The 220234-nt window shown below is 39.7% G+C and overlaps 1 protein-coding gene and 1 pseudogene across 8 annotated transcripts; one reads left to right on the forward strand and one right to left on the reverse strand.

The window, feature by feature from the left end:
• Positions 1-79226: 79226 nt before the first annotated feature.
• Positions 79227-191320, reverse strand: Ptprc (protein tyrosine phosphatase, receptor type, C). 8 transcript variants are annotated; one of them, NM_138507.3, is made up of 33 exons: positions 191168-191256; positions 190979-191088; positions 141658-141678; positions 138126-138251; positions 135649-135795; positions 132851-132973; positions 131982-132053; positions 130601-130627; positions 128702-128914; positions 127333-127467; positions 126141-126287; positions 122417-122539; positions 113515-113670; positions 111839-112047; positions 108697-108757; positions 107318-107426; positions 106632-106666; positions 104164-104273; positions 103218-103308; positions 103054-103130; positions 98320-98356; positions 98014-98111; positions 97226-97351; positions 95392-95549; positions 94680-94815; positions 92973-93122; positions 88174-88264; positions 86664-86797; positions 85570-85704; positions 84095-84217; positions 83675-83850; positions 82048-82183; positions 79227-80611 (listed from the first exon to the last, which is right to left on the reverse strand). In NM_138507.3, exons 2-33 carry the CDS (start codon positions 191043-191045, stop codon positions 80339-80341), a joined length of 3822 nt encoding a protein of 1273 aa, NP_612516.2. In that variant the 5' UTR covers positions 191046-191088; positions 191168-191256; the 3' UTR covers positions 79227-80338. The 8 variants fall into 8 exon arrangements, with proteins under 8 accessions (NP_612516.2, XP_006249974.1, XP_008767756.1 ...); XM_006249912.4 differs by lacking the exon at positions 138126-138251 and having other exon boundaries at positions 191168-191320; XM_008769534.3 differs by lacking the exon at positions 132851-132973 and having other exon boundaries at positions 191168-191320.
• Positions 191321-199788: 8468 nt separating this feature from the next.
• Positions 199789-202917, forward strand: Tent2-ps1 (terminal nucleotidyltransferase 2, pseudogene 1; annotated as a pseudogene).
• Positions 202918-220234: the final 17317 nt, after the last annotated feature.

A 220234-nucleotide genomic window follows, 5' to 3' on the forward strand; every position in this document is an offset into this window, starting at 1 on the left:
GTTCTTTCTCTGATTCCTTCAACGGGGGACCTATTCTCAGTTCAGTGGTTTGCTGCTGGTATTCGCCTCTGTATTTGCTGTATTCTGGCTGTGTCTCTCAGGAGCAATCTACATCCGGCTCCTGTCGGTCTGCATTTCTTTGCTTCATCCATCTTGTCTAATTGGGTGGCTGTATATGTATGGGCCACATGTAGGGCAGGCTCTGAATGGGTGTTTCTTCAGTCTCTGTTTTAATCTTTGCCTCTCCCTTCCCTGCCAAGGGTATTCTTTTTCCTCATTTAAAGAAGGAGTGAAGTATTCACATTTTGATCATCTGTCTTGAGTTTCATTTGTTCTAGGGATCTAGGGTAATTCAAGCATTTGGGCTAATAGCCACTTATCAATGAGTGCATACCATGTATGTCTTTCTGTGATTGGGTTAGCTCACTCAGGATGATATTTTCCAGTTCCAACCATTTGCCTACGAATTTCATAACCTCGTTGTTTTTGATAGCTGAGTAATATTCCATTGTGTAGATGTACCACATTTTCTGTATCCATTCCTCTGTTGAAGGGCATCTGGGTTCTTTCCATTTTCTGGCTATTATAAATAAGGCTGCGATGAACATAGTGGAGCACGTGTCTCCTTTATATGTTGAGGCATCTTTTGGGTATATGCCCAAGAGTGGTATAGCTGGATCCTCAGGCAGTTCAATGTCCAATTTTCTGAGGAACCTCCAGACTGATTTCCAGAATGGTTTTACCAGTCTGCAATCCCACCAACAATGGAGGAGTGTTCCTCTTTCTCCACATCCTCGCCAGCATCTGCTGTCACCTGAGTTTTTGATCTTAGCCATTCTCACTGGTGTGAGGTGAAATCTCAGGGTTGTTTTGATTTGCATTTCCCTGATGACTAAAGATGTTGAACATTTCTTTAGGTGTTTCTCAGCCATTCGGCATTCCTCAGCTGTGAATTCTTTGTTTAGCTCTGAACCCCATTTTTTAATAGGGTTATTTGTTTCCCTGCAGTCTAACTTCTTGAGTTCTTTGTATATTTTGGATGTAAGGCCTCTATCTGTTGTAGGATTGGTAAAGATCTTTTCCCAATCTGTTGGTTGCCGTTTTGTCCTAACCACAGTGTCCTTTGCCTTACAGAAGCTTTGCAGTTTTATGAGATCCCATTTGTCGATTCTTGATCTTAGAGCATAAGCCATTGGTGTTTTGTTCAGGAAATTTTTTCCAGTGCCCATGTGTTCCAGATGCTTCCGTAGTTTTTCTTCTATTAGTTTGAGTGTGTCTGGTTTGATTTGGAGGTCCTTGATCCACTTGGACTTAAGCTTTGTACAGGGTGATAAGGATGGATCGATCTGCATTCTTCTACATGTTGACCTCCAGTTGAACCAGCACCATTTGCTGAAAATGCTATCTTTTTTCCATTTGATGGTTTTGGCTCCTTTGTCAAAAATCAAGTGACCATTGGTGGGTGGGTTCATTTCTGAGTCTTCAATTCTATTCCATTGGTCTATCTGTCTGTCTCTGTACCAATACCATGCAGTTTTTATCACGATTGCTCTGTAATACTGCTTGAGTTCAGGGATAGTGATTCCCCCTGAAGTCCTTTTATTGTTGAGGATAGCTTTAGCTATCCTGGGTTTTTTGTTATTCCAGATGAATTTGCAAATTGTTCTGTCTAACTCTTTGAAGAATTGGATTGGTATTTTGATGGGGATTGCATTGAATCTGTAGATTGCGTTTGGTAAAATGGCCATTTTTACTATATTAATCCTGCCAATCCATGAGCATGGGAGATCTTTCCATCTTCTGAGGTCTTCTTCAATTTCTTTCGTCAGTGTCTTGAAGTTCTTATTGTACAGATCTTTTACTTGCTTGGTTAAAGTCACACCGAGGTACTTTATATTATGTGGGTCTATTATGAAGGGTGTCGTTTCCCTAATTTCTTTCTCTGCCTGTTTCTCTTTTGTATAGAGGAAGGCAACTGATTTATTTGAGTTAATTTTATACCCAGCCACTTTGCTGAAGTTGTTTATCAGCTTTAGTAGTTCTCTGGTGGAACTTTTGGGATCACTTAAATATACTATCATGTCATCTGCAAATAGTGATATTTTGACCTCTTCTTTTCCGATCTGTATCCCCTTGATCTCCTTTTGTTGTCTGATTGCTCTGGCTAGAACTTCAAGAACTATATTGAATAAGTAGGGAGAGAGTGGGCAGCCTTGTCTAGTCCCTGATTTTAGTGGGATTGCTTCAAGTTTCTCTCCATTTAGTTTAATGTTAGCAACTGGTTTGCTGTATATGGCTTTTACTATGTTTAGGTATGGGCCTTGAATTCCTGTTCTTTCCAGGACTTTTATCATGAAGGGTTGTTGAATTTTGTCAAATGCTTTCTCAGCATCTAATGAAATGATCATGTGGTTCTGTTCTTTCAGTTTGTTTATATAATGGATCACTTTGATGGTTTTCCGTATATTAAACCATCCCTGCATGCCTGGGATGAAGCCTACTTGATCATGGTGGATGATTGTTTTGATGTGCTCTTGAATTCGGTTTGCCAGAATTTTATTGAGTACTTTTGCGTCGATATTCATAAGGGAAATTGGTCTGAAGTTCTCTTTCTTTGTTGTGTCTTTGTGTGTTTTAGGTATAAGAGTAATTGTGGCTTCGTAGAAGGAATTCGGTAGGGCTCCATCTGTTTCAATTTTGTGGAATAGTTTGGATAATATTGGTATGAGGTCTTCTATGAAGGTTTGATAGAATTCTGCACTAAACCCGTCTGGACCTGGGCTCTTTTTGGTTGGGAGACCTTTAATGACTGCTTCTATTTCCTTAGGAGTTATGGGGTTGTTTAACTGGTTTATCTGTTCCTGATTTAACTTCGATACCTGGTATCTGTCTAGGAAATTGTCCATTTCCTGAAGATTTTCAAGTTTTGTTGAATATAGGTTTTTATAGTAAGATCTGATGATTTTTTGAATTTCCTCTGAATCTGTAGTTATGTCTCCCTTTTCATTTCTGATTTTGTTAATTTGGACGCACTCTCTGTGTCCTCTCGTTAGTCTGGCTAAGGGTTTATCTATCTTGTTGATTTTCTCAAAGAACCAACTTTTGGTTCTGTTGATTCTTTCTATGGTCCTTTTTGTTTCTACTTGGTTGATTTCAGCTCTGAGTTTGATTATTTCCTGCCTTCTACTCCTCCTGGGTGTATTTGCTTCTTTTTGTTCTAGAGCTTTTAGGTGTGCTGTCAAGCTGCTGACATATGCTCTTTCCTGTTTCTTTCTGCAGGCACTCAGCACTATGAGTTTTCCTCTTATCACAGCTTTCATTGTGTCCCATAAGTTTGGGTATGTTGTACCTTCATTTTCATTAAATTCTAAAAAGTTTTTAATTTCTTTCTTTATTTCTTCCTTGACCAGGTTATCATTGAGTAGAGCATTGTTCAATTTCCACATATATGTGGGCATTCTTCTCTTATTGTTATTGAAGACCAGTTTTAGGCCGTGGTGGTCCGATAGCACGCATGGGATTATTTCTATCTTTCTGTACCTGTTGAGGCCCGTTTTTTGACCAATTATATGGTCAATTTTGGAGAAAGTACCATGAGGAGCTGAGAAGAAGGTATATCCTTTTGCTTTAGGATAGAATGTTCTATAAATATCCGTTAAGTCCATTTGGCTCATGACTTCTCTTAGTCTGTCGACATCACTGTTTAATTTCTGTTTCCATGATCTGTCCATTGATGAGAGTGGTGTGTTGAAATCTCCCACTATTATTGTGTGAGGTGCAATGTGTGTTTTGAGCTTTAGTAAGGTTTCTTTTACGTATGTAGGTGCCCTTGTATTTGGGGCATAGATATTTAGGATTGAGAGTTCATCTTGGTGGATTTTTCCTTTGATGAATATGAAGTGTCCTTCCTTATCTTTTTTGATAACTTTTAGTTGGAAATTGATTTTATTTGATATTAGAATGGCTACTCCAGCTTGCTTCTTCTGACCATTTGCTTGGAAAGTTGTTTTCCAGCCTTTCACTCTGAGGTAGTGTCTGTCTTTGTCTCTGAGGTGTGTTTCCTGTAGGCAGCAGAATGCAGGGTCCTCGTTGCGTATCCAGTTTGTTAATCTATGTCTTTTTATTGGGGAGTTGAGGCCATTGATATTGAGAGATATTAAGGAATAGTGATTATTGCTTCCCGTTATATTCATATTTGGATGTGAGGATATGTTTGTGTGCTTTCATTCTCTTTGTTTTGTTGTCAAGACGATTAGTTTCTTGCTTCTTCTAGGGTATAGCTTGCCTCCTTATGTTGGGCTTTACCATTTATTATCCTTTGTAGTGCTGGATTTGTAGAAAGATAATGTGTAAATTTGGTTTTGTCATGGAATATCTTGGTTTCTCCATCAATGTTAATTGAGAATTTTGCTGGATACAGTAACCTGGGCTGGCATTTATGTTCTCTTAAGGTCTGTATGACATCAGTCCAGGATCTTCTGGCCTTCATAGTTTCTGGCGAGAAGTCTGGTGTGATTCTGATAGGTCTGCCTTTATATGTTACTTGACCTTTTTCCCTTACTGCTTTTAATATTCTTTCTTTATTTTGTGCGTTTGGTGTTTTGACTATTATGTGACGGGAGGTGTTTCTTTTCTGGTCCAATCTATTTGGAGTTCTGTAGGCTTCTTGTATGCCTATGGGTATCTCTTTTTTTAGGTTAGGGAAGTTTTCTTCTATGATTTTGTTGAAGATATTTACTCGTCCTTTGAGCTGGGAGTCTTCACTCTCTTCTATACCTATTATCCTTAGGTTTGATCTTCTCATTGAGTCCTGGATTTCCTGTATGTTTTGGACCAGTAGCTTTTTCCGCTTTACATTATCTTTGACAGTTGAGTCAATGATTTCTATGGAATCTTCTGCTCCTGAGATTCTCTCTTCCATCTCTTGTATTCTGTTGGTGAAGCTTGTATCTACAGCTCCTTGTCTCTTCTTTTGGTTTTCTATATCCAGGGTTGTTTCCATGTGTTCTTTCTTGATTGCTTCAATTTCCATTTTTAATTCCTTCAACTGTTTGATTGTGTTTTCCTGGAATTCTTTCAGGGATTTTTGTGTCTCCTCTCTATGGCCTTCTACTTGTTTATTTATGTTTTCCTGGAATTCTTTCAGGGATTTTTGTGTCTCCTCTCTATGGCCTTTACTTGTTTATTTATGTTTTCCTGGAATTCTTTCAGGGATTTTTGTGTCTCCTCTCTATGGCCTTCTACTTGTTTATTTATGTTTTCCTGGAATTCTTTCAGGGATTTTTGTGTCTCCTCTCTATGGCCTTCTACTTGTTTATTTATGTTTTCCTGGAATTCTTTCAGGCATTTTTGCGATTCCTCTCTGTAGGCTTCTACTTGTTCTCTAAGGGAGTTCTTCACGTCTTTCTTGAAGTCCTCCAGCATCATGATCAAAAATGATTTTGAAACTAGATCTTGCTTTTCTGGTGTGTTTGGATATTCCATGTTTGTTTTGATGGGAGAATTGGGCTCCGATGGTGCCATGTAGTCTTGGTTTCTGTTGCTTGGGTTCCTGCACTTGCCTCTCGCCATCAGATTATCTCTAGTGTTACTTCGTTCTGCTATTTCTGACAGTGGCTAGACTGTCCTATAAGCCTGTGTGTCAGGAGTGCTGTAGATCTGTTTTCTTCTCTTTCAGTCAGTTATGGGGACAGAGTGTTCTGCTTTCGGGAGTGTAGTTTTTCCTCTCTACAGGTCTTCAGCTGTTCCTGTGGGCCTGTGTCTTGAGTTCACCAGGCAGCTTTCTTGCAGCAGAAAATTTGGTCTTACCTGTGGTCCCAAGGCTCAAGTTCGCTCATGGGGTGCTGCCCACGGGCTCTCTGCAGCGGCAGCAACCAGGAAGACCTGTGCCGCCCCTTCCGGGAGCTTCAGTGCACCAGGGTTCCAGATGGTCTTTGGCTTTTTCCTCTGGCGTCTGAGATGTGTGTGCAGAGAGCAGTCTCTTCTGGTTTCCCAGGCTTGTCTGCCTCTCTGAAGGTTTAGCTCTCCCTCCCACGGGATTTGGGTGCAGAGAACTTACATAAGAAGTTTTAAAACTGCTGTATATCATTAGTAAATGGCATGGATACCTAATGACAGCTATTTAAATGTTAAGCCCAAGAAGCCTGGATTTGGGCCATGCTGATGATGGCTGGATAACAAGGCATGACATTTATAGGTCATTACTTATTAGATGCTCTGATTGGGTGGTGTCAGAATTCTGAAACTCTATTAGCTGATGTGACAGCTCAGGATGTGCCTTTGAACCTTCAGCTACCTGGGACTGAGCTGAAAGTATCCTTCAGCTCTTCTTTGAATTTTGCACTAGTTTTGTGCAGGCTATGCTTGCATTGGTTCTGGTCAATTACCAAGGACATCTTGATGACTGAGGCATGACCGTTGCCCCGCAGCAGTCAACTCTGTGATGACTCACAATAGCTTCAAGTATCCGTCACTGCTCTGTTGAGGCTCTCTACAGCGGTAAAGTGGTCTAGAGGATTCTACCCAGTCTTTCTTCTGTCTGTCCTTTATGGAGCTCAGACTTGATTCATAGTTTGACTACTCTCCAAGACTTTTCTGGCGCTCTCCCACCTCATGTTCACTTACACAGGCATTTCCCCTAATAAAACCCTTTCAAGCTGGAGCCTATCTCCGAGTCTGCCTTCTTAAAAGACTTGGACTAACACATCTGGGTTTTCTTTCTTCTTCTGAAACCCTTCATTTCAATATAAGCATAAAATAAATGATGGTTATCTAGGTTGCTTTTCATTCTAATGATCAAAAATGCCCCAACAACAAAACACAGAGGAGAAAGAGATTATTTGGGCTCATGGTTCTGGGGTACCTTCCACCATGGCAGAGCGGTCATGGCAGCAGACACATCATGTTCACATTCAAGACTCAAAGGATGGTGCACACCTGTACATGGCTCACTTCCCCCCTCCCCCTTAAACAATCCAGGATTCCTGTCCAGGCAAGGATGCCACTCACTGGGAGCCACACTCACTTCCTTAATTAACCTATTCAGGATAACCTCCCAAAGGCATGCTGAAAGGCTCACCTCCCAGTTGATTCTAGCTTCTAAGTAATTGAGATTAACTATTACAACCCTACCTTTTGCCTAGATTACACCCAAATACATCATTTCAAACCAAAGTCGTTCACCATTTGTCCCCAAGTTTCTTGTTTATCTCACAATTCAAAGTGTGATCCAACTTTTAGTGTCCACAACCTTCAGAAGTTCGAATGGTTTGAAACTCCAAAGTCTACATTTATTGAGGCAAACGCTTAACAATGAGTGCCTATAAAATTAAAAGTTCTGGGTGGTCTCCCATTCGAGAACCAACCAAGTTTGACCCTGCTCAGCTTCTGAGGTCAGACAAGTTAGATACACTCAGGGTGGTATGGCAGGGGACTAATCTTTTTAATAGATAAAGAATTTACGTAATTTTCTTACTTTTAAACATGAAGTGGTGCAGAGTAAATGTTTCCACTCCAAACTGAAGAGTCTGTGCATTGCAGAGTTATGCATTGTCCAGCAGATCAGTATTATAACACACAGTATATAGTAATGGCTAAAAGCACTGATGTCTTTCTCCCCCAACAGCTTAGTTAGCCCCTTCCAACCTAGAGAACAGAGATAGACTTCTTTACATCCTGCAACCGAGGTCATGCTTGAGCAGTAAGGTTTGCCATCTGGTTAGGGTTTACAAGCACACGGACCTGGGTTAGAGTTACTACAACTCCTGCAAACAAGAGCTGGGGTATCAGATGCTTACAGTCCCAGCATTCGGGAGGTAAGGATAGGTGGGTTCCTGGGGCTTGCTGTGTAGCCAGTCTACCTAGCAAGGTGGACAATCCCTATAGAATGACATCCTTACCTGTCTCTTATCTGCACAAACACATAGCATGCCCGGTGCCCAGTGCCTAGTGCCCAGTGCCCAGTGCCCAGTGCCCTCACAAGACATTGGGTTCCCTGGAACTGGAATTACACGTTGTTGTAAACCACCATGTAGGAGCTGGAAACTGAATTCATGTCCTCTACAAAAGCAACAGATATTATCAGTCATCACTTTAGACCCTGAATTTATTTTAATATATTGTTGATTCTTTGAGAATTTTATACATACATATAATGCACTTTAATAACATTCAACACGCACTTCTCTTTCTTCCTTATTCACTGCAAAGACCCAACCTCTGCTAGGTCCAGGTTTCTGAGAGAGGGGTGTTTAGAAGCATCAAAACAAATGACTCAAAGTCAAGTTGTGAGTCCAAACTGGTGGTTCATGCTCTGCCGGAGACAACTTTCCAGCCAGGTTTCTTTCTGTTCTGCTTTCTCTGGAGATCTCTAGACAGTGCTCTCTCTGTGTTCTGCTCCATACAGTTCTCTAAGCAGTTTTCTCTTGATATTCTAAGAAACTCTAGATAGCTCATCTCTTGTAGATCATAAGCCCAGCATTTAATTTTACATATAAATCCAGACATTTACTCCAGGTTTTCTTTGATCATTCTATTAATCAGCATCCCATGATCCCAACCCCTTACTTATTAGGGGATAGCATTTCCTTTTAACATTCCAAAAGGATTCAGAGATCTGCCTGCCTCCGTTAAGCACATATGCTGAGCTAGCTGGGTGGGAAACCATCCTGAAATGACCATTTCTACCATACCTGGACCAAGATGAGCTCTGTCTCAGGCTGACCTTCACCTCTGGAGTCTGCCTGCCTTTGTATCTTTCTGACAAGCTGGCTCACTAATACATGGCCTTTGTCCCTTTAGATTTGTGAAGCCCCTGATATAATTCATATTGCAACCTTATTTTTCACATACTTAAGAAATTATATTTTCAAATTCATGATTTTACAGTTCTCCACAGCCTTAAGGGCATTCCTGAAGGATCTAGCATTTATCATTTTGCTGAGACGTTAGCCACACCTTCACCTCCTGGACTTGTGATATCTCTGATTATCATGGAGTCATTAACATTAACATGGAGAACATTCTTTAATGGAGCAATGTAAAATGTGTACATATTATACAAACCAGCTTTATGCCCCTGGCAGCCATTGATATTTACTAGAGACCTACATCTGCTGGCCCTGTCCCAGGGACAGGAACCATGTCATTCTGTCCCCACCAAGGCCATGCCAGACCCAGTAACTGCCAGATACACCCTCCCCTTTTCTTCCCTTCCCTCCCCCTGGTATATTTCAAGTTTGTTTTTTTTTCCATAGCCCAGTGTCCTGTTTGTGCTGTCCATACACTCATTGGTATGGGGCCATCTCCCCGAGGATGGGTCTTGCTACCAGGGGCCTTAGAATTTTTGATTCTACCTCCTCAAGAAGTCTTCTCAGTCAGGAATTCCCTCTTCTCTTCACACAAAATGTTGACTGGCTTGATCATGTGCAGGTCTTATCTGTGGCTGGTATGAATTCATGTACACATAGCCTTTTGATTCCTTGCAGATACTCTTTTGCTTTGGCCCCACCCTCTATGGCACTTATACACTTTCTACCCCCTTTTCCTTGATGCTTCCTGAGCCTTAGAGGGAAGAGAGGTGAGGGAGGTGATGTAGGTGCCCTGCCTGTAGCTGTGCATGCCACTGTCATTTGTGAGTTCCTGCATGAAAAACCATCTACTGAAGAAAGATGTTAGCTTGTGAGACTGGAGGAAATCAATGTGGAAAACATCAAACTCCACGTCAACTACCTCAACTATCAGAACTATTAATTAAAATGATGTTTTCCGTTAAGTTGATTTTGTTATTCCATGGTTGACAAAATTAGGAAGTTGTAAATCATTGAGAGATGGTTCAACATGTATTTTTTAAAGAAGGGACCTGAGTGTACCCCTTGGACTCCAATCAGGAGATGCCTTGGCTACAAGAAGCTTGTCAGTATATGGTTTGATTGCATTCGCCAAGAAGCGCCTCATTTGGAGAGGAAGTTCATTGCCAAAGTGTTTCTTTCTTTACCTAGGTAGAATTTGAGTAGTATGTAGAAGACAATCATATTTATAGCAAAAAGGAAATGTGTTCTGAGGCTAGATCAAGGCTTTAAGGTTGAGAGAACAACAAACCCCAAATTCCATTTAGCATAAACAAATCATTGCTTCTGACCTGACAGCCATGCTGCTGTTCCTCCTTGCAGAGAGTCACCACAGAGATGCAAGCACAGTGGTTTTGCTGACGTGCCCAAGCCCTGAGGCTCTCCCTCCTTCAAGATCCACCGCTGTGGCTCATCATTGTTGAGCCTCACTGTGAAAAGAAAAGGACACATCTGTGGATGCAGGCTTCATCCCATGTGAGCAATAATGGTTCAAGTGCATGACTTTCAGGCAATATTCTTCTTTTCTGAAACTTTTCATCCAGATATTCAGTCAGCACCAGATTTATGTCAATGGATCATCCTGGTGAGCCGGCAAGGTAGGGAGCATTCAGAGGAACTAAAGTTGGTTGAGGCTTCCAAGTTTCCTATGCAATGCTCGTATCCAAGCTTATATTTTAAAAATTAAGTTTTAAGAAACTTAAGACATGACTTTTGTGCTTGTCTTGGGTGTTCTACACTTTCATGCCATCTTGGAAACACTGAAGGGCAATTAAGCTGTAGAACAACATCAAAGATGGAGAGAAAGGGATTATGGGAAGATAGGAAAGCCAAACATCTGATGACTAACTGCATCCATGTGATTTAGGGGTGCCAAGGGCTGAGAGCATGCCTTAACACAAAGCAAGTTCTATATGCATGAAGGATTTTTATGGGGAGCCAAGGGCAATAGTTCAACCTAACAGTTTTCCTACGGAGTAGAGGCATATGCAGCGCTGTCTCAAGGTAAAATGGAAGGATGATTTTATGACAGATAGTTTCAGGTTTGCTCAAGAGTCAAGGTGTTCAGTAGAATTGACCTCAGAAAATCAAAGAGCGTTGTGCTCTTTCTCTTCTCACTCCTGTAGCCTGAAAAGATAACCCTTGTGAAGTGAACACATTGTGGCTTTATAATAAAGTTATTTTGAAGAATTTCTTGTCTTCTTTTGGGGAAATTTTAAAAATGTTTTACTGCTGTTTAGACAGTTCTAGAAACTACTTACCAGTGGTTGATAATATTAATAAATCTTTTATTGAGGCAAAACCTTGGGAGAAAGTTGGAAAATTTGCACGTTCCCTGCTGTTATAAATAGCAAATGATTGCGGCACGTTTTACTCTCAAAGGGTCTGCTTCTTGCAGTACACTAACAAGTGCCTGGAAAGACATTTTGAAGTGGTAAGGCAAGTTGGAGCTCCCAGAATCTGTGTGGAAGTGACCTATTAAAGAAGGCTGTGGGTGTGGCCTGTTACGAGGAGGCATCTGGTCTAAACTATTTCTTCAATTCCTTCAGCCTAAACTGCATAAGCAGTCTCCTTCCCCAGAGTCTGGCCTGGCAGTCTCCCTCTACTAACCCTGAAAGACTTGTCGACTAAGTTCAATGCTTGCTCTTTGAATGGCTTGAGCTAAGATTAAGAGTTTTATATTAGATATTGTTCTAGTAAACTGCTACCAATGATGAGCAATGAGAACTTAGTAAGTCATAAAATGATCATTATGTCTTGAGATTAAAATGACCTTTGTGTATAAAGCAAGTTTGCATGTGGTCAGATACTGGCTCAAAAGTCTATTTGGAGATAGTCGGAAGTTAAAAGGCAACTCCCTCACTCTGATTACAGATATATGCTCAAACTACTGTGAGGACTAACCACTCGTGGAGTCCCAGCCTCTCAGTTCAGCAGGCCAACTTAAAACTGCTCTGATTCATCTTTATTCTACTGCAATAGGTCTGTGTGGCCTTTCTGAACCACACAAAAACACATTAGGGATTGACTGCAGTGCCAGGTAGCAATGGATGGTGATTTATAGGAGAGTGGCTAACTTTTTATTCTTCTACGCCTTTGTCATGTTCCGCCTCCATGATGAGGGCCTGAACCACATTTATTGAGGCAGCAACAGCTCTCCACTTTCTGAGATAACCGGTTTGGTGCGTGAGGCCTGGGAAACATCTATAAAGTTTAATTTATATAATTCCTAACGTGACAGTAGCTGTCTAACAGAAGGACTGACACCTCATACTCAGTGTCACTGAGGGACATATTTAATCATAACTTAGTGGCATTTATGTGGACGAGGCAATTCGTGCTGTATTGTAATTAAAAGGCAGCCAAAGACACACGTTACAGCACAAGACCTTACTTTTAGGTCTAAAATGTCCAAGTTTTTAATGTCACCCATTCATACCTGTCACAGTAATGTTTATGGTCTAAGTTTGTTCATGTGAGTGTCCATGAATGCTCATGCTTTGATAATGGAGGACATTTAAACATTACATTATGGTATTAAATCTTTGGCTCAAATGCAAGCACTGTTTTAAAAGGCTGATATTCCAAGACCCACCTAATGTGATCATACTAGCTGTGACCGTTGGAGCGATAAGACAATGAGTACTTACAGTTCTTAAGAACTATGGAAGATAAAACTCAGGACAATACTTGAATATTATGACACTTCAATAACATTTTCTTTTGGTCCAAGAATCCCTTAAGCATAATATAACCAAGTGAAATCAGTTATTCCTTCTCTAAGCCAAAATACCTTATTTAGACCCAATCGCCTTCCCAGTTACCCAGAATAGACACCTCAAGGTTGCCCTAGCTAGAGAGAATGACTGGCAATAGTCACAGGACCAACAAATACTTACAACAAAGTGTTTTATCACATTCTGAGGACACTGCAAATCTGTCCTATCCTGATTCTATCTGTTAATTTGTGCCTGCAGTTGATACCACAGTCAGGTTCTAGAGCATTTAAAATAGGTCTCAACGTCTACTCAGTAGAGCAGATGTTGAGGGTGACAATTCGCGAATCCTTTTCAGAATGGGAATTAGTTTCAAAATCAAGTCATCAAGTCTTTATGAACATATGTCTAAAGGGAATTTGATTGTGTTGTTTTATATCAAGATTAGGGAAGCAAGTTAAGGCAGAGTTGTATGTTTTATTTTGAATTCATTTTGAAAATCAATTTTATTTGTGCAGGAGCTCTATTGTTCCATTAGTGTTTTTAACTCCTATGATTAACAAAAATATCTTAATCAACTTAACAAAAATTATTATAATATTTGCCCCACTAATAAAAGAACCACCCTATCACCTCAGAGAGTTTTTCTATAATTGAATAAATTCTCCTAGAAGCTTTTCATTCACAGAGAACTCTACCATATTTTAGTTTAACTCAATACACAGAATCAAGGTGAATTAAGTATTGTGTCTTATTTCCCGGTAAAGATAGTGGTCTTCATAAGCCAATGATAATGCATTGACTTTTGGCCTAGGATTGTGAGAGCAGAAGAACATAGATGTAGACATTCTTACCCCACGTCTCAAAGACTGTTGCCCATCTTTATGCTCAGTAGCTCTGCTGGAGCATGAGGACCTTGGAAACTGAGTTGAGCCATGTCTGTGGTCAGATATGCGAACTAGAAATAAAAATTAAAAAGCATTATGAATATAAATGTACAACATTTTGGAGAAATACAAATACCAAGTGTCTTTAGTGCCTTTCAATATAGACATGTTCAGACGTCTGTTTGTATGGTGATTACAAATTCTACTAAAGTACATAAAAGAAAGAGAAGTCTGTGATCATGTGGAAGTTTCTCACCACTCTTCCTTGGTGCTAGACTCAAGCACAAAGCTTTGCACACACTTTATAATCTCTTTACAATGTTTCTGCCTTAAGTTTGGTGTATAATGTAGAAATAATACAAACATCTATAAATTCTTCCAAGAATTAACTCACAGAAAACCACTGTCATAATTAGTGCTATTATCTCTTTGAGCCTCTAAAGAGAATAAATGAGAAATTTCATCTTTCAGTCTTGAGGAATTCAGAACTGTCAAATCTGAATTCTGCCAATTCAGGCACTGGGAAGTCAATTTAAACCTTTCCTCTTTTTAAATCAATTATCTCAAAAACTATGTTATAGCAACACAAATCTGAGTAACCAACATTAAAAACAATTTTGTCTTAGGCCTTAAAGTTTAAACGGTGCAACAAAACCTAATATTTTGCCTTCTTTTTTAGTAGCTTAATTCTCCTAATAACCCACTAACCTTTCATTTGAGACAAATTAAACAGCTGAGGGTCTCAAATAAACTACTGAGCTTATAAAAGAGCCTGTTCCAAAGCCAGAGGCTGAATGTCACACACAGAGATGATGGTGACGGCTACTTTGAAGCCCATTAGTGCTGCAGCTCAGCTGTTTCTTGGCCTCAGTTGTAGGAAGCGAATACAGAGGCCCAACCCAACAGGCCACAGCAGCTCTCTGACTGCTCCTGCCGCCCCTGTCTAGTGATCTGCGCACTCTGCTTGAAGCCCTGAATAAACTTCCCTGATCATTTCAGAGGACATATTTCAAAGCTATATATCTTGCATGCTCTTTAAGATGCTTACTTTAGATTGATTATGCACATAACATGTGCTGATCCGATAAAGGAAAATCATGCTCTGAAGGTCTTTATCATTTATGCCAAAATGTTATGAACAAAATAAAGCAAATACATTTGAGCAGCCACCCTGAGTTCTGGCTGCACATCTCAGGTTTGGCGAGACGAGCTGCAGGGGAGAGCTAATGTCTCTGGAGACACTTTCGAGAGATCTTGGCTCTGCCACTTTGCATATGAGGTCTTGTTCACCGCACTATTCCTTCATTACGCTGTTTCCTTCCTGGAGAGAGAGGGGTTGAGGATCCCCTCAATTCTATCAAGGTAAGCCCTGAGTATTTTCTTGTCTTGGAAACCTAGCTTTCATAATCACTACCTTCTACTCTCAAGGCTTTTAAATGATGTTGTAATGCTTTCATGGTTAAATAATAACAGAAGATGGACTTCACTGGTATTCTTTCACTAAAATGGATCTTGCATTAGGCAGACCTATTTTTGCATGCATAGTGTATGTGCAATATGATGGTAGGCATATTAAATTACAAAGTAGGGAGTGTATTGGGAAATGAAAGTGAGGAGACAAGAATTATAAAATACAAAACTTAAGTTTTTATCAGGTGTCACCTTAGCAGGAATTGTAACATAGTTTTCTACAATATGCAGACTTTCTTTTTTTTTTTTATTAACTTGAGTATTTCTTATATACATTTCGAGTGTTATTCCCTTTCCCGGTTTCCGGGCAAAAATCCCCCTCCCCCCTCCCCCTCCCTTTCCTTATGGGTATTCCCCTCCCAACCCTCCCCCCATTGCCGCCCTCCCCCCAACAGTCTAGTTCACTGGGGGTTCAGTCTTAGCAGGACCCAGGGCTTCCCCTTCCACTGGTGCCCTTACTAGGCTGTTCATTGCTACCTATGAGGTCAGAGTCCAGGGTCAGTCCATGTATAGTCTTTAGGTAGTGGCTTAGTCCCTGGAAGCTCTGGTTGCTTGGCATTGTTGTACATATTGGGTTTCGAGCCCCTTCAAGCTCTTCCAGTTCTTTCTCTGATTCCTTCAACGGGGGTTCTATTCTCAGTTCAGTGGTTTGCTGCTGGCATTCGCCTCTGTATTTGCTGTATTCTGGCTGTGTCTCTCAGGAGCGATCTACATCCGGCTCCTGTCGGTCTGCATTTCTTTGCTTCATCCATCTTGTCTAATTGGATGGCTGTATATGTATGGGCCACATGTGGGGCAGGCTCTGAATGGGTGTTACTTCAGTCTCTGTTTTAATCTTTGCCTCTCCCTTCCCTGCCAAGGGTATTCTTGTTCCCCTTTTAAAGAAGGCGTGAAACATTCACATTTTGATCATCCATCTTGAGTTTCGTTTGTTCTAGGCATCTAGGGTAACTCAAGCATTTGGGCTAATAGCCACTTATCAATGAGTGCATACCATGTATGTCTTTCTGTGACTGGGTTAGCTCACTCAGAATGGTATTTTCCAGTTCCAACCATTTGCCTACGAATTTCATAAAGCCGTTGTTTTTGATAGCTGAGTAATATTCCATTGTGTAGATGTACCACATTTTCTGTATCCATTCCTCTGTTGAAGGGCATCTGGGTTCTTTCCAGCTTCTGGCTATTATAAATAAGGCTGCGATGAACATAGTGGAGCACGTGTCTCTTTTATATGTTGAGGCATCTTTTGGGTATATGCCCAAGAGAGGTATAGCTGGATCCTCAGGCAGTTTAATGTCCAATTAATTACAATAAATACTTGTGAGATCAGGCTATGAGAGGACTGTGAAAAATTCCCCAGTCGTTACAGTGGACTAAATATTCCCTCTCTTAAAATCAGTTTGCATTCAATTTAAGAAACTTGTAACTGATTCTACATTGGAAAGGGAATTTGAACACTTACATTTAGGAATGCTGACATGAAATGCTGTTCTGCATTTTCTGGGTGGTCCCGCTGTAATCCCACAGGTTCTTATAAATGAAAGGAGGAGATCAGAGGCAGAGCAAAGACTTTGAAGATGTCACACATCTGGCCTTGAAGACAGAGAAAGGGATCTATAAATTCCATGAGCCAAGAAAGGCAGGTGGCTTCTAAAAACAGATGTTCCCCTGGAGCTTCCAGAAGAAACTTTGCTGACACCTTGATTTTCAGCTAAGACCCGTGTTTAACTCCTGAGTTCCAGAACTTAAGATCAGGGGACAATGTACTCTCTGAGCAGGGGACAATCATAGAGAAGCATTAAGTTTAAAAGAACGGTGACAGGCTGATTTGGGTAAAATGCAGACACACGTGAGATGACGCATGCTTATAAGAGGTCAGGTTAGGTGATAGAACACGCTCATGTTCCCTTAGAATCAATCTGCTATCGTAACGGATTTGAAAACTGAGGGGTGATATACAGGGACTTGTTCCCAATTCCTGCGGGAAGACATTTAAAAAGAATCAGAAGAAGCAAAGGTTGCAAGGCAATTCTAACAGGATTGAGAAGCTGCGCTTATGCAGCAGTAGCAAAGAAAGCTTGCTTGGTCTTCCCCTTGTCCTTATAGTGCTGTGACCACCTGCAGGATCAGATGAGCAGGGGCCCAGTCAGAGCCTTAGGAAGCTCCCTGACTGCTGACCTTTTTCTTTAAATTCTTTAATGCCGTGTGTGTGTGTGTGTGTGTGTGCGCGCGCACGCGCGTGCGTGCGTGTGCGTGTGCGTGTGCGTGTGTTCGACGGGTACACAAGTACCACAGTGTACATGTGGAGGTCAGAGTACAAACTGCAGGGGCTGGTTCTCTCTAGTATGTGTATCTGGGGAATTGAACTGAAGAGTGAACATCCTATTTGTACTAAGATCCTATGCGGTTCAGCAGGCAAATGCCTGTCTTCTATTTATCCTGTGGTTTTATTTCATTTTTGTTTATGCTTATTTATTCATTTAGCTTGCTGTATGTGTGCACGGGTGTGTGTGCCCAAGCACATTCCCACATGCATGCATTTATGCTTATGTGGAACATATGTTTGTATGTCTGTTAGTGTGTATGTGTATGTGCATGTTCGTGCTATGTATGTGTGTAGTATGTGTGTGCATGTTTGTATGGATGTGTGTGCATGCATGTGTGTGTGTGTGTGTGTGTGTGTGTGTGTGTGTGTGTATACCAGAGGACAGATTCTCTACTTTTACCACATGGGTTCTGGGTTCAATTCTAGGTCATCAGGCTTGGAGGCAGACATCCCATTCATGCTGGCATTGCACTGGGTCACACATTATCTTAAACCTTTCACCTGAAAACTAATTGTTTCATTTTACACTATCATAATTAAATAACAGGGCATTGGATAAGCTGTCAAACAGGGATTAATCATTGGTCACAAGTATCCACGTGAAAATGGGAAGTCGTTTATTTGTACCCTGCAACAGAGCTTGACCATAGGCAGATTTCCATATGTTGGGGGAAAAACCAGGAGACAAGTGATGGCGTAGATTCTATTCATTCCTGTGTAAAAAAAAAACCTCAACAATTTTACACACACTTTCCCAATTGTTATTCAGTGCTTTCTAAAGGTAAAGTTTCTGTCCCATAGCAACAAGGCCCTCAGCTTCGTGTCACATTTAGAAGTAGATATGTTTGTAGTAATGCATATGAAGCATTTACCGCCATTGTCTGAACATTCTAATTATCTCTCCTTTGTATATAATTGTCTTCCCTGCCTTTCACTCTTAACAGGAGTCTGGGATATTTTTTTTGGAACCCACTGAATATGATATGTTGGAAAGAATTACAAACGTAGTAATACATTTGACTTTTTTCCTATTACAACAAGCTCTGTAAAGCATTAGTAAACTGAAAATATTCCTCTGAAAATATTTTACTTACTGGAAGGACTTGATATTATATCCATCTTGTGTAGGCATAATGACAAAGCTACAGTAAAATGAATTAAGAGTCTTTATAATGAATTTAATATCATGAAGATGATGTAAAAATTATTAGGCAGATGGAAAATTGAAAACATATGGGCTCATCTCTCTGCTCCCTGGATTAATTTGAATGTCCCAGGAGCTCCACTTAGTTGCTAACCCTACTTCTATTTTCCTATTAGATTCTCAGAATGAACACAGACGTCCTTAAAATAACATGTCCGGGCTGACTTCAGCCCTTCATGTAGAAGACTCTCCCTGGTCTGAGAAGAGCAACTGTATTTGAATTTGCAATAAAAGAGCTTCCTATGTGGTTTCTATGAAAATGCACTCCTGGATGATCCTGGAGCCAAGGCAATTACAGGAAAGTAGGTACTGATGACAGACAGACAAACAGTCTACTGGGATCCAATCAGTATTCTGAGTTGGTGGTGATCAGAAAACCTGAAAGAGCATTGGAAGGAAGGAATGAGGCCAAGCTGAGCTCATCAGCTCACTTTACTCACCAGTTAAAGGATGCATAGATGGTCACCGTCATTACCGTCTCATCATTAGTATAAATCTATGCTACTTCGCGCTTTAGTTTTTAGTAGTCAATCATGATCTACCAGTTTAAAACTGAACACACCCGACTTCAAGTACTGGATACATTTGTTGCCATGTCAGCAATTTCGTCTAGACTTCTTAGGGTTTCTAGACCTCAGTCTCATTGTAAGCACAGATGTTAATACCAGTCTTCTACAGGTACAGTGCTTCTTGTAAAGCACTAGAAGACACAATTTGAGATGTTACACATTAGACTTGGGTACATACCTTCCATCCTTTTTGGTCTTTTCAGGGTTCCCAGTAAACGTAATTTAAGACCTTGCTGTTCTGTGAGAACAAGGACCGTTGGAACACGGAAGTTGAGAGGAACCGCAATGTAACCAGAAGAAACTAGGCACACCAAAAGACTCATCAATGCCAAATGGTCCCTTGAGAGACATACAACTAATCAAAAAATACTTCTTATTAAAAGATTTCATGCATTGAAATTTCACTAATTATTAGATATAAATGTCATAATTATGTTAATAAATGTGGTATAACAGTTAACAGGGATGGCTTTTTTATTTCTAACTTTATTTTTTATTAGATATTGTATTTATTTCCACTTCTAATGTTATCCCCCTTCCTGGTTTTCCCTCTACAAGCCCCTTATTCCATCTCCCCTCCTCTCTGCTTCTATGAGAGTGCTCCCCCACCCATCTGCTCACCCATCCACTCCCACTGCCCTGCCATGGAATACCCTTAGCCTGGGGCATCGAGCTTTCCCAGGGCCAAGGGCCTCTCCTCCCACTGATGCCAGACAAGCCCATCTACTTCTGCATATGAAACTGGAGCTATGTGTATGTACTCTTCGGTTGGTGGTTTGGTCCCTGCTGGCTCTCGGGGTCTGGTTGGTTGATATCATTGTCCCTCCTATCGGGCTACAAACCCTTCAGCTCCACTACCTCATCTATTGGGGTCCCCATGCTCAGTCCAATGGTTGGCTGAGCACATCCACATCTGTATTTGTCACGCTCTGGCAGAGCCTCACAGGAGACCACTCTATCAGGCTCCTGTCAGCAAGCCCTTCTTGGCATTCACTATAGTGTCTGGCTTTGGTGTCTGTATATGGGATGCATCCCCAGGCGGGGCAGTCTCTGGATGGCCTTTTCTTCAGTCTCTGCTCCACACTTTGTCTCTGTACTTTCTCCTGTGATTATTTTGTTCCCCCTTCTAAGAAGAACTGAAGCAATCACACTTTGGTCTTCTTTCTTCTTGAGCTTCATGTGGTCTGTGAGTTGTAAGTATTCTGAGTACTGAATTGTAAGAATTGTGGGTATTCTGAGCTTTGGGGCTAATATTTATTTATCAGTGAATGTATGCTATGTGTGTTCTTTTGTGACTGAGTTACTTTGTGAAAGATGATATTTTCTAGTTCTATCCATGCATTTAAGATTTTCACAAAGTCATTGTTTTTAATAACTGAGTAGTACTCCATGGTGTAAATGTACCACATTTTCTGTATTTGTCCTTTCTGTCAAAGGATATCTGGGTTCTTTCCAGCTTCTGGCTATTATAAATAAGGCTGCTTCAAACATAGCAGAGCATGTGTCCTTGTTATATGTTGGAGCTTCTTTTGGGTATATGCCCAGGAGTGGTATAGCTGCCTCCTCAGGTAGTACTATGTCCAATTTTCTGAAGAGTCACCAGAGTGATTTCCACAGTGGTTGTACCAGTTTGCAATCCCACCAATAATGGAGAAGTGTTCTTCTTTCTCCCATACTTGTCAGCATCTGTTGTTACCTGAGTTTTTGATCTTAGCCATTCTGACTGGTGTGAGGTGGGATCTCAGGGTTGTTTTGATTTGCATTTCCTTGATGACTAAGGATGTTGAACATTTCTTTAGGGGCTTCTCAGCCATTCAGTATTCATCCATTTGGAATTATTTATTTAGCTTTGTACAAATACTAAACTTAAGATAATGATTGATAGATAACTTAAAAACCAAGACCATGCCTGTCATCAACACTTTAGCTAAAACTAGCTGTTGTCACACTTCTAGATGGAGTTTCCCTGGAACTAGGTGGCCTGATTAACTACCTATTATTTACAGACACATATGTACCATCACACAGGCTCAGACAAGATCACTAGGCTGCTAATGGAAACAAAAATTGACATTTAAGATTCTATGTTTTCAAAGAGTACTCAACATACATTTGATTCAGAATTTTGGACCAAGGAGGAATGAGAGTCATGATAAAATCTAAAACGTATGTTGTTGGCTTTGGAAATATGTGACAAGAGGAAGCTGAAAGCAGTCAAGAGATAGTTAGCAAAGCTGGAAAAATGAGGCATCAATAAGTATAAGACTAGAGAATATTGAGGTATTGTATGTAACAGGAGAAAAATCTGCTAAACAAATCTGACTTCCAATAAAACATTGAACACACTAGCAAGTTGCTGCTAGCTGAGTATCACAAAAGACAAGAAAAAGATGACCTAAGGACAGAATTGATTAATTTTCAAGAGGAATATAGAAGTATAAAAAGTACTTACTGAGTTATAAAATAATTATTCTAATTTTGTCTTGACAGCAGAAGATTGTAAAAATAAAATATGACTTAGGGAATACAGTATATGCTTGTACAATGTTTATAAGACTTCCGTAATGATAGAGGTTGTTTTCTCCAAGAATTAAAAATAAAAACATGTATGATGAGGCATTCCTACTACTTTCACATCCAGAGAAAATTTATTCAGCATACTGAAGGGAAATATTTCTTTCAGCCCTGTTACATTTAATACAAACTAACAATATATCAGCCATCAGCCGGTGAATGGAAAAGAAAACATGGTACATACATTCAGTAGAAGGTTAGCCAACCATTGAAGGAATGGAATTCTATCATGTGAACAATAGGGCTGGAACTGGACATCATTGTGTTAAGGGAAATAAGCAGGCACAATAAAGACAGAAATTAAATGATCTAAGTAGTGTGTATTAGCTAAAAATCCTATAAACTGTACAAGGTAAGAGAATTGTGGTTACCAGAACCAGAGGAGAGCAGGAGAGGGGAAGGAGGCATAAAGCTGAGCAATGAGTTATGACACAAAAGTTAAAAAATAACATGCTAGTCATTTCACAGGACCACAAGAAAGGATTTCCAAGGATTTTGTCATAAATGAATTGCAAACATTACAGGAAATAGATATGATAAGCCTGCATTAAACATTGCAAAATATCAGTGAGCTGGCTAGTTTTATGTCAGCTTGACACAAGACAGAGTCATTGGAAAAGAGGGAGCCTCACATGAGAAAATATCTCAATATTCTTTATTAGTTATTTATGTGGGAGGGCCCAGCTCTTTGTTGGTAGAGCCACCCCGGGCAGGTGACCCTACGTTCTATACAAACTTTCTGAGGCTGAGAAAGCTATGGGGAGCAAGCAATTAAGCAGTACCCTTCATCAAATGGCCTCTGTATGATTTCATGTCCCCAGCCCCAGGTTCCTGCCCTCTTTGAGTTCCTGTCCTAACCTCTTTTGGAGATCAGCAGCAGATATGGACTTCTAAGCCAAACAAATCATTCTTCTCAAGCAACTTGAGAAGAGTTTTATGCCAGCAAAAGAGACCCTAAACTGGTTTTTATTTACGAAAATCTCAAGTATACCCCAGGACTAAGTAAAATTGGACAATTTAGATAAAAAAAAACAAATAATGTGACCAAGAAATTCTAAATTTATGATCTCACATGAGCTTTCTGTGTAAATCCAGAAGCTTGCCTTTAAAGCAAGACATTTATAATATGAGTGAGTGGATTCCAGAAAATATAGATAGTATACTTTTTTCAAAACATTTTTATGTATGTTTCTGCGGCTGGCATGCCCTAGTACACATGTGGAGCACATGTCTGGAGGTCAGAGGGCAATCTAAGAAGCTCCGTTCTCTGCTTCCACTCTGAAGGTCCCCGGGATTAAACTCTTGCTATCAGGCTTAAGAAAGCTCTACCTCTGACCCCTGAACCATCCAGCAGGCTCCTAAGACAAGTTTAAAGAAGATAAGTAGGCAAAGGTACCACATGACTAAAAGGACCTTTGAAGATCTTACGTTTCTTCTAGACTTTCAGCATTGTAGAAGCAAGAAAGAACTGAGACGGTCCCCCAAATGGAGAGTATTGTGGCGATTGTATCAGAATCAATAACCAACGGAGGAAAAAAAAATAACGAGTCTCATGGGGCAAAGCCAGAGCCCCATGGAGAAAGGAAAGGGAATCAAACAATAAAACCAGAGCCCACTCATGAACCAAGTAGAAGAGCCAGGCTCTGCAAAGCCAAGGACACTCAATTCTGGAGCAGGTTGCCTGGCAGAATTGGCTGTGTGGAGTTTCCCACGATGTGGATCAGGATAGACCGACTCTGCCTCATCCTCCTCTTGTGTGTGTCTCTGTGACTTTTTTCCTACTCGGAGGGGCTTGTGGGATATAGGGACAGATAGCTTGCCACTGACATGTCTAGGTTAAAAGCAACTATATCCAGATCTCAAAGGTCATCCAAGGACCCCCTTTAAGCCCATGGTTTTAAGCTCACACTGCAACTGAACAAAGCAGAATATGGGGCAAGAGTGAGGGGCATGAGGGTCAGATGAGAAGAGCAACAACAGAGCAGATACTCTTGCACCCTGGTGTTCAGAAAAGTCTTCAGTTCACTGCCCCCCACCCCATGCAGATTCCTGTTCATACAGGTTGACAGTTTCTATCAGAAGTGGCTTGAATTAGGCCCAGCTCTAGAACTTTCACCAATCCACATATCTAACATCATATTAATATCATACTGCCTTAGTTGCTGTTGGTCGTATTATATTTTGAAATTGGGAAGTATAAATCCTCCAATTTTGGACTTTTATAAATTACTTTGGACATTAAATAGTAAAGTAAAATATGAATATTCAAATATGTTAATATTCATATTATCCATATATTCATATTAATAGAGCATGAATATTAAAATGAGACCAAAGACATAAACTTTAGTGTTTTAAACTATTATTATCTGGTGCTTTTCCTTTAAATATGAAGGTGTTCACCACAGTGTCAGCTACATGAACATGAAACGGATGGTCATTCTTCTCGAAAGTTTCTTTTCACATACAAAATAACAACTTCTAGTGCAAGACAGATTTTGTAGGCTGTCATTTTTTGCTGCTCAAAGAGTTCAATTTTTAAATAATCTACTACAGGATACGTGCATGACATTCAATGATATTTGTAGATCAAACACATGGTTCTCAGTGAAGCTTGGAGGAAGAGTACATCATCTGGACTGCCCATGAAACAGCATGGGGCCAGATAAAATGTCTACCAGGCCAGGCATAACGATGTTATCTGACAAGTTGGGTTGCTCTGCCTGTCGATATGGTGGACCCCTGAGAGCTGTCAGGCATTTTATGCCTGGTGATCTGGAGAGCTAGCGCGTGCTCTCTCTCTCTCTCTCTCTCTCTCTCTCTCTCTCTCTCTCTCTCTCTCTCTCTGGGTGTGTGTGTGTGTGTGTGTGTGTGTGTGTGTGTGTGTGTGTGTGTGTGTTTTCTGGTCTGGGACTTGAGGAATAACAGCACATAAAGCCCTGGAATTCCTAGTTAGTGGCCTGGAACATCATTTCTTTCAAGATTGATTTCTGGGTATTGCTCAGATTTCCTAGAGAACACAAAAGCCACTAAAAGCTGTTTACTGTCTGTCACAGTTTTCTTCTGGCTAGTTATTACATTCCTTCTCTCATCTCTGTCTTCTTGGGATTAACAATGTTTCAAATATTTTCCTGTCTTTCCCAGAGGCTTACGTATTATGCGTATCCCTTTCATTGGATTGTGTTGGGTTCTTGCTCTCATACTTAATACTTAATTCCTACATGCTCTGTATTCCCTTCCCATGCCCCTCCATATCCTTATCTAATCCTTTCCCACAATGGTTCCTGAGTAGGGATGTATTTTTAGTGAAATATGAAGAAGACAATGACAATTTTAAAGAATAGTCAGAATCAGAGCATTTTTCTTGGCTACTGTAGAAACGTGTATGGGCAAGACTGATGATGTCTCTATGTTATTAAACAAATGTGTTCATGTAGGGAGTGCTGTGAGTTTCTACTATTTGAAACATTTGGCTAATATACCTACAGGAAATTGAGAGCCAAAAGAAGAAGAAAGGGAGATTGATGGAGGACACTTTATGACCAAAGAGGATAATGTATAGCGGTCAATGAATGAGAAAGGATTGCCTAAAAATTTAAGAAAACAAACACCATTGGTGGGATGGAGAAGAAGGAAAAACGTAGCTGTGTATTACAACAGAGATATAGGATACCAGTATGGAGATACCTCATCTGAATTGATGGTTCATTAGAAGGCCATTATGGCTGGAATGACATCATCGAAAGATGAATTTATGAGCTGGGTGTGCATTGGGAAGGGAGGTTATTCTGAATGCTTATGAAGTGAGTTTCCAAGTCTAATGGAAGTGTTGCAGAAATATGTGTTCTATGAAAGTGAGCGGGGAAAAACGGGAGTAGATTGTGTTGTTGCTTCGGTTAGAAGGACTGCAAGTACAAGGATGGTAGGAAACTGCACACATGGTTTGTTGGTTGGAGCCTCATAAAGCACGGTGTATAAAAGTCAGACTATACCGTGGAAGTGAGAGGGACTCAGAAGGCAAATCGTATGGTTGTTATCATCAGCCAGTGGGGTCTCTAACAGGCTGGAGGTAGCGAAATGACATGGCTAGGTGTCATTAAGCTAAGTGGTGGTTTGAATAGACTTGGCCCAGGGAGTGACAGCATTGGGAGGTGTGGCCTTGTTGGAGGAAGTGTGTCACTGTAGGGTGGGCAAGAAGACCCTCATCCTTACTACATAGGAACCAGTCTTCTCCTATTTGCCTTCAAGTGAAGATGTAGAACTCTCAGCTCCTCCTGCACCATGCCTGCTTGGATACTGCCATGCTCCCATCTTGATGATAATGGACTGAACCTGTGAACCCGTAAGCCAGCCCCGATTAAATGTTGTCCTTATAAGAGTTGCCTTGGCCATGGTTCTGTTCAAGGTAGTAAAACCCTAAATAAGACAAGGTATATAAGCACACACTGCATAATATCAAAAATTCTAGTGACTATTCAGTTTACAGTTTCTCTAAGTTAAAATTATTTTTAATACCTGATATTACTTTATACTAAATTTCAATGAAGTATATTGTTTATTTGAGCACAAAAATCAGCCTTGTGGAACAAGCATCCCCACAATACACAGATGGGGGAAATGACCATGTGGGAAAGGGTTCTCGAATCAGGGTTAATGGCTTGGGAATTCCTACAAATAAATTACTGCACCTATGTATGAGACCCTAAAAGTCAAGACCACGTGATCATGGATGCACCAGGATCCTCTCCCTTCCTGAGTGAGTTAGTAAGTCATGACCATAGATTCTCCGTAAATCAATAGTTGTCCCTTTTTTTTTTTTGGAAGAAAAGGAAAATATAAGTATAGCTTTCTATCACTCCATGAAGAAGGAAGGAACGAATGGAGTTGAAGCAAAGAGTGGTGATACCCATTCACTTTTTCTGCAAACCCGGAGGAGAAGGCTCCATGTGAAGAGAGCCAGAGGTGTTCTGCCTGTGTGTCTGTACTGTCTTTCTGTCCCCCTCTCTGAGGTCATGAAATAACTTTGATTCGGGAGTTCATGTGCCATGGGCTCCACATGGTTTATTTGTCCTGATGAGCATTTACTCTTTGATCCAATGAGGGTAGATAGCCAGTGCTGTTTGTCTCCCTCTCAGTGTCTCCTCTCAGTTCTTGGAAACAGACTACGAAGTTATAATTTTGTTCCCTAAATGCTTCATGTCTATTTTCCTGTGGTGTCTGTTATATACATGAGTCATTTTCCAAATGTTTCAAAGACAAAAATACTGTGTCAGAGCTCATTGTAGCCTACTGAAATTCCTTGAAGAGGTTGAAGTTTGGAATGGAAACTGCCCCCTTAGTATTAACTCTGTAGTTCATTTTGTCACTCTTTGGCTGCAAGAACTTGGACAAAGCAACGTGGTCTCTTGCCCTTACTTTACAGGATTATTTGGAGTGACAGTATTGGGCCAGAGGCCTCCAGTCACATTTTTTATGATATGTTTATGACATCTGGAGAGGGAACTCCATAACAAATACTGTTAAACTTTCTCAGGAATTATCACACTTAAACAATTGTTTTTACTCTGAAACCATTGATGAAAAGAATTATAGACAGAGACAGGGCAGGAGGAAAATAAATGTTGACTTGTGGTCTTGTGACTCTTCTTAGAATTTTAACTGTTTCGCAGTGAAAAAGAGAGAGAGAAAGAAATTTCAATTAGCTTGTGCTAGATTCTGCAGCAGTAACAATTAACCCAAAATGATTAATGTCATATCTTTAGTTTGCATCACATATCTATCTAATGTGGTTTAATTTGGGTCTTGTTTTATATTTAGTCTCCTGGGTTTAGGCTTAAAAGGCACCTCTATCTTAGAGATGTCATTACAAATTCAAAGCAAAAGATCAATGGTGTGACCATAGGAGGGTCTGTCAAATTACTACTGATAAAGGGCTGATTCCACTCTGACTACTGTCGGAACAGGTCACTGGGCTATTCTTGAACTCAGTGGGGCAGGATGTACAATCCCTCTACAGGGAGAGCAGTAACAATAACGTGCCTGTGGTAGTGAGATTCTCATAAACCCAGTGGCAATGTTGAGTGTTCCCAGAAAGAAAGTAAGTCCTGCGAGTGCTGATGTTCTAGAAAAAAAATCAAATCCTAATCTGGGCCAGACATCCCTTACATTTTTCTATTTCCCACTCTTTTCACTCTGGAAAAATTTCTATGATCAAGGTTTGTCATTGAAGTAGTTTAAATGAGAGATGTCTCTCAGAGGTTGGGATTTGAATACCAACTTGGTCCTCAATTGGCTGGAGGAAATATATCATGGAGATGGGCATTGAGAATCCTTGGCCTTATTCTACTTCCTGTTATACTTACTTGCTTCCTGTTTGTACTTGGATATGCTATCCCTCAGCTTCCTTCTCTGGCTGCCTGCTGCCAAGCCTCCCCCACCATTATGGGCTCTCCCTCTGCACTCAGTGTAAATTCTCATCAGTCATGGAATTTTATCATAGCAACAGAAAATGAATAAAAATTGTAAGTATGTGAAATATACATATGAAATCACTTAACTGTATTAAAAACAATTCTTTAGTATGCATGTCATTTTACTATGTATTAAAGATGAGACAAATTTTCAGACAGTGATGGCTATTTAAAACTTGTTCAGTTTTACATGAAGAACTGAATATTGGCTGAGTGATTGATACTACAGGACAAACAGCATGCTAACTGTTTTTCAGAGTTGATCAGTGTTTTAGTTTCATAATAATAACCAGGACAGAGAGCATTGTTTTTCATAAATACAAATGTTAAAACTTTTAAAATTATGTCTAGGGTCATTTCACAAATTATTGAAAGATTGTCTTAAGCCCAAGACAAATTCATTTAATTTGTGTGCATTAAAATTTAAACCAGAAACTCAAACAGCAATTTTATTTTAAATTAAACATTCTAACACAACACAAAATAAATATGCACTAATTTGATACCTATGTATTTAAGAAGGATAATAGGAAGTATCATCATGTGTCTCTTGGCTTTTTAGGATAGTTTGCACAGTTCAGAATGAACCTGTTTGTTTTCATGTGTGGTGTGGTGAAGATGTGGCATACAACATTTACACACACTACCAGAAACACATAGAATTCATTAGGTCTTTGATTCTGAGTTAATTTTCGGTAATTTAGCATTCATAGATTTTTTTTTACTATGACTAACATTTTCTAAGTCCCATAGATAGCTACGAGGACCATATGATAATATGATCTACATTCAGAATTGGGATCTCCCACCATTAGCGGTTGACGTTTTTTATATAAAGAAAGCATTACTGACATATTAGTTTTATAGCTGTAGATAAACTATATATTAACAAGAGGAAAAAAATGTTCTGCATGCTGGACTGTCCTCCACTCTTCAACAATCCTTAGCAAACCCTTTCTTCATTTCCCTTTGTGGTGCAGTGTTTTCTTCAGAGTTGAAGCATTCTATCTTCAAGGGGGCCTCCTTTGAGGATCAAGAAGTTCCAAGTTGAAGCATCCCTTTCAGGAAGAGGTGGGAGGACCATGAGATGCAGAAAGTCAACAAAATTCGTAAGTATGGGAAAGCTGAAGCAAAATCCACAAAGGCTACGGGACAGTAAATAGCTGCTGGGGCAAGAGATTCTCCAACCAGTTCCAGGGTCTGTACTGTGTGTTCATGCGGAGAACTGCAAGGATACAGGCTTCATGAGTCATCACCCCCAGTGATGTGTGGGTTCGCAGTGACTTGGCGGTCTTTGAGTCATCTCTGCTTCTGTAAGTTACCTCTGACCTATACTCCTGGAAAAACCCCAATAAACTCCTATGTTTTCAAAGTTTGACTTTGGTGTGCAGTTATTGTGGCCTGTTCTTGATTCCCTCTCGGGGGTGGATGGTTTGCTTTCTTATGAGTCCTATCTCCTTGTTGTCCAGATGGTCACCTTCTTCCTGTCTTCACAGTCTCATTTACAGCTCAGTTTCTTCTTAAAAAATCAGTTATATAGGTTAAGTGTCCATTGTAAGAATCTCATAATTATACGTGTGTGTGTGTGTGTGTGTGTGTGTGTGTGTGTGTGTGTGTGTGCACCGTGTTATGCCTGGTGTCCAGAGAGGCCAGAAGAGAACACGGGATCTCTGGAACTGGAGTCACAGAAGATCGTAAGCCACTGTGTTGGTGGTGAGAATGAAATCCAGGTCATCTGGAGGAGCAGCTAATGCCTTAAACTATCAGCCCATGTATCCACACCCCTGTAGCAACTTCTCCTTAAAACTCAGAGACAGAAAGGCTTGGGAACAGAGGCAAATAATCAATACCTAAGTAAAGACAGATGAGAAATAAAATGATTTAAATTCTCTAAAGTAAGAAAGGTATGCAAAGAGAGGTAATAGAGAATGGGGGCTTGGGGAGAGTCTGCTCTAAAGGAATTTCCACGTGCCTTGAGAGCATGTTTTTAACGGTTACCATTAAACACAGCAAAGGATATTGCACTGTGTTAGTAAGCCTTTCTGCAAAAGTAATGTTTGCCTTTGACAAAATCCAACACACCTTTGGGATACAAGTTCTGAAGAGACTAGGGATACAAAGGACATACCTCAACATAATAAAGGAGATTTATGGCAAGCCCACAGTCACCATCAACTTAAACGAAGAGAAACTTCCACTAAAATCAGAAATACAGATAAAATCCTTCAAACCCTCCATTCCTAGTCCATGTAGTACTTGAGGTCTTAGCTAGAGCCAAGACATTTTTACAATCTGCTTTACAGTCACCTTTGAATTTGCCCAGATCTTAAACAGTCTGAAGAACTGGTGAAACAAGGTGTTTTTCTTAAGTCAACATTACAGTAAACTGCAAACAAGCAAGAGAAAGGAAACCGACTTGGATGGTTTTGCTGATCACCCTGGACCAGGCTCCACTTGGCTGCCTGGTCACAGACAGAGCAACTGTGGAACCCAGATCACAGTGCGGAGAACCAGGCCCTGGAAGCAGTCCTTCAAAGCTCCTCCCGCCCTAATCCATGAACTTAATAAGCATCTGTCTCCCCGGTGGTGCCTCCCTGTCTAACAGAACTACTTGTATCCTGTAAATTTGCAGTCTGTTTGCCTTCTAGAAAACAAAGCAGTTAGGCTTGCCTGATCTCATCAGTTTAATCTTAGAATGCCCGAACTGCTCAATAAGTCGTGTACCTTGAAGGGGACAAAAAGGAAATAAAATGGCACAGCAAAAGCTGTTATTAGAGACATGTGTCACAGACTGCTATCAGAAACTCTGAGTCCTTCCCAATGAACATGAAGATATAATATTATGTTTAAAATGAGTGTGGTTAATGAGTTACTGTGCACTGAAATTTAGAACAATTATCTATAGATAATATGATTGGAATTTTAGGAACTGGTCCAAGATCCAACTTCCAAGTCCAGAGAAGCATGACTCTTCTGGATAACTCCCCAAAGGGATTAACAGCTAATGTCCCTCACATTAACTATACATAACCTGAAAGTTTCTTAAGGTATCTAATTCTGTGCACTTGGAAGAAGAAACCCATCAAGGAGCACTTTATCCCAGACCATACTGTTTTATGAACTGTGTGTTTATTGGCTTGCAGCTTCTTGGTACCAGATAAATTGTAGTACACGCACCTACAATTTCAGGAGGGTGGGATGCATACGAATACTATAAATAGCCACTCATTATAGGGAAGAAACCCTTACAGGCATATCATCTTTCTCCTCTTCTATTCGGGCATTCAGTGTTAAGACCCTTTAACGTTTTGTGCTTAATGCAGGGAAACTGGAAGTCCCACTAGCAGTAACCAACCATTTGCTCTGGTACAATTGCTTCTAATCATGAAGAGTATCAACATCAATCCACAGGACCATCCCATGAGCTGAGTTCTATTTAGAGGAAGCATGCTCACTGAGAGGAGACACTTGGGCTCCAAGACTAGCTGCTGAGTATTGTGACTAATTGGACAGAAATTCAATTGTGAACTTACAATTTCTAATGATGCTGGCATCAAGGAGAGACTGACAACGGAATGTGTAATATTGTTCTCCCTCTTGCTTCTGTATGGAGTAGCCATGTATCAACCAGGCTGAGCTGAGTTGGAAAGCAGCCAGGTTTCCATGTTGTTTTAACCAAAGGATAAATAATAAAAGGGGTCAGTCTGTTGAAGAATTTAGAAACTTAGGAGCTCAACAAGCTCCTTTTTTATTGAATTTGTTTTTTTAATTACACCTCAAATGTTATCCCCTTTCCCCCACCTAACCATCCACTACTTACTGCCTCCCTGCCCTGATATTCCCCTACACTGGGCGGTCCAGTCTTGGCAGGATCAAAGGTTTCTCCTCCCATTGGTGCCGAACAAGGCAGGCCACCTCTGCTATATATATGCAGTTGGACCCATGGGTCTGTCCATATGTACTCTTTGGATGATATTTTAGTCCCTGGGATCTCTGTTCTAATGGGGTTGCAAACCTCTTCAGCTCCTTTAATCCCTTCTCTAACACCTCCAATGGGGACCCCATTCTCAGTTCAATGTTTTGTTGCAAGCATTTACCTCTGTATTTGTCATGCTCTGGTAGAACCTCTTAGGAGACAGCTATATCAGGTCCTGTCAGCGTGCAATATTGTCTGGGTTTGGTGGCTGTAACAGGGAGGAAGAGTAAAGGCCAAAGCCATTGGTTTGACTGTCAACCCTCTCCGAACACACACACACGCACACACACACACACACACACACACACACACACACACACACACACACACACACACACACACTGCACATACCAGCGAGATTCTGAGAGATTCTTCACATACATCTGACTTCCCATGTCCTCATCAGGATTATCTCATACATATGAAGAAGTGATGTGGCTTTCTTATTGAATTTCCTGAGAAATAGTGTAAAAGTCTGAAGAAGCAGTCATGGTTAAGTCCATTTGCTAAGTGAAAAACTAGGTAGTATAATTAAATTTTAATTTGAACTCTTCCCAGTTTTCTTCCTAAACCATGTAACTTACTATAAGATACTTTCCCTTGTTAGTTTCCAAAATCTGGAGCAAACGGTTAGGTGATACTAAATTTGTCATCATTAAAGAAATTTGTAAATGCTTTGGAATCTACCTGGCATGGAACCAGCATTTGGTTATGGTATAAGATAGCCAAATGTCTCTTCTGAACCTGGCCCATTGGCATTACAGCCAGCCAATGTCTAATCATTCATAGTTGGGAGTTCCTTAAAGGTTTTAGAGTCTCCCACCAATGCTCCTTCATGAGATAAAGCACTAACAATCCTGGTGTCTCTCTGTAGTTAGCTACCTTGATTAGTTATTTTATGAGCCTGGTTGTTTTATCTTCATGCTGGGCTGTGTAGCTCAGTGGTCCAGTCTTGCACAGCATGAAAAACGTCTTGCCTTTGGACCTGAGAGTAGAGAACAAATACAAGGGAGCTATTACTGATAATTTCTGATAATTACTGATAATTTCACAGCTTATTTTTGGGGGATCTTAAGGTAGAATATGTTTCCCTAGAACCTTAATGAACCCACAAGTTTCTGAGTTTCTATTGACTCTACACTTGCAATGAGGTTAAGTGAGCTTATTCGTATTTTACTCATTTTATTCTTTATGTGTCTTTGTTTTGTCTCCGGGGCATCTGTATTTTGTAGGGGATGATGTGTCAATGTTCTCTGAGCTACAAAAGTTGAAAGAAAATCTTATTATTATAAGCTGACAAAGATAATGTATTTTCACAACAAATAGATCAGGGTTTAAGACCAATTATATAAATTCAAATTTTCTGCTACTACTTTTATAATTTCAGGTAGTTAATGAATTAGGCTACGTTTACTGCAGGGTTTGGGCAGTCTTCAAGCCAGTTTCATCAGTGACTCATGATATATATTTTGATACCTCAAAGAAGCCAGATTTGCAAATAGGTATTTTAAACAAAACTATGCCTACAAATTTGAACTCTTGTTTAGCGTTTAAGGTGGCTGAGGGAGGTCACTGGAGTGGGAAAGCAGGGAGTCTGATCAATATATCATTTACATGGAGTTTGTAAGTAAAGACTGCACCGATCTGCAGTACAGTGGGACCAGTCTTTTGTTTCCTCACACTGGACATGAATTGCGTGAATTGTGTTTTATATTTCTTGGTCCACGTCTGGGCATCCTGTCAGGTTCTCTGTTGTCCAAATATCAAGTGGCTATGCTTCCAAGGAGAGGATCTGTAGGGTGAGAATCTATCTGATGGGATAGAAAGCTAAGCTTCTGTAACGGTCACAGCAGAACTGCAGTTGACCTCTGACTGCTGACATGGCGGATCTTTGTGTAGAGAGCAAGCTTTGGTGCTTTGTACGGATAATGTGATGAACTTTAAAATCCAGAAAGAAAATGCCTATATATACAGAGCCATCAGACAAATGTTCATAAATCTTATTTGCTTTAGGCCCAGCACAAGAGGTAAAAAAAAAAATCAGCGATCTTCTAAGCTAGCTCTTCATGAATTCTCCAGATGCAACCTCTATGTGTGGCACAAGTCCTTACTTTACAGCCTGGTCTGACCTGGTACTTACTAGATAGCTCAGGCTGCCCTCAAACTCCTGGCAATTCTCCTACTGATTGCTGGAATTATGCATGTGTTCACCACACCCTGCTTAGGTTTATTTTTAATTGAACTTATAAATAAATAAAATACCCCCAAGAACACATCCTGCAGTGCAATTTATATTCCCATAACATCTGCTTTTTTTTCTCCAGCATTATGAATTCATTATACTAGAGGTTAATTCAAAACCTCTCTGTGGGGTATAGTATCGCACTGACTATTTTGCTCCTATTTATTAGGTAGGACTTATGTAATTGTGTGTGGGAAGAATCGGGTCTCTCATGAGGGCTTACGTTCCTTAATTTGCATTTATTTTTAAGCCTTGTCGTTTCTATTTTTATACCGAAAGGCCATACTTGGTTATTTCAAATAAATACAAATGAACAATTGAATGATTTAGAACAAAGAAGCTACCAGCATAAAACAGCTTTTAGCCACTGACTGGTGTGCAGTTACATAAACTGTGCTAGATGCGTCCCTGGTGACATTTTCAACTAGATGGGAGTTTTATTGGCTCACAGATGCACACACATGCAAGTAACAATATTAACATTTCCTCACATACTCCACTCCAAATGTTATTAGATTTACCCACTCACCTATCTTTTCCTACAGAAAGCAATTGTAAAACTGAATGAAATACACAATTCAAACACTTAAGTGAAGTAGGCAACCGAAACCATCCTAGAAAGAAGGGAGCACAGAATGAAGTCATGTGTAAGCCAGTTTTGCAGGTTGGGCTGCAGAAGGCAGTGGCCCGGCCTGGAAGGAAGCCTAGATAAGCATTTAGGGCTATGTTAAATCTAGAAGCTGTAAGGAAGCTATCAGAAAGGAATGGGCTGTACATAAAGGAGGCTACTGAGGTCTATGTAGAATTTCCTCTATTGCTTTGGCTGAGAAATGGCCTGCCACATGCAGAACTTTACACACACACACACACACACACACACACACACACACCACACACACACCACACACACACGCACACACACACACACCACACACACACCCCACATACACTCACACACACCCCACATACACTCACACACACCACACACACACACACACACACACACCCCACATACACACACACACACACCACATACACTCACAGAAACCCACACATCATACATATACATACACCCATTCACCGCATTCATATTTGTGCATATATATGTGTATATATAACAACAACCATTAAAGTCAAGACGATGCATTTGGGAGTGGAAACATTGCAAAAGTGTGAGTGGAGAAAGAATGAGATTGATACAGATACCATGTTCTCAAAAAATATAAAATTACAAATATTTGTGCACGTAGTCATTTTGAATATTTATATTACTTTTATTTGATCTGATAAATCATTCATTAACGATTCATCTAGCTTCATTATGTGCCCAGAGAGGCAGGGATGATGCTATCATGGCTTTGAACAGGTTGAAAATATCTCCCTGGTGTTTGCGTTTCTTTTGTTCTTTTATTAACCTCTCTGCTTACAAAGCTCATTGTGATCTTCCTAACCCAGTCTGAATAGAATTTGACTGAGAGTACTGGTTCGAGCCCAGATATACAGGGACATCCTGGTGCAATAGAGAAACTATGACTACATCCAATAAGGATGCAGCTAACATCCCTACGTGAGCACATCAGGAGGTCTGGAGATATATGTGGTTATATCCTGAATTTTGTAATTTTTGTCCCAAATTCACAAAAGCATCTTTTCCTTCCATTCCAAAGTTATAAACTGAGAAACAACAACCAATGTTGTAATGTTGCGTAAACTTTATCATGACATAAGTATATCGGTATTCGATATACTGAATTGATTCAAATTCTTTTGACCATAGAAGCATGCTTAGTATGCAAGTCTATCAAAAATTTTAAATTAAACAGACTATTTAGCATTCTGCAGCGTTATGTTATATATATATATATGTATATAGACAAAAAGACACACAAATGACCAGTGCATATCTTTGAAAGAGGTTCAAGCATATTTCACACATTACAATGTCACATTACCCTCCCTATGCATTTCAAAGGCAGATATATGATTGACCATTTTACAGATGGGAAAATTGAGATTAATTTTACATGAAGCAATACAAGCCAGGTTTCCCAGAAATGCACTGACTCCCAGAAAAGTACCTAGCTGAATTCAGATTTCCAAGTGAGCTGATTATTTATTCAGAGCACACATGTATCTGTTATTTGACAAATGCACAAAGCTTTTGGTGTGCACCCTTCTGTACGTTCTGGCAAAAATGTATCAAATAGAGATTTTATTAAAGATGAGACTTGAGGGCAACCTAAAATGTTTATTAATTTCCAATTTGAGTAAATGAAACCTCATGAAACTGAAAAGCTCCTGTAAGTCAAAAGATACTGTCAGAGAGACAAAAGGCAGCTTACAGAATGAGAAAAGATTTTCACCAGTGCCACATCTAACAGACACCTGATATCCCAAATATTAAAAGAACCCAAGAAACTAAACATCAACAAACCAAATTAGCCAATGTTTAAAATGGGGCACTTATCTAATTAGAGAATGCTTGACAGAGGCATCTCTAATGGCCAAGAAGAACTTAAAGAAATCTCCAACAAGCTCAGTCATCAGGGAAATGTAAATCAAAATAACGTAGAGATTCCAAGATCAAAATTCAAGTGAGAGCTCATGCTGTCAAGGATGTCGAACAGGGAGAGCGCTTCTCCATTGCTGGTGGAAGTCAAGTCATTGGTTTCTCAGAAATTTGGGAATAGATCTTTCTCAAGACCTAGCTATACTATTCTTGGGTATATACTCAAAAGATGCTCTGACATATCACAAGGACACTTGCTCAACTATCTTCATAGCAGCTTTACTCCTAATAGTCAGAAACTGGAAATTACCTCGATGTCCCTCATTTGAATAATGGATAAAGAAAATGTGGTACATTTACACAATGGAGAATTACTCGGCCACTAAAAACAATGACATTGTGAAATTTGTAGGCAAGTGGATAGAACTAGAAAAGATCGTACTGAGTGAGGTAACCCTGACCCAGAAAGACAAATACTGGATTACTCATTTATAAGTGGCTGTTAGTCATAAAGTACCGGATAACCATGCTACAAACTACATCACAGACCCAAGAAGCTAAGTAACAAGGAGAGCCTGTGAGGGAGGGAAGGAAGTGCTTGAATCTCACTGAAAAGGGAAAACAGATTAGACATTTAGACATGGGGAGTGTGGAGGGAGGGACCTGGTGGAGGGAGGGATAAGGTAGGGATGAGAGTAGGGGGATGAGGTATGGGAGAATGAAGAGATAGAGAGTACTGGGAGAGACAACTGGACAGGGGAGTTGGGCATCTCTGGGCATCATGAGCTGGAAACTTAGGACATGGGAGCTCTGAGGAATCTATGAGGGTGAGCCTACCTAAGATTCCTAGCAGTAGGGCATATGGAGCCTGAAACTGCCATCTCCTCAACCAGGAAAGACTTCAAATGTAGGGATTGGGACACCAACTCCTTCACAAAACCTTATACCCACAATTTGTCCTGCCTACAAGACGTTCAAGGGTAAAAGATAGACTAGAATTTTAGGGGAGAACCAATCAATGGTTGGCCGTGCTTGAGACTCATGCCATAAGACGGAGCTAAACCTGCAGACAGTGGCCTAACGTAACTGTCATCAGAGAGGCTTCACCCAGTAGCTGATGGAAACTGATGCAGAGACCCACAGCCAAACATTAAGTGGAACTTGGGAAATCCTGTGGAAGAAGAGGAGGAAGGATTAAAGGAACCAGAGGAGTCAAGATCACTACAAGAACAGCCTGAATAACCAGCTAACATGGACCCATAGAGACGCATGGAGACTGAATTGCCAACCAGAGAGCATGCACAGTGTGGACCCAGTCCCTCTGCACATGTGTAATAGTTGTGCAACTGGGTCTTCATGTGGGGCACCTAAAGTGAGAGCAGGGCTATCTCCGACTACATTACCTTCCTTCGGATCCCTTTCCCCTAAGTGATCTGCCTTGTCTAGATCAATAGAAGAAGATGCACCCAGTCTTAGGGCAACTTGATGTGCCAAGGCTGGTTAACACCCATGCGAGGCCACCCTTTCTGAGGGGAAGGGGAGGAAGGGGCGGATACATGGGAGGGGAGAGAGAGGGAATGGGAGGAGAAGAGGGAGAGGAAGCTGCAATCAGGATATAAAGTCAAGAAACCTTTTAAAAAGGTGTTTTTACATTTAAAAAAATTAGAAATAGACACTATAACGGTGGGATGTTCAGTGGTATTTTAAGGTAAGAATCATACAACTAAAACTGCATATAAACTCTGTAAATCATAAATATTTATTAATTTAAAATATCTCATTGTGTCTACTGTACACAAGTGTTGCCTAAATTTATCATGGTTTTCATAATTGTTTTTAACAAAATTTGTAAAATATGATATGCATAGTATGTATGCATATATATAAATTATTTAAAAAGTAACTATAAAAGTATATGCATTATCTCTGGGCCATAAAATTAAATTTAAAAAAAGAGAAGAAGAAAGAAAAAAGCAACTAAAATATTCAGTTGTTAGGCTGATAAGTACAAATTTAGTCCCTGGCCATGTTAGAAATAATATGTCTGGGGAGAGACTCAGCAGCTTTATGGATTTCCTCCACAGTGAAATTAAAAGTCTGACCATTCATGTTGGAAATCCACTCAGCCCTTGTGTAGGGGAGCACACCTCTACTCTCCCTGCAAGTGTTGGCAGCGGGCTGCTGAGAACACGAGATGCAGAATGACTAGGCGTTCAAGGGCAGGGACCCGGAACTCAGTGCTGTTAGGAATGCCCTTGGTTTTCTGGGCAGGAATGCCAGAAGGGAGCGCTCGTTCTTATCCCCCTCCTGCCCGGAGGTATGTGTGTGACAATGAACACTAATTCCATCTGACAAACAGCTTTATAGTTGGACCTCTAGATTTTCATATTGGAAATGATTGATATCTATAAACTGATTTCAATCCATCTCCCGGTGATTTTATGATTACTTTCTATCAAGGGAAAGCTTTTGGGGTGGCTGGGCATAAGCCTAACATAATAAGCTACAGAGTTTATGCAGATGGACCTATTAATCACCTCGCTAAGAGGTCAACCCTCGGAAAGGTGGACACACCTAAAGCCTTGCCACAGAGACTGGAGGAATAATCACTCCTTTAATGAGATTATGTATTTTTCTTCCCAGGAAGTCCACTATGGATGTGGTCACAATGGAGCCACCATGAGTCTCTGTTAGGTCAGTATGTTTTCTTCTCTACTGATGAAGAAAGACTTGTGGTTTTCTTTTGGGTAAGTGCTGGCCTCTAGTACTCAGGACTTTTCGTATTTTTTCTCTGAAGCTATTTCCCCTTTGCCATGTGTCCTAGTTCAGAAAGACAGGGCATTCTTCATGTCTCCGTCTTCACCAAAGCTGTTAAGATCTATCTCTTGCTGGCTCTAGGGATTTTGTTTTAAATTCACATAATATCGCCCACGAATTTCCTTCTGAATTTGTTCTTAAATTCGTTTACTAACAATACAAAGAACAAAAGAAGGGACCTGGTTTTCACAGTCGTATGTGGCACCATTTGACAAGGTTCCCCCAAAATTCAAGTACAGCTGATCTACATAGAGAGTTTTGGGCCATTCGGGGCTATGCAGTAAGACGTCATTTCAAACACAAACAAACAAGAAAGCCACGACCTTAAATACCGAGCTGGTGACAGTCGGCCAATGCATGATTCTGCTCTGCAGACACTTTGGCAGTACCTGGAGCCATCCTCTGATAACAAAGTTTGAAAATGTATATAGTACCGAGAACCTCCACATTAGGGCCAAGAACAGAGCTAAGTAACCCGCTCTACACGGGGCAACTTGAGAGTTATCGAGCCTGAAATGTCAAAAGGGAGAAGTTGAGAAATGGACTTAAACTTGCTTTATAATAACCATTACTTTAAAATTCTTCCAGGTAAATTATTCACATTGGTCCATTATGTGCTGCTTTAACAAGACATCTGGGGCTGGATAACCCACAAACTAAATCTTCACTGAAGCCAAGTGCTTTTGCACTTCATCATGGTCGTCCCAATTAAATCAAAATCATATGCATCTACATGGTCTTATCTAAGGCCTCCAGTACATGTGTAGCAGAGGACTACCTTGTCTGGTCTCAGCGGGAGAGGACGTACCTCTCCTGCAGTGATTTGATGCTCCAGAGAAGGGGATTCCCTGAGGGAACACCCTCTCAGAGGCAAAAGGGAAAGGGATTGGGTTAGGAACTCTGGGAGGAAAGACAACATTGGAGATGTAAATAAAAGAAATGATTGATTTAAAAAATTTTATGCATCAGATTTTCCAACTAATAAGACTGAGGCATGGGGTGATGTCACAATCTCATCAGAACATGTTGAGAAATTGACAAACGGTGATCCTAAAAAGAAAGCACTCATTGAAAAATTAATACAATAAGTTCTAGAGAAATGATTCTGTGGTGAAAAGCTCTTCTTCTACTCTTCCTTCTAAGGACCAGGCTCAGGTGATTAACAATGGCCCATAATGCCATCTCCTGGGGATTGAATGCTTCCTGCTGAGGGTACTCACACACACCCTATCATATATTTAAACACACACAGAGAGAGAGAGAGAGAGAGAGAGAGAGAGAGAGAGAGAGAGAGACAACATAAAATAAAAATAAACCTCAAAACTTTTTAAAGTTTGCAATAGGTTTTGGCAAAGTCTGGTGTGGGTTCATGTACACTCTTTGTACATTGTTTGACACTGTGCTCTGTGCAGAGTCCTACACAGTCAGCGTTTGTGGGTGAATGGGGGGGGGCTGTCATTGATGAGCGCTGCTTCTCCCATCGTCAGAGCAACAATAAGCTATTAGTCTCAGACCAAATATTGTGCATGTCAAAACAAAGCCCCTGAATGTAAAACGGTAGCAGAGATATTGAAAGCGGCCCTCAATGCATACAGGCTGAATGAATACTGATTTTGAGGCTGGGGATAATAATGACAGGCACAAAGACATGGAATCCATGTGAATTACATGCAGCCCCTGAATGCTGATGAAGCAGGAGCAAGCTGCACTTGTGTTCTTTCTCAGGCTGGGTCTGTATGGCTGCCTGTTCCTTTGAGAGATGGTTTTTTAAGGACGGAGATAAATGGATAACTTGCATTCTGCTGATTTATTTTTATTCACAGAAAGCTTCGGTGATTCAGTCACGCTGATAAATTACTGTTTCGCTCGTTCTGTGTGAGGTGGGAATTATATTACAGCTGTCTCCAGTTAATTCTAGGGTTAAAAGTACTACAAAAACGCTTAGTATTTACGGAGAGACTGAGCCTGGCAGCTTATATTCTGATTTCACTGGGGCTCAGCTAATGGCTTTTCCATCCTTTCTGGGTAACGAGCAGAAGTGTAGATCCTGGAGGACCACCCAAACTGGAACTAGCTAAAAGGTTCCAACCGCAGGAGTAAATGTGCTGGCTATACCCGAAGCCTTCAGAGGGCTCCCTGGCTCCCTTGATTAATCACCTTTCACTCCTGACTCCTGAACCTTTACACTGAATGGTGAGGGTCTTAAATGCTCTCTTTCTCCGGTGATTGACAAAGCCTTTGTGGTTCTAAAACATCACGGTTCTCTGTAAGTTGTCCTGTTTTTCTTCTTCACAGCACAATCTTTTATTTCTTCTAGTAGATAGCACCAGATGAATCATTTCCCAAGACATCTTTCCAATCCACTCAGAAACGATGATGGTTATCACAAACTTGGGGGCCCGACATTTCAGGACAGGATCTCCTGGTCAGAGTGACTAAGAAAGAATGTGTGCAAGGCATTAAAGTACAATGGTTTTGAATGTTCAAAGAGAGTTCAACAGAATGCATGTGTCCTTTAAAAAGTTCTCTAACATGAGAAAACTTTGAGGTGTCTCTAACAATGAAAACAAGAACTAGTTGAAATTATGGTTTCTAGTGAAAATATATGCTGGTTTTTAAACAACTCAAGGCCATCTGAAGACTCCTCAGTCCGCTGAATTTCACCATGTTTGTGTTTATCAGACAGAGCTGAAAAGGAATCTCTTGAGTTTCAAAGTAAAACTTTACAATTTTTTTTTCACCGTCTAACATGGGACATCTCCCAACTCTTGCTTGGAAAATTGTGGCGTGCACAGTACTGTAAGAAGTTTTAAATAAGCTGCTTTCCTTACATTATATCCTGCTTAACAGTGAAAAGAAGAAGGAAAAGAGACAGGAGAAGGAAAATAAGAAAAAGCAAAGTGTGGAAAACAACGGCAGCCATTCAGAAATACTCATCTACGACAGAGAAATCCAAGCACTCTGCTTTTAATACTCAACATCTGTCTTTAAAAACATATCAATCACATGATCACTAACAGCTGTTACATTAGACTTTTAATCAGCCATGATTTTCAAAAGGGAGAAAGAATGCTGTTGGCTCGGTTGATGGAAAGTTATTGCTTAGAATGCACAAGCCTGGTACTGGCAACAAATTCAAAATTTAAAGAGACAAAACTCTCTACCAAGCACTGAGTAAACACTATTCATGTGTAAAGTGCTGTGCTATGAAAGCTTAAATGGTCCCACATGTTTGGAAGCTTGATGAAAACAACACAGGTTAGGACATGTATTCAAACTGATACATTTGATGTGATATTAAAGGACTGCATTAAAATACTTTGAAAACCTCTATACTCACGGAAGGCAAGAAAACACAAAGACATCAGCTGATTTAGTCACAATAAATACTGAGGTCCTATCCTAGATATCTACAACTCCCACTGAGGCAATTAAATTAATGATCTCAGCAGGATGGGGGACATAGGTGATTTGCCATCTTACCAACAGTGAGGAAGAGGCCACTCATGGTTTGAATTAGCTACAAGCATTCTTGGGGAACACTTGTAAGGTCTGTGTCATTTACCTTTCCACACTGAAATGTAATGGTGACACGCTAAAAATTCCAGCATCGAAGTAGGATATGTTGTTCCAAATTCAAGGGAAAAAATATATTTTCCTCAGTGCAAGATCTTTCTGGGCTCACCCACCCACCATTTGCAATGAGAACTGGGCACAGAGAGAACACTGGTATCCATCAAGAGAAAAAGAAAGTACAATTTGCATGTGACCCTTGCAGATAAAATAGCATTTATTACAATCCCTGAGGAAATAGCGGAGTGTTTCTGCCAGTGTCATATTAATTGAGACTGTGGCAGCAAGATATTTCATGTATGATGGCAATAAATTCTACTTGATCTCCCTTTGAAGATGTGGACTTCTGGAAAAATCTGCCTTACATGACAAAGCAACTGATTTATCGAATACAAATAACAGGCCCAGAAGAATTATGACATGGGATTGCATGGTTATTTTCTTTATTATCATAAGAAATTGTTTTCTGTAATGACTGTAGATTGTATCTCATAAGATTTATGAGCATAATTACAATCGTGAACCATCATATCCTGCTCTGGAGTATCACAAATGTTTTTGGAAGACATATGTGTCAGTATTTACATTTAAATATCCAGTATTCAAAGTGATAATACAGGAAAATATGTAGACACATAGTCTTGGCTTTCCAAGACTTTGATCAGAGAGCAGCCACTGAGCAGTCCACTGAGGCACAAATGAAAATTAGGAGAAGACATAGTTGTGCACTCCTCAATGATTGGGCTGCCCATGCGGAATGCATTGCCAGGCTATTCTGTTACAGTGTGAGGACCATGGAGTGTACATACACGAAGCCAAGTGAGGTAAGCCAGCCACTTCATATGATCTCTTGATGCAACAGAGCCACAGAGAACATGAGGTACAACACAAAGCTTTCCAGCAAACTATTGTTTTATATACCTCTGGTTCTCTCTTTCTCTCTTTCTCATCTATCTCTCTCTCCATAATGTGTGTATTATAAAAGTAAACAGCATATTCTAAACTAATAAGAATAAAGTGTGGTAAATAGAAAACTTATGTACATTATGAAATAATGTGTGCATTTTGTTCAGTTATCAGCAACTTAGATCCTACTCCCTTAGCAGCGCCACTAATGGTTTTTGCTATACACAAGGGCTATGACATCACAAGCATCGACTGTCATACTACAAGGCCACTGTCATATATACTGTTAATCATTGTTCAGAGCATTGTTACTAATTTCTGTCTTGGAACAGTAGAAAAGGAGTCTCTGAGAAACACCTACTGAAAAGGCGATGTCCACTTCTCTTTTTGTGTCTGTCTTCTTCCTCTTCCTCTTTTCCTACTCCTTCCTCCTCATCCTGCAGAGACTGCAGTGTTGGTTCGAGAAGAAAGACACATCCTAGCACTCCAGTCTCACTACTGATTTCAGACAATTATCAGCTTCATTTAATTCACAAGACACCAACATAGAAAGTTGTTTGGCTCAAGAAAAAAATAAATAAGCAAACAAAAGAAGTTTAGACATCATAACATACACCATTTTAAAACAGAAAACTCTGTAGATAAAAGATGTTTGAGCTGGTGATAAGGCAATTACTTTCAGTCAGCTAACTGGAGGATAGGTTGGAGGAGGACAGACCACTAAATCGGCAATTAATGTACCAGTCATTGGAAGCCAAAAATATGTCAACTAAAAAGAGAAACAAGAGCACAGACGTTTTAGAACTAAACATGAAAAGGACTACTTGGCACATAGTAGGAAATTAAAGAGTAAAATGGGTTTGAGACAGTGGCAAACAACATCACCTGAGAAGAAGCAGGTTCTACCCCGGACTTTGCAAAGCAGCCAGTGTGCAATCAAATAAGGAATGGAACCTGTGGGAGTGTGGGGTAAGGAGTCTACCAGACTATTTCAATATGTGTCAGAGTTGTTGTAGAAGCAGGGTTCTGAAGGGTGGTGTCGAACTGAAGGTGATTAAAAAGAAGAAACTTATCACACCAGTTACTATTCTGTTATTCTGATAAAATACCCTAATACAGGGCAACCTATGGTAGAAAGAGTGCATTTGACTTAGGTTCCAGAGATGTGGTATCCCCATGGTGGCAGAGGTATAGCAATTGGCAGAAAAGCACACTAATGGGATTAGAAGCTGATCACATACTTATCTACATACAGGAAGCAGAGAGAGAGGTGGGGGAAGGGGGAGAGGAGGAAGAGGAAGAAGGGGAGGAGAAGGAGGAGGGGGAAGAGGAGGAAGAGGGGGAGGAGGAGGCAGGATGAGGTTATAAACCCTCAAAGCACATGCTCAGTAACAGTTCCTCCAGAAAGTCTCCACTTACTAGAGGCTCCTAACTTTTCTGTACAGAGCCACGAACTGGGAAACGAAGAGTTCAAATACATGAGCCTATGAGGGAACATTTCTAATTAAAACCACCAGAAACATGATTGGAGATCCAGAAACCATTCAGATTTAAATACGGTATTCATGGAATAATTATAGAGTACCCAAGGACATTTTAAGAAATATAAGTGTATATATCAAAAGCCAAGTTGGAACTGTTTTGTGGCTAAAGTGAAGCCTATTTTCTTTAAGACATAAACTTTGGAGGTTCAGGAAAGCCTCACAGGCATTTATTTTTTACTCACATACAGTTCAAGACGAGAATTCTTAACCCATAATTGTCAAAAGCTCACCATGGTGAACACTAGTTCAATAGCCAAAGTTCAGGGTGAGCATGAGGAGGGGTAAAGAAAGATACACATAAACAGTCTATAAAGTCACGCATGTTACCTACACAAGACTAAGATGGGAAAAACCCAAGTGTACAGTCAAACATGTCACACTTAACAGTGGCCTGTCGCAGTTGGAAATTTAGTAATTTTGTAAGTTCTTACTACAACCTGGCCAGCCCCTCTCCAGTCATCAAGACAGTCGTATCGATTTATTTAATTATAATTAAATTATTCTTTAAATTGTGCTTTAGTACAGTTAGATGGCAATTATATCTAAACTATTTTCCTAGGGTAGACTGGCTATGGAAGTAGGTGGATCTTCAGCTCCCTGGGAAGGTGTCACAGGTAGGGACCCTAAGGTAGAGAGAAGGAGAAAGACAATGGAGAGAGAAGGAAGTCTCCATTAGAAGGGACGGACCAGGAGTTCATAGCTGAAAGAAATGCACCCTGAGGACAAAGTCATGAAGCAGAAACATCCTGGGTGAGACTCAAACCACAAGTAACTGAGGCAGGGCAGCTGGGAAGGAGAGAAAGTGTGTTTCCTTTGTGAATTCGGAAAAAGGAGGAAGGAGCACTAACAGAAAATTAGCCTTCTTTGGCCACTGATCAAACAGTATGAGAATCAGAAGAACATGAAATACTTTCTTGAAATCATATTCGATCAGATTGCCAGTGCAAGGTGTAGATCTCCAATAGGAAGCACAAAGAACTGTGAGAAGTTTCGATAAGTTGATCAAGCAATGAGATAATGTCTTGAAAGTATGAATAAAAATGGTTCACGACACTTTCAGGAGCAAGTTGGAAAATAAAAGTAAAGCTAGTGATGTTAGTGTTCTCTGCTTGCACAGACTGTGTAGCTAGAGACCTGGTATTATAGTCTGTGGATTCTAAAGCAAGTCCATCTACTTTTCAAAGATAACCATACGCTAAAATGTGATTATTCTAAAATAAATAAATAGTCATTCCTTTACTGGGTGTAACATCTTAGTGGTCCTTTCTTCTTAGTATTGTTGATGTTCGGAATCTCCTATGATGCTCTCAACATTTCTCTTACATCACCTTGATGTCCTGTTTCTTCCTTCCTTCCTTCCTTCCTTCCTTCCTTCCTTCCTTCCTTTCTCTCTCTCTCTCTTTCTCTCTTTCTCTCTTTCTTTTTCTTTCTCTCTCTCCTTTCTTTCTTTCTTTCTTTTTCTTTCTCTCTCTCTCTCTCTCTCTCTCTCTCTCCTTCTTTCTTTCTTTCATTTTTAATTACAGACCTGTCACTAAGGATGATAGGCAGTATGATTAATAAATAGGAGTGGGGCTTTGCTGGAAGTGGAGGAAGATTTCACCTGAAGGCATAGGCACAGATCAGACCTTTTTGTAGAAGAAGATTGATTTCTAGTGCTGATCAAACCTGATAGTTGAAGATTATGACCCACACAGATTTCTGTGTGTGCTTTGCTCTTGGAAATCATTAAACTTAGTGCACAGTATTTAAGAAAATGTGAACTCATTCCCTTCGGTTGCATGGTGAGCACTGTCTTCATTTCAGCTTCGCCTGGCCTTGTCGATTTACCCACTTTCATAATTGCTAGCTCACTAGTTTCCTGTTGGCACTCTCTCAGCTCTCTCCTGCACCCTCAGCAATCCCTGAGAAGACTTCAAGAATCTCAGAAAGCTGTCTGTGCGTATTGGAAAGCAGCTGAGGGAAGAGAAGAAAAGCAGAAAGATGCGGGTTCAACGGAAGAAATAGTGGGCAATGTTTTATGCATAGCTTTCCGGAACAAGGTAGATGTCCAAAGGAGTTCAAACTATTTGGTTGAAATTGTCACCATGTAAAGCCCTCTCTTTCATTGGGAACAAGCTTGCATATGTCAGAAGTATGTTCCTAGGTACAAAAGAGACAAGAACTACATGAGATGTGTGTTCAGTGACTTCCACTTTACTATCTTTTTTTTTTTTTTATTAGCTTGAGTATTTCTTATATACATTTTGAGTGTTATTCTCTTTCCCGGTTTCCGGGCAAACATCCCCCTCCCCCCTCCCCTTCCTTATGGATGTTCCCCTCCCCATCCTCCCCCCATTGCCGCCCTCCTCCCAACAATCTAGTTCACTGGGGGTTCAGTCTTAGCAGGACCCAGGGCTTCCCCTTCCACTGGTGCTCTTACTAGGATTTTCACTGCTACCTATGAGGTCAGAGTCTTAACTCCTGTGACAGCATTAGATGAACACCGCAGCAGAGAGCCAGGCTTCACTGGGGAATTGGTGCTGACTTTCTGCTGAGACCCACCATGGCTTGACTGTGGGTTGGAAGTTGCTATGGTTATAAGAGGAGGCTGCTGAGCAGGCGGGAACTGTGACAGCTGTTGCCGTGTCAGGAGCCCTTAACCCCTGTAAACTTTTGTGAAAATGGTTTTCTTTGTGATGAGCTCGAGATGTTACACTGCTTCCTAGCGTGTGGCCAGTGTATATCATGAGCTCAATAAACTTTCTGAAGATTCGGCAGCCAGACCACTGTTTGCCTTCAATATGTCACCCTGGCAACCAGAAGGAAGCCACAGCTACTGACAGGGCTAAGGGCATCCCGAGGGACCTTTTGTCTCTTTCTGAGAAAATTCTGAATGTACTCCAAATGTTGCTTCTTCCTTGACTCCTGTGGACCCCTTTCCCCTGCATGACCTCAGAAGAACCTCCCTCTACTCCCTTCTCTCGCTAAGGCTAAGCTCCACCGAAACTGCGAACCAGAAGCAATTCCTTCAAACCTGATGGGGCTGCAAATGCAGTCTCCTCACACCTATGGCTCTCAGTATCTGATCTACATCAACTCTTTCTGAAAAGCCACGACAGGACAAAACACATTTCAAAAGAAATGCCACCCGCCTAGGGAATCTGAGTAGCCAAAAGATGAACAACAGGGGCTGAAAAAAACACAGAAGGACTATTACAGTATCAGTGTAAAAGAGTGGCAGGCCATCAGCAGATTTGCTTGGACAAAAATATTTCATTCCTATGCAGAGAATAAATAATACACTGGACACAAGTGATTATTAACGATGTTGAAATGAGCCCTTTTCTTCTAAAAATACCTATAAAAGGACCTTAAAATAAGAAGTGGGTTAGAGTTCAGATTAATAGTAGTTCAGAAAATGCTGGATTCTTTTATGTCAAAGTAATTAAATTAGTTAAAACAACCTTAAGCCAGCAAACACACACTATCTTTCGGCACAGAGTAAGTTCAGGGTTTATTAGTTTTATTGTGTTATATTCAGTTTTATTACTGCACCAATCTCATAGGGCAAGTGGCTTTCCTAGGAATATTTATTGGGTGTAGTGACATGTCAGAGGCCTCGAATCTAATGAGCAATCATGTAATCTCTACCAAACAAATTGACCAGGTGAGTTTGTAATGTTAAAAAGTTGTATGATAATTTAAGCCTGGGGATCTTCAGAGAATAAAGAGTTACTGAACCCAATTTTTTTCCCTGAATGAACATATAATGTGAGTGGGTGTGAATAGGTACGAGTTGTAGGTATGTGTGTGTGTGCATGTGTACATATGGATGTGCATCTATGTATATATACCTTTCCCTAGATAGAATGAGGCAATTATTTATGATTTCAAGAGAAAAGACAAGAAAGTAGGGGGAAAGTAGTTCATGAAATTGTAGAAACATTCTTGCTGATAATATATTTATTTACATGTGTAAACTCAAATTGGAGTGCCCTTAGTCTTCAGAAGTCATCGAGTGGGATTACCATGCACACACAGTGAATAGACATAGGAAAACACCAATGCACACAAGATGAAAATAAATACATCTTTAAAAAAAACAACAAAAATCCCACTCATGCTTTGCCTAACCTCTTTCCCAATAATTCCCTAACCTTGAGGGGGGAAGGGTAGCATTATCAGCAGAACAGCTGGATGAATGAACTGACAAGGGTTGTAACAGCATGGAGAAGGACATTGGTCACATAATCCCACCCAAAGTCATGGAGGCATTGTAATTGTTAGCTGCTGGGAGAGGGAGAGACTGTTTTCTCTAAGATTATAGTTCCTGGAAAGCCAATCACTCCCCACTTTATGACCATACATTCAAAAAATATTTGGGCAGCACGAACTGGTGTTGAAGAATTAGAAATGCTAGGCAGACAAACTTGGGTAGGTAGTGAATGTGTGAACCAGTGAAGAGTCTGGAGGCAGGACAATCTGATCAAAACAAGTTGCATAAAATTCTCAAGGAATTAATAAAAATATAAAAGAGACTAAAATAATGAAATGTTCATTAAAGCCCTGTGAGTTTAGAGAAATCTCTCAGATCCTGCCCTATCTACTTCTTCCCAGAGTTAAGTTTCATATCTGTGCACCTCAACTTTTTTTTTTTTTGCTATTTTTCCTTGTTTGGGTGAGTAGTGTCTTTATGTTCAAAGATAAGACTTTGAACAAATAAAATGTTATAGAGTTTATTTGAACAAAGAGTGGTTTGGAACTCGGGGAGGTCTAGAGCTCCACTGAGCCCTGCCAGTGCCTGCACCTACAGTGTGGAGGGGAAAGTACAGAAGCAGCTTTGGTGGGTGACAGCTCTGCATGTGCCTTAGGGACCGTGCCTTGTCTGGTGGCTCTGTGAGAGACCTGGAGGTTGTCTGTTTGGGATCGGCTGAAGCTCCACCATGTTGTTGAGTTCGAAGGCTCTTTGTGTACAAATTTGACTGTCATCAACTCCAGGAAGAACGCCGTAATAGAAGCATCAGGGTAACACAGAGTTCATTTTGTCTTCAGCAGATCATTCACGCAGAGTTTTATGCCTATGTCAATTCAGGTTCATTGGGATAAGTTTTGTACTTATTTTCAGCTGATAAATATCATAGTTGCTGTACTATTGAATATAATTATGAGGGAGCTGCATATTATGAATCCCATGTTCTGCACTCTACTCTTCACTTGGGACATGGAGAATGCACCTTCTCTCTGCGTGAACTACAGGCCCTCACTTTTTCTCCTTTCCTCTTCCCTGACATTTCTTCTCTGGCCCGTCTTACAGAGAGCAATACTTTGCAGTGTTATTCCAAGTAAGAAGTCAGTGATGACACCCACCATTGTCTGTCATGTTCTGTTTCTTCTTTTATTTTACTGACTGTGTTCTGTATATCAATCATGGCATGTCCTTTTATCACTTTTTATTGAAATAATTTCCTAAGACATAAAAATGTATATATTTGCATCTGGATCTGCTTTTGTATGTTACAAGATTCCAAATTTACAGCTTATAGTTTTATCCTTAATATTCTTTCAATAAGCACAAATTTGTGCTTTTAAAATAATGGAATGGATACAAATGCATCCCTTGCTAGTTGTGTTAAGTGAATATCATTTTCAAATTTCTCCTCCATCTTAACCAAAAAAGAAAGAAAGTCTGATTAGTAAATATTTAAATTTGTTCTCCTGCATTGGCATCAAATTTTGAAATCAACACTTTTCCCACATCATCTGCCAGCTATACCAGTAGTTTTCCCTATTGATCTCTAGGGTAAGGTCTACTGGGAGCACATGTACTGTGAGACCCTTGGCCTCACACATGTTCTGTTGTCTCCTCCTGCTTTACTGATATACTGATATTCTCTGTCAATATTTAACTTTCCTTTTTCCTATACCACCTCTACCCTCTTACCCACCTCTTATTTATTCACCTCTTATTTTTTCACCTCTTATTTATCTCCCCTGACCTTACTTTCAGAATTTCCACCCACAAACATATTTGGGAAACTGCTAGGAAAAGTATGACTCTCATCTAAACTGTAGGTAAATTTAAGAAAAAGCATGAGATTTCAGTTAAGGAAAAACTTCACTTCTGGGAGGGAAAAATCCAAAGAGAAGGTAGACAGGAATCCTAAAGTAATTCTCGGAAGAGACAGCATCTTCACCAGAACTTAAAAGAACGGTAAGAATTTAGAGCACTCAACTCCAAGGTCAAGGTCTTCCAAGTAGAAAATACATGCTGTTAGTAATTCTAAGAACATAAAAACTTAAATGCTTCTTAATGTGTAAACAGTTCAATGGGTACATAAAGCACACATGATGAAAGTCTCTGTCAGCAAAGTTAAGAGGCTTTCATGACTTTTTCTTGTGAGACATGAGACAATGGAAGAAGACAGTATGTAGGAGATGACAGAAATTGAGTGCAGGGATCATGAAACGGTACTGATTTAGGTCAGAAGTATTTAGGACTTGTTCTGGGACTGAGACAGCAAAAATCAAAAGCAAAGAACCTTCTAGAAGCTTTGTGAAAGAAAGATGAAGTAGTTACAGGTCCAATAGCAATAAGGGAGGGGAGGAGATTAAAAAAGACAGCCCGTGCCTCAATCTCAGAACATCCAGGGCTTACCAAGATGACATTAAAATCCCAAGCAATGAGACAAATGTGAGTTTGAGCCTTCAGGGCTATAACCAATAAAAACATTTTTATCCTGGGGTATGTAAAAGAGACACCTATGCTGTGAGTGTCCATGGAATCAGCAAAAGAGAGAACACTGAGAAAGATGAGTGATTATATTTAAGACATAAACAGAAAATCCAGTCCAAGAGAAGACAGAAAAAATGGAGAAAAGTAGGAAATTCTTAAGTTCAGACAGAGATGTAGAGGAAGAGGGAAGAGGAACTCAGGCCATTCTTAGAAGCCATCACAACTGGAGTCACCACTGTTGTTAGGAAATCACTGGCCTTCTCTATGTCCAAAGCCCTCAGAAGATTCATTGCCAAGCCAAGATATTGATGGAATGGCAGGAGGCTTACACTAGTAATAGACAGACCAACATGTGAGAGTCTGTTCTTTTGGTGTCATACATTATAGAAATAAGGCATTAATAACTTTGAAAAGCCAGCAGTTACCATGTAACTTGGGAAGAGTAAGCACAGTAAAGGGTTCAGAGTTATGCCATAGATTTCATAGATCTATAAAGCAAGTAATGCTTGAAAAAGTACAGACAGCTGATTTACAGTTTCACTTACAGGGGAATGCCAATAATTTGTAGTTGACAAGGAGCATTTTATAAAGGGACAAGAAGCTGGAGGTGATGGTGACAGCATTGAATTTGGAAAAGGAAATTAGTCTGTAGATCTGGAAGGTCTGAGAAGGGATAAAGGAGGCGAGGCAGTGGCGGACAGCTCTGAGCAGTGGGTCAGCAGTGGTGAAAGAAGAGCACAGTTGAAAGGACACAGGTGCAGTCAGAGTGATGCTCACCCCTGCCTGTGCGGGTTCTCATGACAATCTCCTCCATAGTCTCTAGTGTTTGAATGCCTGGTCCCCAGTTGGTGGTGTGTTGGGGGAGGGTGTGGGAAGCGGTGGCCTTCCTGGAGGGGCTATGTCATGAGAGGTGGCTTTTGGTAGTGTAAAACCTTGTCCTACTTAAAGATTTTTCTCTCTGCTTCCTACTTATAGTTCAAAATGTGAGCTCTCAGCTTTCTGCCACCAAACCTACTCCTTCCTGCATGCCCCCCTGCCATGCTAGACTCTTAGTATCTCCTAGAACCATTAGCCCAAGTGGACTCATTCTTCTGAATGGTTCCACAGTCACAGGGTTTTAACACAACAACAGAAAGGTTAAGCACTGTATGGGGGCTCATAGTGAGAAACAGACCCAAGGGATTGGGGTGCAGAGGGATCTAGAGATAAGAAAAGGCCTGCCATGGACATACAGTGAAGCAGAAGGAAGCAGGCGAGTACCAGATAATCACAAGCCTGAGGATGACACCAGGGATGCAAATGTATTTGTAATGTGTGATCCAGGCTCGTTTACTGTTCCCTTTTCTGCCAACTGTGGATAAATGAGTGTGGATCAATCAAAGTTGCTGTTGTTGTCAAGATCATGGTATTGCTGAATATATATATATATATATATATATATATATACACACACACATATATATATGTGTGTGTATACAAACATATACATATATGTGTATGCATATATATATATGAATGAATGAAATAAATAGTTGAGGGGCTGATTTTTATTTTCTGCCACACTACTTAGAAAGTATTTAACAGCCAAAATTAGAAATCAAAGCTGCCTCCTTATTTATGTGAAATTATAGTGTACACTTTCAAAAGACAAGTTCCCCCTTCACTCTAAAGGCAGACCTAAATATTGAGGGATAAAAAGAAATGACCTCACATGGAGGCTAAGCTTTCAGGCTAGCAAATGCTACTCTATTTTTGGTACTATCTCGTGTATTTATACAAAAGTAGAGGAGCATCTAGGCCAATTAGTGGCTTGAAAATGATATGGTTTTTCCAGCAGCATTTAATCCTGACGAACTTGAGATGTTAAGACAGAAACGTATTGGCAGCAGATCATGGGGTTGGTTTGACTCAAGGCAACAAAGCCTTAGCATAAATTAGTTTTTACTTGTTAAAAGAAAAAACAAATTCTGTTTGTGTTTGTAATACAGTTTGTTGGTTCTTTTAATTTGGGGGAAATTCTGGGGAATTCCAGTTCTCAAAGAAGTGAGAAGCCAAGTATAGTTTAAGCCAAGCCCAAGCTAACTGGTCCTGTGTAAACACCCACATACGTCCTCTTCAGTGTGCCTGGTCTGAGACAGCAGGGTGGACCTGTTATGCCTGGACCTCAGCTAAACCAAGGGTGCCAGGCTGGGGCTGGCTGCTGGGCAATCCACAGAAGATTATTCAGATCCCCGAGAGGGATCCCGGCTTCCCATCCTGACTTGTATACAGTGGCTGTGAAAGGCAAGATGCAGAGAGAGCTACTGCTGCTGCAGTCTGTGGGATTTAGAGACTGTTTCTCCTTCCTGTTAGTTCTGCAGATGTGAAAAGTGAAGACCGGATGTAAAATTGGGCTTTGTCAAAGCAGATTAGCATAATACCTGACAGGCACAGTCCTCAAATCCAAGGCTCTTTGATAGGAGCTATAATCTGCAGCCTGCTTTTGGTGGCTGCACTGAGGGGAGGCTCCACGGCAGATAAGAAAGCTCTGTTCTTGTTGTTGAGCCTCAACCTTTAGAAAGGCAAACAACATGAAGGTAAAACTAAATTACAGGACAGCTCACGGTCAGGTCTGCCGAATTCATAATTTGTGAGATCACTTTGTGATTTACGCAGCAGCGCAAACCAAAGCCTCAGTTACGTGAAGCCCCGTGCGGGCCCCCATGGAGACTCAGTGTGTCTGTTGGGCCTGCTGCAATGTAGAACGTGTTCAAAATGCTGGTACAACACCCTGACCTGTGGGGTCCAAGGGTTTCCTTAAAAATAGGTCAGGAAGGTCAGTTTAGAACTTATTTCTGACATTCACAAAGACTCTTACTTGTAAAAAGTATATATTTATTTGTATTTATACATGTGTATAGTGTGCGTGCGTGTGTGTGTGTGTGTGTGTGTGTGTGTGTGTGTGTGTCTACATGTCTATTTGTGGTATGTGTCTAGGTGCCCTCTGAAATCAGCAAAAGGTGTCAGAGCCACAGTGAGTTGTAAGCAGCCTGAACTGGATACTGGAAAGTGAGCTTATAACCCCAGCAAGAGGACTGCACCTAACCACTGCACCATCGTTCCAACCCAAACCCACGCTTTTTTAATGTAGCTAATAGTCATGAAAACCATCTTGAAACACTGTGGTAAAAAGTGCTTATCCTCCATTTCTATGTTTGTCTTCTACAATGATGGAATTTTTGATATTTACTAGATCACCACTGTTCCAGCCTTTCTTGTAGCCAAATTGTACAATGTGGCCATATTGTAAGTTCTGACCAATGGCATAAGTAGAGAGGTAAGGAGTGGGTGTCTTTAAGAGTGTATCATCTATATCATACCGCAAAAAGAAGGGAGAGCCGTGTTTCTCTCCTACTTTTCTCTCACTTGCTGAAACATTGCCGAGGTAAAGAAATCCTGTAGTTAATTCAGACACACCAAGAAGTAGTAAATGCAAAACACATGGACTGTCGTTATCAATGTAAATGTTTGTGTGACCTGTGGCACATTGTAAGTGCTCTAAATTCTCTTCCCAATTTAAAGACAAGATTCCACTAGGAATATAATAAATATTGGAGGGGTTGTCTATAGAATAAAATAGGTAAACAGTGCCTATGTTTCTGAACGGCCGGATACAAAAGACCAGAAAAACATAAGCAGAAACATGACTGAGGGAGTGATCAGCAGACACAGGAGCCAGTATCGGCAAGGCAGTCTCGTCTCCTTCATGAGGCCACCTTGGGGGATTCCTTGTGAATAAGACAGGAGTCTGTGGTCAGGGCTGGAACTCTTTGTCGTGACTTAACAGTAACAGGAAGTGTGACTCAGTATCCTGCCTTGAAGGATGGAGAAGCTGAGTCTGCTTTGAAACTTCCTCTCTGAAGTGGGGATTTGTCTGGGAACCAGACAATGAGAGCTAAGCCTGTGCCTATACAGAGATCAAAGGGCCCAGCCAAGGCCAGGTGGATGGGAATAGAGACAAAAGAGCAAGTAGGTTCGGTTCTGACAACATAAATTCTTCTCAGACTGTGGTTAAGCTGAGTTAGTAGGTAAGGCACCTAAGACTGCATTTGAAGCCCAGTTCTACACAGCTCTTATTGGTACCAAAGTCTAAATCATATTACCAGGGTTACAAGATATTAGGTAAAGATAACGAAACATAAGATGCACTCATAAGAATTTTACTGTCATAAATCATTCTTTTTATTGTTCTTGTTAATACTGTTGTGTGTGTAGGTGTGTACACATGTGCACATATTGTTGTCTGAGTACTTTGCGTATGTCTGCATGTTCTTGCAGAGGTCAGAAGGACACTTCAGATGCCATGTTTCAGGCATCTTCCAACTTTTGTTTGTAAGAGTTCGCAAGTCCCCAAACCTTTACCTAATAAGTTAGTTAGCTACAGGAACCTGCTTCTTGCTGCCTCCCGTCTCACCTCGGCAAGGATTATACCATCCTTGCCTTGTTATGGGTATCTCAAAAATCCATATGCCGGTGCTAATGTTTGTGTGGCAATTGGTTTTCTTGACCCTTTAGTCAATAATTTTGTAATATATTTTGTGCATTATCCCAGACAGGTTTTGTTCCAGCCCTTAGAAGTAACAACTCTCATGAGTTCTAAGTTCCATAAGAAAACTGGGGCTTAGAAGGTCATAAAATTCCATCCATTTGCCTAAGAATTTCATCAAATCATTGAAGAAATTTAATAGCTGAGTAGTATTTCATTGTGTAGATGTCCCACATTTTCGGTATCCATTCCTCTATTGAAGGACATGTGGGTTCTTTCCAGCTTCTGGCTATTATAAATAAGGCTGCTATGAACATAGTGGAGCATGTGTGCTTGTTAAATGTTGAAGCGTCTTTTGGGTATATGCCCAGGAGAGGTATAGCTGGGTCCTCAGGTAGCACTATATTCAATTTTCTGAGGAAACACCAGACTGATTTCTAGAGTGGTGGTACCAGCTTGCAATCCCACCAACAATGGAGGAGTGTTCCTCTTTCTCCATACCCTCGCCAGCATCTGTTGTCACCTGAGTTTTTGATCTTAGCCATTCTGACTGATTGTCAAATCAATCTCAGGGTTGTTTTGATTTGCAGTTCCTTGATGACTAAGGATGGTGAACATTTCTTTAGGTACTTCTCGGTCATTCGATATTCCTCAGCTGAGAATTCTTTGTTTAGCTCTGTACCCCATTTTTAATAGGGTTATTTGATTCTCTGGAGTCTATCTTCTTGAGTTCTTTGTATGTATTAGATAGTAGCACTTTATCTGGTATAGGATTGGTAAAGACCTTTTCCCAATCTGTTGGTTGCCGTTTTGACTTATTGACAGTGACCTTTGCCTTACAGAAGCTTTTCAATTTTATGAGGTCTTTATGGTATACGCTCACTGATAATTGAATATTAGCCCAAAAGCTTGAAATACCCAAGATACAATTCAGGACCACATGAAGTTTAAGAAGAAGGAAGACAAAAATGTGGATGCTTCAGTCCTTCTCAGAAGGGGGAACAAGATACTTACAGGAGGAAAGACAAAATGGAGCAGAGACTGAAGGAAAGGCCATCCAGAGACTGCCCCACCTGGGCCTCCATCCCATATACAACCACCAAACCCAGTCTCTATTGCTGAGAAGAAGTGCTTACTGACAGGAGCCTGATATGGATGTCTCCTGAGAGGGTCTGCCAGAGCCTTCCTGCTACAGATGAGAATGCTTGCAGTCAACCATCAGAATGAGCATGGGGACCCCAATGGAGAAGTTAGAGAAAAGATTGAAGGAGCTGAAGGGGCTTGCAACCCTATAGGAAGAACAACATCAACCAACCAGACTCCCCAAAGCTCGTGGAGACTACACAACCAACCAAAGAGTACACATGGAGGGACCCATGATGCCAGCTGCATATGCAGCAGAGGATGGCATTGTCTGGCATCAGAAGCCCATGGTCCTGTGAAGGCTCATTTCCCTCACTATAGGGTAATCCCTACACTGAGTTGAGGTGGGAGTGGGTGTTTGGGAGTGGGAGCATCCTCACAGAAACAGACCAAGGGGGTAAGGGAGAGGGAGGAATGGGGAAAAGGGAAAATATTTGAAATGTAAATACATAAAATATCCAATTAATAAAAAGGTCAATAAAATAGGGTCAGGCATGGTGGCTCATACTTTAGATCCCAGCACTGGGACGTGAGAGGCAAGCAGATCTGTAAGTTCCCAGCCAGCCACAGCTACAGAGTGATACCCTGTCACGAAAAGAAAAGAAAAATCAGAAGATAGGTCTATAAACTCAACAACAGAGTTTAGCATTAAACTAGAAGGCATGAAGTGGCAAGTTCCACCCTTAGTAATTAATAACATTATCTCAACTTTAGAGAAACCCAATTTGATGAAAAACTAAGCTCTGAGCAACTGAGAAATTGTTTTCCAGTCATGAAACTGTGTCAACACAGGTCTCAAACAGTTAATTCTATAAGGTTGATTCACGCCCCCTCCAGAGTCTGCCTTGCAAAATCAGGGCATCTAGCTCTTTAGGAGCAGCAGCTTCAGACAAGCTGGGGCATCTGCCCACCCACCTTTCTTTCAAAGAGCCTGCCGCACTGTGAGCACAGGACCTTCTCCTCCTGCAGAGGATGTTTTTGTTGCTTGATGCTTCTTCAACACAGCGGCCATCTGCAGTCCTGTCCACCCCCCTACTTCCCAGCACTCCCTTCCATAGACCCGAGGTCCAATGCTCAGGTCATTGGATTTCTTCCTGATTTCTGCTTGCTAAGTTTCTCAGCCAAGGGAAAACCATTAAGTGTCAAATTGCATGAACGGAGCATCCAAGTAGCTGCCTGTTCCAGCACCAGCGCCTGCCAAAGGACCTTAAATAAACTCGGTTGCAGGGGAGATGCCGAGATGATTCCTATGTGGTATGTTTAGTTTGTTAAATGAACACACAGAGCACAGTTTCATCTGATTAGTTAGTGTGAGTCACAAGAGCTGACAGTACAGCAGGCTTTCCCCTCTCTTCTTTCTCTCTTTCTTTCATCCTTTCTTTCTTTCTTTCTTTCTTTCTTTCTTTCTTTCTTTCTTCCTTCCTTCCTTCCTTTCTTTCTCCCTTTCTTTCTGTGTGTGTGTTTGGGGGGATGGTTGGGGGGGGGTTCTGTTGGGTAACAAGCCAGTCAATACAGTACTTAGGGTAAAAGAAAAATCCATGCAAGGAATGTAGTAACTCTTCATTTATTTATAATTCTAGTCAAAGTTGAGAGCTAAAGTCAGACAGTTACTCCGAATCAATGGCTGTGTATCTCAGTGGTATAGATAGAAAACTCTTATACATATAAGAGGGAAAAAATCAATAAACCTTTAAAATTATGGTTACACATGTAAAATGCCTCATCTCCATTCTTTTAAAAGCCGTTATTTCTGTGGTTTTTGAAGGAGGCCGGATTGTTGTGCACACTTGGCAAAAAAAAAAAAAATGAGGACATAGGATCACCTTAAATATTCTTTCTCTTAATAAATTTTATGCCACCTGACTGATTTTCCCATTAGAAGGTGCATTAATATAAATTACTCTTAATGAGTGCCCAGAGCTGGAGGCAGACGCTCCTGTGTCCTCCAGAGTCTGGGTGATGAGGACGAGATTAGCAAGGGACAGGCAAGTCCTGCTTGCTGACACTTCAGGGCATGTTGGCCAGAGTGCAGAAGAAGAGAAATGGGATTATTACGGTGCTGGGTTGTCTTTTTCAGACGAAGAACAATCGAGTGGTCAAGATCCAGAGTTCCGTGTAGTCATCCCAGTGCCCTCAGCCTAACATTTGGAAGGAATGAGGTCCTGGTAGATGCTGACCTGGGGACCCTAGACATGAAAGAGTAGCTGTCCTCTGACGAAAGCCATGTGGAAGGAGCCATCTGAGGAGATAAGACAGAGGCTCTACCTGAGGGCAAGCACTGGGCTCCCTGGTTTGTTTTGTGTGTGTTTTGTTTTGTTACTTTTTGTCTTATTGATTTCCTTCTTTTTTGTTTACCTGTTTTAATTTTCATTTGGGGTCTGTGAGATGGGGGAAGGTGAAAGGGAGGGAGGGAAATGTGTGGTGGGTTGGATGGGTAGGGAGGGTGAGAGCTGGGAGAAATTGGAGGAGGAAAAAGAATATGATCAAAGTAGATGGGTACAAATTTTGTGATATGAGAAGTTTTATTGTTGTTGTTGTTGCTATTGTTGTTGTTGTTATTGTTTCAAAAGTTGCACTATGACAGGAAGACAGATGCCAGTGCATAGAGTCAGAGGTGAAGAATTGGGTGAGCAGAGGAGAGAGAACTCTGATGCGAATCAGCTGAGCCCAGGGGCGGCATTTGTACAGATGCAGAGCTAGGGAGAGGTCTAAAATAAGCACCAGCGTCCACACAGCATCAAGGGAAAACTAAACTCCTTAGAGCTGATGAAGGGTTTCCAGTACCCAGGACAGGACCACTCTGAAAAACACAATTGATTGTGTGAAAATCCCAGGCCACTTCTATATGGTTGTCCTGAAGCTGTGTGGGTAGAGAGAATGCTAATAATGAAACTGGGGAGCAATCGGATCTCAGAGACAAGTCCACCTTTCTGGGGTGCAGCCCTCCTATGGCCTAAGGATGATAGCATGTGTCCTGAGCATCCCTAATGAAGAAGACGAGAGGCTCTGTGATACAGCCTGTGTGGTTCTGCGATCTATAACTCAGAGGGCAAGGGCAAGCAGTAGTGAGTCTTAAGTCAATACAGGTCGCAAGGACAGACTGGATTGATCCTGTTAAGATGTCTACAGACCACAAACACTTGACTGAAGTGATAGCTGAAACTGTGGCTAAGGAGTCGTATTCCCTCGTAAGTCAGCTTCCCTCAAACTTATTCACTTCGTGAGCATGAAGTAAATAAAAATAGCTCAAATGTGTTCTGGAATCAAGGGCAAAGCGAAGACTTAGGTCTTGCTTGAAGCTTCCAATTTGCATTGCCAGCCTAAAGGATTCTATGGCTTAAGAATTCTGTGGAGTCTGTGGAAATCAAAGCCCAGAAACAGAGGTGCCCAACTTCCCTTGCTGGGAATTGCCTTAAGGAATACTTTGAGATCTCATGGGATAATTACCCTTAGAGGCGGGGAGTCACAAGGTAAGAGAAATTCATATGAGCAAAATGTCAAGGTTAAGTAGACTCTCCAGGCAAGTGCTACATCGAGAAAATGAACCTCACACCTATTAAAGAGAGGTTGCGAAGCACCGAATAGCAGAATCAAGCAGTTTCCTCGAGGAGGCGCCATGCTGCTCTCCCCCTTATGTAAGGGCAAAGAAACAGGCGGAGAACAAGCCCCAAAGTGGAGAGGCAGCAGCGAGGTCAAGAGGGACCAGGACAGCAGTGCAGATAGGCAGATGCCAGAGTGTTATGCAGGGCTGAGCTAAAGGAGCAAATGTGAGCTTTTTCGGTGGGATATGGCCTCCATATGATCCTGGAGCTGTCACCAATTAATATTTTATCACCTCATTTTCACCCGTTTTTGTTATTTTCTAAACTGTGGATATACTTGAGCCTGTAAAATCTAATGCTTGGATGCGTCAGAAAGGACTTGTTTGCCAGCATATTGAGGCCGAGCTTCTGTTGGTCGTCAGCCCAATCGAGTTAAACTAGGGGCTCCAGAGAGACAATAAACAACCTGAAGACAGCATGAGACAGAACCAAGCTCTCCTCTGGGAGCACCGATATGGGGCCTCCCCAGGAGTCACACCATGTTGGGAATTGTGTGTTTCGAGTGGTCAAGATCCAGAGGGCTGCGAAGTCATTCCAGTGCCTTCAGCCTAACATTTGGATAAATCACACACAGATTTATGAACACGGGCTTCTCTAAAGCCTGCCTTACCCTCGATTCTTATTTGCTATTGTACGTTTGACCCAAGTGGTTCTTCTGTTTCTAAAACCCTCCAAAGAGGATTCTCGATAGTCTTCCGCGTACCATATAAGCCATTAGATAGGTTCCTAAACATTTTGGCAAGGAAGGCTTGATCAATTCTTGAAGCAGCAACAGACACATCACACAGAGAGACTTCTCTCAATGTAATCCTGAGCCTGCTAAATACATGAGGTCTTTATAACATAAGACTTGCATCAGGGAATATGACCTAATCTGGGAATCACACACACTTTTATATACACAAGCTCACATACAGACACATTCACATACACACTCACCCACATCCTTACACACACCTGTGCTTACACTCACAGACACACATTCACATGCACGCTCTTGCACACACATGCACACACACACATGCACACACACATTAACTCACACACTCATAGTCACACACACTCACCCACACATTCACACAAGCGTTCACAACTCTTACACATGCACACACGCTTTGCAGGGACACCAGTACTGTGTGTAATGACAAGTAGGCGATCTATGTGAGACAACACTGGCCATAAGTGTCACTCACTTTTGGGGTGCTAGTTTCAGAGAGGGATCCAGCAGTTGGTTCTCATGACTGTCTTTGGGAAGACTGTACAAAGTGTGGGCTAAAGTGTTTCATCCCAGAGGAATGATATTAATTTATTTTAGAGTGCCATTCCTGTCAGCAATATCAGTGACACAATATACAAATGTGCCCATGAAAAACACCATACAAAGGAACACTTAGAAGTCCCACCCATCAGAAGGAAACTATTGCAAAGGTTTTAGCGCACCCTGGTGGTTATTGTGCTTTCTACATGGTAAGGAACAGCAAATACATCTGCCCACCAGAAAAGTCTCATTATAACATTATCTCTGAGAAGATTTATATTGTTCCTATGAAATTTACCATCCCACACCACTTCAAATTAATCTAGAAGCATATACTTGTAGGATTAATTATTATTTCTAATATATTTATTCAGCCTTCAGTCAGCAGAAAATATATATTTCCTAAGTGTTCCGGGCGAAGAGTCTAATCTTACTGTACTTACTGTGTCGTGGAAAGCTCTTTCTATAGAAAATTACTTGAAATGATAATAATTTTGCCTTGAATTTGAACATGTGTTTTAAAGAATGCTGTCATTTGGTTATATAACAAGAATCTCAAATCCAAACTTAAAAACTGAATAATCAAGATACGTTGTTCTGTTTACAGATTTACAGTAGGACACGTTCAAACTAACTATGTAACTTGTTCATCTGATATCTGCGATCACATGCAGACAGGGCTCACCTTGTTTACTTGTTGCATAAAACACATAGGAGTTTCTTCTTCAATGCTCAGAATGTGTTCGAATAGCCAATCTTTGTCATTACGTCCCAAATAATTGTTCTGCCTCCATCCCAGTTCAGACAGGAATCCGGCTGCCGGCCCAATGACCGACTCACTTCCCAGGGAACATTCAGAGATTTATTTTCTCCAACGTTTCAGATTGTTGTTTCTTGATGTCAGACTTGTTTAAGAATTTTTAATCTTCTTCAAAGAATTCCTCTGCAGTCCCTGAAGAAATCTGTGAAACAAGTGTGTAAACACACCTCGACTTTCCTTGTTACATTTATCATGGGTCCTTAGCCATACATAATCCTGGTGATCTTTGCATGGTCTTTAATGCATGATTTTTCAAAGACGAAATGATGGTTTCATTTTTAATTAATAAGTTAGTGCTACTTTTTTGTGTTCTTAATCCCAACTCAGATACATATCATCAAGAAAAACATTAGTTTGATGTTTTTCTATTGAAATGGGATTAAAACATCTTCTGTACTGTGTGATGGGATAGCTCAACATGAAACGACACCTTACAATGTGCAAAATGGTTCTCCTTTTAATCCTATATTGAAATTATTCTTTGCTTACCAACTCTTAGTTCTCACGTGTTTAGAAGCTTGCTTCTTTCAGAGTGAGTGACGATTGGAAATGAGCACTCTCCTGACTCCTTCTTGAAGTTTTATGTCTTATGAAGCCTTATGTCTTATGCTTAGTTAAGAGCTCCACAGATCCTTTGGCCTGAGCCTTATAAAAGCCTCTGAGACTGGACCACTAGGGAGAGTTATGAGACTCTTAGGAATTCTCCCTCTTTGCCACAACTCCAAATTCTACCATAGAGAAAAGCAATTGCCTGTAATGTGACATCTTGACAGAGCAGCTTCCTGTAGTCACCTAGGCTATACAGATGGTCCTGATTCACCATGATAATCAGAAAGCGCTGTTTGTTCTGTTATTGTGTTTTTTTTTTTTCTTTTTTTTCCGGAGCTGGGGACCGAACCCAGGGCCTTGCTAGGGCCTTGCTCCTGCTAGGCAAGCGCTCTACCGCTGAGCTAAATCCCCAACCCCTGTTATTGTGTTTTTAACTAGAATGTATAGATATTTCTTTTCATCTCTCCAGGGAAAGCCACATGCACATGATCTCATACATAAAATGCAGTTTCTCATAAAATAAAATGTCACCCATGTATTAAAGGTCTACTCAGGAATGAATTCCCTGAATGGGTTTCTTTGACTCAGGAATATTTGTAGTAATACATGCTATATTTTGATCATTTGGGTTGAGTGGAATTGTTTAAAGTGTAATCAATCGTATGGAAGTTATTCCGATGTTTTAAACAAGTCCTAAAGGGGAAAAAAACAAAAAGACCATAAAAAGCACAAAAAAAAACCCAAAAACAAACAAAAAATAAAAAACAACGCCTATGGCATCCTGTGAGAAGACATATTTTATTAACTGATTTAAAATAATCCCACCTCTTATCTTTAAACTTGGTGTGAAGACTATAATTGTTTTGCATAGGTCAGCAAGCCAGTTAAAGAGACTAGAACGGACGGAGAAGCAGATGAAAGTCTTCAGGAGCACGAGATCACAGGTGAACAGGGCCAACTCTCCACAGCTTCATCGATCTTTGCAAGCTTTTCTCTGATTTTTTCCTCACATCCATCTTGCTTCCTCTTCTCCTGGCAGGAGGTTTTCTCATTTTCTAGGCCAGTGTCCCACAACCAAGTAAGCTCTACTCAGTAGCCAGGGGTTAGCATACATTACTGAGTCTGATTTCTTTTTTGCATTTTTAAATGTCTCGGATAAAAACATTTCTAGCTTCTCCTGGGCCATGGCCTACTCACTGAAGCATGGCCTCTGCTTAGCCAGGAGCAGAGGTTAAAGTATGCAGTGGGAGAAATGTTAGAAGAGACCAACTGTAGGGCAGATGCAAGCAACATAAGGTTCTAGAAGCGAAGGCAGGGGTTGTATGTATTCTTCTAAATATGGAAACTCGGTGTGCGCGAACTGCCTGAGAAGGCAGCGATAGAGTTGAGCGCTGCTTATAGCATGCCTGTTCGTGGAGTTGTGTAAAATTCATACTTTAGAAAGTTACGAGGAAGATTACTCTCTCGCACGCTGTATGCTGCCCGTGTGCCATTAGTTCCGTGTGTTCAGGTGAGGCCTCCTGGGCTTTTCCCCATCCGCATTAGCATGATCTTCACCAGGAAAACACATGGATTTGTTATCCAAAGCAAAATGGTCATCCCTTAAAATATGCATACAACTCACATCACATGGAGTGAGGTTTTACTTATGTATTTAGGGATACATATGTGTGTGGTTATTATCCAAATAAATGATATATTGTTTGTATACATACTATATACAATATATAGTATGTAACTATACAATGTAAATAAATTTATAACATATCCAATATATGTAAATATATAAATGTACATTATATATATTATTTAAATATATAATGTATATAGTATATATAATTAATTTAAAAATAGGCAATTAACTTAAAAAGAGTAAGGAGGGTATATGGAAGGGTTTGAAAGGAGGAAAGAAAAGGGAGAAGTGAAGCAATTACATTATAATAGCAGAAGAATAAAATAAATAATTTTTAAAAAGGAAAATAAAATTACGAGGGCAGCAAACGAATGTTTGGAGCCAGAGGCATGTTAGACATTTGTATCATACTTTATATTTCCCTGTGAACCAAAACCCCTTCAAAAACACAGGCTTAGGTCTGGGGATCTGTCCCAGTTGGCAATGTAATTGCTTTGCAGGCTTGAAGACATGAGTCCAGATCTTCGTTATCTGGTGAAAAGCCAGGCACTAACTGCAATGATGCCTGCCCACAACTTCAGCCTTCATCCTGCTGCCAACTACTGCAGAAGGGTATACAGGGGCTCAGATAGGGTTCTCAATCTGAGCTGTTCTGCCTGAGAAAGCCACTGGGAAAGGGGTTGGGTGGGGGTTTCAGTTACATGGAGTACCATAGAGCTATGGATGCAAAGGATGGAGCATCAGCCCTGGCCTGGCTTACAGAGAACAGACACAGAGTCCATGGGAATTGCTGTCTTCAGATGGACTCCAGTCAGTGATAAGGTCTCCAGCTCTGTCAGCAGGACAGAGGCCTGGAGTTGGGCAAAGAAGACAGACAAGCACAGTGATGATCCCCGGAAAGAAGAGCTACTCTCTGTAGGATGATGTCATACAGGTGAAGGCAGGTACAAGATAGAACGAGGCCTGTCATTGGACGAGAAGGAAGGAAGGATGGGAGAAACGGTTTAGAGAGGGGAGGAGACTGGAAAGAAAGGAGCTGAGAGAACGTGAAGGCAGATGTTAAGATTCCTCTCTGCACATTTACAGATTGCTATGAATATTCTTAAGGGATGGATGTGTACAGGATTTTGTGTGTCTAAATGGGCAAACTGTATGTTATCTAGGTGGACAATTATATTTTATTAATTGGATCAGAGGTTATTGTGGTGTGTGTTCTTTCACGTGGCAATTTAAGTTCAAGAGAGCATGTGGGGGCTGGAGACACCAGGCCGCCACAGAATTGGGAATGTATCTTTCTGACATGGTGGCAACCGGGAACTAGATGGGTAGAGAGATTGTTGCCAGGCTCAGAGAGAAGCCATTGACAATGTGATATGGGATAGAGCAGAGCAGGTGAGAGGCTTTGCTGACTGAGATGAAGATATCTACCAGATATCTTGGAGCACTACGGTATGGACCTAGTGTGGGGTAAAAGAGAGCATTACATTTTTTATAATTTTACAGCAAATTTCTCCTCATAAGGTCAAGAGGACACTCCAGAAAGTAAAAAGCATGTAGGCATCTGGACAACTCAAATTTATGTTTTAATTTCTAACTTATTGGTAGAATGTAGGAAAAACAAATTTGAAGTCTTTTTACTTTGTTTTTTATTTTATGATAGGAGAGAAATACTTATGAGAGTTAAAAAATACAGCAAAGTAAATGTAAGAAAATTAAGTGAGTTTGGAAATTCAATACAAAAAGGGAATATAGGTCTACCCCTCTTCTCAAAACACAAAAATGCAATACATTAGGAAAGAGAGGCAGAAATGGAGCTAGGAAAATGGGAGGCAGATGCCACAGGAAACAATTGACAAATAACTGAAGTAGAAAAATTTAAAACTCCACTGCATGGCGTATTGTTGCAAAATACATAAAACTGATGATCCCGGGTAGGAGCTGCAAGATCTGACAGTAGAGAGGTCAAAAGACAAGCCTCAGGCAAAGGAAAAGAGGACCGTCCTACAAAATCCCAGAGGAGACTCATGGAGAGAAGAGGCTAAGCTTGGGTCACTGATAGAAGCCATTCATACAAAGGAGAAAACAAGTCACGGTAAGTAAATACAATCATGACGTAATTAGAACCCAAATTCAATTGTGTATCAGAAAGAATTAATGCAGAAAAAAAATCAGACAAATTGAGTCTTGTGAAATTTGCACATTTCACCAATCAAGCAGGAGTTACTCTCCCTAAAGCGGCTGCCTGGCAGAGAATCCTCAACAGGGCTTTTTTGCCTCCCCTCAGTGGGAGAGGATGAGCCTGACCTTAAGAGAGCAGATGCACCAGGGTGGGCGGGAGTACACAGGGGGGCACCACTCTCTCAGAGAAAAAGGGGAAGAGGCTGGAGTAGGGACTCTGTGGGGGCAGCTATTAGGATGTTAAAAAATAATAAATAAATTTAAATAATATAAGTTACTAAATTATCCAGAAAACAAAATACAGTTTGTATTTCCAGGAAGAAAGGATAAAATTTAGTTCTGATATATCATAGCAAGAATCAATGGCAGAATTCAGTGGAATAATATCTAGAGTGTTCTTTGAGATCAAAATTGGATTTCCTGTATCTAAAACTTCCTCCATACCTCATACTGTTCTCCAACTGTCACAGGCAGCTGTACACATCCCCAAGGACCCAAGACCAGACACAAGTGGAATGGACTAGGTTTTCTGGCGGATCCATCTGGAATGAAATCATGTTACTTAGAGGTGAATGAAGTATGAAGTAAGGAATTCAGAACTGGCAAAGCCTCAGAGACAAGTTTACACTAAACTTCAAGAACTCAAGAATTTAGACTCTGGAGAACCAAATATCCCTTTTTTAAAAATGTGATACAGAACTAAACAAAGAATTTTCATGATCGTTTCATTAGATGCTGAGAAAGCATTTGACAGAATTCAATACCCCTTCATGATAAAACTACTGGAAAGAATAGAAATTCAAGGCCCATACCTAAGCATAGTAAAAGCCATACACAGTAAACCAGTAGCTAACATTAAACTAAATGGAGAGAAACTTGAAGCAATCCCACTAAAATCAGGGACTAGACAAGGCTGCCCACTTTCTCCCTACTTATTCAATATAGTTCTTGAAGTTCTAGCCAGAGCAATCAGACAACAAAAGGAGGTCAAGGGGATACAGATCGGAAAAGAAGAAGTCAAAATATTATTATTTGCAGATGATATGATAGTATATTTAGGTGATCCCAAAAGTTCCACCAGAGAACTACTAAAGCTGATAAACAACTTCAGCAAAGTGGCTGGGTATAAAATTAACTCAAATAAATCAGTAGCCTTCCTCTACACAAAAGAGAAACAAGCCGAGAAAGAAATTAGTGAAACGACACCCTTCATAATAGTCCCAAATAATATAAAATGCCGTGGTGTGACTTTAACCAAGCAAGTGAAAGATCTGTATGATAAGAACTTCAAGCCTCTGAAGAAAGAAATTGAAGAAGATCTCAGAAGATGGAAAGATCTCCCCTGCTCATGGATTGGCAGGATTAATATAGTAAAAATGGCCATTTTACCAAAAGCGATCGACAGATTCAATGCAATGCCCATCAAAATACCAATCCAATTCTTCAGAGAGTTAGACAGAACAATTTGCAAATTCATCTGGAATAACAAAAATCCCACCCAGGATAGCTAAAACTATCCTCAACAATAAAAGGACTTCAGGGGGAATCACTATCCCTGAACTCAAGCAGTATTACAGAGCAATAGTGATAAAAACTGTATAGTATTGGTACAGAGACAGACAGATAGACCAGTGGAATAGAATTGAAGACCCAGAAATGAACCCACACACCTATGGTCACTTGAGTTTTGACAAAGGAGCCATAACCATCCAATGGAAAAAAGATGGCATTTTCAGCAAATGGTGCTGGTTCAAGTGGAGGTCAGCATGTAGAAGAATGCAGATCAATCACCCTGTAAAATGCTTATCACCCTGTAAAAAACTTAAGTCCAAGTGGATCAAGGACCTCCACATCAAACCAGATACACTCAAACTAATAGAAGAAAAAGTGGGGAAGCATCTCGAACACATGGGCACTGGAGAAAATTTCCTGAACAAAACACAAATGGCTTATGCTCTAAGATCAAGAATTGACAAATAGGATCTCATAAAACTGCAAAGCTTCTGTAAGGCAAAGGACACTGTTGTTAGGACAAAATGACAACCAACAGATTGGGAAAAGATCTTTACCAATCCTACAACAGATAGAGGCCTTATATCCAAAATATACAAAGAATTCAAGAAGTTAGACCGCAGGGAGACAATTAACCCTATTAAAAGATGGGGTTCAGAGCTAAACAAAGAATTCACAGCTGAGGAATGCCGAATGGCTGAGAAACACCTAAAGAAATGTTCAACATCTTTAGTCCTAAGGGAAATGCAAATCAAAACAACCCTGAGATTTCACCTCACACCAGTGAGAATGGCTAAGATCAAAAACTCAGGTGATAGCAAATGCTGGTGAGGATGTGGAGAAAGAGGAACACTCCTCCATTGTTGGTGGGATTGCAGACTGGTACAACCATTCTGGAAATCAGTCTGGAGGTTCCTCAGAAAATTGGACATTGAACTACCTGAGGACCCAGCTATACCTCTCTTGGGCATATACCCAAAAGATGCCCCAACATATAACAAAGACACATGCTCCACTATGTTCATAGCAGCCTTATTTATAATAGCCAGAAGCTGGAAAGAACCCAGATGCCCTTCAACAGAGGAATGGATACAGAAAATGTGGTACATTTACACAATGGAATATTACTCAGCTATCAAAAACAATGACTTTATGAAATTCATCGGCAAATGGAACTGGAAAATATCATCCTGAGTGAGGTAACCCAATCACAGAAAAACACACATGGTATGCACTCATTGATAAGTGGCTATTAGCCCAAATGCTTGAATTACCCTAGATGCATAGAACATATGAAACTCAAGAAGGATGACCAAAATGCGAATGCTTCACTCCTTCTTTAAAAGGGGAACAAGAATACCCTTGGGAAGGAATAGGGAGGCAAAGTTTAGAACAGAGGCAGAAGGAACACCCATTCAGAGCCTGTCCCACATATGGCCCATACATATTGAGCCACCCAATTAGATAAGATGGATGAAGCAAAGAAGTGCAGGCCGACAGGAACCGGATATAGTTCTCTCCTGAGAGACACAGCCAGAATACAGCAAATACATAGGCAAATGCCAGCAGCAAACCACAGGACTGAGAATGGGACCCCCGTTGAAGGAATCTTAGAAAGGACTGAAAGAGCTTGAAGGGGCTTGAGACCCCGTATGAACAACAATGCCAACTGACCAGAGCTTCCAGGGACTAAGTTACTACCCAAAGACTATACATGGACTGACCCTGGACTCTGACCTCATAGGTAGCAATGAATATCCTAGTAAGAGCACCAGTGGAAGGGGAAGCCCTTGGTCCTGCCAAGACTGAACTCCCAGTGAACGTGATTGTTGGGAGGAGGATGGTAATTGTTGGAGGATGGGGAGGGGAACACCCATACAGAAGGGGGAGAGGGGTTAGGGGGATGTTGGCCCAGAAACCGGGAAGGGGAATAGCAATCGACATGTAAATAAATACTCAAGTTAATAAAGATGGAAAAAATAAATAAAAATTAAAAACAACAACAACAACAACAACAACAACAACAAATAGATTCAAAAGAACTGAGCAAACCCCAAACTGAATAAAGCCTAGGAAAAGCATGTCCTCCGTGAGGACAGACAAAAGACTCTTCTTGGAGACAAGAGCAAAGTCAGAGAGAGCATCACATACAGGCAAGACTGGTGGCTGTAGATTCTGCTCATAATGTAAAGGCCCAAAGAAAATGGTCAGTCTCAAACTCTAGAAGCATACATCTGGAAAGATTGTATTTCAGAAATGATAGGGAGGTAATGGGTCCTTCAGACAAAAAGCAAAGCAAAACAAACAAACAAAACATAAGAAAGCAACAATAGTAACAAAACAAAGCAACCTTGTCACGATTCAAGTTGGCGTACAGGAAATCCTGAAACAGAAAAGGAGTCTTGAAAGGAAAGAGGCCTGAAAATCTTCAAGTAAACAAATTGCTTTCTCCTCCACTTGAGAGCTTGTGTTATGCTTAGCAATGAAGGAAGACATTTCCTAAAGTAGCTCTCTACATAGAAGAAATGTAAATATTTGTATTTACTGATATTTAATAAAAAAGGATCATAATGAGATTTAAAGAAGGTTTTTTCCTATTCTATACTCCGCTGCAAAAAGTTAATACCAGAGGACTGTGATAAGTTATATATCTCATACATGTATTTACATAAACCAGTTAGAGGAGCTGCTAATTTTTTTCTACAAAGTAGTCAAGAGTAGTAGTAGACAAATCAGACGGAATTCCAAAACAAGTCATTGTGTGACTTTACGTAACATTCTGAAAATCACAGGATTACAGGGACGCGACCTCCGTATTAACTGCAATGGCAAGTCCATAAGTCTATCTGCGTGTGGCAAAATATCGTATACCTAGATGCATATTTTTGGGCCACTGTCAACTCCCTGGATTCTACATACATAATTACATTTCCCTATAGTTTTATCATAGCTATGTGAGTGTAACCATGGAAGAAAATTGGGTAACGAGTACACTTGAGGGTTGGCAAAAAGGTTCAGTTCATCAAAATCATTTGCCACCAAGCCTGGCTCCCTGCACTGAATCCCTGGACCAGGCCTACAGAAGAGAACGCACTCCAGAAAGTTTTCCTCTGGCTCCCACATGCATGTCACGCTACACACATGGCCACATACATACAAAATAAAAGAGCATGTAGTACAAGTTCTTTAAAGAATGGAAGCACAGGCCGCCTCTGACTCTGCTGCCTGCCATTGGATCCCTTCCCCTAGCTGGACTGACTGGTCAGGCCTCAGTGGGAGAGGATGTGTTTAGCCCTGCTGTAGCTTGATGCCCTGGAGCAGGAGGGTACCCAAGGGGAACTTCTCCTTCTCTGAGAAGGAGGGGAGAGGGTAACGAGGGGAGGGATTTGTGAGACTGGAGGAGAGGAGGGAGAGGCCGAAACCAGGATGTAAAGTGAATTTAAAAAAATTACAGGAAAAAATAAAAATAGAAGACATGTGACTCTTCTGTGACATGTAAAAAAAAAAGAAAAAGAAAAAGAAAAAAGAAATACTCAAGTTAATAAAGATGGGAAAAAAAAAAGAATTCTCAACGGAGGAATCTCGAATGGCCGAGAAGCACCAAAAGAAATGTTTAACACCCTTAGTCATCAGGAAAATGCAAATCAAAACAACCCTGAGATTCCACCTCACAGCAGTCAGAATGGCTAAGATAAAACAACGCAGGTGACAGCAGATGCTGGCAAGGATGTGGAGAAAGACTAACACCCCTCCATTGTTGGTACAACCAACTGTGAAAATCAGTCTTGTGGTTCCTCAGAAAATTAGACATAATTCTAATTAGACATAGACTGAGGACCCAGCTATACCACTCCTGGGCATATACCCAAAAGATGTTCCAACATATAACAAGGACACATGCTCCATTATGTTCATAGAGCCTTATTTATAATATCCAGAAGCTGGAAAAAGCCCAGATGTCCTTCAACAGAGGAATGGATACAGAAAATGTAATACATTTACACAATGGAGTACTGCCCAACTGTTAAAAATAATGACTACATTAAATTCTTAGGCAAATGGGTGGAATTAGAAAATATCCTGAGTGAGGTAACCCAGTCTCAAAAGAGCACGCATGGTATGCACTCACTAATAAGTGGATATTAGCCCAAAAGCTCAGATTACCCAAGATACAATTCACAGACCACAGGAAGCTCAAGAAGAAGACCAAACTGTGGATGCTTCAGTCCTTAGAAGGGGGAACAAAATACTCAAGGGAGGAAATATGGAGACAAAGTGTAGAGCAGAGATTGAAGGAAAGGCCATCCAGAGACTGCCCTCACACCTGGAGAACCCATCCCACATACAAACACCAAACCCAGACACTATTGTGGATGCTAAGAATTGCTTGCTGGCAGGAGGCTGATATGGCTGTCTTCTGAGAGGCTCTGCCAAAGTCAGACAAATATAGAGACAAATGCTCACAGCCAACCATTGGACTGAGCATAAGGTACTCAATGGAGGAGTTAGAGAAAGCATTTAAGGAGCTGAAGGGGTTTGCAACCCATAGGAAGAACAGCAATATCAACCAACCAGAACCCCCCACCCCTCAGAGCTCTTTTGGACTGAACCACCAACCAAAGAGTACACATGGAGGAACCCATGGCTCCAGCTGCATATGTAGCAGAGGATGGCCTTCTCTGGCCGATTTTATTTTTGAAGTTTGTGTTCTTTAAGTGACTACAGGACATTAGGTTAAAATATACCATGAAAATCGTACAGGGAGATTTCATGAGATGTTGCAACTAAATTTTCTGAATCGTCATTGGTTTGACTAAATGGAGCTTTGTAAAATTCTGGGAATTTTTTGAACAAATAATTGTGAACAAATATCTTTGCTATCTCATGAAAGAAGTAGACTGCATTTCTCAGAGCCTCATTAAAAAGAACACTGACATCCATAATTGATATGAAGATAAATCTGCCAAAGTGTGTTTTATGTACAGAATTAACTTGTTTTGCATAAGAAGTCATTTTATAAGATTTAAACTGACTGTGAGCCCAGGTGAGAAATGGTAGGCCAGTGCAGAAGAAGCCCAAGAAATCTAATCTATGACCACGGATTACAGTGTCACATCACAGATGGGACATCAAGTCCCAGGATGCAGGAATTGCACAGCAATTGTTCCCTGCATGTGAAGGTCACCCAGACACACTTCGTGGGACACTTGTTTTTCAAGATGGACAGGACCTTCTTTGAGATTCCAAGCTCTTGCAAGGGACCCTTGGGACAAGCGTCCAGAGTCAGCAAGTGACAAAAACCCATAGGTGGTCAAGGTTTGGCGAGCATATCAGAACACATAGAGTGAGAAAACACTTCGGTAGCCTTGTAGTGGATGACTCAAGAGATGGCTCCAACATGACCAGCGTCTTGTGGTACAATGAACAACTCAGCCGCTGTTTCAGAGGAGGCACCACAGGTGTGGGAGACTCTGGGTGATTAATTGGCAAGGTCAACTCTAACTTAAAGGCCACACCAGATGGCCGCTGAAGAAGTTCAGCTGTTTTACTTTCTGCTAATTATGACAAAACTATCAAATGTGCTTAGCTTCCAGTCTTGCATTTTAATTTTTCTATCTCTGTCTCTAAGTAATGAATGCAACAAAAACCATGTAATTAAATATAAATGGAAACTCCTTTGTGAAACACGTCAATGTCTATAGTCATTTTTATAACCTGTTGTGTATAGCGAAATCCCTGAAGTGCGATCTACAATGAATGGATGAACTATCTGAATTACTACCCATTATCTCAAGATTTTAGTCTAAGAACACCGGCAGGATACATTGCTTTCAGCCCGAGTTAGCCAGTGGGAACAGGTGGCCAGACTCTGTGCAGGACTTACTTTACACAGAATACATAAAAAGTTCATTTAAGGTTATACAACCTGCTATTTAATTTTTAGCAAGATTTTTCAGCCTTCTAAATGTTACAAGAATGAGTCACCATACCTGGTTACAACCTAAAAAACAAACAAAAAACCTAAGTCTATATTTCTGGTTTTTGATAGGATACCAGTCTTTGAATCTGATTTGACTCCTACATTGGATAAATATTATTCAGTCCAGTAAGTCTTCCTTTTCCAGAATGCATAGCTAAATTACACGTCCAAATTTTAATACAAGGAAAGGTGATAACATTGATGAACCAAGGTGATACGTTTGATTCAGTTATTTACTTAGTCTATTGGAGGGATCATGTGAAGTCTTTGAATGTAGTGACGTATGTGTGCAGGTCAGAGGATAGACAATCTGATCCTAAGAGTTAAACTCAAGTCTTTAGGCTCAATCGCAAGTGCCCTTACCCACTAGGCCATTTGGCTATTGCTCACGTGCTGTTTTGCACTGAAAATCCATTCAGCTTCTTGGTCCTGGAAGTTCAGAAATACCTAGGTTCTCAATAAACATGGCTTGTGTTTTACAGTGCCTCTGCTCACTCGTTTTAAACGCTGGCTGATAAATAGGTGACAAACAGAAAACTATGTTGTAAACTAGAGGTTCTCAACCTGTGGTTGTGATTCCCTTGGGAGCCAAATGACCTTTTCACAGGGGTTGCCTAAGACCTTTGGAAAACACAGATATTTATACTATGATTCACAACATAACAAAATTAGTTATGAGGTAGCAAGACAAGTAATTTTATGGCTGAGGGTCACCGCAACATTGGAAAGTGTATTCAAAGGACACAGCATTAGGAACATTGAGAACCACTGGTCGAAACAGTTAAAATATCTGATGTCCAAATGATACAATAATGAAATGGTAGCACTTGTAATTAATATTCTCTGACATTTACTTTAATGATGGGGCAACATTTATTTTCCCATGGATGTCCAAATGTGCTCCCCCCCACTGTGTGTGTGTGTGTGTGTGTGTGTGTGTGTATGTGTGTGTGTGTCCGTTTAATGATTCAGTTTTGTGAATGAGTTCAACTAAGCTTACTATCTTGTGTAGCTTTCTGGAGGACACATGTTACACACAGTTTTGTTTAGATAAGGAAATCAATAAAAGATAAATTGAAGCTGTCGTTCTCACGAGGCATTGATACTCTGAGGAATGAAGGGCAGGTGCCAGCAAGATACCTCTTCGTGGAAATACAAAGAAAAATACACATGTGGTGCAAAATTTGTCTATAGAAACGAATATAGAGAAAATAGAGTCTATGACTAAAATATCAGTTATAAAAATAGTTAAGTTATAAGTAGTGATACAGGATATACTCTTTGCAACAGAGTGCCATTTTTTAAGCTTTTATTTCCCACTTTTTTTTCATTTACTTTCAATTAATACTTTCACCTGAGGATATTCCTCTTAGCAAGAAAAGTTCTGTTTGAAGATGATAGACGTAAGGTTTCTCTAAAGTTAAAATTATACTTAAGTGAACTTTTAAGTGAAACAGGCAGGTTGTTTGTTCAGGTAAAGTTATTAGGGGTGTGTGGCTGTGTGTGTGTCTATGTGTGTCCATTTAAAATATGAAATTCGGGGCTGGGGATTTAGCTCAGTGGTAGAGTGCTTAACTAGGAAGCGCAAGGCCCTGGGTTCGGTCCCCAGCTCCGAAAAAAAAAGAACCAAAAAAAAAATATGAAATTCAACAGCCCATGCTTGTTTATCTTTGATGGCATCTCAGATCAGTCCAGGTACAAACTGTGTAGGAGAGACTGAAAGGTGCAACCATGAGACTAGTTGTCACTGGTGCTTATGTCTGCAGACTTTGCCTGTTTCAAGGACTTCCCAGTGGAAAATGAACGCTTGCTCGTTTACAGTTATCATGACCCAATGGGGCATTTCATAACAAATCTCTGATAAATAAAATAATAAAAATTAAGATATATGCTAGTTAGCTCTCAGGCAAAATAAATATTTCAATATTAGGGGGGTTTAAGGGAAGTGAATAGAAATATTTCCTCTATCATGTATTACAGTTACAATCATAAGCTTTAGTATTTTTTATTGTGGTATGTGCTTTTGTGTGTGTGTGTGTGTGTGTGTGTTTGCATGCATGTGTGTGTATGTGTGTGTGTGTGTGTGTTGTGAGTGCACGCACAGCAACAAGAATGCACTCTCCTGTGAGGACACATGAGGTGGCCAGAGGTTGGTGTCAGGGATATCTTCCACAGTTCATTTTCTACTTTACTTACTTTCTTAAATCAGAATCTCTAGGCCATTTTGGCCAGACTGTCTGGCCCTCTGTTTTCCAGAATCTATAGGTCTCTAGCCCCCAGCCCTGAGAATAGAGCTGATGTTTCCATCTACCCTGTAAGCTTTCTGTGTGTTTGGAATATGAACTCAGGTCGTTATAGCTGTGGACAAGCACTCTAGTCACTCACCAACCCCAGAAGCTTCTATTTTTGAAATTACATTGCGAAGGCATTTTTGGCTGATAACTTCTCACAGTTTAACTTTTGTAAGAAGATATGAAAATACATATCTCCTGTCTACAGCTATGTATGTTTCATTTAAATACAAAATTATGGAGTGTTGAATTTTAAGGTTACTAATTGAATCATTTATTCTCAATGAATTCTGGCTCCAGAAATAAACAGTGAAAGGAAAACTTTCACTTTCTACCCAGCAAAACTAGAACAGTGCTCTCAGTATTATAGCCGAGAAAGGGACCAGGAATTTTTTAAAGTGGGAACCCTGGTTTCTTGTATTGTTTTCCTAGAAAGGCCTTAGAATTAGTAATAGTGACAATTAGCTTCAGCAAAGCCAATTTCATGTTCCCTATGAATATAACCAGTGGCCAAAGGCATGGCTTCATAGCCCACATAGGAATTTACCGCTTCATCTAAGAGTCAGAGTTTGAATTCAATCCTCTAATACAAGAGTCTCTCCTTTCCCCTCCTGTACATTCTCACAGAACAACCACTATTTGCCCATTCCTTGGTCACACCATCCCATCTGCAAGAGACGATTGCTCCTAGCTTGCTTTCTACAGTAATCCAAGCTGCCATGGCTCTATTTTCCAAGTATTTATTTTGTGTATTTAAAAGAATAGCTTCAAGAGGCAAATACACATTTTAGCACACCATCCACAGTTGGAGTTAGTACAGTACGTGCAGTTAAAAAATCTTTGAGGAAGCACTTTACGTACACATGATTTTTGGATAATTTTATACTTTATTAAAAGTATAAAACTTATTTTATAAGTTGAAGAACTTCACGTTTTTTATGAGTCCGCCATATTCTTGGTAGAAAACCCAGACCTCTATGCAAAACGTAGATCAGACTTCACCCACTGCTTAAATAGAGTTCAAAGTAATCTAGCTTTGGAGGCCTCATCAATATGCTACAATGTAAACAGTAGTAGAGATGTGTTACAATAGATATCATTGAAGAGTGTCAGCATCCTGAAGTCACTCACAAATCTACATAGAAAACAGCCTGAAAGACTTCAGCATTAGAATTGCAAACTTCCACAATGTTTACCAGCAAAGAGCAATAGGCTTTCCCAGGTGACTTGAAAGCTGCAGCGAGTCGCTAGTGAGAAAAGAGTCCTCTTTATACCCTGCTGATGCCCACAACTGATCATCCTTTCTCCTCACCAATGAAGGAAAAGGGAAAACTAATCTCAGCTTGAAGAAGAAATTGTTTCAATGTCAATGCAAACATGTAACACACGCCATATAAGCAAGGAAGGTAGTAACTGAAAGTTTATTATGGTTATCAACATGGTTATGTCTTGATAAAGGCAAATAACATTTAAGACATTTAAGATAAATGCACTTTAATGAAATTCAAAGATGGTCATAAAAATAAGAAGTGGGCATATCAATGCTATGTTTCTTATGAATGTTGAATTCCATAAGAAAACTTTATGAGGTTACCTACATAAGTATTCAGTACAAACATTGTTTCATGCCCCTGTTTTTATTCTATGGATTTTAAATATACATTGTATTTGGTTAAGGACAATTATTTAGGTTCACAGCATATAGTGATATGATCAAGAGCATTAGGTAGTAATTTTCATCTATTACATAGACAAAAACCCATTTGCAAAGTCCTGTTTCCCACGTGGATACAAAAATAGACTCCCTTGAGTTTTTCATGTTTGATTAAATATGCATTAAGAGATAGAAATGAAATGACAGTATATGGAACATAAATCTCAAATGTTAATTTAGTTCACTTCCCTGGAGCAGCTGTACACACTCACAGCACTCTTAGACACTTTTATCTATCTCCAGAAATAGCATCTTAAACTACAAGATCATCAGTAGGACAAGGAGGCCATCTTGAGGTCATTTCAGAAATGTACACATTGTTATTCTTAGAACTGAATCCACATTCAATAGGACTTAAAAAAAAAAAAAAAGAACCCTTCAAACAAATTAACAGTTTAGATATAAAACGTATAGTTTCTTCAGGGGGACAAAAAAGCACTGTTTCTCCAAAGCATTTATAATGGCTTGAAAGCACTCTCTAATCACATTTAAATGGCACACAAACAGACACACACACACACACACACTCACACACACACACACTAACAGAAGCACACACTCTCTCACACACAGACATACTCTCCTACACACACTCTTGCTAAATGATATAGATACATTTTTAAAATAGGCATAAAACTGTACAAAACCTTTTGACAAACTTAAATATTTTTATACAGTGGCAAAGGTGAACACAGATTCCACGGACCACTGTACAGCCATATTTTTTCATTAGGTCTAGAAAAATAGAAACAACTAATTTGACATTTTGCGTTGTCCCACTCGAATCCGTTCCTATGAGCTCGGGGTTAGAGCTGGGCTCATGGGACCATTTGCAGAATGTTCTGGCTCCTCAGAACCACTTGCAGGCTCTGAAGCTCCAACTTCTTTGCTGTCTTCCTGGGCTTTGTTCAGAGGATCAGCTGGCTGAACACAGTTTGCGTCCTGCTTGGCTCCGTCCACTTCGTTATGAAATTCAATTTTGTCTTGGCTGTTTGCTTTCTTCACTTGTCCATTCTGGGTGGGATAGATGCTGGCCATGATGTCATAGAGGAACTGGTATTGCTCCTGGTGAAACAAGGCAGCATGAACTTACAATGGAGAAGGTTCTTATGTCCAGAAGAGATGTCCAAATGCTAACCATTTCCTTTTGGAAGTCTAGAATACGTTTTCTGACATGTTCTCATCACAAGCTTTCCAACTGACTCACCATTCCCTAGGATCAGGCGTGGAGTACCTTGTGTGAGCAACACCAGTCAGGTAACTCCCCACTACGCGTCGTGTGACGACTGAGCCCAGACCTCTGCCAAAATGTCATTTTTGTTCCTATGTTCCTAGCTAATGTGCGCACATCATTTATGAACGTAAGCAGGAACCACCTTATTCAAGAAGCTTGCAAAAGTCCCCAGTGGTTAAAGTGAAGGGTCCCCAGTGACCCTCTTACACTTTCTGCCACTTTAGTTATTTGATTATTCAATACTTGCTTGCCTTTAAGTCTCTTTACAGAGAGTACATTTACCAGGTATTCAAATACTTTTTAAAAATCCATCCATGTAAACTTGTCACATGTACGTGAAAGCTTTGTATACTTCGGTGAGAAATTGTGTTGAGAATGAATATTAAATCACTGGTGTTCAACTATGATGTTGCTGCAGGCAGAGGATACACAGGGTCCATAGATGTAACACCTACTGCTTTCCCCTGAACACACAAGGCTTTCACTGTAAACTGCAGGCCTCTTGATTCTGAACCCAGCTTCGTGATTGGTTTGCTTGGAAACCATATTGTAACAGTTCTAGGCCTGGACTTCAAGAGGTGGCTCATTCTGCTTGTTCTCTTTCTACTCTGCCCTTGCATAAGCTTGAATGTTCCTATGTTCCTAGCTAATGTGTACACATCATTTATGAATGTAAGCAGGAACCACCTCATTCAAGAAGCTTGCATGGTTACTGGCTGTCAAAGGTAAATGACAGCCACTTGCCAATTCGCTGGCAACACAGATTACTTTAGGCCAGTCAGACCTAAGTAGATACATCAGCTGCTAGCAGACATGTGAGCCGGGATCTCATTGGCTATGCCTGGGGAGCTGAGCAGATCAATAGAACATCACTGAAATACAGTCATGTTATTAAAGTCACTAAATTTGGGACTGATTTGTTATACAATGAGACTAGTTGATAAATGGACATTAAAGGATGTGACCATGTAACCTGCCATGACAAGTTGACAACAAACTCTGATAAGGTCTTACTTATATTGATTATCCTTTATTGAGGATTAGGATGTAAAAATCAGTGGGAAAAATCAGAAAAACAGAGAAGAGAGGGGAAGGGAAGGAGAGGAGAGGAGAGGAGAGGAGAGGAGAGGAGAGGAGAGGAGAGGAGAGGAGAGGAGAGGAGAGGAGAGGAGAGGAGAGGAGAGGAGAGGAAAGAGGAGAGGAGAGGAAGGTGAAGTATCCACCTGGAAACACAGAGGACTTGAAAATGACATCGAGGGATACTTACAAAGCTGCCCACCATCCCCGGCCGTGCTTTGCGTAGAGACTTTACCACTTGAAAAACATCAACCACATCTTCTGTTTCTGCACTTTCCAGGAGATTGAACAGAGCACAGAACAACCCCGTCTGCTGGGATCCATCCCTGCCGAAGGAACGAAGGAATTGTTTTTGAAGAAGAAAATGAAATAACTCATTGTCTTATAGAGAAAAGGGCTATTAGCATGAACACAGCGATAGGATGTATTTTTAATTTCACATCTACTATATGCATCTTGCTCTTGTCTTTTAAAGACCAAATTAGCTTTTGTTAATGCATTTGGGAACAGACTCTTCCAATACAGGACTAGGACTTGCTGGTTCTGTGGCTAAATGAGACATAGATCTGGCTTTAAGAGCATAATTTCTTTTATGTGTTGTTTTGCATTTTTAAATGCACCTTTACTAGCGGCCTCAGTTGTTAGGGTTAATATACCACGGTAGATTTGATCGATGAGGAAACTAAGAAGTAGGAAGCATCAGGAAAAAGTCCAGAAACAGATTACACCCAAGGACTTGCTCTGCATCGCTCCTGGCTTTTCTCAACATTTCTTAACAGTGTTCTCTTTCTACCTCAGTGAGAAAGAGATGCTTGACAGACTTACTCACTGAAGCAAGGACATCCCAATAATTCATCAAGCACAGAAGGAAGAACAGTAAGGGTAAAAACACACAGTGTGGCTGGCTTCACTTTAAACATCATGTAGCCAGCAGGTACTCTGTCAGACTTCACGGGGAAAACACGGTTACCCCCTAAGCAATCAATTCAGACCTAAGCTTCTGTTCACCAGTTTTCTTTCCACGTAAATGTCACCTTTAAAGGTGCAAAGAACCCTGGGAAAAACTATGCCCATGAGGTCCTTGTTCCTTTATGTTTGGTGGTATTAGTGAGGACTTTCATAACTTTTAAGAGCATTTCTTCAGATTTACAGTGATGACCTTACATTAAGACTTTTCATGATAAATTTTAATATTCATTTTCTGTAAGCTTTTCATATTACCTTCTCATGCATAACAGGATACGTTATGCTCGTGTGCGCGCGTGTGCGCGTGCGCGCACACACACACACACACACACACACACACGATTTCATAAAAAGTTTACAAATAACTAGCTTAAAGTATATCTACTAGAAACAAACCATTTAGCTCTCAGGTTCTGTGATACCCAGTAGAGTGAATGCAATACAGAGGAGTCTGTCCACAATGGAATCCATCAGCCAACCCATTCGTACATATTTTTCACCCACAAATTTACCACATAAAGCATCGCAGGTCTAATGGTAGGCAAGGGAGATTCAAAGATGACATCAAATGATGTTAAACACCTGCCAGTCTAAAATCATTGCTTTATAACCTTCATTGTTTATATTATTATATTATATTAGTTATTAATTATATATAATATATTATATATATTATATTATATATTATATTATATTAGTCATGCTGCATATAAATAACATGAGAGTGAATTGCTTCATGGGCATTTTCATGGGGCCACACTATGTACATATGAGGAGGATGCTCTCCTGCGTCCAATATAAATGAATACAAAGCCTTCCAACTTTAGAGTACATCCCATCAGTGTCCTAACCTGCAGTGGACTAGGATTGATGCATGCTTGTGGTACTTCATCCCTTCTGAGCCACTCTTGGGAAGCTTCTGTTTGATGTTCTGAATCAGAGTCACTAGATCTTTGGGTTCTGCAGGGAGCTCCTCCCCTTTCCATGTGGTACACTGGTACTGGTACACAGTTCTAGGCTCCTTTCTCTGCAATCAGAGGTGAAGTGAACATTAGCTTAAATGAAGTTCAGTCCAGCTTATCATAACTTTGGTAGCTTCTTTTTTCTTGTTACAGTTGTTTTCATTCAAATAGCAATTTTTATTCGGAACCATTATAAAGACAGTGGTCTTGAAGATACACAACATTTCACATTAATTTAATGTCAGAATAATTACATGATAGTTACGTCATCATTTTGAAAGCAAAAATGCTTTCTAAGTGTTTACCTACCTTGGAATGTCTCAGTTCAAATGCTCGCAGAATATAGGCTGAGGATTTGTTCGTGTCTTTCAACATTACTTCCATGTCTCCATAAGTCTGCTTTCCTTCTCCCCAGTATTGAGCACAGACTTCCTAGATAAAAAAAATTAACACGACTTACAATGTTTTACATGGGTGTTGCCTTTGCTCTTTAAACTATTCAGAACCCCTTCTCTCTTCCTGCCTCTTCTTTTAGTACTAAATAGAAAATATCTCATTTTAAAATAATTGAAACATTTATAAAAATCTAAAAACGACTTCAAAAATACAGTGAAGAATTTTCACTGCATGGTGGTTGCTTGGGCAGGATCAGAGTAATCTAAGAATAGCTTTATCATCTCTGGAAGAGGTCTTTGAAAATTGTCTCTCTTTTTAAACCCTGATTATCTAACCCCTTCAAAATCTATAGAATGAGTTGACCCCAGCCATGACTCCTCCAACAACTTGGGCTTCTCTATTCCCACACTGGTCCTTGAGAATAGAGTTTGTTTGCATTGATTCAAGATTTCACCCAGCGTCTTGATGGCCAACTCTCTGCAAAGCTACACTGAGATAGCATGAAGGGGTAAGAATGGTGAGTAAGGGAACCAGAGATCTCCTCAAACTAGCAATCTATAATTGCTGACAATACAGAGGCACTGATAGGCGACAAGAGGTAGAGGGAGGAAGCTGGAGATGGAATTCAAGGAGGATGAAAGGCAGAGACAGAGAAGAGAGAGAAAGGAGGACTGAGCAGAGGGAATCTGTAGGGAGAAAGGTAGAAGCAGAGTAAGGGGAAGAGAAGACAGAGACAGTAATGGATACATGCTTATGAGGATTTCACTTACCATATGTGAGAACTAAAATCGTTCTTAAATGATCTACTATTGGGAATTTTTAATGGTATCTCAGGGTACTAAAGAAAACACTAAACATATATCACATGGGTTAATTAGGAAGTAAATATACATCTTAAGTTTATCACTAATTACAGAACTTAGTGGCAATAGTATCCCATGGGAATAAAGAAGAAAATATACAGCTGAAAATTTCAGAGTTTTGTCCTCCTAGAAGACTAGAGTTAGGAGGCACAGAGGAAGGTCGATTAGGAACATGGGATATTTGTGTAATGAGAATACCAAGTGGAATGCCAAGGCTCTGTATGTAACCATATTTGTCCAGAATGAAAAGTGAGTTTTCACACATGAATATAGGAAATATGTGAAAGGTATAATCTTCAACCATATAGGTCCTCCCTCCACATGCCCAAGAATTGAGAGAACGTCTGAACCCAAACATAAGACAGTGAAGCCAACCTGACAAAGATCCCTGGGGCACTAACAAGGTGGATTGAGTACCAGAGGAATTAAACATGGAGAGAACAGCAAAAACCAAGGAATCGAAGAACAGAGAAAAACCCAGCATGGTCAAGGGTTATCTAAAGCAGCGTTCTTCAAAACACAAACCTGGTCTCCACTCATTAACTCTGTCAACATCACAATAACCTTGACTTTTCTTTGGAATATCATCTGCCAAAAGTCACCAATAGTCTCTTTTAGTGGACCCTGGGCAGCAATCATCATTTCTGGTTTCCAGTAACTCTGAAAATCACAAAGATAGAATTTGTTACTGCTACTGTCAAAGAAGGAGCAGTACCTGCTTAAACTTTTAGAAAAAAAAATAGTTGATTTGGTATCATTGCCATTCATAGACAAAGTTAAGATTCTGAAGACCAAGGAAAATTCAGTGTCTAGTCATAAAATATTTCATTCTTACTTAGTGGTGTGAAATTAGTTATAATACACAATGCTATCTATCGAAAATATGCTTCTAAAAAGTGTTTTCTCTTTTAATTATTTTAATTGTGAAAATGAATTAGTGTAAGGATATTAATTATTCTTATTATTGATCTATTTTAACTTGGGTCTATAGGTTTTCTCCTGATGTGATGTAATTAAGCTAATACTAAAGTATGAGTTGTACCACTAACTAAAAAAAAATCCGACTGAGTTTGTAAGTCTTTACTGAATCCCTTATTTAGTTTTTGGGTTTCTTGTTTGTTTGCTTGCTTTGGTTTTTGGTTTTGGGGGTTTTGGTTTTAGTTTGTTTCCCCTAAATATTATATGTATAAATTCACCTGAGAGACTTTCAAAAATGCTGACCTGCGACTGTTAACATTAACAAGGTCAACGCTCTAACTAATCTAGTTATCTGAGTGAAAAAGCTTCCCTGTTATCAACATGTAAATTTGGGTGTGCTAATTTGAATAGCTAATACTTTCTAATAGTTGTATTTATTGTAATTTTGTTCTTTAACCCAGTTTGTTAATATGTTTAACATAAAATACAAGCAGTGGCACTGCCTTGTTCCGAATCAAATGATTACATTTTAACCCTTTTATGTAGTTTGACATGTATTACACGGTGAAAATTTTACACCTATGAATAAGTGATTATCATTGAGCTCCTTATCTATGTATATTATTGCTAAGAAACAGACATAACAACACAATCGTGATCCCAAAGGGGTCAGAGCCTGGATTCAGACTGTGGGTACCTACCATCACAAATGACGCATTAATGTATTTGCTGGTTTCTTCCGAGTCACTGTCCTCATCTGAAGATTCGTCGGATTCAGCCTCGCTCTCTTTGCTCATCTCTAGTTCATGCTTAAGTGGCACTCTGTTAAAGTCATCTGTGGAAAGAGAAACAGCCGCAAGTCCTACCGAAGAAGTCCTCAGGGGTGAGGACTGAGCTCACCTACAGACAATATGCTTGACCTGATCACACTCTTGGGCTTCATTGAAAACTCAAATGCAAACGGATCAAACTTACTACTGACAGACACATAGAAATGAAGAAGAAATTCAGAATTAATGAACTGATCTAACCACAATAAGAGGCTAGGTAAAATTCAGCATTTAATGATTAAAATTACGTATGAAAGTCAAAAAGAGAAGAAAGTCCCCAAATGATTATGGTAATAAAATCAAAAGTCCTAGAAGTCATTATACTCCAACTGATGGATCAACGTTTCATAGCACCTTAGTAGTTCATGGACCATCACCGGTGGTTCTGGTTATTATAACTGAAAATTTTCAGAGCCTAGACTTTTGTTTTCAATGTTATTCGATTAACAGTAAATTAAAATTTTCTACTAAGTAGGTTCTTCAGAATTATTTTAATCTAATTGTGTCCAGTTCTAAAGCATTCCTTGTTTCTCAATACTTTAAATCACTAATAACCTGGCTGATGGTGTTCTTAACTATGCAACTATCAATTCCATATTTTAAGAGTATAAACAAGGATTTTTGCAGAAATTAACTAGGTTAGCCAGGTATTGATTGCATTTGTCTGGTTGCCTTGTTTATTAGCATGGTTTACATTTTACCTGTGCTAATTTTGGTTTATGCAGCTGGATGCTATCAAAGCAGCACCAGGTGTGATCCCATCAGTATCCTTAAATAGAATTGAAACTTAAAATAATTGTTCATATTTTCAATGTGATGAATTTAGTGACTAACAATTTATTAAACCTTTCCAGCTGTCCTCAACCCTGCTATCTGATGATTACCTTGACATATAATAAAGGTAAAATAAAACTAGTGAAGGAGACGAAATCTTTCTTTGCCCCAACCCACAGATTTTATCTTCTTATAACCTATTTCTGTCCTTTTTGTTTTTTCAAATGTGCCTGTGTTGGGGTATGGGTGGACATACTATATACTGTCCATCTTTTAAAGTTAATTGAAAATTTTTGGGATCTAAATAATCTGCTAAATTTAAATTTTAGATAGCCTACAAATTAATTTCTTTCTTCCTCTTGCCCTCCTCTCTCTTTCTTTTCGCTTTGGGACAGAGTTTTGTGTAGTCTTGGCTGGGCTCAAACTCACACAGAACCTCCTGCCTCTGTCTCCCAAGTGCTGGGACTAAAGGCACGCAGTCCACCCAGCTGCCCGCAAACTTATCAATTATCAATCAACTGTCGCTTCATAGTCTGTGTCTTACATTAAATAAGCCCAAAAATGGCTAAGCTGTATCTGATACAAGAAATAAAAGTCAACTACATACATGGAACAACGTTAGAACTCCTGTTTTTCTTTTTATTTTCTTCTTGATTTCCAATGTGCTGTGTCCTCCAGCTCCTGTATGAAGGAAGTCTCTAAGGAAAAGAAAGATAGAAGCCTCCTTTAAAATCTAATATTTCCTAGAGTATTGGAGCCTGGGCTATCTCTTAAACAAGTATATCATCAATGCCTGTAAAATTTGTGTAACTCCCCACGGGTGACAGTTCTTTTTGATTGTTTGTTTTAAATTTATTTTTTTATTTTCCTGACATAATACATTTATTATTTGGCAATTTTATGCAATGCTCCCCCAATCACTCTCACTTCCTATTCCTTCTAGGTCCACTCTTCACCCTCCCACCCTTTTGTCTTCCCCCCAAAAAGATAAAAGAATACACCAAGTCCAATGTGTGTTGCTCATATACTCATTGGAGCATGGTCAAACTCCCAGTTCCTTAAAGAAAACTGAGTTTTTAAATCTGACTCTGAAGCTTTTCTTTTTACTGCTCAGACATTCAGTAGCTTTGACATGTTGAGTTGAGACTGAAAAATCACATTTGTACCCAGTAGAGTTTGCTTCTTATTTAAGAGACCTTTGACAATAAGTTTGCATAGTTTTGTCCTACGTTAGGTAAAACCACAAAATAAAGACTTACATTATTATCCACACCATAATGGCAAACTATGTTAAGTGAGCAGGTCTTGGTCAACAAAGATGATACACAGAGGGTGGGACCACATGCATTGCGAGACAGAGCCAAAGTATAGCAATTCGAACTCATCTGTAAAACTGTCGTTTGTAAAGAGATTGCACAAAGAAGGCCTTCATAGCAGTGTGCATTAGCGTGGATTTCTAGGGAAGTATTTTCTAACCCCAGCCATAGAGACATACAGAGGCAACTGGAGCTGTGATCCAAGAGGTGCAGGCTGCATCTCCAGCCAGCAAAGAGAGCAGGCATAGTCCATGTGATGCTGACTTTCCAGGCATGAAGTTGCAAGGGTGTGGACGTTACAGGATTTTACAATAAGGCTCCAAAATGCTACTGAGCCCAGTCAATGTGTAGCAGGGTTAGATGCCCTGCATGGAACTCTGGTGTGACCTGGGTGTGAAGCTATGATGGTGAAACTTAAGATGCAGTGAAGTCCTCAGGATAGTGAAGATGATAGAAATATGAACCATTTGCCAGGGACCTCATGCTCCTGCTGCCACAGCCCAATCAGGAATTGACGCAAAATTTCCTTGCAGAATGTGCTTTATTAGGAGAGCGATGGTTGAGGCCATAGAGCTCAGTGGTATGATCGGGTCTTGAACTAGGAGAGCAATTCACATAAATAACATCATACTGCAGACAGCATGACGGGGCATGGGTGCTTTTGCTTGCAACCCAGAAAAGGTCATCAATTGGAGAGCTAGACAGCATATCTAACATGTAGGGGTTTCATAAAGTAGAGACAGGCTCTTCAGTTCCCTGAGAAGCAAAGGACACATCTTACTTTTACAGGTTCTTCTAATATGGGCAGAAATTCTACACTAGCTTTGCAGTCTGCCTTAGTCTATGTGCTAAGGAGGCAGGCAATGGTTAACACCATTAACAATCTTTCACTCTCAAAGGATATAGAGTGGGCTTGATTTCTCTACCCTTAAAATCTAAGACTGACTTCCAACAGCAGGGTCTATCAGTTCTTTCTAGAGAACAGTCTACAAGGAGAAGAATATATCCTGATTTTTGTGGGGGGGGGTGGCTAGATGGTCTGTGGTACAAGTCTAAGAAGATTCTCTTCCAGCATGCTTTCTCCTCCAAAATGGACTAAACCATCAAGCCATGAGCCAGAGTCAACCTTTCCTCCCTTCCCTGCCCCCTTCTCAACTGTAAGTGATCTTTTTATTGACACCTGATCACAGTAATGAAAAATGTAAATAACAAAACCAGTTACCTTGGAAAACATGACAGCACGTTGTGAGAAACCACCCAACAAGCAGAAAGAACCTAATATTCTAAGTGGAACTGGTGGATTCCCTTCCACCAGGGGAATTTTGAGAATTATTTACTCTTTAATTCCTGCTTCTTTCAACTGCCCACAAATCTAAGCCCCTCAGTGAGGTCTCCAGTGTACATGAAGTACAGTAATAGCTAGGACCACGGTTCTGAGGCTACTGTCATCTCCTAGTATAATAAGTCAGAGTAGGGTCCAAAGCCAACTGCACATGGTCTTGGATAATGCTAGGATGTATACAAAATGGAAGGTTAGCTGAAAGACTCAGCTTTCCTGAGGTCATTATCTATGATGGTATAGAGTTTTGCATTGATCCATCTGGTGTGAGATGTCTTTACTATTATAAATGGCCCTTTACCTGTATTCTGTACGTAAGCCCAGTAAACTTCCTAATTGCTCAGATTGAAATCTGATGGAATTGTGACTTTGGTGTGTCATTGGGTATCCTATCTGGTGTGAGCTGAAGTCTGGTCTTTTATACACAGTAAAGGCTAAATCAGAAGGAACACCTTTCTGCCAGCCTCTGGTGTCCATGGTCTCTCCTCCTCTGGTGTCCATGGTCTTTCCTAAGTGAAACTATATCCTGATCCTCTTTTCCCAGAAATCTTTTTCCTTTCCCTTTTACAGTAAATATACCACTTGATACCACCAAGATGCTTCCATTTCTTTGCCTCATAATTTGAATAAGAATTACATTTTCTCTTTGCTTCTGCCTTCTCCTTGCAAGCCATCTATACTAATTTCTTACTCTCAGAACCCAATGAATTTCATTTTCTTTCTTTCCCTCATATCATAGTACTCATTATTCAGTGTCATTCACTCAGAGGCATCAGCTACCAATTCCAGGATCACCCAATCTCATTATTTTTAGGACTGGACAGTGATGAGCTCTCTCCCAGAAGATGCTCATTGCTTGGGTAGGCCGACAATGACGACATAATCTATTCAATCCTGCTATAGCCTGAAGTCTTTCTTACCTCCTCTGAAAACTGTTTCTACTCCTCACCCATCCAGTCTCACCATTCCACCTTTGTCTACTTTATTACAAATATAACATCATGTCTATTCATCTATTTTAGAAACTTTCTCTTAGAATTTTGTTTTTTTTATCAAAGTCTCCAGCGTACTGTTCTTAACGACTTTCTCTCTTGATTTCTATGTAACCCTTTCATATGTCATCATCTACCACTATAAACATTCACTGGCAAAGATCTTCAATATCTTTGCTGATCTTCCACATATTAATTTTCAGATCTACATGGGTTTATACAACCTCTATCCCCAGAGATCTCAGCTAAAACTGCCAAATGATACTCTTTTTAACTCATGGCCATAAACAGCGGAAGATCATACGATAACTTCTGATTATCTTATTAACTTTGAATTAATTATTTCCTACTGGGACTTCTTCCTTGAGCACTAAGATTTTATTGCCTTTGTTCCTCTGGTTTCTCTCAACTCTCCACTCATGATTTTTCTTCATAATTCCTCTATAAATTAAAGGCAATTGAGATTGAACTTTGATTTGATTAACATGTGTAGTAAACATGTTTTAGAATATCCTACTATTATGCACAAATATGTACAATTGTGTGTCCATTAAACATTTCCAATATATTATTACCAAAGAAAAGATAGCCATAAAAGAGCTACTGCCACTGTCTGACATTTCATCACCACATGCACCAGCCACTCAGCATCTCTGGTCTCATTCTCTTTCTGACTGCTTGGGTGGAGTGATGTCTCCTGTCTCTACATGTAATAGCTGGTGACTGCTGAATGACCCTCTTTCAGACCTCTCCAATGTCCACTTGCAAAGCCCTTTGACTCTTATGCCTACAAATGTTCTTGGCATCCAGAAGAAATTTAAGCATGTCTGCTCAGTTGAAAAATAAATTCCTCTATTTTTTAGTGACTGTACATACAAATGGTTACCTTAAATATACCAGTACCACTTAACAGCGAGAATGCATGTGTGACTTAGTGAGCTTATGGTCAGTTTGTCAGCTCAAAGGGCAATAAAATAATGTGACAGCTCCCTGATGGTCTGTCTCATTCTCTGTTTACTAGTCTCTCAATAGAGGTCAAGTCTTTGGAAGATGGCAGATCATTAGATGCTGCCCGCTGTCCTCCAAGCTTAGCCACCCTTTTTTTTTTTATCAGAAACAGTCAAGTGGCCTGCATTTGATTAAAAAAAGAAAAAGAAAAGCACATCCCACCTCTTGTGAAACTGAAAGTCTCAGTAAAGTGGGAATTACAGGTGGAAGGGGAAAGTTGACACCACTTATACTGCTGTATAAGTTCACTTACACAATGAAGTTGTATAAGGATGGTTATATGAACACACTGAGATCACAACAAACTTCATCCTCACTTGGTTTTCAGAATAATCACTTAATAGAGAGGTGGAGATGCCAAGACTTATCCTTTGTGTTCTGTCTTACAGCTCCAGCAAGTTCAACTTTGTAATCAGTCACAAATCCTTCTAACTATTTCCTTTGAAACCAAAACCAGATGCAGCATTTAAAGGCGAGGTGTTGCACTGCCTGTGGCCACTGTGATTATTTTGACACTTTTCATATAAGCTTAGTGGAGCAAGAGTATTAGTTGTAGACTCAGTCCTCAAGATTTGAACAAACCTCTTACATAACTGTTGTATAAATACAGGCATTTTTTTTAAAAACTCCTGGAGTCTTAGTTTCCTCATCTGAATTCTACTGCTTTGTAGCCAAGTACTGGAAAGGACCTGAGGAAAAAAAAGCCACATTCCTCAAAATTAATAACCATATTGATTTTGACAATTGCTACCTGGTACTCAGCCTCCAAAGGAGACGGGTCACTGGGTGGATCTCTCTTCTTCAGATTCTGTAGACATGAATGTAACTCAGACAAGTTCACTTCTGTTTCCCCAAATTGATTGTACTCCACTAAGGCCTGATGGATCAGGATGTACTGGGCCTACAAAAATCAAAGAGCAGCACGCATAACTAAAATCTACTGTAGAGCCTTATAGATCACATTTAACTAAAATATGCATACATTCAATTTTTCACACACTGGAAAGCTGTGTAATAAAAGAATATTGATATCTATAATACATAAATATTCTGGAAATTGAGTCACAAATTTCTGGATGATGAACAAATTGCAATTTAGACTGTAATTCCCCAAAAGAAGTGGTTTTTCCAAGAGAGTATCTATTAGTTGAAATTAATATTACCTAAAGCTTTAATGAGTTTCAAAGCATGTTAGAAAAACAGGTAAACACCCTGTAGAACAAATATATTATTCAAAGTTTTATGGCATTTGTCCAATGGAGAAAACTAAGATCTGGTGTGCCAAACAGAAACTTAGCAACTCCAAATGTTTTCATTAGCTCGTTTGAGCCCATTTTTTTCTTTTTTAAGGAAAAGGTATGTTTTTGACAAGCCTTATAAACTGCCATATGTAGTTTGGCATATCTTTTGACTCTGATTAGTTTCTATCATTTTAATTTGATGAGATCTGCATTCATGTCTGTTTCTCTACAGGCACTCCGGTACATGAGTGCTACTGATATTAATTCCTATGTGGGTTCCATGTTTGCATCTGACCACACAGAAAGACACACACTAGATTGTTCTCTTTAACACTGCAAGTAATTTGCTGTAATTTTCCACTCCCTACTGATAGGTATTTAGAGCATTTCCGATATTTTGTTATTCTAACTGTTAAAATTCAGGGAGCACTCCTGCACCTGTTTCTGGTTATAGCCATTTGCACAAACAAACACGTAGTGTTGCCAAACAGACATTTCTATAGTAACTATTTCTTACAATTACCAAATGCCACAGCACATGCCCCAAAGATGCCTAAGTGCTTAACTTATATTTTCCTTTTTAACCATGTTGGATTTTTTTATTATATAAGTCAAATACTGACTTTATTTCAGCACTAATTCTATTTTATGTATGGTTTTCCTGAAGCATAGAAAGATTAAAAGAAATCCAACAATTCATAAAGTGAGTAATTCAGGGCCTTTATTTGAACTTTTGAACTCTAGTCCAAAGAACCAGGTTCTTGCAGGGTGTGGTTTTAGCCTAGCACTTGAGAGGCTGAGGCAGGATTTCTGCTGCGAATTTAAGGCCATATGAACTGCAAAGTGAGATCAACCAAGTCTGAAAAAAATAAAGAAAACAAAAGATACTCTTATCTCCTGTTCTATTCTGTCTGCTCAGTGTTATGAAAAGTTGCGAGTGCCGTGTTCTTTCTCTTCAGGCTCAGTCACGCCTTCATGACTTCATCATTTGGGAACTTTATTAAGTTCGCCTTGCATGCACTTATGTATTTCTACATGTACAAAGTGCTTCTGATGAAGATTAGCTCATTTTAGCTTTCAGAAATTAAAACATCATCTTCTTCCACCATTTGAATCTGTAAATAATATGGATTTCTTTTTAAGTGCCTCACTACCACCCCAGAATATTTAAATTCTCAACCAATAGCGAGCCTAGGTCATGTCAACCGGAACTGTACCTCCACTTGCACCATCAGACATCTCTGTCGCCTTAGGTTGACAACATAGCCATAGACATCCACTTTGCCCTCTGCTTCTAGGCTTTCGAGCATGGCATCAATTCCAATGTAGGTGCCTGTACGCCCAACGCCAGCACTGACGGAACAAAGAGAAAGGCAAGGTGTGAGGTATATCAGATGTTTCAATGCGTGAAGAAGCCTGGCTGACAAGACTGTTGATGTGAACCCGGTCCCTGAATTCCTCTTAAAAGTGGAAAGAAAGAATTGAATCCATAAAACTCTATAAAGCTCCCTTCCATTCTAAAATCAGCACCACTATCACCACCACACAGTCATACATAACACACACACACACACACACACACATACACACACGATTATTTTTAAATGGAAGTAATGTGTAGCTATGTTCACAAGGAAGGAGTGAAACAGTCATCAAGGGAAGGCAACGGGACAATTTTTCCTTAAGAATTATTTACATATTTACTTTCAGGCCCTCGCTATTTAATTGACAAAGCAAAATGTCAGTTTATGTCCCCACAAATGAATGCAATTATAAATGTCAATTTATAGGACAACTACTTGAGAAATGAATATAAGTTCATCTTGGCAGATTATTGCCAAAATAGCACTAGCCAATGAGGATGTCCCTAACAGCCCAACAAGAGGGTGAGACAGGCTGGCAGACCCATTCGACCCACAGAGGCTTTACCTGCAGTGCACCACAATGGGTCCACTGAAGAAGTTGCTAAAAGCATTAACTCTCCGTCGAAGTTTCAGGAGCAGGTGAGGGTCTTCAGGAACCCCATGGTCTGGCCAACTGGTGAATTGAATATGAGTCACTTCTCTTCCAGTTGCTTTTTCTTTTTTCTACTCAAGAGACAATGCATTTTTTGAGACAGTTTCTTAAAAGAAAACTCAGTATGATAGATATATAAAAAAGAAGACCTGTACAATAGGTTTCTCATGTAAATATCTCCAGACTTTTGCCTCAGATCCCCTCTTCCTTGGTTTTCCAGGACTGGATTTCCTCTCCTGTTACTAACAGTTCATGAGAAGCCACACTAAGACTCTCACATGCACTGCTCAATAAACCAGTAAGGAACAGATAACAGAAGAATAAGTAACGTAGAAACTCCTTGGACCTTCTGTGCTTTGACATCAAAGATAAAGAAAAAAAAACTAAAATTGAGACAGAGTTGTAGATGGAGGTTTGTATACTGAGTAAATTTCACCCACATAGTTCTTGAGAATTTATCTGCTTGGTTTCCTAACAAGCAAGACGATTTCCCACACGGAGAAAGTATAGTTAATTGTTTGTTTGTTTGTTTGTTTCTGTTCTATTCTCACTCAGAGAATTGCCACATCTCAAAATATAAATAATAAGATAATATTCTTTGTAGCTTTCCAATAGACAACATATAAATTCACTAGGACAGATACCTCAGAATAATCACAGTGAGTAGATAGACACTGGCCTCTACAGTGCTCCCATATATGTGCAATGGCATTCCTTGCCAAGCATGAGTTTTTTAATTGGCTTTAGACAGGATTGTTCATTCCCAAAAGCAGGGTAGGGAGTGATGTCATCAGTGCAAAGAAGGCTTTAGGAGAAATGCCAAGAAATCTGGTTTTTTGGTTCTGTTCTGTTTTGATTGGATTGAATTGGATCAGGTTGGATTTGCTTTCCTGAAGAAAATGTGTCCTAATAAAGTTCAGGTTACCAAAAGTCTCCCGAATAGGGTTCAAAGAAACATTAAACCTAAATAAGGTGTGCAAGTTTCAATTGCATTACTAGGGCATACACGGTAAACCAAAGACTGTGCATATTTAAAGTGTAGCTGTTGCCTCCAGAGTGGTACCCCATCACTATGTAATGGTAGAGCACTTTGGCACAATAAAGTGAAAGTCTGAACCCATCTCACTCCCCATTCTCACACCCTCAGCCTGAGGCAACCACTGATCTATGTTCCGCATTCATAGGCTCCTCTAGATAAGAACTTTCCTGAAAATTGAATCGCATAATAAGAGATGACCTCCATTTCAAGTCTTACCAAAACCGTGCTGACCTCTTTCTTTGCGGAACTAAATATTCTCCCCTCTCCCTCTCCCTCTCCCATGCCCTCTTCCTCCCCCCCCCTCTCTCTCCTGTATAGTTATAACTTAGTGTGTTTTAATAGGCTCATGCAATGTACCATGTTCTAAAATATGTTTTCCATTATTCAGAAAGACTACTCGCAAGCAGCATTGTTTGTTTTTCCACCTAACAACCTTGTCACTGCCAAAGCCCATCTTGTGAACCCATTTGTTACTACTTCAAAGGACCAGTGGGAGCGTGTGATTGGTGCAAACAAACAATACCTCGATCAGCGATTAAAATTGGGTCCTGTTAGCTTTCACTCTTGTTCTAACCTGGCTCTTTCTCTTCAAGATCATTAAAAGTGATGTTTCCCAGATGTGTTTAACTCCTCACATTTTACACTCCTTAGCTGTACTCTTACAAAAAGCCATACCAAGCCCAAAGTTACAGAATGAGATAAACTCACGTGGGCAATGCTCAGCTTCTGGATAATGTAATCAGGACATCGTTTGTGGTCATTGATCGTCACGACAACATCTCTGAAAGTCCGAGTGCCTTCCTCCATGCATGGCCAATATTCTGCACACTTGTTCTACAGTCGAAAAGAATCATTAATGACTACAGTCTATTCTAATATAGTTCCAGCTTATGAAAACCCCAACAACCAAAAATGGATTCAACCTGTTATTCCCCAAACACTTGCGGACATTTAAATAACATGTGTACCTTGAGCTGAAATGTGTTCTATTTCACACTAATGTTTCTGGATGGGTTTTTCTTAACCAATCAACAGAAGGATGGTCTGCCCGGCCTTTGCAAGCTATCACCAAAAGACTGCAAAAATGATTACCACAAGTGACATGCTGGCAAGTATTTAGTTCCAGGCTCAGGATCCCAGAGACTCTTTATTTCTTCCAACATTGAATTACGTGAGTGTCCACTGTCTAGGCAGTTATCAGTTTTTGCTGTGGTCATTCACAAATACTTGTGAAGTTGTCACATCATGATGTTTGGAATTTACACTGATGCCAGATATGAGCTTCAAAATCAATTCACTTAAATATATTACACACACACACACACACACACACACACACACACACACACACACACTGTTTACATATTTAGGTTTTCAACATGCATGAAATAAAATGGGAACATGGTTAAAGCAGAGAACTGTCTGTATGAATCATACCAGACACAGTTCAGCATTTCTTTTCCCAACCCCCAACCTCCAGCCTTCTAGGTTCTTACCCTGTTTCCTTCTTCACATCGTGTGACCATGACAATAACTGTGGCCTTCTGCTCCCAGATCATCTTCCAGAAGTCATCAACTGTCTCATCCCGGGGCCCTAGGAGTTAAGTACAAGTTACCCAATCCTTCTCAGAAGTGCTATAAAACAAGTTTCTAGGAGAAACTCCAGGATATAAAATGAATGACCTTAGAAGAAGGGGGATGGGTTGGGATAGGGGGGTTTATGGATGGGAAACCGGAAAGGGGGATAACATTTGAAATGTAAATAAAAAGTGTCTAATTAAAAAAGAGAAAAATTGAATTACCTTGTGCAGCAATGTATTTCCTGGGTTCCTTGAAGCCCTGATCAAAACACACAAAGAGAAGAGTCATTCATGGAACACTTTTTCATGAATACAAAATACTGAGAATCAGGCATTGATATAGCACTGCTACGGTTGTAAACACATCTGGCCATTTTCAGATTGTTGCAGAGGGAGGGGTTAATGTGCAAGAAGACATTTAACGATGCTGAACACGTTAGCTACACTCGCAAACAGTATTCATGACCCCAATGTGTTTTTGCCATGTAGTACTCCGGCTTTGATAATTAGACTTTATCTCATCTGAGATACTGCAGCAATTAACAAGACAAATCTATCCTTTCCTTTATATATAAAACTCCTGCTCCATAGAACCACCTGCTAGTCAGGCCTTTTCACCAGCCACGGGGGTTCCTTTACAGAGTTCTACTCAATTTCTTGCAGTAAATCCCTCTGGGAACGCACCTACATTTGCGCATATTAACTATTGCTGAGGATTCCCTAGAGTCCCTTTATGTCATCCCAGATATGAAAATAAAAACATTCATTATCTGTAATGACTGCTTTCTCTGCTCCACTGGCTAAGATAAGGAAGCAGTGGAGAGGCAAATGAAATATGCTAATTCCTTGCAAGACTTTCTCAAACGCCTTAAATTTACTTTCGTAATGGGGAAAATTCCACAGGGCACGGTAACTTTGCCATTGATCGAAACTTTGCACGTCAGCTATAGGAGCCTTCAGGTAATTTTAGTAAGCCTCATGATGTTTTCAGACACGTGCATGTGTCTATCCATTGACGACCAGCTGAGTTGCTACAGTGTGTCAAGAACCTGTCTAGCTGCTGAGGAGATCTGCTCTCCAGGGGATTGGAGCTCAGTTGGAGAAATGTAATTATAACTTGATCCCATGATTAGCAAACATAATTCAACAGAATGTGTAACTGTTTATTTCTAGAGCCTACCTAAACCCTGAAGCAATCACTAACATTGCTCAGTCTGCCCTCAATTACATTTCTTTGAAGGACGAGACCTTTGGAAAATGAACTCGTGTACTCTAAAACAAAGCTTGTTCCCCATTAATTGTCTGGCCTGCAGAGGACTCTTGCCCATATCAGTTCAAGTGGAGGTGAAATTAGGAACAGCTACTATGTTATTTCGGGGGGACCCACTCTTCCCATCTGAAAGTGTTGCTTTGTTCTGGAAACAAGCTTTGCAAAGAACATGTGAAACGGAAATAGGGGTTTATATTATGGAGGTCATTGGCACATGTAGATTGCTCTCTAACTCAATTGGATTCCTTAAGGGCTTCCAGAGACTGAAACACCAACCAGACAGCATACAAAGGCCGGACATACTCTCCTCATTAATATGTAGCAGATGTGACGCTCTGTCATCATGCTGGTTCCTCAACAACTGGAATGGGGTTCGTCTCTCTTTCTGTCGCCTGCCCATGCATCCTGTTCCCCTAACTGTGCTGCCTCATCTGGCCTCAGTTGGAGAGGATGTTCCTAGTCCTGTGACTTGATTTGCCAAGGTAGGTTGGTACCCAGACGGCCCTCCCCTGTCTTATCTGAGAAGGGGGAGTATGAGGGAGTGGTCTGTGTGAGGGTGAACTGGGAGGAGAGGGTCTGTGGTCTCTGTATAAAAGAAATACATTAATGAAAAAATTAAATCAGGAATACATATTTTAAAAAAGAGTATAGGAAGTGTTAAATATCAAAAATACTTTTATGAGAGACAGGTTTAGAGTGTTAACTTCGAAGACTACCTAGAGTAGAGTGGCAGTTCTGATTCTCCCAGAGGTAACTGGGACGATTTCGCAGTGAGCTGTGGGAGTTATTTAACTCATATGTGGAAATCACTAAAAGAGATGACTGAGAAAAAGCAGATGCACTTAGTAGACTATAATATGTGAATAAATAGTCACAACCATGTATGTGAGTAATTGGCTCTGGAAAAACCGTAAGATACCTTGAAAAGTAAATTTATTAATAAATAACACAAAGATGACAAAGGTATATATTTCATAAGTGGTTCAACAAGAAAGAATTTCTAAATCAGTTTATGCTTTCTGAATAGACTGTATGGAGTTGATTGGGTTCTTGTCTTCAAGTTTTCTATTTAATGGGAACTGTAAACTGTACCTTCAAATGAAATGTCTTTGTGGATCTGAGACTTAACAGGATGTCTCAGGTATAATGACCAGTGTCCACATAAGTGACAGGGGGTGCACATGAAAATAAAGGGGCTGTAAGGGGGAAGAAGGCCACAAGGTGGAGGCAGAGAGTGGAGAGATCCAGCCACTGTCAGCAAAAATAAATAAATAAATAAATAAATAAATAAATAAGGAGAGCTAGAAGCTTCCAGAAGCCAGAAAATACAAATTAGAATCTTCCCATGAGACTTCGAGTGAACATGGTTATGCTGAGAGATTGCTAAGCTCAAGAACTCAGAGAATGGACTTCTGTTATTTTCATGGCACTAGTTTGTGAAATTTTATTATGCCAGATCTCAGAAACTAATACCTACAAATTAAATATAAATAACGATAAAGTGAAATTTGAGTTTCTACTTCCATAAAATACTACACATTTGTGTAAGCAAAACAAAATAATGATAACAACAAGACCTCAATTTCAACCGCCACCCTTTATCAAAAGAGTTTGAGAATCACAAACAAATCAGCAAATACCTTGTCATAACACACTTTATCACATACTAGATAATTATGTTAGTTTTCAATAGTACATTTTTTTAAAAAAAATGTATGGACAAACACCCTTTCAAATGCTGCAGATGGATTGTTAGGGCGGCTGCCACGTGGAGATTTTAAAAACTATAATTATACAGATTCCTTGGACCTGAAATTCCTCTTTTATAAATTTATTCTATAGATAAATTAAAAGCCACAGTGTAATAATACGAACCAAGACAGCATCTTTTCATCTACCTTTGTAGTAGCAGAAGTGTATAAAGCATACTGAATGTTCAATAATTATACCACGAATTACCATAAAAACAAAAAGACATGAAAATTTGTTGGGTCTGAGGTTAGTAATTTATAGCTTGTAATACCCATTATTTTTTAAGCTTTGTGTGTTTCAGTTGTGGGGGGTGGGGCGAGCACATGCGCCTGCATGCGTGTCTTTCCGGTGTGGACGGTGGGAGCCAAGCGTAGACCAAAAGCAGGAGGCTCTCTCAACTGCTGAGCCATCTTTCCAGCGTCCTGTAACCTGTACTTGTTTAGTTTTGGTTGCCAATTTGATAACATTTAAGATCACCTTAGAGACAAACTTCTGCACATATCTGTGGGGGAGTATCCATGGAGGCTTAAATGAGGTAGGGCACACCCTGATGGTAAGTAACACTATTTGTTCTCTTGACAGAGGTCCCTCAGTGAATGAAAGGGAGAACACAAGGAGTCCCAGCATAGCTTCTCTGTCTCGCTGCTTCCTGACTACAGATGAACGTGACTGGCCGGCCATTCACATTCCTTCCTCGTACTCATACAGTGTACTTCAAACTGCACTCCAGAAGAAACCTACCCCTCGTTGGTGGTTTTTTTTTTTTTTTCATGTATTTCTTAACAGGAACAAAAAAGATATAGACAAGTCTGTGAGCAAATCTAGCAAGATCTGATTTCATACCCAAAGTCCTTTGTGACTAAGCTATATTACATACTCTTCAGGGATGCTGGGTCACTCAGGAGTTGAGTATTTGTGACAAAGATTAACTCTGATCTGAAAAGTCAAGCCTATGTGCTCTCTGGGGCATTAGAGGAAGAATCTGTAATCTTTTCGTTCAGAATACTATTATACGTGGTCCATGTTCAGAAAGCTAGATCTATATGTATATAAATATTTTTAGATGGCTATACATTCTACATCTATACCATGTATAGATCTATATGTGTACAGATAGGCATACCTAAGGCATGTATGTGTTTATATGCATATTCAGAAAATACCAGGCTACATTATGGTGTGAATATAGCATTTACACTGAGAGTCTTCGCAAAAGTTGGCATTTTACTTTTCTGTAAAGAAACGTGGGCAGACATGAAGGCTCTCCTGAAAGGAGATAGTGGGTAGATTGGGTAAGGAGATGTTCTCAACTTATGTGTGTTCTTCTATCTTGTAAAATTCTGGAACTCATATAAAACCCGACTTATTTAAGAATTATAGAAGCCAAATTTTTTAAAGTCATCAGTAAATTTTGTCTAGATATTTTCAACTTGGATAGCCAAAAGGGAAAGATGAACACACAGTGGAGCTGTGAACAGAAGCAACCAGCCTAGGCTTAGGCAGACCTAAACTCCATCTCAGGTCAAAGCCTTTCCTAATTTCATTACAGTGTCATAGTAACAAAAGTACTCGGGTTTCCCAACCCTTATGTATTGTGGGCATAGAGTGCTCAGTTGCAGCAAATGCAGATCTTATGAGAAATTCATGCAGGGATATTTTCATGCACAACAAAAGGAGATTTTTATTTTCATAAGGAGAAAGCCCTATTTTGCACCAAGCACCAGCAAAAATACATGTAACAATGTTTGCAAAACCTTAATGAATTTTGGTTTTGGTGTCAGCGATGTCATGGGCTTAACTTAACATATTTGTAATAATTTCTCTAGGTTCTTGCAAAACCATTGGAAGGACTAAATGGAACACAGAAATGTAAAGAAAACGAACATTTCTGACAGTTAAAAGAAGCCATAAGATAACCCGGAGTATTTACTTACATCAATGTAGCTGGCATTTATGTAGGTGGACCCTGCGTCTCCATTTATTTCAGAGAGCTCCACACGGTTGTAATCATCTGTTTTAAGAAAAGAAAATCAATACTGAACTAAAGAGTAGCTACACCGTGTCAAGATAAAGAAACTCAGTTCCAAAGTGCACTCACAGGGGAGAATGTCCACATAACGGTTTTTGTTCTGGTTTTGGGACTTTCGGGCATCTTTGATGGGAAACTTGCTGAATACCCGTGGAATGCTCTGGAAGGTACAAATATTCTTTGGGTTACAAAAGGTTCCCAAAATAAGGAGGTGGGATAGAATGAGGGAGGGGGGAAGAAGGAAGGAAGGGAGGGAGGGAGGGAGGGAGGGAGGGAGGGAGGGAGGGAAAGAGTTTTATCCTTTATCAGTTATTGCTGGGGGGTAAATGAGGTAACATTAATCCATCCTTTATACTGGCAAACATGGTACATTAGGTAGATGGAATTAGTTTCACTATGAATTCTAAAAAAAAAACCAAAAACATTTTTTTTAAAGATTTATTTATTTATTTTATGTACAGCATTCTGCCTGCATATGTGACTGCAGGCCAGAAGAGGGCACCAGATCCCATTACAGATGGTTGTGAGCCACCATGTGGTTGCTGGGAATTGAACTCAGGACCTCTGGAAGAGCAGTCAGTGCTCTTAACCACTGAGCCATCTCTCCAGCCTCCAAAAACATTTTTTAAATAGCAACAGAACAATTAAATTCAATTTAATTCCAAAACACTTAATGTTAAAGGAAAAGTACAAAATTACTTAGTGACTGATTATTAGATAGTCATCTGGAACAGAAGGACAAAATGAACCAAAAACTGTTTGCGACAGGACTTCATATTTAGATTAAATGCATTGGAGCATTTTGGTACAGACTTCGCCAGCTTCCTATCATGATTGGCTTTGCCCCCCTCTCTGAATCCCTCATTGATAACTATGGCAGTAACATATGACTATATTACATTTCTATCTTCAGAGGATAAATTGTTAAGGGAAATGGTTATGCAAATGTACGTGACATGGAATCATCTTGAAGACCGTGTGGAATTCTTTACCCTCCGTGAAGGATGACTCATACCTGAAATTCAGCCAGGAACAGTCTACCCTCATCGGCAATCTTTCTTTTGTATGTTTCCAACAAAAGGTCAGAATGAATTGGGTCCACATTTATCAGCTGCTTCTCCTCATCTGTAAACAAGTAGTCAGAGTGAAGACCAATGCTGCGTCTGTCTGTCTGTCCTCAGTACCTGCATGTGCTAACAGAATTCACACCTCAGCTCTTTCCCTGATCCCTATCTGCATGGGAAACTTCGCTCATATGTAAGCATCTGCCTAGAAATTAAGGACTTCTAAATCTTGAACCTCAGTCTTTTGCTGGCTTTGTACTGTTCCTTCTACGAGAATGAGCTTCTCTTTTTCCTATGCCTAGATAAAAGATCCTTGACCAAATATTATCACTGTTAGACATCCGTGGTTTTGCTCAATTACATTCAGTTTGCAGTACTTGACAGACTTCTCTATGCCACTATTATTATTTTCTTTTCATTGCTCCCTTTTGCTCCCTTTCTCACCAACAGCCTCATACCTACTGGACAAGTGTTTGTTAAGTACTATAATCGTACAGATAAGAAGAGAAAATGATTAATACTATTCTACCCACTATTCATCTTAATTTGGTTACCCTATACTATCAAACAAATTATATTTATATTATATACCTAGAATAAAAAAGACAAAAACATTACATATATTGAAAGATAACTTTCTGTGAGAAAATAATAACACAACACAGATATGTACTAAGTGCTTTCCTTTGCTTTCTATCAGATCATGTCCTTTATGAAAACTTTCGTGGTAAGCTAGCTATATTTACACATGGGACTTGACAAAATACAGGGCTTTTTTTTTAACAAGATATAGTTGTTATAAATGAGTTATGTGTATATGTTTTCCCTGTATGCATGAACATACAGCACTTGTATGCCATGCCCACAGGTCAGATAGACATTATCTGATTCCCTGGAACTGCATTTTAGGGCAACTGGGAATGGCCAGGTGGATGCTAGGAACGAACCCAGGTCCTCTTCCAGAACAGCCAGTACTCTTCACCTCTGAGCTGTCCATCCAGTCCCAGAAACCACGGGTTTAAAAGGCTAAGGAAATTTGTGCCACCACACGAGCAAAGGTTTCTCCAAGTGTCCCATCTCCTGTTTCTGGTTCTTGCTCTGGGTACATTGTTACCTCTCCACATTGTCAGATGAAGAAAGAAACTGTCCATGAGTGTGGAGTACTCCTCTTACTGCTCATAATAAACTTTGTTTTTCAAGCATAATTATCACTTTGGCTAGTTCCTCTGGTTGGTGGGAGATGTCTGGATCTCATCCAGGCTTACTTGATGTCTGTGCTTTGAGTGGGTAAGTTCTAAAGTATTCCTAGTTGTAAGTTGTACTAATTACAAGAGAAAACATCTGATGCTTCCAATCCACCTTAACTCTGAAAACTGTAAGCCCCTCTGCCCAGGTATGGTTATCTCTTTTCCTCCCTCTCCCCTCACCCTAACAGGACTAACACTCCAGACATGTGATCTATTCGTTGACATGCACTGACTTCACCCAGGTACAGAGGAGAAAGCCTTGAAATAAAGTAGAACCTCCCTGCCTTCCCAACGTCTGCACCCTGGTTATGGAAGGATATTCATCACAGATGTGAACAAATATATCCATGACAGGTATGATACAGTCTCTAATTGGGACCCCAACTAAGGGACTCCAAAGAGCCAGCCCAAAAGCCGCTGTGCACAGCTTGGCACCTCCTGTTGTCGGAAGGAAACCCTTCACACAGGAGGCAACACAAGAAAGATGTTTTCAAATTCAGTGTCATAAATGTAAGAGAAAAAGTGAATACTTTATTACAAGCACAGTTTAAATATCTCTAATGATTTTTATTGGATCTTGTCTTTAAAAACTAAAGAAATTATACAACAATTGGAGGGAGACGTGTCCTTTTTTATTAATAAAGTGTCTCATCTTATTCATCATTTTGCTTTCAGTGGGAGGGTCCCCCATCCCATCCTAGCAAAACCTGAAGACACTCCGTATCACGGCCCCACTGTGGAATACTATCTGCCTTCCTCACTAGTTGGTCTGGTCTTTCCCAGCAGTCTTAGCAAACCAAGCTTCTGCCCTCCCCACAGACAATTTCCTATATTTGATCTTTTTTCAGAACCGTGTACATTGCATTACTGTAACATTTACCACTCTGCTCTTGTTCATCAGTGCACCCGGCTTCCTCTCTTCATTTCCCAACCCTTGAAGAACAGGAACCATGTCCTGTCCCTGTGGCATTCTCAATGACACCGATAATATTTATGATATTATTGTGATTGAAATCATCACATAGATGGCTGCTCTTGGAACAAGTCAATTTGTTTCGTTATATTGTTGGACAAAACCCAGGTTGAGTTAAAGATGCCCAGCCCTTATTTTAAAATAGGTGGACTCCGATTCAGAGAAACAACACTCAGCAGTCAAAATCATCCATACTCACCCCTTTCAACGAGTTCCTGCTGTTCATCTAAATTGCTGTGAAGACAAAATAAAATGAGCTTCTGAGTTTGTCAGAACAGGGCAATTTATCTGGCACTCAGCTTAACTGAGCAAATATCATTTTATAAATGGACTAAGTGGGGGGAGAAGTACAGACGAGAAACACAGAAGAAGGGGAGAGGTAGGAGGAGAAAGAGGATGAAGGATGGGAAAGGGAGGGGAAAAACAGGAACTTGGGGAGAGTGCAGAAAGCAATGGGAAGAAAGAAAGTGACCAAGAGTTGCCTGAAAATGTCAAAAGAATGAGAAAGAATTAAGTGAAATCTCCCATTTCTTTTCATAAATTTCTATCTTCTTAGGCAAAGAAACGAACACACTGCCCATAACTCTCGCCTTTGCATTTGCTATCCCCAGATCGCTTTCATCTACTGAGTATTAAAAGAAAAGATACGCATTCTTTACACAGATTATTATTATTAAAACAAGCTTAGAATACCATTAGCAAATAGTGAATATAAGTACTTACAGAAAGCCAATAATTCCATGTTTAAGTCTTTGAATCAATATTCAGACGTGAACTAAGTTCATACTGTCTTCTCCAGTCCACTGCTCAGGCAATGAATGCCAGCTTGAAACGTTGTTGCAACAACAACCATTACCTCCTAACTCATAATTAATTGTGCCTTACCTGGATCTTTTCTTACGCAGATCATAGATTTTATACAAAACAACAAGCAGGGCTATTGATGTCACAATAATCAGAAACACCAGGAATATAATCAGTGCTTTAGAATTATCTAGAAATAAAAAGTGACACAGGAGAGCTTATTATTTCAAGTACTTTGCTAGATCAAGAATAACCTTCATGAACTAGAATTTTAAAATTATTTTGTTTATTTGAGGAGTCAATGCAAAACTTTTAGAATAAAATGAAATACATTAAAATCTTGATTTTGTAATTTTGGACTCTGTTATTTCAAAATTCCCAAGACATTTATATTTAAAGAGACTAATTAGAATACAGATGAGTACTTCCATTTCTTTTCATTAAATAATGTACTTTTGTAGAAAACTATCATTTAGATTTAATTCCCTTTCAGAGACTCATTTTAAAGGAATCAATGAGGTAATGTAGTTATTACATTTTTAGAAAGGAACTCATAGTTTACCATTCAGCACAAAAGTAGGTAGCTTCCTAAGGGATTCATAAAAGCTTCTATCACACAAAGATAAATCTTGTACATGTTCATTGGGGAATTAAACCAATTAACCAGGAGACAAAATTTATTTCATTTGACAGTGAGGATTAATGCTTTCCCTAACTTGAGCTTTCACTAAGAACTGATGTGCATCACACTCATAGGGAAAATAGAGCAAAGCACTGTGGGTACTATCTTGATACTGTGTTACATTCCGTCCTTTTCAGGCACATGATGGAAATATAATATACCCATGAAGTGACATCATGGTTTGAACCCCAGAGCCAGGCTGTTGAGCCTCCAACTTTAGGTCTTACTTCCTAGAAGGGAATTTGGCCAGAAACCTACCACCTCTGCACCTCTGTTCCTTAATTCCTGAAATGAGGTAAATAGTTTGGTTCCGGTAAATTTAGAGCATGTATAACATAGAGAAAAGTAGCTATTCACAGCCTCAAACCTGTTTGTGTGGTGTGTGTGTGTGTGTGTGTGTGTGTGTGTGTGTGTGTGTGTGTTTTATTGCCAATAATGATGCCCTAGATACTTAAGGTATCTTGGAAGTAGAGCAGAATCAGCAGACACATCAGTAGCAATATATTTTGAACATTGCAGTCAAGAAAGCAGTCTCATTTAAAAAGGTTACCAAAAATATTTGTGCAAATAAATCCTCTTAAAATTTGTGATGAAGGCAACATTCACATATTGACGAAGACATCAAATTTATTAATTTGACTTTTATGATACTGTAATTTTCGTAAGTTGCAGACATCTATAAAATACGTATAAACCACTAATGAATCAATCTATGGACGCAAAATCAAACAGTTTTGTTCAAACAAATGTAAGAAAAAAATAGGCCATGATGACTTACAAGATGTTGATTGAGGTTTTATTTCTGGGTCTCCCAGGTACTCTCCATTGTAAAAATAGACCTAAATTTCAGTTAGAAAAAGAAAAAGAAAAGAATTTCTACTATAAATGTGTATGGCAATATTCATAAACAAAATTTTGTACATTATTTCTTATAGAACACTGATTGTTTTCATCAAAAACGTCTGAGTTAAATCTAAACTTTAATGTTATTTTGCTCAATGCTGTTAAAAAGATAGAAAAGTGTTTATCAACCTTAGGAATGATGTAAATAATGAATAGAAATGGAAGAACAAATGAAAAAGTTCACAAAATAAAAAACAAAAATTAATCATTTAAGGTACAATCAATAGACACAAATTAAAGCTGTCTATTAATATACTAGTATGCTCAGATTTTATTTTAAAAGCAAACTTGCTGTCTACAAGAGTTGGGTATAGAATGCACATATTTTTATGGGTAAAATACATGAAAAATCGCAGTGTAGAAATAGTCACCATAAACACCAAAAGCTCGTAAAATGTAATATAAATAAAGAAAACTAAATATCAAAGAAAACTGAGAGGGGTGCAGAAACAGATGACTGGTGAGTATAGAATTTCCCAATATTCATAAATAAAAGTTTGTCAAGTATCTCTTATAAAGCAATAAAATTCACAGGAATAAAATTTTAAGCTCCACAAATGCATTTATGCATATATATATATATATATATATATATATATATATATATATATGATTCCAAACTACTTCTCATGACCATTCCTGGTTATCAACTCGACTATATCTGCAATTAACTAAAACCCAAGAAGCCATGTATACAAAGGACAAGGAAGAGGGAAATATTTGCTCTTTGCCTGCTTGCCCTCCCTCTTGCTAGCAACCGATTCTGTCACTGGTGTTAGAGCCTACTTATTCAGGATTCTGGCATGTACTGAATACCAGAGTAGCTGAACCACAACCTGTGAGCTACTACTTGTTAAAATTTATAATCCAAGAAGGTGATCTACAAAAAAAACACTTGGGATGATAATAAAAGCAAAACAATGACAAAGAAAAAATAAAGTCCACTGTCAAGATCATACTGTGGTGGTTAATGCTAAGTGTCAAATTGACAAGATCTACAATCACCTATGGGGGTTGGGTGGGAAACTAAAGACATATCTGTAAAGAAGTGTCAAGATTGAGTTAATTGAGGGGTAAGACCTAACCTAAATGTGGATAGCACCATTCCATGCTAGACTAAATAATAAATAACTTTTATTATTTAGTAGTAGTAAATAATAAGGAGACTCAATAATAAAGACAAACTGGACTTGGCCAGTTGCCTCAGGTTCCTCCCATCTTCCCTTCCCTACCAGGATGCACTGTACTCTCTCCAACTATGAGCAAAAATAAGTTCGTTCATCATTACCCTAATTTGTCAGGTATTTAGATATAGCAACGAGACAAGTAACTAGAAAACCAGGGACTAAAGAGTTGGGTCAGCAGATTAAACTGCTTGCCACACAAGTTTTACAACCTGAATTCAATCCCTTGAACTCCTAGTCGAAGGAGAAAATGACTTCGCAGACATGCCCGCTACCTTCCATGTATGTATACTATAGTACCTCTGTACCCAAATTCACATATACATGTGCCTTCATAAATAAAGTAAAAAGTGACAAAGAAAATTGCCTCTGAGGAATGGCAGCATTGTCCTGATACACCTGAGTGCATGATTCTTACTCCTTTGGAACTGGTTTATGCAAAGAAGATAGAAGAGTTCAGAGTTTCATTCTAGAGAAGGCCTAGAATGCTTTTAAGTAGAACATAATGTGTAAATCTGATAGGAATCCGAGGACCATAGTGCCAAGAGAAAGGCAAGTAGTAAGGACCCAGCACAAGGATTTTCAGAGGCTGGGGGCAGTCCAGGGCTGAGTGTATCATGTGCGTGACACGTTTTGACAAAGAACCTGGCTAGATTCTGTCCATGGCTGGGAGTAATAGAGAACTCATTCAGATCTCCGGTAAGAGAGAGGAGAAACATGAAAATATGAAGTTTGGTGGAAAATGTGTGTGAGCAAGTTGAAAGGTGAAGATGATGTGGGTTCAATAGGTGGAAGGTTATGCATAAAAGTTATGCACAAGTAGACTTATGATAGTTAGCACTGATTGTCCCCTTGACAGATCTGGGATCACCTAAGAGAGAAATTTCTAGGTATGTGCATGAAGGAGGAGTGTTAAATGCTTAGGGAAAACCAATCCAAAGTGCAGCGCCACTCAATGGTCCACTTTAAGTGGAGGGATAGTAAGATAGTGAGCTGGGCACTAACGTCCATCACTCTCTATTTTCAGAATACAAATGCAATGTAAGCAGTTTATATCAGGCTCCTGCCATGACACCTTCCCTCAAACTAGCAGCCAAAACCAGATTTTCTTGCTTAAGTTTCCTTTGTACTGATTAGAAATTTTTAAAGACATTAAGAAAGGTGGCCATTTATTCATAAACTTGTTTTCTAAATGCTGTTTACGTTGCAGATCAATATAGTTGTCATTAGTAGGATATAATAAAAACTTTATGTTAGAACTCCATTGGAAATTAAATAACCAAACATATTAAAGATAAAATAATACAGAAAAAAATTCCAGGCTGTCTTAAGATGGTTATGTTTATCTACTGCATAGAAATTATCATTATAAATACCAGAACAATCTGTATAATATTGATTCACAGTGAAACAGTGGGTATTGCAAGCTTCTTTATGTTTGAATGTATTTTTTTTACTTTATTTTAGAATTTTCTACCCTCAAAGCACACCTACGACTTTGTAATTGAAAATTTAATGAAAATAAATACTTGGCAAAGAGAAGATCTGCTACTCAGAAAATTTCTCCTAACAGGCACACAAAAAGTGATTTCCCTACAGTTAAGTAATTTTGAAAGGCAAATATGCTAAGAAAAAATTGCCATTAAACATTGCCTTTCATTCTAGAGAGAAAAGCTTGATGTCAAATTGCTGATGTCTTAACATGTTGATTTCACGAGTCATCAGAGATTCATAAGTCCATGCGACCACTGTCATTAATGCCATGCAAGTACTAAGTATTAAACACTGTAATATATCTTGTGAAGGTTGTGATTATGGAACACATGACCTTACCAGAAACTCATAGTCAGTTGAATAATAGAGATTGTCTACAACAAATTTACATGTGGATTGGTTGAAAGTTTTAACTAAAGAACCTCCACTTTTGACTTCCAAAATGTAACGCGCTTCAGGGCCATTAATTTCATAAGGAGAATTACACGTGACATTTATACTATTGTCTGACGCCCGGGAGGTTTTCATACCATTGACTTTGCCTGGACCTATCAAAATAAAGAAACATTTGTTACCTTGATGTTTTGATCTGTGGAAGTTAAAATACCTTGAAGCATGAATACGATGTAAACCATTTTCAGTGTTGGTCTGCATCATCACGGAAACACAGATTCAAAATTATTTTAAAGCATGTAAAAATAAAGCGCCCATTCATTATTAACATATAAGACATGCTTGAAGCCCTAAGTGTTTGCACAGTAACTAAGCAACAGAATGTGGAAAGAAATAACAGTGAGAAGTGAGAAGGAAGGGGGCTGGGAAGGATGCTTGAGAAACAGGTAAGTTCTCCTGTTCAGCCCAGGCTCTCCTCCTCTCATGGGTCTGTTTATCCTACTCAACACCAAGTGAGATTTTTAAGCAACTAGTCACTTTCTCTTGGCTTTATTATCCCAGAAACATGGGAAGGCAGCAAGAGCATATAGCTGTAGGACTTAGAAAGTTCTCAATACTGTCGTTCCTTGCGAATGTCATGCAATAAATATTTGAGCCTTTTAATATATATACAAAGCCAAGCCCTCTCTCTCCCCACCTGCTCTGCCCCTCTGCCCATTCCCATTCAACTCTGAGATTCTTCCTTTGCTTCTTCTTGCCCCATCAAGCTAGTTCTTAGGCTTGGGGCTCACCCTAGTGTATGGTGGGCCTATCAAGGGTCACATCATTAAAGGAAGTTGACTCTTGTTCTCTTGTAGTTATCAAATATCAAATGTGTTTGAGCTAATGATGAGATTATGTGAGCCCTAGTGAGATGGAGAGGATTTCAGCACTGAAGACATCTTTTCTCCAGGAATCCGGTGCCCACTGGGTCCTCGTAGTCATAGACTCCATCTTTCTCCAGGACTCTTTCTTCTTCCTTTCTCCTAATTGAGTCCAAGCAGTTACCTTGAAGATCAATCTAACAAACTGTGAGAATGTCCGACCATTGAAATTTCCAATGAAAAACATGACATAAACTAAGCACCAAATCTTGCTCTCTATTATGAAATGTTTTTTTTTTTTCTCTTTTTCGGAGCTGGGGACCGAACCCAGGGCCTTGCACTTGCTAGGCAAGCACACTACCACTGAGCTAAATCCCCAACCCCGAAATGTTTTATAAGGGGTTGTGTAGGACATCATTAAGTGTCTAGCTACAATCTGTGTTTCTAGACAGTAACGTGATCATTTTTCATCTAGATTACTGGGGTGCTTAAGGGTTTAAAGTCTTAGGGAGCACATAAGCTGGTGATGTCTCCAGCTTTGCTCCTTTAACCCCCTCACTATATCTGATAGATACAGTGAACCTTGATTAGCAGTGGTTAAATAATTTCATTTTCAATTATTTGAAATTTTAGAAGCTAACAAACATGCCAGGTTAATGTTTTTCCCAGAGGAAGTAGAAAGATCAATGCATTGCACATAAAAATGTCATCCAGTGCCCCTTAGCATTCATGGAAGAAGTATAAAAGCAAAAAACTTACGAGCTGCTTTTGTCCGAAAGTTGCAATCCTTAGCAGGGCCATTTCGTTGCACCCTCCCAATAACATAGGCAAATAGAGACACTGTGTACTCTGTATAAGGCCTCAGGTTTTTCACCTCAAAACTGTTCACATCATTAGCCAAATTTTCACATTTTTCTAGAATTAAAAAGAAAACCTAAGTTAGTATGTATCTTAAAGTCAGAACTCCTACGCAGATAACATGATGTTTACGTAATGTGGTTCCAGACAGACTCCAAATATTGAGGGAATTTAAACAGAAAGACAAACACAGCATGTTGTCTCTCATCTGTGTTCCTAGCTCCAAACCTCCAGATATATGTATACAACCTAGAGTAATTGCAAAATGGAGGACAATAAAAGAAGACAGGGGAGGGGGTTTCTAGAGAAGGGACAGGCAGGAAGGAAGAGGAGAGGAAATTGGAGAGGACTTTAATTGGGGGTAGGGAGGATAACACAGAAGAATAGGGTGGGATGAGGAACATATAACACTAAGAATGCTTGAAGAGGACATCGGCTACTATTACTTTATATTTATCCCCAAGTTGAAGGGAAGTCCCTACTGCTAAAGAAAACATATACTATAAACAAAAGAGTCAGAGCTTGAGCTGGAACTGATCCAGAAGTCTCTTCCCTGAGGAATGGCTTTCATGGTACCAGATATGCAAACTGCTAAGAGAGGAAAGCAATCAATAGCCCTATCTGTGAATTCCTATGAACCACAAAAGAGACTAGCACAGCACAACATCTGTAACTGTACAATAGTAGCACTCACACTTTGGTAGTAAGTCAGAGCTGTCTAATTGGACTTAAGGCCCACTTAACAGGAGAAAAATTACACAAAGAAGTACATGTGGTAAGTTTGGTCAGTTTGGTCATACAGTCTAGAAGAATGCTACCTCTGGAACTTCCCAAACCAGTCTACTGCCTAAGTTCTGAAAACTTATCATTACACTCAACCAAATGTAGCTCTCATTCCTTCTTTTTGTGATGCAAGGAGACTAATACATAAAGACATAACCAGTCAAAATTCAGAAGACAACTGACAGGAGATTGTTCAGATTCAGTTGATGGATCTGCACCTCAGGCTCAGTGACCATCAAGGAACGGGGGAAGGGGGGAGGGCAGAAAAATTGTAAAAGCCAGGTGACCATGAAGTCTGTTGGACAATTGTGTCTTCTAGTTATGAAATGAAACCTACAGCCACAAAATCTCAACAACTTGTCTACCTAATGAGACTTGAACAACCTCATGGGGGTCCAACCTTAAACAAAGCGCTACAAGTTATTAACAGTTGTTGAGGTCAGGATAATTCATCTTCGCTACGAATGATCTTCCGATTTGTTATCTGATATCAAGTGATCATGCCTAACACACACACACACACACACACACACACACACACACACACACACACAAACACAATGTACACGTGTAACAATAAATGGACTCAGAAGGTTGTTTTTTATGTTTATCCATATATGTGTATAAGTAACTGTAACAACAATTAAAGAGGAGGCTGCGAAATTGGGAGAGGCACATAGAAGTGTGGGAGGGGGGAGATGAAGAGGGATATATATATATATCTTAATTATACATATGAGAAAGTATAAAATATCAAAAAGTCATTGAATAAATTCAAATTATTCATAGATATGACTTCATATCACTAATGTGCTGAATGGAATATTTAATAAACTTAGACACATTTGTGAAGATCTTCTCTTCTGACATAACACAGACCCCAGAGAAGACTCCAACACCCTAAGCTATAATGCTTTAGAATGGATGTTTTCCTCACACCCTTTCTGATACTTTACTCTGAACTTAGAGAGTCAACAGGAGCTACTGCAGTAGACTTTTAGTGAAGAAGCCATCATATCACCCGTAAGTAAGCTTACTAGTTCATATTGTTTTAAGGCTTAGTGATTGATGGGACCATAAGAACGAGAGAAGAGTTTATTGTGATACTGGAATCTAGGTTTTTGCGTGGAAAGATGAGTGAAATAGAATAAACTGAAAGAGAAAACTTTAGTTATTTTGGTGATGTTAAGGTCTAATCTGTAGATTTATACATACTATACAAGCATGCTACTTCCAAGCTGAATTGCCACAAAACATTATGTTATGAAATTATGGACAGACATGACTAGCATAGCAGATGCTTACAATATACATAAGGATGAGAAGCAAAAACATGGACGTATCTTAAGATGTAGATGGACATCCATTAGGCATATATTGATATTTTGATATTTTGAGTAGAAAAAATATAGCAAAGACATCTTGATCAGCATGTTATTAGACAGGAGTTATAATGATAACATAAAATGATATCATGACAATAATAATTCCCAAAAGTCATCAATGTACAAGGAGATAAAAATGGGTCAATTTGCATTCTTCTATAGTCTGACCTTCAGTTGAACCAGCACCATTTGTTGAAAATGCTGTCATTTTTCCATTGGGTAGTTTCAATTTCTTTGTCAAAGTTCAAGTGACCATAGATGTGAGGTCAGGGATGGTGATTCCCCCATGATGGTCTTTATTGTTAGGAATAGTTTTCTCTATTCTGGGTGTTTTGTTATTCCAAATGAATTTGCAAACTGCTCATTCGATTCTATGAAGAATTGAGTTGGAATTTGATGGGGATTGCATTGAATCTGTAGATTGCTTTTGTCAAGATGGCCAATTTTACTATATTAATCCTGTCAATCCATGAACATGGGAGATCTTTCCATCTTCTGAGATATTCTTCAATTTCTTTCTTCAGAGACTTGAATTTTTTGACTTACACTAGTTTGGTTGGAGTCACATCAAGGTATTTTATATTATTTGTGGCTATTGTGAAGGGTGCCCTTTCCCTAATTTCTTTCTCAACCTGTTTATTAGTCTTTGAGAAGAAGGATACTGATTTGTTTGAGTTAATTTTATATCCAGCCACTTTGCTGAAGTTGTTTATCAGGTTTACAAGTTCTCTGGTGGAATTTTTGGGGATATTTAAGAATACTATCATATCCTCTGCAAAGAGTGATATTTTGAATTTTTGCTTTCCAAATTTTATCCCTTTGCCTTTTTTGTTGTCTAGTTGTTCTGACTAGGACTTCAAGTACAATATTGAACAGTTAGGAAGAGAGTGCCAGCCTTGTGTAGTCCCGGATGTTAGTGGGATTGCTTCAAGTTTCTCTCCATTTAGTTTGATGTCAGCTACTGGTTTGCTGTATATTGATTTTACTATATTTAGGTATGGGCCTTAAATTCCTGATATTTCCAAGACTTTTATCATGAGGGGGTGTTGAATTTTGTCAAATGCCTTCTCAGCATCTAATGAGATGAGCATGCTTTTTTTCCCTTGAGTTTGTTTATATAGTGGATTACACAAAGCCCAATTTCAAGTAGATCAAAGACCTCCACATAAAACCAGATACACTGAAACTAGTAGAAGAGAAAGTGAGGAAATGTCTAGACATGGGCACTGGGGAAAATTTCCTGAATAGAACCAATGGTTTATGCTCTAAGATCAAGAATTGATAAATGGGACCTCACAAAACTGAAAACCTTCTGTAGGGCAAAGGACACTGTCATTAGGACAAAACGGCAACCAACAGATTGGGAAAAGACCTTAATCAATCCTACATCCAACAGAGAGCTAATATCCAATATATTCAAAGAACTCAAGAAGTTAGACGCCAGAGAATCAAATCATCCAATTTAAAAATGGGGCACAGAGCTAAACAAAAGTTTTTCAACTGAGGAATACCAAATGGCTGAGAAGCACCTAAAAAAACATTCAACATCTTTAGTCATCAAGGAAATGCAAATCAAAATAACCCTGAGATTCTACCTCACACCAGTCAGAATGGCTAAGATCAAAAACTCAGGTGATAGTAGATGCTGGCAAGGATGTGGAGAAAGAGGAAAACTCCTCCATTGTTGGTGGGATTGCAAGCTGATACAGCCACTCTGGAAATCAGTCTGGAGGTTCCTCAGAAAATCAGACATAGTACTACCTGAGGATCCAGCTGTACAACTCCTGGACATCCATAGATGCTCCAACATATAGCAAGGACACATGTTTCATTATGTTTATAGCAGCCTTATTTACAATATCCAGAAACTTGAAAGAACCCAGATGTCCTTCAACAGAGGAATGGATACAGAAAATGTGGTACATTTGCACAATAGAGTACTATTCAGCTATTAAAAACAATGACTAATTCTTAAAGTCAAATGGATGGAACTAGAAATTATAATCCTGAGTGAGGTAATCCAGTCACACACACACACACACACACACACACACACACACACAAAACGCACATGATATGTACTCACTGATAAGTGAGTATTAGCCCAAAAGTTTGAAATACTTAAGAAAGAAATTCACAGATCATATGAAGCTCAAGAAGAAAGACCAAAATGTGGGTGCTTCATTCCTTCTTAGAAGAGAGAACAAAATACTCACAGGAGGAAATACAGGGACAAAGAGTGGATCTGGGACTGAAGAAAAGGTCATCCAGAGACTGTCCCACCTGGGGATCCATCCCAAATGCAGCCACCAAACTCAATCACTATTGCTGATGCCATGTAGTGCCTGGTGACAGAAGCCTGATATGGGTGTCTCCTGAGAGGTTCCACCAGAGTCCTACTGATACAGATCAGGATGCTTCCAGCTAATCATTGGACTGAGCACTGGAACCCCAAATGGAGGAGTTAAGGAAAAGATTGAATGAGCTGAAGGGGTTTACAACCCCATAAGAAGAACAACACTATCAACCAACCAGATCCCACCAGAGCTTCCAGGGACTAAACCACCAACCAATGAGTACACATGGAGAGACCCATAGCTCCAACTGCATATGTAGCAGAGGATGCCATTGTCCAGGATCAATAGTAGGAAAAGCCCTTGGTCCTACGAAGGACCTCCAATTTTCTCATTTTCCCAGTGTTGGGGAATACCAGGGCGTTGAGGTGGGAGTGGGTGGGTGGGAGTGGGAGCATCCTCATAGAAGCAGGGGGAGGGAAGAGCGGGAATTGGAGAGGGGGGGAAGGAGATATCATTTGAAATCTAAATACATAAACTATTCAAGAAAAATAAAAATTTAAAAAGTGATCAATGGCTCTCTACATGTGGCAATCAGCATTTCATATGATGCATACGTTAACTGATTTAGCCATCATCGTAGCTGTGAAGTTGGTATGGTCATATCATAGGATTTTGGAGAAAACTGAACTATAGAGAACTTAAGCCACTTGCCATGACCACAGGTAAGGGAAATGAAGCCCAGATGTAGCTTAGGTCTTGAAATCCAGACTTTGACCTCTGCCTGTACCACTTCACCTGCTCTCTGGAGAGTAGTAGTAGTTGAATGCCCTTGGTGGGGTAAACCTGATCTTTGTCTCAGGACGATCTTTCTCTGCTGTTCTTGAATGTGTCTTTGGGCTTTCGAGAACCATAATCAAAAGAGATGCAACACATACTTAATGCTAAATTTTGATGTTAAATATCACAATGGAAGTCTCAAGAGTAAGTGAGAAAATGTAGTTTCTCTAATGGTATCTATTTCTCAGAATTCCCAAAGCTGGGGTACACTGCTGTTGCTTTCTAGCTCTAGTCTGCTTTAAATGTAATGAGAATTCTCTCTGAGAAGGCTGAACACAAGAAAGGTCAGACACCATGTCCTATGCATGGACCCTGCTATATTTTTATATGGTGTCTGGTTTTTAGGATAATGCCTTCATCAATGGGATAATAGCCAGGCTTTAAGGGTACCGATTCCCAGATCTGCTTGGCTTTTATTTAGTGACCCGAATTCATGTGCTTGTCTATGCGACTTCACAAGCATTCTGCATCAAAACACGGCTTCATTATGTCTGTCATTCAGTGAAGCTTGAATTTTTACTTACTCTAACAAAAATGAAAACTTCGAACAATAAATCTGAAGACATTTTTTTAAAAAATGAGTAATTAATGGAGATTCTTAATATTTAGAAAGGAATATTTGCATTGAGTTCCTAAGTATTTCAAGCTTTGGTTGAAAGGCTCTGTCATGGTTAATCTTGATCATCACCTTGATTGAATTAAGAGAGACCTTAGAAATTGATAAGTCACATTTGTATGTCTGAGAGGTGTTGTGAGACACAACTGCTACATGTTTCTGTGGAATGAGTGAGAACGATCTGTCCTGGTTAGAGAGAGCTCACTCGTGAATGGAACGTGGTCCCTCTTTTCTGAGGTTACAAACCTCTTGAACCAAACAGCTTCTTCTTTTTATGGCCCTGCAGCTGACAGATAGACGCTGAAGGACAGCCCAGTTTCAGACTGTTAGCTAATCTAACTATTGTTAAACACGTTGTATTGATTCTCTTCTAGTGAAGAACCCTCACGAACACATTCCATAATACTTTACATGATCACTCTTGGCCTCTTTATGAACGCAAATGTGTTGAGGTCTCAGAGAAACAAATTCTATATAAAAAGTGAGCATCTTCTTCCATTAAATGCTTTAATTTATTTTTTTTCCATAAAGTAATAGTAGCATTCCCACCAGTTTTGGTTTTTTTTTTTTTTTTTTTGAGAATGACACAAGAAATGCACTGATAATTTTCAGACTTGATATCCTCTAAAGTGTCTTTGTGGGCACTATTTCAAACAGTATGGACATGCTCACCCCAGTGGAATTACTGAACACATATTAATAGCCAAGGGATTTTGCAGTGTCAAAAGAGACAAATAAAGGATCATATTTAGAAGATATACACAATGACTCCTAACATCATCACAGTGTCAAAATGTGCACATTGCTTTTAGTAGCCCTTCAAAATCAATCCTTTGAATGAACAACGCTGAAAATTCCTCTTCCCCGGTGACTGGGGGAGGGGAGCTCTGCTGTCACTCAGTAAGTTGGTGGCATAAAGCTGCAGTTCCTCAAAACAGAACATATGGAAAAAATACAAGTGTAATTATAGCAAGCAGCCCACGTGGGTTTGCTGACAAAGCGTCTTAAATCGCACTAGCTGACTTCTATCATGTGAACGACACTCTTGAGATATTAGGCAATATTTTAAAAATTAACTTTATACAGAACATTATAAAAATCCCCTGATAACACAAGAGAAGTAAATACTGGATCCATTTCCCTTCTCCTAATGTCTAACTTTTGGAGATTCTGAAACAGTTCAATGAAGAAATGGTGAGATGAAGTGTTGGGTTAGATTTAAAAGCACTCATCTCTAAGACTTTAGACCTGTGCATTCTGAATAGGGCTTTTCACCTGAACCAGTGTGCATAGTTTAAAGATCTGAATGGAGCTACGATCCTGCTAAATCTCCTCAGTAGTTAAATTGGGTCTCATGGCATTGCACCTTAAACATGGGAGAGCAGACGATGAGCAGCCTTCATTTTGACAACTCATTTTGATGGCTGTCAGAGATTATGGCCTGCAAACTGGCTTCTACTGGTCTTTAAGGCAGTTTCAACACATTCGAGAGTGGAGGCTCAATTCAGTTACCAGCTCATAGTTTGGGAGAATAGAAGATGTGTGATATCACCCAAGTTCCCCTTCATCCTCCTTAAACCCGTGCAAGCATGATGTTTGGAAAGCTGAACAGTTATGTGATGAGAAGGACTTTATACTAGCTGCCGACATGAGAAACTCTTCAAATCGTTAATAACTCATCCTGTCCTTACCCTAATTATGTGATTCAGTATAAACACAGATTTTTTTTAGACTATGCAGAACTCAAATAAAAAAATAGACATGCTTAATTCTACCAAATATTCTTACATGTAGACAGTACAGTAGATAAAAAAAATCAGAATGGAAATGCAGCAAAATAGACTAGTGGAAGATTCTAAAAAAGAAACTGGGATAAAAGCAAACAGTTTATTCCTGGAAAAGCCACACTGAAAGATGCATAAAGTACATGTCCAATGAAACAGAGGACATAAGTAGCCCTTTGTTTAATCTTCCTAGAATTTCTATTTCACCTGTCCCATCAATATAACTTTTGACTTATCGGATTCTCATAAACACTATATTTCTTCTCTGAAATACTTAGGCTAAGGACAGCATGGCTCTTAACTTTCATTGAGTCATATGAACATGACGATTTTAAGAATGAAGCGAAAAAACGTTATTGAAATGTAAGAGAGTATACAAAATGGTTCTTTAGATTTCAAATTTTGTAACTTGAGTCCGGTTCCTTCTGGCCAACACAGAGAGGATTCTCTCAGTGCTCAGTTCATTCCTGTCTTAGCCCCTAAATAAAGACCTGTCCTGATGTTTTGGCTTCTTTAAAGGACTCTAGTCCTGCCCACTATTTTTCATAAGTATTCTAGGTACTTGTTCTTTTCCAAAAGATGTGTGTTCATTAAAGCTAGTCTTGACATATGGTGGGGGGTGTGCTACATTCATTTCTGAAGCAGACTAATGTTGAACTAAAATTACTCAAGTTTCCATCTAATGTGGCTAAACGGGATGGCGCTCCTATCTATTTACAAAATATTGTGTGTCTGCCTTTTGGGCTTGTTTGTCTAACCCTGATAAATATGAGTTGGAAAGCAAGTTAGTATAGATGAATTATAATATTTGCAGGATGGGAACATGGGTTATTTGCAAGACATTTTTCTTTCATTTGGGATTTCAAATGTAAAGATTAAAGTTGAGACAGATGAAGAGAAGTCTTAGGAACAGTCTGGCTTTTTATACCACAGCTGAGGCTTGAAAACCCTTACTGAGTGACAGTTCTGAACCTGAAACAATCCTGAATCTCTCACCATCTTCATAAAATCCCTGTAGCTCCCTGGCTAAAAACAATAACTACAACATTTAAAAGTTCTTGATTTTGTTTCCTTATTGGGAATTACACTTTACAACATTACCTGAAGGGGTCTTTTTATAGCATAAAATGTATCCATGGTGTTTAGATGCTGGCTCAGCCCAGGAGACTAATGTTGTGCTGTTAGTTGAATTCTTACATTGAACATGGGGAAGCATTTCTGGAGCTGTTGAAAACAAAAAAGTTATAATGGGAAAAATAAGACACCGAGGAACAGTAATTACATAACCAGCTTAAATCACTAATAGCCATCTTTGAATTAATTGTAAGTTAATAAAATCTCGGTGAAGTTCTCAGACCTATCCTGGGTCGTTTAGATCAGATTTCTTTCACACACTTTTTTTTGTTTCCATATAGCAGTAGGCCATTTAAACATCCTACTGATTTGAAGAATACCCCAAATTATTCCCTTCTATAAAAATATTCTCATTGTTGGCCACATATTTCGGTATTTTGAGGTATTCCCCTGCCAAAATATTAAAATAAAATTAATGAGACATAGGTTCTAGCCAGTGACACTTGCGTAAGTTATAGCTTGATAAGTTATGACTTTCTCCATCCATATGCTACCATCACAGTTAATATAGACCATTCCTGGCATCCTTCCTTGCCACCTGCAAATCAAAAGGAGCCTTCTTGAGACACACCACATCTCCTCTGAACTATATTCTATTGCTGTAGATTGAATGTAACCCTGTGTTCCTCACATATGAATAGAATTAAACAGCGATATTTTGAACAAATTATATTGGATTTAATATGGCACTTTTGTGTTTTTTTTTAACATATCCTAAGTCTGTCCCTCTAGTCATCAGTAAGGCTATAGTTTAAAAGTGTATACCACAAGAGCTCTTGGTGGGCTATTAGAGAGGTAAGACCTAGTAAAATGTCTTTGGATCATGGAAAGCACACCCTCAAATCAGCTGGTTCCCCATTATTCTCTTTTCTTTTTCCTTCATGACCCACAAGAATGAATAGTTCTCTTCATGATACACTCTTACCACTGTTATCTGGTGTCCCACTGGAGACCCAGTGTCCTAGGGACATCCAGCCTTAGACTGAAACTTCCAAGCTTACAGTCTAAAAGAATATTTTATCTTTATATGGCAACATTCCATTAGAACAAAGAAAGATAGACATTCTTCATTAACTTGTTATGTCGTCTCTATCAGAAGAACTTGACGGCTCTTTGATCACTTCCCAGGAGTAGATGCATATGCATGGACCTACTCTGCCCTGTAGCTATAATCTTTCTTCTTATCCTGGGTGGATAGCTATATACTCAGTAATAATGTTGTTATTATTTGCCAGTGGACGTGTATACGATCTCCATCTTATTTTAACTTTCATTTCTCAGACGGCTAATGAGGCTGAGCAGGTTTTTTCCATGGGTCTCGTCATCATGTGTGTGTGTATCTTTTGTAAGTTACACAGTCAAAATGCCTTCCTATATTTAAATTGGAATGTTTGATGTCTTGCTTTGTTGCTGAAAGGGCTTTTCATATATTTTGAAAAATTGTCCACGTCAAATAAAGAAATAAACCATGGATGCTTTCCTACAGTACACAATGTCTATGCTATTTCCTTCAATCACTTTAAATGCAAGAAGCATTTGACTATGAAGTCAAACTTATCTATCTCTTTATGATCTTGCTTTTTTAAAACTTTCTTAGGAAAACTTGCCTACTCTGAACATACAAAAATGGCCTCCCACATTCTTTAGATTAGGTGTGTCATAACTTTAGCTTTTAGAGTAACTGAACATCTCTGTGTTGAGCCGCAATGGTTGCTGGGCATTTGATAGCACTTTTCTATAAAGACATGAAAACAATTAACTGAAATGACAAGTATTTATCAAGTCTGAACATTAGTTTTCTAAGATTCCTCCTATGTTACACGGACGTTAAAAGGTGGTGCTAATCTTAATTTGTTTGTTTGTTTGTTTGTTTGTTTTTAGTTTTGTTTCTGGATCCACATGTGTGCCTGTGTGCGCATGTGTATATGTGTGTGTACCTGTGTGTGTGCATGTACATGTGTGTGTGTCCATGTGTTCAATATAAAAATTGGATTTTTCCTTCTATCATGTAGATCCTATGAGCACATTTAGGTCTTCTGTCTTGACAGCAAGTGCCCTCATCCACTGAACAATCTCCCTGGCTTTCCTCAAAGTTTTTAACTTCCACATGATATTAAACTTTTCTGTTTATCCTGTAGATTACTGTAATTTTGGAGGATTGGTGGTAGACTTTTGATTTGGGTATTCCCTTTGCCCTCAGCTATGAAACAAATTAGAGTCAGATTTGTGTTTCTTCAGAAAATGTATGTGAAAATGAAATTTAGGGAAAAATACTATTACATGCTATTTATTTTATTACTTTTAAATAAATAGTAATACTTATTTAAAATATTTATCTAAAATACTATTATTTTATTGCTATTAAAATAAAACCTTAACCAGGAATAAATTCAACAACAACAACAACAACAGAAAGTACAGAACTAGAAAATCACAATGTGTTTTGTTGGATTTTTATTGTTCTTGTTCTTGTTATGTTGTTGCAAAGACAGGATTGCATGTAGCTCAGGGTAGCCTGCACACACTATGTAGGTCTTACTAAGTTGTCCAGGTGAGCCTTCAACTTGTGATCCCCGTGTCTCAGCCTCACAAGCAGCTGGCATGACAGATATCTACCATCATGCCTAGCTTTCACTTCTGTTTCTGTCTTTTACCTCTCTTCCGTTTTCTCCATCCCTTAACTTTCCTCTCTCCCTCTCTTTCCCTCTCTCTCTTTCTTTTCCTTATTTTGTGTCTCTCTGTATCTGTTTCTGTCATGTCTGTCTGTCTATCTATCTATCTATCTATCTATCATTTATCTATCTACCATCTACCTATCATCTATCTATTATCTATCATCTATCTATCATGCATCTATCTATCATCTATCTATCATTTATCATCTACCATCTATCATCTATCTATCATCTATCATCTATCTATCTATCTATCTATCTATCATCTATCTATCATCTATCTATCGTCTATCATCTATCTATCTATCATCTGTCTATCTATCATCTATCTATTATCTATCTCTCCTTTCCTCCTTTCCTACTGTTTCTCTCCTCTTCCTTCTAGAAATGCCTTTACTGCCTGTGAACAAGGACATCTTCTGTCTTCTTTATGTTTGATCATTCATTAATCACCATTTTAAAAAATTAACATTTACAAATAAATGTTAAATTTAATTAGAAATTTTCACTTCTTTCTCCCCAAATGTCTAGAACCCCTTTCCATTAAATAAGCTTTATCCTGTTATTAATTCTATTGCCAAAATCTGATGACTATAGTCCCTATTTTATGTTCAAACACTTAGATTTGCCTGAGTTTTATTAGTTTCTTTGCTTATTTTATTTCTGTTAGAAGCAGGCCATAATTGTGGAAAGAAGTTTTAGAGTACAAAGCAAATGATGGTATAAAAAGAATGAAAGAAAAAATGAATAAAATGGGAATAATTCATGCAAACCATTTCAACTGTTCCTATCAGTCTTGCAACAGACACAATTTGAAGAACAGAAAAGAACTTTAGTTAGGCTTGTATAGCCTAGTTTTTAAAATCCACCTTAAATTGCATTTAAGCTTTTTTCTTTACTGATATGCTTTCTGTAATTCTATACCATTATTTTTTGTGATTCTCCAAAAAAAGAATGAAAACCCATGAAAGAAGAAGAAATTTTATTTATTTTATAAATGTCAGTGATATACTTACTCCCAAAATCAGTCTGCACCCTTCTGTCTTGTTTTAAAAGTATTACGTTATTGTAGAGGACTTCCGCAGCACATGTGTAATTTGTTCGGACTGTAAGGTTGTGTAACCAAAGTGTTCCGTGTTTGTCCAAAGCAAATGTTTTCATCTCTGAAAGAAAAGTATTGCTCATGAGTATATGAAATGATACACAGTATAATGGCTTCTTTTATGGCACCATGCGCTTAAGACTTTATGGTAGAGCCAGGCCTCTGCAAATGGTGAACTCATAAGCCAAGATCCTGCAAATAGCATTGCTATGCTCGACTGAGTTGAGAAACCAGCATTGTGACTTATTTTTTAAAAAAAAATTGATAACTCATGATATATTTGTTCCATCTATGAACATACTGCTTACAGCTTAGGCCAGCAACTTCCCGTTAGGGCGTTGACAATCAGGGTGACATTTCCACTTCTGTGTCTGTATGTATGTGCCTTCCTCTGTCTTGCCAAATGTGTCCTGGCACACGGCTATATGGCCAGAGGAGAAAGAATCCACCTTATTGAACTCAAATATATGTTTTAAAAGACCCAACCTCTATAGAAACCCAAGCTCACTCACAGAAGCACTTGCTCTCCTTGATACCCAAGGATTTTTGGACTTTCAAATGATTTTCATTTATGTATCTCTGGTTATGTATAACACTCTGTTTCCTTACTACAGACTGTAAATATCATCTTTCCTTTTTAATGCTGGCATTTCATCATCCTTTCAAGAATATCTGATACATAGAAGTACTCAAGAAAATTTGTCTTTTAAAAGATGTATTTATTTATTTTATATATATGAATACATTGACCTGTATTCAGACACACCAGAAGTGGGCATTGGATCCCCATGACAGGTGGTCGTGAGCCACCATGTGGTTGCTGGGAATTGAACTCAAGACCTGTAGAAGAACAGTCAGTGCTCTTAACCACTGAGCCATCTCTCCAGCCCAAGAAAATTCTTTTAATTAATTTTTTGCAGTATGTATCATCCACGGGTTGTTCTTTTCATTTATCTACTTTGTGAGTTTGTTTCCGTGCCAGAGGCACCAGGGTTATTTCATTCTACTTTGTGGTGGGCCACTCAGGGTGGGTGAGGAGGACAAGAGCCTTTAAGCCACATCTGGAATAACTTCTGATAATAGAGCTTCTCTGCACAGTATCATACCTGGTGTACAACGGAAATTGTATGAAATCTTTTGAATGTCGCAGGTAAATTTGTTTTTTATTTTCCACTCCAAACAAATTGAGGTATTAGCTTCTATGTCTGGTGTGCAGTTTGTTAAGTTAAAGTTGTGAGTCCCTGTGGAGAAAACATAGAAGTGCCTTTAGGTTATGGTTCCTGGCGTGGAGATGTGAAGCTTCACAAGTAAAGACTCTGAAATCACACCCATGAAGTCCACTCTTGCAAGTGGAAAATTTCACTGGGAGGACTCTAAGCTCTCCCAGGGTCTGATGCCTCTTGATGATCTATTCACACTCCTAACTTTTAATTTATCTTTGTTTCGGTTGACGCATAACTATACAAACATGTGTTGGCTCTATCTACATAATGTGTAGTCGCTGTTTGCAGGCAGTCTGTCTATTACCTCAGACTTTGGCATTCATTAGGGAAGATAGCACATTATCTCTATACCACAGATTTTAGTAGAACTGTACGCTGCTTTCTTTATAAATGCAACTCAGGGAAGCATCAAGATAAACAGCTGATTTTCCCATTTGAAAAACAATTTCTCTGGGCTTTTGATGCTTGTCCGTTGATCTATTTTGGGTTTTGGAAAGAAGGTGTAATGTCACACCATAGCTCGGGCTGGTACAGAACTCATGATGCAGCCTAGGCTGGCTTTGAACACATAAACTGCTTCTGCCTTAGCCTTCCACATTCTGAGTTCACAACTTTGGTATTAACATGACTAGAACTCCCCCTTTGATTTTTTTCCCCCAGAAAACATTAAATGTTTAGCTATGTTCTTTTCTCTAATGAAAACACTTTGAATTTAAAGAGAAATACCAGCAGTCTCATGTAAAATTAATTCACAAAATACAAAGTAGGCTGTTTCTAATCCATAGGAAGTGCTTTCTTGGTGGTTTGCCGTTGTTGTTTTGGTTTTTTGTTGTCTTTTTTTTTTGGCTTGTTTTCTGTTTGTTTGTTTCTTTGTTTGTTTGTTTTGAAACAGCGTTTCTCTGTGTATCCTTGGCAGTCCTGGAGCTTGCTCTGTAGACCTTGGCTGCTGTTGAACACTGAGATTTGCCTGCCTCTGCCAAATGCAATGTTGAGATTAAAGGGGGAGGGCCACCGCCTCCCAGCTGGGAACCTCTTTGTAAAAGAAACAAGAAAGACAGGCGATGCTCCTAAGGAATAGGTATGTATTTCTCTGTGCTCTCCAGGGTTCTCAACAGGGAACACACTTAACAAAGCTCACTTGCTTTCCCTCACTCTTTTTTTCTGACCACATTAGCCTGAAGAGGCACCAGAACACATATATGAACTCTCCCTGCTGTCCTAAATACACAGATAGAAGGAAGTTGACATTCACCTGGTGGTACATCTAAATTTATAATTTTATCTGGAGTACATGAGCCATTGGAGAGAGTGACGTTTTTCTGTGAGCATTCTGGTAGATTTTTTAACTCTTTTTCACAATCCGTATATTCACACTTAGGTTTTTTGTCACCTTCTAGGTTTGCGTTAAAATTCTTACTACTGTCATCATAGATGTAACGCACAGTAACGTTCCCAAATTTTTCATCTGGAAAAAAAAAGGAAATTAGTATTCTCATTATTAGGAATGAATGAGACCGCATTGGATCCAAATGCCTGAACATATTCTTTTGTATGGTGAATGATTTACAATAGCTGTGTTCTGGGTTTCAGAGGACTAAATTCAGTACTCATTAAGCAGAAGTAAAAGAATAATTAGCATATGGCAAAGATAAGACACCAAAATATCACCAAAGCAGATTATAGGTTTTAACACAGTATCACCAGGAATATGAAAAATAGAAGAAATGTATCACGTGCCCCTATGCCATTATTTTGTAATCCTCTCTCCTATAAAGGATCCCAGTATACTCGGATAATTATTGGATTGGGATCTATCTTTCCTACTAAACTATAAAGTCCATGAGAACTAAACTAGTATATTTTGATCATTATCATTAACTCAGGTACATATACCTGATATATCTGTCTGTTATTGACAATTCAATAATGCTTGTTGAATTAACTCAAAAATGAGTTTATCTTCTAATAAACTCATATAAAAAGTTTCTTGCTTTATAACGTTTCTCGTTTTCTCAAATGTCTTTATAAATCATTTAGTTATCTAATTATGAATTGTTCAGAGACCATAAGTTCTCGGTCATTCCATTGCATGTGTAATATCATTACACATTATCATAAATCCTTCATAAACCCTTTTGGTTAGTGTCAGCAATTTTTATTGACTGACAGAAATTTCATTTAAACAACTGTTAATTTATATTTCCATTTTAAAATTGGTTTCTATGTGTATGTGTGTCTGTATTGGCAATAGTGTCAGACCAGCAGTCCTAAGGATCCTCTCACCTTTATCCCAACAATAGGATAAAAGGCACCTGCTACCAAGCTCACCCTTTTACAGGGGAATCATGAATCAGAACTCATTTCCTCTGCTTATCTGGCAAGCACTTTCCCATCTTTACAGCCCCTATTTACTTATTCTTATTTTATAAAAACATGTGCCCTTTGTTACATTTAAATATTGTCTTAAATTCTAAAAATGCTGGGACAAATCAGATGAAATTGGCTTTTTAGAAAAATGGAGTATTACACTGAGATAGACACAGATTGGATTACTACAGCTAAGCAAAGGTCTAAAATAATATTAGGCAACATATAATATAAGAACAATGGAGAGACATCTACTCAGATAGAGTGGCAGGAAGAACTCTAGATGACTTGGATTAAATTTTTCTCAAGTAGAGGAAAGTGTCTGAAAACAAAATCAGGCACCAAAAAGGAGAGCTATAGAAGGACTCCAAATGCAGAAGGAAAGTGGGGGAGACAGAGTCAAGAAGAAAGATACAGGCAGTTCCACATGACTCAAGACAAGAGTGGAAGTAAGGAGGGATGATGCACACAAAGGGGAAATGAACTTGAACTTGGGACATCATGTTAATAAAATAAATCAGTGGAGGCTGACCTTGACCTTGAGTGGTTGGGGACCTGACTAGAGTGCTGAGACTCCTAAAGTAACCTTGGTCATGAAGAAGGACTTGGCTTCCACCACAAGGACAGGAAGAAAATGAAAGAAATAGGGACTTTTATGATTTAGAGCTGGCCATAATAGAAACAGTAGGTAAAGGCTAAAAGCTTGAAAGGAAGAGAAATAGGATTAAGACGCTGTTCCCTCCCAAGTGACAGAGGCTGCTGTTGGTTGGGTCAACAAACTTACCACATGATGGCTTCGTTTGAGGGGTAGCTGTAATAGAGATTTAAAAGAAAGAGGCAAATCATTGAGATATTATGATATAATATGCCTGCTGTGTTCATCTTTGAGAGTCTTCTTCATAGACCTTCCATAAACTGGAAAGTCTACCTACTTGGGCTTAACGCATAACACAGCTTGCTTTAATATTATATTTTCATCTCAAGCTTGCAATTGTTGTAAACTAGTGAGCTAACTACAAATTATTTTCAGTAAAGTATACAATAAACCCAACTGTGACTGTAGCAATATGTATACTTTTTTGATACAGATCAAATGTCAGCATGCTGACAGGAACACATCTATACATTACCAAATATTTTAAGTCTTTCTTCATTCACTTTTTTGGCCTCAGACTAAATTTCCATAATTATAACCCCTATAAAGTGATGTTGTGCTTTTGTTTTATTTGTTTTTTTAATCAGATGACATTTAATAGATAAAGACTGCTTTGTTTCTAGGTTTAACCTATGTATGCTTCCCAAGCACAAAACCCAAGGTCGATAATTGATCTCACAGCAATTATTATGTATTAATAAAGTCATTTAACTCGATGGTTCTCAACCTTCCTAATGCTGCAGTCCTCTAATACAGCTCCTCATATTGTGGTGATCCCCAACCATAAAATGATTGTTTGCTACTTCATAAATATAAATATATATTATTATATAAATATAAATAAATATAATTTTGCTACGGTTAAGAATGGTAAATGTCTGAGTGTTCTGACAGTGTTAGATGACTCCTGTGAAAGGGTTGTTCAACCCCAAACTGAGAACCACAGGTTGAGGGAGAGCTGTTTTAACTGAAAACATAGATGTCTGAGTCCCTGGAAGTAAATGAATTTCTGCTAATCTTCTCAGCGTCGAGGCTCTCGGAAGAACGCCAACACTAGCCTCAAAACCACCGACTACATCACTGCCACAGATCTTGAAAGAGGGGTCTCACCTTCTTCTATCTCCATACCTGAACTCAGTAACTGAAACGGATAGTTTCCATCTGTCTCCTCAATGGAAAGGTTAGTGGTTCTGATAAAACTTACTCCATTGCACACTACAACTTCTCTTCAAAGAAATAAGTTCTAACAGACTTGGGTATTGCCTACGTGGTTCTTCATAAACACCACAACTCTTGGCAGTTATGGCAGTGACATTATATCCCAGAAGTCCCAACTACAGCTTTGCTGTACCAGTGTCTAGCTTCTGCTCCATGACCATTAGGACAATTAGGATTATAATTCTAGATTCCACAAAGAAGGAAGCCTGAGGTAGAGAAAGCCAGGATGTCTGTGAGGACATCTCCAGCAGTGGTAGAAGTATGCCTGCATGACTGAGGGTAAGATTGTCACCTATTTCTGTGCTTGTGGTGGTATTGCTTGCAAAGCCCAGAGTGGATGGTGCAGGGGTTGTGAGGTTGGCACCTGCAAGGAAATGAACAAAAGGGTAAAAGTTAATGAGTTTATTATCTAGAAGCTTGAGAAAAAAATTTTACCCAAGATAATTTGCTAAGAGATTCTTTTGAATTGATCACTTGAATTGATAAGTTTCCAAGATAACAAAGTGAGTCTAAGACTTATGTGCAAATCCATTCACATAACACACATTTCAAGTAATTTTAAATATTTAGTCACAGTGTAAAGGGGAAGTTTTTCACTCCTTAGTATAATTCTTACCTGAAAAAGAATTTGCCTCACACTAGTCTTTTCTGTTGAATTACAACTCTTCTTATTTTAGATATGAATTAGGCCAATGGTCTAACTCTTTTCTTACATCTGTTATGTCAAACCTTTCCATGTACAGTCTTCATATCAGTTTTATGAAATGAGTATTATAGGGGCCGCTTTCACAAAAGGGAAACTGAGTTACTTGTTCTAGATTTTCTTCTTTTTTTTTCTTTTTTCTTTTTTTTCAGAGCTGAGGACTGAACCCATTGTTCTAGATTTTCTAGAAAAATTCATATAGTTGGATTAATCCTAAAGCTACAAGTTGTTAATGAATATTATCAACCTCAGTGTCATGAACTTTACAAAAATAATAGTAAAGTTACATGTATACCTTCCCCCGAACAATTTTCTCTTAAGTTCCTTTTGCCTAATTTCTTCTCAAGATTTAAAAACAAAAACAATGGGAAATTTGAAAATATTATCTGGAGTAAAAGAAGTGTCATTCAAGTTTGGAGCTTCCGTAGCCTAAAACACATGGCACATAATGGTCACACCTGAGGAGATATCTGTGGTGCTGACATTGGAAGTGTGTGTAGGTGAGGGAGCAGTGCTGTTGCGTGCAAGGATGGGGGTGCCTCCAGGAAAGGTCTCCGGTACAGTACTCTCTTCGGGCACACCTGCAATCAGAAGGGTCACCAACACTATCACTCCATCATGCCACATAATGACATGAATGTAATTGCTGTACTAAGGCAAAACAAGGAGCTATCTGGTATACCTTCTACAGCATACTACAAAGCCAACCTTAACCCTAACCCATTCCATAATCCTTATTCCATAGAATATGCTGTCCATATGAGAACTTGGAGAAAGTACAGCTTGGGTATGAGTTGACAGGGGGAAAAAAGGATTGGCCTTGGGAAATAGCTTGGGTAGCACAAGCAGGTCAATGTCCCAATCAAATGCTATCTTAGTTAGTATGAAAAATATTTCCAAGAGAAGAGAACAACACAGTGTTGGAGGTGCTAATGACATACAGAGTAATTCAACTCTGAGTGTAAAAGGGTTGCCCTGTTAAGTTTGCCCAGGAGGAAATGGGGCCTGAGAGTCTCGGGTGTGTGTCCTCTTTGGGTGGGAAAGTCCTCTGTACTGGAATTCTGCATCAGTTTCACTGGAATTGAACTAAATGGTCTCCTGCCTGCGAAGCATCTGACACCCAGTCTGTTCCTTCTTATTGGCTGCTGGTCAAAATACCTCATTTATTAAGAAGGCTCCCATGCCAGGCAGACATCAGACACTGCCCGTTATGCCAATATAATCCCCCTATTCCCCAATTGCTGGCAGAGTGCCGACTGACAGATTTAAAAGAGCTGTATGTCCTGCTTAGAATTTTTCTGTCAAGTTTCAGTGCACTTCATGCCTGTTACATGTTTCCCCCCATACATCATGACCAGAAGTCAAGGATAGGCAATCCGTGTATGATCATTAACTACCCATCAGATGACTGGCACAATACTAACAGCCATGGAGAAAGCAAAAACTATATGAGCTGGCTCTTAATGGAGAGCTTGTTTGGTTATTTCACTGTCAAGCTCTCTAGGTTCAGTGATGTGCACCTAGGCTCACATGATCAGTTTGCGTGCACTTCAGTGTAAGATATTTTCTTTTGTCAGTAGCCCATGGCTGTTCTTTGAACAGCTTTGATGAGAGCATGCCACACATCTCCCAATTGCAAATGGATTGAATCTGTAAGTTATCATAAACACATCATTTGAGAAATGGAAATTAATCCTCTTTGTCAACTGAGTTTGTTCTCGGCCCACTCTTCAAAAACCATTAAACCTTCCCTTGCTTCTTGCTCTCTTCCCTCTTCTTATTTGTCCCTTCTCTCCCCATTCCCCTACCCCCTTCCCTCCACATGCTCATGGCCAGCCTCTACTCATCTCTTCTACTCTTTTTCTCCTCTGTCTTGTCCTTCTCCCTTGTCTAGTTATCTCATTAAAACCTCTCCATGTGGAAAAAAAACAAAACAACACACTAAAATCTCAACTTTAAGTAAACCACAGGACAGGATGAATGCAGGAAATATCTGTTCATTAGTTTTAGACACAAGGTGGGGGTGGGGTGGCGATCCACAGGAGCAAGAGAGCAGGAATGGTTATGAATGCAGCTTTTACAGTTTCATTTAGACACAAACTAGCCACCTGTAAAATGGCAAAAGCAGCCGATTCTGCCTTTTAGGTTTCTTCCCATCTCCTCTGCCTTTCTTTCTATAGTCGTCCCTTCCCAACCCACTCTTTCACCTCTGCAATTGAGACTCCCACCATCACGCTCTTCAGAACGCCCAGCTCCCCTCTTCATTGGAAAGTGGACGCTCTCCTTATTAAGCAGCTAGCCTCTGCTTCCACTTAAGGATGACACTTACCATTTTAATTATTTATTACACAGAATGGATCTTTTAATTAGCGAAATTAACCAATGTGCCAAGAGGAGTTCTTTACTTAGAGCAGAACAGGTTGGTTTGTGTGAAAGGGAGCCTTGGGAGAATGCTCCTTGTTCGTGACTTCGTTCATTTCCAGACTTCTAGTCGGGATTTGCTTTTTTAAAAAATGCTCTGCTGGAGCAACAGGATCAGGTGAGATGTCCTGACAGTAATTATCCCCACGTGTGTACTTGGCCTCCATGCTTGATACATCCTGAAGCCAGCAAGCCGCTGTCACCTGTCTAACTCACTGCCGAGCTCTCAGACCACTGAATGTACATATACGATATTATGAAATTATGACCCGAGAAAGGACATGCTTATATTTCTTCCATATAAAATGGCACCGTGAAGTTATTTACACACTGGTTTGGGAAAAGAAAGGAGTGAGTAGGTTGCATTGTTATATGAGCAGAAAAAATAAAAAGAACCTTGAAGGCTACCTGGGAAATGTAAATGTATACCTCCATTTTCCTCACTCCCTAATGACAATGGCATTGTGGTAAGGAGTTGTGAGTTCCGTCATCAATAAGGAAACTTTCATTCCTAACAGCTGTTTTCTGCTCACGGTCTAAAAAATTCACATATATTATTCTCTGTCACCCATGAATACAGTCTCCATTGAATAACAGCTACATCTATAGAACACAGAACATTGCTGTAGCCTCAGCCCTCAGTATTATTTCATCTCTGTTAGCATGACCTTTGTCTCCTTGTTTTGCATCCTACAGGCAACTATAAAATCACTAAGCCATCAATCAGCAAATACTCCACATTGAACAAGTGGCCCCAGATCCTCACAGCATTCTCAAAGCGAGGCAATCTCAGAACTCTTGACATTTGCCCGTGTCTAAAGAGCCCCCAAACCACCTGGTGGGTCAGTCTCGCCGCTGGGAGCAGCCGTGAGTGTGGTGAGGTCAGCTTGGCTGCTGAGTGTCTGAGTGTCAGCTCCTCTGGCAGAGGGGGTCTGTGAGTCAGGCTGTGGGGTCAGGTGAGGCATCAGCGTGGATGAAAAACCTGAGGTTAGAAAGTGACATGGTTATGTCGATCACACCTGTTGCTGGCAGTCTAGGCTCTAAGACAACTGTGTGAAGCAAAGGTCCTCCATTTATTACAATCGAGACGTTCCCTGGGCAAGGAGGAGGCTCCTGAGTTTCCGTTTATACACCTGTCCAGGTAACTTCTTTGACTCTCTAATCCCTGAAAGCTTGTTGGACATAAATAACTCTCCAGACTGAGGCTGGAGGCACCTTGCCCTACAGACTGAATAGTAGAAAGCTCTACAATTCTAAAACATAATAAAGAACTGAATGCAAAGTCCCAAAGGAGCAACAGGAAATAGCACAAATACGTATGAGAGTCGAAATACACGTGAAAGATTCGTATCTGTGAAATAGACTGCGAGATATGGGAGATTTGAGAAATCAACACAAAACTCTCTCAAATCACCTTACTGGCAGTTTTAACAGATTGGTAACATCCAGCCTTGGAAAAATTGTGCAGATAGGCACGCATACATGCATGCTCACACATACAGGCTCACAGAGGATCAAAGGCCAAGAACCTAGAATATGTGAAATAATAATAATAAAAAAAAGATTCGAGAGGGTGGGATTTCCATTGTGTGATAAATCTTAAGGATTGGTGTTTATACATTTACCAACATCATTCTATATTAGTACAAAATTCATACACTGTCTTATAAAGTAGCGTTGGATGCTCTAGTGTGGTGTGAGCATGGGAATATCACTATAAGGGATTTCAAAACAGAAGAACCTTGAAGAGTTTACGCCATTAGACAATTGAATTAAAAAGTTTGCCCTAAGTATATCAGGCACTAGGAAAAGTTTAGCTACCTTTAAAACTATTGATCAATCAGTCATAAGTATAAATTCCACGATTCCCCCCAACATGAGTGAAATATCGTGAGATAGCAATACCATTCTAAAAAGGAAAGCACGCTCTTTTGTTTGAATCCATTAGAAGTTTCCCAGGCAAATTGTACCATCCAATTGTGCCAAGAGATAATTTGTTGTTATTACATCCGTATTTCTAATCCACTCCCTCCTAAGCCTTCCCCTGGGATGGTCTATCTGAAGCCCTGTGGTTTTAATATAATCAAATAAAATATCTGGATGAAGAGGGAGGGATGCTGCATTTTGTGTTTCGTGTATGGGACGACATTAATAATGGAAAAGTATATGCTGCCTCCAGACGGTACACATACAGCAGCAGCCAGAACCCTTACACTTAGATGACAGACATTACGTTCAGAGGCTTACACGGGTCCTAAGCAATTCCTCTGCTGGTGGCAGGGATAAAGAGGAACTACTACGTCCCCAGTGTGCTAAAAGAGTTGCTTCCCCGTTCAGCTGCTGACTGACAGCCCATACCTGGCAACACTAAACTCAAAACACTGAAATTACTGTGTCGCTGTTACATGTGCATGTTGCTTTTTTAAACCAAGATAAACAGTTCTGTTAAGCAGTTGAGTTTCACAGTGTCTTATGACGCGTTTTTGGAAAGAAGTAGCGTTTTGCCTAAGGAAACTACATCGCAGACGTAATTTCGAAATGCACGTACAACTTCGTGTTGGCAGATGCAGGTACTGACTACGCTGAAAAGCTGAACTTGAAGAGCTGCTGAAAGCTCTAATATGGTCAAGTTAGAAGGAAAGCCGCAACCTCCCTGGTTCTGCTATTCACCATAAATAAATATGGCTGCATCTTATATCCCACTATCAGACTTCACAATTTTGGGTTGTTTGTTGGTTTGTTCTAAGAATTGACATACTATCTGGGAAAACAGCACATCTCAAAACTGAACCCTCAGTTCTAGAGGACTGTTAAAAGTCGTTCCCTATCTTTATATTTCTGACGATGTGAAACGAGAATGGAACTAAGAAATGGAAAGACGCCACTGCAAGGCAGCGCAACAGCAGTTCAGAAGTGTAAAGACGCTGCAGGGGACAATTCTGTCCTGCCAGGTGCAGCAGGGGGGCTACGAGCAGTCTCTGAGCCGCCGGCATAGATACAGTGATCCTAGGACATTAGAGGACTTCCCCTGTTACACACAGGGAGTCTTCCCTTCACCTTTTCCTTCTTCTGAGCACCATGCCTGCGTTATCTTCCGTAAGCAACCTTTCCCAGCGCCTGCTATCACCTGTATTTCATTAGCTTGAAGAAAAATGCTTAGAAACTGCATACATGACGTAAATGATTGACCACCTTAGAGAGATTTTGAAAGGCGAGTTAACCACCAATATCATTGGGACATTTGTGTGTCGACCTGTCCTAATAAGACCAGCGTTATCCAAGTTTCTTGGGAGACCTGGCTTGAGTGGTCACCTGGAAGATATGTGGTCTCTGAGGAGCCATTTCCTCTTTCAGAGATGCTTGGGGGTGTGAATTCAGTGGTGCGAGCAGGTAAAGGGTCAGTTTGAGGCAGAAGAACAATCTCTGTTGTGTCCAGTCCTGTCATGTTAATGGATGATAGAAGAGAATGAGTATATAAATCATGTCCCCAAATGTCCATTCATATACATGATCTAACTTCCCAGCCTCACACACAGGTACCAAGCTTATGTTCTATAAAGTGTGCATGCATACTTCCACGCCTGCACACATATGCAAAAACACACACATACACAAATATACATGCACACACGCACACATACATACATACACACACATACTTTACTTACATATGTATGTACATACAGGTAGGCACACACAAAGAAAAATATGTAAGTATATATACAGACAGCTATACTCAGTCACACATACATATGCACATATACTCACATGTATTGACCCATACAGACACAAACACACACATGTGGCTATAGATTTTAGCTATGGATGCATATATAGACACAAATTATATAATAAAAGTTAAAAATAAAGATGAGGAAATTGACTAGAAAGCAGCTCTCCCTAGCTCTCTCCCAACTTAATCATTGGGTAGCTACCCAAAGCAACTGGATTCAGAAGAATGGAACCAAATGAGTAAAATGTCTAAAGGAAATTTGAAAAGACTTACAGACTATAAGCAATAATGGAGTGGAGAAGGATAAAGCCAGAAATGGATCATTAGGAGACTTAGGATTCCAAGTGGGAAAAAGAAAAGGAGACAAAGTGTGGACGAATCAGGTGCATGGCTCTTCCTGCAGCTCCATCTCTACAGGCCAGAGCTGACTGCAAGTTCTAGGAAGTTTGGATGACATCAGGAGCTCCTGTCTAAAATCAAAATTGCATATACATGGAGATTGAAAAACTAAGCCAATGAATCAAATGAACGAGGGTGAGAGTTCTAGGAGTAAAGCCTGGAAAACAAAATTCGCAAACTGAAGTGTGAGTGATCTGCCTTCTGAAACTATGAAACCATGTCTGCCTTGGTCATCAGAGACGTATGGACTGGAAGTAGGCTTGTTCTCACTCACTGTTCTAAAGGAGGGATCTGTCACGAGGGAGGGAAAGCTAATCCTGTTGAGTAGGCATGGGTCTATACGCTGGACACTGTCTGAAGACAACGTAATAGGGTAAATCAAACACTTCCCTGTTTTCCTTTATTTAAACTGTTTTTATTTTTGTGAAAAAGAAAAATAAATCTAATTTAGTTTTTTTAATTATTTATTTTATGCATGAGTGCTCTATCTGCATGTACACTTGATCGCCAGAAGAGGGCATCAGATCCCATCATAGATGGTTGTAAGCCACCATGTGGTTGCTGAGACTTGAACTCAGGACCTTGGAAGAGCAGTCCGTGGTCTTAAATGCTGAGCCATCTCCCCAGACCCTCAAATTTAGATTTTAAAATCATGTTCTCTCTGGGATTATAGGGGTGCTGTTTTTTAGTTGTCTCTTGCTTAATCTGTATTAACATCTTTGAGTATTAAAATACGCCATTTTTGAATATTTACTAAATCAAAAATAGGTGTACTTTACCAAATAAAGATTAAAACAACCTTTCCAAATTGAACTAGAGGTAAGGCATAACTCTTATATTTGGGGTCACTATTCTAACCTAATTGTCTTTCATCCACCATGTACTGAATAAAAAGGAAGAACATTTTTTTAAAGGAGAGAGGAAGTGGGGAACAGAAAAGCAAAGAGGCAGAGAAGTGGAAGGGGGGATTTTAAATCTGGTTCATTGTGTTAACTCAATGTTCTTGTCATTGATGAAAATTTATTTTTAAGTTAGATCAACTAAATCAAGGGTTGCAGTGGTATCCTGGGCTGAGAGAATGTTGCAGCAAGTTCCCCAACATACACACCGACACTCCCACTGAGTAGATTAACTGAAAAAGGCTTTGGAGGCGTTACTTTGGACCCTCAAGGTTAAAAGCCTATGCTGCTGTGAAGAGTATGATTCCTCGAGACATTTTTTTCTGCAAAGTAAATTCAGTCTTCGGTGTATGAAGAAGAGTCTTTGGAGAAGACTCGTGTGCAGAAGCATTAATATCTTCACAGATACTTAAGTTCAAGTCTCACAAGGTACAATTTATGATTGTAAATTTACCAATTCTCTACTGTCTCTGATTCCTCACTTTGAACATTCTGCATGTCACCCTGATTACCTTCCTCATTGGTGATATTTGGGGACACCATTCCTCTTTGTATTCTAGGCCAGAATTTTAAGTTAATGCTCAACAAGGTAAAAGAATGGGCTCCCATTCCATCCCATAGCCTTCCTTTTCAGCCACAATGTCTCATCCATGCGGGCTGAGAATACCTTAATATTTTGTAAAGGAAAGAAGTTGGCATGAACGAGTCACAGCCTGCTCTGTAGCAAGTACTTTACCCATCCTCTCTGCCATGCAATCAAACTGTACAAGCCCATGCTTAGACAGTGAAAAATAAAAGAAGATGCTTTTTAGAAGCTCAGAAGTGGCATTTGTTAGTATCTGCATAGTGTTTTGGACTTCAGAATAAACTTTCATTTAATGACAAATAATTCCTATGATAACCTAATTTTAGAATGTAGATTTGCTCCCCCTTAAATGTGCATTTTTAGTTATTAAGACAGCCATATTTTATGGTCCCACTTACCTTCTTAAGACACACTGTCAGCCACATGATTAGTCGGGAAACAGTCATTTACAGCAAAAGCAACATCTAAGGGATTTAATTTCTCTTTACCCACCTGCGGGTTTGTCCCTCTATGATCTGGGGTTTAGAGAATTTTAACACACTGGCCACATCATCGTTATTTACATATGCTTTCCTCAAAAGCTTTTAGAAAAAGTTAGTTGAATTATAGTAGGAAATTTTGTAAACTATTAATGCAAAGTATCTTAATATCACATCTCCAAGCATAACTTAAAGAAGAGCAAATTACCCTTGAAGAAATATTATAAGATGAAATTTTAACTAAAAGAGAACATATATTAAAATCTAAGCATAAGTGAATTCTACATTCAATTAATTTATATAATGCATTTGTCCTTAAATAAACATGACATTGTTTTTAGGCTTCCCACTACGTTTCTAGTTTTAAGTCTGTTTTAAAAAATTATTTTTATGCAATATATTCTGATCACAGTTTTCTCTCTCTTAATCCAGGTTGATTTATACAGATTTTTAAAATTCATTTAGTGTTAAATTTTTAAAGTGATTAGAGACTTGCTATGCTGTTTATTGTCAATTTAAAGAAATTTAATTGAAACTTAAAGCTTGAGTTAAACACAATAATAATTATATAATTTAAAAGTATGTTCAACTGGTCACTCAATTTAATATTAGAAAGAATTTTAAGAACACATGATAGTGAGGCCCCCCCCACACATACAATTTCTTCTTTAAACTTCTTTCCAAATAAATTAACTACATGACTGTTATAACAAAGATAAAATATTAAAGATCAAATATTAATTCTTACCATCGTCGGTTGTTCCTTGCCCTGAAAAAAATAAAATTAAACACACTTTTAGAAAGTTTTGAATTCAAAGCATACATGTAATTATATATCATGTACTATATAGATAGTTATTCAAAGGATACATGTAATTATATATCATGTACTATATACTTATTTATTCAAAGCATACATGTAATTATATATCATGTACTATACACATACTTATTTTTCAGCACATTTCATCTTCGTGAAACCAAGTTCCCAATTTTTTTTTCTGTTAGTGTTTTGATGTTTTGAAGACAGCTACAGGCTGACCTATGGATTTTAGGTGTGATCCTAAAGACATAAGGATGGGTAGGGTGGGAGCTCACAGTTTGGAGTCAGCCAATACAGCAATGTCTTTAGTGGGAGGGGGCTAGAGAGACTTCTTTTTTTAAAAAAATTTGAATCAATATTTTTGTAAATGAACAGAAGATGAAACTAAGTTAGAGGCATAAAAATTCGAGTAGTGGAAGTATACCCACAGAGAAATCGTGATGATACTCTCAATCAGAAAGTGTCATTGGGAGAATACGCGGGAGAGAAAAGCATCTATGAAACACTCAGGGAGCAGACCCCGACTTCGCATGTGTTGGAAGAGAGAACGAAGAGTTAAGTAAAGGAAAAAGTCCCGTGGGTGTTTCCACGCATTACTGAGTTGCTGAATTGTGGACACTCACGTTGAACACAAAGAGGGAACATCTCAAGGGAAATAGGCCAGTTTGAATGGCTGCTGATTGCACATTACAGAAGCATTTGTGTGGAGACGTGAGAGCTCGTGTTGAACGTGCCCGAAGCACACAGAAGGGCGTTGTAGTCGCAACGAGAGTCTAAGACAGAATGCAGGGGTTAAATGAATGTCAAGAAGAAAGCCGGCAGAGCTGATGAAGTACTCCCCATCAGAGGAGAGAAATGGATGGAGACTGTTTCAAGAAAGGTTTCTCTGAAATTATGTGCCAGTGACAAGAGGAGTTGCGCACGCTGTGTACAACAGGCTAGCTGTGAGAGTTCTGGGAGCCGAATCTAGCCCGCAGTGAAAAAACAGGTTCTAGGAGGGGGGACAGGCAGGGGAGCAACAATTGGGATGTAAGTAAAATAATTAGTTTTAAAAATTAAGAAAAGTGGGTTTGGTCCCCAGCTCCGAAAAAAAGAACCAAAAAAAAAATTAAGAAAAGGAAAGACAGGTTTCCTCACCCTTCTTACTAAATGACTCCCCAAAAAAACAATAGAAAGTTATTTTCTAAGAGATAGACTAGTGCTATGGCAATATTCAAAAGGAAGAAGAGACTGGCTAGTAATCAAGGTAGCTTCCTGTCAAGATCTTTTCCTTTCTTCAGTAGAGTAAATCTGAAAAGTTTTTCTCCCCTGGGAAGTGCCATCAAAGGCACCTAGTTATTTTACATACCTGTGATATATGTATATCTCTCTTTTTCTCTTGATCATTCATACTTAAGTACTGTTGTGCATTGCTTATCAATGGACAAATCTTTTGATCATGAGGTAATTTCACCATTATGCTAATAATGCAAATAATCACCATAGGGTATATTTTCACAACTCAAAATGGCTCTATTGTGACAAAATTAAGGCCCATTCATGTCTGTGACATTGGTATGTAGTGTAGTACTAAATTGTTTTGAAAACATTATTTGAAACACTGTCCCATGTTTCTGGCTAGTCAGCTAGTGCTGAGTGCTTTTTATTCCATCTATTTTTATGTTCCTCCTAAGAGAATTCCTGTCCTCTGATCCATTCTAATTTCCTTCCGAATTCACCTCTAAGAATTATGTTGGTTTGCAAAAGAGATAATGAGAAGAAACAAAGTATAAATATATCAGTAATTAATAGATCGCGTTTTAAATAACAAGTTAAAAATGCTCTGGTTTCTTTGACTGTATGAAACCATAGCAATCAGTTTCTTCTTCTTCTCTCTCTCTCATGAGACACATGCAAACTTTTCAACATCTAGAGAGAGTTTGACACTCCCCTTCTCAGTGCACCCCCCTTCGTAATTCCTAGGAGCTTCACGTTGTTTTCTTCTCTTAGGAAATAGCTATTGTTTTGTTCTCATGTTAGAAGTGAGAGTTGAGCATGAAAGGCACAATCCTCACCTGAAAAGTCAGCAATGCAAACGACAAATGCATCCAGCAATCTGCACAAACCTTTAACACATGTGCCCTGTTTAGGCTGATAATTCACAGTTGGCGAGAGCTCTACAGTATAAGGAAGAGGGGAGGAGAAGCTTCTGTATTGGGGTATGTATATATTATCTACTAGGTAATCAGTGGTGGAGAAATCCTTGAATGACTTTGAAAATGATGTATACACAAAGGAGATGCCAAAGCCACCAGATGATAGCTTTCAGACCTGAGCTCTAAGGTAGATGTGGTAGGTCCTGAAAAGGGATTGGATGCTTTCCTGAAGGTGCCAGAAACCACAGGATCAAAGAATGTGAAGAAGAAGAAGAGGAGGAAGAAGAAGAAGAAGAAGAAGAAGAAGAAGAAGAAGAAGAAGAAGAAGAAGAAGAAGAAGAAGAAGAAGAAGAAGAAGAAGAAGAAGAAGAAGAAGAAGAGGAAGAAGAAGAAGAAGAAGAAGAAGAAGAAGAAGAAGAAGAAGAAGAAGAAGAAGAGGAGGAAGAGGAGGAGAAGGAGGAGGAGGAGGAGGAGGAGGAGGAGGAGGAGGAGAAAACAAACAATAGCCAATAGCTTTGGTCAAAGAAGAAAGGGGAATTTTGGAGTAGGTTAGACTAACTACCCCTCGTTTGGGAGACCACTCTGCTTCACTGCACTCATTTATTAGCTTGCTTCAGCCAAGACATGAACTCCTCACCTAAAGCATTTGATGGAAGCCTATAAACTTGGAACTTATCGTATGTTCATGATGAAACGTGAACAATGAATGCAGGGACACTATATGAAGTCACCTTTGTATGAATACAGGAACAGTGTACATATGTGTTCATGTGTGCACAGGCACAAAAGTGTATATGTGTGGGTGGAGGACAGTAGTCAATGCTAATCATTTTCTACCTAATTTTTGGAGGCCAGGTCTCCCACTGAACCTAGTGTTCACTGACTCAGCTAATTTGGTGTCCAGTGAACCCAAGAGTCTGCTGTCTGTCTTCCCAGCTCTGGGATTAACGGTAGGTAAACGCCACTGCATTCAGCTCGTTTATTTGTTTAACACGGCTGCTAGAAATCTGGACTTAGGTCTTTATGTTAGCGGGGAGAGCATTTGTATGACTGCGCATATATATATACATATATATATATATATAAAATATTACACACGGATACAGAAACAGACAAACAAAGGACACACACACCTTAACCTTATTTGAAAGAAAATTCCAGTACTACAGAACTACTGTTTAGGGCCAGTGCAAGACCAGAATTACTTGTTTTGGTTACTAAATCCTTCCAGGTAGATTTGCAATACCAGTAGCACTCTTATTCAACATGATAAAAAGTGTGGGGAAAAAATTAACCTGTCCAAAAATCCTTTAAAGTAACTCCAAATGAGATTTTTGTTTAAAATCTTCTAGAGTATAACTAAACACTTAAAGAACCTATGAATTCTCCTCGGCAGTAAAGATTCAAAGTACACATAAATTTCCCCCGGGTATTCCCATGTCAAAGGAAAAACACAAAGGAAACACTACAAATTTTAAAGTAAGGATGTACTAAAGTTGCCCTGCAGAAGTAGCCTAGTTATGAAGCCACTATATGAAGGCCATTCATCCCCATGTTAATTAAGATCTTTTGCATATACTAACAGCTACCTCTGTGGATACTTTACATATCAAATAAGCGGGAAGGTGGAGGGCTTCACATGAATACTTAGAGGACTTGTGCTACTTAAGATCTGCAGCAGTTAGAGATGTGTCTGTCATGTCTCTGGAATTCTTTCTGAATTACCTGAATAGATTATCACCAAAATCATGAGTAGATGTAGCCTTCCTGCATCCTTATTGCTACAGAGAGACCTGAAATTACTGAGTTTGGGGGCATTTAGTTAGTACATGGCCTTCTCATTTGAGTGATTACAGGGCCACAGAGTAACCTGCTGGGGCCATGCAGAGCAAATGAGTCAAGGCATCATTCTGACCTGCTCCCTGTAGATCGACAGCACTATCTACCCAAAGTGAACAATCTATGTTGTTGGGAAATAAAACCTTTGTAAAGTGGCTCATAGCCAGTGCAACTAGGATGATGTGTTAGTAAAAGTAGCATTGTGTGTGTGTGTGTGTCTGTGTGTCTGTGTGTCCTATGTGTGTGTGTCTGTGTGTCCTGTGTGTGTGTCTGTGTGTGTGTCTGTGTGTTTGTGTCTGTGTGTATGTGTGTGTGTGTCTGTGTGAGTGTGTGTGTATCGTGTGTGTGTTTGTGTGAGTGTGTGTGTGTCGTGTGTGTGTGTGTGTGTTTGTCTGTCTGTAAACAGAACTTAGAAGAAATAACAATAGCAGGAGGAAAACACACGAAGTAGCCATGCAAATTAAAAACAGTACTTGTACGGGTAGATGACAGTAAAGTGGAAAAGAATCACTTTCCTAAAACTATGGATTTAGAATCTTTTTCTAAAATTTGTAAACACAACAAGTATACACACACACACACACACACACACACACACACACGCACGCACAAGCAGGGCACTCAATGTGTTTAATTGCTACACAGAATCCTCTATTATTCTGGTTACACAATTTTCATGCATTTTTTTCCTTTAGCAATAATATTTCAGTAGATGGCACCAGAGAACCAGAAATCTGTAAATCATCCACCTGGTGAGCATTTCCCCATTATAATCCTGTTGTGAATTACCAGTGGAATTGACTAGATACATTAAACACGTGAGCATGGAGATAACAGAGCCCTTGATCTTCAAAGCTATGTTATTCTAACACGTGTATTGTTAACTGAATTTACCTTTCCCAATATGTTTCTTTCACAACTCGAAATGTTTAAATGATTGCAAATCAAAGTTACCTTGAAGTCACACCCCTAAGTCTGCCATCAGAGATTTAAGAAAAAGTAGGAATCTATTTGAGTGGAAATAACATTTCAAAGGACATATTTGGGCTTTAAATATCATCTATTCTACCACCAACCTCCCTTCCAAAACAAAAGGAAAGAAAGAGAACCCCACAGAATACTGTTTCTGAGGGGATTTAAGCCTGCTGCTTTGCAAGGACAGAAGAGTGGAGCAGAATAGAAGAAATAATACTTACTCTGAGTACTAGCCTAAAAGGAATAGGGAGTGTTTTGAAGATTTGGAATGTGTACCTGTATAACTCCTCTCCATGAGCCCGAAGGCTGTACAAAGTAGCCACACACAACAGTAGAGGTAGCCAGAGCAGCTTGTATGTGTTCTCTTCTTAGCTTGGCAATACCATTGGGCATACATAAAAATGCAGGATTATATCCACTATGTCCACTCTATAAATTAGGTCTATGATCCAGTCAGTAATGACGAGCGAATTCTGATCAATGTTACCTAAATTGTGCATGGTAGCATAGCCATGTAATCCCAGTTACTCCTGAGGCTGCATCAAGAGTCACAATTTCAGAACCTAACTGGCCTGCAGACTGAATCCAAAGCCAGATTGGGCAACTTGGTAAGATTGTGTCTCACAGGGAAAAACATAAAAGGTGAGGGTTCTAGAACTGTAGCTCAATGGCGTGCATTTGCCTAGTGTATGAGAACTCCTGGACTCCATCTGCAGTAAAACACACACACACACACACACACACACACACACACACACACACACAAATAAAAGAAACTATCAGAAGTAGCCTTTCTCACTGAAATCCTATCACAATCAGACAATGTCAATGTTACTTTGCCAACAGTTGTTTTTAATTTTGTCATCTCAATAAGCCATAAAGGCAGCCATTATTTTCTGTGTCTTATATGTAATGAAGGAGAGGACAAGCGTGGCATATGAGAGCATTGCCCTCATTCTTTCTATCTGGTTTATGCCAAAATATTGGTTGTGTTAGCATTGTATCTTGAGTCTATAGAAAAGGAGTGGCTGCCTGTCTGTAGAAAATAATCACAGTGCTTTATACTCATGGACCAGCACAATACCCTGCCTGAGATTAAGTCCAGTTGGTGGGGAAGAAAACTAAAAACCAGAGAGCCCATAGTTCCCTGCTGTCGTTCAATCTCATGAGGCTTATGAATTTACAAATGGCACCAAGGCTCAGAGAACATCAACATACATTTGTTCAGGTTTCTCTCATTAATGCAAATGGACATCACAGAAATGCAAGACAGACAGCAAGACACACTGAAGAGTAACTCAGTACAAATAGAAACCACACAAGAGCAGGAGAAATTGGAACCCGTTCTAACTCAGTACTTCAGAACTGGGACACATTGTGTCTGGAAACAGAGCAAGAGATTAAAAAAAACAAAAACAGGCATTCAAAATCAAAAAGAGGGAGGGAGGAGAGGGGGAAGTTAAGAGACACTGTCTAAAATTAGTTTTTTAAACTTCTTAATATAATTCATATACCATTCACAAATGGTGAAATAACATGTTCAAGTGATGACAGGTACAGGAGTCAAGATTGGGACAAAAGAGTAGTAGTCTTGCCGACTGTAAGCATATAGTGCAATTAAACATTCAAGCCTAGCTTTCACCATCTTCTTAAATCATAAATTAAATATAAGGTCAGTGCTAGCCTCCAAAATACTACTGAGGACAAAAGCCAGAAAATGTTTAATGAACAAAGGCACTTTAAAATCAAATACTACAATGTCATTTTTAATAGAGAAACAATGTCTACCTGTCTTCTGAACGCAGATAATTGTGCCCCACACAATCAAATACTGCCTTCTCTTTGTGATTATATTTGACTATGAATAACACACATGCAACACTAAAACCAGAATGTCCTTTGACTCTTTTGTATTTGGCTAAAGTATCGTCTTATCCATTTCAATTATGCTAATTAACTAAGTGAGCAAGCAACAGAAAATTAGTAAAGACTGAACACTTGGGCACAATAGTACACAGTGAAATCTTCACAATCAGGAGAGTAAAGCTGGGGGATCCTGGGTTCAAGATCATCCTTAGATCATAGCAAAGTCCGGACAAGCACTGGCTGAGCAATATTCTCAGTGAATAAACATGAAAATAAATCCAGTGGCTATGTGAGAAAAATGATGTTTCGCTTTTTGTTTTCTTGTCTTAATTGTCTTTCGATTTAAGGGAAACAGTGTAGAAGGGCAGTTCCTGTGTGGCCATAGCAACACCAATGTGTAGGAATGGCAATATCAGGGTCTTTGAACTGGATGCACACATTTTCAAATGGTCCATGTTCAAGGCACTGAGAGTTGAGGGAGTAGATTGTGAGTTTGAGGCCATCTCGGGCTGTGGTGAGACCTGTTCTTGAAAACCATCATCACCTCAAAATTCTATTCAACCACCATCAGAGAAGCTTCCTCCTTGCAGCATATGGAACAAATACAGAGACCTCACAGCTAGACATTACTCAAAGAGAGCTTGGAACACGAAATAAGATGTCTCCACCCATTCCTTCCCATTAGAGCTCAGAGAACCCCACAGAAGAGTAGGCAGAAAGACTCTAAGAGCCAGGCGGGATGGAGGACAGTAGGAGAATAAGACTCTCTAAATCAATAGAGCATGGGTCATGTGAACTCACAGAGACTGAAGCAGCAAGCAGGGGACCTACATGGACCTGCATCAGATTCTCTGCATATGTATATGGCAGCATTCGGTTTAGCATTTTTATGAAACTCCTGGCTGTGTGAGCAATTGGGCCTCTGACTCTTGTGCCTTCTCTTTACCTTCTGTTGGTTTGCTTGTCCAACTTGGATATGATGAGTCGTATTTTACCTGGGTGTGTTTTATTTGGTTACATTTTGTTGTTATCACTGAGAAGACCATTCTTTTCTGATGAGAGACAGAAAGGGATTGAATCAAGATGGAAAGAGAGGTTGAAAGGAACTGGGAGGAGTAGAGGGAGGAAAAACTTTAATCAGGATATATTGTATGAGAAAACACTTTATTTTTAATAAAATGGGGAAATACTTTTTTTTTTTAAAAATCATCTCTTCCTCCTCCTCCTCTTCTTCTTCCTCTTCCTGCTTCTCCTCCCCCTCCTCAAAGAGTTCATCACCTCCGGACATTCTCCAAGATACCCCAGTGTATGAATACAACAGGATTGTGGAAACCACATCTTAAGACATTCCGGATTGTATCAATCATGTGTACCTGTTTATGCCTCGGCATAATCAGTACTGTAATATTGACTGATATAAAACACAAATCCTGCAGTTGTATCATTGGCTGACTGACAACCAGGTTGACAGCACAAACTCTGTACAAAGCAGTGAGACTGTAGGGGGCCACAACGTGACCCATGTGCTTGCTATTTTTTTTTATGCTGGAATAGAGATTTGGGTAAAGAAGGAGAGGAAGCATCACTGGTGGCAAGATTTCCCCACCCACTCGCTCGTCTGAGACAGTTCCCGGGATAGACCTATTTTTAGACTTAGAATATCTATTTTAGTCTCATGTGTCTATCTATTTTCCATTTGTTTAAGTCCAGACCTGTAAACCTGATATAAAAAAAAATAAGTCCCAGGCACCAAAAATCATCTAACTGTACTAATTAGCATTTTTGTAGGTATGATTTTATAACTCTTTACTTCCTCCGAAACAGAGTAAGACCATAGACAAAGGATTATACAGAAGCACCAACATAAGCTAGCACCAGTGGTAAAGTACTTTATTGTTTTCAGTGCCAAGAATCATCACTATTTTTAGTAAGTACTGAGTGTATGGCGCTGCGCTGAGTGATGTTTTAAAAATACTGGGTAATCGTACTTTGCCTGATGATGTTAAATTATACTTTCTTTAACATTACAGCAATTCTGTAAAGCAGATAACCCTCTCCTCTTTCTTCAATAGAGCTTAAAAATCATAAATAAATGAATGCAAAGCCAAAGAGCATAAAGTAGTAAAGTTTAAACTTCACCGAGGATCTGTCTGACAGAGAAAGGCGTATTCAACCACACTGGGATAAGAAAAAATATTCAATATGAAAGTCAGTATTTGTGCTAGGAGAGAATTTACAGATCAAGGTATCTCGTATACATCATCAAAATGGGATCCAGGGTAGTACACAGTGAAAGGCAGTAGTGTTTTCTTTCATTGTGTTTTGTGTTGTGTGGGACAGGATCTAGTTGTGCTTTGAACTGGGTCTGTAGCCTGACTTACCCTCCAACTTGCAACAACTTGTAACCCCACATGCTAAGGTTACAATCATGTAATCTCACGCCCAAAAAATTATTATTAAAAAAAACACTTAGCCAGGAACCTACATAAAACATACCTACATGATTGCATTCTGCTGTAAAGAAGAGTAAGTCACAACATTCACAGGAAATAGGCCAAATTAGAAATTACGTTCAATGAAAAAAGCCAGCCTTGGGAAGATAAATATCACATGTTTTGTTCCTACGTGGAGCTGTATTTACCTATATGTGTATGTGTGCATGTATGTGTGTGTGTGTGTATGTGTATGTGTTACCTATATGTGAATGTGTGTGTGTGTGTGTGTGTGTGTGTGTGTGTGTGTTTAACTTATAAAAGGCATAAAAATAAAACCTGGCCAGTGAGATGGCAGGGAGAACTCTAAGAGGAGAGGGCATATAACAGTCTGATGCACTGTATAAGGCATAAAAGCAGAAGGAACACTCTTGAGAGAGGAAGGGGACCAGTTAAAGGAGGAAAGGGGGAGCAGGGCGGCACTGTGGGGGAAAGAACAAAACACAATGATACATATGTGTAAAAATGCCCCCAATGACACCCACCACTGTACACTAACTAAAATTAGATGTTAGATGGCTGCAGTAAAAAAGAGTAAACTTTTCACTGTTTAGGGTAAAGGACACCAAATGAGCAGCCAGAAGCAAGCTGGGACGAGGAGAGCTTGCTGCCCTTTCACCCAGACCCTCAAAGAGAAAAAACCAGAAGAAGAAGTTTGAAAATGTCTTCTTATTCGTGCTTTCAAGATTTAAAAACAAAACAAAACAGGCAAGGCCACCAAAGACAGTATCAGGACTTTGGCACCTTACGAATCAAGTATCAAAGTGTTACAGGATGAGGAGGGTGAGCCTGCCTGAATCTCATTTCACAGTAGAATCTATGTATCTTTCTGAACACCAGGAGATGGTGCGCAGTGTGCATGTGTGGTGTTAGCTGAAATAAAAAAGAAACAGAAAATGAGCACTACTTTGTGGGACATCTACTAAATTGTTCTCCATCTCATGAAGAGTATCAAATGTCTCCCAAGGCTGCACCGAGTCCCCCAGTCACCCCAAAACCGTGAATAATCAAAGCTAAGGTTGATAAATGCCCAACTAATTTTTTCTCATTTCTCAATCATGAAAATGCTGAACAGAAACACTTGGCTCACTTTCAAAATCATTAAAGAACAGGCACAATGGGAAAAGCAAGAGAGAGGCAGCTTTCATCAGAAGAGGATTTCGGTGTGCTGCTCGGCCGCGCGGCTGTTTGCAGAAGCTCGAGGCTCGCAGCAGTGTCTCTACTGCCCTTGTGGTTTCTTCTCCTCGCACACTTCTGTTTTTCTCATTCTAAGTCTTTATAGGAAAGGAAGAGGCGCAGCTCATGCGGTTAAGCACACAAGAGCTTCCAAATGGTGCAACCGGTTGCCATAGCACCAGCATAATCAGTCCTATCTCGGGGTAAAACCGCAACTTCTCTAGTTCATGTCGAAGCTGCCTGGCTATACACTTTAACTGCTACAAAAACACTGAATTTCAGGTTGACTTGACTTTGCTTTAGTGAAATCGTATTTCAACGACGAGGCTAACTTTGTGTAATGATTGGTTCGATTTCAGAAGCACTTCACTTTGCAGGGTAACTTACAAGTGATACTTCAATGTCAAAATATTAAAGCCTACCTTATGTTTAAAAGAAACAGTCACCCTCTCTTTGGTCAGCAGTTACATTTCACCAAAGAATTGTGCAATGAAACTCGGAGTGAACAGATTACATTAGGAAAAGTCTAATAGAAAATGGAACAGGTTCCTCCTTTCCATTCAAGATTATAGAATAACCGAAGATAACCAGGCAATGATTTTTCTATATTCGTGAAGAACCCTCTATTATCATGTACAAAAATCATAGCTACCAGAAGGCCAAACCATAGTACAGTTTTTGGAAGTCAAATAAGCTAGGCTACTTATGTTGGATAACTTCCTTAATGTTACACCTGATAGTATCATGAAAGCAAGACCTGAAAGACAGATGTATTCTGGCCATGACCCTGCCTGGGCATATTAACGGACACCCACTTGCCCTGTGTGTAAGCATTTTTTCATGGTGAGAATTTTTACTAATGTTCTTACATGTTGATTACATCATTGTTCTGTGATAGAGAAAAATATTACATTAGCCTGTCAATGCTTATAAACAATATTGGGGTTAAGAGACATTGTTTATCTAGTTGGTTAAGAAAAACTCATAGTGGTCCACTTCTTCAGGCTTTCTGTCAGCAGAAAAGTTATTGTCTGTCTGAAATGAAGTAAGAAACATGCTGAATCCTGACACCTGGATCAGTCCCTTAGGCAGTCTGCCTGATGGCTCGATTTCAGTGATTCTCAATCTGTGGGTCATGACCCCTGGAAGCGGGGGGAGGGAGGGCTCATATCAGATATTCTATTTATCAGATCTTTAGGTTGTAGTCCATAACATTAGCAGAATTATAGTTATGAAGTAGCAACAAAAATAATTTTTATGGTGTGGGGGTCACCACAACACAAGGAACTGCATTAAAGTATCACAACATTAAGAAGCAAGAACCATTGATCTGAGTGTTAGAGAAATCGTCCTTTCTCCTGGAAGCCTATTCAAGCCTTGCCTGGGGCAAAAGCTGCCATTCAGTTGGACTAGCCCTTATCTAACATCAAGGTGGCCCTGAGATGAATCCCCAGTGCCATGCACAGGTGCTGTGGCATCTGCCTGTAACCCCAATAATCAAGAAGTAGAAACAAATACTCAGAAGTTTGAGGTCCTCCTCATACTTGGCTACACAGAGAATCCAAGGGCAGCTGGGCCTAAAGAGAAATCACCAGATTCCCATCTGGATCTAGTTTTCCTCCTTGGGTCTCCTAGACCTCCAATTCTCAGACACTGGGTTTTTATTTGTTCATGTGTGTCTCGTGTATCCCACGCTGCATGCGTGGCCGTGGTTATCAAACTCATTGTGTAGCCAAAAAGGACCTTTGATCCTCCTTTCTCTACTTCTCTCATGCTGGCTCCTGTGATGTTAGGAATCAAACCCAAGGCTTTCTACAGGCTAGAGAAGCACTCTCCCACCTGAGCTGCATTCCTCACACTGGAAGTAGTTCATAAGGATTGGGAAAGTTTCCCTTTTACTGGGTGTATACATTCCTAAGTTTAGGCTCTAGGTCAGCAGTGCTCAACCTGTGGGTGGTAACCCCTTGGAGATCGAACAACACTAGGACAATGAGGAAGCATGGATATTTACATTACAATTAATAACCTAACAAAATTACAGTTATGAAGTAGCAAGAAAAATAATCTTATGGTTGGGGTCACCCAACATGAGGAACTGTAATAAGGGGTCATAGCCCCGTTTGATGAATGGTATTCCTCTTGGTTTATTGAACGAGAAAGGAAAACACAGGTTGCTTAAGTAAGGTGATTCGTGATAAAGTAACCATAACCCAAAGAACCTGATTCCCACAAAGCTCCATATGCTTTACTTAGTAATAAAGGATTCTGAGACTCCATTTCCCACCATTTTCCTCAAGTTTAGAACAAATCCTTGAACTCCTGATGTCTAAGGCCTGCTACTTCCTTGTCCTTGTCTGGCTTCTCAGGCACACACACACACACACGCACACACACACACACACACACACACACACACACGGCAGCATCAACAAAACTCTAAAGAGCCCTGATATGTGTCTTTCCTATTAAAATATTTTCAGGAGCAAATTCTAACATTCCTTGCTACTTAACTTTAGTTCATCTTCCAGTACCGAAAGGTTACAACGTCTACTTGCTTGGATGACTGCATCCTGGGAGGCTGGGTAAGGGCCTCCACAAGTAGGAACTCAACAAACCTTAGAAATTATTACTGATTCCTACAGCATTCTGACTTCACCAAAGACTCTGAAAGAAGCTGGTAGAATCAGTGTTCTTTATGCCCCACAGAGTGTTTGGTTTATGAAAGAAAACTAGAAAATCGTCCTTATGTAACTTAGGTGTATGCCTTTGGTCATGCAACACTAATGTTGCGGCAATAGACGGGTTGTTGAAACACTGTGAGAAAGGGCATGTGTGGGCTTTCCTTCTTCCATCAGCTACAGCTGCTCTCCCTTCTAGATGTTTTCATGCACTTCTGAATTCCCACATGTGTCTACACTTGCATTCAAGCAATGGAAACAAAATGCAAAGTGATACCCTCAAATACCAATACCTGTGTAGAGGGATTGAACTGGACTTTGTATTGTGTGCAACTAATCTGAGTTTGAACCCTCACCGAGCCAATCAGGATCTTGTGGAGGTTTAAAACCCAGCAATCTCAATCTTGGGGTACTGAATACATCTACCCAGGAAATGAATTCAGCATGCTGTATAGACATCTGAGCACCTGGGTTCTTTGCAGCTCTGCTGACAGTAGCTAGGAAATGGAAACCTAAGTGTCCATCCACACATGGTAACAGGGAGTGAGTTACACTGTGGAAGAATATTATTCTGGCATATAAAGATGGAAGCCTGCCTTGGGTAAAAGCATGGATAAGCTCAAAGGATGTGGGTAAGTAAAGTCAACTAGGCAAAGATAGGCAAATCCTTCCTAATCTTCCTTATATGCGAAATCTGTAATGTTTGACGTAAGAGAGTGAGGGATGTGGTTATGAGACACCAGTGAGGAGATGGGAGAGGCAGAAGGGAGGCATTTCACATCTATACAAAGCCACAGGTACACAGGAGAGCAGAATGATTAAATTTTGAAATAGAGCATATTTCAAGTGAACTAGAAAAGTGTTTTGAATATTCCAACTGATCGAGGTGAGGAAGACAGTCGTTGCCCTGATTTAATCAATGCTATATACTATGTGTATCAAATCACCACACTATATTCATAAATTTGTACAAGTATTACGAGTTAAAAATGAAATACTTAATATTTGAATTTTTGTCTGCAGACCTAAGATCATAGTATTTAGTATGGATGAAGGTTATTATTATTTAAAGCAACAGTAAGAGAGGGTGTTACATTAGAGGGAGGTTAACGAGTATATATTACAGATCATTCCTTCAATCATCAAACTAGGCATCTAAATGCTTACATGAGTGAGATTTCATCAAAATTCTTCTAATTTTTAGAATAATAGTTTCCTCAGGCCGAACAAAAATGCAAACAACCTGAGTGATATTCCCAGTTTATAGTATATAGTACACACTGTGCCCTGAACACACTTATGACATTCAGTGTTGTGTATAATCACACACCTTCTGTATGTCTCCTCATTCTAAGGAAGGCTTTAAAGAAATATTATCCCAAATGACACTGATGAGGGATATCAAAGACATCGGTCGTCCAAGCCACCCAATCTTCAAGCGGACGGTCGCAGGCAAATCCATCTCCGTGCAGTGGGACCTGTTACCCTCAGGAGGCATGTCAGAGTCCCAGGCCCCTGGATGTCCTCAAAGCAATGCCATGCTAGGTAGACTCCAGAACTGTTTCCCAGGGGTCATCATGGAGCCTCCCCCCAACCCACTGACACTCCTCAGGCACTGGTTTCTTATGTTGGATCGTGGTCCAATAATATTTTCACGGTTGAGAGGGAACAGTGAAAGAAAGCCTCTTGGTGGGTTCCTGTTTACTTGAAAAATCATCCTTCTAATTCACTGGGGCATTTCCAAATGCCAAAGGACACTTAATGTTTCTGATGACGCAATCATAAGAAAGCTGCAGTAGAACGTCCTAAGCATGACTCCTTTAGGCCTCCTAGTATCCAGGATTAACCTTCCCCATCGATGTCAGTATAGACTGAACTGAGTGAGTACAGCAATTGCTTGACCTTCAGAGTCATTTGGAGGGTAAACTAGGCGTAATCACTCATTCTCTATTTCGATCCGTGCCCTTCATTGTTCACCACAGCATCCACATCTGAATCCCAAGTCACATCTATAGCTGTGGTCTGTGCTGTCACTAAGGGAGGAGTGGTGTTCATGTCTCTGTGCTCTTCTGACACTATGCTCCCAGCCTCCTCCCCTTGCCCTTTCAAATGAAATCAGCAGTTCCCACAGAAATTCCCCTACCCACAGCAGTAGTTTGGCAACTGGTTTAATAAATCTGTCTATTAAGAAAGAGGATCTTTGCTTTAGAAATTGTAAAATCTGTGGGGGGGTGGGGGAAACACTTCCTTTGACTGCAGTGGTGGAATGTTCCTGAACTGAAGTACAAGGGAGGCTGTGTGAGGAGGACGGACAGCGTGAATCAGCCTGGGTTACACAGCAAGAGACTGTCTCCAAAATGAAATGAAAGGGGCAGGAAATGAGAGGAAGGGAGAGAGAAAGCAAGAAGAGAAAAGAAGAAGGAGAGGAAAAAGAAGCTGGGATTCTTTTTGAGTCAAAATTTTGCCTGTACTCTTTCATGGAAAGACACCTTGGGTGCGGCATATGACAACAGAGATCCAATTCTTGTCACAGTCCATTCTTTCAGGGCATAAAACAACAAATTCAGGAGAAGATTTTTTAGGGAGACTCTTAGGAACAACTCATGAGGTTTTTTTTTCTTTTCCTAGACATTTCGCCTCGTGATAATCTTAACTAGACTTCTCCAAGTGAGGAGGACGTCACGTTGAAACTAGTTAGATTCTTCTTGCTAATGAGATTTGAAAAGTGCCATGTGCTTTTTGAAGAGTGAAAGGTCTATGTTGGCCAAGAAGTAAAGGCAGGTTTACAACGGAAGGCTGTAGGTTACTATTTCATAGGATGTCGGGGACTGAGAAATGCTTTAGGAATATCGAGGATGACTCTGAAATATTATATTTAACCTTTAATCGTTGAAAGTTGGTCTTCCAATCACAGGCATATTTTAGCTATAACAAATGAAATTCATGTCATTGGGCTGATGATGACTTTTTTGATTAACTAACCCAATCTAAAAAAAAAAAGTGGAGTCAAGCAGCTTAGCTTGTAAGATAGGATACATTTTTGTGAGTTAAAAACAGAAACTTTAACCGTCTGGAGAACACACATCATCATATCAGCTAACTGTAATATACTGTTGATAAGTGCCACGCATTGAACTCACGTATTCTGATTACTTAAATTGCTATAATAAATCTATCATAGTAATTATGAATTAGTGCTGATTGCTTCTAGAATAAATTTATTTGAAGCCCTATTTTATCTGTGCATTTTCTAATAAAGTGCTTCATACAACTGGGGCCAAAAATCAAGGTACCCTTATATTCTGCCTTTAGAGCAAGAATTGTATATAATAACCACTACTTGAAAATGCCTACATAGCTGGGGTTGGGGATTTGGCTCAGTGGTAGAGCACTTGCCTAGCAAGCGCAAGGCCCTGGGTTTGGTCCCCAGCTCTGAAAAAAAGAAAGAAAAAAAGAAAAAAAGAAGAAAATGCCTACATAGCAAGTAGCCATCTTTTAATAAACTGGAATGGTTGTTGTACTGAGTCCACTAGCTGCAAAGACTGGTGACTCCTTCACGTATATAGAAGATAGAATGGCACAATTAAGTGAGTGAGCAATGGGACAGTGCGGACCCTCCAACAGCAGGAGAAGTGATGGCAGTTAGTAATGAGAATCTGAAAAGACGGAGTGTCTATTGATTTGCTGTGTGCTAACCTGTGATAGTAATCTGCTGAGGTGTAAGTGTATTAAACTCACATGAATAAATTGTCATTTTCTGTAGCATTATGTCACTCCCCTGAAAGTTCTATTACTAAACTACAAAGTTTAAGAAGTTTTAGCACTCCTCCTTTCCCCCTTCTCATTCTATTCTTATTTCCAGGTTACTGTTTCTGTAATAGATATTCTGTGAGACTATGCGCTGTTTAAATTACAATGAGCTAGTCCAGACTCTGTCTCTTAGCACTGCTTGGACTAGACTCTAACAGTGTGTTTTCCTTTTTATCTGAGCACTGGGTAGCAGAAGAAAGCCTATCCTGCCATGGTGTGGTGACCATCAGAGACAGCTTCTTTAGAGAATCCGCCACCACTCAGCCCCTCCAGGATGATTCATTGTCAAGGCCAGTGAGGCAAACTGAAACAGGATAAAACCATGTACAGAAAGGCTGTCACAAACATCAGTGGGAACATTGTTTTATAAGAAATTCTGTACTCACTAATACCCATAAGTATAAATCGTAATGTTCATTTAACTACCTTCATTGTATGGTGTGGGATGTGGGTGATTGACTCTTGGGTCAGGCAAATTGTACGTACTCACCTAGATTCACTTCACAGTGTGGGATGTGGACTCACTGTGTTCACGGGATAGTGGAGCAGAAAGAATAGATGTGCGAGCTTTAGGATGGTTGTGAACATTGAGTTGATATCAACATGCTGTTGATATATTTAGATCACAAAGTGATCCTGAAATTTATTTACATTTACCATCCATGTTCGAGGAAGAACTTAACCATTCAAGTTGTACAGCATAAGTTGGGCTTGGAGATTCCATTCTAGGGACCCTCTCATGCTACACTGTCTAAAGGCGTCCACCTATGTTTCATTTATCTCCTATACCAACATAAGGTCATGAATATTCTGAACATCCACTAGGAAATCAAAGGCTCAACATTCTAGAAAGCAAGCCCATTCAATTTAAAAAAAAATACATGGGCTTCAAACAAAGACTAGAAGTTAGTTTTAAGTGTTCTACTATCAATTGTTCTTTCTGAGAAATGTGCATTTTGACAAACATTGCTATCGGCAGGAGCCGAGCGGACAGTGTGTGGGGAATCCATGCACTCTGGAACATTTCTAGAATCTAAAGTTATTTCCAAATTACAGGTTGTTGTTGTTGTTGCTGCTGCTGCTGCTGTTTAATGCGTATTTGTTAAGAAATCTAAACAATAACTTCTTTTTCATCCTTTGAACTCACTCCTTTGAAATCAAGAATTTTCACAGAACCTTAGGGTCATGCTTGTCACCATGGTCCATCATTCCAATAGTCATGATCATGGTGGGGACTGAGATTGCAGAAGACAGCTTGTCACACACCAACTTTTAAAGAATGAGAAAATCTCTCGACAGAAACACAATGGGGTAGCCTCTTCTGACCTCTGTACTCGAAACTGTTTTATAAAATCCCCATCCGCTACTCGGAGCTTATCTTTTAATGGTGATATTAAAAGTCCTGCCTTCCTCTTTATGGCTAGTCAATGATGATTACTTGGCTATGGAGATGGGCTCAATGCTCTTTGCTGGGTCCTAAACATGGGAAGCGGCTTGAGGCCAAGGGGGCCTTGTCAGATTTTAGAAAAGAAAATGAAATCCTGGTGACAAAAGGCCTCCGGCACAGCTGAAAAGTCTGTGTGTCAGCTACAGGCTGCCAGAAAGTAGGTGAATATCTGGGTTTGGGGGAAAGGGAAAGTGAGGAGTACAATGTTAGACATGAAGTTGTGGATCAAGAGGCCATACGATGGTTTAAAGTGTTATGAAATAGTTTCTGCTGAGATTAGCAGGTGGAAAAAAAACCGGAACTCATAGATTAAACTATAAAGAATCGATTAATTTATTACCTCACAAATCTGGGTTAATTTCATTCTAACCTACGATATCCAACCAAGGTTCTATCTTTATTTTTGTTCTGACATCTACAGGATAATGAACTAGCCACTTACTTGATCTTAAAATAACTGTTACATTCTCACAGACTATCCACAGCGGTGGGACATCTGTCTAGCCTTGGAATTTGTCTGTTTTCAGGATGAAGGAATACTTTTCCTAAGATGCTGAGCAATGTCACAGCTAAAAAAAAAAAAAAAAATAACAAACTCACCAGGATTGACCCTGACTAATCAGAGCCTAAGCTCGGGTTTCAAGGAAGTACCAAAACCCATCAAGAACTTCATAATAGAGAGAGACATAGTAGCTATCCTTTGTAACCAGAGGTTTCCTTAGCAAGGAGCACAGAGCTGTGGAGGATGGCAATCCCAGAGCCAACTGTCAAAATGCAAGTTGCCCAAGTCAGACTCGTGGCACTGAAAGTAGGAGTGGAAATGTTCAAAGAAAACAGCTTATGGAAAATGTAACGATTCAGACCTGGACTTTCAGTTGGAGCAGGTGGGTAGAATCTGTAGGCAGAATGTGTGTGCGAGGCAGGTTAACACAAGTTTTGGCTTCAATTTTGATAAAGCCTAATTTGTGGTATCACTGGGACATGTGTCAGAGGTGTCAAATATATCACTGAAGAAAGCAGGCCTTTGCTATAGAAGAAAGAGTAGAGCTGAAGAGAGAAAAATCAACATATAGAAAACCAAATAGTGGCATTGGTGATGTCCTTTAGACACTGTGGGATTGGGAAGTGGGGGGGGGGGGCTTGTCCCTGGAATAGAAAACATACCAACGTAAGTCCAGGACCAGCAGCAAGAAAAACCAAAAGGTCTGGGTCAAAACTGGCAAAGCCTAGTCTTCAGAAAGGACGTTATCAGTAGGGTCAAACCCTTTTGGGGGTTGGGGATTTAGCTCAGTGGTAGAGTGCTTGCCTAGCAAGCACAGGCCCTGGATTCGGTCCTCAGCTCCAGAAAAAAAAAAGAAAGAAAGAAAAAAAAACCCTTTTGAGAGGTGATGTGAAGTAAATGCCTACACTGAGCCCACTGGATTTAATATATTAAAGAAAGAATCCAGGTGAGATGCTATTACTGCATGCATGGCAGAACTTTCAGGGTCCTGCTAGAATGAGCTACAAAGCAGGCAAGTAACGGGGAGATACCAGAATGTAATCAGGGAAAACGGCACAAAAACGGACAGATTCCCACCCAGAGCCCTCACTGGCCTGCAACTCCCTGTGTAAACCGAGCTAGCATTGGTCTACATGTGAGATCCTCTCATCTCTGCCCTTCAGCTGCTGGCATTACAGGAATGTGCCACTGTGCCCAGCTGAACAAAAGAGCTTTTCTGATTCTGTGAAGCACAAGAAAGAGCTCAAAGGTACTAGTTAGTTTTGTTTTGTTAGTTAGTTAGTTAATGTTTGTTTTTATTTTCTTTTACTATTTTTTTGATGAATATTTGTATCCTAATAAGAGAGGAAAAGAAAGGTTGTGGTAATGGGGTGAATCTGGTAGGGATTGGGGGAGGTGACTGTCTAATTGGAATATATTATATACAAATCTACATAATGAATATAGATAAGTAAATGCATAAATAATAGAGTTGATACTGCAATGCACGTAAGAAAATGTAATGAGCAAAAATGTAACAAGTAGTCCCGCTTGTGATATTTCACTTTCTGTAATTTCAGTTTCCTGGTTAACTCTGTACCAAAAATGAAAGAAAAATTAAAAGAATCCAGAAGTAACAATTTATAAATTGTCAAAAGAACAAAAAGAAGAAAGAAAAAAGAAAGAAAGAAAGAGAGAGAGAGTAGACAATGAGCATTTATTTACTATTTATATCTCCAGTATAATTACCTCTACCAAAATCAGATTTAAACATATATATAACATATGATACATCAGCTAATGTACTAATGTGTGGCTTTCTGTCGGTGCTCCAGTTTGTTTTAAGACCCTTGGGTGTCAACTCTCTTTTCCATTCCTTTCTCCCATGTTTCAGTGGGTGTTGTTTAATTACTAATCCTTCAGCCAGGAGCTCAGCAGGTCTATCTTTAGGAAGTTGAGTGTGCTTTTATACCTACTAAAACCATAAGATGCTGCTCAATGATTATAAATATCCCTTCACAGAGATCTATGCTGACAATGTTAATTCTCTTTTAAAAGAGAAGCTAAGAAAATCAACAGAGCTTTTTACTTGATATTTCAGAACATATTCACTTTATATCCTGACTGACCTGTGCCAGAGTTACTCTCACTGCAGAGCTGCCTTACATGTGTCCATGTTTTCAGAAAAGCTCCTGAGATAAATCTAAGTGATCTAAGTCCTAACTCAAAGTGGAAAACCTATGATATTTTAACATGGAAAAAATATTTTGAAAGCCCTAAATCAAAATGCTTACAGGAGGAAAGAAAAATCTACCAGTTATTTCTGTTGTTTAGCATCCCATACATAGCAAGCTAATTGTTGGCTCCTTTGCTTCTGATTTCTCTCTACGACGCTCTCCCAATTTCATGAGCTATTTGTTTTGTTTTAAAACCCACCCGGTCTACTCGGGTCTACTGCCAACACGTGCCTGGATGCAGGGTCGTCTAATGCAGTGTGATTAGCATCCTTTTACTAAAGTGTAGAAGAAAGTCCATGCACACATCTGATTAAAACTCACTGTGTAGACCAACATGATTCCCTGGATGGTGAGCATAAGAACTGAGGAGGAAGAGGTGGTGTTTTGGATAAAATGGTATAATCATTTAGTAGCCTTTAGAACGGAAAGACAATGACCTCTCTAAGTTCCCTTTAAAATAAACCCCAACTTTTAGAGCTCTTGCTGTTGTGTCCCTTTGCACAAACACAAAAGAGATGGGCCGATTTGCTCTGTGGAGAAATATCCTGGATCAGAAATGGGTTCTGCTTCAAATTCCATGGTTGAAATAGCATCTCAAACTGGCACACAAGGCACATGTTACAAAGAAATATGCAAATGGTTGCATAGTAACCACAAAACTGAATAAGCTCATTATAAGAACTCAAACGGTGGTAGATGTGAGAGTTTGGCAGTGACTAACTCTTAGAGCTGATGCCGAAGATTCTTCTTTGTCACTGGGCATGTGGTTGGCTCTGGTTCTCTGCCAGCATTTTCCAGGCTCACACCCACTCACCTACACCCCATGCCTTCCTTTTATGCTGTCTGTCCTCCATTCTCGTAAAGTATGCACTCTGCCACATGGCTGGACCTGCAACTCATTAAACTACCTAATTCATTTTTAGAAGGTATTTAAAGAATCTAAAAATGTATCTTTTTTTGATTAGCTACATAAATATTTTCACAAATGATGAAACCACTTTGCTCAAAGGGCCACCTTTTCCTCTCTCTCTCTTGTCTTATGCTTGCTCTTCTGAGGCTGATGTTTTTAGGTGGAATTAGAAAACAGATCCTTTTGGGGAAGGCCACTGATCAAGCATTCATGGCCTTCACCTCACACGCTACATGCTGCCTATGGTACCTACAAACACAGCCCCTAGTGAACTGTGCCAAAGCTCCCTTGGTTCTTCTGTAGCTCTTAATACACGGCTGACTGTTTTCCTCTCTGTTCTCTTCATTTCCCTTTGGGAATTCTTACCTAATTCAGAGAGAGAGAGAGAGAGAGAGAGAGAGAGAGAGAGAGAGAGAGAGAGAGAGAGAGAGAGAGAGAGAGAGAGAGAAAACTATAGTCCTACCTAGTCAGGGATTCTAAACTAACTATGGCCTTTCCATTCTTAGAACTTTCACAGAGCCTTCCATATGTTGCTTTCTCTGCTCCACCAGTTCTTGGCCATTCATACTTGTCGTCTAACCTAATTTTTTGAAACTCCTCCTCCTCCCCTTCCTCTTCCTCCCCCTGTCCTTCCTCCTCCTCCTCTTCCTCCTCCTCCCCCCCTTCCTCCTCCTCCTGCTTTTTCTCCTCCTACCCACCTTCTCTACCCCATTTCCCTGCATGAGTCTTCCTAATTCCTCATGATTCATCCTCACCTTCACCTTGATTATGTCTTTCTCCCAAACCATGGGATGGTATTCATTGCTCATAATCTCCCAGTGCAGGGGCCTTTGTAAAACACTCAGTTCCATCTCACCGTCTCGGTCTAACAGCATCTGAGTCACAGCACTGTGTGCAAAAGTCCACCCGTCTGACGTTTAAGTATTTTTTTTTTCTGTGTCCTAGACTCTTTCTCTCTGAATGAAGCAAACTTCTACACAGTCTTCCAAGCCAAGATACATGTCAATGACTTTGGCCGCTATGGCTCTTTGTCCACAGACTTATATAAATGTCACCTGTGATATCGTTTGTTTTTGTTTAATGTTTCTTTGTATAAGGTCACTCCTGACTAGCTTAATGCTCCATGGTCTACTCTTGGAACAATGCATTTTAGCTTGCACTTCTTCATGAAGAATCAGCAAGATAGTAATTCCTGTGTCGTGTTTAAAGACCACCCCCCTTGTGCTGCATACAGAGGTAGGCTCAATAGCTTCTCTTCTCTAACATCAACTTCATCTTTATATTTTCTCATGCTGGTCAATGTCTAGAATGCCTGTGACATAATAGTCCTTGCAAGTCTTAAGAGTCGAGCTGTATTATTCCTCTGGATATTTTAGTTATTACAAATATCTTTTGTACATTTAGTGGCCTGCTGTGCCTTGTGGTTTGTATACATGTGCACAGGTCTTGCTCCTACAAATGAAAAGATATATTTTCAAGATGTGGACCAGACTTTTTCTGGTCTGTGGTTTCCCTGGATCTGATTTTTATTTCCAGGTAGCTACAATCCTGTAGAATAGCTAAGGGACAGAAAAATGAATGTCCACTCCTCCCCTAGCCCCTCAGCCTTGCAGCTAAGACAAAAACACTGGATTTCAAAACTCACCTGGCCAAGGGTTGGCCTTCCTTAGTCAATACTGACTCCCATTTGAGACAACGTCATTCTTCTCCTTTGTCGTTGTACATTAGGAAACTCAGTGTTTAAAGTAACCTTATGAGATGTTGTCACATGTGGTGTTGGCAACTGGCAGACACAACGCACACTTCAGACCTACTCAGAACCTAGTTCTCCAATGTTGAACTCTAAAATGGAAACTTTAACATGAATATGGTTTCTTTCTCAATACCTCTCCCACTATTTCTAGCAAGGATTGGTCATGGGATACATTTCTAACATAATAAACCTCTGGAGAAGACTTGCATCTCTAAATGAAAGGACAAGCAAGGTCTTACTAGGTAAAAATTATTGCCATTTTGGCCTTTCTCTCCTTTACTAGGAGGTGGATGAAAGGTGTAGGTGTTTGACAGTAGGCAAGAAGGCAAGAACACACAGAATATGACAAAGAAGTGTGTGATGCTTGGACGGCATATGGCGTCACTCTAGCCCAGTCTTGCACTCAGGTTGTCTCACTTCATTTGTATTTTACTCTGTATGACATGTTTGTATTCATGTTTACTCTGTATGACATCTGGATTGAAAGATAACTGACCCAGTAATCTATTAGACCTTTACTGAGAGGTCTTGTAACTTTTTGGAATACAATTACTTAACTAATAATGACAGATGAAAATGAACCCAGTATTTTTTAAAACCATATTCATGGTGGAAGTATGTGGAAAGCCCATTACCTCAAGATCACGTGGCTCATGGGGAGGCCACAGGCCTTGAAGTCTGTTCCTGGTCTTACTGTGAAGGAATCAAGCCTGTTAAACCTCTTCGCATTTAGTCTGCACACTAAAACATCGCCCTTGCATCACAGACTCACCTGAGTCAATAAATTAACACAAATGCTTGCTGGTTTACATTTACTATGGCACCAACATAAGATTACTCAATAAGATTTTGTTACTTTATCTCCCTCATAAAATAGAGGGAGATTTGTAAAAAAGAATTAGTAAAGATCTATCAAGAGTAAGCAATCTGTCCAGGGGCTATGTGGTCGCCAAAGGTACCTCCCCATTGTTCCTACTCTATTTCCTCCATGAATGTAACAGATTAGCATGTGCCCACAGTCTTACATACATATTTCTCTCTCCCACACACTTCGCACACACATGTGTTTTGCTTTTACTACTCAAGTCTGTGTAAACAAGTCTCTGAAATTTTGAGCAGATTAAATAGTAACTTATTTAAGTAAGCACGCACACACACACACACACACACACACACACAAACACACACACACACTGAACACATCTCTCTAGGGAAGGAACAAATTCATTCATATTTCCTTTTTTTTATAATTTTATCTCATCTCAAGGACAAGATATCATTATATTAGCCCAGGCTGACCTCACACTCATGATTCTCTGTGCCTTCTCACATTCTTCTTTTCTCAGTAAGTGTCAACCAGAACTTATTTGCCCCACATGCCCATCTGTGCTGTAGTATTTATTGCTATGCCCTGCTCACCCCTGAAAAGTTATTCTGTGTTTATCAATCAGACAGTGAGGAACCAAGGAAAGGGGGTTTACATTCAATGGGTAGGTGGTTCACTTGTTCTGGGAGATACAACAGTGCCTGGAGGGATGAGGATGAATTACTGTTTACCTGCAGGTGGGGTCTCACTTAAGTCTCCATAGAAAGCTGCTGCATTGGGGATGCTGTCAGTTCCACTGCTTAGCCCCTCCTGTCCTACAGACCTAGCCCTCTGAGCACCCAGAATGTCAAATGAATAACAAAACATATTTCTCTAGAGAAAAAAATCTCCTTTGTCCTGTCTCTTACCTCTTCAGATCCAGAATACATTTATCCACATGAGTGGCCTAAGTCATTCTTCATAGGGCAATGATACCAGAGTCTCTTTTCCTCACAACTGACATGCATTGCACAAAACTAAAAGAACCACTCCATAGCGTGCTAGAATCTACGAGTACTTCGAAGGCCAGAGCAGAGAAAGAGTGAAGTGTGGTTCTCAAGCTAACACTCAGAGCTGAAAGTAACCAGGGAGACAGTTTACTGTCTCCTAAAGCATCTGGAGAGCTTCAGATAGGCCAGGTTGAAGGAGATGTCTAAGGGAAGAAGAGAGCACACGACGCTAGGAAACACCTGGACTCTCAGAACACATGCACAAGCCACCATTGTCAAAGACTCACTGCGTCTGGTCACTTATGTGATGGTTTTCAGACTGTCCACCTCTTAGATACTATTAAAAATGATACTTCACAAAAGGGGACAAAGCAGTTCTGTTTTCTACGGAGACATAAATAGCAGTGTCTGCCATTTGCCCTCATGATATGGTTACAAACTTACAGGGCTACTTAGGCTTGTTCTATACAGGGCCGGTAGCGACTTCATTTTCCTTACTGCAGCATCTTTAAACCCAGTCTTCCTGGTCAAAGAAATGTTCCTGCTGTAAACACATTTCATGACTATGGCAGAGTTCACTCCAAGTCTGTATTTCAGACAAATGTTTGTCTTCTCCGTACAGTTCCTTTTAAATATGGGAAGATTGTCTGTTCCTTATTTCTCACAGCTGCCCACAGACATAAATAAAAGACCATTTCTCCCTCCTTGATCCACAGACCAATCTTCTGGGAGTCTTGTGTATGTTTGTCCTTACTTTCAAAGAGATCCGTAACGATCTGAGACTCTCTTAAGGAATCTTATTTCGCTTTTTTTGGTTGCCCCCATGTATTCTTACTGTTACACACACTTTTTCTTAGGTGACACAAACGCATGTGCAGTGTAAAAAACACTTGTTTACCGTGATGAGTCATATAAAAATTTTTTTCTTTTTCTTGTGTTCTCAAACACCCCAACATTTTCTCTTCTGTGAGCTCCATCACTGGCCAGGTAGTAATTAAAGGAATAATTTTTAAAATACAGTAGCAATTATAATAATTTATAAAATGCATCTCGTGGCTTTATGGCCATTCACTTTACCATTGGAACTTGGGAAGGAGACAGTCAAACTCTTATCATTCACAGCCTAAGAAACAGGCACAAAGCGTTTAACTCACTTCCCAAATGAAATGAAGAGACAGAGCCAATCTCTGCTTCAAGACATCTGGCTACTAAAGCCTGCTGTATCGATGGCCATAGACTACCTTGCTTAACAAAATTCTATCCTACAGTCACCACACTCATCCTGGGTTGCGAGCAGCTGAATGACTCCCGGCACCCCGACTCAGACCATGTTTATTAGATCACACTTCTCACTTGACTCACTTCTTCAACTTATCCCAGAAACTTGCTGGAACCTTGAATTACTCTGACCGAGGACTGACTGAGTCTATTTCAACAAACCCACCTGTACCCTTTTGTATTTCAAGTACTTTAAAGCTTACTTAATTAGATAATGGGATCTCATAGCCAAGGTGCTCTTGACAGCTGTTCACTTTAAAAAAAAAACAGAAAAAAAAACGTTAAAGACCATTATTATTCTAATTGTAACCACTAGCAGCTTGCTTTGGCTTTGCTAATAGCCTGAAAAGAACGGAATTCAACTAAGTACAGAAGGGAGCAGGTGTACTCAGCAGGGCTCAGGCCCAGGTACTGCAGAACTACACAAAAGAAGTAGGCTAAGTTCAGTCCTGCCTGCAGTGCCATTGTATTGCCAGAGTGTCTTCATTCACAGGTAAGGTGATCCTGGGCACAGGAGACTGTCACACTTCCCAAGTGCAGAGCCATGGGAAGTGGAACACAGGTGCATTCTCTCTCTCTCTCTCCCTTTCTCTCTCTCTCTCTCTCTCTCTCTCTCTCTCTCTCTCTCTCTCTCACACACACACACACACACACACACACACACACACACACCTTGGCAAACAGTTCTTTCTCTGGCCAAAGGCCAGGCACATTCAAGCTGTCCCTCGCAAGTGTGCACGACACCGAGTGCCCAGTGACACCGTCTGTACAATGGGAGGGGTTGCCTAAAAGTAAGATTTGAGATGCAGTCTTCACAGTCAAGAGGGAAACCTTCGTTTTAGCAGTTCCCCATTGAAATATTTTGATGCTACACTAGATAGACATTCAAATGACTAGAAACATAATTGACAGCTAGGAGGAGGGCCAGCTGTGTCTGTAACATTATCCTGAGAGGAAGGAAGAAAAGGCTGTTCTGTGGCCAGTCATCTGGGCTGAATGCTCAGAACCACACATAAACAAGGAGGGAACTAAACTGTATGGATTTCAATGATCATAATGAAATTTTCTTTTCTTCTTTCTCTTTCAATTTCTCTCTGTGCTTCTCATTTCTATCAATGAATCCAATTCAATTATAACATTTTAGCCTGAAACCCATTCTTTCATAGAACCATACAATAAAATGTTTTATCAAATTTACCTTTATATCTCTGTGTGTGCACACACATCAAAACGCGATCTTGTAAAAGTATTCAGACTGATGATTCTTTAATCAAAGTGCTTTGAGAGCAAATCTTCAACTCATTATATGGTCACGATTGTCTAACTATTATGAACTACACACTATATAATACAAGAATGAAAAAAAAGTGTATTCATTATCGGGTCATGGGGAGATCAGGTAAATGGGTTAATATATTCATTAAAAAATCTTCTACTACAGTGAATGTGTATTATTGCCAAATGACTTGAAAATTATTTTTCATGTCATCTGTTATTAAAATAGCCAATTTACCATAGAGCAAACATATTGCTTAAATCTAGATAAGCTGGTCATGACATTACTTGTTTGTCATACGAATACAGGAAATATTATAATTTATGACAGCATGGATTGACCTATCCTGCCAGGTACAGAAATAACACATGGTCCTATTCATATACAGAATTTTCAAAAAGTGACCCCATAAAAGGACAGTATAGAATATTGATTATCAGACTATGGGGAGAGAAGAGAGGTTGGCTTGCAAAGTCACAAGTAGATGGGAAGAGATGAAGTATCAGTGTTCTGTTACACAATGCGGTGATTATAATTGATGTGTTACACATTTCAAAATAAGCAGAAGAGAGGGTTATAAGTGTTCTCACAATTCAAGGTAGCTTATGGAGTGAAGTGTATGTTAGTTACTCTTATTTGATAACTGTATAATTTGCATGTGAACTAAACCATTACATTGAATTTCATAAATGTCTCATAATTACATGTACACAAGGAATAGCCAACTAGTGTGGACATGCTAATTTCTCATGGGGACGATACATGTCTGTTAGCTTACTTGTGTTTTGAGCAGTAGTACCAGGTCCAAAAAGTGCAATCTCCAATCGGAGTGCTGTTCACTGGCAGTGGACCTGAAAGTTAGCGTCTAGAATCAGCTGAATGGGGAAGGGGATGAAGGCCTAGAAGATGTGATAGGAATGAATAGAAAATAAGCGGAAATTAAAATGCTCTGTTCTAAGAAAGTACAGCATCGGTGAGGATGTCAGAGGCATGTTCAAATGCTTGTAGCGCTGTCAAGAGAGAGAGGGAGACATGTTCCACGATGCTCTGAAGAGAAAATCCTTCCCTGTTAGCTGACATCAGTGTTTCCAAAACGTGTTCTGGATAGCCATGATGTCCTAAAGAACTTCTCATGGAATCTCTAAATTGGAAATAAAGATATTGAGTAATATATATATATATATATATATATATATATATATATATATATAAATTTTTTCATGACATTATTTTCATGACAATACCAGAAAGTAATTTTGTCTCTCTCATCCTCTGTCTTCTAACCACTCTCCAGAACCGGTAACCCCTGTGATATTGCTGGAAGCTGGATAAAAAGGCCAGTAGCAGACTAGCACTCCTCTAAGTAGACAGATGTTAAAAAGAACTTGTAAAAAGGCCAGCCATGTTGGTGCATGTCTTTAATTGCAGCATTCAGGAGGCAGAGAAAGGCAGATCTTTGAGTCTGGTCTACATTGCCAGCTTCAGGACAGCCAGGGCTACACAGAGAAACCCCAAAGCAAACAAGAGACTTGCAGGAACTACAAAACTATTTCTCCTTAAATTTTTTTCATGTTTGTGATTTTTTTATTCACACATTGTTTTTTTTATTGTGATTTTTTAAAGTAATTTTAATCGTCTTTATTACGAAAGCAGGCACAATGCACATGGAAATAGTATCAGTCATCACTGTATTTGAGGATGAAACTATTTTTGAAGACTGTTCGAGAAATCCAGCGTAAACAGTCGGAGAATTCCCAGGTACAGAGATAGTGTAAGATTTTGAAATTCACATTTCAGTTCATTTGAGAAGTTGAAGGTGTGTAACTGGACCTTTCAAAGCAGCCTCTAGAAAACTTTGAACACGTGAGGATGGATGGAAGGTTTACAGACCGTGAGCCTTTAGAAATCTTTTTTTTTTTTTTTTTCGGAGCTAGGGATCGAACCCAGGGCCTTGCGCTTCCTAGGTAAGCGCTCTACCACTGAGCTAAATCTCCAGCGCCGAGCCTTAGAAATCTTAAGCTGGCCTCTAAGGTGTCTTTCAACTCCATCTTGAGAGAAAAAAAAACGGGGGTAGGGGTAAAGTGGGGGTGGGGGTGGAGTTTACCAAAAGTATTGTTCTCAAAGTACTGGTGTGAAAGTTAGCAACTAGGCATGTGGTTAGAGGTGGAAGTTTGAGGGCAGAGCGGCAGGTGCAGAGCCCTAGTGCAGCGACTTGCAGTCGATTCAAGATGGACAACATTTCTGATGCTCCAAGGCAAAAGTCCTATAGATTTTACAGTGGGCTCACCACTTAGGAAGGAGAATGGAGTCAAGATTACCCTTACGCGCGTTGCTCTCAGCAGCCCAGAAACTGTACTTTAAGATTCCTCCTAAAGGTGCCTAGTCCTGATGGGACCAGATGTCCTGTGGTGTGGGAGTACCAAGGAGGCTCCCACTCCTCTAAGAAGAAGGGGAGGGGATAATGGGGGAAGGGTTTGTAAGGGCAGAACTGGGAGGAGAAGAGGGACATAAAGTGAATAAAAAATAATTTAGAAGAAAAGAAAGAGATTCCTCCTGAAAGGAAAGAGAACATACGGCCAAGCTGCCTGAGGCTTTGACAAAGCAAACACTGTGTGACCCTTGGTCTTTAGCACAGGACTGCCTTACCTGGTCCTCGGATGCATAATCATCTTTTACACAGCTCCATATGAAAATGTGACCATGACGTGTAACATGTTCACAGAAGAGGAAACAAAAATAGCAATTACAATACCCGATTTAAAAATACATTGGCAGCTGGAGAAACAGTTCAAGCAAGTGTGTGTAGTGGTAGGAGTTTGTGTTTGTGTGTGTTTGCGTGTGCGTGCTTGTGTGCGTGTGTGTGTGTGTGTGTGTGTGTGTGTGTGTGTGTGTGTGTGCGCGCGTGTGTTTAGCAAGCATGAGGCCCTGAGCTCGGGCAGTATTACCTCAAAGAGGAAGCTTACAAAACACAATAGGAGTCAGTAAAATTTCAGGTTAAAGGACATGCAAAACAGTTAATTAAACAAATGAACAAATGGCAATTGTTTCTTTTTTCCTATGAAAGTAACATGTTTGTAATGACACAATTGAATGCGAAGGGCAATTTGGGTTTGCGTAGCAAGTGCTGAGGGAAACAGTATTTTAAAAAGCCAATTGCCACTGTGAAGAAGACTCATATTTTTTTCTAGCCTTTCACACAAATTTGCCAGGTTTAGAACTCTGTCTTAGAAATTCAATTACACACACACACACACACACACACACACACACACACACACACAGACACCATACATACACACATCACATGTACGCACACACCACACACACACACATATCACACACACCACACACCACACACACACACACACCACACACGCACACACACACACAAACACAAACTCCTACCATTTCATAGAGTTTAAATTTAGTCAAGCACGTTCTTTAAGCGCCAGCAATAGCTGAGCTGTCCCTGTCTAATTGTGAAAGAAATGCTACACATGTAAGTGCCATACAAGACCCAGCAGTGGGAGAGCTAGGAGCTTCTGCATACATTCAGGAAGAGCACTGAGCCCCTGAGCAGTGACTGTAACTGGCCAGAGGCATCCTGTGAAACCGGGACTGGGAAAAACCCTTAGGGACAGAACTCAGCCAGAATGGATGTCTACAGACTTCTGTTTTTTCCATTTTGGTGGGAATTAAGAGAAAAATACAAGCAAAATGATTTCTCATAGTATTTCATAATTTCTGCTTCTGGACTCAGTCAGAATCCAGAAGCAGCAAGGGAGTGTGAAATGAAAATACTATTTATAGAAACTGTAAATGATTATGTCCAGTAAATGGGAAACACACACACACACACACACACACACACACACACACACACACTTCAGCTCAGGTGTGTGTGTGATTTTAGAGCAGTATCTATCTACAAGGAATTTATTTAGAGTTAAATGAGAGTAACTGACTAACAAAGGCACATGGGAGATTTGCAATGGACTAATGACTATTCGTTTTAGATGAGGACACAAACTTTGCTCTATGGAAAACAGTAAGGGGAAGCATTTAACATGGACATGAATACACACACATGCAATCTAAGTAAATGGCCTTATTTCACAACAAGGTGAACTTTACACATCTTAGAAACTTAAACAACAGAACTTCCATTTTAAGCAAAATCGATTTCTCTCCCTTTTCTGATTTTACCACCTTGTCTAATGTCTTTTCCTGTTATTCTAAGATACACATTCACTCCCTTTAACAAGTCTTAGTCACAGGATGTGGTGCCTTGGTTTTGATGTCCATCTGGAAGACTGTGAACAGTGTCTGAACTCTCAACTCCCACCTCATAGAAACTAAACTTCCCTTCCTTACCCACTCTCTAGCCTGTCTCCATGACGTGACTCTCTTGCAAAACACAGTCAGTTAATTTCCTTAAGGAAGGTGTAGCAAGGAATGAGAAGATAGCCCTGTCCTGTGTAACAAAGTTCTGCAGACTGGTTCTTTGGTCTAGCATCGGCCACAAGTTGGGAATCTAATAGCCTTCAGTAGCCCCCGAGCAGGTGGCTGCCTCTGTGCCAGGTCCTGTCTTCTAGCAAAAGGTGTCAGGACCAGGAAAAGGCAGAGAGTAGGAAGGGCAGAGGTAAGAAAGAAAGAAAAGCACCAATATCTTTTAATTTAAAAACTGAAGATAACAGATCCCTTCTTCTTCCATTTGCAAAAAATAGGAACACATCTACCACACGTAGTGTTTACTCTCCCTAACAAACACTATCTGAAATCATCACTGACGTGGCTGCAGGGGTCTCTTTTAAAGGAGAAAACAGGCTAATAATAGATACCTAAGACGTTGACACCCTCTCCCTCTCCCTGTCCCTCTCTCTCTCCCTCTCCCTCTCCCTGCCCCTCTCCCTCTCCCTCTCTCCCTCCCCCTTCTCTCCCTCTCTCCCTCCCCCCTCTCCCCCTCTCCCCTTCACTCTCTCTCTTCCCCTCTCCCCCTCTCCCTCCCCCTCTCTCCCTCTTTCCCTCTCTTCCTCTCCCCTTCTCCCTCTCTCTCTCTTCCCCTCTCCTCTTCTCTTCCTGTTCCCCTCTTCCCCCCTCCCCCCTCTCTCCCTCTCCCTCTCCCTCTTTCCCTTTCTCTCTTTCCCTCTCTCCTTTCCCCCTTTCCTCCTCTCCCTCTTCTTCTCCCCGTCTCTCTCCCCTCCCCCATCTCTCTGTCTCTCTGTCTCTATCTCTTTCTGAAGCAAAGAGCAAACTGTCTTTAGTACATGGAGCTGTGGGTATATGTGTAAGTATCACTTAGAGTGAACACATATCAATACTGATTTGTTAAACCCTTTTCAGTCTTTAAATAGTCCATATATCATTGCAACTGACAATATTTCTCACTCGAGGTTTTTATAAATGATATGCTGTCCCCTTCGAACACTCTGTACAGTATCCAACAAACCTCACGGATATGTGTCACTTAAAAATACCGATACCCACAAGGGGCATTCCCATTCCTAGCCTGTTATATTTTGTACCAAAAAAAAAAACCTCACCCCACCTTATTTTGACTACATCTGTGCAACATAAACTGTGTGAAAGTAAAGGAGAATTGGGTCATATAAAACAAAAGACTCCTGCACTGGAGGAACTGAGTTGTTCTGATAGATCCTGTCCAGTGCAGATTTTCCTTGGACAAATTTTCTTCAGTATTTGTTCACCAAATCTCTAACTCATAACTTTAACCTAGAAATAATAATCATTTAATTTTTTCATTTTAACATTCGTTTATTTTCCATAAAAATACAATGTTAATTTTACTAAAATATTGCTGTTATTCACACATTCGTGTGAACGTTGCAAGACCTTCCTTCATATGTTTTTTCTCTGGTTATGGAGTGTATTATTTAACTCTCTGATACCAGGGAAGCATAGTTGATACGAGGTAAGAGGAAATTAAAATATCTCTAGAGAAGAGATTGTGAGACTGAAAAACGGTCTATTTTATTAATTTAAGCTACACTCATAGCGTCTCACCAACATGTCAACCTTGCTATGAGATGAACAAGGACAATAACAGATGAGCCAAAGTAGGTGGAGTGGAGGGCACAAGTCCTCAACTCCACGCAAAGAACTGCAGCCAACCACAGACTGCTGAGAACAGAAGAAATAGCCTTCCCCGGAGAAGAGCACACCAACTTTTTGCAATACCAAATGGTCAATGCAGAAAGCAAACATCCAAGTAACATTCCTCAGACCGAGCAGGATTGACTTAGGGATGTATATCTGTACATACATATATGCATGTAATCCAATTCATGTAAAAGAAAAGGATAGCATGAATTTGAATTCGAGCAAGAAGAGGGATGTGGGAGGGAGGGAGGTAAAGTGGGAAGTGGGGTAATTATATTAACATCTCCAAATTAAAAGAAATAATTTCGAAATGGTTGGCCAATTGACACAGTTGCAAAGCACGACAACACACGAAAACAGAAAATGTGCCACTGTGTGTCGTCTTCACAAGACCAAAACTTGCACTGAGAATCTGGATTGGTGTAGGGTATGTTATATACCCCCTTACCTCTCTTTTATTTATTTTAAATTGAGAAAATGAATAATTAAGAATAAAAGCTTAATTATGACTTGACTGTTGCAATCCACTGGCCAAACTTACTTGAACAGAGAAGAGTAAGCCATTTTCTTGTTGTTATTTTTTTCTGCATAAAAAGAATTTTAATCTGATCCATGTGTCATCATTACTGTGAACTTCTGGACATTTTAACAACATTTCGATAGACCGCAAATCAATTAACACAGTAAAGAAAAACATCTGGAGCCCTAATGTTTTCAAGGGTAGCTCTCAATATTGTTTTTTAAAGAAATTAGAAATGTATTTAATTTGAAAAGCCATTGAAAATGCCACAGTTGATTGTGTGTTGTAATTGTAGATCTCAAACCCTGGCCACTTTCTTAACAAGTGTAAGGCACATATAGCTATAAGACAGGATCTTGGGAAAGCCAAGGGACTAAGGTCCCATCAGATGTTCAGCCTACAAGATGGTGGCCTGGAGAAAGTAAATTCTGGGTGATAGCTCTAGAAATGTGACTGTCTGAGGAAATTCACAGACAAAAGAGATGTTTTTTATTTTAACGAAGTATGTCTTACCTTTGTTTTACAATTATTAAACTTTCTGTTTCAACATAACACATGGGATAAAGTAATGCCTGAATTAAAATTGAAGCCCATGTGTGAGTTTTTACTTTCAGTGTTTTGATTTGGGGGGGGGTCTTGCTTGGTTTTTGTTTTTGTTTTATTTGGGCCACAAATACATTTATGTAAACATTTCCTTCTAAATTATACCAGTCTCCAGTTGAATGACACCTCTATGAGAAGTTTCTGACTAAACAGAAAATTAGAGTCAACTTCACACAAGACTGTATTTTATGAGCCACATTTATTTATTTTTTTCCTAATCTGCTATTCTTTAGCAAATGCAGATGACTTTAAAACAGATTAATTTCAAAATAGGAATCTGCATTAAAATGACCGTGCATTTCATTTTTCTGTATTTTGATTTAAAGACTAGCACATTAACTGTTGCTCTTTTTAAGTTAATTATTTAGTCCCTTTAGATCTCAATATAACCCCCTCCTCCTCCCAGTATCCCCTCATGCAAGTCCTACCCAATTCCACCTTCTCCATCTCTTGATACGGGGGAAGTCCCCCTCTAGTGTTACCCTCCACATATATCCCCCCATCCTTTCAATCCCCCAAACACCACCGCCCTCCGACTCCCCACACACACCAAGTTGCAGCTCATTTAGGTACATCCTCTCCCACTGAGACCAGACAAGGGCAGGCAGGCTGCATACTGAGGGACGACACCCGCTCCAATTATTGGGGGACCCGCGTGAAGGCCAAGCTGCTCATCTGCTCCATGCATGCGGGGGGCCTAGGTCCAGCGCCAAGATTTCAACTTATTCCACGACTCTTGAAGGAGCAAATGGAACTTGCACATATTGTTAACGGCGGAATTCCAAGCCCTTTTATAAATTTCCACTCAAATGCGGGACTATTTGTACTGTCCCGCTCATTGTCCTTATGAACTGCTTTCACAGTGATTTTTCTTTAGTCACTCCAGATTTAAAGTTTGAATGTTAAAACCGATGCTAACACAATGGATTGTATGGAACAGATAAGAAAAGGGAGTGCGTTTGGGTTTATATGTACCTTTTCGTTTATAAATTGGCTGTGATGCCTGGGAAGATACGTCTAATCAAATTGACATGAATCGAAAGTATCTCCCATTTTACAGCCCTCCCGGAAACAGAATGTGACAAAACTGGCACACATCTTAGACTTGACAACTCAAACTATTTTTATGATCTGGCTCCCCATCTTTGAAGTCCTCGTCATGCAGGATCCGACTTGTTTCCCTTCCAGAGCTTTGAGGTTCTTCTGGTCTTTGATCTCTCACTGGCCAGTCTCCATATTGGTTTTTTTTTTCCATGCTTCCTAGCTGCCCTCACAAACCACTGTCTACGCTCAGCAAGGGGAAAATCTGCTGTTTCAAAGGCTTTGGTGATTTCCTCGTCTACGTCAACCTGTAAGTATCTTTCATCTCAGCCACGATGAGATGCCCCCTCCCTTCTCCTGAGCCTCCGGATGGTCTGTCTGGTGGGTTCCATCTGTGCTAGGATTGCCACCCAGCAAGGGCCAGTCACAGCTGTTGACATTTATAAAGACTGCATTCCTGTATCATTTCAACAGAATGGTATCGCTGCCTCACACTTCTATCCCCGGAACAGAAATGAATGCTGTCATGTAATCGAGCTAACCCTTTTGAGACTTTTAGGGAACAGATTCCTTACATCATTTCCTAAGCATATATATATATATATATATATATATATATATATATATATATATATATATATATACTTTATGCATATGCAATGTAGGTTTCTCTATATGGTAGCAATCGTGCTTCTTGGTAAACCAGTTGGCACAGAATACATACATGTGTGATGATCTATATCCCGAACACTAGAGTATTTGTCTCCCCTATCTCTCTTCCATTTGCTGTCCTGAGTATTCTTTCACATAAGGCTTAAGCAGATGTGCCACGTTGCTTCTTTATGGCTGCATGAGCAAACATCAGACATAAGGAGAAAAAACTGCATGACTTTCTCCGGTGTCATTTCATGGTTCTCACTACAGACATCACAGAAAAAGGCCAAAGCATTTAGTGTCTGTTCTCAACGTTTAAAAAAAAAGGAAATAAAAGCACAATAAACAAAATAAGTGCTGAAAGACGTCTAGATCATGCTTTCAGTTTAAATATGTGGCTTCTTTTAATGAAATTTATAGCCAAGAGCCTAGGACCTTAGCTCAGTACGTAGCGGAGCGCTTGCCAAGCACACAGAAGAACCCAGGCTGGATGCCCAGCAACCACAGACTGCAAAAGTTCATGGGGCAATTTGTAGAGAACCAGGCACCCAGACATTCAGTGCTACTCCCCTGCTCTTACTTACTCACTCTCAGTTGTAGTATTTAATATTAGAACAAGGAAAATTAAATATAGCTATTTCCTTTTAGAATATTCTCCTGGTATATTGCCTACATATCTGGAAACATCAGTAGGGGAGTTATTTGGCAAGTTATTAAGGCAAGGAGGTAGCACGGTAGAGTGTTGAGTTGTTAAAGGGACTCTTTTTCCTCACGAAGCTATCTTTTTTTTTTTATTAATGAACCCATGAGGACAAAACAAGATGTACTAAAATGAAAAGTCCAAACAAGACAGAAGAAATAAAATAAAATATCTACCATGCCTGAAGTGATCAAAACGATAGTCACCTGTTAAAGGATTTATTCTCATGAGCATGATTTATAATTATTCAAGAGTATTATTTTCTACCTAACACCTGCCCAGTGGATAGCCAATTAGCTTTCAAATTTTTCAACAAAATGGAAGATTTCAACTTTTGGTTTAGAAACAACCTTTAGAGAATAAGAACGATCTCGCAACAAAGCCCCAAGTCAACCACTTGCTGAATACAAGATAATTTTTAACTTTCTGGTCAGAGTGCTTGAAGGTAACCCACAGGACAGAGAGGGTCACCTCCACTTGTCTGCCTCACCTTTCAAGAAGGGGCAGGATGTTGGAGTTTTAAGTGCACTTAAAGGATCTATCCCTCATGGCACACCAGCAAGTGTGCAAAGTCCTTCACACTCACGTGAGGCAAATCCATCTGTGTCTCCTCACAGGCTGTCTCATCTCCCCATCATCCTTCAGGATCATTTTCAATGATCCTCAGGTACCTTCCATGAAGCCACTTTTCTTGATTCTATGTGAGTGTCTACTACCCCACCCCCCCAACCCCCCAGTCACCAATTCTTCTTGTGCAAGGATTGATTTACATTCAGCTCGGTTTTTTCACAGCATCCAGGGCACTGTTTTTAACACAGAAGATTAGATGGTCCTCTTTTTAGAGATTCCAAATGGCATCTTCTCACTATACTTATGGTGACTTCTATTTTCATTTTGTTTCTTTTCTTTTTGAGACAGGGTCTTACTATGTAGCCCTAGCTGTCCTGGTACTCATTATATAGACCAGGCTGGTCTCCAACTCACAAAGATCTGCCTGCCTCTGCCGTCTGAGTGCTGGTACTAAAGGCATGAGTCACCATGCTGGCTATCAGTGAATTCTAGACTTGTCTCCCACTCAGCTTCCTGTTTACCATAACACCACACTTGACCTTTCTATGCCTTAAGCGCCTTACTTTGTTTGCTCTAACCACAGGACCTTTGCCCTTGCCAAACTCTCAACACATCATGTACTTCTTCACACGGTCAGCAAGTAGCTCAATGACTTGTCCTCTTGAAAATCCTCCTTGAGTCCTCCATTTAAAGAAACCTACACTCGAAGATCTGGCCTTTTCCCACATTACACTGTTTAATTTTCTCTGCAGCACTTACTAATATATGAGTATTTCTCAACCGCTCCTTCTTACTCACACATGAGCACCTTTTGCACGGAAGTGGAGGACCTCTTCTCACGTAGAACAACTTCCAGCACAGAGGGATGACCCTGCAAGCAACTGAGTCAGTGAACAGGCTCTCTCATTTACACTTCCTGTTATTATTTCAATATCATGTCTGAAGAAATTGAGCAATTTCCACAGTATTTTAGGGCAGTAGACCCAGAGAGGAATCGTGGTAATACTTTAAGACTGACTTCATTACATCACTGAATCTGACATTACTAACATCCACTCTGTTACCAAGCTCAGGCCCCAGGCTCTGTCTTCTTCATTTATCTGCTATTCGTGTGTGTGTGTGTGTGTGTGTGTGTGTGTGTGTGTGACTCCCTCACACTATCAAGACTCTGAATTGATTAGCCTGGGCATCACTAAATGTTTCTTTAGCTATGATATATTTTGATCATATCTAAAGAGCCTATAGTAAAATTCAGAGCCCAGAAACCCAGATCATTGGAAATGAGACTTATTTAAGATTCATAAGACATAAGTTAACACCTACCTTAGATGTTAGAAGGGTCAACATTTGTGACTTGAACTTTTCTGATTGGCCATCTATATTTATTGTATTAAGCCATCAGTAAGTACATTGCTAGAATGGAAATGTGGGCAGTGCCACTGTGGGATGCATCTGCCATGCTCTGGGCTGACTGTGGGAAGATGTTCTGATGCCTGTGCTTCCTGGAGCAAGATGAGAGCATTGTGTGTTCTCTATGTTCAAAGCATTTAGCAAAGGTCAAATTACTTCCCTTGCACTTCAGAACAACAAAAAAAGAATTAGACACTTGAGTGATTTATTCAGTACCTTTCACTTTGTGTAATATCAAAAGCAAGTTATATTAGGGGGAAATCCATTATTTTCCTCATATAACCCACGTTAAGACAGATGCCATCCTGTCCTTCTTCAGCCTCTTAAATTGTTAGCATACTTACTTGTGTATTAGGTGACATTGGCGTTCGTGGCAAACAGATATCAATCAAAGAAGGGTGTGTGTGTGTGTGTGTGTGTGTGTGTGTGTGTGTGTGTGTGTGTGCTTTTCATCATGGAAACGCAATCTCTAGTGAGTTAGATTTTGCCAAAGATGTGCAAAGCTCAGTGAACAATGACGCACAGAAGGAGCTAAACCAAGTGGATGGTTTATAGTGAATGCCGCGGTGCAGGGCACCTCTGAGACGGCCAAGTGCCATTTTTTTCCTGCTGTGTTTTACATATAAACATTGTCATGCCTCTAAGTACCTGGTTATCTAGCTGGAACACTAACGAGATTGAGTTAACACAAAAAAAAATGTGCTGAAAAATAGATACAGATGAGGAAAGGTTAATACAGGAGACTTCCCCTGACTCAGCCTTAATTTGTGACTAGCTGATGAGTTTGGGATGTTACTCTGGAATTCAAATCCATTCAAAGAAAAAAAATATAATGTAATCAACTGCATCCGTACTGATACTATTAAAAAAATAAACAGGAGCTGTTTGTATGGTAGTTATAGACAGATGTCTATTTTAAGACTTTTTCTCCATAAGTTTTTTTCTCAGAAGAAATCGAAAAACAAGTAAAGCAAATTACAGTGATTTCTCAGATGCTTGTAGTGTCTACAACTTTTTTTTTAAAATTAAATATCTAATCATCTTCACAGTTCATCGGAAGTTCTAAACATCTTCCACAGAAATGTTTACAGAAAAAAAATAAAATAAAAAATAAAAAAAATAGTAGTACCGATGTCCTGAAGATAATTTGTAGAAATAGAGGTCAATTTTGTTTATTTCGGTTTTTTTTAGTATTATATCTTAAAAGAGTGATTTTTAAAAAATATATTCTATATTCTATATGTAAATATAGAATAATAATCACTGCCAATAAGCATTTGCAATAAAATACATTACTATTTTGTGAACTTTTGAGTCTGGGGTGGGACCCTGGAAAGACTTAAAATCTCCTCTTACCCAGCATATTCCAGATCATAGACTTTATGTGGACCAGTGGAAGGCATGGACTTTCTGGATGCTATGTGAAGAAATCACTCATCGAATACTTGTTCATCGAATTCACAAAATGAATGAGTGGATGGATTTAGTTGACAAGATTAAGTGAGATACTGAGGGATATTTTAGGTCTTGAGTGTCTCTTTGTTTAGGAAATTTACCTTGAGTCTACTCTTTGTTTATTTCTGCACTTCTCAATTTGTCTAAAATAATAATGGTTTACTCAGGAAAAAAAAATTAGAGGATGTTGTACAAAGCCTCCAATCAAAAGAAGGAGAATCATGATTTCAGAGTCTCCATTTTCTTTTATTTCTTTATATTCTTGCCATGTAGAAAATGTCATTTGAGTAATTTGCAAAAGCAACAATAATAAAAAGACAGGATTCAAATTATTCATATGAATTGGCAAGTGCTTTATACACGCACAGCAGACATTCACAGTCTAGCCACCCATCCACACGGCAAGCGCAGGGGAGTTGACAATGGTGAATAAGAAGGCATCCAGCGATAGTTACAGGGTTCTGTGGGCACAGAGAGAAAACTAGAAACTGAGACAGAGGGGCAGGGGAGGAGGAGAGCCAGGAAGGAGGAGCACTCCCCGAGACCTCCTCCCCTCAAGACAGAATGCTCATAGCACAGAATGTAGTGGAGAAGGGGATTTGACTGTTAACTTCTGAAAAGCAACTGTAATTTGCTCACTTGGAGAAAGAAAATACACACAGATAAAAAGGGAGCATGGCCAACCATTGAGAGGCAGGAAAATGTTCTTAGAAAAATCCAACTGACAACAATAGCATGGATACAGATAAAGCTACAGATGTGTAGAGGAATTCAAGCCGAGTTATGTCCACAATGCTAATGGCCTTCACTTTTACGAAACGCAAGGAGCCATGGTGGGAAACTTCGATATTTCCACCCATCATTCTGTACTAGGACCCTGTTCTTTAGCCATGGTTCCACTGAGGAATAAGAAGCTAGAGTAAAGTACTAGGGCAAGGCATGGTCATTGATCAAACTTAATTCTAGCTGACTCGTCTTTAAAATGACATTCCCTTCAGTTACCTAAGAAATAATTAAAATTCTTTCTTAAAAAAAAAATCTCAAGATGAATCTGACTGAGGAGCTCTCAGCTCACAGTGTGGCCAAGAATTAAAAACGGGATGCTTCACAATGCTCATATTGCCCCCCAAGACAAGCTTGAGAAAACATGAAAAATTAGATTTTGTTTTATTACATGTTTCCTGAAACTCAACAATAAAATTTGAAAACTAACAGTAGCTGAATCAACCTGTAAAAAGTGTTTCTTGTTTTAAAAAAAATAATTTTTTAAAAAGTATACTTATTGCTTGTTTAGCAAAAATTATACTTAGAAAAATTAAGGCCACCAAGAAGAAACCCCAGAGGAACAAGCTGAAACTGGCACAATTTGAACCGAATAAAAATGAGTCAGGAAATTGTTATGATGCCGGCAATTGTGAAGTTTAAATGAAAATTATGTTGTTGAATACTGGTTCGGGAAAATATAAATGGAAAAATTTATTATAGTAGAGACAGAGATGCCCTGGGAATTAAATTAACCTAATGAGGATTTCTTCTGCAGTTTAAAGAAAACTCTAATATGTTGGTGTTATCTAAAGGAATATTTATTTTATAAAAAATCAAGTTAAAACATCCTTGTACCAAGATTATATGGTCTGAATATTCTCTGCTACTTTGAAAGCTACTGAATTGGAAGTGAGTCAAAGGGATGTGCACCGTGATTTCACTGGACCTCACAATCATCACTAACGTGCTCAGAAAATATTGCATGGTTTTCAAGTTATGTTAATGAATAGTATATTTTTAATGCTTGTATGACACTTTATAGATAAGAAAAGTGTCCAAAAATGGAAAATATCATACACCAGTGTTATAAAATCTGTACAGTTAGATTTTCAATTTCCTGCTCCCAGTGTAATGGCGTCTCCCAGTATGGAATGACTTCTGTTTCATAACTTATTACTCTCTGTACTTCTCTGATCCGAAGATAAGTTATTGTGGGTTCTTCTCTGTATAAGAACACTTAAAATACAATGAACCTATTTTATCACCATACCTCTGATGACATTTCTTGGCACAACTGTGACTTAAATAAGATTCACTAAACTGCTTGAATAAGAAAAAAACTGTGTTAGTTACTCGTAGAGAAGTGTCTTTATCAGTGACCTTAGGTACAGTCCCCTGACCAACTAATACATGTCAGGTAAGGCAAACATGTAATTTTCTGCTTCTAATTGTTATCTCTAAGGGTTTATTGACAGATAAAAATTAAATTAACTCATCAACATGTAAGTAGGAATACATTCAAGTCTTTCAATAATAATTAGATGTTTTAAAATCTAAATATTACTCTCAGCTCTTGCCTTTCATCCAGTGGGGGAAGATCACTGCTTTATTGACTGATGTGAGGGGATGGGTTGGTTTTTTTTGTTGTTTTTTTTTTTTTGGTTGTTTGTTTGTAGTTGCTACAGTTTGAATGGGGAAGAGTTATTTTTCCTATATCAATGCTAACCATTTTCTCTTGAATATTATTGTCTTTTAATTATAGTTTTTATCATGGCTAGGATACACAGAAGATCAGTTTAGTTAGTGAACTATCTTTTCACCTCAGATTTTTGTCCCTCTTTTTAGAAAGAACAGGAAATAAACATTTTACACATTATAAATCTAAGCACGAGAAAACACAATCCCATCTGCTTGGGCTTAGGTCTGTAATAAAGAATTAAATAAAAAAAAACATTGAAAATCTTGTTTATTATCTTTCACAAATGAATCAGTTGACAGAACTCTGATGAGACACTGAAAATTCTTATTTTTTATCACACATCAGCTTTGTATACATCTGTTGCCATCCTTGATAAGAGGAAAGGAAACATTGTCTCGATTTTTTTTTTTTTGTCTTTTCTGTGTGGTGCGCAAACATGTAATTTTCTGCTTCTAATTGTTATCTCTAAGGGTTTATTGACAGATAAAAATTAAATTAACTCATCAACATGTAAGTAGGAATACATTCAAGTCTTTCAATAATAATTAGATGTTTTAAAATCTAAATATTGGCTAAGGCTATATACACAAAACTCAGTATATGTAACCAGTATAAATTTTATTTTTGTATATATGGATATTATATATTAATAGATATCATATGATGTTGCTAAGTGAATACTCTGAAGTGTTTAGTTTTTATTTTGTCTCCTCTCTAAAAGCTTCTATCTATGTATGAGTAGAAGCCATGCCTGGTCCTTCACTGACAGGCGACCTCTATGTGGTTAGGGAATCTAGTACAGAAAAATATAAATAACTTAAACCTGGACAGAAATGGAGTCCATTGCAGTTTCTTTCTGCATAAGTAACTTAATAGCATGATGACTAGAAAGAGTAGTGTGTGAGGTGATGGAAAAGGGAGCCTAGGACCAGCATCCAAACTACCACTCGAAAAGTCTGCCATGGTGCACCTGTTAGCTGCTTGAGCTTCCTCCCCTCTTTCTTCCTGACCTCCCTCCCCAGCATCTGTCTGACCTCCTCTACCAAGACATTAGCAAGAGCCCTTCAAGGAAGAATTAAGGAAAATATTTCCATGAATTTTCAAGAAATTTGGAATATCAACCCCCCCAAATAGATAGGTATGAAAGAAATAAATAACAAAAGGTATCAAACAGTAAACATATTAATTAAAAATAAATTTATGTAAGCATAACAAGATTTCTGTCTCCAGCCTCCCAGTGTGCCTTTTCATAGTTATTGCTTGTTTTCTCTTCCTGGCCTCGGACATTCCCTCTTCCTATCCTGCCGGTCCTCCTCTCCTTTCTCGCATCTCCTCCCCTGTTCCTCATCCATAGCCGCCATCATCATTATCTATAGTTAGATGGAGGAGTTCCATTAGATGCCCATTGAAGGACCAGAACTCAGACGTACACCCAGACACAGAATTTCAGAAAAGCACGATAAAGTTTCTGCTTCCCTGTGGAGTACAGTCAGTAAAAACACATGTTCATTTACTCCCACCTGCATCATCATCACCACCACCACCACCATCATCATCACCACCACCACCACCACCACCACCACCACCACCATCACCACCACCATCATCACCACCACCACCACCACCACCATCATCACCACCACCACCACCACCACCACCATCATCATCATCATCACCATCACCACCACCACCACCACCACCACCACCACCACCACCATCATCATCATCATCACCATCACCACCACCACCACCACCACCACCACCATCATCACCACCACCACCACCACCATCATCACCACCACCACCACCACCACCACCATCATCATCACCACCACCACCACCATCATCATCACCACCACCACCACCACCATCATCATCATCATCATCACCACCACCACCACAATAATTGAAATAATCCTTAGCAGACTCCAGGGAAAGGTGATAGAAAATGTCAGAGAGGGAAACAGGACTTTTATGGAAAACCTTAGAGGCCAGGGAGATGTAGGAGAACTGGAGGTCGAAACCACATCTCACTGGTTCTCTTTGAACCAGTCATGGTGAAAGGAAAAGAAGAGAGAAGAGAACAGAAGGGGCGGGGAGGGAAGAGTTGGGGAGGGAAGGCGAAGAGGAGGGAAGGCTGTTCAGGAAGAGGAGTGTGGGAAGGGAGGGAAGTAAGACCAACACTGGTGTTTGCCTGCATGGCAGAATGAACGCCAGTGTGTAAATAAGGATTATAGCTGATGAGGAAACCTCAGGAGTGCCCACCCCTGCCATTATAATCCTTTAAGTTATACAAAGAAAGAATGAGATTCAAACTGGTGACAAAAATACTGGCATATCATTGTAGACAGAAGATAATGAAGCCCAGAATTGAGGTGATCTCAGCGGAGATAAGCGAATGGGTTTTGGTTTTGGTTTTGGTTGTTTGGCTGTCAGTAAAGCACGCGGATGATTGCCCACAGGAAAAGGGCTTTTCCATTTCTGAGGGATTAGTATGGAGGTGGGAACTAAGCTCAAGAGCACAGAGGTAACCGAGTTAGACCAAAGGAAAACAAAAACGGCTAAAGGACGTGTGTTTAAGACCCTCAGTAGTGAACAGGCAAGGGTGTGTGTGGAGATCCAGGAGACACAGACGACATGACAGATGACCACAGTGTGTAAACCAAGCACTACATATATGTGTCATGTCGGCAAAGCTGCATGTAGGTATGTATGTGCGCGTGAACCAAGCAGAAACGAGCGCATGCTGCCCTCACTGCTTGTCGCTGTTGGAAAGGCACCAAATAGAATGAGAAGGCAGCTGCCTCCGATCCTGTGTTCAGTGTGTGGAGCAAGACAGAGGGATACCTGATTACTAATCTGCCTTTGCCCTCCTCTAACAAAGTACTTTTCAAATTCTAGCAATGACAAGGGTAGGAGAAAATGTGTTAGCTGTAAAAGAAAAAAAATTGAAGTAGTAAGTCCTCATCCCCAAAGCCTAGGCTCCCCCATTGTTTTTATAACATAATAAGAGTGAGTCAAATTCGACAAATAATGTATATCAAAATTTTATGATATGTAAGGCCAAGTACCTATTTGTTACATGAGATTATTCTAATGGTGATGGAAAAACTAAGAACTGTGCTCAGGAAATGAGTTCTCACTGTTGGGACTCAGAACAAAGCTCACTACACGCTGTTCAGGGCCCAGCTAAAGACGCTTCAGCCATTAGGTGATGGGGATGGTAGATAGACCTAGCAAAAAACTTGACTAGGGATAGAAAACCTGAGCTCCACCTGCGCTCTCTGTGCTATCGCGGTGCCCTAAAACTACTAACAAGTTTTAAACAACCATTCAGAATCAAACTGTCCCAGCAAAGAGGCACAGAGCAGAGAGATCAGGGACATTTTGTGAGTCAAAAACACAGCATCACAGTTGCTCTGGAAGACCTTAAATTTAACGTCAGTCTCATGTGGATTTCATAAGTGAAATAAAATGCCGGAGTGGTGTGTACTTTCCGTGGATCCTACACTAGTGTTTCATTGTGCTTCCTTATTTTTCTAAAGCATATAATAAGAGTTGTTCCCCGAAAGTTTATTTCTTATCTTATAGATACTGCATTAATTTATCTCATGAAAACTGTAGGATCTGAGTCAATTGTTGCTTAATAAAGTACATTATTTAAAGCCTTAATAAGTTCTTAACACTAAACAAAAACGTGTCTTGAAATGGTAAGCACCATTTTCAAATACAAATGATTTATGTAAGTGTGTGTATTTCCAACAGTAAGCACACACATTAAGGAAAACTATCCTTAGAAAAATATTTACCCTCAGCATTGTGGGAGCAATTATGTTAAACTTGGTCCTTATCAAACCATTCTGTCAGCAATCTATCACCTATCCGTTATCTACATATTGATTAATAATACATCTATCTTTTAGAATAAAGTATTTATTCTAAAATAAATTTACTTTATAAATAAAGTATTTATAGCAAAGTTGATTTAAAGGTTTATACACACTTTGATTATGAATTCAAATATGCTTCCTGTACCACAAAATAGTACCCAGATTTATAATTCAGTGGTGACTTGCTCTACGACCCGAAGGTACCTCAATGTTCTTTGACACCCATTTAAAAAGAATCGGGAACTTGCTCTGAGGAGGGTACTTACAGTGGAAATATACCAATGTATGATAAAAATACATATATGCCACCTTCAATTCATCTTCATAATTCACTTTACATTATAACAAAAATCATAGAGGGCTGACGACTTGAGAAGAAGTTTGTGCATTGTGACAAGATTTTGAGGCTCTCTGTGTTTTTAAAACTGTCTTTATGTTGGAAATCTCGCCCAAGCAAGTTCACAGCTTACCTAGATGGATTTTTATTTTTAAAAACATCCATCTTTCCAATTAAAAAGCAAGGCAAACTTATTGCGGTAGCATCAACAAACAAGTGTCTGAGGCTGCATCCCTTCTCCAGGCCCACAGACCAAGGAAAGCATACATTAGCCATGTTAGTACCCCGTGTGTGAGGGGAAATGAGAGGAGTAAACATCGGAAAAAAAATAAAATTGTGTTCTGAGAAGACTAATTATTTTCCCTATCTAAAAGTATCTAAGATTAAACACCATAAGGAGAAATGTCGTCTATCGGTTACTTGCTGCTCAACAAGACTCACGTCTCAAACTGAAACTGCTCAAGATATATTTATTGAACAGACCAGAAGTGTGAGAAGGCCTCAAACTTCAGTAAGCAGTGCCTGCCTGGTAACTCTATCCTAAAGGACACAGCATTTGTGTGAATTTTACGAATTGTAACACTTCTACCTTTTCAAGTCTGTGCTGTGTACCCATCACCAGGAAGGGCGGTGGCCCGACAAGAGTTTCCACAGCAAAATTCACAAGAACCCTTATCGCAGAACTAAAATGAATAATTCAAAACACATTCTGTGCTAAGACAATGTGGAGAATTAACATTTTTTGAAGCACCTAATGCTCTTGTCAGCCTGTTTGTAGCCAAGCATTCAAAACCCTATTTTAATAATCATTAACCTTTGAGGAAATAAGTCCTCTGAAGAGACTGGCTTACACAAGCAACCAAAGCTGTCTCATGAGTTTAAACCCTTCATATTTTGATCAAAAGCGTTAAAAACTGACTTAGTTAACAATTCCTCTAACTGTGGCAGAAGTGGTCAATTGCTTTAGTAACATCCCTGAACAGTTTGCAAACAGAGAGAGAGAGAGAGAGAGAGAGAGAGAGAGAGAGAGAGAGAGAGAGAGAGAGAGAGAGAGCGCTTTCCTATTAAACTGTGATCTTCCCCCGAAACATTTACGTATTTCAAACAGAAACAGTGTATGCTGCCCTGCAGTAGGGCATACTTGTCCTATGTTTGTCTCCCTGAGGTACAGGCCCTCAGGGTACATGGAGTAGCAGATCTTTTTACTTTCAAAATCCATCACACACAACTCTGAAAAATATGCATTTCGATCTAGCCTTTCCCGGCAAAATAAACAAAACACAAGGAAGTAAAAATTAATATAGATGTGCTTACCTGTGACAAAGACTTCTGGGCCGAGAAGGGCCAAGCTGAAGGCCAGAAGTTTGAGCCACAAATACATGGTCGTATCTGGAGATCAACTGTGTCCCTAAGAAATAGTCTCCCTGAAAGGCAAAATAATAGTTATCTCTCCAGAAGTTTGTCTCTCTGTAAAGCTAGGTCAAAACTAAAATGGATGCGTACTTTGCCCTCTGTCTTATCGGATGGGGAGCAAGTTTCCTTCTCTGCTACTCTAAGGACAAACCACTTGCTAGCTACATGAAGTGCTAGATGGTGATGTCAGATTCGGTTTTACTAACTTCTCCAAAAATACTGTAAAGGGTCCTCTTTGCAGGAAGTAAAAAAAAAAAAAAAGTCGTTCAAAGTCAGTGCAATGGCTTCTTACTTCCTTAATTCAAATAATCATGCTGTTAGTAGTTCGTCTCAGTTTTCCTCTGAAGGAAAACAGTCTTAAATGACACAAATATTGCTCCTTTTAAATACCCTTTTGAGAAAGCTTTATTCACGCGCGATACATCCCTCCCAAGTCAATCAATAATTTTCTTACCCAGGATATGACAAAACAGACTCCACATGAGTATAATGACATAGGGTTGGCAAGATAGCACAGTGGCTGATCTGGTGCGAGGCTCTGAAGTCCGCTGAAGATGACCAAGTGACCCAAACCAACTGTCTTTCTGCTTATGTCTGCCAACTCCTGTTATTTACCATGGGGAGCTCAGACTCAAATGATATGCCTGTTTCTCAGTTTTGTGGCTTTCCTATGCAAAACTACCTTCACTGGCCTTAAAGAGCCTCCCAATTTGTTTTTTTTTCAGGGCTACTGGTGGAGGTTTCTTTTAGTTTTATGCAGGTATTTCTGTGAGCAGTGGAGTGAGAATCTCCTTTGTGCCTCAGTGAATTCAGGTTCCAGACAGGAGTGCCTCTACATTTGGGGTTGTTCTGTGCTACTCAATAGTGAAAGGAGAGCAATGAAAACCTGGTCTTGTCTTACAAAGTTAACTTGTTTCTTTTGATCGGAGTACTCTCCCACCCCACCACATATATCCCTGACCAATTTCACAAGTATGTATACTGTATTTCCATTATTTCCCCCACTCTCTTATCCCCAGAAGCCCTCCTGTGTCCAATACACAGCTCCATCTCAAATTCATGGCCTTTTATTCTTTAACTATTGGTACACACACACACCTACAAATATACACATCCCTACACACACACACACACACACACACACACACACACTCCTACACACATATCCCTGAGTACAAACACATACACTCCTACACACACACCCCTACACATGTGCACACATTCACACACACACACACACACACACACACACATGAAAGTAAACCATACTGAGTTTGTTTAGTGGCACGTGTGTGTGTGTGTGTGTGTGTGTGTGTGTGATATGTAGATGTGTGTGTCTATGTTTGTGTGTGCTTAGGGATAACTACATGGTATCACATAACTAATTAGGGAGATCACTACAGGAAAGACTATTTCTCATACTCAGCAGTCCGTAACTAACTTTAAGACTTCATCTTTGGTGGGGGCCTCTGAAATTCCCCCCAATGAATTTTAGCATATCAACTGATTTTGCTACTGCTCAGGTCTTGCAAAGGTAGCAAGCCATTATTGAAGTTTCATGAGGGTACCCTTCCCGTACATGTAAAAGACGCTATCTTGCTGCAGACTTCCTGATTCTCTAGCTTTTACACTCTTTCTGCTCCCTCTTCTGTGAAGTTTTCTGAGCCTTAAGTAAGTTTCCTAAGACTTGTGTTACACATCTATTGGTTTGATACCTCAAGGTTAGTCATTCTCTGTATTTGACTGGTTGTGGCTTCCTAGAATGGTCTCCGTCTATTGCAGAAGGAAGCATAGGAGAAGGACCGAATGAATGACGGGATTCTTAGTGAGCTGGCCAGCAAGAACATGCCTACAGTTTTTTTTTAAAGGTCACTATGAATTCAACAGTACAATTAAATGGATCTAGTACAAGTTTACTATCTACTTGCATTTAAAAACAAAAGAGCAGGGGTTGGGGATTTAGCTCAGTGGTAGAGCGCTTGCCTAGGAAGCACAAGGCCCTGGGTTCGGTCCCCAGCTCCGAAAAAAAAAAAAGAACCAAAAAAAAAAAAAAAAAAAGAGCACACACATACCTTAGTGTTTGAAATATGTACATAGTGTGTGGGAGACAAGTAGGCAAGTAGAGCCCCCAAAGTGACTATAATCCCTAATTAGGAAATATCATAGGGTTTTGTGTTTTCATGTGTGTGTGTGTGCGTGTGTCTGTCTGTCTGTCTGTCTTTGTGTGTGTGTGTGTGTGTATGTGTCTGTCTCTGTGTGTGTATGTGTGTGAGTACTTGTGTGTCTGTCTGTCTCTCTGTATGTGTCTGTGTCTCTGTGTTTGTATGTGTGTGCATGTGTGTGTATGTGTGCGTCTGTGTGTGGTGTACACGTGCTCATCCATCTGTGTACATGTGAAGGCAAACAGTTAATGTTGGGTGTCTTCTCTATCACTCTAACATGAGTTTCCGAGTCGGTGTCCCTCACTAAAGCTGTGCTCAGTATTTAGGGTAGACTGTGTGGCCAGTGACTCCTTATCTCTGAGCCCTAGGATTATGGTTACATACATGCATAGTTACTTTTCCATGTGTTCTGGGGTTCAAACTTAGGTCTTCATGCTTGCAAAAGCAAACACTCTTCCCATTGAACCATCTCCACAGCACCCCGCAGATGCATTTTTGATACTTAAAACTTTCTTGTTTTCCTCCTACTTTGACTTTAAGGAACTGCAGGTTCAAACTTGTTCATTCCCCTCTGCGTGCGTGGGAATAACCTTACAGCTTAAACTCTAGGTAATAAAATTCAAAAGCCTCAAAAATCATATTATTTTGTACTTACCCAAACTTATAAATAGTTTATATAAGCCATGCCACTTGGGCTGACAGTTCTCTCCATAAGATCCATAGACTATCTGACAAAACTTCCAACACAAGACAGGAGAACCCTCCATTTGAGTTGGTAAGGGTAGTCCATGCAACTCACAAAATAATATAGGCTGCTTATTCCTGGGACCGTTGGTTGCCTTCCAGAGGGTGAAAAGTAAACCCCAGTTGCTAAAGGTACCACACACTTGGACATGGTGCTCAGATCTAATCTGGAAAGCTAGATCCGATCTGAAAGCTTCCTTCCTGTGGGCTAGCTTTCATTGTACCATCTGCCTGGGGAGGGAAGTAATACGTAGTCCTGAATAGCAGCTGTGGAACGTATGAACCACAATAATGAGCAGCATGTCAAGCTATCCCTAAAGGCACAATAGCAGTACTCATATCTGACAGCATCAGCAACAGTCTAACTGGACTTAAAGCCCGTTCAACGGGAGGCAAATTATACATCACACTAGGAACCTTGCCATTCCCCTTGGGTAAGAAAGGTCACAGCTCTCACAGGAGAACATATTACTATCTTTTTCCTAGAGCAACATAAATCCTAGCTCCTGAATTCTAAAATCGTATCCTTATACCTATAGATAAATGTAGCTCTTACCCCCCCCATCAAAAAAGCTTCTTTTTGTAAGAAATCAAAACCATTATATGATATCAACTGGTCATAGTGCAGAGATCAACTGATTGTGGGGAACCCAGGCCCAGTAGATATAATATCTCAGTAGAAGGGACAGAGAGATTCTAAAAGCCAGAGGACCAAAATATCCATTGTGAGACTGTCTCCTAAAAAGGACAGCGAGGCTATTCTCATGCCTCCCCCACTGGGGAAACCAGCACACATATCTAATTAACCCAGATAGGGATCCCCCAACAGATCAAAGTACAGAAAACACTAAAGTCCAACTCTGAGTTTTACTGGAGTTACGTACAGGAGGAGAAATGACTCAAAGAGAGCTTTATCAGCAAAGCTCACCCCAGTATGGGTGACAGCTGACACATCTTATAGCCTGGAGCACACAACACAGCCTGCAGGCAGTTCAACAGTGGCCTTTCCAGGTGCCTTGGTTGATCTAAACCGCCTCTGCTAGTTCCTGCTTCTTCCAATCAGCTGGTCTGGTCTTAAAGTCTTGATTTTTATTTATTGATTTTTAATGTATTCTTCTCTCATATGAATATCCTGACTGCAGTCTCCTCTCTGCCCATCAAGGCCTCCCAGCCTCCCTCACCCCTATTTCCCATCTGCTTAAGTTGCCCTGCTTCTTCATATCCCTTCAGAAAAGAGCAGACCTCTCAAGGATATTGACTAAACTCAGCATAACAAGATGTACTGATGGGCTGGAGAGATGACTCAATGGTTAAGAACACTGAGTATTCTTCCAGAGGTCCTGAGCTCAATTCCCAGCAACCACATAGTGGCTCACAACCATGTGTGATGGTATCCAATGTCCTCTTCTGGTGTGTCTGAAGACAGCTACTGTACTCACATACATTAAATAAGCAAATCTTTTAAAAATCATTTAAAAATGCACTGAGACTAGTTGCAAACCTTCATATCAAGGCTGGCAGAGACAACTAGGTAGTAGGAAAATGGTCCCAAGAGCAGACAAAAGAATCAAATACATCTTCTGCTCCTTCTCTTAGGATTCCCACAAAAACCCCAAGCTAAACAATCACAGCATTTATGCAGAGGAACTAAAGTAGACCCATGCAGGCTCAGTGATTGTCATTTCAGTCTCTGTGAAGTCTATGAACCCTGCCTGTTTAGTTGATTCTGTGGGCAATGTTCTCCTGATGTCCTCAGCTCCTCTGCCTCCTACAGCCCTGCCTCAACCCCATTCCTTGGGGTTCCCCTAGCTCTGGCCAATGTTTGGCTGTGGGTCTTTTTTTAAACTGCTTCCATCAGGTACTAGAGAAAGCTTTCTGAAAACCTTTTGTGCAGCTTGGCTTGCGTCTCAGGGAAGGACTCAGCTTTGATAACTTACTCTGGCAGGGAAGGGGCCTAGTGAATCTGGTTAGTGAAACATATTTATTCCACTTGTAACTTTGGGTTTGTTTTTTTTATCATAAATGTATGGGAAACTGACTTAGTGATGATTTCCCCCAACCCCTGGGGAAACACAACACAACACACACACACACACACACACACACACACACACACACACACACATCTACTCAACCCATAGTAGATCATAGTATGGATACCATCAAAGTCCAACTTTGTGAACCAATGCATTTGAAAGGGTTTCTTACAGGAGGAGAAATGACTCAATAGCAGCGATATCACCAAATCTCAAACCAGCATGGGTGACAGCTCCCAAAAACTGGGAACCAGGAACATACTACAGAGCTCAGCAGACAGCTCAACAGGTTAGAGAAAACTCTTCCTAAATGATTCTCATCTAAATTTTCTCCAGGAAGCACTCCAGTCTCATAGTTGTCTTTGCTGATTGGCTTGTATAGTGTTAAAGGGCAGGTCTTAGTGAATCTGGTCATTTGAGGGACCTCCTGAAACTATTTTGTGTAGTTTACCTTACTCCTTAGGAAACATCCCTGCTGGATGAAATGTGTCCTTTTCAGAGCAATCTGTTAAAACTCTCTCTCTCTCTCTCTCTCTCTCTCTCTCTCTCTCTCTCTCTCTCTCACACACACACACACACACACACACACACACACACACACACACACACACACATACACACACACACACACATATTCTTTATGCCCCTTCTTCCTTTTCAGTGATGACCCCTGAGGCTTGAAGGAGGTGACTACAGATATCCACCTGTGGTTGCTTGAATAAGAATGGTTCCCATTGGTGTATGTATTTGAGTGCTTAGTCATCAGGGAGGGGCAGTATGTGAAAAAAAATAGGAGTGGCCTTGTTGGAGGAAGCGAGTTACTGGGGGATGAGCTTTGAGGATTTAAAAACCATACTAAGCCTAGAGTCTTTCTCTGGGACTATGAATCAAGATGTAGTTCTGAACTACTTCTCTGCATTTGAATGTCTCCGTGTTCCCTGTGATGATAATAATGGTCTAAACTTCTGAAAGCATAAACAAGTCCCCCAGTTGAACACTTTATTTTACAAGATTGCCTGGGTCATGCTGTCTCTTTTCTGCAATAGAACAGTGATTAAGAAACCATTCGTGGCCAAGAAATAGGTCACCATGCCACAGAGCAGTCACTTGTTGAGGAGTTTCACTAAGCCAGTTAACACCAGATAGCAAGAGGTAAGCACAAGATAATCAACAGAAGCCAATGTAATTTGGTACCCTTAGAACCCAGTTTTCCCACCACACCAAGCCCTGAATATCCTAACGTACCTGAAAAGGAAGATTCTGACTTAAAATCCCATCTCATGAAGATGATAGAGACCTTTAAGGAAGATATAAATAATTTACTTAAAGAAATACAGGAAACCATGACCAAACAGGTAAATGAACTGAACAAAATTTTAGTTCCAAAATTTAAAAATGGAAATAAAAGCAATAAAGACATCACAAATGGAGTCAACTTTGAAGATGGAAAACTTGCAAAAGAAATCAAGGGCTACAGATGCAAGCATCATCAACAGAATACAAGAGATAGAAAAAAAATCTCAGGCATAGAAGATACCATAGATGACACAACAGTCAAAGAAAATTCAAAACAGAAAAAACTTTTAACCCAAAACATCCAGGACTCAATGGAAAGAACAAACCTAAGAATAATAGGAATAGAAGAGAGCAAAGATTCCCAGTTCAAGGGCCAGAAAACATCTTCCACAAAATTATAGAAGAAAATTTTCAAACCTAAAGAAAGAGGTGGCCATAAATGTACAGGAAGGCTACAGAGCACCAAATATTTTGGACCCCAAAAGAAAATCCTCTCATCATATAATAATCAAAATACTAAATGCACAGAACAACAGCAATAACAACAAAAAAGCGGTAAGCAATAAAGACCAAGCAGCATATAAACACAGACCTATCAAAATTACATAAGATTTCTAAACAGAGTCTCTAAAAGCCAGAAGATACTGGACAGATGTATCCACACATCTAAAAGAACACAAATGCCAGCCTAGGATGCTATACCCAGCAAAACTAAGTCATCATAGAGAAACCAAGATATTTCATGACAAAACCAAATTTAAACAATATCTTCCCACTAATCCAGCCCTACAGAAGATACTGGAATGAAATCTCCAACACAAGGAAGAAAACTATACCCAAGAAAACACAAGAAATTAAAGAATTCACAACAAAAACAAGAGAATCACACACACACACATAATACCATCTCCAACAACAAACATAACAGGAACTAACAATTACCGGTCTTTAATATCTCTCAACTTCAATGGACTCAATTCCCCAATAAAATGACATCGGCTAACAAACTGGATATATAAACAGGATCTATTTTGCTGTATAAAAGAAACACAGATCAGTAACAAAGACAGACATTACCTCAGTGTAAAAGGCTGGAAAAAAGTTTTCTAAGCAAATGGTTCCAAGAAACAAGCTGTAGTAGTCATTCTAATATCCAATAAAATAGACTTTCAATCACAAAGTATCAAACAAGATAGGGAAGTCCACTTCATACTCATCAAAGGAAAATCTACCAAAATGAAATCTCAATTCTGAACATCCATTTCCCAAACACAAGGGCACGCACATTCAGAAAGGAAACTTTACTTAATCTCAAAAACACATTGAACTTCACACAATAATAGTAGGAGACTTCAACACCCCACTCTCACCAATAAAATAAGAAGTTATGAACCAAGTGGATTATACATATACATATATAAAACATTTCACTCTAAAACAAAGGATATACCTTCTTCTCAGCACCTCATGATTCCTTCTCTAAAATTGACCATATAATCAGACATAAAGCAAGCTTTAATAGTAGATAGATACAAGAAAACTGAAGTAATCCCTTGGATAACATCAGATCACCATGGGTGACCCAAGTCTATGGGACACAATGAAAGCAGTGCTAAAAGGAAAATTCACAGCACTAAGTAACTTTATAAAGAAATTTGAGAGATCCTAGACTAGAAACTTAATATCACACCTGAAAGCTCTAAAACAAAAAGAGGCAAACACACTCAAGAGGAGTAGATGGCAGGAAATAGTCAAACTCTGGACTGAAATCAACCAATTAGAAACAAAGAGAACACAAAAAAATCCACAAAACTAAGAGCTGTTCTTTGAGAAAATCAACAGGGTAGATTAAACCTTTAGTCAAACTAAATAAAGGACACAGACAGTATACAAATTAACAAAATCAAAAATAAAAAGGGACACATAACAAAAGAAAGTGAGGAGATTCAAAAAATCATCAAATCTTACAATAGCCTATACTCAGCAAAACTGGAAAATCTAGATGAAATGCTTGATTTTCTAGACAGATAGCACATACAAAAGTTAAATCATGATGAGGTAAAGAATCTAAACAGTCCCATAACACCCCCAAACAGCCCAGGGCCAGACGGTTTTAGTGCAGAATTCTACCAGAATTTCAAAGAAAAGTTTATAACAATATTCCTTCAAACTATTCCTCAAAATAGAAACATAAGTCATGCTACCAGACTCATTCTACAAGGCCATTGTCACCCTGGTACATAAGCCACACAAAGACTAAACAAGGAAAGAGAACTTCAGACTGATTTCTCCTATGAACATTGATAAAAAAAAAAATAGTAAAGTATTTGTAAACCGAATTCAGGAACACATCAAAAATATCAGCCATCAAGATCAAATAGGCTTGACCCAAAGGATGCAGGGAGAGTTCAATATACAAAATTCCATCATATTAATCCACCATATTAACAAACAGAAAGTCCACTAATGCATCATGCATGTGAGAGCATCCTGTGAGAGCAGCCAGTCTGAGGACTCTGAGCTTCTCCAAGGAAGATCAAGTATAAGGGTGCGCTGAAAGAAAGAAATGGTGACTTGTTTCCAGCACACTTTTACTGTATGCTTTCTTAAATAAGAGCATAATTGTGATTGGGCTCAAAATGTTAAGACCATCCCTCCAACAGACAAATGAATTATAAAAACAAACAAAAGAAACAAACAAAAAAACAGAAAGAAAAAAAATAACATGACTATCTCATTGGATACTGAAAAAGTATTTGATAAATCCAACACCCCTTCATGTTAAAAGTATTAGAGAAACCATGGATACAGGGCACATTCCTAAGCATAATTAAAATAATATACAGCAAGCCATAACTAACATCAAATTAAATGGAAAAAAACTTAAAGCATTCCCACTAAAAGCAGGGACAACTCTCTCCCTATGTATTCAATATAGTACTTGAAGTTCTAGCTAGAACAAATAAACAACGAAAGGAGATCAAGGGGATACAAATTAGAAAGGAAGGAGTTAAGGTATCACTATTTGTGGATGACATGATACTATACATAGCAACTCCCAAAATACTACCAGAGAATGTCTACAACTGATATACAAGTTCAGCAAAGTGTCTGGACATAAAATTAACTCAAACACTTCAGTAGCCTTCCTTTATACCAATGACAGTTGAGCTGAGAAAGAAATTAGGGAAACAACACCCTTCACAATGGTCACAAATAATATAAAACATCTTGGTGTAACTCTAACCAAGCAAGTGAAAGTTCTGTATGACAAGAACTTCAAGTTCCTAAAGAAAGAAATCCAAGAAGACCTTAGAAGATGGAAATATCTCCCATGCTCATGGATTGGTAGGATTAACATAGTAAAAATAGCCATCTTCCCAAAAACAATCTACAGATTCAAGGCAATCCCGATCAAAATTCTAACACAATTCTTCACAGACATGGAAAGAGCAATTCTCAACTTCATATGGGAAAACAAAAAACACAGGATAATGGAAATAATTTTCAACAATAAAAGAATTCCTGGGGGAATCACCATCCCTGACTTCAAGCTGTATTACAGAGCAATAGTGATAAAAAACCACACGGCATTGGTATAGATGCAGACAGATTGATCAATGGAATAGAATTGAAACCCAGAAATAAACTCACATATCTATAGACACTTGATCTTTGACAAATGGTGCTGGTCTAACTGGCAAACTCCATGTAGAAGAATACAAATGTATCCATATTTACCACCTTGTACAAAGCTCAATTCCAAGTGGATCAAGGACTTCCACATAAAACCAGATACACTGAAGGGAAAATTTCATGAACAGATCATCAATGGCTCAGGCTCCAAGATCAACAATAGACAAATGGGACCTCATGAAACTGAAAATCTTCTGTAAGGCTATGGACACTGTCAATAGGACAAAACGACAATCTACAGATTGAGAAAAGTTCTTCACTAACCCTACATCCAATAAAGGGCTAATATCCAAAATATACAAAGAACTCAAGAAGTTAGACTCCAAAAAATTAAACAACTCAGTTAAAATGGGGTACAGAGCTAAACAGAGAATTCTCAACAGAAGAATCTCAGTTACCCAAGAAGCACTTAAAGAATTGTTTAGCATCCTTAGTCATCAGGAAAATGCAAATCAAAACAACCTTACCATTCTACCTTACACCAATCAGAATGGCTAAGATCAAAAATTCAAGCGATAGTATATACTGGCAAGGATGTAGAGAAAGAGGAACACTCCTCCAGTGCTGATGCAATTGAAAAGTGTACAACCACTCTGGCAATCAATCTGCTACTTCCTCAGAAAATTAGAAATAGTTTTACCTGAAAACCCAGCTATACTGTTCCCGACAATATACTCAAAAGATATTCCACCATACAACAAGGACACGTGCTTCACTAAGTTCATAGCAGCCTTATCTGTTACAACCAAAAGCTGAAAATAAGCCAGATGTCCCTCAACTGAAGAATGGATATATAACATGTCATTCATTTACACAATGGAATACTATTCTGCTATTAAAACTGAGGACATAATGAATTTTGCAGGCAAATGGATGGAACTAGAAAATATCCTGAGTGAGTTAACCCAAATCCAAAAGGACATGCATGACAGGAGCCTACCATGGCTGTCCTCTGAGAGGTTCTATCAGCAGCTGACTGAGACAGGTGCAGATACCTACAGTCAACCATTGGACCTAGGTCGGGGACCCTTATGGAAGAGTTAGGGGTAGGACTGAAAGAGCTGGAGGGTCCATAGGAGGACCAACAGCATCAACCATCCTGGACCTCTGTGTGCTCCCAGAGACTGAGTCACCAACCAAAGAGCATACATGGGCTGATCTGTGGTCCCCTGAGCTTAAGCAAAGTATTGCCTTGTCGTTCCTCAATGGAAAATGCTGTAGAAACTTGATGTCCCAGAGCAGGAGGGATGTTGGTGGGGTTGAGGTGGCGTGGTTGAGTGCGTTAGTGGGAAAGCACCTTCTCAAAAGCAAAAGGGGTGGCGGTGAAGAGGAATCGAGCAACATTTCTAATGTAAATAAAGAAAATAATTTAATAATAATATAAAAAGAAGCAGGCAAGTTACCATGGTGTAAATGATACCAGTTGTGGTACGTTAAGCAGCTATATTCTTCTATTGATGCTTGTAGAGTATTTACAAACCTACCTGAACACATCCTTCTATCCCTCAAAACCACTTACCCAGAATCTTTTAGCAGTTTTGTAACACTGCGCCTTGTACATCGTGCTCCATGTAATGTTCCTCCTTACCTCTCAAAGAATGAATTCAATCTTGGAGACCACTTATTGGGCTTTCTTAACTATCATGCTACAGAATTTGACTAGAACACTCAGATGACTTCAGTTTGTAAAGACAAAGCCATCTCAAGACCTGATGATATGGAATGGAGAAATAAATACATCTGTGTTGAAGAACCTTTTGATGGAACTAATAACACATGAAAGGCAGAATGTTTTTATGATCAAAATCAGTGTTTAAAGTCATGGCACAGATTGAAGAACAAGAGAGATCTGAACAGTGCTCTACCTTTGAGAGCTACTACCCTGAAAAAAATAACTGGTCTCTAATTCTTAAAATTCTTCCAAGAAATAAAGAACAATCGTTACATCATAATTCATCTTGTTTATCGCCATCATGATCTATTTTTAATGTTCTTGTTTTCAGGTTTAAAAAAACATAATCATAATGTTGCATAGTTCATTATATTTTCTTATAAACGCTTTGATTTAAAATGTATTTTTAAATGTTTAAGTCAATTATTACAATTATTGTGGCATGACTTTTCAGCATAAAATATATTTTGAGAAATTATCTGAACAAATAATGCTTTGATATAATTTCAAATAATTGTATTGCATGCTTATCCTGAAGAACTATGAGGAATTTTTCAAAGCATCTGAGTACTATGCATATACTGTAACTGGCAGTGGACAGTAGTCTAGCTCAGTTCTAGTCAAGTAAAGATTCAAGTCATTTATTCAGTTACATGAAGCAAATGAAATCTTTCATTTAGTGAAATCACTATGGAGTCTTGAAATACTGGACAACTACCTTAAGTTTTCACTTGACTCCCTAGGACAGTCTGTCTGAAATGTGTCTAAATTAGTGTGTTGACTAGCACTTCACACCTTGCTTTGACAGACTGTGGGGGTTGATTTAGATTCCGTGTTGAAACAATGCATTTTGCACTATTGTGACTGGGAACATTCCCAGCAGTGAATGACTTGTTTATGGACTGTTCGAAGTCTCTGACTTAGATATTTTGGGAAAATGAGATGCCCCAGGCTTTCTGAAAGCACAGTGAACTGTGCACTGTTGCATCACCTAAGGTTTCCTGGTTTTATTTTCCTCATCATAGGAAACAGCAGAGAACTGAAGCATCAAAGTCAAAAAATTAAAATACCCTATTTGCAGAATCAGGTTTCTGTGGATTATAATCTAAACTGGAATTTTTAGGCAGTAAGCCTCTACAGAGGGTTTTATATAGCAATAAAGTTATAAATAAAAGTTTAACATTTATACAAAAATCTTTTAGTATTTTCCCACACGAAAGTATAAGTTCAGACATAAGGCGTGCTGTTTATTAAGACTGTTTTTAGCTTATATAAATTCTTGTAATTGGTCAGTACCTGTACATTTAAATATAAAACGTAATCTTGAAGGGAGTTTTAACTTTTTCAAAGATTACAATCTTATTGTTGGCCTGCGGTGGTGCAGTTTGCACCACTAAACTATATATTTTTTTTGCAAACCAATTAAAAAAACTAAAACTTTCTCTTTGTTTGACTTACAAAGGGTGTCCGTTTTCTTTTTGTATGCTGTCAAGTGGAATAAAGTTTATATCTGGGAATAATCAGATAACATGAGGGTAACTACAGAAGTGGACATTAACATCTTTCATTCAACCAATGAGCTTCTGACACAAGACAATCCTTTGCCTGGCAATAGGAGAAAATGATCATCAAAACTAGGCCGGCTTCATGCCCTACCTTATCACAGTCTCTAGTTAGTCATCATTAGCCCTTGATGCTTTGGTGTAAGCACGTGATATTACAATTGGTCTCATCTTGATATTGCAAAGTTTGCTTGAAATAAAAAGGTTGAATATGTATCTTAAACAGCAGTAGATGGTTAAGTGTGCCTGGGGAGAAGAAAGAATAGTCTAGGCAGAAAAAACAATGGAGTTATAGATAGAGTCTATATGCAAAAAAAAATGGAAGGAGCTACATATGCTCTGAAGAGCTGCAAAGTGTGGGAAATGATGAAGCTTCAGAAGGAGACAAGAACCAAATCTTCCCAGAACTTCCAGGCTCCAAGAACGTATCTCTATTCTAAGAGTAATACGGTCTTATAGAATCCTTTTAAACACTGGTTTTGATATGTGTGGCAATGATGTCCGTGTTAGCACTGTCAATCCCTTCTCTGTCTTTTTTTTTTTTTCTCATAAAGGTCAACATTTAATTAGGGCTGGCTTACAAGTTCTGAGGTGCAATCCATTTTCATCATGGCGGGAGGCTCAACAGTGTCCAGACAGGCAGGGCCCTCCAAAGGAAGCCAGAAGCAGACTGTTTTCATCTAGCTAGAAAGAGGGCCTTAAAACCTACTGCCTTAGTAACACACTTCCTCCAACAAGGCCACACCCACTCCAACAAGGTCAAACCTCCTAATAGTGCCACTCCCTGGGCCAAGCATATTCAAACCACCATGTTGACAAATTGTCCCAGCAGCAGTAAATAGAGCTACTCTTAGCTTCTCTAACCACTGTCTTTGGTCAGCTTCCAAAATATCATCTATACGTCAGTCACTGGTTCTGACTGACTTTTTCACAGAAGCTTCCATCTAGGATCTTCTTTATCTGCCTAACATTTAAGGATGGCTGTCACCTGCTCAGGGCTCAGTGTTGCCCCTCTCTGCCTTCCTGGGTGACCCACAAATTTGCACCAGGAGCTATGTCTTTCGTGCTGACACCCAGATGTACCAGACCTTGAATCAGATTTATGATTTGCAAAATTTATGAACCAGATCCTGTTCTTGGCCTGTCCAAGTTACTCTAGTTTGTATAAACATTTTTGCATATGGCTTCTTGTTGCACTAATTTTAGATGCATTATTACATCTGTCTCTGAGCTGTTTCACACAGGTTCTGACATGCTTTACACATAGAAATATCAGCTACCGTTAAGGCTCTAAATGTAAATTCATTGCTGCATTCTTGACAATCCATTGGCTGCCTTGGACACAACCCAGCAGACAATGGAAGTCTTCATCTATTCTTTCTTTAAACTTGCCTCGATTTGAATCTCATCTATAAATGTACCAATATACTCAAGAGTATATCTTCCCAAAAGAGTTTGCATTTGACTTCTCCTTTTCTTTTACAACTGAATTCAATTCATGAAAAAAAAAAATCCTTTCCCTCTGACTCAGACACATGGGAGCTCTGCTCCCGTTTCAGTTGGAACTCGTGAGATGGAGCGCTAGCACTGATGAGAGAGATTTTTAGCTGATCTCCAAGCTTCCACCTCACCTCCCTGCAAGTGTCATTCTAGGGAGAAAGTCGACTTCTAGCAACATAAATCAGGTTGTATTAAACATTGTTTAAAATACATCAATATTTTCCACATTTTAATTGAATAAAATTCAGCCTCTGTATATATCACTCAAGCCATTCCATTCTGTCCCCCACCACCTTTCCCATATTATGGACATGCTGACCTTTTTCTTTTTCTTTACATGCTGTCCCCTTTCCTACTCATTTCACACTGATAGCCCTGGACCATTCTTTATCAACACCTTAACTCCTCATAGAGATTCCCTGATCATTATACATCCCACTTACAAAGAATCCATCTGTGCTGCTCACAACCTCAGAACTTTGCTAATTTCCTCCAATTCCAGTGATGTGTTTATGTTTATACATATCTACCACCCACCCACCCCCGCACTATAAACCTAACATTTTGGTAGCAGTCTTTGATGTGTAATAATGAGTTTGTAGCTGTTGATCCAAGTAGAAGCTGTTAGGATAGTAGGGAAGCTTGTGCTTGACCTATGGGCAAAGTATACTGACAGAAGCAATGTTGATCCATGACTGAATTAATGTTCACAATTACAGATTTAATAAACATTATCACCAATGAGGAAAAAATTTTTACAAGAGAACAAAATGGGAACTACAATTTTTACATCTTTATTATTTGAAAAAATCACATTCTTGAATTCTTACATTTTGACATTTAAAGATTTCTGAACTGGGTTTGAAGAAATGAGTCATTGGTTTAGAGCATTGCCTGTTCCAATTGTCAGATCCCAATGACAGCTCACAACTGTCTGTAACTCCAATTTCTGGGGACACAATGCTCTCTTCATGCCTCTGTGGGCCCTGTAAACCACTCACAACAAATACAAATAAATAAATATTTCCAAAAGAAAGGTTAAAAACAAACCCACCATTCTACTGAACAAAGAAGTCTGCTTTGCTGGATAAATCTACTCTCCTGATTGTGTTTAATGAAAACACAAAGAAAAACCAGTCTCTGGGGGACAGAGAGAAGGCACAGAGAGCAAGAGCACTGACATCTTCTTAGAGGGCCAGGGTTAAATCCCAAGTACCCGTGTAGTAGCTCACAATCATGGTAACTCCAGCTCCAGGGATCTGACACCTTTCCCTGGCTTCTGATTCACCAGGCACACATGGTGCACAGAAATAAATGTATACAAAACACCTAAACACATAAAATACATTCATTAAAAATAAGTTTATCCAATGCCAAGCCTTATAATAGGGAAGATGTTGCTACGTTTGTGGTCTTTCCAGCTCTGGACAGTATAATTCTGATTCAGATATATCTGTTTTCTACTCTGCACATCTTTGATATGGGGATTAAAGAAACACTGGGTCTGACGCTCAACAGAGTTAAACACTAGTCCTAAAAATGATGAGTTCTCCGTAATTCTGAACTAGTGACATCTTAATTTGTTTAAGTACTAAACGTATTAATTAGTTGAACAGGCATTCAATGAACAAGGGAGACTAAATAGAACAGGTCATTGACTTAACACAGCAAAACATTAATTTGACTTCTAATACCAATAAAAAGGAGAAAAAGAGATGTCAATGGAGGAGAGAGATTTCCCTAAGACCTTATCCTACCCTCTCCTTTCTGAAAATTTGACAAAGGAGGGAGGGTGAGGTGACAGAGTGAAGACAGCATGAGGTTGAAGTGGAAAGCGGTGTGGTGAAAGGACCGAGCCCTTGTGGTGATGACTCTGTGCTATGGGATGTGGACAGGAGACTTGGTGATCTCTTCCAGATCAGTGTGAAAACACTGCGGGCTACAAGCTGAACCCTTACTTAGCAATGTTCACATATGTTGTATGAGGCAAGTAATACTCTTAAATGGACGAGATCCATTGGCACCGCAGAGAGGGTGCAGGAAAGCTGCACAGTTCTCCTAGGCTTGCTCGGAGTTAAAGCTCCTTCCAAAATGCTAACAGCAAACTTTAAAGTTCCAAGAACAGTCATACTGGTGCCCCTGGTTGTAAAACCATTCCAATGTCACTTCCCAAACATCTCTTGAGTTTATCTGGTTCTGTCTATGTATGTCAGCTCTGACTGTATTTCTCAAATTTCTTTTTTTTTTTTAATGTGCATTTGTATTCTGCCTACATATAAGTTTGTGTGAGGGTGTAAGATCCCCTGGAGGTGGCGTTATATACTGCTGTGAGCTGCCATGCGAATAGTGCCAATTAAACCAGGATCCTCGGGAAAACAGCAGGTTTCCAGCTTCTCTGACCAATCTCTGCAGCCCGTTTCTCACATCTCTTAGATAACACAAAATGGCTTCCTAGCCAGTGTTCCTATCCTTGACTTGGGCATTTTTCATTATTCTCACATTGCAATGTAATCTCCATGACGTTCTCTTAAAATCACACTTTCTTTGATCCTCCTCCAGCTCCAGCTTCCCACTGGATTCAGCGTCACTGTTTCTCCTCCTTTTGAGGCTCCCACTCTCACAATCCTTGTGGTCCTTCAGCCCAGTCTCTGAGACATTGGCTCCACCTTGTTTTTGCCCTGGTCTTCTCAGATAAGAGAGTTCACAGATGGTGGCTGTCTGCCTAAAAACCCCAATTTGCTCCTCATTTCTAGCTCCCATCGTCGATCCTTCTATTACCCAAGTTCTTTAAAGAAATCAAAGATCCTACTAGTGTTTTTCCAGTGAAATTATTGTCTTCTTCATACTACTTGTTATGTTGTTAAGTAATTATCTAAATGATTCTACACTTTTCACAAAACCATACGTTCCATCAAGAGAGATCTACTAGCCCATATTCTAAAACAGATCATAATCATTTGCTGTTGTAATGAACAAAGAACTAAAGGAATAAATCGCGATGCTTCTGCATAACCTAAAGCTCTCGTCACTTCTTGCAACCACGATATAGAGAATAAATGACATAAGAATGAAATTTTATTTAATTCGAACTACAGAGAACAAAGGAATGTGGTAACCCCTATCTTGAGATGCCAAAACCATGTCTGTTACACTTTTTTAATTTGACACCTTTCTTCTTCGTGTTTACAAAGGCAAATTTTTTTCCACAATGTGTCTAGGAAGAAGTGAGCATGTAAAATTTAAATTATCTTTGATAGATGCAATTCTGTTTCTAGGGAAGGGCTTTTTACCCTAGCACTGTCAACATCACTTTAGGGAACAATAACATTTATAGACTCAAACATGGTAGATGTTTGATTCTCTCTTACAAAACAATCTAATGTGGTGTCCTCGGATTGACAGCAAATACCTAGACATTCAAAGATTCTGTTGCCTCCATCCTGAGCTATCTAATTCCCTGGGGCTTCTGTCCTCTGCATTTAATTACAGAAGGAGAAGGTACAGAGATAAGACACTCTCAGAGATTAAAAAAAAACAAAAAAACAAAAAAACGACCTTAGCCCTGAAGGATATACATCACCTTGCAATATGGTCTGCTGACAGGAACAACAAACCCTGTCAGACACCAGGATGTATCTCTGCCTTGGTTTGAGTACCCTCCAATAGCACTATCAACAGTCCAGGTACTAAGTATCTTAGAGTACCTGTTTTATCATTTCCAATCCATATTTGAGAGTGCACAGGCTAACCCAGAAGTCAGGTCTCCCAATCTCACCTCTAAAATGTCTATCAAATGTATCTGCTTCTTCCCATATCTACTGTCAACAGGTCCAGCCAACATTGCTCCTCTGCTGGACTCTCTCTGTGTTCACCCTTGCTTTGGTCTCCATGATTTCTGACAGTGAGCAATTTAAAGTTTCTCAAATACATGTAGCTCTGCTGCATCCTGGCATCAAGTCTGTTTAGGTTTGGACTTGAAAGTGGACGAAAACTGAACTCTTTATCAGAACCTAGAGGGTCCTGCAAGCTCCAATCCCACCCTGGTGTTGCCTGTGGTGCTACTTGGCTTTTGACTGTAGCTTCTGTGTGTCCATCCATCTTGAGTTCACCCTGACCTGCTTCCATGAGTTGGATTCAGACATACTTCTGTACTCCCTACTTTGTGCAACCAGGCCTTGTTTCATGAAGTCTTTCCTTGACTCTCCATACTGAAGAGATCCTTAACTCCCATTCTCTGCTTCTTCTCATGTCCTGTTTCTTTCTTACCATTTTTCAGGAGATGTTTTTAGTCCATTTGTTTGCTCACTTTTCACCTGATGTCCCTTGAATATATTTCCCCAAAGGGTGAAGTCTTATTCATCTTGTTCTCCTTTGAATATATGATACATGAAGCAGTACCTATCTTCTGGAAGCTGGCTGATAGATACCTGTTAGTAAGGAAAAGAATGGATTCTGAGAAAGAGTATACACAACATATATGAATGAGCAAACAAGCAAATGGCCTATATTTGTTTTTCCCATGTGAGGCATATTGGATGTAAATAGAGTTTTCAGCTGTATTAAAACAATTTTATACCCAGCAAAGATCTCACATGGTTAAGTCAGTTTGCCTTTTTAAATGTAAAACTCTGGTATCTGGGTTGTAAGTCCTCCTTAAATTTTCTTAACACAATTTCCTCAAATGAAGAAGCATGAATTACCTTACAGTATTTGAACTTGAACTATATGAAATGTTATGTCAAGAGTCTATCAAAGTGTTTTTAATGTGGAAGTGGCTTAAAACATGTTATATTCTTTGAGAATATAGTCTGTAATCCAGATCTCTGTGAGTTAAAGTCACCAGGGCATCTTAATTCCTCCTCTTCTTTCTCCTTCTCCTTCTCTTCCTCCTCTTCTTCAGTTTCTCTGACTTTACAACAGGTCATTACAGAGATACAATGTGTCACTGGGATCTAAACCATTCAGAAGGTCTCCCTCTTAGCCAGGAGCATTGGTTCTACAATCAAAACATATGCCGATCACCATAAAGAAATGGCTTGGTCAGTATTTCTAAGAAAGAGGCTTTTACCACCCACCCCCTTTTTTTCTGGACTAAAAATTGCAAATCTGAGAAAGACTGGCTTCTCTAGCTACCACATAAATTCTTAGTCTAAAACTAAAACATGTTAAATTCAAGCCAAGAATAGGGAAACGTGTGGTACTTTGTATATACACACATATAGTTGTATCTAGTGATGTCCTGAAATAATTTGTTTTTAAGAAGTGTGTTGTCTGTTTTCCTGATTTAGAGTAGCACAGATTTGTGATAGTGACAATATGTAGAGGAAGACTTTCTCCCTCTGGAGTTTTGGGCATTGGTCATAGAATCTCAAAGCACAAAAACTAGGGCAGGAGAAAGCCCACACTGACCAGCACCATCTCATGCTCTAGAAGTGAAGACAGACTTGTAAACAAACAGTTAAAGGGTGGTGTGACTGGAGGGTAATGGTGTTGTGGCTTGAAGGAGGAAGTGATCAATAGAGAATGCCTCCCAGAGTGGGTTGAGTGAGTAAAAGGTACAGAGAACAGGAAAGGGCATGGGAGCAGCAATTATGGTCCAAGTGTAGGGAGTGGGACAGGTTAAGGATAAGGTCACATAGGAAGCAGAAGGAAAGATAAAGATCCTAAGGATGACTTATGCGCGTTGGCAGGTTAATGTGGGGGGGGGGTGGAAAACCTCTCAGACTCTTTTTGAAACTTTCCGTGAGAAAGAGTAGTTGTAGATGAAGGAAAAGAACCCCTGATTTCAACTTAATTCCAGATTCTTACATTTTGTGTCTTATGGTTGCTTCCCATCTTCTGTCTCTACTACCAACATTTCTATTTTCTATTAAAAAATAACTATATAGCTTGGTGACTTTTCATCAAGAAATAGTATTTTCTTGCCTTTGCTTCATGTTGTGATGTTTCAAGAAAATCTTGGTTGATGTCTTCATTCACATTCCTATTCTTTTCCCCCTCCTTCCCTGCTTCCTCCCCCTCCATTCCCCAAGCCCTTACTCTCTCTTCCCATACCAGCTCTCTTTTTCTCTGCCTTTTGTCCATGTGCCCAAAATGTGTGTAGTGCTGCAAAATCCCGAGAGTGAATGGGAATCGGAGCCGAGATGTGTTGAACAGAGCTGCTGGAAAGCAAGGGTAAGGAAAGAATTCTTACTTCTAAAACCTATGCATTTTTAAGGCCAGCTCCCACCACAGCACTCTGTCCATGTGGTCTCCCATCAGTGATGCATTGTGTACAATGAGAAATCTTGGCCTAGAAGATGTAAAGCAGTTGGTGGAGGGCTCATTGTAGGTTTCCACAAACTTCTCTCTGCCTTCTGATGTGGGCGGAAATGAGCTCAGCCTGCCATGCTCCCCTAGCTTCAGCCTCGAGCTGGGTGGAGCAGCTGCAAAGCATGTGCTGTGAACCTTGTAAGCTCACAATGAGAGGCACGGATCCACAACTGTGGTAGTAGCTGAGGGACATGTGAGACCAGAAGCTTGGTGACTTTAGCCTTAAGAACATGGGGTCTTCTGTGTTACTAAACAGAGCCTTTCTGACCCCCAATGCAAAGAACCTAGGGGCCCCAGGTTCAGAGGTGTTTATGTGTGGCCTCTAAGGTGAAGTCAGTGGCTTCCTCGCTGTTTCAGGCTGGGGTGAAAAGAACCCATGCTTGCAGGAAGCCAGTGGTTCCCCTTTTAACAATACCTGCCCCCAGTTCAGGCTTCTTACCCACCTTCACAGCTCTTTGTACTAAACAAGGAAGCTGAACTGCTCTGTGCAATCCCATCCCTTGTCTGGGTCTTCCTCCCAGGAACCAGAAGGAGGTAGGGTTGCTGGAGCAGGAAGGAGCACACTAGGTTGCATAGCACGCAGTGAGGTTGAATATCAAGTTCACAGATGAACGGGCTTACTTAGTTCAACGCCTTGGTTAGAGTTCCCCTGGGCGTTGTGTGGTGGAAGTGAGTTGCAGAAGTGTAATTCCTTCCGCATGACAACATCTCAAAGTTCACATGCATATTACAAGCTCATTAGGGCCAGCAGCTCTTCCTGAACAGGGAAGGCCTCCTCCAGCACCCTCCCTCATATGTATGCCATACAAGCCTACATCCTGCCCTTAATTCATCATTCCAATCCCATAGAGGAGAGATTGGGTGTGCTCAGCATGATGCCGTCATAGGAGCATATTCATTTAAGTGTAGAAAGTAGGATTTGAGAGCACCTGGAATAGGTTGAAAATCTGTGCTGTACCTAAAGATATGTGAGAAAAGAAAGAGCTTTAACCTTAGTACAGGAGGTTAATTGTTTCTGTGATGTCAGCAAGTGATTTGAAAGAAAAGAAGTGTGTGGAACTAGCTGGAGACACTCCATGTTCATCCTGCCCACCAGGCTAATACAATCTGTCCTGTTGGTTGTGGCCTTGGGTTGCAGCTGATCCATACCAGTAAGCTGCTAGAAGCCCATGCACGGAAACTCAGCCCAATGGCTGGAAAAATGGGTCAACGATTACAAGGAACATTTTTGCTCTTGGAGAAAACCTGGGGTTCACTTTCCAGCAGTCACATGACAATTCAGAACCACTTACAAAAGTAATGCCCTCTTCTGACCTCAGCAGGCAGTAGGCATGTTCCTGAGCATTTACATACATGCAGACAAAATACTCATAAAATAAAAATAAATAAATCATAAAAACATTAAGACCACATTTGCAGTACAAGATAGTACTGTTCAGATTAGTAGTCCCTGATGGCAGCTATAAAAAGCTAAATGAGAATCTGCCTTTTATGAAATAATTCACTTGGACCTATAGCCCCTTGATGTTGTCTCGAACCCTGGGATAAATAGCTGTAGAGCCCATTTAACATGTCAAAGTGAGCCTGGCAGCCATGTTTTCCTAGCATCCCTCAGTCCTTACCTGTTTCGGGGTATGGCATACCCCAACCCCATTCTAAACTTCTCCAGCTCAGGGGCTGGGATGCACTTCCTCCAGCTGCCCTTCCCTATAAGATCCAAGCAGTTTGGATCACTGACCACTTTCTTGGTCAGTCTCTTAGCCCAGGCTGCCATCTTTGGTCAGTGCTTCTCTCCCTTACCCTTTTCTGAGTCCTCAGATGGCTCAGGACTCTCTCAGTGTCTGCCTCTGGCTATGCTCTCCTACTTATGTGCAATAAACGTCTTCCTCCACCATCTCTACAAGCAGTCCTGTCATTTCCTTTTTTTTTTTTTTCATCTTTATTAACTTGGGTATTCCTTATTTAGTCATTTCCTTTTTATGTCTTGTTTTCATTTACTCCTGGAATGTGGAGAGAAATCGTTTTTCTTTTAGTTTGAAGTTTGCATATAGCAGCATATTTCAAGAACGTAGGAACAGCAACAAAGGGAAGGTTAAACGTGGAATCAAGCGTGTAGAGAGAATCTTTATGAACTGTCTGGAAGCATCACCTGTCAATAAAAAGCCTATGGCCAATGAGCTGAGTCAGATTTAGAAGGCGGGACATCTGGGAGAGAACAGTAGGATTCTGGGAAAGAAGTGCAGGGATTTGCCACAAATGCTGATGGAGACAGATTCATGAACCTGAGGAGGGGTAACCAACCTCGTGGCATGACTTAGAATAGAATAAATAGGCAATTAAGTTATGAGCTGGCAGGAATAAGCCAAGGCTTTTGACATAGGCATTTACTCATGAAATATGAAATCTCAGAGTTGTTACTGCTGAGAACAAAGTGCCTGGGCGGAAAAGCCTGCAGACACAAAAGTAATGTAAGGACTATATGAATTTGCATAAAAAATTATGCTACCCAATTGTAGTTAAAACTATGTTTTCCCTAATTTTTGCAAGCTGACCATCTAAGTAAGTCATCTACATGCAAAACAGCACTGAGGAATTTCTGGGATTTATTTTAGGTGTGTGGCACCTGTTGGGGACATTTTATCTGAAATGCTTGGTCGTGAAGTGTTTCAGATAACCTGGAACTTGAGTTATTTGCCTATATATAATGGGATTCTGCCAGAAGATAAGACTCACATCTAAAGATGAGATCCACTTGCGTTTCCTGTCCTCTAACACAGAGACTTGGGTGACTGGATGCTGTATTCTAGGGACTCTATGTGGCAACGGTTCATCACTGATGTCAGGTATAGACTGCTCCACTTGTAGAATCATACAGACACTCAAAAAAGTTTAGATGTTTGAACATTGCAAACCTCTAACTTCCAGATGCTCAACTTGGAATCATACGAATACAGAAGAAGTGAGGTTGAAAACGTTGGGGATAAAGTGCTAAGCTTTGTCATGACTACAGCCAAAATATTTGGTAAACACCATTTAAATGAAGGAAGAATTTGTCTTGCTTATAGTTTCAGAGGACTCAGTTCCACAGGGTAGGGACAAAATGGCACAAAAGGCCAGGTGGTGGAGAATGATGGTATTGCCTAGTTTCTTCCTCTCTCCTTTTTAGTTGTCCCAAGCCCATGCAACTTAAATCACCCACATGTAGAGTTAAATGTAGAAAGTAATTTATATATTAACTTGAATCCTGCCCAGTTTGAGCAACTCATAAACTTGATGCTGACCAGAAACACAGTGTACACGAGTGATAATTTCTCAAGGCAAATGCAAAGATGCTGGCTACTGAGCAGTTCCAGTGATGGTTGAAGGTTAAAATGAACACATTCGAACTTGAATTCTGTTTCCTAATAAGGGCACTTTTATTCCCCACGGCTTGTGAATTGTCTGTCCCTCTCTGGTTCTGTGTCTCCCCCACATCTCTTCTGTCATGGGCAATGTCTTAGATTCAACTCCATTTCAGCCTTGAGTTCAGGTTGACTCAAGCACAGAAATGTCTGCTGGAACAATGGTGCTACCGCAGTCGGAAAGTGCTGAAGGTTGTATCCGAGCATCACTGCCGGCAGCCCCTGCAGATTAGCCCCTGTGACGTAGACAGTTTATGATGTAAAAGAATGGTGGCCCTTGACATAGACTTCTGCGTTCATCCTCAAGTGTGCCCTTAAGGAGGCCCAGTGTATTCATGTCTAGATTTCAGCAGCCATGATAGAGATGAATAGTGTCACGCATCAGAGCAGGAAAGAAGGGAGACCAAGGATGGTAAGCCTGTGGAACATGAAAAGAAATTCATTTCTACACATGTGATATCACTCTCCTTTACAGACTCCAAGAACCATTTGGGAGCTTGGAGTTCACAGATGGTAGATTGAGAAACGAAACCCACCCTTTCTGGGTATTAATAAGAAAGGCATTTTACATGCATTGTCACAATTTTGTTCCAACACTAACTACCTGGAAATTACTTGTGGCCAGTCCAAATCATTCATGACAGGACTTCAAAATGGTCATGATTTCTATACTATTAATAGTCCCTGTTATATATGGCATTGAAATAAGTGTCAAGTATAATAAAGTATGCTAAACATTAATTGTTTGAGGCACAAATGCTTAAGTTGCAAATTCATATTAATATCTACTCTGTTAACTTACTGGTGATATTCTTATAACAATTATTCAACAAAACACACTATTCATCAGCATTAAAGATGATTAAGATAAATATCAAGAGAAATATAAAACATCAATAATAATAATTAAACAAACACTGTAAATAGCTTTGATTCTCTGGTTCACTACATTATAGTTTCTCTATCCTCAAGGTTCATAAATCTACGTAATTATTTCCTTGAAGAAAAGTGTAAAATGATCCCACTGTAGATCTGTGAACATGGATTTCAAAGCAACCAGTATACCTTATGGCTGTGATTTTGTTCATACTCACACTGATGTGGCTGTATTATGGTTTGCATAAATAAATATCCCCTCAGGCTCATGTGTCTGAACACTTGGTCCCCAGCTGGTGGTGTTGAGCTAAGAGCTGGTGGTACTCTTGGGAACATAGCTGTGTTACTTCTCTTGTTGCTATAACAGAATACCTGACGCAAACAATTTAAATGAAAACAGATTGTGTCTGTCTATATAATTTGGGGATATACTTCAGAGAAGCATGCTGCTTGGAGCACTGGGGATCTACTCTAGTCAGTCACTACATGCACTAAGTATGCTCTCATACTTGCTTTCAAACCACTTCACAGCCTTCCAAAACAGCACCCTTAGCTAGAGACCATATATTCAAAGCATAATTGAAACAGAGGAGTTCCCTGGCTAGTAGAAGTTGCTGGAATAGGAGGTACTAGCGTCTGGCTCCATCTTGAGCTCTGAGTTCCTTCTGTTGAGAGGAGAGAAAGCCAGAGGGCAGGTTTCAGCCGCCACCCTTCCCCCATCACTAGAGCCAGAAGCCAGAAGAAATCCTCTTATGACATGTCGCCTCTGCAGTATTTGTCACGGTGACTAGAGAAGTGACTCAAGGAGGCTGTTGTAATCTGAGTTACATGGCAACATTTAAAAATAAGAAAAATGATTCGGTGCTGGTGGTACTTGATTATAACAGCCCCATAGTAAATCAAGCTGAAGGGTCATGAGTTCAAGGCCAGCTTGATTTGGACAGAGCTGCCCTCCTATGAAAATAAAATAGGTAGGTTTAGGAAGAAGGAGAAATTGATTGATTGATTGATTGATTGATTGTTTGATTAAGTAATGATATTTTTGTATTTTTAGTTTCTCTTTAAAAACTAGAAGCCCACATTCTTAGCATGACAGTGATAGGTTAATGGTTAGTAGTTAATTGTCTTATAATAATGCACCAATGCATTTCCCATTAAATATTATTGATATGTAGTTCACATACACAAAATGCAAAGATATTTGATTTGGTGAATTTTGTCAAAGTAAACACAGAGTTATATTTCAGTTTTACAAAGCCAAAACAAAAACAACAAAACCCACCCAAATCTAAAATCAAAAGAAAATTGAGAGTTCCTGAGTCTCCTCCCTATAGTCCTAGCATCCTCAGCCTGGACAGGAACTCCCAAGACTGCTGCTGTGACTGCTTCTGTGCTGTGAACCTTGTAAGCTCACAATGAGAGACTCAGATCCACAAGTGTGACAACAAGTGAGGGTCTTGTGAAAGCAGAAGCTTAGTGGCCATAGCAGTGGGAACATGGGGTCTTCTCTTACTACAGAGCAAGTGTGATCCCCATGCAAAGGATCTTAGGGCCCCGGGTTCTAAGAGGTACTCATGTGCAGCCTCTAAGATGAAGTCAACAGCCTCCTTACTGCTGCAGTCTGGAGTGAGAAGAACCCACATTCACAGGAAGCCAGTGGTTCCCCTTTTAAGAGTACATGCCCCCAGTTCAGCCTTCTTACCCAGTCCTCATAGTTCTTTGTACTAAACAGGGAAGCTGGACTGCTCTTTGCTGTCTTATATACCTTAGGTATCTTATACCATATGTGCTTTCCCTTTTGAACTTTGCATACTCAATGCACATTTTCTTGGCTTCTGCAATAAATCTCTGTGTTTGTGACCTCCATCTGTGTCACGCTCCTGGTTGCCATCTTAGGCTGGTTGTATTATAGAGTTCCCTTCAGGATCATGTCCGTCCGTTCTCTTGGGACACATCTGTTTTAGCTCTATTCATTCTCATAGTATACAATGCAGATATGGATACCTTGCTTTGTAGCGTTGGTGAACCTACAAATAACTTCTTGTGAGGATAAGCCCGGCGGTACAATTTCTGGGTCGTGAGGTACACATTTACCCAGCTTGACCACACCAATGTATGGAAGGAGAAGTAGAGGATGCATGCAAGGTTCCAGAGTCTCACCAGTCACAGTCTGGCTCGCCTGGCCTGTTTTCATCCATTGAAGAGAGTGAGTGCCACACGGGGACTCCCATCCGCTTTCCCTTATTGAATGTGAAGCTGAGAACTTTCCATTTGCCCGTTCACCATCTCCATACTTTCTTTTGTAAACTGCCTGGAGAAGTTTTCTGGGTTTTGCCTCTTTTGAGTTGTCACTGCTCACCCGGTTGACTTTTAAACCTTCATATGTCCTTACTATAAAGCTTTGTTTGACATGCTGCTAATACTTTTCCTCTAGGGAATGCCTTGATTTCTCATACAGTCTTGGTAGTTTTTAATGATTTCAAGTCCTCCATTTTAATGCAATTGGATTGACCTCTTTAAAAAAGTCTTTTCTCTGGGTCGATCATTTTCTTTCTTTCTTTTTTTTTTTAATGGTCCCGATAACAAACTCATTGCCCCTCCAGCATTTATTAGCCCTGCTCTGCTCTCTTCTTGGCTGTTTACTATTTAACTGTTCTGTTCACATCTATAGCCCATCTAAAATCAATCTTAGTTCATGGGGTTAAGGCCAGGCATCTTTCAACATGAATATCAAACTGGGAAATAAAAGCATCATTTATGTTTTAAAAGGTGGGGAGGAGGTATGTGACAGTTGGGGAGTGGACCAGGAGGGGAATAAAATCTGGAGTGTAAAAATAAATAAATTTTATAAAATTAAAAATATAAAAAAGTCAGAGATTGTAAGTTATATGTAATACAACAGGAACTGTTTAAGAATTATTGCTTACAGTGCTGGTTTAAAAAAAAAAAGGTAAATTTTTCAAGAGGCCAGTTTCTCTCTGAAGTGGAAAATGTCACTGGAAATGTGTTTAATCTTCTAAGAAGTCTTTATTTAACTCACCTGCTATTGGTACTGAAAGAAATTTTAGCTAATAACTGAGAGTGATGCTGCTCATTGGTTATGTGAATGTACACACAGGACAGGGAGTACAAGAATTTCTCTGAAAAAACAAATGATCCTTAAATGGACCTGGGTTTGGTTCGCTGTACTCCATGATTACTCGCAACTTTTCTGTACCTCCAGTTCTAGGAAATCAGGGCCCTCTTCTGGCCAAATGGGCGAAAGACACGAACACATACCTTCAGGCAAAACACTCACACACATAAAATCAACAATTTTGTAATTATTTTTTGAGTCCTCACTCTAGTAAGTGCTGGTGTCACAATGACAGTGATCTTCACTGTCAGCTGAGTAAAACCTAGGAGATCAGTAAAGCATTCCTCCGGGTGTGTCCTAACCAAGGGGAAATTTTGTCCTGGATATCAGTGGTACCTACCGTCTTACAGACTGAGGTCCAGACGGAATACAGCCGGAGAAATGAACGAGCTCACAAGGGCAGGAATCCTCTTCTTCCTCACAGTCACCAGGATACGAGCTGTTCTGCCCTATCACAATTCTTTCTACAGCACGCTGAGACCAGTGCCGGGTTCTTTCTTTGATAGTTTTTAATAGCAAGTGTTTTTATCACAGCAATAAGGGTATCAGTGTCGGCTTCTTTATTGTAAAGTACATGGCAGGTTTGTATGTGGGTGGGTGGGGGGACTTTCTTTAAACTATAGTCAGTACTCACTCTTCAGTTTACCTGGTTGTGCACCAATACCCCAGAGTCCTACATACTATATATTTGTGGAAAAGTAAATACATTAAAACTGAAGCCCTCCAATCTGACTGTTCTTTAGGACTAGATTGACTAATCTTGG

This window comes from Rattus norvegicus, chromosome 13 (genome assembly GCF_036323735.1).
Source record: "Rattus norvegicus strain BN/NHsdMcwi chromosome 13, GRCr8, whole genome shotgun sequence".
NCBI lineage: Eukaryota > Metazoa > Chordata > Mammalia > Rodentia > Muridae > Rattus > Rattus norvegicus.

Bases quoted from the DNA above. Each gene is read 5' to 3' on its own strand.
- Ptprc (NM_138507.3), bottom strand. From the start codon at position 191,045: ATGTATTTGTGGCTCAAACTTCTGGCCTTCAGCTTGGCCCTTCTCGGC. The intron at 103,309-104,163 runs GTATGAGTCATC...TGTACCTTCCAG, and splicing joins TGTTCCTGGCTGAATTTCAG to AGCATTCCACGGGTATTCAG. The intron at 98,357-103,053 runs GTAAGTAAATAC...TGTTTTGATCAG, and splicing joins TAAATGCCAGCTACATTGAT to GGCTTCAAGGAACCCAGGAA.